Source organism: Paralichthys olivaceus, chromosome 3, assembly GCF_024713975.1.
Source record: "Paralichthys olivaceus isolate ysfri-2021 chromosome 3, ASM2471397v2, whole genome shotgun sequence".
Classification (NCBI taxonomy): Eukaryota; Metazoa; Chordata; class Actinopteri; order Pleuronectiformes; family Paralichthyidae; genus Paralichthys; species Paralichthys olivaceus.
The window spans coordinates 12,353,623-12,640,442 of NC_091095.1; the positions used below are offsets into that span (position 1 = coordinate 12,353,623).

At 41.5% G+C, this 286,820-nt stretch overlaps 13 protein-coding genes and 1 long non-coding RNA gene across 36 annotated transcripts; 8 read left to right on the forward strand and 6 right to left on the reverse strand.

Annotated features, from left to right (window-relative positions):
• Positions 1 to 3,193: 3,193 nt before the first annotated feature.
• On the forward strand, positions 3,194 to 15,066 carry nexn (nexilin (F actin binding protein)). Of its 4 annotated transcripts, XM_020080988.2 has the most exons (15): positions 3,194 to 3,406; positions 5,558 to 5,984; positions 6,116 to 6,313; positions 7,409 to 7,493; positions 7,591 to 7,739; positions 9,699 to 9,899; positions 9,985 to 10,158; positions 10,410 to 10,598; positions 11,527 to 11,718; positions 12,030 to 12,074; positions 12,467 to 12,661; positions 12,879 to 13,100; positions 13,317 to 13,505; positions 13,626 to 13,989; positions 14,140 to 15,066. In XM_020080988.2, exons 2-15 carry the CDS (start codon positions 5,607 to 5,609, stop codon positions 14,151 to 14,153), a joined length of 2,595 nt encoding a protein of 864 aa, XP_019936547.2. In that variant the 5' UTR covers positions 3,194 to 3,406; positions 5,558 to 5,606; the 3' UTR covers positions 14,154 to 15,066. The 4 variants fall into 4 exon arrangements, with proteins under 4 accessions (XP_019936547.2, XP_069378081.1, XP_019936544.2 ...); XM_069521980.1 differs by lacking the exon at positions 12,030 to 12,074; XM_020080985.2 differs by lacking the exon at positions 14,140 to 15,066 and having other exon boundaries at positions 13,626 to 14,024.
• A 737-nt stretch (positions 15,067 to 15,803) lies between these two features.
• On the forward strand, positions 15,804 to 22,962 carry mindy4 (MINDY lysine 48 deubiquitinase 4). Of its 5 annotated transcripts, XM_069521981.1 has the most exons (19): positions 15,804 to 15,940; positions 16,041 to 16,179; positions 16,559 to 16,678; positions 16,884 to 17,092; positions 17,191 to 17,464; positions 17,553 to 17,806; positions 17,934 to 17,986; positions 18,077 to 18,184; positions 18,262 to 18,407; positions 18,515 to 18,606; positions 18,799 to 18,900; positions 19,453 to 19,516; positions 19,597 to 19,662; positions 19,760 to 19,827; positions 20,043 to 20,106; positions 20,546 to 20,707; positions 20,932 to 21,112; positions 21,381 to 21,453; positions 21,548 to 22,962. In XM_069521981.1, exons 2-19 carry the CDS (start codon positions 16,120 to 16,122, stop codon positions 21,594 to 21,596), a joined length of 2,145 nt encoding a protein of 714 aa, XP_069378082.1. In that variant the 5' UTR covers positions 15,804 to 15,940; positions 16,041 to 16,119; the 3' UTR covers positions 21,597 to 22,962. The 5 variants fall into 5 exon arrangements, 4 of the variants coding, with proteins under 4 accessions (XP_069378082.1, XP_069378083.1, XP_019936550.2 ...); XR_011240604.1 differs by lacking the exon at positions 15,804 to 15,940 and having other exon boundaries at positions 15,954 to 16,179; positions 20,936 to 21,112; XM_069521982.1 differs by lacking the exon at positions 15,804 to 15,940 and having other exon boundaries at positions 15,954 to 16,179; positions 19,456 to 19,516.
• A 5,250-nt stretch (positions 22,963 to 28,212) lies between these two features.
• Positions 28,213 to 39,027, reverse strand: alkal1 (ALK and LTK ligand 1). Of its 2 annotated transcripts, none has more exons than XM_069521989.1 (6): positions 36,750 to 39,027; positions 36,139 to 36,420; positions 33,394 to 33,447; positions 32,480 to 32,563; positions 30,457 to 30,530; positions 28,213 to 28,693 (listed from the first exon to the last, which is right to left on the reverse strand). In XM_069521989.1, exons 2-5 carry the CDS (start codon positions 36,407 to 36,409, stop codon positions 30,466 to 30,468), a joined length of 474 nt encoding a protein of 157 aa, XP_069378090.1. In that variant the 5' UTR covers positions 36,410 to 36,420; positions 36,750 to 39,027; the 3' UTR covers positions 28,213 to 28,693; positions 30,457 to 30,465. The 2 variants fall into 2 exon arrangements, with proteins under 2 accessions (XP_069378090.1, XP_069378091.1); XM_069521990.1 differs by having other exon boundaries at positions 32,480 to 32,560; positions 36,750 to 39,023.
• A 108-nt stretch (positions 39,028 to 39,135) lies between these two features.
• Positions 39,136 to 46,067, forward strand: LOC138407190 (dynein regulatory complex protein 11-like). Of its 2 annotated transcripts, none has more exons than XM_069521985.1 (19): positions 39,136 to 39,288; positions 40,484 to 40,805; positions 40,951 to 41,070; positions 41,219 to 41,395; positions 41,478 to 41,549; positions 41,981 to 42,165; positions 42,291 to 42,375; positions 42,474 to 42,590; positions 42,701 to 42,776; positions 42,976 to 43,082; positions 43,244 to 43,330; positions 43,411 to 43,472; positions 43,603 to 43,685; positions 44,088 to 44,240; positions 44,331 to 44,530; positions 44,899 to 44,985; positions 45,074 to 45,251; positions 45,362 to 45,594; positions 45,702 to 46,067. In XM_069521985.1, exons 1-19 carry the CDS (start codon positions 39,278 to 39,280, stop codon positions 45,822 to 45,824), a joined length of 2,478 nt encoding a protein of 825 aa, XP_069378086.1. In that variant the 5' UTR covers positions 39,136 to 39,277; the 3' UTR covers positions 45,825 to 46,067. The 2 variants fall into 2 exon arrangements, with proteins under 2 accessions (XP_069378086.1, XP_069378087.1); XM_069521986.1 differs by having other exon boundaries at positions 44,139 to 44,240.
• LOC138407191 (uncharacterized) lies at positions 39,811 to 47,896 on the reverse strand. Its single transcript, XR_011240605.1, has 2 exons — positions 47,433 to 47,896; positions 39,811 to 40,724 (listed from the first exon to the last, which is right to left on the reverse strand). It is a non-coding gene; the product is annotated as an uncharacterized lncRNA (long non-coding RNA).
• On the forward strand, positions 46,899 to 53,608 carry LOC109625430 (dynein regulatory complex protein 11-like). Its single transcript, XM_069521987.1, has 19 exons — positions 46,899 to 47,105; positions 47,957 to 48,284; positions 48,427 to 48,546; positions 48,695 to 48,871; positions 48,974 to 49,045; positions 49,397 to 49,602; positions 49,728 to 49,812; positions 49,911 to 50,027; positions 50,183 to 50,258; positions 50,458 to 50,564; positions 50,726 to 50,812; positions 50,893 to 50,954; positions 51,085 to 51,167; positions 51,787 to 51,894; positions 51,985 to 52,184; positions 52,557 to 52,643; positions 52,728 to 52,905; positions 53,011 to 53,249; positions 53,352 to 53,608. Exons 1-19 carry the CDS (start codon positions 47,095 to 47,097, stop codon positions 53,481 to 53,483), a joined length of 2,475 nt encoding a protein of 824 aa, XP_069378088.1. The 5' UTR covers positions 46,899 to 47,094; the 3' UTR covers positions 53,484 to 53,608.
• Positions 53,609 to 56,135: 2,527 nt separating this feature from the next.
• On the forward strand, positions 56,136 to 94,084 carry obscna (obscurin, cytoskeletal calmodulin and titin-interacting RhoGEF a). Of its 10 annotated transcripts, none has more exons than XM_069521992.1 (83): positions 56,136 to 56,212; positions 56,334 to 56,410; positions 57,033 to 57,104; positions 57,214 to 57,480; positions 58,191 to 58,352; positions 58,486 to 58,590; positions 58,694 to 58,960; positions 59,211 to 59,480; positions 59,700 to 59,966; positions 60,071 to 60,334; positions 60,418 to 60,684; positions 60,785 to 61,054; positions 61,194 to 61,460; positions 61,615 to 61,881; positions 61,985 to 62,257; positions 62,348 to 62,611; positions 62,716 to 62,982; positions 63,085 to 63,351; positions 63,444 to 63,713; positions 63,820 to 64,086; positions 64,182 to 64,457; positions 64,945 to 65,211; positions 65,823 to 66,089; positions 66,751 to 67,017; positions 67,098 to 67,364; positions 67,505 to 67,771; positions 67,875 to 68,141; positions 68,396 to 68,662; positions 68,930 to 69,199; positions 69,350 to 69,646; positions 69,773 to 70,030; positions 70,173 to 70,439; positions 70,803 to 71,069; positions 71,245 to 71,511; positions 71,756 to 72,022; positions 72,211 to 72,477; positions 72,734 to 73,000; positions 73,242 to 73,508; positions 73,762 to 74,028; positions 74,281 to 74,547; positions 74,682 to 74,948; positions 75,077 to 75,343; positions 75,439 to 77,667; positions 77,760 to 77,832; positions 77,920 to 78,014; positions 78,104 to 78,216; positions 78,339 to 78,539; positions 78,654 to 78,736; positions 78,860 to 79,033; positions 79,159 to 79,318; positions 79,445 to 79,546; positions 79,708 to 79,872; positions 79,997 to 80,155; positions 80,303 to 80,480; positions 81,053 to 81,166; positions 81,247 to 81,414; positions 81,654 to 81,756; positions 81,847 to 81,976; positions 82,421 to 82,526; positions 84,234 to 84,342; positions 84,694 to 84,827; positions 84,918 to 85,030; positions 85,271 to 85,439; positions 85,672 to 85,759; positions 85,887 to 86,087; positions 86,185 to 86,245; positions 86,328 to 86,405; positions 86,494 to 86,666; positions 86,832 to 86,858; positions 86,985 to 87,137; positions 87,499 to 87,544; positions 87,641 to 87,718; positions 87,816 to 89,565; positions 89,712 to 89,840; positions 89,947 to 90,069; positions 90,304 to 90,471; positions 90,673 to 90,766; positions 91,257 to 91,496; positions 91,840 to 92,063; positions 92,171 to 92,185; positions 92,419 to 92,515; positions 92,617 to 92,754; positions 93,354 to 94,084. In XM_069521992.1, exons 3-83 carry the CDS (start codon positions 57,038 to 57,040, stop codon positions 93,532 to 93,534), a joined length of 19,197 nt encoding a protein of 6,398 aa, XP_069378093.1. In that variant the 5' UTR covers positions 56,136 to 56,212; positions 56,334 to 56,410; positions 57,033 to 57,037; the 3' UTR covers positions 93,535 to 94,084. The 10 variants fall into 10 exon arrangements, with proteins under 10 accessions (XP_069378093.1, XP_069378094.1, XP_069378092.1 ...); XM_069521993.1 differs by having other exon boundaries at positions 57,050 to 57,104; XM_069521991.1 differs by lacking the exon at positions 56,136 to 56,212 and having other exon boundaries at positions 56,219 to 56,410.
• On the reverse strand, positions 94,085 to 99,411 carry guk1b (guanylate kinase 1b). 3 transcript variants are annotated; one of them, XM_069522003.1, is made up of 9 exons: positions 99,252 to 99,411; positions 97,944 to 98,059; positions 97,731 to 97,772; positions 97,267 to 97,392; positions 96,197 to 96,293; positions 95,441 to 95,579; positions 95,230 to 95,314; positions 94,769 to 94,854; positions 94,085 to 94,694 (listed from the first exon to the last, which is right to left on the reverse strand). In XM_069522003.1, exons 2-9 carry the CDS (start codon positions 98,053 to 98,055, stop codon positions 94,665 to 94,667), a joined length of 717 nt encoding a protein of 238 aa, XP_069378104.1. In that variant the 5' UTR covers positions 98,056 to 98,059; positions 99,252 to 99,411; the 3' UTR covers positions 94,085 to 94,664. The 3 variants fall into 3 exon arrangements, with proteins under 3 accessions (XP_069378104.1, XP_069378105.1, XP_019936397.1); XM_069522004.1 differs by having other exon boundaries at positions 97,944 to 98,081; positions 99,252 to 99,395; XM_020080838.2 differs by lacking the exon at positions 97,267 to 97,392 and having other exon boundaries at positions 99,252 to 99,410.
• Positions 99,412 to 100,022: 611 nt separating this feature from the next.
• On the reverse strand, positions 100,023 to 129,594 carry rnf220b (ring finger protein 220b). Of its 2 annotated transcripts, XM_069522001.1 has the most exons (16): positions 129,305 to 129,594; positions 127,483 to 128,094; positions 109,262 to 109,388; positions 108,278 to 108,320; positions 108,085 to 108,177; positions 107,512 to 107,554; positions 107,121 to 107,210; positions 104,929 to 104,972; positions 104,527 to 104,614; positions 104,057 to 104,153; positions 103,579 to 103,638; positions 103,364 to 103,422; positions 103,125 to 103,206; positions 101,871 to 101,979; positions 100,778 to 100,852; positions 100,023 to 100,695 (listed from the first exon to the last, which is right to left on the reverse strand). In XM_069522001.1, exons 2-16 carry the CDS (start codon positions 128,072 to 128,074, stop codon positions 100,624 to 100,626), a joined length of 1,674 nt encoding a protein of 557 aa, XP_069378102.1. In that variant the 5' UTR covers positions 128,075 to 128,094; positions 129,305 to 129,594; the 3' UTR covers positions 100,023 to 100,623. The 2 variants fall into 2 exon arrangements, with proteins under 2 accessions (XP_069378102.1, XP_069378103.1); XM_069522002.1 differs by lacking the exon at positions 107,121 to 107,210.
• An 18,063-nt stretch (positions 129,595 to 147,657) lies between these two features.
• Positions 147,658 to 153,071, reverse strand: dmap1 (DNA methyltransferase 1 associated protein 1). The gene is made up of 10 exons (XM_020081433.2): positions 152,617 to 153,071; positions 152,161 to 152,252; positions 151,589 to 151,784; positions 151,305 to 151,463; positions 151,050 to 151,217; positions 150,591 to 150,776; positions 150,224 to 150,295; positions 149,544 to 149,616; positions 148,965 to 149,314; positions 147,658 to 148,333 (listed from the first exon to the last, which is right to left on the reverse strand). The coding sequence occupies exons 1-10, from the start codon at positions 152,710 to 152,712 to the stop codon at positions 148,274 to 148,276; spliced, it is 1,452 nt and encodes a 483-aa protein (XP_019936992.1). The 5' UTR covers positions 152,713 to 153,071; the 3' UTR covers positions 147,658 to 148,273.
• Positions 153,072 to 154,203: 1,132 nt separating this feature from the next.
• hnrnpm (heterogeneous nuclear ribonucleoprotein M) lies at positions 154,204 to 162,114 on the forward strand. 2 transcript variants are annotated; one of them, XM_020081159.2, is made up of 16 exons: positions 154,204 to 154,477; positions 155,215 to 155,396; positions 156,999 to 157,051; positions 157,782 to 157,789; positions 157,935 to 158,028; positions 158,134 to 158,379; positions 159,094 to 159,247; positions 159,360 to 159,409; positions 159,483 to 159,540; positions 159,785 to 159,922; positions 160,003 to 160,050; positions 160,149 to 160,217; positions 160,316 to 160,417; positions 160,537 to 161,126; positions 161,237 to 161,288; positions 161,660 to 162,114. In XM_020081159.2, the coding sequence occupies exons 1-16, from the start codon at positions 154,389 to 154,391 to the stop codon at positions 161,821 to 161,823; spliced, it is 2,097 nt and encodes a 698-aa protein (XP_019936718.2). In that variant the 5' UTR covers positions 154,204 to 154,388; the 3' UTR covers positions 161,824 to 162,114. The 2 variants fall into 2 exon arrangements, with proteins under 2 accessions (XP_019936718.2, XP_069378106.1); XM_069522005.1 differs by lacking the exons at positions 154,204 to 154,477; positions 155,215 to 155,396; positions 160,316 to 160,417 and having other exon boundaries at positions 156,999 to 157,789.
• Positions 162,115 to 162,320: 206 nt separating this feature from the next.
• On the forward strand, positions 162,321 to 168,640 carry timm44 (translocase of inner mitochondrial membrane 44 homolog (yeast)). Its single transcript, XM_020080476.2, has 13 exons — positions 162,321 to 162,425; positions 162,873 to 162,977; positions 163,566 to 163,769; positions 163,885 to 163,965; positions 164,085 to 164,234; positions 164,693 to 164,829; positions 165,186 to 165,271; positions 165,909 to 166,001; positions 166,413 to 166,537; positions 166,670 to 166,720; positions 166,844 to 166,933; positions 167,118 to 167,228; positions 167,950 to 168,640. Exons 1-13 carry the CDS (start codon positions 162,351 to 162,353, stop codon positions 168,067 to 168,069), a joined length of 1,428 nt encoding a protein of 475 aa, XP_019936035.2. The 5' UTR covers positions 162,321 to 162,350; the 3' UTR covers positions 168,070 to 168,640.
• A 34,868-nt stretch (positions 168,641 to 203,508) lies between these two features.
• LOC109625615 (cortexin-1) lies at positions 203,509 to 204,171 on the forward strand. The gene has a single exon (XM_069522007.1). The coding sequence runs from the start codon at positions 203,646 to 203,648 to the stop codon at positions 204,024 to 204,026; it is 381 nt and encodes a 126-aa protein (XP_069378108.1). The 5' UTR covers positions 203,509 to 203,645; the 3' UTR covers positions 204,027 to 204,171.
• A 994-nt stretch (positions 204,172 to 205,165) lies between these two features.
• Positions 205,166 to 272,500, reverse strand: fbn2b (fibrillin 2b). The gene is made up of 65 exons (XM_069522006.1): positions 272,356 to 272,500; positions 268,761 to 269,081; positions 260,086 to 260,168; positions 259,842 to 259,943; positions 253,988 to 254,083; positions 253,567 to 253,662; positions 243,307 to 243,504; positions 240,078 to 240,203; positions 234,855 to 234,980; positions 230,963 to 231,115; positions 229,661 to 229,939; positions 229,381 to 229,524; positions 229,037 to 229,156; positions 228,460 to 228,585; positions 228,247 to 228,369; positions 227,193 to 227,468; positions 227,042 to 227,095; positions 226,815 to 226,940; positions 225,991 to 226,116; positions 225,578 to 225,697; positions 224,659 to 224,796; positions 224,452 to 224,502; positions 224,153 to 224,278; positions 223,798 to 224,025; positions 222,937 to 223,062; positions 222,723 to 222,851; positions 222,410 to 222,535; positions 222,002 to 222,127; positions 221,707 to 221,829; positions 221,437 to 221,562; positions 221,086 to 221,211; positions 220,617 to 220,739; positions 220,392 to 220,514; positions 220,177 to 220,302; positions 219,941 to 220,063; positions 219,015 to 219,137; positions 218,413 to 218,574; positions 218,195 to 218,263; positions 217,958 to 218,083; positions 217,745 to 217,870; positions 217,467 to 217,616; positions 217,153 to 217,224; positions 216,942 to 217,067; positions 216,098 to 216,223; positions 215,396 to 215,521; positions 215,158 to 215,274; positions 214,692 to 214,820; positions 214,489 to 214,608; positions 213,919 to 214,041; positions 213,650 to 213,802; positions 213,491 to 213,556; positions 213,265 to 213,390; positions 212,561 to 212,680; positions 212,336 to 212,458; positions 212,117 to 212,248; positions 211,875 to 212,000; positions 210,798 to 211,004; positions 210,461 to 210,586; positions 210,226 to 210,348; positions 209,838 to 209,954; positions 209,596 to 209,724; positions 209,350 to 209,469; positions 208,701 to 208,932; positions 208,393 to 208,546; positions 205,166 to 208,050 (listed from the first exon to the last, which is right to left on the reverse strand). The coding sequence occupies exons 2-65, from the start codon at positions 268,937 to 268,939 to the stop codon at positions 207,673 to 207,675; spliced, it is 8,700 nt and encodes a 2,899-aa protein (XP_069378107.1). The 5' UTR covers positions 268,940 to 269,081; positions 272,356 to 272,500; the 3' UTR covers positions 205,166 to 207,672.
• Between the last annotated feature and the right edge of the window lie 14,320 nt (positions 272,501 to 286,820).

A 286,820-nucleotide genomic window follows, 5' to 3' on the forward strand; every position in this document is an offset into this window, starting at 1 on the left:
GTTCTCTTGAAAATATTCTCTCGGCCTCTGAAACTGCTCTGGCCGGCTCCACCACAGTCCACACCTGTTCTGTGGTGGAGCTGCTTTTTCTCCTCATGACAGCTGAGCACTCAGGACTCACAGCTGGGAAATTAGGACATTACTTACTACTCACGTAATTCCACACAGAAACAGTTCAACTGCAAACCTCTCTGTTATAAATTCGGCCATATTTCTACTGTAATATGTTAAAAAACTCTTATCTGATTTCTCATACACTAAAAATGCTTCTCATTCTATGTGATCTGCTCACAGTCTAGTCTTGTTAGCACATTCAAACTCACAATAAGCAACACAACAGAGCATCCTGACTTCTCTTCAGATCATCTTACAGGTCAGCATTGTTGTCCAGGAATAGCAGACAACTGTGCAGCTCAGTGGCATTCTTCCATTTTACCTTTCTTCTCCAACACAGGTATCTTTTTAGGCACCTATAGACAAGGTAAAGACATCATTGATATGAAAAAGTGCCATAAGAATACACTGTTAGACATGGATGAAAATGGCTTTTAATGTTTTTGTAGACAGGAACGTGTGCACTCTCAGAAATAAGTTGGTCTTAAATTAGTAAGGTTTTATTCAGAATATTGAAGAGAGACATGATACATAAAACATTTAACTGGTGCAGAGGGTCTCAGGTCTCAAATAATGTATATAATGTGCACAATATGCTCTCTGGGAGGAAGAAGTCTTCAATCCTTAATATCCTGAAAAGTCCTGCTGTGTTCTTATGTACTGAGCCATGTTTGTTTTGACCATTATTAGATGATGATCATAGATAAATGAAATGTCCTAAATTCATTTTATTTGCAGAATGAGCCGTTGACCCTCCTTTTATTTCCGCAATTATGAATGCAGTGGCTGAAGCTGGGAATTGAAGCCCAGTCCTCCTATATAAATCCTCTCTAAGCATTACATGTCTTAACATCCACAATAATACTCCATCCCAACAGAGAGATGTGTGAAATGAAAGTGATTATTTTAATGTCTGCATTTATTTTTTGCTTTTTTGTGCAAATGGACTTGACTAGACTTGAAAAAGAAGGATTTTGTGCTAATGTAGTCTGAAATCTGCTGATATGAACTGAAAAGGTGTGGACAGGTGATATGACATGCTGACCCAGTCTTCTGGGGGTTCAGCAGGGGGTGTAAAAGGTTGTACCACCACAAAAATATTCATGGGGGAGTCGGGGCTGAGCAGCAGCAGCTGAAGCTAAAGGCCCAGTCTGACTCGGGTTAGCTGTCCCTGCACTGTTGATTAGTTGCCACAGCTGTGGTGCTATTTAAAGCAGTCCCCTTGTTGTCCCTGATGTCCTGAAGGACTCCGAACAGAAGAAGCCCCTTTGCCCCCCAAAAATTAACAGAACAGACCCCCATCCACCTCATGCCTTCTAAGAATGGAGTGAATAAGTCAAGAGAGGAAAACAGCAACTCCAAAACTTTATTTTTTCACAAATGTATTTCTTTTCATGTTCAAATATAATTTTAAAAAGAGCATATTATTTTTTTCCTTTGTTTAAATGCAACATGTTCAATCTATGTAAATGCATATGTCAGATACAGTGAAGAAATGAGGTCCAGAGAGAACAACATGAAGACAAGAGGAAGCGAACTATATTACAATATTCTCTGTGTGCTCTTCTATTGCATTGTGTGCACCTGAAGTTTTTTTCCCCGCAGACAATGACCCTCCAGTGTCTATCATTCATAGGATTCTCACCTTTTCCATTATCGCTCCTCCAATGATATGCTGGCTCTCAGATTTCACTTCTAAGTACAGCATTAGTGGGAGCTCTGGCCTCTTGTTGGGGGTTTCCCAAAGCCTCAGCAGCTCTAACTGGACACATGAGTGATTACTGAAATTATGTAACATTCACTGTTTACCATGACAGCTACCTTTAACCTGTGAAGAATTCATTTCAAATTATAACTCTCATGGGAATGTTGTTTTGCAAATTCTGTGACTATTTAAATTGTGCCAAAAATACCTAGCAGCAATATCAGTAATGGTTTTTGTGTGACAAGTTTCCTGTGTAGAATAACGTGTGGAATACTTGAATGGGGACTTGCTGTGTTTTCTGCATGTGGCCTGTTCGGTTAGTGAGTCAGCAGTTGTGCATGGAGCCATTGGAGCAGACAAAATGTGTCTGCAGCAGCAGGGTTTCTATTTACATCAATCCACAGTGGGAGAACAGACAGACTTAGGTTAAATTAGACTCACTCAGTCTATCAGGACTATGATAAATACGTCATACTGTAAACTTATATTTGACTTCAAAATGGTCTCTGACGACATGTAACCATAATAAGAAACCGGGAACGATTGGCTCTGTGGGTGATGATACAAGTTCCAACCGTCATTGCATAGCAGAATGACAGCAATATGTAGGTTATCACGTTATCTCAACAATGGGAAAGCTGCAGCCTCCCTCTCAACTGATAAGTCAGGAATCCAGGCTCTAACAGGCCCACATGCCGATAATGGTAATGTCTGTAGTGCTCCCAAACAGACTTGACCAGGAGTGTCTCTCCTATATCAGACAATTAATAAATGCTGCCTCCCTGAAGTTCTCTGTCCTCACTCAGAGAACAACTAAGAGGCCAGATACTTGTTTTGTCATACTGTATCTCTGGTGAAGTGTTAACTGGCAAAACATTTTTAAATTCCCCCTATGCACTAAACCTAAATGTCCATAACATGCTATCATGATATATTTGATAACCACTTCTATAAGTGAAGGCCTTCAGGATAATGCATGGCAGTATAATGATGAACCACAATATCGCCTATAGTTTGTAATAAAGTTCATGGAAGAAAACATATAATAGTGATAAAATATAAAAAACATAAATATAAAACTTTATCACTTAAGTCACAATTATTCTCTAACATTACAGTGGCTATATACATCACTGCATCATAGTCATTGACATCACACTTATTGGTCCCAGAGGTCCGAACTGTTTAGTGATTATGAACATTGTTAATGTAGCTGTGACTGGAAGTGGTCAGGATGGGAGCGTGCGCGTGTGCGCGTGCGCGTCTGCGAGGCAACAGCTGAACCTGTGGCAGGCACGCGGGGCATGCAGCATCCGGTAGAAAGTAACGCTACTTTTAAGGAAACCGACACACACACACACACACACACACACACACACACACACACACACACACACACACACACACACACACACACACACACACACACACACACACACACGCCAGCAGCCAGTCTCGAGTTGTTGCACCGGTGGTCGCATCTCGGTTCGTCGGTGTTTGACTTCTTCTGTTTCATTTCCACTCAAAGGATTTCTCTTCTTTTTCTTTTTGAAATCATAGACAGGAGGCCCACTGCACGCTACACAGGTAATTTCTGATTTCATTTGATTTATTTTAGTATTTTAAAATGTGGTGAGTTACAGTTACACTTATTAGTTACAATTACTCATATTAGTTACTTTTCATGTCCATAACTTGTGATCAGGCCTACAGTAATGTATAATATCACCCTGCTTTCATTAATATGAGATACAATATAACTTATAATTTCAGTTGTATAAGAGCCAAACGTTTTTTTTTCTGTCACACAGTCTTGATATCTTGTGCCAGCTGAGAACAGAAATAACATCACCAGTCAAACCTGGACCGTTTCCAGTAACTGTATATTTTCTTTGACAAAGTTAAAATCCTCAAGTCACCAAGAACTTATTATGAGTTTAATACTTAAATAATAATCTTTTTATAGGTTATGCATAAGCTATGTTAACCTGCTTGGGTATGCTGGGTCACATTGTTCATTAATACAGAAAATGTATCAATGTGCTACAGACGAAACAACATAACACTGACACAAGTTACAGTTTGAAAATGGGAGATGAGGATCTAATGTCATTTTGTTCAGTCTCCTGTCCCTCACCTCCATGTTACTGACACTTCATCTGGGAAATGAAGAGAATCAATAACTCGTCATAATAGAAACGCAGTGTTTTAATAAACTGATATTTGGCAGAATGGCAAGCACCATGATTTGTATATGAAAGGGGAATGTGCTTTTAATGTCAAATGCAATAATCTACTTACATAATGTCCTCACAAAACTTTGTTAAACCTGTAATGACAGAAACACAAATACACATGTGAACTCATACTTCAGAAAAAATACATTGAGAAGTGTATTTTATATTAAATAAAGTCACTGGGATGACCTTTGCTGACTTTTGGATCTCACTTAAGTTGACCACACCTCTGGAACCTACAATAGATCAAACCTCGGTCACATCGGATGATTTAAAATATAAGACTGCGCTTCATAGTTTCCACTGTTTGTATTCCATGGAATGCACAGTTGTAGAATCGTGCCCTAGTTTATCTATGATCGTCATGCCTGAATAGAAAAGGTATTTGAGGACACTGATAAACAGCAGCAGTTTAAGTGTTGGATGACTAAACTGCCCCAACAGTCCCTCTTTCATCCAGTTGTCTCGCTCGCAGACTGGCCATTTTGTTAAGGTCTGTGGGGCGACATGTGGGGGCCAACTTGAGCTCTGTGTAACTGCCTATCACTCATCAGAAATAGCCATGCTCACATGTCCTGCACCCACAAGTGGACTATTTATAGAGGTCAGCCTGCTTCTCTCTCAACGAGTGGAAGTGGAGCAGCTCTTCGCGACCCTTAACTTTGTTGTCCAAGTACCTGTTGCACATAAAAAAATGTATAACATGAAAAGTGTTATTACAGAATCATGAACTGATGGGAAGATAGACGATCCAACCTTTCCAATGGCTGTGACCTTGATATTTAACAGCTAAAACAGTTAAAGTTTGACTGAGCAATAAAAACACAAATTATGACCTTTTTTTTTTTTCAATTTTATCAATATTTGGTCAAACTTTAGCTGTGAATATTTGTAGGAATCTTAGTTATTTAGAATCAGCATGAGAGAACAGACATTTCACATATACACATAATTGTTACAGCCATTAGAGGAAAAACTAACGAACCTTGTATTGGTTACCTTGTTGATAAATGTATTAATATTAAGAGTAGCGATATATAATGTTCTGATATAATATTGATTATTACTATCTTTATGTTTGCGTGGTCAGTCAAATTGCTTAAAGGTTCAGTGTGTAAAATGTAGTGTCATCTAGTGGTGAAGTTGCATGTTGCAGTTGAATTCCCCTTCCAAACATGAAAGAGAACTTGTGGTAGCCTTCAGTTGTCAAAAGTTTTTCCAGTTTGGACGACTGTAAAAAAACATGGCAGCCTCCGTAGAGAGGACCCGCTCCCAGTGTAAATATAAAGTACTTAAATATAAAGGACCCGTTCTAGGCTTAGGATTATTGTATATTCAATTTCTGCCAATAGATCCATTTCTCCTAAATCTTACACACTGGACCTTTTATAGCCTTTTACAAGCATCTGATAATTCAATGAAAACAAGTGATGAATTATGTCATATGATCAGAACTGTTCACTCTTTATGTTCAAACCAGTAATATTTCTCTATTCCTCAGGTAACATTTTATCAGAGCCTGTTTGTCAACTTGTCATTGTGCTACAAACATGACGGAGGTGGCGCAGGTTGCAGCGGTGGTCGCCCACGACATGGATAATGTCACGAATGAGAATGAACACAGCATTAGTGACGCAGAAAACAAGGAAGATGATGTGACGCATGAGGAGGAGGAGGAGGATGTGGCAATTAATGAAGATGACGACACTGAGAAGAAAAGCGAGGGGACGTCACAGGAAGAAGACAAAAAACCCCATCACACGAATGATACTGAGACTGACAAGCCACAAGTGAACGGTGTGGAGCACAAAGAAAAAGACTCAGACGATAAGACAAATGGTGAAGCAATGGATGGTGAAGAGAGAGAGGATGCACAATCTGATACAAATGAAGACCAGAATATGTCTGATCTGGCACTTAAAAGAGAGGTGAGATTAAAGCATGTTTACAACACCTTAGATGATGTAATCTCCCTTCATATGAATATTTACTTAGAGAGAAATTGTTCCCACTGCCACATAAAATGACTTTGTCTTTATTTCTTTTTTAAAAACCACAGAAACTTCTCCGATCTAGAAAGCCGGTGGCCAGGAGCTACATGCCCAAGCTGAACAAAGACAAGGGGGATGTGACGAGCAAGTACGAGGCCATGCAGAAGGCCAGGGAGGAGCGCAGCAGGCAGAGGAACAAGGATGAGCAGCAGAAGAGGAAAGAGCAATTCGTCAAGGAGAGAGAGTGGAACCGCAGGAAGCAGCAGGTCAAAGACAGATAACCTGACTAACCTGTGACCATGACCTGTATGCATGATGAGGCATGACAGGCTGATGAGGCTGCCAGTCTGAGTGAGATATCACTATACACTACCCTGCACTGCAACACACTGCACTGCAACATCAATCACACAGTATTTCATACAATTAACCTAATGATGTTCAACTTTGGTTTGTGCTTGACTTGAAAAGCTGATGTGATTTTTAACCCTAATAACAAGGAACACTGTACAACTGAAGCCCTTAAAAGCATTACATAAAATCAAGCAAAATATAACATTATATAACAAATGTACTTATTTTCTACCAGTGCTAGTTTCAGCTTCTCAAATGTGAAATCTGCTTTTATCTTTTTATTTAATCATAGCAAACATAATATTTAAATTATTTTTGAAAACATCACATTGGGTTCTGTAAAACTTTATGAGACACTTGTCACTATTCAATGAATGTATAAATTGATGCAAATATAATGTGCATCATTCTATGCTATAGGGTTGAAACTAACCATTGTTTTCATCATATATACAATATATATATATATATATATATATATATATATAGCATAGAATGATGCACAGTATATTCTAATTTTATCACTTGACTTTATATTCGATATACAGTATAATAGCTTAATTAATGCATGAAATAGAGAGTATACATATGTATGATATTGACATGTGAAAGACATATTTTAACTTCTTGCTTGTGGAAAAATGTCCAATGTCAGTATCAAAGATTAAGAATTCCCAGGGTATACCAGCTTTTCCTCGGGATCGACCATGGTGCAGTAAATGCAGTGATAAAGTGCTATGTAATGGATTATCCGTGATACTTAGACAGAACAACCTTCCTGTGTACACCCCTGCCATAGCTGGCCAGGCTCGGACACCTACGCTCATCTCCAGTCTGTGCAACAACAACGTGGTCCAATCACAGGCCAGCCTGCAGGTCAGATGACCCAGCTATTAGCAGGGATTAGGCCCTTGTTCTTGCTGGGAGCAGCATGGCTCCTGGATGGCAAAGGAGATGATCCGAGCTAAACCGTAACCTCACCACACTCTCCATCTGATCCCACACAGATAAAAGAACTACTCGCATCCAGCGATGAGGAGGAAGAGGTGAAGCCAGCAAAGGTGGAAAAATCATACGTCCCCAAAATCACAGGTAAGACACAAAGAGGGTTGCACAGATGGATTTTCAGAGAGCGGTCTGGGAGGAAAGGGAGGCTGAAGGCTTGTGTCCTACTCTGTGAAATCCTCAGGCAGTGTGAAGGGGAAGTTTGCAGAGATGGAGAAGCAAAGGCAAGAGGTGGAAAGGAAGAGGGCGGAAGGAGAGAGGAAGAAAAGGGAGGCCCAGGACAACATGGAAAAAGCCAAAATCAAGAAGGATTTGGCAAAGAAAGCAGCTGAGGTGAGTGAACCTGGGCTGACGTCCCTGCACAGGGAAGTGGAACAGCACGTCTGAGTGGCTCAGTCCTGCCTTCCTGATGAGAACAGGGGTACTCGTGTCTATAATGATTCAGGTAATCTTCAGCTGCCACTCGGATGAGTTATTTTAAGTGGCATTTGAGATCCAAACAGTTGGCAGAGGCTGGATATAGGTCTGAAACCACCAGTAGGATTGTTGACATGACCAGTGTGTGAACTCAAGGTGAATTGGTCGCCTTTATAACATCTCACTGGGTAAGACCTGTGGAAGTTTGCAAAATTATCAGTCAATTACAATGCATCAGAGATGGAACAATGTGGAACTATGGAGTTCTTAGGCTTCTTATACCTTCAGACAAACAGTGTAGGTCTGGGGAATGGTTACATAAGCATTCCTGTGCCAGATAAGCAATTAAAGACTATTACCTGCGACTCCTTTGCTCTAATTCTGCTCTAGTCCAGTCAGAACAGTCCTATAACTAGAGTGCATCTCTTCGCCAAGGCCCAACACTCCTCGAATTCAATCATCCTGCACAACATTGCAGATACTTGTTTCCCTAAATATGCCTGATTTATTTCTGCAACCCATAAATTATTTTCTGGGAAATTGTGAACAATATAAAAAAAAGCCCCATCTCCGCACCTCTGTCAGAATCCACACCAAAATTGAATGGGTTCTTTGTTGGCCCACGTCCCAAAAGGTATTTATTTATATTTTACTCGATAGAGACAGATACAATGTACATAGACAAAATGAAAACAGTTGTCAAGTATCAAAGTTTAGATTTATTCAGTGTTTATAGCAGATGGCAATTTGCAAAACCCTAGAGAGATAAAACAGAAATATAAAAACACTAATAACAAAAATCGCAGACAATGTTGGTTTGTTGCTGAATTAACCAGAGTTATGTCTTTACTACTCTGCCTTCGTCATTAATATGATCAAAGCAATAGTTTATGATCCATTGAGGACTGTGGGATCCTGTCCTTTTTATATAATAGGAATAAAGTGGTTTTAAAAGCTTTTGGAAAATAACATTCGACAAGACTTTGACATTATCTAGATAATTTAACTGCTTTAGGATGCTGTGTTTTCCACCAGGTCTCAGTATTTTTTTTTCTAAATCACTTAACTACTAACTTTGTACTTACTGTAACAAAGCAGTTTCCCTGATGGGATCAATTAAGTGTTTTCTGATCCTGATTCTGATTATTTCCACACCTTGACTTTGGCTTTGAAAAAGCAGACGTCAGTGTAGGGAAATAAAACTTTATTACTTGGTCTGTAACTCTGCTGACATTACTTTGAAGTTTTATGTGGAGATAAAGTGGTAAGGCAGTTATTTTAGTTTAGTTGTTTGTCTTGAGTGTACAAACAGTTGAGGACTTTCTCAAGTAAAGCTTGATGACAGTATATAATTGGATCAGCTAACCATGGAGAAATCTAAATAATTTGAAAAATAATGAGACATTTAAAAATCCTGGCAATTGCTCCGATAATGATGCAGACAGGAATCATGCACGTCAACTGAACACCGTCACTAACTGTAGTTTCTTCCAAATGTCAAAAACCTGAGCTGCCAGGTGTAGACAGCATATGACTGGCAACTGTTTCCCACACCTCCCCGCGACTAAATTAGCTCCAGACCTCCTCACTGTGACTGAATTAGACTCCGCTATCTGACTAACACCCATCCTCTGACTGCAAATGGTGCTGGGTGACATTAGGCCAATAAAGTTGCTCCCAACTCACCTACATGCTCTTTTTCACAGTTTATAAAACTGTGAAAATTAAATTGGTTTTCTTTCTTGCTACTGAATAGTTGCACCCTCTATAAGAGCTGAACACCTTGAATGTGACTTGACAACGTGGTTTGTATGTCATCATTCATTCACTTAAACAAATTCCTCTGTCTGTGCCTTGGATAATCTTACTTTTTAGGAGGGAGATGACACAATCCTGGTGCGGGTGGTTCCAGCAAAGCCTTCACGACCTCCGGGCAGGATCAAGGTGAACTTTGAAGACATGGAGAAGGATCGAGAGGAGGACCTGAAGAAGAAGGCAGAGGAGGAGAAAAAGAAACGCTACGATGAGAACAGACGCTCCTTCAGGGAAGCTAAGAGGCGCTCTGTTGTTGAACAGGTAAAGAACAAAGATAAAAAGAAGTTGTTTTTTTAAACATCCAAATGCTGTGGTTTAAACCAGCCTTACGTTTTTTTGATGTCAGGATGAAGAGGAGAAGCCCTCTGAGAAGCTGCAGGTGACTCCCGGGAAGCTGAAGATGACATTTGAGGAGCTGGAGAAGGAGAGACAGGACCAGAGGAGGAAGCAGGCGGAGGAGGAGGCCAAACGCCGCCTGGTAGACGAGAAGAAGGCGTTTGAGGAGGCCAGACTGGGAATGGTAAAAAAAAAGAACCTTTAATTGGACAGTTGAAATTTGGAAAGTTGAAATAAAGCCCTTTTCCATGATTATCCCCTTTCCCTGTATACCGATAATGACAAATGGTGATATTGGTTATATAGTAGTAGCAGTATCTTTGGATTTGTTTTACAACTCATAATTCTCCACATATTATTTTATTGTGTAATTTTTGAACGTTTGAACTTCCCCTGAGTTGACTCAGTGCTGTTTGCATGTTTGTGTGTTATAAGGGAGAAGATGAGAACGATGATCAGATATCTCAGGAAGACAAGGAAGAGATCCGACCTGGAAGACTGAGGCTGAGCTTTGAGGAGCTGGAGAGGCAAAGAGTCGAAGAAGTGCGCAAGAAAGCGGAGGAGGAGGCCAAGAGACGAATGGAGGAGGAGAGGAGAGCTTTTGCTGAAGCCAGAAAGAGCATGGTCAGTATGCTTCAAAGAAATCCCTGCAAAATTCACTATGAAAACTGAAGTGAGGGCAGACGAGCTCCCAAAGATTAGAAAGATTAGAGAGTTATATGATGCTTTCCTGCAGACTGGTTATCCTAGCTGAGCACAATCACTGGAAACAGGAGGGCACAGCTAACCCGTAAAACAATCTTCACTGAGCAGCAACTTTAAAGCTCACTAATTATCACATTATTTGTTTAACCAAAACAAAAGTAGACAAAATTGAAATTTTGACATTTTATAAGTGATTAATGTCCAGATTACTTCTGTTCAGGGAGCAGTATCTTCCTGTCGTCTACAGTATATTGGTTGTCTGATAGCTGCTCAGGACCAGGAAACAGTCATCAACCAATTGTGGTTGTTATGCTTTAGTTTTTGTAGGATTAGATTAGACATAACATGTTAATTAAGATGCTTTATTGCATTGAACTCTTTCAAAAAAATATTTGGAGGGGCTGCATGTGAGAACGCAAATGCCAGAGTCAGCTGCTTTGGACATTTTTCTAGAACTTTTCCTGCCAGTCCCCTGGCTGTCAGAGTGTCAGTGTGAGCCCAGTGTTGATGGTGTTTCACGCAACAGACAACAAAAAAACCAACAAAAAGAATTCAGATATGGATGAAAAAGAGGCACTCTATGCGTAGAAGAACAAAAAGGTCAGGAGTCCGTTGGGTAGAGCTAGGTTTGCTGTTTCTAGCATTTGAGCTAAGTTAAGCAACCCAGCTGTAGTTTCATATTTACCAAACATATGTGAGAGGTTTAAATCCTTTTTTTAAATCTACCTCTCCTCCACTATTATGAATGAATGTATTGTTTAAAATGTTTTTACTTACTCACATTTTGAGAGATTACATTAAACTTCTCATCGACAGTCGTCAAAGCTCACCTTGTGTTTTGACTCAGCTGGTAGATGAGGACGATGATGTGCTGATGGCCTTGCTGAACCTGGAGGGCAGTGAACCTGGGAAGATATGTGCCAGTTTCGAGGAGCTGGAGCGACAGAGAAGAGAAGAGGAGCAGAAGAAAGCAGAGGAGGAGGCCAAGAGGAGGCTGGAGGAGGAGAAGAGGCTCTTTGCTGAGGCCCGCAAGAGTATGGTACGTGCACGTGACTCAGTGAAGAACTGTAGTGTAGAACACGTATGTGGCTGATCACTAACACATCAGAGCTGCGTTATTGTTGCTCAAACTTTGGCCTCGTCTGCTGCATAGATTTCTGTGTGAAAGAAAAGGGAGACACATCAAACTAACACCTTCTTCATTTTATATTTTCACACTGACATTATGCGTGTTCCTTGAATTGGATTCTAATGAAATGATTATTTTTTGTACATGTATTGAATATTATTCTACTGGGCTCAAGTAGTACACCTGCATTGCTGTTTCCATGTCCAAATTATTTCTTTAAGAGCTCTGGCCTGGATCAGGAAATGTCTGCATATGGAGATGAAACAGTAAGATATTTTCAATTTCAGAAGTACATTACTCACCGAAAAATAATAAAGAAACAACAGTTGTTAATATTTTGTAAAAGACTGATCTGATTCTAATAATGCATTAAATCTTAATACATGGACATGTAGGTCTCCAGATGATGATGAGTTTTTTTGGAATGTGTGTTGGATGTGTGCAACGGGCAGAAATAACAATGGCAGCTGCTTGGTGTTTTCCTGGTTTTTTGACATTATTCAGTTGTGGGTAAGTAGTTGTTTTGCTGTGTTTTAAACTGAAACCAGACCTGATTTAGAAGTTGATACAACATGGCCATAATCCTGGTTTCAGTTAGTTAACTCTCTCATATAAAAAAGATGTGCCTTTGTGTTTACTTGTGTGTGTGTGTGTGTAGGCGCTAGATGAGGAAGAAGGGATAGTGAAGAGTGAGTCTCAGGAGGCGCTGTACCCCAAAAAACTGGAAATGAACTTTGAGGAGCTGCTGAAAGAAAAGGAGGAAGCTGAGAGAAGACGTAAGGCGGAGGAGCGCAAGAAGAAGATGGAACAGGAGAAGCAGGAATTTGAGCAACTCCGACAAGAGATGGGCGAGGTCAGTGTGACACTGTTAAAAATATATATATCACATATCAATACTCAATACTGATCAATCAATCCATACTATCAACCATATTTGTGTTTATATTTAACTTTGTCCACTAATTATGCCAGATAAAAACAGTCTTTTAAACGTAATTCTTTACCTAAAACATTTTTTCCGCTATTAACATAAGTACTCAACTCAAATTAAAGTGGCTTCTATTTCACAGGACGAAGTAAATGAAAGCTCAAATGTTGTAAGCAAAGAGTATGAAGAGCTCACTAAGCTCAAGAGGACTGGCTCCATCCAGGCCAAAAACCTCAAGTCCAAGTTTGAGAAGATCAAGCAGCTGACCGAAGAGGAAATTCAGAAGAAGATCGAAATGGAGAGAGCACGGAGGAAGGCGATCGATGATGAAATTAAAGAGAGAGAAGCTGAGAGGTTCCAAGAGGTAAGAATACCCCAACACAACCACAAACAATATGTGTGGGTTTGGTTTATTCCAATGGCCAAAAAAGGTTGCCCCTCAATTTATGTCAATCCTTAAAATGTTTCTGGATAGATATCAAGTTTTCATCAGACAGTCCGGTCTCACTCTTATCATTAAGACGTGGCACCATTGAAGACTTCGCTCATTGTCACATACTGAAGTGACCTTTTTTTTCAGGAGGATGAGGAAAGAGAAACGACTCCAGCGAGGGCTGACGAGTCACCATTCAAACAGAAGGTGGACATGCGAGCTCGATTTGAACAAATGGCCAAAGCCAGAGAGGACGAAGAGAGGAAGAGGATAGAGGATCAGAAGCTGCAGAGGATGCATTTTGAGCAGCAGGAGATTGATGCTGCACTCCAGAAAGTAAATCTTCCCATATTCATGACCATATATGTATTCTAAATGGATGACTGCCAAGCAGGAGTTTGTTCTCAGGTCGCTTTGACTCTAACACTCGTGATGCTTGTTGTCATGTGTTTGCAGAAAAAGGAGGATGATGGGGAGGATGAGGGCAGCATCATCAACGGCTCTGCAGCCTATGAAGATGAGGAGGATCACGCCAGGTCTGGGGCGCCGTGGTTCAAAAAGCCCCTCAAGAATCAATCGGTGGTGGACTCTGAGCCGGTGCGGTTCACTGTTAAGATCACTGGGGAGCCGAAGCCTGAAGTCACCTGGTGGTTTGAGGGAGAGATGCTCCAGGACTGTGAGGACTATCAGTATATAGAGAGAGGAGAGACGTACTGCCTCTACCTGCCCGAGACCTTCCCGGAGGACGAGGGCGAGTACATGTGCAAAGCCGTGAACAGCAGAGGCACAGCAGCGAGCACCTGCATCCTCACAATAGAAAGTAAGACCACCTTAGTGTGATTGCATGCCTGCATGATACGGGATGTGGATTACAGCCTCTCTGCATGGAGTGGATCGCATGCTCCTCTTCCTTGCAAACCTGTGCCGGGTGGCAAGTGTGGATAAATGCTCTTCTGTTTCTTTCTTGCAGCGTACGACTACTGACGCCCTTCCACGTTCTGGAAACTTTCCCTGTTGTCTCTCGCTCCCTTTGTAAAACTTTGCCCCGCGTGGTATGGTATGGTCAAACAGCAGAGGGAAGAAAATAGCAGTATGCTTGGCATTCCTTAGGGAGGGACACACACACAAACACACACACAAAAGCAAGATGTTGTTTACATATTGCTCAATGTTAAAGCTGCACTCCCTGCTAGAGTAGGATGATACATGTGCCAAAAACAGACAGGATTCTTTGCTCCCATGCCAAGGGTTGCACAAAGCTCCAAAACCATCTTCACTGAGAGGCCCTAAAGATATTTGTGATACCAGCATTTTTTCAGTATCATAGTACTGTAATGTAAATATCAGACTTTCCATACATGGCAAATGTTACATTGATGCATAGAAATGTCAAACATAAAATGTCCTTGTCTGCTGATTTTAATGAACAATAACGAACACCTTACAATCTTATATTCTACTACTGCTCAACTATATCATCAGTATTGTAGTATGTAGTTTTATGCAGCCCTCCCCTTATTAGTAAATGGTATTGTGATACTTGGCTGGTATTATATCAAGGGCTAACATATTAGTCATCTCTGTAGGGTTGTGTTTACAATGATATGACATTGTAATTATAGCCACGTAGTGGAGGAACATAGCAATTTGAGCTTGTGTACGTCCTGATTTTCAATGAAACTCTTGAAGTCCTCGAAACAATTTTAATATGTGGATTTTTCATTCACCAATCCCCCCTTTTTTCTTTTTGAATGTCATACTCTTGATGAAGTTGTCGTAATTCAGTCGTGCTGGACAGTAGGTAACCGTTTTATGGTTTGATAAGAAAAGAAAAACTTAGGCTAGCCTGAATATTTGTCATATGAAAATGTTTTAATAAAATGAACAAAAAATAACAGCCTTTTTGTCTTTGTATTTTTTTGTTATGTAAGAACTGTCACCTACTAACTGATTATTGTACATGCTACTTTGACTGTGTAGCTTTAGGGGTTAAAGGGACAGTTCTGTTGGCTGTGGAGCAGGATTATATTACAGTTGCCAATGTTGAATGTCATAATGCTCTGTGCCATTGCTATTACAAATCAAATGTATTACAAAAATGCAACCCCACTTTTTGTAACATTTGCAAAGACTGTTACATCAAGACTGGATTTCTGTCCAGGTAAAGCAAGCAGCTGGGACCTGTCCTGCAGTTGATTTTGTTCATTTAAATAACCTCTAAAGTACAATATCCAGGGAGGCTGATCATGCACCATCTCCCTGGTTGAGTTGTATTGAATCTAATTGCCACAAAGCAGCACAAATTCAAAATTATCCCTGCATGTGAGAAGTGGTCACTACAGTCTCGATGGGAACTTGGAGGAACTAGACTATTGATCAGACAGTGGTGGGTGGGGGATCAGGGGGGGGGGGGCTAATGCATTTGCAGGAGTTAAAACAGTCTGATTGCATGGCGAAACAAGGAGCCTCACAAAAATCCTAATCTAGTTCTGCAGTTTTTTTCAGATTATTATTGTTGTTGTTATCATCGCGCCTTCATGGTAAACTGGGACTCTGGAGGTCTCGCGCTCTGCAGTGCGCTGCTCATAGACTTGCTCCGGTGAGAATTTCCTTTGCAAAAATCCCGGCCGCCATGTTTGTTTACCTCATCCACTCATTGTATCGATCGTGTGGCGAGCGGAGCGACTGGCGTCTCCATGGAAACGCACATTGCCGAACAGTAGATCGGAAACAACCGAACACTTCCGCTGATCTCCAGACAACACTGAGCGGTACATGTGCATCTTCACTGCCTCGGCTACTGACTGAAGATCTGTGCATCTACTGACTGTGTTTCTACGGACTCTAGATCTGTGCGTCTACTGACTCTAGGTCTGTGCATCACTTATCGCTTCCGGGCTCCGTGTTGTTGAATGTGTTGTGTCGGGATCGAACACTTTATGTTCCCATCATGGTCGTTTCTGTGGAGGAGGTTTCTTCGTCTCTTGTGAGGGAATACCTGAGTCGGAAGGTAAGTAAGCTAATGCTAGGTGCGGAACGAGCTAGCGCTGTTAGCGTTAGCCCTCGGTCAGCTATGCAAAAGAGTTCGTGTGGTTGTTCGTGTCAAAATCTGTCTTTCATCTGATAATATGCCACCGGATATAGATTCCTCTGGGACACCAGCGTGAAATATACCACTGTATTAGTAGTATTTAGCTGTAGCTAGGATGATGCTAACATAGCTTTATGCTGAATCAGCGTCAGATTCTATGACCATGGTGAGTCAAAAAAAATAAAACTTGTGCAGCTGCTGAATGTCTCAAACCTTTGAACTCGGGGTCTGACGGCTCACAGATCAGGATGTAACCATAGACTGTGCAAATGGATGTAACGCTGCTCCTGGTGTGCAGGGACTGAAGAGAACTATCACCTGCATGGATGAGGAGCATCCACGTACAGAGGCCAGCATCAACAACAGATCTCACCTGAGGCAGGTCCTCAACATAGAGAGTCTCTACAGAGAGAACAAGGTGAGAGATTCACCCGGTGACATTCCCTCTGTGCGACTCCCACGCGTTTCTGGTGCATGACGCAAAATGTAAACAAAAAACATGGCGTCCAGTGTCTTCTCTAATAGGAGGCATGGGAATCTCGACCTGCCTTACAGCTGGATAGTGGCTGCTGTGCAAGTGAACGACACAAACCAGTCTGAGGCTGACGTCTCTGTTATTGCAGGTTCACAGCTCCCCCCTGAAAACCTTACTGGAGATTATTGTAAAGCATCACATAGCAGGTCTTAATTATGACCAGTTCCCCAGCAGTGGAAGTGATCGTCTGCTGTCAGCTTCAGCTGTCGGCTCTGCTGCTTCCCCTGCGTTTACACCAGGAGAGATGAACGAGGAAAACACAGCAGCCTTTGTTAATAGCAAACTAATCAAACCAAGGTATTTCACAAGCAGAATTTTTGATCATTTTGTGCTGTTTTGACTTTTTGTATGTATGGGTCGGTGTATGAACTGATATGGGGTTGTGTTTCTCACAGGTCTGATGTAGAAGAATTCCCCCCTTTTCAAACTACTTATACCTCATCACTGCCTGAAACAGACAGTCTGCACAGCAATAATCAAACATGTTTCCTGACCTATGACTCAGAGGATCACAAAGGTCATCCACTGTTGGCTCCTGCCCAGGACACTGAGAGCTTCATGAGAAGAGAACCAGAGAAAAAGACGACCATCACTGAGAGCACCCAAAGGAGCAAAACAAATCGAATTAGACGTGGCATGATGGCTGGACCTATAGCAAGTTCACCTCAGGTGCTGAGCCTTTGTTGAAGTTTTTAGTTTTTGATATTGATCCCATATTCATCATATACTTATCCTTAACTGGTATTTATCATTTTAGGAATCAAATAAAAAAAGGCTAAGTCGAAGGGTAGATGCTCCCCAGCTGCCACTCAGAAAACAAGAAGAACACAGGCAGTCAAGGGATGGACTCTTGATGACTGGCTCTCATCTGAAAAGTGTGGAAAGTGTTCAAACAGAAATATGCTCAGCTGACTGCGTGGGAGGGAGACGGGAGTTGCTGAGTGCACCAGAGAGAACGCAGAGTGGAAACAGCTTTGAGAAAGTGGGGCAAGACTTGCTCAAGACAAGAAAGTAAATAAGTTAAAGATATTAGACTCAACATGAGTGATTTAATGGTTTTATACAGTTGAGCATGTTTTCCTACCGGAAAGCTTAAGGCTTTTGTTTAGAAGTTTATGTATAATGTCCCTTTTCTCAGAGTAAAGACCAGGCCCAATGTGGCGGATCAGGATGTGTCCGAGATGCTTTTAGGTAGGTAATCTACCTGCAGTAATGCAGAGAATAGAAAAACAGGCATCATTCCTTGGTTTTAGCTCATGTGACGTGTTACTGTATTTCTAGATGACATCGATGACGATCTGCAAGATCTCTCTAAAGTGTCCTTCCAGAGAACCGCCAGAGAGCGCAGCTATGCAGGCCGTCCGATGGACCAACACACTGCCGTGGTTGGTTGGTGATTTACAGCAGGGTGTCTTTTGAAAACGCTGGGGACAGTTTCAGCAGTTGCATTTGATTTTTCGTTCTAGTTGTTTTTCTGTTTTTTGTTTTGCTCCAGGAATTGAAAGCGATTCTTCTTGGTTCCAGCGTAAATTGTTTCAGCGCTGAGTGGAGGAATCAGGGCTTCACATTCTCTGAAACGCACGACCTGAGATATGGAATTGTGCAGAAAAAGGTTGTCTTGGCTTGCTCAAATTAAGTGATCCAGCACACAGATTTTCATATGATTTTTGGAATTGTGGTTATATGCTGCTTTCTGACGTCTGCTAATGTATTTTCTAGGGTGGTCCTTGTGGAGTTCTGGCATCCATCCAAGCCTTTGTTCTGAAGAAGCTGCTGTTTGAGAATGCTGAAAGCAAGAACACAGGCCTCCAGTACGTTATCCCTCATTCAGTGTTATGCTGTTGACCTCTGTGTGCACCGGCGTAATCACTGGATTGCTTTTTACAGCCAGTAATTCACATCAAGGAGCGCTTAGCCCATGTCAAGTACTGACCCTTGAATTTTGATTTGAACTGCATTATTATGCCAGACAACCTGCTTTTCATTCAAATGCCTGTTCTCAGGAGATTAACACCTTCCAGCAATACCAGAAGAAAGTGTCTCATTTTAGCCGTGGCTGAAATCCTGTGGAGGGCTGGCGAGGAGAAACAAGCCACAGTTGCAATGTGAGATCTTACTCTTTAATCCTCTACATCCAAACATCTACCATCACGCAGAACCTCATTACCGGTCTAACCCATGTTAATACCTGGCCCAGATGTTAAGGGGCAGGAAAGTTCAGTGTGTCACTGATAAATGAGCGACATTCACTTTGTTAAAACTGGACCTCATTCACCTGTAGAAGCCAAGAGTTAATAAAAAGCTTAACTTGGATGTCCCAACACCATCCTTATTTCCTCTGACAGGGAGGTTATGTTTTTGTTTGTCTGTATGATAGCAGCATTACATAAAAACTACAGGTGAAGCCCAGACAGAAACTTAGTGGAAAGATGCACTTTCTTTGGGAAATTCCCCAATTCCACGAGGAATAATTCATGGATCTTGATGAAATAAATCAGGGATATTAAGGGATCTGATATCTATGAGTGTGTCTCATTTGATGTGGCTTGATTTGAGTTAAGAGGACTTTACTGAGTGCTATTGTGTTTATCCGAGCCTGGCCATTCATCTCAGAAATACATTGCATTGATTTAACCCTTATATATTTTTGTAAACAGCAGTTCAGGAAGAAACCATTTCACCCCAACAGGACACTACAAATCTGAGGGTGTGCTTGAAAAGGTACAGACACCTGTGAAGTGTTTATATTGTTGGAGTGAGCCACACTGTTACTATCAACACAGTTGTGTTTCTGTTATCAGATAACAGTTTTCTCTCTGGGGAGCGTCAACGATCTGCAGTTGCTGTTAGAGCAGCATATTGAGCAGGTGAGAGAATCAGTATCAGCTCCTTCAGTTTCATTGAACCTGTCCATATGATGAAAACCTTTGGCAACTTTTCTTCTCCAAATCTTTTTCTCCGCAGTTTGAGACGGGTGTGTTAGGTTGCATTCTGCTGACCATATCTGCTGTTCTTTCTCGATCTGTCGAAAAGTATGTAGATCTTTCTTTACACTACAACAATATTTTCTCCCCAAGGCCCCCACTACACTGAACTCAAACATTCTATATCATATGGTTTATTTTATGAAGTCTTCTTTTAAATGTACCAGATGCACTGAAGCAGCGCTCCTAACTCTGTTGTATATGTCTGGTTTTGTGATGTACAGCATAAACATCCTTAAATGATCTTTCTCTTTATTTTGAAGAATAAGAGAAGATATGGACGTGCCCACCACCACACTCATCGGAGCTCATGGTTACTGCACTCAGGTTTGACACAAAACAAACAGTTTAGGATCACTGGGTGTTGTGTGACTTCATTAATTTAAAATAACTGGTGGGTTTAAGTGCGAAAGGTATTAATTTACTTGTAATTCTCAAAGTCTGCTGCTTTCAGAGTTCCTGTTACAGTTTAAGGCAGAGTTGGAACAGTTGCGTCAAAGACATGTCATCTTTACAAACGAACAAACAGCTCTTCAATCAGCAACTGCAAATTATTGTCACAGATAAATTAAACCAAACAGTTAGAAATGTGCTTTGATCGTGTAACAGATGTGCACGAGGACGTCGTGTTTGTTGATGGCACAATAACAGATGAATCTCAGACATACAAAAAGTATTTTAATCGATACAATACTGTTACTACTCTCTACTAAACTATAGTGTATTGTGACACTAAAATGTCCTTGTGTGTTTTTTTGTCTACCAGGAGCTGGTCAACTTGTTGCTTTGTGGCAGAGCAGTTTCTAATGTGTTTGACAATGACATGGAGTTAGACTCAGGCAATGGAAACATGACTCTACTCAAGGGAATGAAAGGCCGCTGTGATGTCGGCTTGCTGTCCTTATTCGAACATTATAACATCTGTAAGGTGAGTGACATCGCTGGCTGATTCTCTGGTCACCGACAGATCTGAATCAAGTTAAGACACAAGACGTCAATGAGCATTCTTTAGTCTAATTATGGGCGCGTCTCTGCACCACAGATGTGTCTATCATCCCAGCAAAGAATGTTCTTAAGACTGTGATGGGCCTCATGTAATAGTTAACATACGACTCCGCTCTGCTGGGTTCTTTGTTATTTTGTTTATTTAAGGTAGGAGCTAACATGAAGACTCCCCGCTACCCCATCTGGGTGGTGTGCAGTGAGAGCCACTTCAGTGTGCTCTTTGGCCTGCAGAGGGAGCTGTTGACCAATCAGGACAGAGATCTGGAGTTTGACATGTACTATTATGATGGACTGGCCAATCAACAGGAGGAGATCCGGCTCACCGTCTGTATGTGGTTTTATTTGTCCTAAATTCTCAGACCTCAAGTAATTTAATTTCACCCCAGTGTATAAACTCAAACATTTACAGATGTTCAGATTCAGGTATAACTTCTGTATGAAGTGATTCTGTCATTCTGAGTAAATATAACATATATCATTCATATTTTAATTCTGTGGATCTGTCCAATGTTGATTCCTTAATAGTAGCTAGATAGTTGTGTAGCTGTGTCACTAACTGTTAGTATTTCTAAACTGAAAATGTTTTGCATTTGTAGCTGTTGGTAAATCGACCATGAGCAGCCAGGACCCTGATCTCATTCCTCCACTGGAGCACTGTATCCGTACAAGGTGACACATGGACAAACATACATGTACAGTGATTTCAGTAGACCCTGAAAATATTAAATTGACCATATTACATTTTTATTTGTTTTTTTCCCAGGTGGACAAATGCATTTGTCAGTTGGAATGACACAGAGCCGATTCTCTAACTGATCACTAGGTTTATGTAATTTGCCAGGACCAACAATTATCATTTTGTGTCACCAGTATAGATATTTTTACACATTTTTATGTACAATATGTTGTTCATATTGTTTAAGTTCTCTTCATATTGATCTATATATTTCAATGTCACTATTGTTTTCTCTTCCGAAGTGAGAAACTGTCAAATTTGATTTCGTCCTGCCATTTGTTCACGTGCCACAATGATCTAGATGTTACATATCACATAATGTATGTGCAGCTTTGGGTCCACATTTGGATACGACACATCACGTCAGCCACAGAGTCTCATGCTGTTACCTAAACATTTTATTCAAGAAGATGCAATAACTAGATTTTTGAAAGGTTTAGCAATAATGTGTCGGGATAAACACACTTGGATTGAAAGTCTTATATGTTGCCTATAAAAGGTCAATTGATGCAACATACCGTTTGAACATAGTGGCCTTTTGCTGTCTACCTGTATTGATTGTTCTTCATATTTCACATTAGGGTGATATAATTCCACTGTCTATTGCTTATTATAAATATATCTATAAATATGTCAAGTCACATTTATATTTATCTGTCAAGCAATTTTAAAAACAGCTGACCCAAAGTGCTTTACAATCATAGCAAATGAAAAAGCAATATAAGTGTTGATAAAAAGTACTGTGATCAAAATCAATGCAAGAAAAATGAAAGTAACATATTAGAATGCAGTAATATTATATATAATCAAAAACTTAAAGAAAAATGTTCATTATAAAATATTTTTACACCATGTCTTAACAAATTTTACTTGCTGATTATAATCTAGTCAGATTTTGATTTTAATAATCAAGTATTAAATTCCTGAAATTAGGTGATCCGTTATGTTTTCATTCAGATGTGCTGTTATAAGATTACATACTGACTGACTGGTGTACCTGCCCTGTTTCAGAAAGCAGTTAAACAAACTCTGAGTCCAACCCTGATCTCTGCTTCAATTAAGCCTGAGATCTCTTCTAAGTTTTCAGTTCCAAAAAAGCTGATCAGATTTTGATCATAGTATGTTCACGCCGTGCCAAGCATTTGCCTGTTCAATAAAAAAGTCCAACATACATGGAGCTCAAAAACTACGATTCACCATGACACCTGTTAATATAGAGTTTCCATTGGAATCCAGTGGACATGAAAATATGAATGTACATTCTGTTCACTTCAATTTACTTAAGTTTTTTCCTTAAATTAAAGTTATTGACCTATTACTGTAGACCTCTGTCTGACCCCTTTAATTTGCAATTGAAAAACTTAATGTTATGCCTTGATGAATGTTAGCTTTTGTCTCACATCTGATCTGTAACAGATAATAAAATACCTCAGTACCTCTTGGTTTGTTGCTTTGGCTCATTCTCTCGTCCTCACTGTGGCTTTATAAAGACTGTCACAACTGGTGTTTTTCTAACATGATGAAAAGTTTTGACTCAATCCTTGTAAATACTATTAAACATGGAAATATTGATTAGAATGATTTTACATATGCTTAGATATGCAAATTAAGTACATATATAATCCTATAACCTATTGTCATGACCAGTAAATTTTGTTTTTGAAAAAAGATCATGAATATAGAGCCTAATCAGCTGAGGCTTTTATTTTGAAAATTTGCCAGTTTATTAGATAGTAAAAATAAAGCACTTTAATGGTTAATGCTCACACTGAATAATGAACACAGAGACCCAGGATACAGAATTTTCGTATATATCCTCACACATTACTGTATATGCCACTATATACTGTATTTTGTTCATATAGTGTATATTACATTATATCTGTACACCATTAAGAGAAGAGTGCCTGGCTAATTCCATAGACACTCTCTTCTCTCTCTAAGCAGTACACAAGCTCAGGTTATAGATAAAGGACCACCCAACAGTACATTGTAGTGTCTACGCTTAGAGACTTTCATATCTAACTCAGATGCTCCAGACAGAGAGGCACCAACTTCAACTCTCATCAACTTCAACTCTTCTGCGTATTTCACCAGTATCCAATAGGATGCAAACACCTACATGTTGCATAGTGAGTGACAGCAATCCTAGCCATTCATGGATGTGCTGTTAGAATGGGTGACACAAGTAGACTAAGACCTGAAAGTATATGGGGAAGCTGTGAGAGACATCTTCAGTCTTGGGGGGTGACAACTGCTGATGTTAGCGTTTGTATATTGTTGCACCTCTTGGTCTCCTTGATGCATCAAGTCTACATTCAAATCTTCTGCATAAGACATCAGCAGCTGCCTGAGTTCTCCTTTCACCAGCTTCCAGAAAACTTCCATAACACAAACATGATCTTAAAATAACTACTGCAGCATGCAGTAAATTATTTGATAAATTAACATTTATATAATACAATTTTTCAAAATGAAGAATATGAATTAACTCATTATGACATTTGAGGGTTAATAAAAAATAAACTAAAGAGAATTAGCTGAAAGATGCCTTGCAGTTAATCAGTGGCTTCAGTATCAGCAGTGGCAAACGTCAGAGCACACACAGTGAGGGGCACACAGAGTGGGTGGCAGGCAGACCTGTGCCAATACCTCCAGCACATGGGATCAAAGACACTGCAGCTGGCGCTCAGACAAAGCTGCAGCAACTCAATTCCCGTCAAACTGCCGTGTGCAACGTGGACCAGAGTTCATGATATATCAGGGAAGTGACAAGAGGCTGACACGTATCCAAACCAACAGCACACGATGAGATTCTGTCGTCATTAAATCTGTCAAAGTCACTCACATGCACGACACTTCCACTCTGATCTCACTGTACTGATGTGATTTTATTAATCTGTCCTGTATTTTTATGAACGGATGGTGACTCATGTGGGGATTTATGCACTCTACGAAATGCATAGGAAGAACCATGAATTAATCATGAGACACGGAGTGAATCAATGAACCCTCTACAGCAATTATACAGCCATCAGGTCTACTGCGATCACTATAAATAAGGTGGTTTACTCGAGAGAGAGGCCTTTGGGTCTAGGAAATTGGATTAAAGTGTTTTCTTTTGCCACAAAAATTTGGATTGCGGGAGTTTGATATACGTCATAAGGAGCCATGATAAGGTTTTAGGTTATATGCTAGTCAGTCAACAGTTGGTGCAGGAGATATTTTTGTAAATCCTGAGGGGAAAACCCAAGAATCAGTCCGTTGTCTTGGTATGATTTGCTCTCAAGGTCCAAAGTTTGCAGACACACTTCCTTTCTTGCGTCATTTCAGTCTCTTCTAAAATCATCTTTTCTTTTTGAAAGCTTTTGTGAATTTGCATTTATTTATACTGTATTCATTTGTTTTATTCTTGTTCTATTCATTGTTACTGCTTTGTCCCTTAATGTGGTCACTGTTGTTTTAGGCAACAGCTTTGTCTGTTTTTTAATTTTTTGATTTTACTTCTTTGTAACATTGTTAAGAAAAATGTTACATAAATACAGTTCCATCCATCCATCCATCCATCCCACTCATCTTTTGAGGGTCGTCAGGGGAGCTGGAGTCCATCTGGGCAAAAGGAGGGGTACGCCCTGGACAGGTGGCCAGGGTATTGCAGGGCCGACATAGAGAGACAAACAACCACTGGCACTCATTCAGAGCGAGAAAGTCCACACAGACACAGAGAACATGCAAACTCCACAAAGAAAAAATCCTGACTAAAGCTGGATTCGACCTGAGGACCTTCTACCTGTGAGGCTACAGGCACCATGCTGCCCCTAAATATAGTTTTTTATTATTATTATAAAGTCTGCAACTTTCAGTCCAAAGCACAGCTCCCCTTACAGAATAACAAAGTTGAATCTGTAATCTGTCTCTCACTCCGTCTGTTTCACAGAACAGTGTCTGTCTTGTAGTTAAAGCATTAAGGTGTTTCTTCTCTGCTGAGCTTTAGTGCGGCGCAGCCCGGCTTTGGTCTGTATTTACTATTTATTGCAGCAGCATCTCTCAGAGGTACCGGAGGTGGGATTTAGTGCTTGTGTATAATTGTGTTAGAGCCCTCCCACATGCTGTCCCCAGTGCATCTTCTGTCTCCTCTCCTAATCTGTGCTGTTTGTCTCCAGATAAGTGATATCCACCTCAGATTAGGATCTGGTGTCCCTGCCCTGCCCAGCCAGAGGGAAAGGGATCCCCGGTGCATCCCCATGAGAAGCAGACTATATTTTTAGCAGCCTAATCTTTTTACAGCAGGGTCACAAAACATCAAGCCCTTCCATTAATTGTCATAGTCATCACGATATTATCCTCCTCAACTCTGTCATCAAAACTTACATTTAGAAAATCTTTGGTCATAGTTTGGTTTTTGCAGGTTTGACTGTAGCAGAAATCTGATGGAGCTTACATTTCTAAGATGGGCTGGAGGTTGTGATTCATGGAAGAGAATTAATTACACTGTTTATGACCCTTGACAGCGACACTGTCTCATATCAAGTCGAGAACACGACATGGACACCACAGTGATAAGATCTGTACGTTACGAAAACACATTCTTTCAATTAATTTTCAGCTTTCGATCTTTTGTATTGACGTCTTCTCTGGATCTTAAAAAAAAATAAAGCAAACAAACACAACTTGACAGATTAATGCAGGATCCAATGTAACAAATTGTTCCCGCTGGGTCTGTAGAGACTTGCTAGCGTGAGAACTGAGCTGGTGTAATCTTTGGCTTAGCATATGTTTTTTTCAGAACTTTGAACCCCTATGTGTGTGTGTGTATTTATTTCACTATGCAAATAAAGACAGCAGACAATAACTGTAACTATTCCCCTGCCACATATTTCAGGACAAGATAATACAACATGACAAAACAATAGGATCCTGTTTATTTTGTCAGGACTTTGCAGCAATGTCACTGTGAGGGTATATGTAAATAAAACTCTCTGCAGAAATAGACATTGTTGAAGTCGTTTCATTAACTGGCAGCTCTGATGCCTTTCAGAAAGTCACAGTGAGGACAAGATACCCCTGTTCATTTCAATCTCATACATTCAGAATTGTCATATTTTATGTTTACAAAGCTTAAACAGGAAAGTCGAAATTCGAATTTGGGTTTTAGAATCCAACTCATGTATTTTCTTAGTAAACTAGAATAGCATACCTCCACCAAGGCCCAACAGTTCACTTCAATTTTTATTTGGATCTGCACCAAATTGCACACACTCATAAATATCTGTCCCCTAAACATGTCAGATTTTTTTTAATCAAGATCCATGAATTATCCTCTGTGAAATAAAGGGAAATGTTGAAAATAATCCGGGATTTGCCCCACAATAAAGATCTGGGCCACAATTTCAATGGGTTCTTTCCTGACTCATATGACATTCTTCCACCAAGTTTCACTGTAATCTGATCACTTGTGTTGGTTAATGTTGCAAACAAACATACTCACAGGGTTGAAAACATAACCTCCTTGATGGAGGCTATAACAGACAACAACTGATAACGAGCTGCGATGTATAAGCATCCTCATGAAGTCAAAATATGTTTTCCTAAAAATTGAATTTATTCATCCAGAATATTTTTACTTTCAGATTATTGCAATGTGAGTTTGTGAAAACTTTGCGGCAACCCCATCTATATCAATGAGGGTAGGCTGAATAACAAACACCTCATGAAAGTGAAAAAGAAAAAACTGGATCCACTGATCTTGATCTGCACTATAATTTGATGGTTTCTTTCATTACCAATACCACATCCTTCCAGCAATTTCCGTGGTGATCTGCCCAGTGGTTTTTGCGTAATCCTGCTAACTAACAGACAAACAAATAAAAAACAGACCAAAACATAACCTCCTAAGCAGAGGTAAACAAGCAAGAAACAATTCTCTGGATATTATAACATGTGGCCTGAGGCTCGAGATCTGTGATACCAGGCACACTCTGTTTATTGGATTTGGATGATCTGGAGAAAATTTGTTTAAAAGTTCCGCTTCCTCATCTGTACACAAAAGTCCTGCCAATGCAAAAGATATTGCTCTCATGCAGTTAATAAAATGAGGATTATCCATATACAACTACACTATTTAGATGACAGAGAAGACTACAAACATTTTAAATGCTTTGCATATGTGCTTATTTAAGGAGCCCACTGAGTGTCTACTGGTCTTATCCAAAGTATATTTGATTCTGCTGAGCTGCAATTGCTCCAGATCCCAAGAAGTCCAAGAGTCCAAGATATTTGACAGATACCACTAAGTGTGTGATTGCCAGAGACAAATAAAAAACCTGCCAGAAATGTTGCAATGAACTCCAGTTTGAGGAGAGGAAATCAGTCTATGGTAACACATCAGTAGGGTGCTGAAAATATAAAAACAGACAAAGAAAATCAGATGAAAAAAGTTTGTAATGAAACCCAGTTTTGTTTGGTGTTTTTCACAAATGTCAGTGACACTGACCAGAGGACTTTGTGCATTTTTCCCCCATCGCTGTGGAGACTGAGACTAACCGGTGTGTGAAAACCGTTTATTTCAATAACTCTCTGGGATTTGCAGTCGCACCCATCACACCGTCTGTCTGCACAGGGCCAATCCAACTCTAAATCCTCTTGACATTTTATCCTCTTTTCCCGCTGTCTCCAATAATACCAAAATATGCTGTGCTTCAATATTCTTTATTGTTCAATACTGCAGTGCATTATCACCACTGATGTCATTCCATATGTTCTTGTTGTCAGCGATTACTCAAGTGCCAAATAAAACGTAATGAAGACAATGATGGAGCATGATCAGTTTGAGAACATAATAACAGCCTCAGAGGAAAAGAAAAGATATAACTTTTATAAACAAAATAATCAGATTTTTAATGGTTGTGAAATTATTATATACATACCCTTTCAATAAATAGGTGTATTTAATATTAAATTAATGTTTCCTTACAAATTCTAATGTATATGGTACATACAGATACAAAAAAGCAAACCCATTCAAAAACAACCAGCGAGGTCCATCAGCATTTTTTTTTAGAAATGACAACCAAAAATAAAAACACTATACACACAACAATGTTCATGTGACTGCTGTGGATTTGAAGGCACTTCCTTGGCAAAACGTTGATCCCTCTTCCATTATTTTCCAACCTGAAATGAAATAATAAAAACCATTTCTTCCCATTCAGTATTGGTCACATCTTTAACATCTCAACCTTTCTGAGGAAGTCATGTTGTCAGCTTCTAAAGACGGCCATTACGTGTCTGTCATTATCAGCATTCCACGACATGTCATGTCTGAGGATAATGAATCACTTAATATCTCGTCAAAAGCCGCTCAATTGTGATATACATTTGTTAGATTTCTAAGAACGGTGCGGACAGGATCTTATTATCTGCTTCACTTGAGAAACTGAATACCTGGGAATGTGTCAGCCTCCTCAATTTTCTAATCACCAGAAGTCCTATACCAGTTAAAAGACCTCAAATGAACTAAAATGGCCACTTGTGTCGACGGGCTCTTTTGCAGCAGTCACTTACCAACGAGACCTAATTGCGCTCACCGGGAGTACGTGCTTTTACCCATTTTGGATTAAGGGCTAGACGGCAGTGAACGCATCAGACCTGCTGTCACTGACGATCACCTTAACAAAGGGATGACTATGACTACGTCCAAAATTACTCCACTGACGACAGTCTGAGTTTCTCCTTTGTCTTGAGAATGTCTTTGTTTGGGTTTGGTGTGTTTAAAGGTTGCGTATGAATAAGAGTTTACTTACTATGTCCACAGATAGAAGAAACATCATGTTATGTATTTAAAGTACTTACGGGGAAAATATGATATTTCCAGAACAACATTATTCCTGTAATATTATAATTATTATAATTCCTGTTGTATATAAAGACACTGTTAACCACCATTAAGCTTTTATCCATGATATCTTGGTGATTTTGTTTTAGATTTTGAAGAAAGGGTCAGACAAGACTTTTGAAAACTTCATCATGGGCCTTGATACAAAATATTTTTCCTTTATATCTAAAATTGATCAACTGTAACATAAATCCATAGATACACTCTTCGTTGCATAAGCAAATACATTAGAAGAAGAGTTTAACATCACTGAACACTGCAAATAATTTGTCCCTGGGCTCTTTTAATAAATAATGGAGTGAGTGTACAGATAAGTAGTATTGAGCTATAGTATTAAGTATAGTATACAGTAATAGTATTAAGCTGAACATGTGGTATGAACAATAAACATATAGATTAACAGTGGAGAGAGAAATAGTAATTAGTATAACTTAAATGTTCTTTTCTTCTGATGTTCTTAGGACAAACAGGACAAAGGAGACAATGGATCTAATATTATTGACCACACCACATGTTCATTCCCCACATTTGCTCAACATTATTACTCCAGAAAAATGAATGTGTCCGTCTCTTGGTTCTGTCACTCTCTCTCTCCTACATGTTATGAAACTGATTTTCTTACAACTTCAGCCAAACAGCACTTACCACAAATAAAGGTTAAATTAAGATAAACACTTAGTCTGACTGAGTCTCTTTATGGCGGTTTAGCATTTCAGTGTGTCCAACACTAAGAAATATTATATTCTGACAGGTTACACATGCCAGGCAGATGTAATACAGCAACGTTTCTGATTATATAAATATCAGTTTCCTTCAATTGTACATCAGATGCACGTTAAAATAAATCTGGCCAAGAGCTACAAAGGAAATTCCTCCATGTCATGCTGAGAAAAAAATGTAACAAATGTGTATATACAAAATGAAGATCTCAATTATCCTTTTTACTTTGACATGTGAAAGGATGCTGTCAGGGAAAAGAAAAATGAATGTGCATGTGCTGCAGACCAATCCCCGCCAAAGAAAATAAAAACATATTACTCACATGCAATATTTACGATTGCATGCAGAGCGGACTCATTGCTAATCGCGTTAGCAATCTTGCACATCTTTTGTAATCTGGAAAACAAAAAGACAGTGGGGGAAAAAAGTCATTAACATGTTAATATCATAACACCATCCAAATCAAAGCATGGACATACTGTACGCCTCTTTTCCAGAGCTTGATTCTTAATAGCTGGTAGAAAAACAAACTGTCAGAGTTTTAAATTCTTGATTATATGAGACCATTACTGTGATTTTACTTCCATTGTCATTATTTCCTTATATTCTCTCTTGATAACATGTTTTCTCTAGATATTACTCTTTACATCTGCTTGAATGAAAATCATTGATGTTACTCTGGCGCTCCCTATTTTAACATATATCTAGACAGATAGTTAATAGTTTATGTTTAGAACGGCTATGTAGCCTGAACCTGTTATGGAACATCTAACCCTAACCCTTCACACGTGAGTTAATATTTTGTATTTTTGACTCTATATTTCTATCTTTATTCATGATGATATCTACTACGATATGTATATTGTGGGTATTTAAGATGACATCTTAATAAATAAACATATTCTTTAACTTAATTCTATATCTTAATTCTTTAGGAGCTTTAGGTGGTCAGATTTTCTCTTTTTCAAGCATTTTGTTATTTTTTGTTGATCCAGCACCCATCAAAATATTTTTACTGGATATGCATGTTACTCCCATTTTAGTGTTTTTAATTCTGGCCTGGTACTTTAGATTTGTAAAAATTATGCAAATGTAATATATAGTGTTTTCAGAGCACTCATGTAAAGTATATGCTGGACCATGAAAACGACAGTATTTACTTAGTAATTTACAGTGTCAGTCACAGTGAGGGTAGAAAAAAAGTCTGCACTCATCTAAAAGACAAAGAGGCAGTGTTGACGTCAGCGTTGTTGCAATATGCTAATTCCTGACAGAGTATTTAAAGTTGCAATGTCCCTATAACACGCTCAGCATGTGAAGTAAACCATTCCTTGTGTTTTCTAATATCATCAGCAGTAACATTAGCATGAGTGATGAACCATAAACGTTGCATTTAGCAATAATCTACGTCATCCCAACTCAACAGTCAAATGAATCCTGTCTGTGAACCAGTTGTGTTTCTTTGTCGTGTCTCCCTGTCTGGCTCAAACTAAACTACTGAGTATTACAAGCAGACAAAAATAAAAAGTACTGTAGGTCTGTACCTACTTGACAGAAGCATCAGAGGCAGCACAACATGGAGGCAAGTCTACCTAAACACACCCATTTGTGTCAAACCCACATCGTCTGCAATCATTCTCTAAATTCTGCTTGACGTCATTCTCTTAATTCCTACATGTAAACATCCCATGGAGAAGGACTGATCCTTTAGTTTGCAGACTGAGGTTACAGCTCCAGGTTGTTTCTGTGTTAATGGTTCCCAACATGGAGTACATGAACCTCAAATGGGTTGCAGTAAAAATCTGATGGTTTGAATACTGAAAAAAGAAAATAAACTTTCTCTGCTGCACATATTTTCTCATATGAACCTTTTTGATTGTGAAATAAATGTTTTTTCTTGCAAATCACAGAAATGCACCCTGTCACAAGGCCAAAGGGACAGAAATAGACAAAAGGCAAATGGCTTTTCTTAAAACATTGATAAGACAAAGCAGTTGGGAAAAACTGTTCTTTATAGCAACTTGTCCTGAATCCATATCCATTTAGATGAGCCAATTATGATGATACTGTCCCTGATAATTCTGTCTTTTTTAATATATAATAAATATGCACCAATGAAAGTTAAAGTTTGGTAAAATCATCCTTAGTTATTATTTATCAAAGGTTTATATTCTGATCATATGTAATTGAACAACGAGCAAAAACTAAAACTGACACAATTATTGGAAATTGTGATTTTTAGGGTCTTTAAAGCATCATATTTTTGCAGGAAATAAAATGTATTCTAGATCAGATATTGAGCAATTTATGAGAAGAGCAACATGAGTGTTAAAAGGCATACGTACATGCTGGTCGCGAGCAGTCCCTTGTGTTGTGATAAAGTCTATGAAAGTGTGTTCTGCACTCCGATGAGAACTTGACTGGTCCTGCTTAATAGAAAAGGTCTCATCAGCCAAAGTGGAAAAGACTTGTGATAAACAAGTGATTGATCATTTCCTCTTTATCCATCTGCTGGTATAAACACATAACCATTATAACACCACAAGTCCACAGTGAGTTTATAAGAAATTCCCCAGATAAAAAGAATCGAATCAAATCACAGAGTGGGGGTGAACAGTGCAGGGTTAAAGAGTCAGGGTTCAACTGAAGAATTGAGTATTCAGTTATAATCACCACTAAGAGTTTCTGCACAAACGTTTAAGCTTCCAGATTTTCACACCAATAATGAAGTCTACTCATAGGTCCCGAGACAAATAATCTGCTTAACCTTTCACTGCCTTCAGCTTAATTCTGTCGGCTTCCAGTGGAGGACAGTAACTATTTTATACTTCCACCCAACTACATCTCAGAGCAAAATATTTATACATCACGCTCCACTACATTCATTTGGCAGTGTTTGTTACTAGTTTTAAGATGAATATTTTTACCCAGTGGAAATGAAAAGACTACTTTCTTTTGAATATAAAAAAAACTATATAAAACTGGAGGTTTCCAACATTGTTTGCTGACGTCTGACAGAAAGCAATGTGAAAGAAGCATGCTGTATGATGGCTCACAGGAATGAAAATGATTCTCTCAAATGAGCAGCACTCAATAATATAACAGCCAAAAGTTGCATGAGAAAAGTGAACTATGCTCTCAAAGATGTTTGCCAGTTAAAACAGTTGTGTAATGTTTGCAGTAGGAAAGCAACAGCAGAATGTGTTTAGAGCTGAAACGTTGAACAAATGATGTTGTGTTGGATGGTAAATGTTCTTACCTGTGAAATGCTGAATGAATTTGCCCTTCATGTTTACATCTCTAGGAACTATTTCTGGAAGAGAAAATCACTGTTAGCTTGTCAGTCCTCTACAGATGAGCATGTGCCCATGATTAGGTCAAGTAATATGACTGTTTATATCAAAGTCAACCTCTGCTGCATCTTTCATAGTGATGCAGAAAAACTCTCATTATAACCACTCTGATGTAAAATATATGGCTCAGTTCAACAGAAGGCGGGATGATTATTTTCCATGGTTAATTTTGCTTGATCAAAATGGTTTCACTGCACTGACTCCATCTTATGTTAACACAATTTCTGAATACAGCGCTGTAAATGAACATTATTACCTCAGTCAAAGAGGTTATCTTTTCATTAGGTTTTTTTTGCAGGATTACACAAAAACTAATGGATTTCCATGACATTTTGCAGAGGGGTGGGGCATGACCTATGACCTATAACGTTTTTAACATCGTGTTATAGATTTAATAGATTTCTCCGAAAATAATTCATGGATTTTGATGAAAAGGGGACTGATCTCTATGAGTGTGTAGATTTGGTGCAGATCCAAATAAAAATCAGAATCTAGTTAATCTAAAGTAGGTACAGTATGTGCTCTAAGGAGTGCCATTCAAGTTACATGTGAATTCTGTTTATTGATCATGCTGCATATTTAGTGTGTCTATAATGCAACTACACCCTGACATTATTCTCTGTGGAGTTCTGGTGTCAGGGCTTCAGGTAAACCCCCTCTACTGTGTCCACATGGGAAGCACATGCGGATGTCTGATAACCCACTGGCCATGCTAACAGGCTCAAGAGATTATTGTATGGACATTTAATGCTCATCAGAGTAAGTCCATGCAAGTAGTTACTGGGCTAACACTATATTAGCCCCCAGCCCCAGGGGCGTGCAATACTGTGACTGTATATGATTGCAGGACAATGAGAGATGAGATTGTAGTCAATTTGAGAGCCAATTTAGGGAGTAACTTTAATGACTTTAAAGTCAAACAAACCTCACAATACTTTTATGAATAAATATATATAAATTTTAAAACTAAAGAGCCAACTTTGCCATTAAGCCAAAATCAGATTTAGATAATGAGGTGGCAGCCAGAATTACACAAAATCAACTACATGAGGACATTGTTCTGCATTTCCTGGATAATAATAAATGCAGATCAACAATATTTTAAATATCAAAGTCTGAAGCTTACTTATTGTGCTATACATATGAAAAGAGAAAGCATAGCAGATAAAGCTAGTTACAAAGTTAAGGTTCTCTCATCTCATGTGTGCCTCCTCGTAGCCTCATTGAGTTGATGCACATCAAAGAAGGAAATAGGGACGACTATAGGGTGAACATACTGTTGGGCTCACAGATGTTTCTCCTTCCTCCGAATTGTGTTCAAAGCATCTATCCTTGCGTGACCATGGATCTTTTGGTTGTGTCACATGCACCAGTTGCTAATATGCTGCTTTTAATATCCTCAAAAGATAAATTCCATCCAGCCAGTGGTCTGAGAAAAGTACTTTTCCAATTGCGTAAGCTGGAGCCGAGACTTTGAGCTCCCCGATGCCTGTGCAGCAACCCTACAACCTGATCTGATTGATGGTGATGGTAGAGGAGAAAATTCTAAAAACAGCAGTAAACAACACATTATCCTCACTTGGCACTTAATAAACTCCTACTGCACATAAACAATCCTGGACTACACGCTGGCCTGCTCTGTCTTTTTTACAGTTTGACCGTCTGTCTTGGATCTCAGATAATTAAAGGGAGATGTACTTTAATGCCTTAAATCCTGAAGTAATGTTACTTCAATCCAGTAAAGCAGAGCTACAGCATGCACGTTCTCACTTAGTTCAGGAGAAATGATTAACTGAAGATTGAAAATAAATGTCATTTTAGTGAAAATAATATTGAATGTCAGTTTGTTTTAGGCAAGATGCTCAAATCATCAGCATATTAGACTCTTCTTGACATATAAATGAAATACAGTCTTATCATTCCATCTGTGTTCAAAAGCAGTAACAGTGAGTGATATAAGTGACATGGATGTGACACAGCACAAGCCAAGCCCTGTTTCTCTGCTCAGTGTCATATGTCTTGCAGAGATGCTTGCGATAATAAATGCTCTCTGGGATGTCATAATGTGTTCAAAGTGTGTGTGTGTGTGTGTTTGTGTGTGTGTGTGTTTTTTTTTGGGGGGGGGTAATTCATGTTTGAGATTCCACAATGAATCACACTGAATGAATCATTCACTGGGGTTCAGTGTGACGGTGCTCCTCCCACGTGAATTCACAGGACCTATCCACGTCTCCCTCCATCAGTCAATCACAGTCTGAGCGATGGATCGATTTGTTCAAACGCACGGTGAAATGAGAGATGCACCAAGTATGATAAATATGACACAACGTCACGACCCAGATGAGGCACACCTGCCTCACATGTGTTTAAGAAGCACTTTAAATTGAGTCGGAATGTTTGAGGACAGAAAAGAGTTGACTGCTGCACCCTGTCTTTTTGAGTTTACTCTTGCCAAAATCCAATTTATGAACAAGAAACTCTGACTTTCTTTTCCAAATTTCTCAAATTAACCCCATGTTCCATTCAGCCAAACTAAATAAGGCTCCTAAATGAGATGTAGCACAGACCAGACCAATGACAGCTGTCTCCCACGATAAAATGGGGATTATGCTTTCATCATCAGGACCTAAATATAAATCTTATCAGCTTACCTATGAGTCTACTGTTATCCAGCCTTGGAACATAGAAAGGCTTTTCACGGGAGGAGAACTTCATGTCTTGGGCTGAGGTGAGGAGTCCACTGCTGCAGCGCCGGGAGATGGGTTTGTCCCGCTGCTGGCTGTCTCTGATAACCTGCAAGATTAGATCCAACAGGGTCCTTCTCTCTTTCTGCTTGACGTCCTTGCTGTCCATGCACTGGCCCGAGGTGATGAGCAGAAAGAAGATAGTCAACAGTATGTGCCATTTCCTCTCCACCTGCATGACTTCACTGTCTGAAAACATATGCAGAATAAGTTTTGTTTCACAGGAGTTGCATGGTTTTAATACAGTCAAACAATCATCCATGTTTGTTTTATTCTATTAAAGAAAGTACACTTTATGTCATGCCTAAGCACATGCAGATGCATCAGCAATGCTTGCAATTTGATTTCCTTTGCATTCCCCGAATTACAACAAAAAAAAAATCCAGAGGTACAAAATAATTTTCCTCTGAAGGGAGATATAAATGGTCTGGTGGAATCCACTTTACGCATGAGTTACATTTCTTCCACTTGAGAATACAAGGGGGAAATAAATGTAGTTAATCTAACTGCACACTTACTAGTTCAGGCGTTAAAGATGTTTATGTCCTGGATAGTGGACACGGATATTGTCGGTAAATTCTTCCAGGCGTTGTCTGTATAGTTCCGAGAGGAAGAGAGAGAGAAAGAGCACCCACCGGATTGCGCCTCACCACCGTCTTTCTCGAAATAATGCGTCCCTATTTATACGAGGAGCCACCTTCTTGAAGGTACTACAATCGATTTCGAGTGGGTGGCAAAGCAATGTTGACATCTTAGGCGCAATTTCCTCCACTGGCGTTCGCTCACTTAAGCGTGCGCCCCTCCTTTACGCACCGAAACATCACTTAGTTTAAGTTTTAACGCGGCTTTTGAAGTCCAGTTAAAAACGACCCTTTCCCAGACAAAGTGGTGGGTTATCGTTTAAGAGAGAGCCAAGCTGAAATGCACACTGAAAAAATAGAAAATTCAACGACGAAGGGGCCTGGGGGCGGCAGCGCGCAAGGCAGAGGTTTCCCAAATGGAGCAACTTGTTGGATGTTGGATGCGGAGAAGAGAAGAATCTGTGGGCCTGTAAGCTTCTAGCTGACCTGACAGCGTGTCCGTGTTTTTGTGCAGCGATGGTCCGAGTCTTGTGACCGCCTAAGCGTGGCAGGGAATGCGCCTCCAGAAGCAGACACCCGGCTGATTTCCACCCCTCATCATAAACCCATCGGATCACTGTGGCAGAGCTTTTCAGAATGATCACACCCTGTGTTAAACTCAAAAATGCACTTGAAAAGGAGTCAAGAAAGTTAGTGGGTTAATGGCCCAGCTTTCTGAATGAGGCCATTCAATAGTGGGAACACTTTGATGTGAGTGTTATTATAAGGACTCTTCAGGTTGGTTGATATGTTCATCGTGTCATTAACAATGGGAGCACAGGCTTTCCTGCAGCTTCCATTACATATAATTGAGTTGTAGTGTGTTTCTTGCAGCAGTTCACCACATTTGCACATACACAAATCCTATAACATTACACAGTGTGATAAAGAGCAGTGTCTTCACTGACAGGAAGGACGTCACCTGGTGTCTCAGTAGATTTGAAAGTGATGGAGTTCCCTGGAGATAAATTATTGTTCTTTGCTTATGTCTGATGTCTTATTTAGTGAAGTATTTATTAAGTCTCATAATATATATTTTTTCAGTATTACTCATCTAATATAATTGATGTATTTTGGTGGTATTTATTATTTATTCTTTTTATCAGCTCTCTTGTGGTGTGCACTGGTTTGCACCTGAAATAATACATTCAATGTGTAAGTTAATAAGAGAAAATACAAAAATAAGTGTGGTTCAAGAAGCTGTAGGTCACATAATAACAAATAAATTATTCTTGTGTATCACTGATTTCTTTTAAAACAGTAGGTTGGGAAAACCTGAAAGTGTATTATTTTCATTGTGGTTATTATGATTACTATATTATGTTTGTTGTTTAGTGCAGTAATTCACTGTCACACTATAAGTTTTAATAAAACCGATTAAACAGTAAATTATGCAACTACGTGAGCATCTTCTGGAAATACGGTTACTGTGGAGACGGTCCGAGCGCCGTATAAACTTGGAGAAGCTGACATCATGTTGAGCTAACTTGAGCTAACTTGAGCTGAGTTCAGTTAACCCTTTGATACACAACATAGGTCAAAAGTGACCTGGCTCAGTTTCATTTTCTATATCTTTGCAGTACATTCATTTTGTCATTCAGTATTTCAGGTATCCCCCAATTAACTTGTTTTTGATCATCAAAAATCCTTATTTTAATTTTTCCTTTGTTACTTTTTGAATAAAAATAATGGTTGTATCACTACCCATCTAATGCACAATATGGGTCAAAATGACTGGCTGGGTGTTTCTCTGCAATTTTTTTTGAAAGTAAATGTATTTTATCATTTAGTATCATGTATCATTCGTTTCCTTTTTCCTTTCTGACTTTATAAACAATTGTAAATTTTGTATTTCTACAGCACCTGCCATACATTTCACAAGGCTACTTTTGCACATCTGATGCATGTAAGCCATTACATACCATTTCTAGTAAGAAAGAGAAATGTGTACAATACTAACTAGCAGTTAGCTAGCTAGCCTCTTTTCTAGCTAGCTAACCAAAGCTAGTTCAACAAAATAAAACTCAAAATATAACAGTATATACTTTATAGACTGATTGATATGCATTTGAAAATCTGCTTTTGATTTACTTTATCCAGAGTGTTAGTATGCTGGTCACAATCATTTCAGACTTTCAGACAGGGTTAACATTTTCATAAAGACGATGTATGAAGAACAGGATTAGGAAAATGAGGAGTCTGTAATCGATGATGCTGAGGACCTAGACTTTGTTCCACAGGATCAAAGCTAGAGTTGTGGGTGTGTCTTGGAATACAGCTCTAATAAAGGAAGAAAGCTCTTTGATGCCGTACAAGATGAGTCTTTGCATAGCTTGTGTATCAAATGGTTAATATTTAACTGTTTGTAACTCTAACTGTGTTAATTTAGAAAAACTGGGAACGTTTCTCACCCTGAAGCTGGAGACATGTCACAAAGGTAAAACTTCCAACTGGCCGTAGTTACCATAGTTACCGTTGTTAACATACGCTTCATTCTAGTAAAAATGTAACTTTAGCCAGTTAGCTAGCTAGCTGGGTTCATGCAAACAACAACAGTGAAGCTGTTGAGTCATAATGTTGAGTGTGAAGTGTGAAACGGACATGTATGGGCTAATTTGTTAAATATACTACTTACTCTTTACTAAACACTACTGTCGTGAAACTTTAATGTACTGTAGGGGTTTAACGGAGGTTAACATCCAACAACATGACAGAGAGCAACAAAAGTGAATAAAATATATGAAAGTCTGTTTTTTCCATACCTGACTCATGGCAGCAGCACATCACAATATTCCAATGAAATATACACAACTGGTTCTCAGTCCTGGCAGCTATTGTGGGTGACTGCTGTTTATGTACTGTTGCCATGTGGTCTGTCGTTTGTGAAAACAAGAGTAAAATGAAATATCTGTATCACCTCTCAAGGTTTTCTTTTAAACAATATTTGATATGAGCAAGCTTTGGTGTCATAATGAAAAAGCAGCCAACTTTGACTTTAATTCTCTCAAAATTTCTACAGTAAAATCTTTTGAAACTTGACATACAAACAGTGGGGGTTCACCATGAACAAGAGTGACGTGAAATATCTGTATCACCTCAAGGATTTAAAAAATAATAATCTTTTATATGAGCAAGTTATGGGTGACATTATAAGTAGCCAACTTAGTATAATGTTATAAAATCTCCCCCTCACTGTGTTAAGTGCCTTCAGATAATGTATGTCATGACTTTGCAGAATACATATGATTTAATTGAATTAAGTTATTGGGGAGAAAACCTATAGATGTGATTATGTGCAAAAATGTATTATTTTAATACAGTCTCTCCCATGCAGCTCAGCGATGAAATAATGTGGAAATACTAAGAGATAATTTTACATTTAAGAGAATAACTTTGGAAGATGTGCACTTAATTTGAGTAAAGCAGACTGCTGAAGCTTTATATAAACATTTTGAACCAATTTCTCCAAATCTTTGCTGTCCCCCAACAGCAGGAGGAATAAGCTAAACTTATTTCAGTGTTTATTTAGGCATCCAAATGTAATTTTAAAACAGACTGGAAACAGTGTCAACCTATCCTTTGTGACCCCTTTTTAAAACAATTTTACAAAAACACTGTTTCCATTTTTTTAGCGCATACAATGAAAAGTGGGGCAAGGTCCATTTGGAGTTGAGTCTTCTCCTGGCGGAGGAGCTGCCTGCTGAGCCCCCTCATCCAGAAAAGGACAGGGTCTTCCAGCGTGTGGCCATGTTTTATGTGCGCTACCTCCAAATCTTCAGACAGCTCGAGGAGATCTACGACCAGGTGGTCCACCCTCAGAAGAGACGATTAATTCGGTCAATTCTTGATGGTGTGATGGGGAGGCTGTTGGAGCTGAAGAATGAAATGGTGGAAAAAGAGTTTTCAGAGTACCACTACATCATAGACATCATTCGTGACTTAAAGCTCATTCCTGTAAGTTTCAGCTTTCACATAAACATTAAAATGAATTGGATTTGTGAGATCTCAGCAGTTACACTGACATATACACACCAAACATCAGCTTTTTCATCAATGTCTCTTCATAACTCAACTGCCACTTTCCTTGTTGTCACTTTAGACAGCCCTTGAAATCCCAATTCCTCGCTATTTCATCACTGAATGCAGCAAAGAACTCCAAGAACAAAAGGCAATGGTGACAGATATCTTTAAAATGGTGGAAGTTAATAAAAGCCTAGAAGTGAGTTGAAAAGCAGCCACATTTTAGATAATACCTACATGTGTAGGTGAATGATAACAAATTGATAAAAAATATATTTCTCATTCACGGTTTGTGATATTTAAGTAATATTTGTTATATTTGTCTCATTGTTTTATTGTCCCTGCAGACTCTAATGGTCGAGGACATGAGTCAAGAGGAGGCCATTAGGATCATTCAAGTTGCAGAGAGGGCACGCCAAGGACGCCTGAGGGCAAAGCTGAATCAAGAGAGCAGATATATCGCCTGGATAACCAAGGGCCCTGAAGCAGCTAAAATTGATTTGGCTGCAATCTGCATTCAGAAGGTTATTAATGACTCTCTGATTACCCCATCTCTGCCCTGTGTCATTTTACATATTCTAAGATTTGGTTGAATTTGATTTGTAGGTGTGGAGAAGTTACATACAGGAGAAGAAGGCAAAGATTGCTTGGTATGAAAAGATGATTTCGATAGGACTGGTGAGTAATGTGCCATCCACTTTCCTAAACTGTCCCACAAAAACTCCTTGAGCTAGGGTAGGTAATCCTGGAAAAGTTAGCAAGACCAGGTGATATTTTACTACTCCCCCCAAAACACATGAAAGTGCACTGACAACTCCTACAAGCCAACTTTTCTGTGACTTGCCCGCTAACTTCTTAGTATTGTTTCTAGTTCAGCTGTGATACTCCTGTATAGTTAGAGCACGAGCAGGGTGTGACACTGGCAAACAATTTCTTAAGGTCCAACTGAAACTGATTCTCTAATGAATTTTTTTATACAACTTACCAACCCTACCTTTAACTAAAATGTGGCCCCCTTTCAACTTCTTTCTGCACCCTCTACCACAGGTATAAATACAGATCTATCAATCATACAGTATTTTTTTGTCATTTTTTGTCCAAAATATCAGTTGCGAGGCCCCTTAGAAGCCAAAATCAAAGCTATACAAGCTGAAAATCGGCTTACACAGCAGGAGCGTGAAGAAGACTACCAGAAGGCAATAGTAGATGTTACAAAACAACTACGAGTTGCAGAGAGTGATTTCATAGCCAGTAGCTTGAAAGCGGTAATTCGACAGTGGTTCTATGAATGCCGGTAAGTTGACACAGAGAGTGTTGGTATGATTTATTACTCTCATGGTGTAATATTTAAATATATATTGACATAAAGTAGATGTGTTCTCACTATTTTCCCCCATTGTGTGTGTGTTTGTTTACCAGCGCTCTTACAGGCTCATTTCCAGACTACCCCGATGTAGAGGATGGAGGTTCAGCTATTCTTTTTGTACAGAAGACTCCTCAGCAGGTAAAAAACACCATCAGTCTAAAGTATGTTTTAGTGCACAATTTTTTTGTAGTTTGCAGAAGGAGGAATGCAGTTCCATGTATGTTTATTTTTCTAAGTTAAGGGAAGAAATGGCTGCAAAGGAAGAGGAGGATTCCAACAAAACAACAAAAGGGAAGGAAGAAAAGAAGAAAAATGGAAAAAAGGAAGAGAAGAAGGGGAAAACCAACATAGAAGTACAGTTTTATTAAATACATGTTTTTACATTAAATACATTTTTTAATGTATTTAACTCAACCTATGTTGGCTGTTTCACTCCTTTGCCAATAAAACATTTGAACCACAGGAAGAGGAGGCAGGGTTGAAGATGCTACCTTCGGCTTTTCTGTCAGACTTGCAAGTGGGAAACAAAACCTATGACGGTAAGTTTAAGATAAAGAAGGTGAAGATATCCTGTGGTTCATAGCAGTTTGGGAGTATGTTGTTCAGATGGCAACATGCAAGAGAGGATTTAGGATTCAACACACTTACAAGTAGTTTTCATTTTCTAGCCTTTTGACATATTTCAGGGTATAATTGTTATTCATGGTAAAGTCTGAAGTAAATGTTTGTGATCCTCAGATTTTTGGAAAAACCGCGACGAGTCCAGAAACCTTGATCAGCGGCATGAGGTGGAGCTGATCAAGGAAGACGTGAGGACAGTCATTGAGGCAGAGATTCGAATACAGGTGATGCTAAAAACAGAACTGAAAGCACAAAGCTAAAACTGTGATGCTACAGGCTGATGAATTTGACTGTTTGGCCAATTCAGTGCCACAGTCACAAATGTGTAAAAGTGATAATAGCGCCACCTTTTGTTGCACTCAATGGCTTGCTCTGCTTGTATCAGGTGGACGTGGAGCTGAGACAGGAGTTGGCTGAATTGAAACGGACTGTCGATAAACACATGGGATATAAGACCACAGGAAAGGCCAAGGTACTGAAGTGAAACACTGTGTTCACAGTTTACATCGATTTCCTCAAGCTGTTTCCTTATAATATATTTTTACTGGACAGAAAAAGAAAGAACCAAAGAGTGGAAAGAAGAAGACTAAGGAGAAAGATTTAACCACTGATAGGTGAGTTTACACAGAGCCTAACATAATGGAGTTTATGATTTTCAGTGGAGAATAGAGTTATACTGAGTCAATAAATTAGTCAATACAAATACTGGAGAAAACAACTGCATTACTTATTTACTTCTTCTAGGACTCTTGAGTCTCTGTGTCAGGAGCTTGTGGAACAGGGCTTGTTGAAAAAGCCAAATAATGTGGCGCTGCAGGATTACTTAGGTAAGATTTTATACATTATTTGTGTAGAGTGATGTGTTATCTTAGATTTCTTTGAACTTCTCAGGATCACAATAGTGTGTGAGCTTTTAACAACTGATGTGCTAACCCACAGAGTTGGGAAAATTTCTGTCAGGATCTTGAAGTTGTATAGTGTTGTGCTGCCCTCTACTGGTTTGTGATTGCAAAAACACTATGATCACAGTGAGCTTTCAAACTAGAGGGGCCCACCAGTCCCCTGATGAAACATCTAAATTCACTAGATCTTTTTTTTTTAAATCCTGCTAACTAACAGAGAAACAAACAAAAACAATCAAAAACAAAATCTCCTTGGTGGAGGTAATGACCACAATAATGTTTGTTGTCAGAAATGTGATTTTGAAGTTTCTCTTGCCATTTTCCAAGTGATGCAGATTTGTCACTTCTGGTGCAAAAGTTGTTCCCTCCTTTTCTCAGCTGACTACCTCTGCATCGGGACAACACTGAGGCAATATGACGTTGAGCCGTTATTGTCGGATGTTCGACAAGTCTTAACTTTATATGGAATTTTACCATTAGGTATGAGTAGAAGTTTTTCACTTTACATTTAGAATGAATTTAATTGAACAACTGTTTGTGGGTTGGATATAAGATGTGTGTTGTTTGCAGGCTCTCAGGTGATTCATGAAAAGGCTCCTCTCATAAAGGCCCTCCTACTAACAGGGCCGACAGGTGTAGGTAAGAAGATGCTGGTCCACGCCATCTGCAACGAGACAGGTGCCAACTTGTTCGATCTGTCACCTCTGAACACGGCAGGAAAGTACCCAGGCAAGAGTGGCCTTGCCATGATGCTGCACATGGTCTTTAAGGTAAGACGACGCCATAAAGTCAAAAGAAAAGTCAATTTTAGAAAGTTGGTAATGATACTATGAGGTTCTTTCAATTAAGTAAATTAAAATGAACCAATTAATGAAAATAAACTTTAGCCAACCTATATGCATAATACCAAACCTCATATATTATGACTTAATAAGTCAAGTGCCCAAAAATGAAACCATTAACTATGATATGCAATATACAGGGCAGTATATTTTCATTCAAAAAGTTTAATGTCACAGTGATCCCAGTATCAATTTAAAAATCTATGTATGTGTCTCACAGGTCTTTATATTCTCATGTTATACTCACATTTGTACAGAAAGGTGAAATGTTGTTCTTTATAATCATCTTTCCTCAGGTTGCAAGACTGCTGCAACCTTCTGTAATATGGATTGGAGATGCAGAGAAAATGTTCTACAAGAAAGTCCCCAAGGAAGAAAAAGAGGTACTCCTGCTCAGGATAAACACTGGGAGCTGTCATTATGTTGTGTCATTATATTTCAGTCACATTTGTTTTATTTGTGTGTGAACAGTTAGACCCTCAGCGGTTGAAGAAAGATCTGCCCAAGTTCGTTCAGTCGATCAAAGGGGAAGATCGCGTTCTGATAATTGGAACAACTCGAGACCCTTCAAGTGCTGACATTAAGTTACTGTGTAATATGTACAGCAAAATCCTCCTCATCCCAAAACCTGACTACAACTCTAGATACCGTAAGAGTTGACAGAAAACAAAAAAAAGTTTTTCTGTTGAAAATCTTCATTATGGTATTCTTTACCACGTTGCTGTGAAAAATGACCTTTCTGACTCTGTTTGCCTTCAGACTTGTGGAAACAACTGATCATAAAGCAGGGGGGCAGGTTTACTGAGGAATTGGACCTCTGCGCTCTTACAACGATTTCTGATGGCTACACTCCAGGTCAAATGGTACAGGTGGTCCAGAGCGTTCTCGCCAAGCGTCGCAGAATAGCAAGAGGACCTCTGATTGCTAAAGATTTTATTCCCGCTATGGCCGAGTTTGACCCTGTACGTCGGGAAGAGGAAGATGCCCTTAAAGTAAAGTGGATATGCCATATTCAATTTCTTACATTACTTCTTTTTATTACTGTGATTGTTTGATTTTCAATTTATTTTAATGTCAACATGCTTGTTTATCCTCCCAGAACTGGTATGCAAAGACCCCTCTGGGAAAGAAGAGGATTCAAGCTGCCACTGAAAAGGAAGAAGAAGAAGCTCCAGACAAAAAAGCTCCGGGCAAAAACAAAGATGCAAAGAAAAAGAAATAAGTTTTTAATCACGTTCATGCGCTCATGTGCTTGTGCTCTCTCTCTCGCGCTCTTCTCCCTCTCTCTCTGTCTCACTAGTTGTTACACAACTGTAACCTTTGTTCAGTACCTAATGAAAGGTATGACATTTTTGGGTTCATGAAAATCTATAAATTATTCCCTGGAAAACTATTGTACCTAAATTTTTAAGACACGCTATCTCGCAGTGTTAAAGAAAAATAAAGATCCAAATCTAGACCTAAATTATTGGGTTCTTCAATGATCCATACCATAATCTCCAATCAAGTTTTGTGGAAATTTGTTCAGTTGTTTCTGCTTACGGACAAACTAACTAAACAACAAACAACTGGAACATAACCTCTTTGGCAGAGGTAAAACTCGACCTCAATGATTGAGTCACATGCGCTCATATACAACCAACGAAACTACACATGTACAAAGTCATGTATCAGCAGCGCATCGCACGGGAGCGCGCGCTACACACCTGCAGCGGGAACGCGCAGCAGGTGGAGTGCGTATGGCTATGGAGGGTTTTAAGGGCCAAAACTAAATATATAAATACATAAATAATTATATAAACACATACTTATTTAATTAAATGCTTAAATAAATTACTAAATGTGTATTTATTTATTTATTAAACCAGCAGGCTCAACCAGTCAATTGAGCGCTGTCTTATTTAGTGAAGTTTTTATTCAGTCTATTTTTTTTTCAGTATTACTCATTTCATATAATTTATGTATTTTGGGGATATTTATTATTTCTTCTTTTTATCAGCTCTCTTGTGGTGTGTTGTGCACTGGTTTGCACCTGATATAATATGTTCAATGTGTAAGTTAATAAGGTGTGGTTCAAGAAGCTGTAGGCCACGTAATAATAAATACATTATTTTTATTTATTTATTTTAAAACAGTAGGTTGGGAAAACCTGAAAGTTTATTCATTTATGATTATTATATTATCTTTGTTGATTGGTGTACTTATTAAAACGGTCACTGTTGCACTGTGAGTTTTAATTCGACTGATTAAACTGTAAATTATGCAACTACGTGAGCAACTTCCGGGAAACACGGTTACTATGGAGACGGTCCGAGCGCCGTATCAACTTGGAGAAGCTGACATCATGTTGAGCTAACTTGAGCTAAGTTCAGCTAACTTGAGCTAAGTTCAGCTAACTTGAGCTAAGTTCAGTTAATACTGAACTGTGTGTAGCTGTGTTAATTTATTTGAAAAGAGAAACTGGGAACGTTTCTCACTCTGAAGCTGGAGACATGTCGCAAAGGTAAAACTTCCAACCGGCAGTCGTTACCATAGTTACCGTTGTTAACGTACGTTTAACGCTAGCTTGTCACAAGTAACTTTAGCCAGTTAGCTAGCTAGCTGGGTTCATGCAAACAACAACAGTGAAGCTGTTGAGTCATAATGTTGAGTGTGAAGTGTGAAACGGACATGTATGGGCTAATTTGTTAAATATACTACTTAGTCTTTACTAAACACTACTGTCGTGAAACGTTAATGTACTGTAGGGGTTTAACGGAGGTTAACATCCAACAACATGACAGAGAGCAACAAAAGTGAATAAAATATATGAAAGTCTGTTTTTCCATACCTGACTCATGGCAGCAGCACATCACAATATTCCAATGAAATATACACAACTGGTTCTGAATCAGTCCTGGCACAGTGACTGAGGGTGACTGCTGTTTACGGTGCTGAGGTCATGTGGTCCGTCCTTTGTGAAAACACGGGCACACCAGCTGCACTCTGAGAATTGATGCGTGTGTATTCGTGGTCTTACGGTACAGGTACATTGGTATTGCCACACAGATGGGCAAAATAATGTGGAAACACAAAGAGATGATTTTACACTGTACACACAAAGAATAACTTTGGGAGATATTCACAAGATTTGACCAAAGCAGACTGCTTTTTATATAAAATACTTTTTTTTTACATAAAAATTGGATTTTGTCCCCCAACAGCAGGAGGAATAAGTACAACAGGCAAAACATATTTCAGTGTTTATTTAGGCACCCAACTGTCATTTTAAGACAGACTGGAAACAGTGTCAACCCATCCTATGTGATGCCTTTTTAAAACAATTTCACAAAAAGACTGTTTCCATTTCTTTAGGAGATACAATGAAATGTGGACCAATGTCCAGGTAGAGCTGAGTCGTCTGCTGGCGGAGGAGCTGCCTGCTGAGCCCCCTCGTCCAGAAAAGGACAGGGTGGTGTTCTTCCAGCGTGTGGCCATGTTTTATGTGCGCTACCTCCAAATCTTCAGACAGCTCGAGGAGATCTACGACCAGGTGGTCCACCCTCAGAAGAGACGATTAATTCGGGCAATTCTTGATGGTGTGATGGGGAGGCTGTTGGAGCTGAAGAATGAAATGGTGGAAAAAGAGTTTTCAGAGTACCACTACATGGACGACATCCTTCATGACTTAAAGCTCATTCCTGTGAGTTTCATCTTTCACAAAAACATTAAAATGAATTGGATTTGTGAGATCTCAGCAGTTACACTGACATATACACACCAAACATCAGCTTTTTCATCAATGTCTCTTCATAACTCAACTGCCACTTTCCTTGTCACTTTAGACAGCCCTTGAAATCCCAATTCCTCGCTATTTCATCACTGAATGCAGCAAAGAACTCCAAGAACGAAAGACAATGGTGACAGATATCCTTAAAATGGTGGAAGTTAATGAAAGCCTAGAAGTGAGTTGAAAAGCAGCCACATTTTAGATAATACCTATATGTGTAGGTGAATGATAACGAATTGATAAAAAATATATTTCTCCTTCACTGTTTGTGATATTTAAGTGATATTTGTTATATTTGCCTCATTGTTTTATTGTCCCTGCAGACTCTAATGGTCAAGGACATGAGTCCAGAGGAGGCCATTAAGATCATTCAAGTTGCAGAGAGGTCACGCCAAGGACGCCTGAGGGCAAAGTTGAATGAAGAGAGCAGAAATATCAACAGGATGACCAAGGGCCCTGGAGCAGCTAACATTGAGTTGGCTGCAGTCTGTATTCAGAAGGTCCACTGTTATTAATGTAGTACCACATGACTCTCTGATTACCCCGTCTCTGCCCTGTCTCATTTTAACATATTCAAAGATTTGGTTGAATTTGATTTGTAGGTGTGGAGAAGTTACATACAGAGGAAGAGGACAAAGATTGCTCGGGAGGAAGAGATGATTTTTCTGGGAATGGTGAGTAATCTGCTATCCATTTTCTTAAACTCTCCTACTATGTATATATACCACTACACCCCCAAAACACATGAAAGTGCACTGACAACTCCTACAAGCCGACTTTTCTGTGACTTCTGCTAACTTCTGACAATCATTTCTAGTTCAGCGGTGATACTCCTGTACAGTTAGAGCACGAGCAGAGTCTGACAGTACACTTGCAAATAACTTCTTAAGGTCTGACTGAAATTATTCTCTGATGACTTTATTTATGGATGTCTACATGAAGAGGATTTTAATTTTTCACAAACAACATACCATCAATCAAAGATTTTCAACACATACAGTATTTTTTTGTCATTCCTATCTTAGGTCATGGATCCAAAATATCAGGTACCACGTCCTGCAGAAATCACTATCAAAGCTACAGAAGCTCGCACTAGGCTTAAACAACAGGAGCATGAAGAAGACTACCAGAATTCAATAGTAGCCATTACAAAACAACTACGAGATGTGGAGGGTCATGACATGAGCAACACCACGAAAGCCCAAATTCGACAGTGGTTCTTTGAATGCCGGTAAGTTGACACAGAGAGTGTTGGTATGATTTTTTACTCTCATGGTGTAATATTTAAATATATATTGACATAAAGTAGATGTGTTCTCACTGTTTTCCCCCATTGTGTGTGTGTTTGTTAACCAGCGCTCTTACAGGCTCATTTCCAGACTACCCCGATGTAGAGGATGGAGGTTCAGCTATTCTTTTTGTACAGAAGACTCCTCAGCAGGTAAAACAGACCATCAATCTAAAGTATGTTTTAGATCACAATTTTTCTGTAGTTTGCAGAAGGAGGAATGCAGTTCCATGTATGTTTAATTTTCTAAGTTAAGGGAAGAAATGGCTGCAAAGGAAGAGGAGGATTCCAACAAAAGACCAAAAGGGAAGGAAGAAAAGAAGAAAAATGAAAAGAAGGAGGAGAAGAAGGAGAAAACCGACATAGAAGTACAGTTTTATTAAATACATGTTTTTTTACATAATATTACATTGAGTAAATTCTGATAAATGGATGAAGATATAGAATAAATAGGATTTAATGTATTTAACTCAACCTATGTTGACTGTTTCACTCCTTTGCCAATAAAACATTTGAACCACAGGAAGAGGAGGCAGGGTTGAAGATGCTACCTTCAGCTTTTCTGTCAGACTTGCAAGTGGGAAACAAAACCTATGACGGTAAGTTTAAGATAAAGAAGGTGAAGATATCCTGTGGTTCACAGCAGTTTGGGAGTATGTTGTTCAGATGGCAACATGCAAGAGAGGATTTAGGATTCTACACACTTACAAGTAGTTTTCATTTTCTAGCCTTTTGACATCTTTCAGGGTATAATTGTTATTCATGGTAAAGTCTGAAGTAAATGTTTGTGATCCTCAGATTTTTGGCAAAACCGCAACGAGTCCAGAAACTTTGTTCAGCGGCATGAGGTGGAGCTGATCAAGGAAGACGTGAGGACAGTCATTGAGGCAGAGATTCGAATACAGGTGATGCTAAAAACAGAACTGAAAGCACAAAGCTAAAACTGTGATGCTACAGGCTGATGAATTTGACTGTTTGGCCAATTCAGTGCCACAGCCACAAATGTGTAAAAGTGATAATAGCGCCACCTTTTGTTGCACTCAATGGCTTGCTCTGCTTGTATCAGGTGGACGTGGAGCTGAGACAGGAGTTGGCTGAATGGAAACGGACTGTGGATAAAGACATGGGATATAAGACCAAAGGAAATGCCAAGGTACTGAAGTGAAACACTGTGTTTACAATTTACATCGATTTCCTCAAGCTGTTTCCTTATAATATATTTTTACTGGACAGAAAAAGAAAGGATCGAAGAGTGGAAAGAAGAAGAAAAAGGAGAAAGATTTAACAACTGATAGGTGAGTTTACACAGAGCCTAACATAATGGAGTGTATGATTTTCAGTGGAGAATAGAGTTATACTGAGTCAATAAATTAGTCAATACAAATACTGGAGAAAACAACTGCATTACTTATTTACTTCTTCTAGGACTCTTGAGTCTCTGTGTCAGGAGCTTGTGGAACAGGGCTTGTTGAAAAAGCCAAATAATGTGGCGCTGCAGGATTACTTAGGTAAGATTTTGAACTGATGTGTTAACTCTCAGAGTTGGGAAAATTTCTATCAGGATCTTGAAGTTGTACAGTGTTGTGCTGCCCTCTTCTGGTTTATGATTGCATAAACACTATGATCCCAGTGAGCTTTTAAACTAGAGGGGCCCACCAGTCCCCTGATGAAACCACATTTAAATTCACTAGATCTGGATATGGATCTGGATTTATCTGGATCTGCACCAAATTGCACACAGTCATAAATGTCAATCCCCTGAACATCTCTCTTTTTTTTCATCAAGATTCAAGATGCAACACATCCTATCTTGCAATGTTAAAGAAAGCGAATGAAAAATCATCGTTCCTCCCCCTCTGACTAAAATGGAATGGGCTCTTTCTTGACTGATATTGCATCTTTTCACTGTGTTCGTGGAAAACTGTCCAGTAGGTTTTGAGTAATCCTGCTAACTAACCGAGAAACAAACATACAAACAAAAACAATCAAAAAAAAATCTCCTTGGCGGAGGTAATGACCACAATAATGTTTGTTGTCAGAAATGTGATTTTGAAGTTTCTCTTACCATTTTCCAAGTGATGCAGATTTGTCACTTCTGGTGCAAAAGTTGTTCCCTCCTTTTGTCAGGTGACTACAGCTACCTCGGGACAACACTGAGGCAATATGACATCGAGCCCATGCCATCATTGTCGGATGTTCGACAAGTCTTAACTTTATATGGAATTTTACCATTAGGTATGAGTAGAAGTTTTTCACTTTACATTTAGAATGAATTTAATTGAACAACTGTTTGTGGGTTGGATATAAGATGTGTGTTGTTTGCAGGCTCTCAGGTGATTCATGAAAAGGCTCCTCTCATAAAGGCCCTCCTACTAACAGGGCCGACAGGTGTAGGTAAGAAGATGCTGGTCCACGCCATCTGCAACGAGACAGGTGCCAACTTGTTCGATCTGTCACCTCTGAACACAACAGGAAAGTACCCAGGCAAGAGTGGCCTCGCGATGATGCTGCACATGGTCTTTAAGGTAAGACGACGCCATAAAGTCAAAAGAAAAGTCAATTTTAGAAAGTTGGTATTAATACTATGAAGTTCTTTCAATTAAGTAAATTAAAATTAACTAAGTAATGAAACTAAACTTTAGCCAACCTATATGCATAATACCAAACCTCATATATTATGACTTAATAAGTCAAGTGCCCAAAAATGAAACCATTAACTATGATATGCAATATACAGGGCAGTATATTTTCATTCAAAAAGTTTAATATGTCACAGAGCGATAACAGTATCAATTAAAAAATCTATGTATGTGTCTCACAGGACTTTATATTCTCATGTTATACTCACATTTGTACAGAAAGGTGAAATGTTGTTCTTTATAATCATCTTTCCTCAGGTTGCAAGACTGCTGCAACCTTCTGTAATATGGATTGGAGATGCAGAGAAAATGTTCTACAAGAAAGTCCCCAAGGAAGAAAAAGAGGTACTCCTGCTCAGGATAAACACTGGGAGCTGTCATTATGTTGTGTCATTATATTTCACATTTGTTTTATTTGTGTGTGAACAGTTAGACCCTAAGCGGTTGAAGAAAGATCTGCCCAAGTTCCTTAAGTTGATCAAAGGGGAAGATCGTGTTCTGATAATCGGAACAACTCGAGACCCTTCAAGTGCTGACATTAAGTCACTGTGTAAAATGTACAGCAAAATCCTCCTCATCCCAAGACCTGACTATGGCTCTAGATACAGTAAGAGTTGACAGAAAACAAAAAAAAATTTTTTTTATTTATATATGTGGTATTCTTTACCACGTTGCTGTGAAAAATGACCTTTCTGACTCTGTTTGCCTTCAGTCCTGTGGAAACAACTGATCACAAAGCAGGGGGGTGAGGTGACCAAGGCATTGGACCTCAGCTCTCTTGCAAAGATTTCTGATGGCTACACTCCAGGTCACATGGTACAGGTGGTCCAGAGCGTTGTCACCGAGCGTCGCGTCCGGCAGCAGACAAAAAGACCCTTGATCGCTTCAGAGTTTGTTTCCCCTTTAGCCAAGCTTGACCCTGTGTTTCAGGAAGAGGAAGAGGCCCTTAAAGTAAAGTGGATATGCCATATTCAATCTCTTACATTACTTTTTTTATTACTCTGATTGTTTTTCAATTTATTTTAATGTCAACATGCTTGTTTATCCTCCCAGAACTGGTATGCAAAGACCCCTCTGGGAAAGAAGAGGATTAAAGCTGCCACTGGAAAGGAAGAAGAAGAAGCTCCAGTCAAAAAAGCTCCGGGCAAAAACAAAGATGCAAAGAAGAAGAAAGTGAAGAAATAATTTTGTAATCACGTTCATGTGCTCTCTCTCTCTCTCTCTCTCCCTCTCTCTCTCTCTCTCTCTCAGTCTCACAGTTACTCAACTGTAACCTTTGTTCAGTTCCTAATAAAAGGTAGTAACATTTATTTTGTGACCAAAGCCATTCCATTTGTGTTCTTATCAGTAATTAAAATGCTTTCAAATATGTTGAATTTTTTTAATGAAGATCTATAGATTACTCCCTGGAAAACTGTGAGAACTGATCCAAATCTAAACCTAAATTTGGGGTTCTTCCATGATCCATCCTCCCATCAACTAACTAACTAACTAACTAACTAACTAACTAACTAACTAACTAACTAACTAACTAACTAACTAACTAACTAACAACTGGACAGGGGTGAAAACATAATCTCTTTGGCAGAGGTAAAAATCTTTCTCAATGTTATAGTCACATGCGCTCACATACATCCAACTCTCAATACTCGACTTGATGAATATCATCGAAAAGAGATTCAGTGGCTTGAAACTATATTGGACAGACTTGTATTGCTATAGTTATCAGAACCAAGGCCATGCTTTAATTAGACATGCCATGATTGTCCGTTAGATTTCAGTCAAGGGCATCTGTTTTACTGTATGGATACAGCTGCCTGGCTCTGACACTTTGTTGAGAGTACTACATTTGGGATGTTGTTGACAGAAATAACACACTACCACAAAAGTGTCACACAAAACACATGTATGGAGTGTTTTTTGCGGGTCACTGTCTGGGCTTATTAGTAGATGACAAGTGTAGGTGCATGTTTGACTATGTGTTGTAAACCTTCCTATATTCTTTCATTATGACTGCTGTCAGATGTAGAGAGTCTGGACCAGAGGAAATGTGACACACAGGACAGGGGGGGCGGGTGTTTCCAAACACAGATCCAGAGGCTTAGGTGGACTGTTCAGCTGTTTTGTCGAGTTCTAAATTCACTCAACACATCCTCACATTGCCTTGGTTCCTTTAACATGACTCTATTTTTAGGTCATGTGCACCATCAATAGGATGCTGCACACGTGAAGGTCCACATTTCAAGATGTCAGGTTGATCTTAGAGTCATCTTCAATCTCCCAGGACGTGATTTAAAAACTTTTCTTTTTCATTATTCAAGCAACAAAACACCCCTGTTTAAAAAACCACACAGTTTTATCAAATATAATACAAAATGAATATACAACCAGAAAGTGTGCCCAAACTGGCTGTTTCTTTTATTCCACTGAAATGTCAAAGAAAATGTATATTGTATTGAATGGCCTGCTGGCATAAGGAGCAAACCTGGTTTGTTTCTGTGGGTCACTATAACCCCTCTCAGTGACGACAAGTTGTTTTGTGAGCCCCAGCAGGACTGCACACAGATTATCCTGTCGGTAGAGTTTCACTGGACTTAGAATGGCTCTCTGGCACATGCAGCTGTCTGTCAAACTGAGGGGAGCACAATGCTGGGCAGCACTGGCTTTGTTCTGTTTGGATGGCTTGGTGAGGGAACCCCACAAACTCAAACACCCTATAAATTACCAATGTCGTAATTGTAACTCAAGAAGGGAGTTGTAGAGGTGGGTTGATTTGCATTAACCCGCTCTGTAGTTAAAACAGACTTTTGGATTTGCAGTGAAGAGCTGCTGATGTGTTTTTCAGTCTGAACACGTTTGAACACTAAAGATCTTCATCCACTGTGTTACTTTATATTTTATAGGTATTTGTATGTCTCTTTCACTTTTATGACCTTTCAAAATAAGCAGTGCTGGAAAGTCCCTGTGGAGATCCACAGACTTTGATCACTTTAACCTGAGGATTAGGACACTGATGAAAATGCTTCGTAGAAGGCTCTGTGATTAAACTGCATCATTCAGATACTGGGTAGACTTTGCTACTCCTATCTATGGACAAACACATTTTAGATCTTGAGCAACCCAGTATAATCACCCTGCAGTTGTATAATTTCTCAAATTTCAAGACGTTTCCTTGAAGGTGCAGTGTGTAAGATTCAGATGAAAGGGATCTATTGGCAGAATTTGTCTAATCTAATCAGTTCTTCTCTCAGCCAAAATAAACATTTGTACCAAATCTGAAGAAATTACCTTAAAGTGTTCTTGAGATGTTGCATTCAAAAGACTAAAAAACATGTTTTGTAATTTCACAGTGACTTTGGTTTTTGATCTTTGACCACCAAATTCGATTCAATTCATCCATGGGTCCATGTTTGTGTCAAATTTGAAGGGGTTTTCTCAAGGCATTCTTGAGATATCATGTTCATAAGAATGGGATGAATGGGCCGATGGAGGGGCAACCCGAAAACAGAATGCCTGCCACTGGCTTTTGACAGCATAGAGGTATAACAAGATTGTTTCATTGTGTGTAAAACAACAGATAACTGAATAGACATGACACATTTTGCAGAACAGTTACACATTCATCATACACACAAGAAAACCATCAAACACACTCAGCCCATGGTGCACATTTGATTGTTTTTGGTGCTTTCATTGATGCTGGTCTTGAGTTGCCTCACACAATTAAAGCCAAAGCTATCTTTGCCCTCATACTGACAGAAGGCTATTTTGGAGGTTAGTATGTGAGAAGAGATATGTCAGCTGTTCAGCACTACGCTCCATCACAGCAAAAAAAACAAAAAAAAGGAGGGAGAGAGAGAGAGAGAGCTACAGGCTGTCTGCTCTGGGGACTGAGATGCAGTTCACAGACATAGGTATGTTCTCCCTTGGATAAACGATTGTTGTTAATCTTATTATCTTAAAGGCTTTGTGAGAAACAAGTCAAGACCGGGACAGATCTGTTGCCATGGATGTTTTATCCAGCTGTTTTTTCAGGTGAAGGTGTCATTACTGGTGCAACAAGACGACATGCAAGGATACTTTCTCTCTAGAAAACATTTGTTTAGATGAAGGTGGGTATATAACTTTAAGGCATCTTATTTGTTCTTTTATTTTAATTCTTTATGCAATTGTCATTGCTTTGTTTGCATATTTTAATATAATCAAACTATTCACTATTGATTGAATGTATGATTGGAAGTTTGTATTTAGTTAAGTCAGTGACTCATGGGAATTTGGATTTCATTAGACATCGTAACATAATAGCCCTCAAAAAGTAATTAAGATAATTGTTAGCAAATTAAGTGTGACTCTGTGACGCACTATGAAATGTGATTTTTAGCTGGTGGTTAATTAGAAAGAAGGACCCTTCAGCCTGATAAAGGTGGCCTCACAGCTGAGTCTATATTGGTGGTGCTGAGCTCAGTCAAGTGAAGTGACAGAGATTACTCCCCTCGTTATGACAGTGAAGGACTGGTATGCCATCACAGGGATCAACCATACGAGAGCGTTGCCATGCATATCCATTTTGATAGGCTAACGCTGGCGCTTTATATGTGAAAGTTAAGTCATTAGCTTGAGATGAATTTGTGTGACAGGGTTAACACTGCAACAGGTCATGTGCTCATGTACATTCTGAGTGTCAGAAAGTGTGAATGAGCAGACAGAGACATTACCTGATGTGTATTTGTAAAGATTCCATGATCACACAGAGAAGCACAGGAGACATGGCAGACAACATACCTGGAGGAATAGTCGCAGCTGCAAGTAAGTTCTCTTCTCATGCTCTTATTCATGTTCTTGTTCTTGTCTTGCAATGTGAGCCTTTTGATCTCTAATGTGTGTGTGTGTGTGTGTGTGTGTGTGTGTGTGTCAGAGAACCGGCTGCAGGTGGTGAAGGGTTTGGAGGATGTGGAGGTGTCTGAGTGTGAGAGTTGCTCCTTTGAGGTGACACTCAACCTGGCTTACATCAAGGGCGTGTGGAGCAGGGATGGGATGCAACTCAAGTCTAGGCCCAACTGTCGCATCAGCACGCATGGGAAGAGACACTCCCTCATACTGAACAGGGCGGCTCTGGGAGATGCAGGCCTGTTCTCTTTCCAGGCTAATGACATTCAGACCTCAGGCCGACTCAGTGTCAGAGGTGAGATAACTCAACAGACTGAACTATGCCCATGTCCATTGTATTTAGCTCTGTCCCTCATCTGAGAGGGTCAAGTCCAGGTCAACGCAAAGATGTGTCTATGACACAATTGAAATGATGGGAAAGCCTTATTGTATGTCTGATCATACTTCCTCAAGCCCCAGCAGCAGGTTGACATTTTTAACACTTTGAGTAGTATTGGACATTGGAGTTTTATCACCTTTATAAATGAACAAACAAAAGTCATTATTGTCATGTCTAGAAAACAGGTGAGGACCCAAATGGAGATGCCACATGGGAGTTCTAGAAAAGTCTTTAATCATACTTAGGGGTTTGGATACATGGGCTGAAGTCCTCAGGCTGAAGGCACAGTCAAGAAACAAAAGTTGGTTAAAGCAAACACTATATAACACAAATCACATTGTAACACTAACAATGAGGAAAAATTTCAAGACTAAATTACAAGACATAAGTGAAACTAATAAGGGTGGGGCAAGTAATCAGAAAAGGCAGCAAAGCAGACATGAAGTAAAGTGAGAGAGACACAAAAGAACACAGTTCCAAAGTGAAACAGGATATAAAGAACCCAAAGTGTAAACAAAGATATAAATCCAAATCCAATCCATGATTATAACTGGAGAGAGATATGACAAGCAGATGCAGAAAATCTTGTTTGAGTTGCTAGTCATGATTTGGATTTTTTTTGCCAGCTAGGGACATCCACATAGTGAAGGAGCTGGAAGATGTTGAAACAACTGAGCGTCAACCCGTGAACTTCATGTGTGAGGTCAATCAGGTGGATGTGGATGGTCGTTGGCACCGAAATGACTGCAGGATCCGATCTGGGGACAACATCAGGATCAGACACCAGGGCAAGTGACCAACCATATCAGCTTTATAGGAACTATAAAGAGGTTGCATTTGACTTGTAACTTCGGTTGTAATGGCAGATCCCAGGTGTAAATATATAAATAAAAACAACATTTTGCTTCGATCTGTGTGCAGGTAAAACTCACACCCTGTGCTTTGAGTCAGTCAGGCCAGAGCACGCTGGAGAGATCAGATTCACTGCTGAGCGTGTGTCATCCTATGCAACTCTCACAGTTAAAGGTGAAACACCAGACTGTTAAAGTCACCACATAAAGTATAAAGGAAATAGTGTCCAACACTTTTCAGTCACTTTGGGTTTACAGCCTGTTCTTCGCTTCCTCAGAACTCCCGGTCCAAATAGTGCGCCCTCTGAGGGTGAAGATTGCCATGTATCGCCACCGGGGTCTGCTGGAGTGTCAGGTGTCACGACCTAATGCTCAGGTCAGATGGTACAAGAACAGGAAGGAGCTCCTGTCCAGTAAGAAGTACCAACTGATCAGCCAAGATGTCTACAGACAGCTGACCATCGATGACGTCTGCTCCTCAGATGAGGACACTTACACCTGTGATGCAGGAGATGATACAACCTCATGTCAGCTTCTGGTGGAGGGTGAGATGATTGTTGTCACAGTAACCATAGCAGTCACAGCTTTAACTTTATGGCCAGGTTTATGTTTTGAATTCTTGTAGCAACACTTTCACAATGCTTACTGTATCATAGGTGATACAGTAAGCATTGTGAAAGAGAAAAAGAAAAAGAATTCAAAATAATAATATTTTGGTGTGCATGTGTTTCTTATTATTGTAATGTAAGAAATTGCTTCGGTAGTGTGTAATGTGTATCATGGCTGTGCATGCAGAGCAGGCTATCAGCATAGTGCGGGGGATGAGCTCAGTGGAGGTGATGGAGCCGAAGCCAGCACTGTTCCAGGCAGAGACCAGCCTGAAGTCAGGGAGGCCTCCACGATGGACCCTGAACGGTGAGGTACTGGAGCCGTGTGCAGCGGTGAACATCGACAGGGACGGCACCCTCCACAGTCTCTGTCTCACCTCCACGGACAGCTCCATGTCTGGCCCTGTGGTCTTTGTCGCTGGCAAGAGTCGCTCCACTGCTCAGCTCACTGTGAAAGGTGAGTATCTCAGACTCTCTGAGCATGAAGCTCAAGGGAAACAGTTTATAGATTGAATATCTAATCTTCTAATAACTAAGTTAAGAAGTATCTACTCAGTGTTTTAGACCTCCAAGGGACTGGCAACCTTATCACTACCATATCTTCAGTGTGATCCTGATGAGAAATATGGATCGAGTGAATGGACGTTAACGTTTCTCTTTTCTTTTTCCCTTGTAGAGCGACCTCTTCAGGTTGTTCACCACTTGGACGATGCAAAGGTGAAAGAGAACAGCTCAGTGACTCTGAGCTGTCAGTTTGCTCCTTCTCCCAGGGTGGTGCGGTGGTTTAAAGGTCGCACTGCTCTGAAGACCTCAAACAAGTACAGCATGAAGAGGGATGGGAAACGAGCAGAGTTGACCATCCATGGCTTGACGGGAATGGATGCAGGGCAGTATCGCTGCATGGCTGGAGGTTCACAGAGCACAGCACATGTTACAGTAGAAGGTATGATGGACGGATGGATGGAGAGAATGGAATATTTTCAGATTTTTGTTCTACTACAAATGTATGTTCAGTTCTTCATATAATTCATCATCTTTGTGATGTAGTGCGAACACTCAAGTTGGTCAAACACCTTGAGCCAGTGGAAATTGAGGAGGATGGTGTGGCCACTTTCTCATGTGAGCTCAACTACGTTGTTGCCAATGTGGAGTGGCTTCTCAACAATGTCCGGATCTATTCCAGTGCCATCAACAGGATCCAGAACATGGGCACAATGCATAGTCTCACAATGAAGAAGCTGCAGCCTCAGCAGAGCAGGGTCACCTTCAAAGCAGGCCTTCTTTCTGAGACTACAATCGTAAAGGTCAAAGGTCAGCCAAGTACATGATCAGATGTTTTTCTTTTTGAAATATTAGAGCCCCATTAATCATATAATGCTACCCTTTGACTCCAGAGCGTCCAGCAGTGTTCTTGAGGTCTCTGGAGGATGCAGTAGGAGAAGAGCAAGGGGAGGTCTGTCTGCAATGTGAGATTTCCAAAGAGACAGTGACCCCTGTTTGGAGAAAGGATGGTATGGTCCTGACGGCTGATGATAAACACGAACTACTCCAGTTTGGGAGGTCCATGGCATTGATCATCCATCAACTCAGCAAAGATGATGCTGGACAATATACCTGTGACTTGGGCACCAGCCAGACCAAGGCTAAAGTTACAGTATATGGTGAGGACCAGGGAAAGCAGATGGTTCAGTTTGATATAAACTGCACTTCTAAGATAGATTTACTCTATTAAAGCTACTGTGTTATTACATTTATTTACAGATTTGCACATCACCATTGTTCATCGTATGAAGACAACCTCTGTCCTGGAGGGTGAAAGGTGCACTTTTGAATGTCTCCTCTCTCACGATCTCGACGATGAGCCTTCCTGGACAATCAATGGACAGGTGGTGGTCCCTAACAGCCGTATCCAGGTTATCAACAAAGGCCACAAGTATGAGATGACCATAAGAGATGCCATGCTCACTGACGCAGGAGACGTGGTCTTTACAATTAAAGACCTCAGCTGTAGGACCATGCTTTTTGTTAAAGGTGAATACCTGGCGGTTTTAGATCAAATCATTAACAGTTTTATATGTTTGTGTATGTGAGTATACCTGTCTCTTCATTTTGTTTAAAAAACAAATTTAAAAAATCCTGCTTGTAAGTGTTTGCATTTACCTTCCTTCAGAGAAACCAGTGCACATTTTCAGGGACCTGCTGAATGTGAAGGCGGTGCCAGGTGAGGACGCAGAGCTGAGCTGTGAAATCACCAAACCAGAGGTCACCATCCGTTGGCTGAAAAATGGTCATCTAATCAGACAGAGCCCAAAGTATGAGATGAGTGTGGAGAAGAACTTGGCGCGGCTGGTGATCAGGAACACCACCATCAGGGACTCTGGAGAATACCGCTGTGAGGCTGAGGGCATTGCCTCCCGTGCCAAGCTGGAGGTTAGAGGTAGGTGAGAGTATTCAAAATAACTGTGTGGTGTTTGTTATTTTAGTGTTCTGCAAATCAGTGTTACTATCCAATGTCCCATTTTGCAATGTAGGTTGGTGACCATGGTACTACATGCGAAGGTTAATTTTCTGAACTTCACTGTGCCTCACAGAACTCCAGCACACATTTGCAAGGGAGCTGAAGGACACACGGGCAGAGGAAAAAGGTAAAGTGACCCTGGAGTGTGAGACCAGGCAGCCAGCCAAGCGTGCAACCTGGTTGAAGGGAATGGTGGAGCTAAGGTCTGGAAGGAAGTATGTCATCAGGCAGAAAGACGTGGTGCTGTCTCTGACCATCTCCTGTCTGGACAAATCGGACACAGATATTTACACGTGTGATGTCGGTACCATGCAGAGTCGGGCACAGCTGACCGTGCAGGGTGAGACCATGGAACATAATGAATAAATTCCACGGCCTCTATTATTCTATTAATACGTAATATGTACAAAACGTGACATTACTTTGTCCTCTGTTTCACTCAGGCCAGAAGGTTTTGATTCTGGATGAACTAGAGGACGTTGAGTGTCTAGAAGGGGACACAGTCACATTCAGATGTCGAATCTGTCCCAGCGATTACATTGGGGTTAAATGGTACCTGGATGAGACTCTGCTGTACACCAATGAGCTCAATGAGATTCAGATGGTGCCCGGAGGCTACAACACGCTCACATTTAAACAGCTTGCCCGTAAAGACACCGGCACTATTTCCTTCTCGGCAGGGGACAAAAGATCGTACGCCTCGCTGCTGGTTAGAGGTGAGGCTCAGTGTGAATGGAGGTTTAATATGTGCTTTTATGTCACAGTCCATTTGGTCTTGACTTGGTTTCATCTCTTTGTGCCCCCAGAGAGGCGTCCCACCATCATTAAAGCACTGGAGGACTGTGAGGCTATTGAAGGAGGTGGTTTGGTTTTGTCCTGCGTGACCTCAAAGCAATGCCACATCCTCTGGTACAAAGATGGCTGCCTGATGTGGAGCTCCTCCAGATATTCTACCAGTCGCTCGGGCTGCGAGGCTCGATTGACGTTTCGAGAGATCTGCAACAATGATGCTGGGGTGTACGAGTGCAGTGCAGGATCTGTTACAACTAGAGCTGTTGTAACTGTCAAAGGTATGAATAGAATTCTACAAGGACCGTAGATAAAAGGCTTTCATTATTAACAGCCAATTCCAATATAATGAGAAGTGGTATCACCTGCCTGTTGTCTGTTGTAGCCATTCCTGCAGAGTTCACCAAGACCCTGAAAACTGTTGAGGCCAACGAAGGAGAGACTGTGACCCTGACCTGTGAGTACTCTTTGCCTGGGGTTCAGGTCCTCTGGAGGAAAGGCTTTGAGAGCATCAGGCATGGAGACAAGTACGCGATGAAACAGAGAAGGACGATCAACTCTCTAACCATCAAAGCCCTGAAGCCTGAGGACTCAGGAGAATATACCTGTCAGTGCAGAGATCACCGTACAACAGCGAGTGTCAAAGTGCACAGTAAGAACCATGCAACCCACTATCACAATCCTACTCAATTTCATTTTATTTGACTCCTTGGAGAAGTTAAAAATGTGTGTCATGACACCATTTGCTTTCCAGCTATTCCTATTTCATTCATACAACAACTGAGGAACATGCAGGCAGAGGAGGGCAACAATGTGACATTGCGCTGTGAGCTGTCCAAACCTGTAATTACATTTGAATGGAGGAAAGAAGATGACCTGTTAAAGAACGGGATCAAGTTCCAGATCAGGAGGAGGGAGACCACACTGGAGCTTCTGATCTGGAAGCCTGTGCCTGAGGACAGTGGTGTCTACAGCTGTGTGTGTTCTGATCAGATGACATCTGCCACTGTCAAAATCACTGGTATGACCTAATTTTACAAAAGGCTGAGAAATAAAAGTGTAAAATAATTAACAATTATTGATCTAAATCTATGGTTATTTACGATTCCGCAGCTCTCCCAGTGACATTCAAGCAGAAGCTGAGGAATGTGCTGATCGAGGAAGGCAACACCGCGACTTTCCGCTGTGAGCTGTCGAAGCCTGGTCGTACTGTGGAGTGGAGGAAGAGGGGGAATGATCTCATCAGGAATGGAGGGAAATATCATATACGGCAGAGAGACATGCTGACTGAACTGAGGATCTTCGATGTGACGCCTGACGACAGCGACATCTACACGTGCATCTGTGGAAACGTAGAAACGACTGCAACTCTGACTGTAAATGGTAGGTGTTTATTAAATCTATTTTATTAAAAAAATAGCATAATTAAATATACACAGCTATGTTGTTGTTAAATTATTCACTTCCTTTCCATTACTTCTCCATTTAGCTCTTCCCATCACCTTCAAGCAAAAGCTGAAGAACCTCCAAGTTGAGGAAGGACACAACATCACATTGTATTGTGAGATCTCTAAACCTGGAGTCCCGGTGGAGTGGAGGCTCGGAGGAGACCAGTTAGAGAATGGAGAGAAGTACCAGATTAAGCAGAGGGACACAGCTCTGGAGTTAACAATCAGAGATGCTGTGCCAGAGGACAGTGGTGTATACACCTGTGTATGTAGAGAGCAGAGGACGAAGGCCACTGTTAAAGTTATTGGTACGGTCACTGTGTGATCTCCTGCATAGTTGCCCAAAGACTTGTCTTCATTTTTTTTACTTATGTTTAAACCGTGTCTGTGTTTGGTTCCATAGCTGTTCCTGCCACATTTAAAATCAGCCTGAAGAGCCAGGAGGCTGAAGAGGGGAGCAGTGTGACGTTACGCTGTGAGCTGTCCAAGAAGGGCGTCCTGCTGCAGTGGCAGAGAGATGGTCACAGGCTTTCTGAGGAGATGTCTGGAGGGAGGTATCAAATGAAAGTGGAAGGAAAGACGGCTATGTTGACCATTCTCAGCGTCCAGCCAGAGGATGCAGGGAAGTACAGCTGCATCATGGGGGATGAGAAAACCACAGCTGAAGTCAAAGTGAAATGTGAGTTTGAAGCATGAAAAGACCAATTGCAACACATTAGTCAGAGACAACAAAGAGGAATTCCATTCTTATTTGTACATTTACACACTTATAGATATCAGTTCCCTGAATGTGACAGATTTTTTTCATCAAGACCCAAGAATTATTCCCAAGGAAACAGTGAAAAATTTGAAAAAACATTCTCATTATCTCAACTGGATCCACACCATAATCTTTTTTATATGTAATCCTGCTTACAAACAAACCAACCAACAGACAAACTGTGAGGAGTGAAAACATCAGTCAATATACATAAACTTAGTACAAAGTTCAACATCACATACTCATGGTACAAATAATGTGAGGATCATTATTTCCACATGTCTGTTATGTCTTCTGAGTGAGTAGGAAAACCCTAACAGTCTTGAAGAGAGGTACAATTCTTTACCTTCTCACTCATTGAGTGAACAAAACACAAGAGTGACTAAAAGAATGTCTCCTACGACAGCACTTCCTGTGACGTTCAAACGAGAGATCCAGCATCTGGTGGCGAGGGAAGGAGACAGTGGAGCTTTCTGCTGTGAGCTCTCCAAACCTGGAGCTCCAGTGGAGTGGAGGAAAGGCAGAGTTGTCCTGAAGCCTGGAGAGAAGTATGAGATGAAGCAAGAGGGACGTCTCACTAAACTCGTTGTCAACAATATAGAGGAGAGTGATGCTGGGAAATACACCTGCCAGACTAAAGACTGCCAGTCAACTGCTGAGCTCACCGTGAGAGGTGAGACACGTTCCGGTCAGAAAATTCTCACTGAAACTTTAAAATCCTGAAGTATATTTTTTTGTAAATTTTGCATATGTGTCCAACAGAATCCCATGAGCGCAGACGTCAAAGAGGTCAGATTAATAAAAACAATGGAGTTTCATAGTCATCCAGTCTGACAATGGAAAGTGATCTGCCAAGATCACATGACTTAGTGACTCATATCATATCTATATCATTTAGAAAATAGTTTGTAATTCAATCCATCCTCAGCAGTTCTGTAACTAAATAAAACTATTATATCATGTAGAATATTCCATGTAATATTAGATGTTTAAAACATGATTTAACTCATCATTCATAATCATTGTAATATTATAGTATCATATATTGTATTGTAATATTATAGTCATTTGTTTTTACTGGTACTTCATCCATTCTTTTTTGTCTCTAGATTGTGCCCCTTTGTAAACTGTACCGTTAAAAATCTAGTTTGGGTAGTTTATTGACTTAACACTAATTCGATCTTCAAATCTAACCCTAGCATTGACTTACTGAAGCTTCTCGGCAGCTTTTCAGTTGTTGCACACATACTCAAAGTTTTTGTTCTGGTGCTCGGTTGTTGGCAGGTTTACCACCAAGTTTCAAGATGCCACTAGTCAACCAGGAGGTGACGGAGGGCAACAGTGTGGTTCTGCACTGTGAGCTCAACAAACCTGCCCCGTCAGTGGAGTGGACGAGAGGAGGTGAGCCGCTAAAGAACGGAGACAAGTATCAGATGAGGAAGAAGGAGCTCCAGGTAGAGATGAAGATTGTGAACCTCAGTCTGGACGACATGGGAGATTATACATGTGTATGTGGTGACCAGACGACCACAGCAAGGGTCCTGGTGAATGGTGAGTTCTGAATTCAACAGTAGAGGGTGCATTTGGTTTCTTTTTTGCAAGTACTTGACCATATGTCTTTTTAAAAACAAGCTGATTTTAAATACAACTGACTTTATAACAGAGTTCAATACCACAGAACTAAATTCAAAATAGACAATGTAGAGTTTTTAAGTGAATTTCTGGGACACAACCTATTGTATGTATGAATGTTAACCACTGAACAAGCTGTGTAACTGAAATATAAAATATATCAGTGCCACACGGTTACATAGCAAGTTGTAATCGGTTTAGAACAAATGTACCACAGTGGAGCTCATTATTAAATAATTCTGAATTCATTTTAATACAAGTTCAATACTATTTCTTAATATAGAACAAAACGTTTTCTGAAAATAGTCTTAAAAACAACCCCCGGGTGTTGTGATATTTTTTCCACTGCATTCGGCAGAACTTTGAAACTGCAGGGCTTCTGGCGTAGCCTCTATCTTTGCAGCTTTTACATTTCTGTTGATGCTGTTCGATTGTTTGTGTTTTGTTTGCATTTACTCTGAAGAAAACAGAGGGTATGCTGCAGGAAATATAAAATACACAAGTTTTTTTTACATTAACTATGTGACAGGTGTTTATCAATATGTTTTAATCATTTAGATGTTTTTCTTCCCCTCTCTAGAACGGCCCATTAAATTCCTTCAAGAACTGAAAAATATCCAGGTGCAGGAAGGTAACGGGGTGACACTGTGCTGTGAGCTCTCCAAACCTGACACTCCTGTGCAGTGGAAGAAAGGAGACAGTGTGTTGACCAGCGGAGAGAAATACCAGACGAAGCAGAACGGCTCCACACTGGAGCTCCTCATCAGGAAAAGCCAGCCTGAGGACAGCGGCACATACAGCTGTGTTTGTGAAGACATGAAAACCACTGCCACCATCATCATCACTGGTTAGAGGCATGACACATTATAACACATGATGATGCTTTGATCATTTGCACATCTTTTATTGTATTTTCAATTTCCTCAGCAATTCCGGTGACTTTCAAGCAGAAGTTGAAGAACCAGGAAGCTGTGGAGGAGGGCAGTGTGATGCTGCGCTGTGAGCTTTCTAAACCTGGGGTCCCAGTGGAGTGGAGGAGAGATGCTCAGCTTCTGAAGGAGGGAGACAAATATCAGATGAAGCAAGAGGGCAGGATGGCTGAGATGCTAATTAGAAATCTAACCCTCACAGACTCAGCGGAGTACTGCTGCTCTGTTGGTACTGTAGTGACTTCAGCTGACATCAAAGTAAGAGGTAGGCTTCACTACAACCATGACACTTCTTAACCACAGTGAGATAGACTTGGTATATCATTGGACATAAACAAGGCAGATATAAGAATTATTTCTAATTTGGGATTCTGCTTAATTTGCAATTCTTTTTATTCTTTACAGCTCTTCCTGTAATATTTACACAAGAGGTTGAGAATTTGGAAGTGAAGGAAGGGGACAGTGGAGTTTTCTGTTGTGAGCTCTCCAAACCTGGAGCTCCAGTGGACTGGAGGAAAGGCAGAGTTGTCCTCAAACCTGGATACAAATATGAGATGAAGCAGGAGGGACGTCTCACAAAACTGATCATCAACAACGTGGAGGAGAGTGATGCTGGGAAATACACCTGCAAGACTAAAGATAGCCAATCAGCTGCTGAGCTCGCTGTCAAAGGTAAAATCAAGATCTGAAAATATGATTCGCTAAAGAACTGCTATGAAGTAACTGAGTATTTTCAGAGAAAATAGGCACTGACGATGCCTCTACTCTCTCCCAGCTCCTCCCATCACGTTCAAGATGAAGTTAAGGAACTTGCAGGTGGAGGAGGAGAGCAGTGTGACATTGACCTGTGAGTTATCTAAACCTGGCCTCGCTGTGGAGTGGAGGAAAGAAGAGGAGCGTCTGAAGAATAATTTCAAGTATCAGATCAAAAATCGAAACAGCATCATGGAGCTGACCATCAAAAACTCCCAGCTGGAGGACAGTGGACTCTACAGCTGTGTCTATGGTGATGCCAAGACCACAGCCAAAGTTGACGTTACACGTAAGGGAGTACTGCATGCAAATCTTTTTTTATGTTTAATTCTTTTTCGAAATTAAGAAATTCACTATATTTATATTTTGTGATTATGCAGGTTTAAAATATATGCATTTAAATTCAAAAACTGCAAAAACTGGATAGGTATACAAAATGGTGAAATATTTTTAAAGAAATTAATGATATTGTATAAAAATATTTTTATCTGCTAGCAAAACATAACATGAGCATTGATTTTTTTCATCACCATGCACCCACAGCGATTCCCCTCACTTTTAAAATGGGTCTGAAGAACCAGGAGGCCCCAGAAGGAGGCAACGTGTCCCTTCGCTGTGAGCTGTCCAGGGTCGGGGTGCCTGTGCAGTGGTGGAAGGCCGAAGATCAGCTCTCTCATGGTGGGAGGTATCGGATGATGCTGAAAGGAAATGTAGCTGAGATGCATATCAAAAATGCCCAGCCAGAGGATGTCGGTCAGTACAGCTGTGTCTTTGGAGAGCAGAAGACTACGGCTGAAGTGAATGTGCGAGGTATTTGAAATACACCATGCCACTGTTAACACCTGAAATATCACCCTGTGGACTAAATATAACCCAAGATACACTTAACATCAAACCTATCCCACATAATTATGCTGACTAAATAGCATTGAAGTCCAGTGATTTGGTTCAGTAAGTGAGGTCAGTGTTTCTACGATCACTTCTATGATCATTTCTATGATAATCCAGTCAGTATGTACTGTTTTGAGTTCAAATCCCACTTCTGCAATATAATATCTCCCGTTTGTCTTTTATCAGCGGCCGCATCTGTATTCTTTGAGAAGGAGCTGGAGAACCAAGTGGTAATGGAGGGGAAACCAATGCTGTTGTCTTGTGAAGTTTCCAATGCTAATGTCCCTGTCACCTGGAAGCGGGACAACATCGTTGTTGAAGAAAGTGGACGATGCATTATAAAGAAGAACGGCGCCACGCACTCTCTGGAGATCAGGAAATTGCTTCTGGAGGATGCTGGAGAGTACTGCTGCAGCACCAGAGGCAAGAAGACCACCGCCAAGCTGGTCGTGAGGGGTAGGTGAAAATTGGAAATTCATCCCTCATTCTCATACATTTGGCTTCTTCATTACAAGAAGTGTTGCATGAAAAGAACTGACTGGCTGTTCTCATCTAACTCATTGTAAACATATCAGATTCCATCTCTAAAAATCCAGCTGCATATAGCTGCTTCTTCCTCCACAGAGCGTGTGCGGATTGTTACGGGGCTGCAGGACGTGACGGTGACAGCAGGAGAGGATGCAGTGTTTGTGTGTGAGCTGAGCCATGCTGATGTGAGTGAAGGTGTCTGGTGGCTCGGATCTAGCCCTCTGCAGAGGAATGAGATGAACCAGATGACGTGCCGGGGTCGTCAGCACCAATTGGTCCTCACCATGACAACACCTGAGGAGACGGGCACTGTGGCATTTGTGATTGGGGAAGAGAGGACCTCTGCTTGTCTGCTAGTGGTTCCTAAGCCCAAAGGTTAGAAGACACATGGGGACAAATAAAGTTTGCTTTTCATTAGTTAGATCTGCAATCCTGCACATCTCAAATACCACCTTACAAACTCAGTGTTTCTCCTTTATTTTATGTGATTTCAAATTATAGTTTTATTCGAGGAGAATCCCAAAGATGTTGTGATCATGGAAGGAGAGACAGCCACTTTGTCCTGCACGATCTCTGACTTTACCTCCACTGTTATCTGGAGACGGAACCATATTCCCCTTTGCAACAGTGATAAATATGAGTTACGTAAACAGGGAAAAGTCAACCTACTGCTTATCCATGATGTGGAGCCTCTGGATACTGGCATATACTCATGTGATACAGGAGACATGCAGAGCAGTGCCAAACTCAGCGTTACTGGTAAAATGGAAATAATTGAAATGCTAACTGTTATAGCAGCTATCTGTATTAAGTAATTAGATTAATCGAATAATACTATGAACTTCTACATCTTATTACTTCGAATGTCTGCAACCCTGTTCTTTTTCTCATATTTTCCCAGAGCTCCCTCCATTCTTCCAGGAGGAACTGCAGAGTGTGGAAGTCATGGAGGGAGGTTCGACCTCCCTGTTCTGTGAGCTGTCTAAACTGGGAGTGCCCATTCAGTGGAAAAAGAACAGACTGCCGCTGAGATCCAGCAGGAAGTACGAGATGAAGCAGGACGGCTGCCTCCTCCAGCTGCACATCAAGGAGCTCAGACTTGAGGACAGCGGCAGCTACACATGTGAGGCAGGATGTGTAGACACCACTGCGACGGTGACAGTGAAAGGTGAGAGAAGCTGGATGTGTGCATAGCAAATTTTACTAGGTCAGCAAAAAGTAATGTCTTTGTCAGTTGTTTAATTGTGTTTCTGAAACTTAAATATTTTTTTGGAGACTTACATTTTTGAAAGAAAGCAGTTCCCACCCTTATATTCTCAAAAGCAACTTAATAAATAGATTTTAGTATCATAATTACATGCAGTCAATCCCACATACTAGCATCAAGTATAGCACCTCTTATCTTCCTAGAATTGTCTGAGCCTGCTTTGACATGGAAATATTACATTCATTGTTACACTGTTTGCTTTTTTGTGGTGACATCTCACATAGATAGAAAGATGTCAAAATGATGTCTCATCCTTTTTCCCAGAGCTGCCACCATTCTTCAAGAAAGAGCTGAGAAGAGTGGAGGCTGAGGAAGGACGAGCAGCCTCCTTGTGCTGTGAGCTGTCTAAACCTGGAGTGTCAGTGCAGTGGAAGAAGAACAAATTGCCACTGAGAGCCAGCAGGAAGTACGAGATGAAACAAGATGGCTGCCTCCTTTATCTTCAGATCAAGGAGCTCACACCTGAGGACAGTGGCAGCTACACATGTCAAGCAGGAAGTGCAGAGACCAATGCGACTGTGACAGTGAAAGGTACATTTGAAGATTCATATGGCAAACGTTACAGTGTCAGCAATATCTAAATCAATTGAGTTATACATTTTTTTCTTGTCATTATCTGAATTATGATATGATATTGGGCAAAACACATCACACAAATAAGCCACATAAAACAACAAAATAATCTATTGCTTCTTATCTGTCTCAGAGCTCCCACCGTTTTTCAAAGAGGAACTGCAAAATGTGAGGGCAGAGGAGGGATGTTCTGCCTCCCTGTCCTGTGAGGTGTCTAAACCTGGGCTGTCAGTGCAGTGGAAGAAGAACAAATTGCCCCTGAGAGCCAGCAGGAAGTATGAGATGAAACAAGATGGTTGCCTCCTCCAGCTGCACATCAAAGAGCTCAAACCTGAGGATGGTGGCAGCTACACATGTCAAGCAGGAAGTGTAGAGACCACTGCTACTGTGACAGTGAAAGGTGAGTGTGCATTTTGAAATTGAAAAGTTTTATGGTGTCAGAAAGCTCTAAATCGTGAAATGTTAAATACACAAATTTATTTTGAATCATTTAATATGACATTCATTGAAGCAATATTTTCCAGTGGGGAAAAAAAATCACTAATTTATCGCAAACATTTTCTAAATCGTATTTATTAATTGAGAATGTCTAAAATGCTGGTTCTCATGCTAAAACTCTTTAAATATTTTATTGTATTTCCCAGAGCTCCAACCATTTTTCAATCAAAAATTACATAATGTGGAGGCAGAGGAGGGAGGTACAACCTCACTGTGCTGTGAGGTGTCTAAACCTGGGCTGTCAGTGCAATGGAAGAAGAACAGACTGTCACTGAGAGCAAACAGAAAGTATGAGATGAACCAAGATGGCTGCCTCCTCCAGCTGCACATCAAGGAGGTCAAACCTGAGGACGGTGGCAACTACACATGTCAAGCAGGAAGTGTAGAGACCACTGCAAGTGTGACTGTCAAAGGTTTGTGTGAATTGGGATTCTGACATTCGTTTTATTGATGTTTTCCTACCTAAACTATATTATAAACCCTCCAACTTAGAATATAGGGAGCCTGAAAAAAAGTTTTCAAAAATGTATGTTCTGCTGAGGTTTCAAGCATCCTCCACTTTATAGATGTTCAATGCTGTTTTGTCTTGCTTCTTTTCCAGAACTCCCTCCATTCTTCAAGAAGGACTTGCAGAGTATGGAGGCTGAGGAGGGAGGTGCAGTCTCCCTATCCTGTGAGGTGTCTAAACCTGGTCTGTCAGTGCAGTGGAAGAAGAACAGACTGTCACTAAGAGCCAGCAGGAAGTACAAGATGAATCAGGAAGGCTGCCTCATCGAGCTCCATATGGAGGATCTCAAACCTGAGGACAGTGGCAGCTACACATGTCAAGTAGGAAATGTAGAGACCACTGCAACTGTGACAGTGAAAGGTGAGTGAATTTGACTGAAAAGAAAACATTTTAGTATTTGCTCTGTGAGCTTTTAACCTCGTAACAAAATTGAGTTTTTTTCTTTGCCTGAAGTTTTTCAGGCGACAATGAGATAACAGCAACTCCACTTTCTGTATTGCAGCCTGGTTGAAAAACTCATGATAATGTCTGCAAATGCATTTGTTAGATCTCAGACATAATTAAACATAAGATGCATGATATGTTTTTTTTTTTTTATTCCTTACCCATTTTGCAGAGCTTCCATTATTCTTCAGCAAAGAATTACAAAGTGTTGAAGCTGAAGAGGGAGGTGCAGCTTCCTTGTCCTGTGAGCTGTCTAAACCTGAAGTGGCAGGGCAATGGAAGAAGAACAGATTGCCACTGAGAGCCAGCACAAAGTATGAGATGAAACAAGATGGCTGCCTCCTCCAGCTGCACATCAAGGAGGTCAAACCTGAGGACAGTGGCAACTACACGTGCCAAGCAGGAAGAGTAGAGACCACTGCTACTGTGACAGTGAAAGGTGTGCGCTTGTTGTAGTGTAATTAATTTACTGAGCTCTCGATGATAGGAGGATGTACTGCATCAAAGTTTTAAAAACCTAAATATTATTGTGTGAATTATCTTAAACTCTATGAATTTTCCACTGTAGCAAATTCCCCCAAAATGTAAGCGAAATCACACCATGAAAACTAAATGTATGTGGAGTGCTCATTTGGCATGCCTTCAATAATGTCATGTTCTTCTCTGTGCTGCATACCCAGAGCTGCTGCCATTCTTCCACAAGAAATTAAAAAATGTGGAGGCTGAGGAGGGAGGTGCTGCCTCCCTGTCCTGTGAGGTGTCTAAACCTGAAGTGTCAGTGCAGTGGAAGAAGAACAATCTGCCACTGAGAGCAAACAGGAAGTATGAGATGAAACACGATGGCTGCCTCGTCCAGTTGCACATCAAGGAGCTCAAACTTGAGGACAGTGGCAGCTACACGTGTCAAACAGGAAGTGTAGAGACCACTGCAACTGTGACAGTCAAAGGTGTGTGCATTTCACCAATGTGCAAATCAAATTTTACCATATCAACATACCCTCAAACCACAGAAAAGTAGTTTTACTGTCATTTAAATTCTGTTTTGTGAGTGACTTAAGTTTCTTGGAATCATTTTAGTTCAAACAAAGGAATTTGTACCCATCCACCATATAAAGACTTGTAGGGAGACACATCTGGAAATGTCATCGGCACATCAATTATGTTCAAAAATGTTCCCCTCTTTATGACAATGTTTCACAGAGCTTACCCCATTCTTCAAGAAGGATTTGCAGAGTATGGAGGCTGAGGAGGGAGGTGCAGTCTCCCTGTCCTGTGAGGTGTCTAAACCTGGTCTGTCAGTTCAGTGGAAGAAGAACAGACTGTCACTAAGAGCCAGCAGGAAGTACAAGATGAAGCAGGAAGGCTGCCTCATCGAGCTCCACATGGAGGAGCTAAAACCTGAGGACAGTGGCAGCTACACATGTCAAGCAGGAAATGTAGAGACCACTGCAACTGTGACAGTGAAAGGTGTGTGCATTTCCTCAATGTGCAAATTAAATTTTACCATATCAACATACCCTCAAGCCACAGAAAAGTAGTTTTACTGTCATTTTAATTCTGTTTTGTGAGTGACTCAGGTTTCTGGGAATCATTTTATTTTAAACAAAGGAATTTGTACCCATCCACCATATAAAGAATTGTAGGGAGACACATCTGGAAATGTCTTTGGCACATCAATTATGTAAAAAATGTCCCCCTCTTTATGACAATATTTCACAGAGCTTACCCCATTCTTCAAGAAGGACTTGCAGAGTATGGAGGCTGAGGAGGGAGGTGCAGTCTCCCTGTCCTGTGAGGTGTCTAAACCTGGTCTGTCAGTGCAGTGGAAGAAGAACAATCTGCCACTGAGAGCAAATCAGAAGTATGAAATGAAACAAGATGGCTGCCTCCTCCACCTGCACATCAATGAGCTCAAACCTGAGGACAGTGGCAGCTACACATGTCAAGCAGGAAATGTAGAGACCACTGCAGGTGTGACTGTCCAAGGTGTGTTTGCATTTTCATAATGCTGTTTCAGGACATTTTTGTGTTACAGCTGCATATAATATCTTTTACAACACTTTCCTGTTGTCTTTATCTTACCTGGACTGTTTTGTAATCCCCCAAATGTTTGTCCCCAGAACTCCCTCCATTCTTTAAGAAGGACTTACAAAGTATGGAGGCTGAGGAGGGAGGTACAGTCTCTCTGTCCTGTGAGGTGTCTAAACCTGGCCTGTCCGTGCAATGGAAGAAGAACAGACTGCCACTAACAGCCAGCAGGAAGCACAAGATAAAGCAGGATGGCTGCCTCCTCGAGCTCCACGTTGAAGCACTCAAACCTGAAGACAGTGGCAGCTACACATGTCAAGCAGGAAGTGCAGAGACAACAGCAGCTGTGACAGTGAAAGGTGTGTGCTTGTTGGTGTTCGGGGTGTATGTACATGAATTCTAGAGGGAGTATATACTTTTTTTTAAATACTTACACCTTATCTGGTAGTGTCTCAAGTCATGTTTTGCTTTCTTCTACCCCACCTAGAGCTGCCTCCATTCTTTAAGAAAGACTTAGTAAGTGTGGAGGCTGAGGAGGGAGGTGCAGCTTCCTTGTCCTGTGAGGTGTCGAAGTCTGGAGTGTTGGTGCAATGGAGAAGGAACAATCTGCCACTGAGAGCAAACAGAAAGTATGAGATGAAACAAGATGGCTGCCTCCTCCAGCTGCACATCAAGGAGCTGAAACCTGAGGACAGTGGCAACTACACATGTCAAGCAGAAAGTGTAGAGACCACTGCGACTGTGACAGTGAAAGGTGAGTGGATCAAGAACAAATCAAGTTTCCATATTTTTTGACCAGCTTCCACCACAGATATTGTTGTTGAAATTGTTTCTCATTCTTTTACAAAGCGCTACAATCTACTGCACCGAAGACAGAGCCTCCCATGATACAACCTCGACGAAAGGGCTCTGTTTCCAACACAACTCCTTCTCCAGAGAATGAGAATTGTGGTCTCCCAGAGGCCAAACCTGTTCCTCCAGAGCCCAAAAAGAGAGCTAACAGGAAAGCATCTATTACAAATTCAGAAAAAGATGTGGAGCCAGTGATGGATGTGAAACAGTCTCTGCTGAGGGAGAATAAAGAACACCAAAAGGGAAACCAACTTGAAAAATCTATTGAGAACAATTTCGATGTTGTGCACAATATAACACAACAGGAGAAGAATGAAGAAAAAGTTGGTGAGGTGTTTAAGAAAGCTGATAAGTCTGTGAGTTTACTGGAGACTGATATCAGGCAGGTCGAAGAGCCAGGTAGATCTTTGGAATCAGAAACGGAAGTTTTCCTGGAGCAGAAACAACGAAGAAGGAATTCAGAGGGAATAGTTAAAGCTGACCTTGAATTACGTCAGTCAGAGAGGATTCTGGGTGATGCTGTGGTTGAACAAACAAAGCCGGTATTAATGTATCAGGATAAGGTAGGTGATGTTGGACCGAGCTTAAAACAACCAGGAAAGCCTTTAGAGGTAATCAATGGGGTTGAGAAGAAGATGAAACCTCCAGGAACAATCCAGTGGAAGGACGGCATGGATGGAAAAGAGCCTGTGAAACCTCTAGAAAAGTTAATTGGCATGGATTCAAAGGAACATGCAATGTCAACAATGAATGAAGGTGACAAGACAGAAGAGGAACCTTTAAAACCACCAGTCAGATCTAAAGCAAAGACAGCAGAGGGAAAACAATCATCTATGTATATTTTGAATAAAACTGAGGAGGTAATTCCTCTTGCATTAGAGACAACTGTAAATGATTCACAGGAATACCATGAACAGAGAGAGAGTTTAAAACAACAAGAGGCAGAAAGAGAAAAAAATCCACAGGTGCAGGTTCCTGTAAATCGCTTGGACAAAGCTGCAGTTGAGCAACAAGAAAAACCTTCAGAAAGAGAGGCTGAGGCTCCAAAACCACCTGTGAGGATAAAAAGTAAAGCAAAGGGAGGAACGGAGAGACAACTATCAAGGGACATGGACACAGATCACGAAGGACAAGAGCTAACAGGAGGTGTAGTGACAATAACAGTTAATCAGCCAATAAAACAGTCAGGAAGACCTGTGGATAAAGAGGTCAAAGAGAAGCCCAGATTTGAGAGGAAACCATCAGTAACAAAAGAGACAGACGATTATATTAGGCAGCCTGTGAAAGCTCCAGAGAAAGACGCAAACACCAAGCAGACGATAAAACAACCGGTGAAACCCATGAGAAAGGAAACTGAAGCTGATAAGGAAATTAAACTGGCAGTAGAGCCAACGAGAAGGGAGGAAAGGCCACAGACGATGAAGAAGATGGAGGATGTTCCCCTTCTCTATATTTCTGAAGATGAAACTTTCTCAGAGGCTTTGACTGAGATACCGGTGAACCACAGCGAGATCCAGCCCATTGGCTCTTTCACTGAGGGGTCAACTCAACCCTCTAGTCTTCCTCCAATTAATATCCCCCAGAAGACACAACCATCTGAGGAGGCTCCACCAGAGTTTGACATCGAGGATGAGCCACAATTGGAAGTGGCTGCAGTCAAGATCCAGGCTGCATTTAAAGGCTACAAAACCCGCAAAGATATGCGACCTGTCTTTAAAGAGGTGTTCAAGAACCAGAGTGCAGACGTTCATAGCACACTGTCTCTATTGTGTGTTGTGGAAGGGAAACCCAGCACAGTGCGCTGGCTGAGAAATGGCACAGAAATTTCTAATGACCACCGCTGCCGCTCTAAGATCGCAGCAAATGGTGAGTGCACATTGGTGATCAAGAACCTGACCACCAACGACAGTGGAATCTATACATGTGAGGTGGTGAATAAGTTTGGTGTAACCTCCTACAATGGAAACATCACAGTAGTGCAGCCTCAGCAGCCTGCTCCTGCAGCCCAGAAGCTTGTACACCCACCCCTTGCAGCCATAACTCCTCTGCAACTTGCACCACCAAAGCCCCAGATTCAAGGTCAGATTCCCACTGCAGCTACAGATGATGCAAACTATGTAGAAAGTGTGAGCATCTCTCTGTGGGAGACCTACAACCTGACGGAGCAGGATATACCAACATGTCTGGAAGAAAGAAGAGGATCATCTCTTATTGCTGCCAGCTCCAGTGAGTAATTCCCTTATAACCTACGTGTAAGGTCAATTTGCTTGGCCACATATTTACACTACATTACATATTGTTTTTTTCGCTTTCACCAGTGTCAAGTCCGTCTGATTACGACACAGCTCCTGATATAATGGAACCTGTTGAAACTGCTCCTGCTGTTCCAAGGTGAGAGTGTAGAAGAATCTGTTTGTTTTCTTCATGTAGTTTATTGCTAATCATATATTTTGTGCTCAAAATATAATATTATCACAGGGAAGAACCAGCTGCAGAAGACCAAGTACCTCCAAAGGATGATAAAGAAGAGATAGCTTCTCCACAACCTCCTAAGCAACTCTTGAAGGTCGTAGGTAAGAAATGTTAATTGTTCATCTTTCCTGTTATACACCAACAGTTTCCAATCTGGTATACTAGAGCTGTCTTCCTGTCCTTTTTGTAGGGGCTCCTGATGGCAAAATGAGGACACCATCTCCAAAGCACCATCGTGCTCACACACCGTTAGCTAGTACCGTCTCCGGATCAGAATCAGAAGGTGAAGAGGACAGCAGAGAGGTACTTTTTGCGTGTTTTGCTCTATGTTGGAGCTATGTAATATATTTATTGACCTAATATCTGTGCTCTGTAAACATTAATGCAACAAATATGATATGATACATGTGCTTTTTCCCCCTCAGACATTTGAAATGTATGTGGCTCGAGCTGACTGCAGTCCCAACAGTGGGAATAAGGACAGTTTTATTCTGAAGGAGGGTCAGTTTGTAGAGGTGCTGGACTCTGTTCATCCTGACCGGTGGCTGGTGAGGACCAAACCCACTAAAACTAGCCCCGCTCGACAAGGATGGGTGTGTCCAGCCTACCTAGAGAAGAAGAGAAGGGTAGGATGTGTAAATCCAGACATCAGCCTGTTGCATTCTGACATCAACAATTGTCATGTAATTAACAATGGATGGGCTTTCCACAATATAAAACATGACTTTCATTTTGAACAGGAGACTTTCCCACAAGTTAGAGCCCCTCAAGAGGATCTTGATGGAATAGGGTCTTCAGGAGAAGAGTACAGGAGAGCTCTGAGGTCTGCTTTTTCTGACACTTTAAATAAACTAGGAGCCACTTTATGAGCAATTACATTTTTTCAATCGAAGAAAAAGATTATTACATTTGATAATAACGATAAAAATGTGTTGCCTTTCTTCAGTCAATTGGTCCAAGGCCTGGTTGATGGAGAGGAGGAGTTTGTGAAGGAGATGAAGACATTCACCTCTCACCAGTTGAATTATCTGGACTCTAGTCGCAACATCCCCATTAACATCCTCAACCAGAAAGAGATCATTTTCAGAAATATCAAGGACATTGTGTTGCTGCATGACAGGTAAAACACAATACATTTATTAGACTATATTTTATGCAATGCTTTCCTATTTTTCTCAATTGTTTCCATTGTCCTCATGCACAGTTTTTTTCTTCTGAAGCCTCCTCTCATTGCTTTCCTTCCAGGTTCATCCTTCCTGGTCTAAGAGGCTGTGCCACAGACGATGATGTGGCCATGCATCTGATCCAGCACACTGAAGACTTTGAGAAGTATCTTCACTACATAGTGGGACAAGCACAAGCAGAAGCCTGTGTCACTGACAAAGCTACCCAGCAGTATTTCAAAGTATTCAAATAATCTATCTGCACTTAAAAATAAATATGACTGTGGAAATTAAAGTTGCCAAGTAGAAGCATCATAACACTTATGTCATGTTTTTTATTTTTTAATATATTGCTCATTACACTGCAGGGGTTAACAGAGTCTGGTCAGCATGATGCTCCGGTCATGGATGTTCTCACCTTCCTCCAGAGACCATTGGAGCGGATTCAAACCTACCAGGCTTTACTGAAGGTCAGTTTCACTCCTTTGTTTCTTTACTTTGCAACTCACCATCAAAAGAAGTAATTTGTAACAAAATACATGTAAACATTTGTGCTTGCTCACATTTCAGTGTCTTCCGGCAATGTGTCAGCTGAACGCATGCGATGTAAATGAAAACTGTTTATTGGCAGGAGTTGATAAAGAACAAAGCCAAAAGTGGTCAGAGCTGCTGTCTGTTGGAGGATGCCTTCTCCATGGTGTCCTGTCTGCCCTGGAGGTCTGACAACCTGCACCAGGTATCCCTCATTGAGAACTACCCTGCTCCTCTAACTGCCCTGGGTGAACCTGAACGACAGGTAACTACAGATGTTTTCATTGTAACTCTAAAAACTCTAAAGTTAGGCTCATGGTCTGATATTAACATCTGGAGTCACATATAACTCTTATATTTTGTATCCATTTGTCTTGTCTTTCATCCAGGGAGTCTTTACAGTGTGGGAGGACACTCCAGAAATGAAGACGGCCTCTAGAGGGCATCAGAGACAAGTCTTTCTCTTCAAGGACTGTATTGTGGTGTGTAAACTGAAAAGAGACACGCGCATGAACAGTGTCACCTACACATTCAAGAACAAAATGAAGGTAACATATGCTCCTGTGTACTTGTGTGTCAATCCAAAAAAGATATTACAAATACTGTACTACAGTGTACTGTCTTTGCTTTTTCCATCTTGTGACCTAACACTCATTCATCTTTCTTTCTCATCCTCTCTTCTGTGATCTACTCAGCTGAATGACGTAGAAATAAAGGAGACTGTGGGTGGAGATGAAAGATCCTGGGGGTTATGGCACGAGCACAGGGGCTCAGTGCGGAGGTACACGCTGCAGGGCCGCTCCGCACTGGCTAAACTCCCCTGGCTCAAGGACCTGAAGGAGCTCCAGCAACACTGCAGTCTGCCCACCAACAGTAAGTAAATGTGAACAGGTCAAATTTGACCATGAATTAAAGCTACTCTCAAAGTTTTACAGAGCATAGAACAAACTAAGCCAGTCAATCTGTGTAGTCCCACTTACTGAAAAGTGGATATTACCCATGATCTACTGCTTCTTGAGCCAGAAGAGCTGCTGCTGTAACAAATATACCAAACTCAAGACAAAGTGGTGAATATGTCTTTGAAGGACTTCTGCACAATTTAAGTTACCAGTCCTTTTAACTGATCCACAGTTTGACATTACTCTTGAACTTACTGGTTCTGATTCTGGCAATTTTACCTGTGATTATCAGTCAGTTACATACTTACATTACCTAGTTCAAGAACAGACCTTCAAAGTGAGGGGAAGGAATGAAAGAGGCTCCATTCTCCTTATTCCAAGTCAGTGAACCATCAAACTAATTTTGACGCTGCTAGTTTAATGTCAAAAAAGTTGCATGGTGTTGTAAATCTTTGTCTTTACTCAGAATTGTTATGGGGTCGTAGCATTATTTTTTTTATATCAAATGCTTCATGTGGAATTTCTCTGTTTCTGTTTCATCAACAGGTCCACCAGTGTTCGAGTCCCTGTTGTCTGACTGCAGAACAAAGATAGGACAGACTATTAAACTGACATGCAAGGTCACAGGATCACCCAAACCAATGATCAGCTGGCTCAAAGGTCAGTTTTGAACTTGTACAGAAACACACTGTTGCCTATGTTGTTTTTTAACTTCTTCTAAATACCTGTCTATTCCTCAGACGGCCATCCTCTGGAGGACGACCCCCGTCATATTATTACAGCCGACCGCTCTGGCACCTGCAGACTCATCCTGGACAGCCTCACTGCAGACGACTCCGGACAGTACACGTGCTACGCTACCAGCTCCATGGGAGCTGCTGGTACTCTGGCTAAGGTTGTGGTGCAGGGTGAGTCTGGGGAGACACTTGAGTTGTTTCTCTTTTCGAGGATCAGTTTGTGTGTTTGTAGTTGCATTCCTTACTTGCAATAAGTGCGCTGTCACTGAGCACAGGACAGATGTGAGCACTTAATTATATTTCATCATATAAGTGCTGTCACTTAAGTAACAATTCCTTGTACTACTGCAAACTTAAATCATTACATCAATCATCTTAACTTAAAAAAAAATGTATGTTGTCCTCTGCAGCTCCACCCAGATTTGTGAGTCGGCTTGAGAGTGCGTGTCTGATAGAAGGAGAGGATATCCAGTTCATTTGTTCCACGCTCAGCACTCCTTTACCAAGAATCAGGTATGGGGGAGATAAACAGAAGACGTACCGTGGTTGTGATGTGTTTTTATTTTGGTCATTGTGTCTTTCAAACGTATCCATCTGTTGTAGGTGGTTGAAGGACGGCAGAGAGTTGACTGACCGGCAGAAATATCTCATCATGAATGATTTTCGGAGTGGAATATTGTGTCTGACAATCATCAGGGCAACAGAGGCAGATATTGGACAGTACGAGTGTGAGGTATAAACCCAATATCCTTAAAACCTACAACCAATTAAGATAATCCTCATCATTACTGTTAGAGGTCTTCTTTTAAGAAGACAGACTCACAGACAACAGACTCTTTCCATCATGATACAGAGCGCCACAGGAAGCAGTTATCAGACTTTACAGTTCCTATCTCAGAGTATAAGACAATAGACAGGCCCTAGACTTATTTCACCCTGTCAGCACATAATTCAAGATTTAAGTTTCATCTGTTATACTGTATTTTCACATGTTCTTATTCGGCTTCTTTTTGTATGTTGTATTATAATGCACATATTTTTACAAACTTTTGTAATTTTCTAGGTCTGCATATATTTCTAATCTCTGCAAGAGTGCGTGACTGAAACAAAACAAAATTTCGACCCAGGGATCATTGAAATAATTCTGATTGAGTTTGTCATATGTTTTGTTGCTCAGCTCTGGAATGAGTTTGGCTGCGTCAAGTGTAAAGCTGGTCTGTGCCCCGCTTATGTGCCACCAACTGACATTGCGAACGACCAACCTCAGGACTTACCTCCTAAAGGTAGGACTAGCAGAGCTGCTGAAGGTAAATATCCTCCACATATGCAGGAAACTATCATGTGGTTGACCCACACTTCCACACGGGACGAAGCACATGCCATTGTCCAGTTTTACTTCGCCCTTTCTGCATCACACCATGTGACTTCACTTTCCAACAAACTGCAACCATTAGCATCAGTTTCCACTTTCAACCACTACCACTCATCCATTCGATCAAATTGACTTCATTTTGAGATTTTACTCACGTTTTTTACTTTTTGCCATTTCACAAACACTCACATCATAAGTACTTTCAACTACCATAGCAGCTGTCACAAGATCCTCTCGGGTTATAGCACAGAGTCTGTAGTAGTTTGTCTCGGCACTGACATGGAAATTTCCAACTATTAATTGCATCATATCACAGTATTTCTAAAATACTAAAGTACAAATACATTTCTAATATTTCCCATTTCCATTTTTCACCTCATGGCTAATGCCTAGTGCTGAATGCAAGTGTCATTGTTTAACATCTCTCCCAGACTGCGGAAATGGTACAGATTTACACCAAACCAAAATTGAAACATAACCATCTCTTGCCTAATACACATAACCAGTTCTTACCTTAATTCTTACCTTTGTTCTTTGGTTGTGAGTCTGTGTCACTGATCACTGAATCTGTTCTACTAATTTTCTTTCATTTCGAATGATTTTTAACAAATCAAGCTTGTTTTTTCCATAAACCATCGGGATCTTGTGGCAACTATTCAACTTAAACACCATACACTATTTCACAGCATTTCTCTCACCCATACAATTGATGCATTTTTTATATGGAATGATTTTGTTTGTTTTTTTCATCATGTTTCAACCTTCCACACAAGGCATGGACTGAAACAGATTTGATTCTTTTCCTCCATTAGATTCATGTTATCATCCAAAAGTCAGCTCAGCCACAGAGGTGCCGCAACTAACAGCAGTCAATTAAATATAGAGATAGCAAGTATACCACTGTTACTGTCCTATATTATACGGTGATATTCAATCTGTTATTTACATGTACTGTTACTATCACACACATTCAGCAATAACACTAGAGCAATAAAGTAAACAATATAATTCAGGCAGATATTGGAATCGTCAGAAGATGTTGATGAGAAACTTGCTGTATGTTTGACAAATGATATAAAGAAGTCTCACTCACATATTTTTTATTCTGGCTTTTGGACTCTGGTTCACCATGTTTGCCCTCTCATTGTTCATAACCTACATGTGTTTCCATCTTCCCTCTACTAGCCCTAAAGGAGGAGGTTTCTCACATGGACCGTTCCATGCAAGTCATCATTGTCATGATAACAAATAACCACCCAACATTCCCCTTTTTCCTCCCTGCCCATGCATGTCCAGCTAACTCTTCACTCCTACGAACATCAGATGGTCATGTGCTGGGCAGGTGTTCCATTAACGCCCATGCAGGAGTGGGCATGTTCCCACGTCCTGTTCATGTGGTGGTTAAATGGGGTTAAACCCTCAAGTCTCGAGGTAAGAAATGCAATAAAACTGCTCGTGGTATGTCAGGTAATGTACTCTTTCGCTTTTTCTTTTTTCCAATGTTTCGATATATTTACATTAAAGTCAAAGCCAAGTGACAATTCCTTAAAACATAGTTGAAGAATATTAAAATCTGTGATCCACATATTCTTGCTGATTGTTATTTTGGTTGTGATAGATGCAGACTCAGAGGGCTGGTCCACTGCTTTTGTGAAGAAGTGGTTACAGACTGATTTTAGCCCCACTTCTATCGCCAAGATGCTCTTCACTCCTGGATACCCTGAACAGTAAGTTAATGATAACTTATAAAATACATGCTTTTGCCTTTTCCCTCCATTGACGTAAATCAGCATCAGCATGATGTCTACGATTGGTAAAAGTTCAAGTTTAATAATGAGTTTCACTGAAGTTAGTAGTCAATAGTAAAAATGTATATGGGGTTAATTTAAATGGTGTTTTGATACACCATTTTAACTTGTAATTTGACTGTAAATTGCTGGTGGTGTGAATTTGAGTGTGGATAGTTTGTCTCTGTATATCGGGATTTGTTCCATCCCCCAGCAAACCCCATAGGATAAATGTTATAGATAATGGATTAATAGATGGATCCTTGAATTTCATCCTCTCTTTTTCTCCAGAGCAGAGTGTAGCACTGAAGAGACTGTTCCCGTCACCACACCCATGGATGAGTCGGTCCAGCAGCCTCTCTGTTACCTGGAGGAAGTAGAGGAGGAGATTTACATCTCAGAACCGATGCAGGAAATTACAGATGGTATTCTTGTCATATTAGTAAAACTACATAGTATAGAGTATAACGCCTATCAAATTTAGTATGTTCACTAAGTTATGTTTGTCTGTTCAGCTCCTCCCTCCATCCAGGTGCCCACTGAAGACCTGTGTGTAGAGCCTGGTCAACCAGCTACATTTACTGCCATCATCACTGGGAGGCCTACCCCTCAGATACAGTGGTACAAGGTAGGAGCACTTTAGATCAGTGGTTTCCAAAGTGGGATTGATTACATGGGTTTGTAGTAATGCGATTATTGGTATGGTAAAAAAAAATCACATTCTGACAATACATCCCATTATATATTATTTTTATTGAACAATATTTAACTAGAAAAAGTTTAGTGCAATTATATTTTTCACAATGACGCCCTGAATAAAACACACCTTGTTGATCTCTGATAAAACTCCACTCTTCTGTGATTGGAGGATGAAGACGAGCTTGCAGCCAATGAGAATGTAGAGATGGTACAGCATGGTGCCCGCTGCTCACTGACCATAGTGTGCTCCGAGGGCGAAGACAGCGGCATATACACCTGCTTCGCCTACAATAGCTCTGGTCATGACTCGTGCCAGGCTCAGCTCACAGTGGAGGAAGGTGAGACAACAGCACGCACTGTTAAACATCACAACTCGTCAATGTATCTTTATCATTAAGCATGTCAGATAATTATATTGTTGTCATTTTCTCTATAGTAGTCCCCTCTACTGAGCAATGTTACAATCTGCAATCCCACTTTTCAAAAAATGGATCTCGATCAGTATTGCCGTGAATGTTGTCTGTCTGTGTGGTTGATCACCTTCGTTCATAGGCTGTGGTTTCTCTGTAGGTCCACTGGAGTGTCAGGAGAGAGAGGTGGAGCTGGGGAAGAGAAGGAAGTTGTTCTCTGTCTATGATGTTCATGAGGAAATTGGAAGGTGAACCTTACTCTCAGAAGCCAAAAAATGTCATACCTTCTCTATATTAACCCATTGACATTCTCCAAACTATTGCATGTTTCCTGCTAAGATTTGACACGACCACCATCATCTTTCTTTGTTTCAGGGGAGCATTTGGAGTGGTGAAGCGTGTGGTCCACAGAAGGACAGGTGAAGTCTTTGCCGCCAAGTTCCTGCCTCTGCGGAGCAGCACTCGGACAAGGGCCTTCCAGGAGCGAGACCTGCTCTCACGTCTGGCTCATCCCAGAGTGGCCTGTCTACTGGACTTCTTCTGCACCAGACGCACTCTGGTGCTGATCACAGAAATGTATCCTCCCTGTTAAACTTTACAATATGATCACTGATTTTCAGTCAAGCATCTACTTTTATTTGTGTGGTCAAGAGTTCTTTAACGCCACTTCTAGCTGCTGTTCTCATGGGCTTCTGGACCATTTATTACTGAGAGGATTAGTCTCAGAGAAAGAGGTACAAGCTTTTATTTATTCCCTATGTATATTTCATCTTTTTTATTTGTGGCTTTTGACTAATATTCTGCATCTTATTTCAGGTTCAGTCGTACATCCAGCAAATCCTTGAAGGTGTTGGCCACATTCACAGCATGAACATCTTGCATCTGGACATAAAAGTAAGCTTCTCTGTCTTATCAACACTATATTATTAACTATTGTATTAGTATGTAGTTCTTAGCTCATTTTTTTTCCCTCTTCCTTCAGCCTGATAATATCCTGATGGTATATCCACCCAGAGACGAGATTAAGATCTGTGACTTTGGCTTTTGCCAAGAAATGGACACATCCAGACACCAGTACAGCATGTTTGGAACACCTGAGTTCATTGCACCTGAGATCTTTCACCAAGAGCCAGTCACTGTGGCCACTGATATTTGGTGAGTCATCTGGCTAATTGAGACTGATTCAAATCATATTTTATAATGTGTTATTGTATTTTATACATTTCTCTGATTTCCAGTTGTTCTAGACTGCTGCCTCTCACTCTAGTAATTTTAGTCAATTATATTACAATAAGAAATATCTCTTATTCTCTCTTTCAGGGCTATTGGCGTCATGGCTTATCTCTGGTATGTATCAATGCAGTTTGGATAGTGTTCTAAAAATCATACATATGCAGTATATTCAAAAGGCAAGGACGTGCCCCATGTGTTTCTGTTGACTATTGACATCAGACTTTATCTTTATCTTGACAGTCTGGTTGGTCGATGCCCGTTTGTGGGTGAGACGGACCGCGCAACACTACTGAGAGTGGGGGAGGGGACCCTGAACTGGGACGCACCTGATGTCACCAGCAGGAGCCCTGAGGCCCAAAGCTTTCTCCACCTGCTCCTTCAGCCAGATCCAGAGTAGGAGACCTATTTTTACTGAGACTTACCAACAATGCAAAACTAAATGTTCTGCCTTTTTAAGAGGCATTTAGGCAACTTAGAAACATCACTGATTAAAGTGAGTAGGGCTTAAACAAAAACGGTTAAAACAAACGTTGACTCAGAAAGTGTCTGAATGCTGTATAACTCTTACCCTCTTTCACATAAGAAATTAGATTCAATGCTGATATCAAATCTATATCTGAAAGAATATTTTTTTGCTGTGCTCCGATAAGTTGTCACATAAAGCTGCAGTGATGTCCTCAGTTAACCACTGTAAGGTATGGTTTGAGGGACAATTCAACAGATGTCTGAGCACTTCTAATATTCCTTTACTTAGGAGGCGACCGTCTGCCTTTGAATGCTTGAGCCATGAATGGTTTCAGGTGAGAAGAAACAACACAAAATGTGTTTAAATAAAGCTTTTTTGTATTCAAAAATGCACTAATATAACTAATCAAACTATTTTTCTCTCTGTTCAGGATGAAAATGCAGGAGAGGACACTGATGAAATTAACACAAAGAGTTTGAAAGTATTTATCTCAAAAACAAAATGGCAGGTAAGTTGGTTCCCTGGTATCTCCTAACTAATAATATTGAAGATTAATGTAATTACATGAGTTGTATATTCACACCACGTCATGAAAATCTCCCCAGCGTTCTTTGACTTGCATTGGGTCGGTTCTCACGTTGAGGCCCGTCCCCGAGCTGCTGGACGCTCCTCTCAGAGAGACTGCGGTGACTGTGCCTCGCGAGCTGCAGGAACACAGCAGCACCTCAGTGAGCAGTGGCTCGTCATCAGAATACGATGAAGCTGACTCCTGGGACTTTTTTCAGCACTACAGCCCGACTGAGGAGGAGGAAGAGGAAGAGACAGAGGAGGATTATGATCCTTTAATGGAGAGAGCACAGATCCCAGAGCCTTTCCCCAAACTCCACCTAGGTGTGGAGGAAGAGGAGGAGATGACATTAGGGGAGGAGGAGGATGGGGAGATTCTGGAAAGGAGGAGTGTATTAGAGCGAAGTATGAGCAGGCAGTCGGTGGCGTCATCAGATGCATCTTGCCAACAGACACCTCAGAGGGAGCGTAGGTTCAGCAAGGACAGCAGTCCATCTCTAAACCTATCTGACTGGGATGAGGGTTCAGGAAGTGACGGAGGTCGTATCCCTCGGGGCAGCGTGATCCGAAGCACTTTCTACAGCAGCTCTCAACAGCTTTCACCTATGTCTGCTAGACACATGTCATTACGGGACAAATTCCAGGCCAGAAAACAGGAGAGAGGCCGCAAACCACTCAGGAGAAGCTTTTCAGGACGCCTCAATGAGCCTCTCATTGAATATGTGGAGGATGAGACAGACACTAACCGTGGTCAGAGACGGGGATCCATCCCACCCTCGATACAGAAATCCTGCTCCTTTGACAGTGGAGTTGGTCTCACCCACGGCAACGTGCCCCCTCACAGGAGGAGCAGGTCCCTGGATGAGTATTCACGTCGCTCCCCCAGCTCACCCTCACGCTCAAAGCCAGGTGACGAAGAAGGTTCTCAAAGTCTGAAGGAAGATTTTACAGATGATGAAGTGGCAGGTAGGAACTTGTTGGCCATTCCGAGTCCACGGCGACCCACAAGAAGAAGAGGCTCCACCGCTCCCGTACATGGAGCTCACACACTGGGTGCAACATCTGCTCCTTCAAACTTCCTTGCTGGAAACAGAATGAGCAACCGGCTGGATAAGCAACAGACAAAGGGAGGAAACACCTTTGCTGGCTCCCAGGGTTCTCTGGCTGAATCATATACTTTGGAGCACGGTGGTTCAGAGTCTTCGAGCAGACTCGGCTCATATGAGGAGCTGAGTCATGCTCATCTCAGAGGAAGATACAGATCAGGGGACAGTGAAGAGTATGATGATCACCAGGAGCCACTGCTTTCATCATCTTCCTGCTCATTCCAAGAAGTCAAAACCAGAGTCTCATTTCCACAGGCACCACCGCGTAACCGCACCCGCTCAAACCCCAACTTATCTGCAAACAGCAGAGGCCAGCCAGGCCCTTCACTGACACCAAGCCCCAGTCCCAGCCTCTCTTCCCTCCAGGCTCCAGAGAGGCCTCCCAGGGCCAGGGAAAAGAAGGAAGCTCACAGCCTCCACAGGCATGCGTCAGCTCCAGCCCTGGAAGTCCGACCGCCCACAGGAAAATCACCCAAGCTGGGACTGCTGAAGATCTTCCGTAGGCAGTCGTGGACTGGCCACTCATACTCTCAGCTGGACAACACAGAGTTAGGACCCACGTTAGGAGAGATCATGAAGCCTGATACACCCACCATGTCTCTGAGGAAGAAAATGAGAGCTTCAGCCTCCAGCCTGACCAAGCTGTTCTCCAGGTCCTCCAGTAAAGAGGATGTGAGTAAAGGTGAGTTATTTCAAATTATAATAATTTTATTTCATAATGATTTTGAAAATTGTTTTAAGAAGCATCCACGTTGAGAAAAATTTTCTGTGGTATATTCTTTTTATCCTAATGTCTCTTTTTTTCCCTGTGTTTTCCCATCATAACAGGACCAATAGTAAAAGGATCAGCTGCCATCCCCGCCGAAAGGGAACATAGCACTGGACTTGAGAGTCCAAAGAAAAGGACATCCAAAATCCTGCCTTCTTTCAAAATACCCAGATTCAAAAAGACAAAAGGTAGTGAACAAGCTACACCATGGGGGTCATGTATTTCCTGTCTGAAATAACCTGAAATCCTGCTTTTTCATTTTTGCTTTAAGCCTGTTTGTGTATGTTTGTTCAGATCTGCCAGTCCGTCCCAACAAAGCTGACGTGCTCCAGTTAGATGGAGGCGGAGTCCTGCTGGTTTGGAAACCTATCAAGTCGAATGACCCCATCACCTACTGTGTGCAGTACTGTACAGATGGTGTGTTTACAGAGATGTTGCAGCAGCACTGAAATTATATTGCTAGATATTTTTCAGTGGCCATCACTTCAGTTTCATGAAGCTGGCAGCATGTTTAAGATCAAAGGTTGGCTTTGAGGTGTTTCAGTGAATTCGAAATGTATGTTTTCTATTGTACAATGTCACTATTATTGACAGTAAAATTTGCAGTAAGCATGGAATTCACTGTAAATGTCATGTGCTGTGTGTGTGCAGGTGGGGATTGGACGGTCCTGTCAGAGGAGGTGACGGACAGCAGCTATGTGGCGAAGGATTTACCGAGAGGGGCGTCGTATGTTTTCAGGGTTGGCTGCATCACCAAGACGGGAGCTGGACCTTTCAGTGACGCTTCAGCACCTGTTGTAATGGCGACTCACCCTGAAGGCAAGAAAAATACAGTCAAACATGATGTTGCATATGTAAAATATAATGTAATTCACTTTTCACGTGTTTAGAGTGTTTCTGATCAGATTGCAAATGTCACATGACTCCAGAGTATTCACAGCAATGAGATGTCATATATTCATCAGCTGCTACACAGAGCGTTATTACATTTTCATGTTCTCTGTTTACTTTGTTGTATAGAGACTCAAATCTCACTCATTCAGACTGAGACCCTGGGGTCAAAGGTCACTGGATCAGCACAAAAGAACTTCAGCTTCCTTGCTGAGATCAACAGGTGGGATTTTTAACTTTCGATTAAGGGAGGAGCTCTAATGCCTCGTTTTCCTCATAATGACCAATATATAGTGTGACTTAATAATTCATTCATTTACTCTAGTATTTGTTTCCGTTTGATAACATTTTTCTTTCTTCAGATTTCCTTTTGAAACTTAAGTTCAGGTTTTTTAAGTTTGACACTGATATAATTATCTTTTCCATCAGACTTTACATCATGCATTAAGTCAAGAGCTGTCTTGTCTTGTCAGTATCTCCCAATCACCAGTTAGGTTTAGGGTTAGGGGTTTAGGGTTAGGGTTAGGGGCTCATACTGAAATGTCTGTCACATGTTAAGTGTTTTTATTCTTTCATGACTTTGTTTTCATTTCTTATGTTAACTTTATGTGCTTTTTATGTGTAACTTTAATTTGTGAAGTCCTAAAAAATAGATGGATATTATTATTACATTATTATCGTTCCTCTTCGTCTTTTGCTGTTTTCTCTCTCAGGGGTCGGTTCAGCGTACTGAACCTTTGCAGGGATGTTGAGACCAGCCAAGTGTTTGCTGCAAAGATCACCCCCTACCAGGCAGAGAAGAGACAGCTGGTGCTGAGAGAGTACCAGCTGCTGAAGAGGCTTCACCACCCACATCTGGTGCAGCTGCACACCGCCTACATCACCTCCTGCTACCTGGTGTTAGTGGAGGAGCTTTGTCCTGGCAAGGAGCTGCTCTACAGTCTGGCTGTGAGGTAACAGACTGAAATTATTCTTTATACGCAGAGAAACAAAAATGTTGATGGTGAGCCTCTGGTCTTGTGGCATCAGGTCAAATTTTCACTATTTCATCAAGAAACTTCATCACAGTGTAAATCCTCTTTGTTTTGTCCTGTTTGAGGAAAAATCCAGTCAAATCTGATCACTTCATGATTCCAAAATGAACAAGACTTAATTAAGACTAAGAAAATAAGACAATTTTAATTTGATCTTTTTCAGAGTTACGTCCCAAAGATTATGTTGATGCAGCCTGTAGCCATTTGTGGCAGCACATCTCATACTTTAGTAAATCTTAACAAATGTGCCCTGTCCTTTCAGAGATCTGTATGCAGAGTCTCATGTTGCAGAGCTGCTGGTTCAGATTCTAAGTGCCGTCGACTACCTTCACAGCCGTCGAATCATCCACCTGGACCTGAAGTCTGACAACATGCTGGTGGACGATTGTAACCACGTAAAGATTGTTGACTTTGGCTCGGCTCAGCCCTTCACACCTGGACAGCCCCTCAACGTTGAGCACATCGAAGGCCTGTCGGAGAGCAAAGGTACTGTTGTTCGTCTAGTTTCATTCCAAGAGGCAAAGATATTCAAGCTTGCGCTGTTGTTGATTCTTCTAATGTTCTAAACCTCTGACTGTCGTGGCCTTCAACAGACTGTCGCAGCAAAGGTACACATTTTTAAGGAAGGATGGATTGATGGATGGAAATAACTCAGCCTAACTTCATCCACCTCAGCTGATCCTAGCTACCATAACCTAACAAACCCAAGTCCAATTCATTTTCTTTTCTTTATCCAATTCTGTGTCATTTGAATAACAGAAAATTAAGTGTGAAAGTGGCATTGCCAGTAACAGCACAATTTTTTATGAACAATGTCCGTTGTGTCTGTCTGTTTTTTCAGTTTATATTGTCCTTCCTAAAGCTCCGGAAATCCTGGAGGGTCAGGGCGTCGGGCCTGAAACTGATATCTGGGCTATTGGGGTTCTGTCATTCATCATGTAAGTAGAAACATGTGGAACTGTTGAACATGCTTGTTATACATGACATATTACATTTATGTAGTAAAACATACTGTGTGTGTTTTTCCTCTCTTCACTAGGTTGAGTGCCGACAGTCCGTTCCAGGAAGAGCAAGACAGAAACATCAAGAAGGGGAAGATCCAGTTTGGATGCTGTTACCCTGGTCTGTCAGAGGGAGCCTTAAACTTCATGAAGAGCAGCCTGAATAACAAATTATGGTACGTGTATCTGTTTAAATTCTGCTAATTTAATACAGAACATCCATGCTTTTAATTAATCCCTTCTTCTTGCGCAAACCAAACCAAAAATTAGAAGTGTGTTATTAGTGGATGCAATCTCGGAGCCCATCGACTAACATCTGAAGAGGAACAAGCCTCTGAAGAGGAACAAGCCTCTGGAGGCAACGGCTGATGTTTTAGGGCTTCCGGTGTCGGCAGCGGATATCCAGGCTGACACTATCTTCAGTTCTATACAGTTTACGACTCATTTCTTTTATCACACAAGTCAAACTTTTCTCAGCACAAAACACAATAGTGCTACATTTTAAAGGTGTTTGAGGTCCAGATGACATTTTGGCTAATCTCTTACAGCTATTTGCATATGAATTAAAAAAACAACTGATGCATTTCATGCTTTCTACATCTTTAGTTCTCCTCACTCACCTGTTGGCAACCAAAGTCTGCTCAAATGTCATTGAACTAGAAACAGAAACCAGATGACTTCCAGACCCCAAAATTTGTCAAATTCTACACATGCAGAATCAGTTTATACCGATTAGAATGTGTATATTCAAAAATGATCAAATGTGATTCTGTAGGGGGAGACCTACTGCAGCCGAGTGTCTCCAGAACCCATGGCTCCGTGCTCATCGTATTCCTCACAAAGTGCGACACTCCAAGGTGTGTTTCTCAACAGACAAGCTCAAATCGTACCTCAAGCAGAAGGAGGAGAAACGAGAGCTGGTCCGCACCAAGCTTCAGGGTCCCTTCTTCCAGTAAGACAATGATGCCCCCCCCCCCCGCAGAAAAAGTGGGATTTTCTTTCACCAGCAGATTTTCCTAAACAGTATGCAGCATATTTAATTTCAGTTGTGTGGAAAGATTTTTTTAAATCGTTTTGAATATCATCTGATTTTGAAAATGTTATTTGTCTTAATGAGTTCTTATCCATTAGGTTTTACATGAGAGTGCAGTGCATTTAGTTTAGCTTTTGGTCAGGTGGAAACAGATCAGGGATAAAGTTAAGTGCAAATCTTTATTTTTGACATGAGAACCAGTTGTTCCGCTCTTCAGTATCAAACAGCTGCACATGTTTGATCTGACAGTAAAACATGTTTTCTGTGTTATTCTGCTCCATGTAATCAAATGTATTTCTGACTATCTAATTTAATTCTTTACAGGTTAAGCTTACAATGTGTTAAAGGGAAATCGATGAGCTTTATGAGTTTTATTTGAAGCTTCTAAGTTTCATGTTGATAATATGTTGGGACAACAACCCACCTGAATGACGTAGTGAATGAAAGATTAATTAAACAACACTAGTGATCAATCATTGTCCTCACACTTTATTCAGCCTCACACACAAACATACACACTCATATTTTAAATGTAATATGCCCAATGATTTTATTTCATATTTCCCTCAATATAAATCAGAATCATTTTGATTTTACATTTAAATATAAGTTTCCACTATATTAGAATTGAGCAGAACACAACAATTTTTTGAACATTTTTTGTGTGTGCAGTTGGTACTGACCAGTGATAGTGATTCGTACAACACCCTCCTGGATAGTCCAGTGTCAAACTGGGTCCTATAGAGTCCAAACAAACCACTGGTGCAGTTGCTTCAATCCTTTTTTTTTCAACACAGGTAAAGATTTTCATACGTAGATATAAATATTGAACATTAATTGCCCTAAATCTAACACAAAACCTCTTTCTCTTAACTGAGAAAACAATAATCAATTCAGAGTCCCTCTTTTCCATCTGAGCATCGCTGACAATATTACGCAGAAGGTAAAGAAAGACAAACATTTCTTTAGGTGTTTCAGTGAAGATGGGGTCAGATTAACAAGTGTGGGATCACGTTTCCCCAGCAGAAGAAAGACTATCTGACTGTTTCCTTCTTATTTGGCCTCCTGGACCTTTTGGATTTCCTGAAGAAAGAGAGATGAGGAATAGTTTAGCATTTTGAACAATAAACTTGGTCTTGTCCAATTCTTGTTCTTACCTCATTGAGGGTATCTTTCAGCTCCTTGTAGGCCCTCTCTAAGTCATCATTGATAATAACAACATCAAACACTCCTGGCTCCTTACCTAGAAGAAGGAAGTTAAGTGAATTAGCTTCAATAGTTATGTTTACAAAGGTTAGTATCAGTGTCAAAAACTACTTTACAGATAACCACAAAACTTAAAGGAGGGATGCAGTATGAGTCAGAAGAGAACCACTACAATTTGGTGCGGATCTATCTTTCACATCGGGAGATTTTCAAAAATGTCTTGATGTGCAGTGCTAATATGTGAAATTGTAAGCTGAAACTTTCTGTCTACATAGTTTATGTTGCGATCTGATCTCAATACATGTATATGCAACATGGTGATAAAAGGGCCAATCAGCCTTGTCTTAGGTAACTTCCCTCTGTGTGCCCTTCAAGTTGTCTTCATTTCAGAATCCAGTTTTGACGAACTTACTGAGCTCCATGTCGATGCGCGCTGCCTCCAGACGTTTCTGTAAACTCTCCTCTGTTTCTGTCTGCCGGTCCCGCAGACGTTCTTCCTGACAAAAACAGGAGAGCATGTCATTATTTTCAGCACAAGAGTAACAAAACAGCAGTTACATAATTATATCATGACTGACACTTTTTAATTTGTATCAATACTATATGAAAGGTTTAAAATTTACTAGGATCTCCATGGAAGGAGGCTGGATGGAGATGTAGATGGGGTTAAGGTCAGTCTGTTTAATCCTCTTCACTCCCTGGATGTCCACATCAAGGATGCAGATTAGGTTCCTGGCCAGCACATCTTCTACTGCCGCTGTACTACAGGAACAGTGTTACAGCATGAAATTACACCAAACACAAACCGACTGAAATAACCAGGACTACAGAAATGAGCAGAGGTGGGTTTTACAGACATATACTGGAAGTGTTATCATGTAATATTGTGTTGTTCACATGTAGTGACTGACTTAAGAGGATCGCTTCATTGATCCAGGCTCCTAGAACTGCAGCAAGTGTATGTGTGTGTGTGTGTGTGTGTGTTGTCTTCAGAATAAGATGAAGAGATTAAATGTGACACACAAGGTGCTGAGCCGCAGCGTTGCCCTTTTTGACCTGATGGAGGTTAAAGCTCCATCTGTCACCAGACTATTATATATCCTCTTGACCCCTGTGGCCCAGTCAGAGGGCGTTCTTTTATATATATCAGCAGACTACATTTCTGTTGAATCAAATTTGACATATATCTGTGACACTGATCTTATAATAACTGTAAAATCTAATATATAATATACTATCAATATACTATATATGGAACTGGTATACTTTTAAAAATGTCAATATAATTCTATTGATTTGGTAGAAACGCATGTACAGAAATACCATTTATTACAAAATTAAAAATATGGTGACATTCCTGCTGAGATGCAAATATTTACCTTGTTCCGTACATGTTGCCAGAAAACTCTGCATTCTCAATGAAGTCACCATTGGTGATTCCCTCCTCCATGGCCTCTCTCGTTGTGAAGTGGTAGTCTGTGAGATTCAGCATATAATCAACATTAAATATTTAATCTAGATCTAGCAAATTTATATATATCACTATATATATATATATATATGTATATATACATACAGTATATAGTGATATTGCTATTGATGAAAGTTATACTGAGGTAATATTGACATTTGAGGCTAAATTTCAAATTGTGTTACATCTGCAAAAAACACTCAGAGGGAATAGCATGCAAAGATGAGAGGTGTGATTTGAAGTATTTTCCGCAGATAACGTTAGTATAGCACTTAAACAAATCACGTGCAGATACATTTTGTGTCCATACCAGATCCATATTCTTAATCTTGACAACATCAAAACCTCTGGAGATCTAAAACAGAATAACACGTTACTACCACTAACAGCCACAGTGATCGCACGCAATCATTAGCATAGCAATCTGAAGGAGTCTACTCGGACTGAAGTAAAGAAAATTACTTTGCAAACGCAGTACAGATTTCAAACAGTACTCAGGAAAACTGCAGTACAAAGTCTCAAAAATCCACTGTGATGATTTAAATAATGGGAAATAGCATTTGGATGAATAAACAATTTTAAGTATATATATTTATGTACATATATATAATATATATATATATATATATATGAGAGATAAAAGTTGTTGAGTCATTGTCCTGTGATGCTAATGCTTGGTTACAAATCACCAGTGCTCTTTCAGCCACAGTGGGAAATGGGACAGTTGCACTTCACTGGACGGGGAATGGGAATCACTATGAGGCATCACAGGGGGCTATTTTCAAGAGCTTTTTACTCCAAAGTGTAAACTGTCACATCCTGATCTCATAGATTGTTTTATTTTTTTGTTTGTCACACAACTTTCTCCTAATGAATCCAATGTGAAGCGTGCCAGGATGATGAAAGTAACCCCCTTCCCTTTGCCTTAGTCAAATAAAATAAAAAGATAACTGTGATCAGGAGTCACACTGAGGTCACCTGTCTCTGTGGTTTCTGATTCGTTTGGACTGGAAAATGAGGTTGACATTTCTATGTCTTCCGAGGAAAAGATGTCTGCTACAGGCAGTAACATAGCCCCCAGAAGCATGGGGAGCTTGTTCAGCCCTATGGAGAGAGCACAACAGGCACACACAGAGGTTTATCCCCGTAAGTCAGGGGATCTGGGCAGAGGGGACAAAAAAAACACTTGTGCAGTTCACTTGGGAGTAAGAAGTGTTGTGGGCGATATTGTGGACGATGGAAGTGAAGGGAGGCTGGCGAATGGGGTATAGAGACAACAAGGAAAAAGGTGTGTACATATATTTTGATCACAGCTCTACTGATTGAAGCCTGCAGGCCTGCAGCTTAAAGAGCGTAGTCGTCCTGCTACAGTGCGAAGGTGCTAAAAACCTCAACCACGTACTTGCACTGAAACTAAAGTGTCTCCAGTTAATCTGCTGTACCTTTGCCATCTTCCTCTCCTGGTCGAGGGTTTCGTGTCGTGTCTGTGACGAGAAGATCAACATTGAATAGATATTAAAGAATAACAATATTCTGCTGAAACTTCAGTCTCCACATTACAAGATGTTCTCATGTAACACACATCTACGGCCAGAACAGCTTTAGATGCCGTGTCCTCCTTCCTCCTCAGACAGGAGGTTGGCACAAGAACGTACGTGACACGCTGAATCCAAACACGCCTTCGTGATCCTTCATCAGCCTCTTCATCAGAGTGCTCTTCCCTGCGCCGGAGGGGCCGCTCAGCACCACGGGCCTTGGACCTGACATTGTTCTGAGACAGACAGAGAGATTGACTGACAAGGAGATGTACAGACAGACAGGGACATGTACAGACAGAGTTATCTCAGGTTTGTGCCAGAAGCAGATTAAAAGCAGATCTTTTGTACTGGACGAAATCCAGCATTAAAGGTTTGGCAGCCATTTCTATAGAGTGAGATATGGGGCATGGTAGTATTCACACTATAGGAAGTTATCTTACATTCATGAACAGTCTTAATTCCAGTGCTGCTAAAAATCAACATCTTTCCTGTTAACTGGTCTAAGTTGCTGTCAAACTAAACCTTAGCACGAGACTTTTTGCTCTTTGCTCTTAAATTATGATTCTGGTTTTAATCTCCACTAATAATGAATCTCCACTTTCAAATACCCCAACGTCCTAATTCCTTAATTAAAATATTACAACGTGTCCATGCTCTAATTGCTGCCTGGTTATACAGCCACAGGGTTAATGTTGAGGATGCATGTTAATGAAGTGGAGGCAGGTCAGTCAGCTGGATTAATTGGATCATGGGCCAGGCAGCACAAAGAGTCCAGGACAGGACAGGTGGCCCAGTTACTGCCGCACTCAGAGAGGATGACGTGTCAGGAACCTTGTGGAACCAGTTCATTTAGAATCTATGGACACAGTTACCTGATAACAGGAGTTTGTACCAGTCAGAACATCTTCTACCTCACTACGTCTCACACAGAATCCTTCAGTTAACTTGAATGTTAAAATGCTGCTTTAGTAATGATTGGTCAAAATAGTATAAAGATCTCATAAAAATAACAAATGTGTGAAATGTTTAGCATAATTGATCATTTTACTGTCGATAATCAAAGTGCATTCTGCTGATAATTCTTATGTATGTTTATTTTAACTTTTTTAAGGAGGTGAAAAGTATCAACTTCTGACCTCTCACCAAACAAGATGAAGAGAATACGAGCGATGATCATTTTTTCAGTTAACTTATAACTGAAATGAGTCAAATAATCATTAATCGTGGATAAAACTGCCAAATATGCACTTTTTTTGTGTAACATAACTATAATGTATTTCAACTTCAACTAAGCTTTCTCATAGATTAACTTATATATGTCTTTATCACTGAGTTTGCACGGTACAAATGTCAAAGATGTTAATGAAAACATACTTGCAGGTTACAGGTTTTAATTAAAAAAATGAAGTAAAAATTCCACCTTACCTTTCCTGTTTCGTCTGTGTCGTAGAGCTGCTCAATCACAGATGATTCTTCTGCAAGGCTTCTTAATGGACTGTGTGTGTGTGTGTGTCACACTGAAGCAGCTCACTGTCGCTCTGAATTACCACCACCTCCCTTCAGCCACCAATCACGTGTGTGTTGGCTTGTTTTCATCCACACCGTTGACACCATGAGCACAGACACACAGACTAAAGACTGAAGAGCCTGACATTAAATTGTGGCAGGTCAAGGCCAAGGATATAAAATAATTATTTTAAAAATGTAACACTTATTTGTGCTTAAGTTTATTTTGAAAGAAATATTGTTTTATCTATGATAGCTGGCCAACAGAAGTTAGAACCTTGCTAAAGGGCACAAACATGGTAAACTGGGGGAAGAATAACTCTCTTTTGCTTTACCCACCACTGACGGAGGTGCACTTTGAAATGTTAAAAAACACACACAGTGACATTGCTGTTTACTTTCTCCTGATGGACCCTTAATTCTAGTATCATGGTCCTGAGGTGTTTTTTGTGTCAGCATGGCGTGACTGAACCGTGCAGCGCTCCAGCGGTCGAGTAAAAGCTCGGAATAGTAGGGTTTAGTGTCCCTCCACTCCAGTTGAGTTGTGATGGGCTCTGCCGGGTTAATCCTGCACTGACCCACTTTTTTAAAGGGCGAATACACAACATACACAAACCAACACAAGACGCCCACATTCAACAGGTGAATATCCACGTCACCCCCACAGCTCAAAGAGTTTGTGCACCGGCAGAATTTTAGACACACGTTTTTATTGAAGCAACATTGATAAAATTTGATTTAATGATCCTGTACAAAGAAACACGTCAATGACAAAAGACAAAATGAGTTGTTATAAGATTACTGTTAATGAACCTACAGAAGCTAAACAAATAATAAATGATCTAATCAAAGACTATGTACAGTAAATACAGTCAGGTTGTTCTGCTCGTCAACATCATATACACACACAAATCCAAACTTACACAAAAATATGTACATGTGCTTTGCATGTGGTTCTTGTTTTCCCTCATAAAACAGACAAAAGGATTAGAAAAAGATAAATGTCCTCCCAAAGCATTTTATCTATGTTTTTTTTCAGTGCCTGAGCTCTCAGCTGGATTTAAATGTTTCTTCAGATCTGGTTGATGTTGCAGCACGAACACAGATTTTATACAGGGCTGTAAGGGAAGGTCAAAGGTCATGTTTGTGTTGAATTTAGGAGAACACTGACGTAAAGAAAGGATCAGTAAGATGAGGAGGAAGAGGAGGAAGAGGAGGGTGGCAGTCTGACAGGCCAGCTGCCCACAAGTCCACCCCTGATTGGCTAAAAACAGAGGAAGCCCCTCCCTGGTCACAGGTAGACCCGTCTCAGGTCTCCAGGTGAGGTGATGGTGTTGCACTGAGGACACAATTTCTTTGCTCCCTGAAAAAAGAATAATTCATTAACATGTTGTGGAAAACTTCTTCATTTTGACATTTATATGATTCAAAGTGAAAATGTTTACCAGCGTACGAAGCCAACACTCCTCACAGTGAACGTGCCAGCACTGGATGGAGGTGAGCGGCGTTGTGTATGTGTCCTGTAGAGACAGAGATGATACAAGTGAGGGTGTGGTACAAAAAGCTGCCACTAGATGTCCACGTGAAACTGCACTAAGAGCTACAGGAGGAGAGGCTCCTTATCAATAAACTTTTATTTATGCATCTGTGATACATGAAAAGTTCTGGCTGTGGTGTTTACTCATTCATTACACTGTGCTGTGTTAGTTGTGTTAGAAGATAAAATGCAAACTGTTTTTCTTCATAAAATTTAAAATCTTTTGTGTGGAGTTAGCAACATTAGTGTGTTCAGATTTCATAAATGTACATATGTTTGTTTGTTTTGTTGTTATGTTGCATATGTTGCTTGTTTTTGTTGAAACACACGTTGGGATACAAGACACAGAAGAGAAGTATTCCGATAATAACGTCGTATTTTATGTCATTTACAAGAATCTGATCAAAGCTCCATCTGGACACAGGTCTTCACAAATAATGAATGATAAAGTTTAGTTGGGTGACGTTTCTACAGCCGGTAAAAAACATTTTAATAATTTAATAAGATGGTGTAATTAAGAAACAAAGGAGAATGTTTAAGACATTTTAGGAATGTTCAGTTTTTAATTGGTTTAATTAAATATTTGACTAGAAAAATATTCAACTAATTGCTAGATTATTAAAAAATTCTCAAAACAAGATCTAACATGTATTTCCACTAAACGTCTGAGCCAGGTTTCAAGAAAAAAATGATGTAGGCTATTTATAAATCTATTGTATATTAACATAATACAGATTTGACAATTTACTGTGAATACTACACAATATGCTACACAACGCAATTTAATGTCAACTACTCACACTGAGAGTGTGATGTCAAACAAATGTTCCACGATTTTGAATAATATCATTTTAACATCATCATGACTAATAATATTGACTTATTGCCAGTTAAAAAAAACAACTGTGTCCCTACAGGAGTTTCATCAGTTTCTGCTTTATTGAGCTGTTGTCTCCATTTCATGTCTCTGCTCTGTCGCTTTAATTTGCCTCCGTACTCACCATGCAGATGAGGCATTTAAATCTGTCTCCTTTAGACAACTGTTTCTCCAAATCCCGTATCCGAGCTTTAAGTGCATCCAGGGTTGTCAGTTTGGAGTCTTCCGAGAGCCTACACACACACACACACACACACACACACACACACACACACACACACACACACACACACACACACACACACACACACACACACACACACACACACGGATGGATGGACAGTAACAGGAGTGGAGAGGGGAGGGCAGGCAGACACAGGAGAGTCATTTATAAATCGAAGACAGATTAAATTATTCGCTGGCCAACATGGACACTGAGCATGAAATTTAGCAGCAATCACATTGCCTGCATTCGCTGTCTCATTTATCATAAGCGTGTGTGAGTGTAGGGGGCTGGTGGTGAGGTGGGGGTGGATGTCAGGGTCCACACGGAGATAAGACATACACACACAAACACACACTCTCACAATTACGGGAGAGACTCTATGTGAAAACACACTGTACGTGGAGGCAGACGGGCCGTAGAGCATTAAGTGTGATGAAATGTGTGTACATGCGTGAGTCGCCTGCTGTGACCTTGATTGATGATATCATCATATTGATATAGTATTGTGTATCATGTTGGTCAGAGCAGGGGCAGGTGGTGATGATACAACAGAGAGAGAGCGAGAGGAGGGAGAGGGAGACGCTGCCGCCAAACTACACACATCACAAAGGGGGATGGTTACACTTCCTCAACTGTGAGTCATGCGTGTCCCAGCATGTACGATACGCTACGACCAACACACCTGACTCACCCTGTGACCCGGAGCCAGAGAAGAGGTTGGTATTAAAAGTGACGTAAGTGTCTGAATTGTTTTGATTTTAATTTTCAATTCTGCGGCCCAAACCATGACAGTAAATAACTCCTTGTTGATGGAGCAGATGTTCAAACTTAGAGAAGAATTTTACTCCAACAAAGGAAGTTATTGTGTTTAAGACAAGCAATCCTGAGCTTAGAAAAACTTTGCATTTTAAGTTCTGAGTGATGCTGGAACTTATCAAAGAAACGTATTACCTCTTTATTACCTTATATGTATCATATATAATTCATGGATTTTGATTAAGAGAATCAAACATCTTAAGGGGACTGATATTTATGAGTGTGTGCACTTCAAATAAAAATCAGGATCTAGTGACTTTAAATTTGGTTTCAGAAGGGGACCTTGGCAGAGTGGCATTCTAGTTTCAAAAACATTTTATTATTATACAAACTTACATCTCTATCTCAGTGTTTTTGCAGGTTTTGGGCAGAACTGCGAGGCTGCCGTCCACTTTCTCTCCACTGGTGGATGGACTGCCTGAGTGAACAAAGAACCAAATAACAACAAATAATGGAATAAATTGCATTTATAAAACATTTATCTGCAAAACCTGTTCTTATGCAATTCTCAAGACTCATTCCTTCTGTTTGTCTTTATTCAATCAGTTCATTCATTCAGACTCTGCTTAACTTACCATCATTTAACCATTTGGAATAGCTGAGGTTTACTCTGGAATCAGGCAGTATACTGCTGCTGCAGAAACAAAACAAAACCGACATTTAAAAGCCAACAAACTGAGAAAATCAAAACACAACCTATGTGATAAATGATAAGGAATACACTATATCATTATTTTATGTCTAATTGAATATCTGGTGTGAATGAGAGGCTGTCAGGTGGGATACATACTTCACTGTCGTCTCTTTGGAGCTTTCTCCTGAGCAGGGGATGACGTCTGCCTCTGTGTATCTGAGAACAAACTCAGGAAAAACCAGAAGGTGGGAGATAACAAGTAAGATGCATCTAACTTTTAATATGCTTTTTTATTATTTTTAATCACTTTCCTTAACACTGTGAGATGGGGAAGGTTTTTGACATATTCTTTCAGGTAATAATCCATTGATCTGGATGTTTAAAAAAATCAGATGTATTAATGGTGTTGAGATCTATGAGTTTGTGCAGTTTGGTGCTGAACTGAGAATGCACCTCCTTTTAATTAGCTTTTAAAAGCTTGAGATTGTCATAAGTAAGATTGTTTGACCTTGCCGGAGGTATCCGCTCCAGAAAGTGCCACAGTTCTAAAGTTTATTCTCCTTGTAAGTGATTTTTCTCACCTCTCTATGAACCTAGATACACAGTTAGATTATGTGTTCACTGGAAAGGATACTGTGCTCTGCCGTACTCCAGAGTATCGTCTCCATCCACGTCCAGGTCTGCGTCGCTGTCTCGACACTCCTTGGAAGTAGTGCTCACCAGCATCGCACCTAATGAGACAGATTCAAACACTCTTTACCAGTTACAGGATTGTATTAACAATCTTTAGAACAAAGAGAACATATTTTTCTTTAATTCTAAGTTTTATTTGAGAATCACAAGATGCTATTCCAGCTGTCAGTCAGGGTGCAACAAGTTTGCAGGTCAGAGATTCTTCTCAGGTAAAGCAAAGTGCTACTTTTAAGTGAACCCTCGAGGCGCTCTGCTCTGCTGTAATGTGGATTGAAAAGTTCAGTGATTTTTCAACTGCCACTCAGTCACATTACTCACCCTCCACTGAACAACATCACACACATGGGTACCTCGATGGCACGCGCACACACACACATACACAGGCACACACACGCAGACATGTATCCTTACCTTTAAACCCTCCAACCATAGACGACATCTGTATCCTTCTCCTCTCGTTCCACTCGTTCTCCAATGGCACCAAGTCCAGTGAACCCTCCTAGAACACACATGTGCACATGAAGAACACATGCCTCTGTCTGGATGAATATGTCCATATGCCTCCTGTAGCCCCGAGCTGCATATCTGCTTCTGTGTTTTCATAGCTGTGAACCAACCCCTGCAGTGTTTTCACATGGATACACACTGAGCTGACAGTGATCCTGATGCTACGTGAACAAAAGGCAACAGCCTCATAGGCTCCAGCTCACCAACATCCTCCCAACCTCTATATTTTATGTACATATTCATCTCCTATTATAGTATTTTATATAAATTGATTTTCATTGGTGCAAAGACAAATAAATGACATACCTGTCCGTCCTCTGGTTTCCTCCTCTTCAGTTTTCCAATCCTGACTGGGGACAGACAGAAGAAACAGAAGACGGTGGAACAGTTACTCTACAGGAAGGACTTATGTTGGTCTCTTTATATTTTTTTTAATCAGATTGCTTTTTTAATTTGTCCTCTCACATTTGAAACTTCCCTCTTTCTTGGCATTCAGCAATAATTACTGAGAAGTCCAATTTAAGTTTTTGTGTCACTGATGAGGACAGAAAGTGGCAGCAGGATTAAATTGGTAGTCGCACAGAGGAAAATAAGCGTATGTATGAAAATAATTAGGGGGAAGAAGGGGTGAGAAAATGGGGGTTGGTAACTTTTCTTTTGGCTAAAAGGTTGAATTGCCTGAAGGATTTTTTTAAATATTTATTTTCTTATCTTGAATCTATATTTTACTCCAGCCTGTTTTCATAATGGTTAATTACATTATTGAAGTTAAAGTAAATTATTTATACAGTTGCATTCTTTTTTTTGGTTCACACAACTATATGCAGAGGACCACTAGTTTGTATCTGTAAAAGGTTCTTTTTGATGTCTACATCAGTGACCCACATTAACATTAACATGTTCCATTCAGATATTTTAATACCACATTTTAATACATTATTTAACATGTTGCACCAGAAGTTTTATGAGAAAATTCTTCATATCCTTCAGAAAAAATCACTTTATGTGGTGATCATGAAAATGATGGAATGACATAGTTCTCATTTTAATCTGAGTGTAAATTCACTTGTTTAAGAAAACACAAGTTTAACGTGAGACAATATGAATCAGGTTCCAAACCAGAAACCAAACCAAAGAAAACTCTGTCAGACTTATTATATTATATATATTTTAGCTGTAACAAAGTCCATTCAGATGTAATTGAGTTTTAAATAATATTGATTTTAAAGTGAAAGCACACACATGGATCAGGGTGTGTGTTGGGGAAGGGTTCGTCTGACAGGAGTCGGTAGAAAAACCTCTGATTCACATGTAAAAAGTTATTTTCTGTTGCTTCAGCTCATTTCACAAACTTTCCAGCTTACGTGAGAACCAACCTGTCACACAGTCACAGTAACACCCACAGAGCCAGAAGTGCAACACTTACAGTGAAGAGTGAGGAGACACAATGTGCAGGGCTCCACATACACAACAGATATCAACACTCCTCCCCTCCCCTGTCCTGTCACCCCACCCTCCTCCTCCCATCATCCTCCTCTGATATAAAAGTTAACATGGCAGAACACCAACCGCACCTCCTCTCACACTCTGACCTGACTGGCTGCAGATTGCTCGAGGGGACATTAAGTTTTAGGGCCCTCTAATTCCCGCTGGGTGACAGAGCTCTGGGTGCCCCCCCACCCTCCTCGGGGGGTGGGGGGCACCTAGAGAGCTGGTGGCCGTGACCCTGAGTGCCGCCATCGCAGCAGACATAATGAGGGTTAAAGAGACGGTCATAGATGAGGAAGAGCTCATCAAACAGAGGGGGGGGTTGATTAATCCATCTCCATCTCCTCTTCCCCCTTTCTTCTTCTTCCTCCCTGACGTGTATTTAGAAGCTCATTATGCTGTCCTGTTATAAGGCCCCAATAAAGGCTAACAGACCTCGACAGCGCTGGCAGTTTGAAGAGAGCCGGAGAATCGCAGCACTAATAATAACAGTAGTAAGATGTCTGCTGTGTCAGCTGCAGCTTTAGGGAAGTAGATCTATACGTGTATATTAGTGCAGAGACAGATACGCTGTCTTTATACAGTGTAACTGCAGTAAATATACACGGCACAGTTGAATTATGGTATCAAATCCAAACATTATGGTTTAAAGTAGTCAGTCATGCAGACAACACATATATCAGTGTAAGCATGAAGTTAATTCAATATTGTGTGTATAATAATATCTGACACCACAAAAATTAATAATTAAATTCATTAATTTCATAGTGACATTAAAAAACGAATATTTATGAATCATTTTCCCGTTCTAAACCTAATAAATCTTCACTTTTCTAAGGCAGGAATTAGCAAAAGTTAAAGTTTTGCTTAATAAAGGACTCAAACAAGACATCGATATTGCCTATAATGTATTTTGGGAGACGTAAAGGTGTCTTTAGTTTCATTCGTGGCCTCAGCTGCTGAAACAAGTGAGTGTGGCGATGCAGAGAGAGCTTCTCGGTGAGTCTTACCAGCTTGTGTGCAGTCTAGGTGGGCTCCTGCGCTGTGAGGGCGTAATGGGGCAGATTTGACGTAGCACCTGCACCAGCAGAGGTCATCGACTGTTAACATATCAAGAGGTCAAAGTTGAGAGGTTAATAGCTCCTCTGCTCGTGTGGGCGCTAGGCCAGTGGAGATGGTGTGGGAAAAAAAGGGGGTGATATCTGAGCGACTGGGGAGGGAGGGGAGGGGTCGGGCGAAACACAACTGGGCGCATCAGCGTGAACAAAGGAAACTATAATGTTTTTCTTTTTTTTTAAACTAAAGACCTGACTGACTCTGCTGTGCTGAACTCTCTGTTAACGACAAACTGTGTCAGCAGCAACGCAGCATAACAAGTTCACTCTGCATGCGTCAACGTACCATTCAGTCTCGTGTGTCTGTTGGCCCGCACACGAAGAAACGTCTGCAACAAACAGAAGACCAACTTCAGAATATTTCACATTTTTATCACAATTAGATTAGACTTGACATTTTTACATTTTACTGGCAATTCTACTAAAACATAATCTACAGGTGTGGCACTTAAATAATCTAAGCTATGGAATAAAGAAAATGATTTCTGCAGTTCAGAAAAACATACCGAGAGTCACACAGAAAGTGTCTTTGCATGATTTTCTCCTGTTTGCACTTATTTGACATCATTTTTTAATTCCAATTTTAAATACCATTATCAGCTCCACTTCTATTACTATGTTGATTCCCTATATTCGAGAGAGATGTACTCTGTCGTGGAGGAGGGATTACTGCTCTGTTGCTCCATTACAGTTTTTTGGTGGCTCTTTTGCTTTCCAAAATTGTGGTTGTATGAAAGTATAATCAAAATGTTGTATTCATGTTTTGTTATATCCAAATTTAGACTCCATTATACATATCTGAAATCTGAAATCTGAAATCTGATTCCTGAGATTTAGATTCTAAAACTGATTTCCTCACCTGGTATCGGTCAGAGTTAGCGTCCTCGGCCGGTCGAGGGGGTGACGTTGGAGAACCTCCTTCACGCTTAATGTGCAGAGAAAGAGAGAGAGACTGGACAGAAGAAAACAAGAAAGAAGAACAGGGAAAAGAGTTAAAGGCAATTGATGGTGGATGATACTTTTCACTGAAAGATATCACAGGTGGGTTTTACCTTTGGAGCTCGTACGAGGAGGTTGTGCTGCACTGGAGCGGTACTGTAGAGAGAAGAGGCAAATTATACAGATGTGTGGATGTTAAACAAGCTTGGAGATAGAAAGGCACGCACACACAGACACAACACACAATCTTCTTAAACAATACACAAACACAATATGATCTTGAAAATATCATCTTGAAAATAACCTCTGCTTTTATCTTGTCTGAATTTGTATCAGAGATTGTGTGTCACCTCATTTCAGTCTTTCTCACTATGCAATTTTCACACACACACAAACACACACACTCACACACACACACACACACACACACACACACACACACACACACACACACACACACACACACACAGTGTCCCTGTGGGCCAAGTTCAATTTGAAACCATTACTGTCCACGGAGCGGTCGTTAAGCAGATTTGGAGTGTAATGTCTTTATTGGAGGAATCATTCTTCTGGTCTAAGCAGCAGGTAATGTGTGTGTGCATGTGTGTGTGCACGCGTGTACACCTCTGGTTCTTGTGTGTATGCTTTACACTGTGTGTGTGTGTGTGTGTGTGTGTGTGTGCGTGTGTGTGTGTGTGCGCGTGTGCGTCTGTGAAGGGCTCAAAGCAGCCATTAGTGGGACATTATCCGCCCGCTGTATGATTTGCTGCCTTGAGGCCGGAGGCTGTAATATGAAATATGTAGGGAACAACGAGGCAGCTTGTAAACACTGCACACAGGTGACAGGGAAGACGGGAGATACCACCAGGGGAAAATTGGAGGGGGGAGGGGTCCCTCTAGCTAAAAAAAACCCTGTCAAGATTAATTATCTAAAAGCTGAAGAGAATAAAAAATCTGCGCTGTGAAAAGAAGGGGAGAAAATGGCGGTTTGGATATATGGAAGAAGTGAAGACTTAGTGTCATGTTAAGGGGGATGGCGATAAAGATTTAGAGGATTATAGAGTGATCTGGATGAAATGACAGATTGAGTGTGATACCTGATTTGAAGCTGGGCCAGTTTGGTTAACTCCTGCTCCATGTGTTCTTGCAGCTCACCCGGTCGGAGAACAGCCTGGCAGACTGGACACATTGGGGCCTGAGCGTCGTACAGACCCTTCACCCTATCTGGAGAGAGGAGGAGTGAGAACGTTGAAGGAGCTGTTGGAAAACCTGTGCCATGATTTTCATATTGTCTAACACTCTTAATCAGGGTTGGAACAAGTTTTCAAATACTAAAAGTTGCAGAACAACACACATAGTATAATTCTAAAGTTATTTTATAGTTTTTGGACCTTGGCGGAGGTGTGAGCTCTACTGAGTGCACCTCTTGTTATATATACTGTATCTCTGCTGGGTGACTTCATATTTAACAATCTGGCATTTACATTTTTAAAACATAATAATCATAATCAGTAACATGTAACAGTTTGTCTGTCAGATGGAATGAAAAGTTTTGTAGTTGCTTCTAAAATGCAAATATAAAGTAATACTACATAGAAATATTAAAGTAAAGTATAGATAAAAGTGAAAGTTGTAATTAATAAATATTACTTTCTTCCACTGTTAACATATGATGCTCTGCAGTTGTGTACCTACTGTATGTGTGTGTATGTTCAGTAGACTATTGACAGACAGTGGGAGAGGAAGTAAAATAAGGTTTTACACACACACACACACACACACACACACACACACACACACACACACACACACACACACACACACACACACACACACACACACACACACACACACTGCGATGGCCCCCTGTTGTCAGTGTGTTGACATCATAGGCTGTCAATAGGAACATTACCCAGGAGGGCCACTCGGCCCATTGGGTCCCACTGATGGATTACTGCCATAAGCAGCCAGCTGGGAGCTCTACTATATCAAGATTTTACCTAGTAGATGAGGTGATTTACTCCTGAAAGCCATCAATCACATGGGGAGAGCTAGTAGGCAAGATGCACCTAATTTCCCATCAACGCACATTCAGGGGAAAACAGAGGACAGGGCAGGAAATCACAATTCAACACTTGTCAATATAAAACATAAACAGGTTAGAGTGTGTGACAGTTCTGACCCCTCACTGTGGAGCATGGTGGACTGAACTTCCATGAGGACCTTGGACGAAGACTTAGGACCAGCTCTGCTCCAAATGACCAGTGACATGACAACTTCTCTCACTGCCAGTGCCGTGCACTGACATCAGTTGAGCTCTGAGACCCCGTAATGAGGAAGCAAATAGGACAAAATGGCCTCTAAATAAAACATGGGGTGGAAAATAGAAAGTGGAGTCAGGTGTCCTTGGGAGAGTGACAGCTCTACTGGCTTCACATCCCCCCCCTTTCTCTCGCCTTTTTTGCATCCCCTCGCGGAGCCTAAATGACTTTTCCCGACACGCATCGAGCGTTCCCGGGCTTTCTGCGCTCTGCCGCCCGGAACATGCAGGCATCAGTAAACAATGAAATCTCTGGGCTGAAATTGAATTTATAACCACATTACCTGCACAGATAGCGTCTCTGAATGGCGCCGCGATAAGAGCAATGGGATTTGATTTTCACGTGTCTTATTGGTCCACTTTTTGGGATAAGCACCCCCCCTCCCACCTCCACACTCCCCCCTGCTCTTCTGACTACAGCCACGCCGCCACGGTTCACCTCTGCCTCACGCACACCTCAGGTTTAGTCGCGTGGTTGTTTGGTTGTGCATGTTGGGATCTACGGATGAGCGTGTGAGTGTTTTTCCCGAGGCCTGGTCTTACTGTGCTTATGTGCTGCGCTCTCGTAAGTGACAGTTGTTGGTTCATGACCACCTTTTTTACACGTCTCCATCCCCCCACTGCCCTCCGCCCCCACTCACATAAACCCTGTCAGTATCAGTCAGCCTCAGCCCCTTTTCTCCCTGGGGGGTCTCAAACACACAACAGGGGGCTGTAAAACCTGCCTGTAGGCTTGTTAACTGTTCTCTCACTACGGCAACTGGTTTGGATGGATTGGCTCTCTCTCACCAGGCTGTGCTGAGTCTGACTGGCCCATCGCTTAATGGATTCACTGTGTCTCTGTCTCCGATTGTTTCCTCTTTCTGTCTTTGTGTCTCGCCAGTTCAGGACCTCCTTTCCTGACTGTCTAGCCTTTGGCCAGCTGCCATTTGCTCTCTTCTCACTTGGGACAATGTTTGTATGACTATATTTAAATCTTGCTCCAATAAAGACACATTGCTTAGAATAGAATGTCACAGTTTCGTTTTCATCCCTATATTAAATTGACTGAACTATTTTCATAATTAGTTTACAATTAGATTCTTATGTGCAAGTGGAAAACCTTTACGCCTTTTGACCGGCAAGGACACTAAATAAACCATTACACAGCTGTTGTCAGGACAGAATAGCACAGACGAGCACAAACATGTATGAATATAATGTCTAGTTTATCTCCCTGTGGATTTGAGGACAACACGCCCCTGGGGCGAGTAACCCATCAAAACACTTTGATCTGTGTCTGCCCCATCCCCACTATCAAGCGCATCATGCGATTGTAAAGTTCATCTCTTGAAGCAATAAAAGATATCACCGTCCACCTTCTCCCCTTGTATGACCGATGGTCAAATCCTGTTTTTGTTGTTCTGCATCAAGACGTGGACTGTAACTGTCCTAATTTCAGTACTCGCCACAGAAACAGAGAGATCAGAATCCTGCTGACAAATCGTCAAAGCATCGAGTCCCCCCGAGGGCCTGGGTAATGGCCGATGCCAGCACCCATATGACGGCTGCCAGTTCTGCTGATGCAGATGCAGCAGAGACGCCTAACGTGACCTTTGGTGAATGCCACATCACATCAGGCCTGGATGTCACCCGCTGACATTATGCTGGGGCATGAAAAGGCTGTTCTGCAGGGGAGACATTGTGACGAACGTCCCCCCGGTGACAAACCTGTGGACGTGGTTATAATTCTGATTGACGTGAGGAGGATTGGACTGCTTTGAATGGCAAGGGACAAACAAGCAAGAATCCAGGGGAGGACGTGGAGCTTGTGTTGCATTGGCTGCGCCTGTTTTCTTTCTGCTTTCCTCTGCGATAAAGTGCTGAGACAACTCACTCCAACTGGCATCATTATCCCAATCATCAAACAATTCTCTAAGCACATCAGAAATCCCTCTATAAAGCCATAACAAGCACAGACTCTATATAACCAGTAGGCATATAGAGATTGGCGGGAGGAGTAAAGTTAACGCTTGGCAGCTAACGCTGCAGTGGTGGGTTGTGGAGGCAGGTCCTTGGCACAATTTCAGAGGAGATGGAGGGCTATAAAAGCCACTGGCTCCTGCCACACCTGTACCCCTCCCTATCCCGCGGCCTGCTTCCTATTTAAAAGCATCACATGCAGGATATTAGTCAGGCTTTTTTGCGTCTGTGAGGTAAAGCTAACCTCTGAAGCAGAGGGGGGAGAGGGGAAAGTATGCAGGCCGCCGTTTGTTTTTTATTGGGGAAATAATGGCCTATTGAGGGGTTGGGTATTTAATGAGCAACATAATAGGCCCTGTAGTAACACATCTGCTATGAGCAGAGTCATTTCCTCAGCTTTCAAAGGCTGCTGCTCCAGCCTTTGAAACAGCTAGTCCAGTTGCCTTTAACTCATTTCTTCTAGATATCTGCTTTTTATTAATTACAGAATTGCTACACTGGTGATATGTACAAGACAAATGTGCCGCGAGGTTCCATGTTCAATTCTAACCAAATTCACCAGGCGATGAATGAACACCTCCTCTCCTGGCTTGACCTCAAATCTCTCTCTGTCCAATCTAATTCCAGCATCCTTCAAAAATATCCTTCCCTACTCTGCAATCAATTGTGTTTAATGTATTAAAGACACTCACCACAACCACTGCAACCTTTGGCCCTTGCACAAATCAATGCCTCGTTAGACCTCTAATGATCATTCATTGACTAATAAGATCTGTATCAACCTCTTGCAGAACATTGATTGGCCTTTGGCCTCTGCAGTGCTCTGTGCATTACGTGGACAGCGGGAGATGGCAGCTGTGAGTCCTGGGGAGTCTGATGATGAAAAAGCTCCTGGTGGGAATGGACAGGAATCCTAAACCCCAAATAGACTCATTCTGAAGCACCTCAGGCCAAATGCCCTTTCTTCTGCCCTGCAGATCAATGAACATAACCTCTATGACCACAAGTCAATCAGTCCACAAACCCCCAATTCCTCTCCCTCTTCCACTTGCTCTTTTTGTCTCTCATCTTCTCCATTAGTCGCTGCAATTGTTCCATCAGGTGCGGGCGTGGCTCAGCATGTATGTGTGCAATCATATCGTTGATGGAGAGTGGACTGAGTAGCAGTGTGACAGTGTCCCTGTGACCATATTTCCCTTCTCAGGACCTGAGGGCAAAGATCGAACCCTGCCTCCACTCTGCTACTACCAATCAATCTGACCCTCATTGAGATGCATGGCTCAATGATCTTTGATAGTGGCTCAGAGATTAGAGAGAGGGAGTGGAAGTCATAGGGAAAGTTAGGTCTGTCCTTGGGTATTTCTGCTGATATGAGGCTACTTACAACCAACCTCACAGGAAAACATCTTTGATTCATCCTGCAGTTACTGGGTTTGGTGAGATTTCACTTACAGCAAGTTTTGGGTCTGTGTCAATTCATTCAAGCAAACTCACTATCAGTTCTTATCTTTTGGTGTAATGTAATGTAATGTAATTATCACAGGAGATTTTGTTTCTTTGGGGTGAGCAGAAAATGTTTTCTGCTGACATGAGAAAGACAAATAGAAGTATACAGGAAGTACAATGAGGAAAAACCACACCTTGTTTGACAAAGATGACAAAAGATGCTGTTACTTGTTATATGTTATGCACAGTGATTGTATAACATAGCTAAGTCCAATCCAAATAAATAAAAAAAATGCCAAACCTTGTTTATGCAAATTTTTGAAGAAGTTGACAAAAAGCTGACTCTTCTTTGCATAAAATTTTGAACATGCTTGCTTTGAATCAGGTTCATTGTGGCTCGATGAAGACATTTACCTTGTTCATGAAAAATGTAGTTATTATTTTGCTTGAGTGTTCACGCCTGCAGTAAAAGTTAGGCTGTAGTTTGAATAACTTAAGAAGGATAATAACCCAGCAGTGTTATTGTTAGGCTTAAGTTGAACTGTCTGAAGAATCCTCACACGCCTTCTCCAGACCTTTGTTACATGTCTTTCCCCTCATTTCTTGTCCTCTATCTTCTGTCAGGTAGCAGTGAAACGCAACATCCATGATCCTCAATCCAAAACTTGAGATATCATCATGCTCATGCTTGGAGCAGCAAAATGCCAAATCCAGCGTCTGACATTGGTTTGCAGACCGGTGTCTGTCAAACTCTGAGCAGTCGCATTGGAACAGGAAGCCGTTGACAGCGGACAGTGATACAGAGCTGTTCACCGGTGGCCTGTCACTCATCCTGCACTCAAGAGACAGACGGATGAAATGTTCCCAGATCAACTCTGTCACGGTGTGTCACACTGTCAGAACTTCAACCCGCCTCAGCAAACGTCAGGTAATCAATTCCTGTAAGTGGTGTTTGGTCAACTTAAGTAAATTTCCACCAAGAGGGAAATGAAGAATGTTTCATTTAAAGGATGCAGTCTTGTATGGATTTAATCAACCACACTTGGGCTCTTTTAAACTAAAAAGTTTAAAGCGTCATCTTAGTGAATAACTCAGGAAAACACAGACTTGCTCAAGGTTTTTCAGATTTTATGAACTGGTGTGTGTGTGTGTGTGTGTGTGTGTGTGTGTGTGTGTGTGTGTGTGTGTGTGTGTGTGTGTGTGTGTGTGTGTGTTCGTGTTAGAAAGAGAGAGAGTGAGAGAGAGACATCAAGAGACTAATAGATCACAATCTCTCATTAGAGAGTAATTAGATTGGCTCCAAAAATACAGATCACTATTACCTGGACCACTGGTTAATAGACATTAATACTCTCTCTCACTCTCTGTGTCTCTCTCTCTCTTATTATTCCATCGCCTCCTCATCATCGCCTCTTCTCCCCCCTTGCTCTCGCTCTCTCTCTCAATTAGTGCTTAATAAGGAGAAAATGAGAGGATCGCTCCGTTGCTTGCATCAACTTTTCTAAATAGTTTAATTATGCCATGACTCAACAACAACCACAGTTTCTTCTACATCCTTGAGCAGTGGACTCCAAGTTTCAGGAACTCTCTGTTAGATATTTATTTTTTAATCATTCTTCCCAAAATACTTTGTAAATGAAAAGCACCAGAGAACAGCCTGAAGCTCGTAGCATTCAGCAGGTGACTCTGGTGCCAATTCTTACACTTTCAGGTACACATGAGCCAAAGCTGCATCTAACGCTCCCAAAAACACATCACACCACAATTTCAGCAAATTTGAAAAAAGCTGAACTCAATTGGAGCAAAGTGAGTGAACACATCTACCAGCAGACAATACAACATTAGTGTTCTGGCTGCAGCTATCAGGTGCATTGTGAAAATCTAGATGAGTTTCCCAGATGGTGGTGAGAGGTTTAGGATACAGTTATTAGCACAGTTACAGCATGTAACAAAAACTATATGACTATATGTGATCGAGACTTGATGCATATGAGGAGGGGGCTTTTCCATCTTTAAATCAGGGACTGGATCCAAGTACACAACATCCAGTCTGTTGGATTACAGTGTACTGTAAGAGCACTTGAGTACAATTCATAAAGATACAGTTTGCATCAAGCATGAAAACTGCTGTGCTAAAACACAGGAGTGGACTGTTATTTAGAGTGTGATGCCTGTAACAGAAGTGACACGCCATTAGATCAAGCCAGTCAAACAATGCTTGACCTCTTAAAGCTAAAAATCTGAAATCAAGTTTATGCACATCAAAGTGGAAGAGATGAAAAGTTGATGATTCATATTTAATGAATTTACAATACTGTTGTTGTATTTAACACAATGGAAAGTAAACAATGTGCAGTAACTTTTACACCCAGGCAGGCACCATGGTGCGAAAGTATGTCTCAGGTTTAATGAAGGAAATGCTATTTGAAATTTGGGCAGACGTAAACCACAATTGGAAACGCAAAGATGCTGAGATGTATGGAATCAATTTAAAGTATTTACATGCACGTGGATAAAATAAAACTACAGAGCAATGTTGCTTTTCTGCCAGGGAGGTGTATACCTGCCACATACGATGCACTACCAGAAATCACACCAAATAGGGAAACAGAGAGAATAGAAAGAAAGAAGAGCAGGGAAAAATCCACATGAAGCATTTAAAAAGAAAGATTTTCAGGTATTCGCTTCAGCAGATCAAAAGGGGTTCACATGTTTGATGCACATTTCCTGACATCTGTCTGAGAGAAAGACATAAACTAATGATTTACAGACCATCACTTTAAAATAGCTGAAATCTATCTGATTGAGCAACCCATCGACATATTCTATACAAGCAACATGAATTAAGAAAGAAGCTTTTGCTGGGCTGATTCTTACAGATTAACAATTAAATCTGCATTTTACTAATTTGTGATTGTTTAAATACATTTTCCTTACAATGATTTTCATATAGGAATAAAAAAGACAGCACCACAATGAAAATGCCAGAAAAGTTCAACTGCTGTTTTCAAATACTTAACATGTAATAAGTAATTACATACAAATTTAGCATTTTATACAGTTAAAATAGGTTTTCCATATCAGGTGGTAATTTCAGGCAGCTCTCACACACACACACACACACACACACTGCCATGCTCTACCAAGGAAAACACCCCCCTTGCTCTCCCCTCACACACCTGTCCCACATACAATTAGTACAGTTCAGGTGAGCAGTGGGGACCTCAGCCATTAGGGAGCAGCCCTCTGCAAGAAAACATCGAGCTGACGGTCACTTCAAACTAAAATTTAACTGTGGAGCTCTGCTGGGATTTAATGTGGGTGTGTGAAGTACCCTTGAGGCGTCCAGTCAGAACTTGTTGAGACTTTCAGACAGTGCTCTGCAGCATCCCTCCTTTCAGCCTCATCAGCGGGCATTATCACAGATAAGCCAGATCTCCTCACACCTCTTCTGCAGATAACATCTGATACTGTCACAAACACAGCGCTGACTGCTGCTGGTACCAGACGAGCACAAGCACCTGGCGCTGTGTGATGCACCTGTGTTTGGGTTAGTCACACTTCCGAAAGGATGTTATTGTGTCTGCCTGGATGAGGAAACAATTACGGCAGATGACGATGGTTTTATCTTCAAATAGTGGAAAGATAGAGACGATTGAGCAGCTTATCTTCACTAACCCACAAAGGATAGAGATAATCAGGATCCTTGAGGATAACTTGATTCTTTTAAAGGTGAAGACTCCTTAAAATCTAGAAAATCATTTATGTAAATATAAATAACTACTTCGGCCAAGGAGATTATGTTTTCACCCCTGCCCCCACAAGATTATATTTAAAAGAAATACTGTATGTATTACTGTTAAACTTGGTTGAAAGATGTGGTATGGGTCAGAGAAAAACCCATTACATTTTGGTGCAGATCCTGATGAGGATTTTTTTTCACTTTCTGTAACATGCGAATTGGGGCCTTTTTTTAATTGTCTGGCAGGACTCTCCCATCCATTACAATACAGGATAACTGAACCCCAAAGTGCTCCTGACGACTGCTGTGCCAACAGTGTATGAATTGTGTGTGATACAAATATCTGTGTATAGAAGCCCTGTATGAAAGTGCTTTGACTGGAATATATAAATACAGTTGGGTACAGTTGTTGCATTGGATTCTTGTACATGTGATGAAATAAATCTGTTTTGTGATTGTGTTGTCCGACTGTTGGAATCTGCTGTGGTTTAAGCATTAAAGTGCAAAGAAATGTCAGCAGTAAATAATGCTTCTATAGTTGTTGTTTTCTATTTGAGGATAAATCCCTGCATGTTGTGTCTGGTATCCCAGCACCACACTCTCCTCACTCACATCTCTCGTCACCCCCCGGCGCCTTGTTGAGAAAAAGACATATTGAGCTTTAATGTAACACTCTGAGTGGAGCGATGACCTTCCACAACGTGCTGTAAATTTACTTTTACTGATAGCTTCATTGTGTAAGTGTGGTTTGTGTCCAAGTGAGTTTGTGTGAAGTGACACTAAGACTGTGAATATGCACACATTGTAATGGTTTGTTCGTTAGAAAGAGGGTGGGAGAGTGTACAAATGTGTGAGTCTGCTCATGTATCTATCATTTACACACACCTCCGTGTAGCCCTGGTGAGCGCAGCACAGTGTGATCCCCGTCGATACGCCCCTCCGACCCCCCCCCTGTCAGCAAACACAGGAGAACAAAGAGGCCTGTGGCAGCGCCAGCGGGTATAGATCTTCTCCCCTGTGTTCTCGCTCAGTGGGGTCACACAGGAGCCGCTCACAGTTCAATCTCCTCCACTTGACTGACTGGGAGCTTTGAACTGCTGCTAATGAGACTGGACCCATTCCAGTCTGCAGGACCCCGAAACCAGCCCACCCAGAGCAGAGGACCCAGAAGTTAGATACAAGCAGCTGTTTCAAACTGGGATTCAATTGGAAGCTAATAAAGGCAATAACTTTTTATTATAAATGATTATGGTAAAGAATTACAGAATAGAGACACTGCTGGCACATGATAATATAGATATGATGCGAAACACATTTTAAACAGGTCTGACTCAACCTGGGAGGTGTTGAGTTAATGTTATTCTCATGGATATTCAGTGATAACTTTTCTGTTTCCAAAGTACGTCTCTTTATCAGAGCAGAAATTCAATTTTCCTGTAAAACCCAGATTATAATAATATGAAAAGAAGAATAAGAATCAGTATTAAATGACACCATATAAACACATGGCATGCCTTGACTCAACCTGGAGGGAGTTAAAGTTAATGATAGTTTTGTGGAAACTCAATAAAAAAAGTGTGTTTTTTGTCAGAATGTAAATTCGAAAGAATTCAAGTTTCATTTAAAACATATGTTTAACTAAAAATGAAAAGATTAACATGAATCAGCTTTACAATTACACCAAGTCCAGCATTTTATAGCAAGGTATGTGACACTGTCAGACTATTTTAATATCGAGTCATTTTCTCTGTTACAGGTTAAAGAACTGAGCCACAGTGATTCTGTAATTACACCTGTTCCCAATACAAAGCAAAAGTTCAGGTAAAATAATCTGTTGTTTTATATGAAGTACTGAAAACCTATTTGTTGATCTCACTGGACAGTATAATATGACATAAAGCTGCTGTTTGACTTTTCAAAGTCTTTTTTGTCTAACTCAGATACAGTAGCATCGCCGCTCGATGTGCCATAATAGAGTCATTTGCATTGAAACAATCCACAGCATGCATCCCATAATCATTCAAGGATTGATTTGTAATTGCACTAATAGGGTCACGACCGAGACAATAAGATGTGTGAAGCAGAGTCACTGCTCTTAGTCAGCCTCACAGACTCACAGTGGGCCTGCCGAGCTCTGCCTGTGTGGTCTATGGGGACAATTAGCACAATCTCCATACTAATGGAAGCCTGTAATGGACACTGCTGAGCCTGTCAGCCACCGTGTGTGTGCATGTGCATGTGTGTGTGTGTGTGTGTGTGTGTGTTTGCCTGCATGTTTGCATATGCATCTGTGTGAGGGAATGTTTGCATACGCGCATATCTTCGGGTGTGAGTTTCTTCCTGTGTGAGAGTCTGCCTGCCCTCTGTGTGTGTGTGTGTGTGTGTGTGTGTGTGTGTGTGTGTGTGTGTGTGTGTGTGTGTGTGTGTGTGTGTGCACTGACTTCCTATGTATGCATGTGTGTGCCCACCACTGTGAGTGTGCAGGGAGGCAGTAGCCTACATTTTTACTGAGTTTAACCCCCTCACCCTCTCTCCACTTTGCTTGCAGCTCTAACCCTGATCCACGGCCACTCATTAGCACCATAATAAAGAGTTGAGACGACACGTAAAAGGTTATATACTGCTGGACTGCTGTTTTCCTACCAATTATCAGGCCTGTGATTTATGGCGCAGACCCGATGCTATTCTCTGAGGAGAATTGGGGGAGTGTTTACACCCCTACACAGCGGGGTGAGAGGTCAGTCCTGACAAACTTTGACCTTTGAGGCGAAGGGTGCGCCGGCGCTGATGGGAGTTTGGCGAACAGCTAAGCAGCACTGAATGTGACAAAATCAATCAGGGGGTCTTTAGGATGCATTTGTAAGTACTCTGTGTTTGAACTGTCACATACACATTATTGTGTAAGCCAACAAATATTAACTTTCTTTCTAAAGATGTGTCCCAGCCTGTAGTGCACTATGTTTGACCTCCATTGTCTAAATTCTGAGGGAGAAATGTGTGCACTATTTAATGCACTAAAGTATTCCCACAGTAGAATGATCAAATAATCATCTGTGCACTCTTTTCTCCTGTCTACTCTCCATCAGTCAGTGATAATGCAAAATGAAATGTTGTATCGCCTGCTAAAGAGTAAATTGTTGAGTGTGAGGGTTGATGCCTATTAAATCAATCAATCATTCAAAGCCTATCTGTATAGCCCACATTCACGAATCCCAATTTGCCTCCACCAGGGCTTAATATGGTGCGACATCCTCTGCCCTTAACCCTCCACACGAGTGAGGATGAACTACATAAAAAATAACCCTCTGAACAGGGGAAAAACTGTAGAAACCTCAGAGAGATTAGTCAAGTAAAGTATATATACACAAACATATTTGCACATCATCTATAATGGCTAAAAATCCTGCGTATAAAGCTGCTGAATGATGTCAGGCCGTCATGTATTTGGGAGTGGAAGCGATCACGCTTGGCATTCCTTTGACGTATTGGCTTTTGTAACGCTCCTCCACAGCTGGGAGACTTGCAACAAGCACAAGTGACATGCTGTAATGAGGTCTGTGTGTGACACCCGGCAGACATGCATATACAACACACACATGCATATACTGTATATCATATACATGAATGTGTGTGTGTTTGGCTGCCATCCACACTTGCAGGATTGGTGTGGTCTTGCTGTCTGTCTCCTCTGCTCCTTAGTAGCATGTGTTTAACCTCAGCGTTTGGCCTCTGCGCCCTCTCTATCTGCCTGAGTGATTTGTTAGGCTCCGGGGACACGACGGAGGATGTGAGTTTGTGCTTGCTTGCGTGTGTGTATGTGTGTATGTGTGTATGTGTGTATGTGTGTATGTGTGTGTGTGTGTGTGTGTGTCAGTGCGTGTGTGTGTGTGTGTGTGTGTGTGCCACCTCTTACGCATATGCGATTCAATCTTCAGAAATACCCCCTCTACCTTTACCTCAAGCCTTTCTGACACACACACACACACATACATACACCAGGTCTTTGATGTGAGATCAGAGGCAGCTGTGATGCAGGTCGATCAGGTGCACAGAGCAGTGAAGAGATGTGAGAGAAGGAAGGAAAATGGAGAGAGGGGAAGAAGGAGAGATGGCCTCTGTTAAAACAAAGCTGTTATTTAACGACCCTGGGCCCTGTCGTTAGTATCACCCATTCTCTCTCCCTCTGTCACTTTCCTCTTCTCTCTATTTTTCTTTCTCTGTGTCTTTCTGTGTACTCGAGCCTCTCTATACAGAAGCAGCCCTGTTCGTGTGGGCCGAACACAGTGGGAGATGGAAGCAGATACAAGATGTGTCGTGACTCATGTTTCGGCTGAACATTCTGTTGACCGTCTAACAGGTGCTGATGGTCACTGCAATACACACACACACACACACACACATATTTCCCTCTGCTACTGTAAAGGGCTAGTGCCAGACTTATAGAAATCCTGTCTGTCTCCGACATGCCGTGTGGTCCACAGCCTGAGAGTTTTGACTATGCCTGCACAGAAGCTGTGACACAAATACAGATACACATGCTGCACTCCTGATGCATTCACATATGCATGAGCACTACACCAGACCACACAGACAATCAGCATCGAAATGTATGAGGAAAATTCCTCCACTTCCCCCTCTCTCCAGTCCTAGGATGCAGGGAGGGAGGCAAGAAGCAGAGAAGTTTCCCCTCCTGCCAGGATGAAAGCTTCTTTTACTTGGGAGAACATTAGGAGAACAAACTACCATCACAACAGGAGGGGGAACCGTCAACCGCGGCGTGCTCTGACATCAAACACAGCTGCCATTAATATTGTAATGCTTCCTCCCTGAATGTTTGAAATCAAGACAACCAGTGTGGTCAGTCAGAGTGCAGGCTGCAGATGTCGCTTTATTTTGGGATGACACGGCTTTGAAACAACACTTTGCTCCAAGCATTAGAAACAGATTTTTGGATACTTTTCTTTTCAGTCTGTATAAAGATGACCCAAAACTTTGTATAATTGTTTGGATCTTTCTTTCTCTGCAGTTTCACTTTAGGTTTGCCATAAGCCTATGGTGAGCGTGATGCTTGATGTATAGAGGGCACATGCGAGTCCAACTGATAGGGAGCTTTCACCCTGGGAATAATAGTGGGCAGCAGATACTATATGTGTATGCATGAGCATCGAGTGGCTGCTTATTGATCTCCTGTGGTCTGCCGCTGGGATGTAAACACTGTGTCTTTCAGCAGGAGGCTCCACTCAATACGAGCAGCCATCAACGACTGCTTCACAGAAAACACAGTGCACAGACGCCCTCGCTTATATCTAATCAGCACGCACGGCGAGAGAGAGAGTGTGTGTGTGTGTGTGTGTGTGTGAGATGATGATATGCATTCAAACCTATATGCAGAAAATAATGATGTAAAATATGCACAGACATGTTTTGGTTTAAAAAAAAAACAGATTCATCATTTTTATCATTTCCATGATGTGATGACTGATCACAAACTTCTCTGTGGGTTCATCCTGCAATATTTGATCTAATCAATGAAATAAATAGAAAAGTTCAACATAAAAACAAAAATATTTCCACCCTGGTTGATTGATAGGAACAATAAATGCAGTTTATCACTACAGGTCACAGAAACATAGAAACTTTTGTAATTTTAATTAAGCAGTCAGGCAGGAATTGACTTTTTCCATCTTTCTATGAGCCACTGTGATCCGGTTTTACGCTGCACACGCTGTGAGTCTGCACACAGCTGAAAGGAGTTTGTTTCCTCGCTGAGCCAACCTGCAACTCTTCACCTAACAGCTTCTTCCATTAAATTTTTTATATTTAAAAGTACATTTTTCATAAATAGCAGTAAGTGTTAAGCTCACTGACAAATTCATTGCATATCCTTTGACAACTTCATAATAAAAGTCAACTGTTTTGCTAGTTTAATGTTTTCATTTGAAGAACCAGATATATATTTGGCTTGCGTTAGTCAAAATGGAAATCTCACCACAGACACTAATTTCCTAATAATGCAAATTTATAAATATTGCAATATTTATATATGCAGGCTATAGCATAAATTCTGTAACTTCACTTTGTGACAGATAGTGACTTAACAGACTTAGGAAATTAAAAATCTTGGAGATTGCCACTTTATATTCCTGAAAACATGAGGTATGAGTTTTTCACCTGACAGCAGTAATAAAGACAAAATGAAAGCCATATCTGTCTAAACATGTACATGCAGAATCACACCCACCTTCAAACATGCACAAACACACACACACACAAACCCGAACGAAGCATGTAAGCCGTGTCTGGAACAAGCTCAAACCCATCAAACGTCACTGCACAGATAATCCATGTGCCAAATCTAAGATGAATCTATGTAATATTGATTCTGTTGGGGGCTGCACTAGTCCGCTAACAACCCATGAATAACCGACCGTGGAGAACACTTGCACACTGAGCGCGTCTGCTTGAGAACCACAAGTGAGTGTTATGCTTAAATGTTTGCCCTCTATTAACTCACAGGATTTATTTTCACTCAGGTGAGGATGTGGCGAGTGTCTCGTGCCAGTAAGAGAAGTCTGTATCTTACTCAAAGGCCCTCGGGTTTTATTGTGGTGAGGAATTTTGTCCATGTTTAACACCTGATTCAATAGTTGCTGAGGAGGTAGTGTAAGTCTCATGCTTATTGAATTGTGCATTGTGCAGTACATTGTGCAGTTGATGTTTGAAAAAAGCAATGTTTTGAAATTTGACTTAATATGAATTAAAAAGAACACGTCCGTAAGAAAACTAGCCCTGAGATTCACATCGTCCAGTTATATATTTATATATTTATATATAAGTACAATAAAAAGCAGTAACTGACATTCTAAAGTTTTGCATCATTTCATTTGCATCAAATACAAATTTCATCAAATTTGCAACATGACATAATTTCCTTTCCCATCAATTCTGTTTCACTGATCACAGACATTATTGTGACAACACATGCAAGAGGTGTGTAAGTTTATAGTGAGCAACAAACATTCATGAAATGCAAGACTCTGAAATTGTAATTGTCAAAGAGGCTCCAGGACAGACATGTCATTTGAATGAGTAAAAAGAAATAAAGAGGAGATGAATCAGTGACCACACTGATATACAGTACTCAGTTTTCTAACAGCCACATCCAGGAGCTCGACATGTTACAAGTATCACAACACAGGGGCTCTCAAACATCTGGCTCCAGTTATCACAGCTCTGCCACCTCAGTAAGATACACACACACACTCACATACAAACATACACACACACAAACACACACTGTCAGCGTCTGGCCGAGGTGTGTTTTTTCGCCACTCCACGCCTCAGCTTTCCCAACTTGTGTTTCTGGTAAAGGGCCATTTTAGTTCCAGCTCAGGCCTGCGGCGGAAAGCATCTCCCCGAGGAAAATAAGCATGACTCGCTCCAGCGAAGACATCTGCCCTTTGAAAGCGAGCATGGCTGTTTGAACAGCTGTCAGAGCACGCCGTGCGTCTCAGACCTTCCCTGATAAAACAAGATGCGAGTCTTGGAGAGAAAATTTATCAGAGAGACACTAAATGGACAGGAGACATCCACTGGTTATGATAGGAAGAGGAGCCCTACCTGCTCATTGTGTAGATTTACAAGAAGGTAAAAGAGGATCTAGAGCACTTTGTCATTGGTGTTAAGAAGTGGCAAATATGATTTAAATTACTTTTGGGGAACTCTTGATCTAACAATGCATGTCACTCGATCCACAAATCTTTTTAGATCCTTAAGTAATTTATCAACTCTAGAGAAGTATGCAAACTCCCACACAGAAAAGTCAAAGATAGCACCACAGAACTGAAGAGAATTTATATTTCCCCAATGTGTTTTCTCAATAAAATCAGTGGAAGGCTTTCACAAGCACCATCACGTCACTCTTGATGATATACCTCCGCAAAGTTTAAGATTCAGCAGCATTGGACAGTAACAGTGTAATGTCCCAAGTGATGTCAAGAAATATCCGTCATTTCTAATGTGGACATGTTTGAGGGGAGACCATGGAACTCACTGGACATCCACACAGACACTCACTAATGAACATAACTTAGAAAGTATGAAAGTAGGATTTTATGGTCTAGTTTGTAATTCAGTGAGAATTTGCATTGCCATCGCTGCAGCAGTGTGCGAGCAGCAGACACTCTCATACCCCAAGAAGATTTCAAGCTTAACACTTAAGACTTTTGGTCCTGAAGTGACTGTCTGTTACCCAGTCAAGAGGAACAAGTGTATGTCAGACTTAGAAAAGTGCTGGGAGCTCAATTGCATTAAAGCTCTTAGTTTGCCTGAGCTCCAATCTAATTGGATAAAGCTGGAAAAGCAGCTTCCAATGTGCTCAAATCCATTTTTTCCCCCACTTTTTTTGGACGGGGAGGTGGGGGGGTGATCCCCATGTTCTGTTCCACTCCGTCTTTTGTCCTTGTCAACATTCCCCAAATGAGATTCCCAAAATCAGGAGGTGAGGGGTGCACACATGCACGAGTGCACAGAGCAAACATTGTCAGACAGACACACCTCTCACGCCAGCGTGCCGCCTGGCATCTCTTCCTTTCTCGTCCTTATTAAAATTCCATATTGAGATTCCTTCCTGCCAGTCCGCCTCCCTGGCCCTGTCACTCAGCCCCCAACCCGCGACAAAATCAGCAAGTTTCAACAAAGACACACACATATGCATAGAGACACACACGGCACACAATCCAAACTTTTCTTAAGACAACTCGTCCCTGCTTCCGCCCTTTATGTGTGGGATGAAAGTTTCCTTTAGGTGATATGTACGAGAGCGTGCATGAGCGTCTCCCCCCTTCTGCCCCCCCTCCCCCTGCTAGCATTGTCATTATTTTCGATGGTGTCCCCCTCTGATCTGCAGAGCCTTTGGGTGCTCTCTCTCTCTCTGTCTTTGTCTGGTCCCTTTCATCTGTCAGGCGCTCCCCTTGGCGACCGCCACTGAGGGGGTTTGATTTCCCATCATGCCAAGCATTGCCTTCCTGACTCCGGCTCCCTCTCTCTCTCTCTGCCTCCCCTCCCATCTCCCACTAAAGCAAGTGTTGTGCCCTCGCGTCTTCGGGCAATTATCCCCGGGAGTAATGAGGAGCGTCTCTTCCTCCACAGCATGCTGACTGACACCTCTCCCACTCATTTGTCAACAAATCAGACGACTGGTGTGGGCGGCCATATTGAGCTGAGGGTTGTCGTTGGGATGCTCGGGCTGAGGCGCATCGTCACGTCTCTCTCTCCCTCTCTCTTTTTCTCTATCCTCCTCCATCCCTTCCTCTCTATCTCTGCCACCTCGTTATCTCTGACAGGGTGTCATTCGTTCCAACTCGTACTCCTCCTATGTCAAGCTTCCATACGCTCCGATGTATTTGTGTTGCTCAGCTGCCAAGAAAAGTCTGACTTCCAAAAGGCCTAATGGTCATATGTGGCTAATGATCACTAAGCTGAATAAGTGACACTATTCAATTTACTTGTGTCAAAGTCAGTCACAGCCGGTCTCTGTAAACACTTTGCCCTGGTAGACGATGAAGACCAGAGTGCAAAAGGGGAAAATATTGTCAGACACATCTTTGCTGATAAAGGCTCCTTTCAATTTATCACCTTTGCTCAATGCAGAGGATATGTAAATCTCATCTGTGCTGCCGTGTCGGGGGAGCAAGGTCTTGATGTGCTCAATTAAACTCTAGCAGATTTCACAGCTTTAAAAGTCGTGAGACGTGACTTTGTGTGTGTTTTACATGTGAGCAGGGGAAGCTGTGCATGTTTACAGAAAAATGGATCAGATGTGTGGTGTCTGTAAGTCAAGTACTCACTGTGCTCTTTGCGCTCCTCCGGGCTTGATGAGGCCTCTCCATCAGACAGCAGGCCTGACATGGAGAACAGCTTCCTCCCTGAGTCCTCCCCAGCTTTGAGGCAGCCGCCCAAAGAGCCAAAGTCAAACTCCTTCCCCTCCACCTCTGGGAAGCAGCTCTTCAGCCTCTTGGCCGGGGTGAAAGCGGACTGGTAACCCCCAGACTCCCTCTCCTCTTGTGGGGAAGAGAAAGGTCGGAAGGCACCCACTCCGCTGTGGTTGAGCATGCTGAGCGTGGAGCAGTCCAGGTTTGGTGGGGTGAACTGAGGGTGCAGGTGGAGTAAGGAGGCCGGGAAGTCTCGGGAGGAGAAGGTGCCTGACATGGGGCCCTGGCGCTGGTACATGGAGGTGAATGTGTAGGAAGCTGAAGGGAAGGGGAGGTGGAGGTCCTTCTCCATGGAAGCGGGGATGCCGAAGGGCCTGGGCGCCTGGCAGGGGACAGAGGCGTCTCGGCTGGCCTCGGCGGTGGAGGCGAGGACCATGAGGGCAGGGGAGGCCAGTGGAGCTGGCAGGTAAGAGGGGCTGTCCATCTTGAAGGGGCGGTGAAGGTCCATTCACCTCCCTGTTAGTGGTCCTGAGGAGACAGAGAGTAAGGAGAGTCTGAACTAAACGTGAGAGGAAAATACTCATCATCCCAAAAAGACGCTTTATTTAGTTTAAACAAAAAGTTATTATTTTCCTTTCAACATTACTGATTTCTAATAATTAAGGAAATATCTTATTTTTGCAAAAATTATATTTTATTATTATTCAAGAAAATTAAAAATCATAATGTCTTTATTTTATGAAACACAGTTGCAACTCTGGAAGCATTTTTACAATTAAGGCTTTGGGCTAATTTCATTTTCTATAAAATGGTTGGAGGAGGCCTAGTATACTGTGGCTGTAAACAGATAATTACTAATTAAAAACACAGATTAACCTGAAAAAGATAAATTTGATAGTGTGGTGTAAACAATTACATTTAGGAAAATCCAACAAATTTGGAAAAAGAAAGACTTCTCTTGTTTTTTCTCTGTGAATAATTAACTAATCATCACATTGTATATAATTATCTCAGTAAATCGATGAATTGTAAATCACGTTGATTGTGTCCAATTAAATAAAATCGTTGCATTTAACGTATAGATTTAAGATGTTTATTCTAATACGTAAAAAAACGATTTACAAAAAGCCTGGGATAAAAACGAAAACATAAAAATGTGGTTTCTTTACAAGCTACAAGTTGGACTGTGACATATTTCAATCGAAAAAACGGCTTCATCTAATGTTCACTATTTCTAATATAAATTTAACAAATAGAAAAACACTGACATTTGTGGAAAAACTGCTTAAATCTGAATGTGAAAATTTGGTTTATGATTAACTCAAAAACAACAACACTTTATATATCAATTTGTTTTTACTTTTATGAACCAAAACACGTTTTCGAAATTATCCAGAATGAGAATGAAGTTTGCGCACGTGTTTAATCGACTTTCTTTTCTTAACAAATAAAAACAATATCACATTCTTCATGATTCAGTGGCAACACAGAGACACGTGTGTTTTCACACATCTGCAGGCGCACAGGTCAGATCAACATTTAACATCTTCATGCGTAAAAAAAAAGATTTTCTCTAAAGTCTCTGCGCGCGAGTCAGGAGCGTCCAACAGTTTTGCAGCGACGGGGCGCACAAGTTCCAAGTCTCAAACCCCCGCGCACAACACATGGCCACCAAAAAACCAAGTACACCAACAACAAATGAAACTGTGACCACTCGTGTTATCGTGCAGACTCTCACCGTGATGAAGAACAGAAAGAGAGAGATGTATTCCTCAACTCTCTCACTCTCTCCCTCTCCGCCAACTTCTGGGTCTCTGCGGGGACGCGGCACTTTCTCCGGGACGCGCAGGAAAAGGAGAGGAAACAACGCGCGGTGCAGCTGTGGCCAGCGGTTTCTCCAGCCGTCCTCTTCCTCCAGATGTTGTTACGGAGTTGTGTTAGTGCCGAGGTGCGTTGAGTTGAAGGAGGTGCAGTCGCTGTGGATGTGAGTGGACTGTAGCTGCGGGTCGGTCTGCCTCTCCTTCATGCGCTCCGTGTGACACCCCCCCTCTCCTCCTCCTCTTCTCTCCCTCCCCTCTTTCTCTCGGTAGCCTCCCCCCCTCTCCCCCCTGAGACGCTCTGCCTGCGATGGACACATTCAATTTCTTGCCCCTCGGTTAAGAGTGAAATTGAGTCAAAAGAAAAAGAACAGTGTTCGGTTTTGCCACAAGAAAACCTTCTGGCATATGTCAGACCTTAGACTTCATAGAGATAACTGGGAAAGGAACACACTTTAAAACTATATTCTCTATTCATCATTATTGTTGTATTGTTTGCAAGTTTTACACCTGTAAGCACCTGCAAATTGGAGGAGAGCACATCAGACAAGTGAAAGAACATTCAGGCTCTAGTTCAAGACATTTCCGTATAAAAAGTCTGAATTCAGTGCGTTAGTTGTACAGGTTAACACTCAGATCATCACTTTCTGTGAGTTGGTGTCACTGCTTTGTTCGCGTGTGAATGGCAGCTGATGGAGTTCTCCTCTCCTCCATGCCTCACTGAGCGCACAGTGTGACTGACACTTGGAAACATTCCCCTTTGATGAGACACAATGCAAACCAATGGTATTATTTGTCACAGATAATCTGCTTTCAACTTCCACACATTACACGCAGCGGCCTAATATCTACATTATTAATATCTGATCTCCAGCACATTGTCAGAAAGCACAGCTCAGAGCGCCACAAATCAGCCCAAATCACTCTTAATTTGTTTTTATCGGTATTGGTATTGCTTAAAGACTTTTTGAAATAATGTAATTGAAATAATTCCTTATTCCCCGGAGCCAATCCAGAGGCTTTACACTGCTAATCTAATGTGACACGCAATTTCCGTCTCTCAGACGATTGCTTCCCCTCAGGTCCCTGTCTTTAATGAACAGCCATTTGGCTGTGAGCCTGCCTGCTTGCGTGCATGTGTGTGTGTGTGTGTGTGTGTGTGTGTGTGTAATCAGAGAGCGAGAGAGAGAGTCCTGAGATAGGAAATGAGTGGATTGGGAATATCACAGCCAAGAAGAAGACACAAGGAGGAGGCTTGTGGGGAGACAGAGCTGGAGATCAGTGGGTGCTAAGTCAGGCTGAAAACACCAGATAATTGGAATATAGAAATAAATATTCTCAGGTCGCATGACTACATTACCTAAGACTGAAGAGTACCACGATTTAGCCTGGACACTTCATCTGTCCCTCACATCCTCAAAAGCCTTCCCTGAAATAGAAGCTTCCTCGAGGGCCGCTCCCTCTCACTCCTAAAGACACCTGGTTGGTGAAGAGACAGAGGGACAGACAGCAGATGAAGACCTTTAATGGACACGTAAAACAGAGTCCAGACTAACTCACAGTCTCACCCTCCGACCAATATGGAAGTGCCTAACACATGTCTTCCTTGTGACAAGGCAAGGTCATTACTGCACTTATGGAGCACCCACTCCCTCACACATTGTTTTGGGGTTAGACAACTGCATGCCACCACACAAACAGACAAGCTCACAGGTCAGGGTTAGAGACAAGACTGGACTGAGAATCCAGAACCAGATGTGCTCAGGGGAAGAATAACCTTTGTTTCATTACACATCAATAATTAAAGGTAATCTATAGGTTGACAGCAGGAAACTGCTTTTCCATTATTTCACCATGGACCTGCCAAAAATATCCTCATTTGCCAGCTGATCAGTGAACACACCACCACAAGTGGCTCCATTGACATTATGATTATTATTTCTACCCAGTTCCTCCAATTTGCCCCGTGTGCTATGTGGCTGTGGGTGGTGTGTATAGTGGATGATGGGTGTGTGTCCTGCAGCCCAGTGAAGTGTTAATGATGTCCCCGCTGCCTCAGCCAGGTTATGGCACAGGGGCCGTTAGCCGCCCAGGGTAAACTGCGTGGCTCCCAGAATAAATTGCCACCCGGAGCCACGTAGGCTGGTCAGCCAGCCAATTACAGGCGTACGCGCTCAGCTGAGGATGATGGGATGTGATGTTAATTGTATGTGTTCATTTTCTGGCAGGAGGTGAGTCACTATAGGCTGTCTACTTGACGGCCATACACAAGCTTTCACACACAAGAGCGGAGCATCTTTAATGCATATGGTTTATGCTTTGATTTGGTCGTTGTGTCATTGTTGGTCTTGTTCATCAGCTTCATCAACATGTCTCGTCTTTTAGATACTAGAGTGTTTTGCGTTTTGACATTAAATAGAGTTTTGAATAATTTTCAAGCTATTTGAAATCTACATCTTAGTTTCTGCCATGTGTAATGTAAGAAATAATTTGTGGCAAATTAAATCAACATGATGAGAGTTCTGCACTTCCTTTATTACGATGCCAGAGGTCATCAGCAGAGTCTTTTAACCTTCTCAATGTGTAATTAGAGTTGTAAACAGTAAATACTCTGTGCCTTTATTTTCTACTCTCCTCGTCCTTATTCGCTGATTGTTTTGGGGACTCGGAGTAAACTAAGTTACTGCTGTGATAATTTCCACAAACCAATTAGTGATAATTGCCTTTTGCTGTGAGACTGACAATCTCCAGTTGCTGCAGATTCATACAGTCCTCCCTAATAAAAACAAAAAGATTATGAAAATGGGCAAAGATTAAGTTTGTGTTATGAAAAGAGAGATGAGCCAGAAATTAAAGTTTCAGTGTGTGCAGGACGACGTAGCCCCCCCGGCTGGGTCCTCACAGAGACAGTAACAGTGGTGGAGATGAAGAGTGCTCAGTTCTCTGGAGTCAGTTGGGTAGTAGTTGTGCGGTGGAGTGTTGCACTCGCCCCACTATATCAACGTAGAGACTGTGTGGTAGCTGCTATGGAGAGAGAGGTTAGCTACTATATTAACATAGCGAGAGACAGCGCCAGAGCAGAGCTGTCTGCCAAAGACTGAGCAGTGGAAGTGAGACAGAGAGAGAGGCCATCGACCAGACAGCTACAAGATGGAGTGGAAGGGAACGTGTGAGAGATGAGCTGTCGAACATGTGACAATGTGTGTGTGTGTGTGTGTGTGTGTGTGTGTGTGTGTGTGTGACAGCTTCCAAAGCATCCAGTGAGCGTGAATGTGAGGAGGAATACAGAGAGGTGCATTATGGTCTCAATCATTGATCGCTTCCTCCCAAGGGGGCTGGTGACTGCCCCCCACCACAGACACACACACAAACTCTCTCTCTCACTTACACATACGCCAGTATCCTGTATATTTTCACATTCACCGCACACAGTTTGCATTCACTCAACTTTGTTTCAATATAGCTGAAATGGAATCCCCTGAACTGAATGTACTTTTATGAGATCACTCTGGATCTATGACGTTTTACAAGAAGGAAATATTAACTAGGGAAAGAAAATAAGGAATGGAGAGCGTGCAACTTCAAGTAACTTACTCTCAAACTATAAGTTCAAGAATGCATTTTAGTAGCAAACCAAACCAACAATAGTTTGTGTCTAAATACTTTTTGACTCCTGTCTGTGGCACTCAGCTCAAAGATTCTTAGTCTCAATCGGACCTTCCTGGTTAAATAAAATAAAATTCATCCTGCAGAAGTCCCTCACAGTAGTAGTTTCAAATTTTAAAAAGGCTAAGCAGGGTGCTGATTATAGTGATGTGAGGAAGATTAATTAATGGAGCCCAGTGCAAACTACTTGCTAAAGTGTAAAAGAAGAGGCAAAGTTACACAGCTACACATATTCACAGCTTCACATCCATCCATTATACTGTGTATCCACAGAGGGTTCCAGGGGGAGCTGGAGCTGACATCCTGAGAGAGGCATGGAACACCCTGCAGGTCACCAGTGTATCACAATGCCAACACTTAGAGACAAACAACGATTGCTGCACAAACGGGTGTAAAACATTGTTTGCAATTAATTTTCTGCTGCGTATTAATATGCACTTGATGTGCTAAGGGGAATATTTACAGTGGCACGTTTACATGAAGGCTGACTCAGAATAACCTCATTAAAAAGTACGGAGATGTCAGTCAGTTCACTGTTGTGACTCATTGATTTGAACAGTCCGTCTACGGCATGATAAAATAAGAGTAATACCATTGTTGGTCTTTTCATGCTGAATATCTCCAGCCTTGTCCTTTAAGACAGACACAGTTATGCTAACAAGAGAGAAAACTGTGTACCAATTCTTTTACTTCTGCTCACTTCCATCCTCAATCTTAAGTCTCATGTTGCCACGAGGCGAACGGTAAAGAGTAGTGACAGCCTGTGTCCTCAGCCCACCACAACCACTTCAATCTACACACATGTACACACATAAACACAACACTGCCCAACACCAAACATCACACCCTTTACCCTCCCCTCTCTGCCTGCCTCACCCATCCAGCCAGCCAGCCAGCCAGCCGGGGCCCCGTCCGCTCTCCTCTCTCACCGCCATGAGGCTGACACTAATGTGACACTCTGGAAAATAATTACCAACAAACGCACTGCTGACTGCAAACAGCTCGCTCCCCTCAGTGGACTGTCACTAGTCATTAGTCTGAACCCTGGGAGAGGACAGGACCACAGAGTGTTGTGTGTGTGTGTGTGTGTGTGGGTGGGGGGGCTATACCATGGGTAGCAGCAGGAAATTAAAGGAAGAGGGAGGGAGACCTGACAGGTGAGACACAAATAATCCGCTTAGCAGTTGTAAAACATGTAAAAGAGTGTTGTGAGTTTGCATCTGGTTGTGTTGGATTCTTTTTTTGGCCCAAACCTCATCACTGGCCCCCTCTGGTGGTTTACATTATATTGGTACGGAAGCAACACCTGGCCCACTTTATCCAGGAACCAATATACTGAGAGCACTAACACAGTCAGTATATTGGTTCCTAGTGTGTCCCTCTGATTTGCCTCAGATGCTCAGGTGCTGCAGTGAAGCTGAAGAGAACCTGAAGTCCAAGAATTAGAAGTGAGAGCGCAGAGATTTATAGTCCAGCTAAGCAAGGGAGTAAAAAAAGAAAAAAGAAAAAGAGAGGGCGCTAAGCCTGAAAACTGTTCAAGGTGGTGGCAATTCCAACACAATTATCCAAATGCCACAGGGTACATCAATTCTTTGAACACCAACCCCCCTCCTGAAGACCGTTATTTGAGTTGCCTTGGGGGGCAGCCGTGGCGATGAGAGATTAAAAAATTTTAGAGCTCCCACAATGGCCAATATTAAAATGTCTGAATACATCTGCGTGGCTATTTTGATTGGTAACTTAACCCCTGACTCCTGAGAAGAAAAAGGCCCGTTCTCTGAGCTATTGTCAGCAGGCTGCAGTCTAATTCTTGTATGATTCAGGCTAATGAGCTGGTAATAGGTCTTGTGTGTGTGTGTGTGTGTGTGTGTGTGTATGTACGTGTGTGTGTGTGTGAATGAGGAGGAAATTACTGTGTAATGGCCAGAAGAGATGGAGGGTACGGGTGGAGAAGGGGGTGGAGGTTTGTCATTGTTCAATAATCGGAGGGTGGAAGGTGTAATCTGTGGGCAAGAAACTCTTTCCCGGTTTAAACACACAGCAGGCGTTTCATTGATAGTCAGTTTCCACATAAAAAGGCCGACTTGATTGAAATAAATGTCCATGGTTCTCATTCTCAAGTCAAGACTGTAACAGAGAGCGCGAGACAGTTAGAGAGAAAGTGAAAGTGTGTCTGTCTGTGTGTCATCCAGCCAATGGCTTTATCCAGCCTTATCCTGAACCATGAAACCATAGTGCATGACACCCTTCTATGCTCTGCACAGATATGGCTATTCACTGTTAGCACAGAGATTTGACAAGCCAGACTGCTCTCACTCAACAGCCTGGGTCAAATGGATGACTGTCACAATCTTTTTTTTATCTTTCCTTTTCTGCCTCTCTCCCCCTCGCTATTCTGCTCCCCGCTCCCTCCTTTTACTCCACTTGCTGCCAATCTCCCAACTTTGCCTGTTCAAATTGACAAATTCAGCCAGCGACAAAAGAATAAATGAAATCGAGAGAAGGGACCTCTGAAGGGGATAATCTTTGCAGAGGGAAGGATGTGGTTGACTGGGAGGCGGGCAGGTGAACACATTCATCTGCTATTCACAGTTTTCTGCCAATTCCCCAAATGCTCAGATGTTTTTCAAAAGCATAAAAACTAGGTTAAAGTTAAAACCTATATCATAGAGCAATTATTAAACATACATGTTCTTCTAATATCTCGTTAGTGGATATTCTTTATATCAGAATAACACAATGTATTTGAGAAACATTTACTTTCCATTGCAATCTGTCACAAAATATTTAGTCTGTTCATAATGAATATAAGTTAGAATACATGCACAGTACTGCACTGAGTTTAAAGTCAACCTTTGATGTATGAAAATGTCAGTGTTTGAAAAAGCATTCATATTCTTTACCTGAGTGAAAGTACCAGTTCAACACTGTGAAAATATTCAATTGCAAGTAATCCAATGTAAAGGTAAAAATGTTAAAAATGTTTTTCAATTTTTCTGTAGAAAAATGAGATTGACATATTATTTGTGATATCATTAGATTGTACTGAGTAGATTAACATGGGTAAATATGCTACTTTAAAATTTATATACTGCTAATACTAAGTAGTTTGATCTCACAATTTTTAAATTTATATGTTGTTATGTTTTATATGTTTAAAAGCAAAATCTAAAAAGTAAATAGTAACAATATATCTCCTTTCATTTCTCACTGTTATAATATACTGAAATACAGTCCTTGATTAAATGTGCTTTAGTTACTTTCACCTATTGAGAAATGTATGCTCTTAAATTACATACTCCATATGTTACTTGCTTTTATAGAGCACTTTCTAAACATATGTGGGATATAGGCACCTATAGGTGTATGACACTTTCATTCATTCATAGCCCCACCTGGTAAAATCTGTTTCCTTTGTCTTCACCACCTCTGCTGTGGTGTGTCACCTCTGTGAACGTCTATCTACCTCTAAGCCCCATGAGGCCCTTTCATGCAGCCTGTGGTTTTGTGTGTCAAAATCCTAATCACCACACAGTCCTCAACACCTCCACACATGCATGCACGCATGCACGCACGCACGCACGCACACACACACACACACACATGCATATACACAGTCTATCGGTGTTCAGTCAGGTAAAGGTCTCTCAGTCGTGCTCTGTGAGTGGCCTCAGCTCAAACAGATCAATAGACACTGGCACGTCCCTCCACCAACCAAGAGAAAACAATTAAAAGCCATCGATCCTGTGCCAGGCTCCTCCATGAATATGCATGTGTCCTTGACCTTCCCTTGGAGAAGAGAAGAGAGAAGCAGATAGACTGACAGACAAGTGTGAGAGCACTCTTTCTTTTTTCCTCTCAGTAGAAATGTGAACTGGTGAGCTTTTGTGCAGCCTTGTGTTGCTCTTTTCTCTGTGACTCCACTTGCATCAAATCTCAAACATGCCTCTCGAGCACAGACGGGGCAAATCATCGCATTAAGGCCTGTGAAACCAGTTGCTCTTTTATGAAGCCGTTTTAGGCACAGATTGCTCTTTTCCAGGCTGTGTCGCGAACGGAGATCAAGTGGTCCCACAACAACTGTCCCCTCTAGCTCTGCCGCTGCCTGCCTCCTTTCTAATTACAGATGTGTGACATGCACATGGGGACGTCTCCATGTTAGCACATCACTGTGCCTGTCCTGACACATCCTGTGGTCACAACAGCAGGGGCTGCAGGGGACAGCCATGCCCTGTCCCCCGTCACTGGGGATTAGCATTAGCATGCTAACAGGCCCCCCGGGGGAGCGCCGTGCTAAGGGTCACGTTGACAACTGTCAACAGCCGGCTTTAATTAGCTGCGCCTGGTCATCAAGGAGCTACTGTCTGCTGGGGACGACTCCACATTCAAAATGTTTATTAAGAACATATTGTGCACAATTTGACGCTATAATATAACTTTGTTTAATTGGTGGTAACTGAAATGATTCAACCATGACAGGACTTCCAGCTGTGTGTAAAAATATGACTGTTACAGCTGGATCTGCTCTAATGCATCATTCATCATCACTGCACATTCCCATTGACCCAGCCTGCTTTGTTTATGGTTTAATACTGTACATCACCTGTGTGAGCGCTGACATGTCACACTTGCTGCCTACTAACCTGACAGTATCAAGATGGCGTTGTCATAGGCCCAAAGATGAGGTGAGAAGCGTAGTGTATGAGGGGTGAAGTGTATCGTCAGTCAGACAAGTGCATTATCCAGCTGTTCTGTGGCTGTCTACCTTTTTCTGTGGCGGGGTAATGGGAGTGTCACACACTAGTAGACAGTTGGAGTCTCACTGTTCAGCCGAGAGGCCACATCCATATACACTGGTTGCTAACTGACTGCCAACGCTGCCGAGGATGTCCTGTCTGCCCCACAATGACTGTCAGCGGCTGGCTGGCGTGACTGTCAGCGGCTGGTCACAAAGCATTTACCTGCTGACAGAATTGCAATTAGTCGATGGAATGTTGTTACTGGGGGAAAGAAAAAGAGAGTCAGAGGGGAACCAGAGAGGGAGGAGGCAGGATGGACAGGTAGAGGAAGGAAAGGAGGGATTGGGTGGATAGGTGGAGGGTGAGAGGTGGAGGGAGATAAAGGTGGAGAGAGGGTGGGTTTGGGAAAGTGTGGGTGGGAAGAGACGTGGAGACAAGCAGCAATGGAGAGTGAGAGGTGAGTAGATAGAGGAGGGTAAAAAAGAAACACAGACAGATTTGAACTCTGAAGTGTGTGTGTGTGTAGGAGATTGGCTTGTAGTGCCATATCAGGGGAATTTGGCGAAAGGAAGGAATAAGGAAGGAAAGAAAGAAAGAAAGAAAGAAAAAAAGAAAGCTTGTCTGTTAATGTGCATCCTCTTTTCAGCACCATGGACAGCTCTGTACTTCTTGAATTTTAGCACATCACACAGATTGACACTGAAGGAATCCATGGTGGTCAGTCCTCTGCGGTCACATGGCTGCACAACACACTGCGAACTCGTACATGGCTGATGGCATTCAGCTTTCTCTCAAACTCTGGAACTCGTCACCATCCACTAATGACCTCGCTCCCTTTTCTCTGCAAGCCAGTAATGCTCCTCTCCCGCACTTCACTCCCCATCTCTCTTTCTATCCCACACACTCTTGGTGTGTGTGCTCTCTGCCTGATAAGAGAGTGGCAGGGGCTCCTCCCTCGCCCCTGAGGGAGAGACGGAGCGTGACCGAAACCGTAGTCCCAAACCAAACACAAGTGGAAATTGGTCTATGGGATAGGATCAATAGTGAATTAGCCAGTGCGCTGGTTCTGTGGAGGCTTGCTCAGCTCTGATCTGATGATCCATAGTAAAAGGCCGGGAGTGGACACTTGAGACAAGTGCAGAGGCAAAGAGGACTTAGGGGGTCGTAACAGTGGCATCCACTATCCAGTGGTGACCTACTCATACTGAAGTATCCCCGAAAGAAACTTTGTATACAGAGCACCATGACTGTCCAAAGAAAAATGAAACTCATTCAGTCGTTCCAGCAGATCCCACAAAAGTGTCAACGGCAACGGAAATTGTAACTATTGTCCAAAGCAAAGGTGGATGCACTCTTAGCCCACATTAAAATTGCATGTAAACCCATTGTCTCAAACTTTTACAGTTTAGACAAAGTAAAACAGGTTAAGGTGAATGAACATAGAACTTTAATTGGATGTAGTAGTCATATTTAACATTACATAATTCATCTTCATAAATATGGTTAAAAGCTACTTGAAATTATTATTTAAAATCAATTATTTCTATTCTTCTAATTTATTCATACATTAACTAACTTTTGATTTTAAAATGTGTTAAATATGATACTAGATTGTATAGAAGGGAAGACATGAGAGAATTGTTTTTTTTGTTCAACAAGGTAATTTTTGAAAACAGAAATTAATAGTACTAGGTAACATTATTATAGAATATCAAGCTGTTTGAGGTGCAGTGCAGTGAGGTTCTCTGAGGCCATGGTTGCTCATGTGCTCTCTGTGCTGCAGCTGTAAGTGCTCCACTAAACTAACCTCAGTGTTTATCACTGCCTGCCCCGATCCCAAAGGTGTGTTTGTGTGTGTGTGCATGTGTGTCTGTCTAGTGATTAATGAGCACCAAGACCTGATGGATTGTCCTGATCACAGAAGGGACACCACTATGTTGAGGGGACACACACACATTTTGAGGATATAAGCTGCTGTCCAACACACACACATAAACACAGGTTTGCACAGCTGTTTTCATTAGGACTTTGTGTTGACTACTTTTCATTGAGGACAATCCAACCAAAGCCATATCCCAAATCTAAATCATGACCAATTCATACCTAAAATTAACCTTAACCTACCTACAATTAACATCTTACCACTAACCTTAACCAGGACATCAGAAATTAGGTTTAGCCTCATCAGGATCAGGGTTTGGTCCCCATGAGGTCTACTGGTCTGTGTGTATGCTGGAAAAAGTCCTAAGAGGTAATAAAAATGAGTTAACACACACACACACAAGCATAAATTCACAGTCATGCACACACATATATACAGCACGTGCATCTAAACACATTGTCAGCTCACTCTGCTTCACACACAGTTGACCTCTATCAGTCCATTACATCAGGAAGAGTCATCTCAAACACATCTCTCCATCTGTCGCCTCCTGTGTGCGCACACGCATGCACGCACACACGCACACACGCACACACACAAATACACACAACTCCTGCACCTGGTCCAGCTGAAACAGTGCAGACGTTTCCAGAGGTGAATATGTGACCTGAGTGGGCAGACACTATCATCATCTTCCCTCACTTGTGATGTGAACACAAGATGAGACATTTTTCCAACAGCTGTGTGACCAGACCATAAAACCCCCACAAAAATCAAGGTGGTAGCTTCCCTTGAGCCTCTGTAGCAAACATGTAGCCATGCGCCTCATGTTGCCTCCTTGTCAGGGCTGTTTCTTTGCCTGACCAAGTGGGTTATTGTGATCTGAATCCACTTTGCAATGCTTACCGTCTGACTGAGTTCTTAAGGTGATTTACATTGTTAGAGCAGGGCTTTCTTGGGTCCGATGAATCGCATTTGGTGTATCCCATTTTGCAACACAAACACATGCAAAGGTGCGGACACACGCACACACACACGTTGTCCCCCCAAGCAGTCTGATAAGGTTGTCTTATCAGAAAAGAAAGGGGAGGGAGGTGGAGGGGGGTTGCTGTGTGATAATGGCTTTCACCAAATCCCTCCTCTGTCACAGATTAAAATGCCTGCTTGGAGAGCATTAGCAATCTTTCTTTTCATCTGTCTCCTCTTTTTCCCCCCCTCTGTCGGATAGTGCCATCGGATTTCTGGGCCAATCTATTGTCACAGGCCTGCCACACATACAAGGAGAAGTCAACCTCAATCTGATAGGCCATTGTCTTATTCTCCCCATCGCTGATTCCTGCTCATGGTATTGATCGCAAAGCTGTCCCCCTCACATCTCATCACATCGCTCCGTGTGTGGGGGAGAGTGTCTGTGTATGTGTGTTTGTGCCTGCGACAGTCTGATGGAAGATGTGGTCAGTGTCCCATTGAGAGAATCTTCCCATTGGGACAAAATGCCCAAATTAGAGCTCTTTTTCTGTAATGACACAGATCTAAAGTTTGGGGGATTGCATGGTGGAGCTATGTAGAATTGAACCCACAGGACTCGCACCTAATCGGGTCACCCCAGGTACCAGGAGATCACAGGAGTGGAGAGAAGAAGCCACTTGAAACTGTCAGCCACCAACCTAGAACCCCCCCCCCCCCCCCCCCCCCCACACACGTATACCGCCACCTTCACCTCCTCCTCCTCACTCTTGCGCCTCCTCCACCATGCCTCACAGGCCCGTCTGTCACCCCTCTATAATTATGAGGAGTGAGAGTAATGTGTTGCAGTATGAATAGGATTGTCGGCCTGATTGTGATGTATAGGCTTTCATTACCATGTCCAGGCCTGTGCCCTTCGCCATGTAGGAAATCCTATTTAGGCCCTAATTTGGGAGCCTCCTCGACCGTCCCGCCTGATAGCAATCACACACAGTAATTGTGTGCTGGGGCAACTGACAAGGGTGGAGGCTCAGACATGGAGAGAGGGAAAGAAAGAAGGATAGGAGGAGGAGGAGGGAGACAGGAGGAGGCCGTGACAATGATATATCTACATAGTTTGGTACATTATTCTGGCTATCCTCTGCAGAATATGCATGTTTTTTTGTGTACGTCTACTTATTTTAGGGTGGTTTGTTAGCATTACAATAATTTAGAGGCAGTTAGAGTAAAAGTGGAGGAATTCTGGTGCAGGATTTGATGTAATTTCATAATGGGCTTCCCTCTTTCCCCTCTCACACTCTTGTTCAACAATGCTACATGGCTAATTGGGAGAAGAGATCATGCTAACTCAATTATTTTGATTTATGAGATAATCTCCGGCCGATATCGCACGTTCTCATGAAATGACGACAACGTGTAACCAGCCCTCCAGCCATAAATATTTGTACATTTTCCATGTCGAAGTTGCTAACTTTTTTAATATTTCATTAGCTGGCTTTTAGAATGGAGTGATTCTCCGAGCCAACGTTTTATGCAGATCTGACTCCACTTATAGGCTCGTAGATAATGAATGTCTAATTGACTCATTTAAATACTGTTTGCCTGCAGGAGAGCCTTTGCATTAAATGTTTGATTGCCCTCATATTAACTGTCATTAATCCCCTCTGCTCTTAATAAGGACTTTATGAGGCTTTTTTAAAACTTCTCAGCTACCTCACTATTCCCTCTGCATAATTAAGTAGAATATTCAAAAATATGGAAATGAAGGAGCTCTCAGAATTTGACTAATGGTCTTTGTGCCACATAATTATAATTATAGGCAAACCTTTGCATTTTCTGTTCTGCATCGAGTCACGGTTCATCAGCTTGGGTCGGTGAGGGTCGATACAGTTAACTCTTCTGTTTAATGCCCAACGTGAGTCCACTGTTCACACCAGACGCAGCATTTGATCAAACCGATTCTTCTACCTGAGCGTGTGCGGTTACATGAGCACATTCAGACTCCACGGTGTCCTATAAAGGAAGATGTACAGCACAGAACAAACTTTTGACAGCCATTACAAACTGTCACTGTGCCAGAGTGGGTGAGAGACACAAACTTGTCTGTGTTTATAGCTTAACTGATCCTCTTATTCCTTGCTACTCCTCCAGTCTCTCTGCTCTGCCCTAATCTCTCCGGGGGTCTTACTGGCCCAGGATGACAAATGGGAAGGAGAGGCCAGTCAAGCGTGGGCTCTGTGGAGAGGCTCAGGTCGGGGGCCTCGCTAAGCCCCCTCAGCTCTGCCCTGGATCAGCTGTGACATGGCCTGCACTAACCCCAAGGATGGAGAGGCCACACACAGCACACACAAACCCAGGTACTGTATGTATACAAGGCACAAACTCACATATAGCTCCACGGATGTGAGCTTACAGACAAAGAAACCCAAGAGGAGATATGGCTCTGATCAGACATTGATTTGTCTCACAGACCCTGCAGCTACCTCATGTTAAAGTGCACGCACACACATACAGACACACACACCTACAACCTTTCTTGTGTCTGAGTCGCTCCAACAATCCAGGGCAGGTATGCGAGTGTCAGCTCAGAACTGTTGACACCAGATAAAACCCAGCCAGCTCTATTTCAGTACACACAGTCCAGCTCAATAAGAGCATGTACTAAATGACTGCAATGTAATGAGTGGCTGTGCGGCTGTACTGTGACACTGACAGCGCATGAGAATGTAATGCGTTGAAGCCTCCTTCTCTTCCCCCCTTCTCTCACTCGCTCCATGCTCCTCTGCGCCCCACTGCCTCTCAGCCACGGGATCAGCTGCAAGCGCTAATGAAACGTCAGTCAGGTAATTGAGGCTATGGCAGTGGCAGGCCAGCCAGGCAAGCAGTCAGCCTGTGTGGGTGATGACACCAGGACGCTTGCAGCTACAGGATCCCCAGCAACCCCCTATGGAGCATCACAGGAACTGCTCCAGGACCCAGCGAGCTGGAAAAGATTGCATTTATGCTGACATTTCCTCATGTCTTCCTGTTTGTGTTACGGAAAGATGTGAGTGATGAGCAGCAAGGTGTGTGCTGGTAAGTTTAGTCATCAACTCATCCAGAGATTATTAACTAGCTGGTGAAAGCCGCTGTTGTCGGGGGCGATCTGCCGGCAGCGCAAGTGAGGGAGTCAGAGGTTAAAATCCTTTGTTATTGCACCCCAGAGTGATGTTACCATCCCTGCCATCCGCTGACCTGCTCAGCACCCCCAGTGAGTTATGGGTAATGTTTAATTCCCCTGCCGTGACAGCTGTGGATCCGCATGGTAAATTGGATTTCTTCCCTCTTTGTTAGAATTGTGCTTGGCCAGGTAAAGAGAGAGTGTGAGTGTGTGTGTGTGTGTGGGGGGGGGGGGGGGGGGGGGCTTTACTGGTTTGGCGAAGCTTCTCTATCTCTCACTGACCAATCAAATCAAACTGGTTTGTTTCTGAGAGCTGACGGCAGAACGGAGTGAAGCTGCTCTGTCCTAAATGGTCTTGTTGACATGCAATCACTGCACTGACCCAAACAGGCCACACTCACACACGTGTCCCTTTGTGCATCATGAACACCATGATAAAGATAGCATAAAAGTCTAAGATGAAGATTCAAAGGTTCAGTAACCTCATACACACTAAGGACGTATGTACATGTGCATACTAAAGAATGAGAAGATAAGTGCTGTTATATCATCTTGGTCTTTTGCCCATCACCTCATCGTGATGTCTTTCTTTGCTTTCATTGAGTTTGATAGATTTATTTTCAACTACATAAGTCTTGCATAAGGTTTTCAAATTATTTCAGCCTGGACTGAAGAAATAATAATTTAACAAGGTTAGGGTTGGGGGGCTAGGGCTAGGGTCACACAGTCATAGATATATGACATATATAAATAAGTTTCCATCAGGAACCCATGAAATATTCATTATTATGAAATGAAATGTTAAAGAATGTGAGAAACATTGCACTCTCATCCAGATCACCACCAAAATGGAATGGTCTCTTCCCTGACACGTACCACCTCCGTCCACCAAGTGGAACACTCCAAACTTACAAACAAGAAAAAAACAACAAACAGATCTCGATCAATTAAATTAAAAATAGATCAAATCATCGACATGAAATCCCCTTGTTCTGTAAAAATCTTTATCTTTGCTACATGATAACACAAGGGAAGTTCTGCTTCTCCAACGACTTTTCTATTCTGATGCCAGCAGCCTCGTAGGTAGGACACCTTGAAAGACAACACCTGACCGCAGATGTTCCTGAGAGCAACACAGTCTCAGGGAATAGGAAGTCTAGATTTAGTCAGACTCTCTCTGCTGCTCTACTCCACTCAACTCCGCTCTGCCTCCCCGGGGCTTTAATGTGGAGAGTGGACAGTGGGGTTAATGCCTAGCTGTAAGCACTGCTTAGCACCAGTGATTGGGTTTGTGTGGTAGCAGGCCTTCCCCCACCAGCAAAAAAAATCCAGTGGAAATGACTTCCACTGTCCAGCCCTGTGGGCATTTGTGATTTTCCAACCTTCGGTTTCGACTACCCTCCCCTTTGTTGCAGCTCGGTGTCCCAGAGGGCACAGGTGAATTTGATGTGGAACAATGATTAAAAGTTTTCTCCCTCAAGGTGACCTAAATACTGGAGGAGGTGAAAGTCAAAGTGAGGGACGTGGAGATGAGAGGGCCATGGAGGTGAATCTCTGCTTTGGACATTTGTTATGGTTCATATAGAAAGCACTCCATCCTGAGCCCAGGAAGGAAATGATCCAAACCCTGTCTTTACTCTGCTGTTGCACCATCCCTGCCTCTTCCCCTTGTAGTAATCAGTGATTGTATGTGACATGATGGGTATAAAGCGTTGTGCCACAGAACGGAGGCATCGACAATCTAATCATTGTCACATCAGCGATTACCTCAAGGTGTGATGTATTTGAAGAGGCTTTATCACATCTGCTATTACCTGCCTCTTCCTCCCTTATGTCCCTCAGTACACATCTCTTTCTTAACTGTGTGTTCAATCACCAACAGCAGCTTCGCCTGCCGGTGTGGCCGAGCGACCCCTCGACAGTGACGTATGCCAGCGATTAGCCTGGATACAGTTCAATTATGATAAACAGCCAGTGCACCTCTTAGGCTGTGATTAAAGCCTGGGCCTGGCCTTGATAAAGAGATCCCATCTCGATGCCATCACAACCACATTATAAGACACTCCGCTCTGGTGTTCTGCTTCATGCTTTTCACATCAGTGTTGCAGAACGTACACTGTAGCCTGGATGGAGCTCATGGCAGACGAACTTCGATGGTGGCTGCTGGGGAGGGTCTTTATCATACACACTTGGCTGCTGATGCATCCCTGCCAACCTATTTTCAATTTAGACTACTGTTTATTAATAACCTCCACCTTCTTGAAGCCTATCTTACCAAGATACCTGCCATATAACTTAAGACTGGCTTGGATATTGAGAGAGAAGCCCCAGTTTTGATAAATGGATGAGCAGTGATGAAAAGGAGATATCAGAAGAGCATGAAAGGAGAGAGAGGGGAAGAGAGCAGAGCATTAATCCAACAGCCGGCTGCTAGAGAGCGAACGAGAATAAGAGACAGAGAAAAGGGGGAGAGAGGGGAGGAGGAGGAAGCAAAAGAAAGATAGCCTTTCGGCTGTGTTCTGTCAAGGGAGAAATTACACATTTACGGAGGTTTTTTCAAGCAACGACGGGTTCCATAGATCAAACCACTGGATTTATGAGCCAATTTTCAACATGAAATATAGACACAGAGAATCCATTTTACCCATGTTTACTTGCCTCCTCTCTCTCTCTCTTTCTCAATCAAACAGCCTGTAGTGGGTGGACGGGTTACTCCCAACACCAGCAGCGCTAATTAGAGCTGATAACACAATGTTTTTATTGTGATGATGCAGCTTTCAGAGGCTATTTTAGTGTTTTCACCAGTGAAGAAAGGAAGTTGAGTGAATCAAGGCTTGAGATATTTTAGTAAGGTCCTGCTCTCTCAGGATCTCTGGAGCTCGGGAACACCAGGTTCTTATTACTAAAGCACTATTCCCCCGACTGCTCAGTTTGGCTCGGCTCTCAGAAGAGTACTGGTTATTACAAACTTTTCTTAATTAAGAATTATGGAGGCCATGGTGCACTTGGGAATTTTTAATGTAGCAGAATTTCTTTGTAGCCTTCCGCAGATCTGTACATTGACAGTCATGCGTCTGAGCTCTGCAGACAGCTCTGTCAACCTCAGGGCTTTTACTCGGCTGATACAAATTATCAGAATGTGTATTTCCATATCATGTCCAGTCAAATGATTTAGCCATTGCAGGACTCCAGTCAAGGTGTGAATAGGCTGATCAGGAAGGCACCATTTTGTCATGTAAAAGTTGGAATACTTCTGCAAGTATGTGAAATATAAGTGATATTTCAGCTTTTCACTTTTACTTCAGTATTGAGTATAGATTTATGAATTTGTTCTTTTTTATCGTAGCATTCAGCCACAACAAAATGTGAAAATGTAGGTGGTCTGAATACTTTCAGGATGCACTGTATATAAAACATGTATAAAGACGATAACAAGGGTCCCGACTGCTCTGAGTTTGAATGCAGATTGCAGAACCTGAAAACGAAACTGCGAACTACGTATAAAAATACACACATTATGCCAAGATCACTGTGCTCCCCTCTTTGCACCAAACATATTCAAAATTTGCATAGAAATGAATGTCTAAGTAGGCTAAACTACATAATTGACACGCAATTAGCAATATTATGGGAAGGAGACCTAATGAAGTTTCCTTGGCTGTGCCAACCGAAGAATGATCACTGCTTAATTATCATATTAATGAAGTCATTAGTTGTCACTTAACTTAAATGACAGGTAAAGTAAGAATGTCATGATCCTACAATTTCCTCAGTAAATGTGTATTCAGCACTAATTACCTCCATCTGAGAGAGAGAGAGCGAAAAGGGATCACTATGACACAAACATGCCTGAAACACGGCTAGGAAAAAACACAATGAGGTTTATTGAATCATTGATTAAAGCATCTCCAAGGTCACCTGAGGACAAACAACACAAATCAGTCCAACATAAAACTCAGCAGCAGATGGAAGCGGCATCTCTTTCGTAGGTGGAGGGGGAGTCGGTGCTACAGGCTACAACAAAAACAGATTTCCAGTAAATACTATGGTGTGATTAGGCCACAAAAAACCGTCCGATGGATCAAATGAGAATGGCGGTTGGAGGTCCTCCCACTCACATAGTCTCTTCTTTCATTCCAATTCATTTCAATTACCCAGTCACTCCCACCATCTTTCCAATGTCCCGATTAGCTCAGTCTGGCAATTTACAGTTGATCTTGCCTCATCTAAAGCTGAGCAATGGTGGAGGCTTGGAGACGAGCAGTAATGGAATGAAATGTCACTCAGTTGTTGCCTTTGTCACAAAGATGCTGGGCAGGTCAGATGGGGAGGGGCTGGAGAGGTCTGGTTATAAGGTGAGAGGTTGTGTGTGTGAGTAGTCAGTGGTGCTTTTACGTGGATGGACAACCATAAAACCTGTGCATGTCCACTTGACCAGAGTAACTCCACTGTGCACCAGCTGGCGCTCTCATCCTCATCAAGGCTTCTTCACCTTTTTCACCGAAGACGAGCTGGAAGCCGATTCTCTCCGTTTACGCTGCAATGTGATGCACAAAATCATATAAGTGTGTATTGGAGCAGTAATTTCCCTCTTGTTGTTTTCTGCAGGAGTTTCCTACCAACGCAACTGAAGTGACCAGCTGCGATTTTCTTCTATGAGCACAGATTGATATTATGAAGATGTCCTCTGAAAAGAGGTTCACACCACATTCTCTGATGCAGACAGGAAGGCAAACCAAGTCACAGTTCGCTGGTGCAGTTATAACGACTGGACGTTACCAGGCTGACGTTACCCAGTGGGGTTTTTCTTGTCCGTTTTCAATCACAAAAGTCTATTTTTATTCAAATGGATCAGCGTTCAAAGCTTCAGATATGGTGTAAATCATCATCCCCTAAAAATGTCATCCTCCATCAGCTGTTAAAATAATACTGGCAATAAAGTGTATAGAACAAATTACCTGCAGAAAACAAGTTCTCTGGGTCGTATTTATGTGTTGGTTGTTTTTCCTCATTATCATTTAATACCATGATAATGATACCATAATACCATGTAATTTTAAGACTGAATTTGGAAATTAGCTGTCATCTGTAAATAAATGTTTTGACTGTCTGTATTTAAATCCACAATAATTGTGAAATGCATGTGCGTCAGAGCTATGTGGACTCACCGAGTTAGGGGTAAGTGGTGCTCCAACAACATCGATGATCTGCTCCTTGGCTTCAACCTTGATGTCGTCAACACTTGGCCACATCTGAACATCACCTCCTGGAGTGGACACTGCAGTGCTGTTGGAGGCATTGAGGTCCCCACCCTGTGCTACAGTGACCAGTCCTGCCCCTATAGTTCCACACCCACCTCCACTGCCAGCTTTCAGTAGAGCCTCATAGCGGTGACGCAGCATCTGCTGTTCATATTCACAGTTGCTGTGGGCCTGCTTCAGCTCGTACAGCAGCACCAGGTCACTACGCAGCTCATTGAACATCTGTACAATTTCTTCAGTGGGCATGGGGTTAAGATCTGAATCCACAGACAGAAAGAAACATAGATAAAGATGATTAAAAATGAGATTTGTTTTGCCAAGCATTGCCAGTCAGTTTATGCCAGATGTACAATGGGTAGTATCCTTGTTAAGGTAAATGCAAAAGAGAGGCAATATCTCTATGACACTCTTATGTCATCAGATTTCAACATGAGTTTGAAGTGTAAAACTTTAAAATGTTAGATGATTGCCAATATTCACACTCACCTACTCCTTGCTCTACAAGGATCTGCTCAATGGCCTTGATCTTCTTCTGGCCAACTGAGCTCGGTAGTTTCATCTAAATCACACACACAGACACACAGTTAGACATATAGACACACACACACACACCAACATAAGGGTGTGATTTAAGGTGCTGGGGATATTAGGATAACAGCTCCACCTCGGGGCTTTTAATTCCTATGAAATGCACTTCAGCAGGCCAGATCAAAATGTCTTTATCCACTGAACTCTGTCTGACTGATTAGCTAGAGGGGCACTCCACTTCTTTAGCCGTGCTAATGCATTTTCCATAGAGAGCGGCAGCTCCTCATCAGTCTTGAAGATGAATAAGAGTTATCTAGCTAGATCTTACAGATATCAGGTCATCACTAACAGAATTAATCATCACAGTGCTAATGAGAGATAGCCAGCTGAAGTCAGACTCTCCGGTTTCTCACATACATCAACTGAAGGTTCAAGCTTCGCTAAAATTCTTTTGATATTAATGGTGGCTAACACACTTAGCTGGTCTTCAAAAAAAAGATTTAAAAATTTAAGATTTTTAAATTATTTTACATCCCTTGCACAGCACAGTGCAGAAAAATTTTGTAGTTTTAACACTAAATGTTTTTAGAATATTCAGTTGTTGTTTCAATACCTCAGTTTGATTTAGATACACTCACCCTTTGACTGCGCAGTGTGACTCCCGCTGATTTGAAGTCAGGGAACTTGATGCCTGCCGTCTCTGGAACAGCCTAAAGAAAAAATAACAGATAAACTGATAATCCATCTGAGTTTTGGAGAGACTTGGTTATTATGAAATAAATTAGACCTTAAGACTTTCCACTTCCAATTATTCTGACGCACAGCTGCTCCATTTAAAAAAACATAAAATGCCACTGTATATAAAAACAATATGTGGTTTACGGCACAGTGTTTTCTCAACAATGAAAACTATTTATTTTTTCCTCATTAAAACTGCTTTGCTTAGCTGGTAAACAGTTCTCTGGTATAATTTGCTTGGCTCCATTTGTGTAAAGCATATTATACCGGTTTTTCTGTTTCTCTTTTCTGAGGGAGCTTCTTCTTGGAAACCCTCTTTTCAGCTCGTCTCAACTCTGTGGTTGTGTCAGCCGCTTTAATGAGTTTCTGTATATCCTGAGCTTTCTTCTCTCGCTCTTTCTTCCTTGACTCAATCTTCCTGAGCTCCTGAATAAGATATTCCTCTTCTGCCACCTGCAGGAAAAACAAGAAAAGTGCAATTGTAATATTTTAGAGGCTGGGAAACATCATACAAGTTAGAAAAACATTTATAATGCAAAATTAATATATAATAATTTAAATATTAATTATACGGGATTACAGCATTACAAATTTATATAATAGTATCACTTTAATTGGCTTGTGCTTGGCATACTGCCTATCATTTTAAATGAGTAACATTTATGTTATGAAAGATTAACAAATGCATAAGAATCCAAATGCAATTAAAGTGACTGAGTTACAAACTTGTTCAGGTGTGCGATTGAAGAGCTTCTCCAGTTGCTCCTTGCGACGTCTTTCATGACCTGCATCAAAGATGTAGATCTTGGGCTCAGTCCCTGAAGCTGCTCTGACCTTTGTCAGCTTACCACAAATATTGTAATACCGCTCTTTCAAATCCTCTACGGAGCGTTTCTGAAAAACACATAGAAGACTGTTATAGTATAAATAGAAGCAACTAAAGAGAAGATAAGAACTGTGGGTTAGTAACTGAATGATTACTCTGTATTGTTGGTGGTCGTAACGGTCGTGGACAACAACGAAGCGCAGGTCAAAGCGCTTGCATAGGTCAAACAGATGGTCTGTCTCAGCTTTAGTCCAGCCATCGTCATGGAGATGCAACTGATACTCCTGCTCTGAATAAACTGGAACCTGCACGGTCTATGGAAGCGGACAGAAGAAGCACTGAATCAGTATGAGTAACTAAAAAGAGTAAATAAGTGAGCATTCCTGAAAAAGAGGAGATGACAGAACAGTAGCTGTATACATCTTGTAGGCATCCATACCTTGTTGAAACGGGCAAACGGGTAGTCCTTTCCCTCCTCTGCCACACGTCTCCAGTGATGGAATATGGCACCATCCCTACGAGCAGGATTAGTGAAGGGCATCCACTTCCAGGGACGCACCTTTTTACATCCTAGCTTGGCTTTCACTGTCCTGTAGCCCTGAGTAGTATCACTAGGAAGCAAAGGGGGTGCATCTCTGGGAAATGACAGGGAAAACAAAATGAGGAAAATCAGCAAATTGTGTATGAATTCTTCCTGGATCAATGACAAAAAACCATGAAAAAGCAAGCACCTATGCAGTGTGTAAGATCAGATAGCCAAAGGGAAAGCTTAAACAGTATATGGAGTTAATAGCCTTGAAAATCCTTGGGATTGGTATCAGATAAAACACTGTGTAAAACAGACATTTAACCAGCTCTCTATTTCAGTGTAATTTAAACATGAACCCTTCCAATGTTTTACTGAACATGACACTCAATTCTGTATCTTTCCTCCTCATTTATTATGGTGAACAATTATGTAACATGTACTAATTCAAGACAAATGTGTAATTTTAAACAAGGAGCCCATACTTCTTATCTGAATAGAGCAGAGCGTAGACCTCTCTGTGCATCCCCTCTGGCCTCTTAAAGGTCAGAGTTTCTGTCGTCTTCTTGGATTTTTTCTGAAATTATAGAGATATCGTTTATTATACAGAAACATTTTGGAAATATTATCACGCACCACAAAAAACATCATTATATTTCCAACAGCATGACTTTGTTTTCATCCCTCATACAATGTGTAACTCTGAAAGCAGGATTAAAGTTTCAGAAAAGCCGTGCCCATTGTTATAATATGCTTCTTTAGGTATGAGATGAAGTTTAAAGCTATTAGTCTTTACAGTGTTATCAATACATCATGGCATTCCTTACAATCACTGAAGTTACCTACTCAACAGTTAATGACGTTTTGAGGGTAAGAGGAATGTGTAAACGTGTGGATACGGTGTCAGGCATCATTACGCGTGTTTTCAGATTATTCCTCACCTTGTCTGAGTTGATGAGGTCTTTCTTGCTGATGGGACCGTCATTATCTCCCCCGGTCAGCTCCAGAATATCCCTCACATCGGCACCAGTGCCCATGGCTCGATGTGTTGTTAGTTAACGCTTCTCGCAGCCTGTCAAGTGATAACAGTGCTCATTCATTCACAGTAACACGGTACAGCCCATCAAATACGCTCCTAGCTAGAGGCTAACGCTACCATTATCATTTCGAAAGTACGCTAACGTTACACAAAGCCCCAAACCGGCGAGTAGCGACTCGAATATAATATTATTATGGGAATATTATTGTCGTGATTTAACACTGAAAGTTATATCATATAATAAAGCTGAAGATATAACCAATAAAGAATATTGTCAAGCTATTGTTAAGGCTAAATGAGGAGCTAGCCGCTGGAGCAAAACTACTTCCGTCTCCGCTGTTGCCTTTGTGACGCTACTGAGCTGCTGATGGATAAAATGTCGCCCCTGTGAGGTCAGGCGGTACACTGCACAAATTATTTATTTTAATTTCTAATGACTCGTTGCTTTATCAGGACTTAAATAAGAAAAAAAAGAAAGGTTGAAACTCATAAAATAAAAATTCCAGTTCTTTTTTATAAGGAAAAAAGTAGGAGATGATTGTTTAAAATTGTAAAATCACATTTACATAATGAAAAATACATGTAGGAAAGTCTTGAAAGCTGTGAGTTGTTTGGCAGGTAATATGTGGGGAAATGAAAAGTTGCTTAAGGAATATTTATATAGCTTTAATTAGGCAACTCTAAATTATAGCTTTATTATATTTGGACCAGTTGCTTGTACACCCATAAAATGTTGGACATAATTTAGGTTCATGCATTATTGTTGGGGTGTAGTCAAATCAACATTAAAGGAAATTAAACAGTTGGGCAACTGGTCAAATATAAAGACAAATCAAGCAGAGCTGCCAATGCAAATAAGTAAACTAGAAACTCAATTTTGTATTTGGCATTAAATCAGCAGAGGTATCGGGAAATCTTATTTAATTTTATTCATTCTTCACCACAAGTGTATTTACAGAAGAAACTCATTTTATGAATCAACAGAAACACAGAGAAAGTAGGACATTAAAGGAAGAAAAAAACTTGTTTGGGATAATTAATTTAAATTGAATTTAAAAAACTGAGGGGTGTATGGGTATTTGCTGAGCATAGATTGTGGTTTATTTTTGTTATTTTGAGTTGAAATTATATTTAGGATGAAAATCTCAGAGAAAGGAATATATTTACAGCTGCAGCAAGACGTTGGAGTCTATTTTTTTACTTGCCCAAAATGTATTAATGAGAGGTACTAACACATGAATCTGAAAACACTTTTCAGAAAAATGTCTAAAGAACTGTACAACAAAAAATACATAAATAAAAAGGTAATGCGTTTATTTTTCATTTCTATTTTATTGTTTTAATTTATAGTGATACCATTTGTTGTCCTTCATAAAAGATGCTGGATTGATGGCAAGAACATAAGAAATCACTACTGCGACTTTACGGTAGATGGCGGTAAAGCTCAGTTAGGACAAATCAACACAAGAAGAAGAAGAATCCCGTCGCTGGTTTTAAATTTCCCATCATCCGTTGCGGGGATATATTGCGCTCGCCGCCATTTTCGTTAGCTAGTGTCGCAGGCGCGGTTGGTTCGTTCGGTTGTCAGCAAAACTCCAGACTTGTTAGTATCGACGAAGTCCGTCTGAGATCGTGTAAGTTCGACCCGTGTGAGTCAGCAAACAGAGGAAGAAGATGTCGAACGAGCAACAAGCCGAAAACACGACCGAGAAAGCGGGTCCGCCGCAGGCACCGCAGCAGCAGCAGCAACAGCAGCAGCCGGGGTGAGTCCATTCATCAAGGCTCCTTTGTTAGCTCCTCTTAGCTCCTTCCTGCCGCTGATCCACTTAAATCCCGCACTTTCACCACAATATATCGAGTTGATTAGATTCACCCCAGAAGAAGCGTCAATGTAAAACTGACCAACGTGTTTATATTTCGACGATGTAAACATTTAAGCGCCGTGTGTGTGCGAGGCCCGTGTTCTTTTTTTTTTTTTTTTTACAGAGGATCGGCCGATTTTATGTTATGTAACCTAGAGTAAAGGTTTTACGTTGTTAGCCTGTGTTTCCCTTGTGTTTGTTAATGTATCCTGGTAATAAGCATGCGGTGTTACCTCAAAGTGTAAATAGGCCCACTGTGCCCGAAGAGCGGCCTTGCCATGCGACTTTAGCCTGAATAGCTTACACGATCGTGCAGTGGGGCCTGTGTCGAAATGAAGCTCTTCAAACAGCTTATTTAATAAATAGAATTGTCTCAATACCCGTGATTTTATGTCACAGATCGACACGTTTGAAAACGCCTAGCATTAACCAACAAAGGAAACCTCCACTATTGCATTGCATAACAATGGTTTCATTTTGTCCCGTGTAAAGGATCTGAAATTCAACATAAGAAACCTCGATATAATATGTAAAGCATGTTCCTGTTTTGTTTTGTTTTTTTGCACTCTTCTTGCTTTTACCAAAGGAAATAGTGTTCTTACAGATCCTCACTATATCTTACTGATCTCTTCACACAGGGAAGTGAATGGGAAAGCCAAGCATGAGGTCAATGCAAGCAGGAAGGAAAGGCCCCAGAAGAGAGGTGGAGGTGGGCGCTACGAACCCTATGGGAACGTGAACAAGAGATACCGCGTCTTTGTCAGCAACATCCCATATGATGTTAAATGGCAAGCCCTGAAAGACCTGATGAAAGAAAAAGGTAAGGTGTCTAGCAAATGGATTGACTCACCCAGCGTTGGACATTATTAAAAAGCAAGGGGTCATTTTGTTTGACCACTGCAGCGTTTGAAGGGCTTTTGGGAAATTGTGAAGGAAGCTAAAAGTTGAATGTTGCTGGAGATTTTGTGGGGGGGTTATTTGGAGAAAAAAAGTGGTCTTGATTGACGCCCCTCTTATTTGTCTGTCAACTGCGGAGTTGCTGCAGACTTGCAAAAGTGCTCTGAACCTGGATGTTAGACCGAGCATTTATTTTCCCTCGAGACTACATATCTGTGGTTTTTTGGAAAGTGAAGTTTGAACATGTGTAAATTTGGTGCTTTAATGAGAAACTCCAATGGTTTGAAATAAAGGACACAATAATGTGCTTTTTCCACAAGAAATCTATGAAAAATGTGCAGCACTTTAGTGTTATGATTTTCCCCCAGCAACAAGTTGCTCTCAGTTGCAACAAGCAACTAATGGTACAACCTGGGTGCTCATGAAAAATAAATAACTCAGGTCAAACAAAATCATTTTAACGAGCAACCTTGAATTTCAGAAGGTATTACATTAGTTTTCTCTTAAAGGTATATGGATTTCAGTGTGTTGTTACTCATGTGAAAGCTGTTTTGTTATGGGTTATTGGAAAGCTTTAGAAGAATCATAAGTAATGCACAAAATTTGGCATTTACTTAAATGCGTAAAAGCATGTGTTAAGACGGGTACAACCCTCTTTCAGAGGGTATTTGTTTTATGATCACTGACTGGAGTTAAATTGCATTTTCTTTTTTAGGTGTGACCTTTACAAGCAAATGTTTTCTCAGCAGATCTCCATGTTGTGCCAAACACAGCTATGCGTTGGGGATTTTGGGGTACAGGTCTACAAAATGAAGCAACTTCTTATGCACTGTCCTTGTCTGTAGAGGTTTTGTCACTGATCCATACTTTGGAACAGAAACATCATCTGAATCTCAAGCGTGGCTGTGGTCGACGCTGAATCAAAATTCTGATATTGTGCCTTCCAGAAACTGGTCTACTTTACCAACATGTTTGTGAGAAGTTTCTGTCCCCTAACAGCTTGTCAACATTAACATTATGGTTGGCTTTCTACCTGTAGGCTTCCTCTAAGACTCAGCTGATGGGCAAATGTATCGATGCATTAGTCTGAGGCTTAAATAGTGACACTTGACAAAATAGGCGCAGGTTTGCAATGACATGGGCTGAGGCATTGAACTGGTTCGGACAATATGAAAATCCTTGGTTAATTATCTTCATACAGAAGGTTGTGTGCACTGCATTATATTCCAATAGGAAGGCTGATGGCCATTTCAATAGTTGTTGTCCTCCGTCTATTGCTTGTGGTGCTTCGGGAGAATTCCAACAAGGACAGGCTGAGAAGTCTTTATTTTTTTCTAAAAAGACCAAAGCTTGCTTTTTGTAGACCTGTACCATATTGTGCTGCTGCGGTGCTGCGGGAATGCTCAGGACTGACAGTCCGAGCTTACTGTCACCGGCCGCCCTACTTGTGTTTCTGCTCTAAACCCCAATTGTTCTCTCGGCTTCTCTCCCTTGGTGTGTGTCGTCTCTGGAATCTGATTTGTAGTGGGTGAGGTAACGTACGTGGAACACTTAATGGACGCAGAAGGCAAATCGAGGGTAAGTGCAAATACATACAAAATAAAAATATGACTAATGAAAGACAAACCTGTGTTTGTCAGCTTTGGTTTCTTTGTTTTCATTGTTGGGAATTGTTCAGATTCAGAAACCTGGTGGAGTGTGTGAGAGATGTTGACATCTCGGAGAGATGTTTTATGTGATGTCGTCTGTGGCACTGTCTTTAGGCCACCTGGAGTTTGATGTTATTACAACAGGTCTTCAGCTTTCTTCGAAGGCAGTCCTGTTGGATTGCAGTAGCTGACAATGTCCACTTTGGTTGCTGGATTTGCTTCTTATGAACTAAAGGGGTCAAGAGGTTGTTACAAGGTGGTTAGATGGTTGTTAATGTAACTCATTCTGTAGAACTGTTCTACTGGAAAATACTCCTCCAATATCTTAGTAGTTGGGAATCCTATTTCACTGTGGATTTTCTGCCCTTTGGATGTTGGAAAAATACCTTTTTACATTTGCCAGACTTTGCTGCATTGTTTTAAGAGAATTGGGGAAAAATGTGAGACTTTAATGTAATTTTATTTGGAAGCACAGAGCTCTGGCCAAGGCTGTAGGTTTGTATGATGTTGAACTTTTGTGCATGAAACTCTCTCTACTTTTGCTTAGTTTGTTTTACAATTTAATCAATCTGTTCACTACCTCCTACTTACTTTTACTAATTTTAATTGTTCTTTACATCTTTTGGTGCGGCCTGTTCTTAATTCTTCAATCAACAAAGGGTTGTGCGTAAGTAGTCTTTATCGTCATCCAAAATTTGTTGTAAATATTTTGATTGACAATGTGGAAACACATGTACCAGTCTCTGTTTAGGACAGTCAATACAAACCAAGGTACGGTTTGATTGTTCTAATTCCATACTATGTTTTTTCAGTGTTGTTGAGTTTAGGACTGAGGAGCTAATGAAGAAAGCAGTGGAGAAGGTGAACAAGCACAACCTAAATGGACGACCCCTAAAAGTGAAGGAGGTAGGCCACAGTGACAACTGCAAGAAAAATACTTGTGAACTTTCGCTTCTGACCAATTTGAAAGTTGTAGGATTTGTTGAGTCATACTTTGATGTGTTTTGTCAGGACCCCGATGGTGTGATTACTCAGAGGGAAATGAACAAGGTTCAAGGTGGAGGACCCCCGGGAGGCCATGGAGGAATGGGAGGAATGGGTGGAATGGACCGCATGAACATGGATCGAATGGGCCCTGGACCAAATGGTCCCATGGTCAACATCCCTCCTAGCCTGATGAACAACCCCAACATCCCAAATGAGGTCATTCATGGTCTCCAGGCTGGGAAGATTGGCAGCACTGTCTTTGTTGCTAATGTAAGGCTTTCACATTTTTTTTAATTGTTTCACTGAAAATTACATCTATTGAATTAAGTAATATCAAAAGAAGTGAACAAGTATTTGAGCAACAAATAAAGATTCACTGGTTGTAAATGTCAAGTAGATGTCAGACTGAATCATGGTGTTGGCTAGGAATGTCACAACACCCAACATTTTGTGGTCGATAACAAATACCATGACATTTTCACAATTCTCGCTACTCAATTTATTACCATGACAAAAAATAAACAGTAAATCGCATTTACTTCAACACACAAAAATTAAAACATACAAAAAAACCACAGTGGCTATGTAGCCTTCAAGTTATGAATACAAAGACAATACTTATAAAACAGAATGGTGGCATGTAGGAAAATTTAGATTTCAATTATCAGGTATATGTCAATGACTAAGAAAACAGAGGCTGTACACGCAATGTGTACAACCTTAACGCACACACACATACTTAAGAGCAAGGCTGCAAGCGGTATGTCACTACAGTCATATTGACAGACCATTAAAACCTATTTGTGAGATGCCAACAGTATCAGTCTTTCCTCTAGGATTGTTTTCAGCACTGGGGGCAGCAAAACATCAGTTCTCGTGACATCCCAAGTATTTGCAAATGTTAAATTAGTCAAATTTATTGGTGTCATACTTCAGTCTGACGTTGCACATGAATAAACCTATAACTATGTCTTGTGTGTACAGCTTGACTACAAAGTGGGCTGGAAGAAGCTGAAAGAGGTGTTCAGCATGGCTGGCATGGTGGTGAGGGCCGACATTCTGGAGGACAAGGACGGGAAAAGCAGAGGCATGGGCACAGTAACATTTGAGATGCCCATTGAAGCTGTCCAAGCTGTCTGTATCCTTTTTTTGAATGTGTGCTGATTGAATACCTTTAACAATAGAATGTTAACTTGGTACAACTGCATTGCTTTACGATGTCTGGTACGTTTCCCTTAATGATTTCACAGCTATGTTCAATGGGCAGCTGCTCTTCAACAGGGTCATGCATGTGAAACTGGTATGTTGCACAACATTCTCAACATTGGCTCATATGATCTCAGAGCATAGTCTGATTGTATTTTTTTTCCCAGGATGAGAAGTCCCTGCCCAAAGATTTTGGACCACCTGACAGAGCTGCTGCCCTTCCCCGTACGTTCTTTCTTTGTTTTATTCTCTTTGACAAAAGTGAAACAAAGAGGAATGAATTGTCAATAATATGCTTTATCAGCCATGTAAATATTGCCCCACGTGCTGTTTATGTGTTGGCTTCTCAGGAACCCCCATAATATGCTGATTTCAATATTGAATTAAACTGACTGAATTCTCCTTCATACCAAAGAATGGTTATTTCTGCTGTCAAAAGCTTAATACTGTACCCTTTTTTTTTTCTCAGGTGGTCTCAGCGGTATTGGTTTGGGTCTAGGACCTGGTGGCCAGCCCATTGATGCTACTCAACTCAACAGAGGTGGAGGAGGAGGAGGTGGCGGCGGTGGTGGAGGAGGAGGAGGAATGGGCAACATGGGCCCTGGAGGTAATTCCTGCATTTGTGTTAAACTGTTGAATAGAAGATAACTGACATCAATGGCTCATCACTACTTTTCTCACTTGTAGGAATGGAAGGGATGGGCTTTGGCAACATGGGAGGTCGTATGGGAGGAGGTATGTACCACAACCTCACTAATGTCTGGGTTCCCCACTGCATTTATATCAACCACCACCTCCTCTTTTATTAAAACGATATTTCTCCTCTGCTCTAGGAATGGAGAACTTTGGTGGAATGAACAACATGGATCGTTTTGGATCTTCAGGAATGGGCAGAATGAACGGTAAGCAGACGTTTTGAGATGAACTAAGCACTCTACAGCAAGCGTGGATGATCACGTTTGCTGGACACTTCTAATGGTTTCAACTCTTGCATTGTCAGAGATGGACCGTGGAATTGGTGGTGCTTTTGACAGGGAGTTTGGGCGAAATGAAATGGGAATGTCTCGCAATAATTTTGGAGAATCCTTTGAAAGAGGAATGGGTTAGTATTTTTGGGATATTGTCTGAAATTCCTCTGATAAGTACTCCAATTAAGCCTGAAGTGTTGCCTACTTCAGCTAAGACAATTGATGTTTCCATTCTTTCTGTTCTACCATACAGGGAACTCCATGGGTATGGACCGCATGAGCTCTGGAATGGATCGGCTGGGAACCAGCATGGACCGCATGGCAGGGATGGACCGCATGGGCATGGACAGGATGGACCGTGTGTCTGACCTGGACAGGCTGGGTTCTGGGTTTGACCGAATGGGCTCGGGGATGGACCGGCTGGGGCCCAGTATGGACAGGCTTGCACCTGGCCTGGACCGTATGAGCTCCAGCATGGATCGCCTTGGCTCGGCAGGGTTTGACCGCTTGGGCCCGTCTAATATGGATCGAATGGGTTCTGGCCTTGAATTTGGCTCTCCAATGAATATGGATCGCATGGGCAACACTGGCCTTGACAGGATGGCCAGCAACTTCGACCGCATGGGCTCTGCTGGAGGAATAGACCGCTTCTCCGCAGGTGGCCTCGACCGCATGAGTACTGGCATGGATCGGATGGGATCCGGAGGTGTCGGGGGCCAGTTTGACCGTGCTGCTGATCTGGATCGTGGATTTGGTGGTAACTCCTTTGGAGGAGCTGGAGCTGGAGGGCCTGGGACTGGGGGAAGCAATGTCAGGAAGGGATGCCAAATCTTTGTCAGAAATGTAAGTGTTCATCTGCACTGAAGTTGAACTTAGTCATGTTTACATTACTGTATTTATTTAACATCTTCTCACAAGTGATTTTAATCAATTCTGAATTAATTTTGTTTTAGCTGCCATTTGACTTCACCTGGAAGATGCTGAAAGATACCTTCAATACATGTGGTAAGTGCTCATCTATCCATTTCCAGAAATCTTGTGATGTCTATGTGGAACGCATATCTTTAGCATTGTACAACTTGGCATGTGTATTAAGGTCCAGGAAGTGCAGCATCGAACTTTGGACATGTGATGTGCTCAATGTTGATAAACTTAAAATAAACAGGCGACCAGTGCACTGTAGCAGCAGCAGCAGCTGGGATTCGTCACCATGACATTGTCTATCACACGCTAACGACAACTCATTTTCCGGTTTAGGGTTCTGCATATTGACTAAAGCTTCACCAAAACAAACAGCTCTTGCAGCAGCGGTGGCATTGATTGTTTGTCATTTCATATCAACATGACTTGTAACACTAGTATTCTTCTCTCTGCAGGCATGGTCCAGTATGCTGATATCAAGATGGAGAATGGCAAATCTAAGGGTTGTGGTGTGGTCCGCTTTGACAACCCAGAAACTGCTGAGCGTGCTTGCCGAACCATGAATGGCTACCGGCTGAACGGAAGGGAGATCGATGTTAGGATTGATAGGAATGCATAAGTTCATTGTCTTTGTCACTTCTGACATTTCATGTAGTCATTCATGTCCAAAAAGTCGGTATCGTCTGAATCGACCTTGAACTTTATGTAAACACAATTGGTTTGGTTAGATATATGTAACTACAAATGTTTTAGTTAGTAATTTGTAACGTTGAATGTGTTTTAGTTCTTAAATTTTACTTTACTTTATTTTTTATTAGAGACCAAACTTTTAATTTGTTTCTGTCGTGCATCAATTGTCATTGCCTTTGTGCTATAAGGTGTTTTGATAAATAAACCTCAATATTTGAAATGCGTTGTTGGTTTCCTGGTGATTTTGCTCTGCACATCACTACAATGAGTTTGACTTGAAGCTTCATACAGTCATTTGAAGACTAATATGATCATGTTGAGCACAAAGTAGAATTAAACTGTACAGTTAATATTAAATACAGTTAAATCTATACATTAATGGTAAAAAAAAAACGGGAGGGGGGGGTTATACTTTGGAAATGCCACGTGATTCGGAATCTCCTCCCCCTCGCGGACATGGAAGGTCACCACCGGAAGGAGGTCACATGCACTACATTCAAGATGGCGACCTCCTTGTGTCGGTGCTACCAGGTGAGTGCTCGGAACAGTTTGTGCTAACTATCAGCTCTCAAATATAGACCAAACAAAGAGGAGACAACTTGAACTGTAGTTTTGAACCGTCGCTTTTACCACTGACGGCGAATTACACGATATTAGAGAGGCAGGCTGCTAATGTGGCGTTAGCTAGCTGAGTTAGCTCTTCGGACATTAAGATCACCAGCCGGTGTTTGGACTTTGCGCCGCAGGACAACATCGGCAACGTTTTGTTTTAGACTTAATAGCGGCATATTTTGACTCTAGCATGTCTATTAATGTTTTCTGTATATTATCACAAACCTTTCAAGCCACGAGTGACATCGCCGACTAAAATATTCAAAGCTGGTTGTAGTGATTCAGCAGTGCCACACACAGTTTGTCCTTTAACCACCTGAGGAGTCTACTGAAGTTCAGAGGCTGAGTTTGTGTCCCTGTCTCCAGATGTGCGCCAGAAGAGGACTGGTGGCGTTACCTTCCTCCTTCCTGCTCCTTCACAACAGACCCAGTGTCTTCAGGATACATGGGCTCCTCACAAACTGCTCACAGGTATCTGACACACTGTGTTCAATATTATGAATATTAGTCTGGATTATTCTCTAAATCTCAACAAACAAATCTCACTGTGAGAAAGATCACTTCCTAGAGTAATATATATGCAGCAGATGTTTCAGTCTATATTTGAAGACAATGATCTGGTCTGTGAAACATCCGCTAATAAAATAAAGTCTATAATTTAGATGAAACACATTATTTTATATTCAATTTCTGACAATAGATACCCCTTTACTAAACCGTACACACCAGAGCTTTAAGACATAGCATTACATATAACATTTTTATGTGGATCTAGATCTTTGCCAGAATTTTTACGTTTACACCATCTTCACAAGGAATGATTAATGGATATAGATTTTTAAAATCTGGTATTCATAGGGGACTTATAATTATGATTGGGCACAATTTGGTTTGATTGAATTAAAGGGGCTGTTGGGCCTTGGAAGGCTCTGATTACGTTCTGTTTAATCAAGGGACTTAATACATTTGACACTATGAACATAAACTCAGGTCTAACTCCTCCAGGCATGTTTGAAATAAACTAATCTTAATTTGGTGTTTCTGTTTCATGTCACCCAGGTGCCTTGGTCACCACCTCTGCAAGTAAGATGTTTGTCGGGGGAGAGAGGTGGTGGCAGAAAAGGTTTTTTTGGGGAGTTTCTGGACAACTTGAAGCAGGAGCTAAATAAGAACAAGGAAATGAAAGAAAACATCAAGAAGTTCCGCGAAGAGGCCAAAAAACTGGAAGAGTCAGAGGCATTGAAACAAGCTCGCAGGAAATATGTTAGTATACATCCACACTACAGACACAAATCTGTTGCATTTCCACCTGTGTTCGTCTGAAATACAAGTGTTAACTGGATATTTTTTTGCTAATCTTCCTGTGTCTCTTTCCTAGCAAACTATTGAGTCTGAAACGGTAAAAACATCTGAGGTTCTCAGGAAAAAGTTGGGAAACATCTCTGAGACAGTTAAAGAGGTAAATGTGATGTGTATATCAAACAGATGCAGCTTTTTAAAAAATATAACATTAGATATGTGTTTTTAAGTTGATACCCCCACCCTGACATGGTGTGTGCATTTGTGGTGTCCTGACAGGGGCTGGAAGAGGTCAGTCGAACAGAAATTGGGAAGAAAATCAAGGAGGGAGTGGAAGAAGCAGCCAAATCGGCGAAGACGTCTGCAGAGTCTGTCTCTAAGAGCGGAGAGATGTTGGGGAAGACGAGTGCATTCAAAGCAATATCTCAGGTATGGACTCACTTTAATCTCTATGGTGCAAATACAGTATATTTCACTATCAAGTGAATCGTGAACTTGATTAATAGTTTTTGTTTCTAAATAAAGTAAAATGATGTATGTACACATGAAAATACAGTCCTCATTCTGTCAGTCCTTATGTAAGCTGGTACTTTTGGTATAACACATGAGGTGAATATTAAGTAAGTGCCATTACAAGTCACTTAGAGTTATGACAATGGATGTCTTGAAAATGATAAACCTGGGGCACCTTGTTCGCTCATCTGGTAGATCACATATTAAGGCTGAATCCCCATCCTCTGCTGTATGTCAGCCCTTTCTCTCTCCCATACCTTTTCTGTCTCTCTCTACTGTCGCTAAGAAAATAAAGCTGAAATTGAATCTTTAAAAAAGGAGATGATAAAGCTTAATATTATTATCTGCTCTGCTACTTGTTAATTTACTTTCAGGGCATGGAGAGTGTCAAGAAAGAGATTGATGACCTCGGTCACACTGGCCCTTATCGGCCTCCTGCCAGACTCCGCAAGAGAAGTGAGTTCTCCTCCAAGGGGGGAGGGGATGACAACAAGGTCTTCGAAGCCAACGAGTACGTAGCTCTCATAGCTTTTTCTGGACACTTGTAAAAATGTGTAATCACATCACACTCTGAAATGACATTTGTATCACAAAGTCTTAAACCATTTGAGATTAGCACATAGTGTTGTTGCTGTATCAGCAAATTCACACAATTTCATCAGAACTGCTTTTAGTTTCCAGAGATGAGCAAACTGGTGTCTAGTGTTTGTTGCCATAAGAAAAAACAGATGAGGGCTCGTACTTTGATTGCCAGATGTGCATAGCAGTGATAACTTTTCTCTCTTAATATGGTTCAATATGACGGTTCAATGTGAATCCAATTTCCCTTGTCCTGCGGTTCAAATCTTTACACTGTGTTTTCTTCAGGGAAGCTATGGGTGTGGTGCTGCACAAGGACTCAAAATGGTACCAACAGTGGAAGGATTTCAAAGACAACAACATGGTCGTCAACAGTAAGGAATAACTCACCACTGTGTCTTTCTGTCTCTCTCTGCACCCTTGACTGATTATCGAACAGAGAACTGACATACTGATGTTATGGTGTCATAAGTCAAGTAAAATTATAGGCTTGACATATGCAGTTTTGTCTGAAATTCACAAATTGAATGATGAACCAGTCTGTGTCATTCTAGAGTGGGGATAAAGTAAACAAACTCTGTTGTGGAGTTTTTTAACAGTTTTCAAGTATTTGAAAGAACGCATATTATTGAACTTTCTTCCGCATGTGGTGTTGTGGCATTAGAGGTTGCACAGTTTTGGTAAAGTAAATCGTCAAATGTTTAAAACACATGCAACAAATGTCTGTGCTGAGATTAATGACCTCTTCACTAATCTTAAAGCTTATGAGACTCCAGGTATAAGCATTTGCTGAAAGAGCTTAGGTGGATGCTACATGGAAAACGGGGCTATATAAATTTTAGTCACAGAATTGGTTTAGTTGATACTATATATGTTAAAAGATACTATATAAGTTAAAGAAACAGCATTGATGAATGTTTGGAGAGGTAAGAACCAGTTCTAAGTAAGGTAGTTTAGTTAGTGTTAAGTTGTGAACTTAATATGTGACTGACACTCATATGCTCACTGCAGGATTCTTTGAGATGAAGATGAAGTACGATGAGAGCGACAACGCCTTAATCAGAGCTTCTCGGGCTGTGACCGACAAAATGACCGATCTCATAGGTGAGAGACCTCTGCTTTCATAACTAATAAAACTGAGATGTCAGATACTACTGGTATATGTGCATCATCATATAAAGAGTTACATGTAGTTTATGAAAAGTTTTATGTCTTCTCTATTTTACAGTTATATTTCTGAGTAGTTTTTTATTTCGAATAAAGGCACGTTTATTTAAACTATGGGTAAAATAGTAACAGTTAAAGTAATTTGACTCAGCTGATCATGGTGTTTGAACACAGATAAAATAAGCAAATGTTACATTTAGTTTTTGTGACAAATGTACTTCATGCAACTGCTTAGTCAGGTTATGTCCCTCAACTATGTATTTCCAACAGTCTGTTCTCTGGTCTTGTTTTTGGTCCAACTACAGTTCTTCCATTTAAATCATGTGTCTGCTGTCCATGTGTGCACAGGCGGGCTATTTTCTAAGACAGAGATGTCTGAGGTTCTAACAGAGATTTTAAAGGTGGATCCTTCATTTGACAAAGATTCCTTCCTCAAGCAGTGTGAAGGAGATATCATCCCCAATATACTGGAGGTATGTTGGACTGAAAACAAGCTTCTGTCACCAGCTTTTTAAAACACAAGTTACATTACTGTGCTTGAGTAGGTGTATATTTACAAATGTATTCTGGAATTCTATTTTTGTGTGTGTTCTGTCTTCGTGCAGGCAATGATCAGAGGGGAGCTGGAGGTACTGAAGGACTGGTGTTATGAAGCGGTACGACCTCTCTCACACAAACTGAGACTCAAAGCATGAAATGTTGGCTCCAGTTGGGTTTGTCATTTAATGTGTAGTCATCATTTTATCTAATCTTCTTTTACTCCTTTATTTGGTGTGTAGACATACAGTCAGCTGGCACACCCAATCCAACAAGCCAAGGCCATGGGGCTTCAGTTCCAATCCAAGATCCTGGATATTGACAACATTGATGTAAGTTGTACAACACAACAGTATTTCACAATTTTCAAAATACCTGAAATTAATCCTTTGCTTCATGCCAGTAGAAAAAAAGAACAACACAAACAGATATCACACAGCCAATAATGAACCAAATTCCTTGTTTGACCTGCAGGTTTGTTGATTCAGTAAAGAATACATGTGTTTTCTTCTGCAGTTGGCCATGGGGAAGATGATGGACCAGGGTCCGGTATTGATTATCACCTTCCAGGCTCAGTTAGTCATGGTGATCCGAAACACTAGAGGAGAAGTTGTAGAGGGAGACCCTGTGAGTAAAATGAGAACACAAAAAAACATGACACAAAAATGATTTGCTGAAACTGCCACATGATAAAAGTAATAATCATCTTAAAACTCAATGAAAGCATTTAGTTGTATCATGCTACAGAATTAATGCAAAGCTTTAGCTGGCATTCTTTTCTCGGTGTTCTAGTGAACAATGCACCAGGAGAATGTTATGAGACAATGGAGCCACATTTTACTATTTGAACTTGGCCTTTAATTAATTGACCCGAAGCCAGACCACAGCTTAATGGGCTGTAAAGCACCCGTGTCGTCCACTCGGGGCTCCTCAGGGACACCTGGTAAAAAGTGTCAACTCAGTACCATTCAGTATTCAGAGTAAAAGGCTACTGCCAGAGTACTAATGGTGGATATACTGTTCCTTTGATTTTTGTAAGTCCTCATGTGTGGACATTAAACAAATGCCTTCCAGACTTCCATTTTCTAACCCTTTGTTTCTTCGGAGATTTTAAAATCCTTTTCCTGTCAAACTTTCCTGGTTTTAGATAAATATGAGTCTGAATCAATGCTTATTCAATCCTTCTCACTTGTTCATTGACCAATTTATAAGGGTTACATAACCATAAAGTTGACATTTCTGTTTAAAAAGAAAAATAATATATACAATAAGATTTAATAATTAGAAATACATTATAAGATTTAAACTGTTAGTAAATAAGTGCATCAATCTGTTTTTCTTTCTCCAGGACAAAGTGCTCAGGATGATGTATGTGTGGGCTCTGTGTCGAGACCAGGAGGAGCTCAACCCGTATGCTGCCTGGAGACTACTTGACATCTCAGCATCGAGCACTGAACAGATCCTCTAAGACTCTTTGAGGCACAGAAGACACACTCATGCAGGACGAGAACATACTGTACCTGAACAGAGCTTGTAGCTGGCTGGGAAGAAAAGGGCCAGAGGGAAGAGGAGGGTACGTGGAGATGACGGACAGACTGTTGGGGCATGGGCTCACTTCACAACAGAAACATTAAGGAGAGGTGCTGCTTACTGCTTGGTGCTTCACTGTCTCACACTAGGGGGCAGTAGACTATCACCAATTGTCATCAGCTGTACTTCCTGCAGAGCCTGCATGGCTGCTCATGTATTGAATCTGTTTAGTACAGGACAATGTTTGTTGGATGAATTAAGTTATTGAGCGTGTGCTCTTTTTCTGAGCACGAGTCTTTGGAAATCTAAGAAGTTGTTGCCACCTTCTTCCCTCTCAATTCTACACTGAGTCGTTTCTTCTTGGTGATAATGTGGCCACTCAGTGCTGATAACTGTCCAGTGTAATTGTTAAACATGTGAGAAGGTCTATATTTATTACGAAAATTTAAAATGCCCCCGTTTTTTCCACAATAGCAAGACATTTTTTTTAAATAAAATCTTTTCAAAAATATTGTTGTCTGTTCCCTACAGATGGTAATGCTTGACTCAGACCTGGAGGATATTATGTAATTCTTTCTGGGTTAGTTGCTAATTATTATTTTTTTAATGAAATTCTATAATGGGATTTCAGTGTTTGACATATTTCCTTTGGGATAAATTCTACTTCTGAGAGATTTTTTTTTAACAGTTCAATTTCCAGAGCTCCAAGAGCGCACTCATTTGCTTTGAGTGAAAGTTAGCTGCCTGTGTGAAGTCGACCTGAGTGTAGTGAGGTACACACCAAATCACCAAGCTGGAATCATTGTAGTGGCTTGGCCTGGTCTTGGTTAACAGGATGCACCTTAAACTGTATAAAGATGGAAGACATGACTGCTCCCCAAAAAGGGAAGCCAAAGTGTCTTGATCGCCACCTGTTGGCTGGCTTCAGTATACAGTAGATCATAACTAAATGATTTCCGTCATTTTAGGTTCTTATCACGATGTTAAAGGGTTCAGTTTTCCAGCAGGTTTGGTTTTAATTAATTATTTGATGCTAGAAAAACAGTGTGAAATGTAATGATTGACAGTTGAGACTGAATTACTGAATTAGTCACAATTGGTCAAACGTGTATCGGATGCACTTCGCTACCACAGCTCTATTCCTGCGCTGATTCTTGCTCCAAATGCTCAAGATGGCTGTGTTCATATCTGGGAAATTTCAGCTTCATTTCTGGATAGTGGAGATGAGTTTCCAATCTTTATATGCAGTCTATGGGATGCACAGTATCATTAAGAAGAGATTTTTCTGATCTATTACAAAGACACAAATGAACTTGTGTAAGATTTGAATACAGATTCAGGTCTTAGCCACATTAACAATATGTTTATTTTGTTAGTTTTATCGTACCATATCCTTTGACCTTCACTGTTGTGAATGTCTCTATACGACGTGTTCAATGTGCCGTGTCATTGCACTACGCCCCACAGCCACATGGTCTACAATCACCAACCCGAGCCTCATCTCTTGGACATGTAAAATGATTGGGGTGGTAAAGGCTAAATGGAACACACTTCTCACTAATAATTTTTCAGATGTGACACATTTGTCATCACATGTCCGGGATGATGGTAGGTGGTGTTTGACACTGTCAGCAAAACCATTAAGAAAAGCCTCTGATGATGTCAGTGTGGGCAAATATCTATGAACGTATCCTTATTTCACCGCAGCACATTTAATATGAATATGAACTATTTTGAATTGTTAACACAGACAACTGGACCTCATTCCAAGACTTGAATTTGTACTGACAAATTCATTTTTTGTTGGCATGTCGTGGTGTCTTGTGCTGCAGACAAAATGTAGATTAGACACAAAGGTGCATCACATTGAGCATTTCTCTTTCATCAAGCCAACCGGCAAATGTCCACATTACAATGTCACCACCTCAATTAAAATGTCTGAAATGCAGTAAGATTGATAACTGCACTCACTGTACACTTGTTTTGGTCTATTTTTAAACTTTTATGTTATTTTCATACCTTCTGAAAGTACCTTTAATATCTTATGGTTGTGTGTACAAGGCGTCTCAGATGCTCTTAAGTAGAGGTTGCTGATAAAACGTGGTGATCACACTGGTAGCTGTTCATCATCCATGGCAGCAGTCGGCTTAGTGCAGGTGGTGGAATTCAGAGCAGCGTTCATTGTCACATGAGTTTGCTCTGGCCTGTTCTCGTACAGCAGGATTGATTACAGTGGCCTTGGTTGAGAAGCTAAGGGATGGTTTATAAACAAGCCTGCTTGTTGTGTATGCCTGCACACTGTACTGTCTGTCTGTCTGTCTGAACACGTGCACCGGCAGCTCCACTGTTCCAGCGCTGTCCTGGATGATGGATCCTCTCTGTTGCTGAGCTGTGCTGAGGTTGCATCGCCCCAATGTAGCGCTCATTGCTCATGATGCAACACACACCGTTCTACACCCTCTTACTCAGAGGACCGTCTCACAGCTGGGCACACTGGTCAGTCGGATCCTGTCAGATACATAGTGACCAAGAGAAGATCCGTCATGCTTGTGAGTTTGCACCACATCCTTTTACACAAATTTGATTTTAGACTAATTTGCATACCACCAAAGCTGTATGATAATGAGCCTACGTCTTTAATTTTGTTCTCTGAAGGTAATCCATCACACCTTGAGTTCTTCAAATCATTGTTTAAGTCTATTATTGCCTGGCTGTTCTGAAAACTCTTCCTCGCTGGTGCTTTCACAAATCATCATGTGGATGTGCTGTAAGGAAAGTGTCCAAAGATCAAATTTTGTGTGTTCAAAAAGTATGTGTTGGTGCACCTGACAGTGCTACGATAGCAAATAGAATATAGATAGAAAGCTTTTATTGTCACTGTATTGTTACAAAATATGATGAAGTTAAGGAGTGTTAGTCCTGGTTGGTGAGCCAAACCTAAAAGAAAAAATATCAGTTATGAATCATGCTGTTAAAACAACCTAATACAGATTAAGAAACACAAGCACCATAATCAGCAGAATACACAATTCACAGTAGTCGACATTTCACGATAGTCAACCACACAAGACATAAAGTATACATACAGTAATTGAAATATCCCTTGATGGAATAAGTCTCTGCAAAAGGATTTTCATCACATAATGTCATCAATTGCAGCTGTGAACTGATGAAATTGATGCCTGGAAGGTTGAAAATCAATCCATAATTTTATGGCATATTCAAAAGGTTTGTCATGAAGAAATTACACTTATGGACTTAAAATGACTTAAATATATCACTACACCCCCTTCCTCCTTCCGTGACTGGGATCTGTGGATATGCTAATGTGGCCGCACCCCAACAGCTCACCTGCAGGTACTGAGCTTTATCCACAAATTGACGGGATTCTTAGTTCTTGGTTTCTTAGGTTTGTGACATCACAATCCCTGGCTGTTTGAATCCATGTTTTTTACTGCAGTGTTCAGACACAGTCACACATACACAAATGCTGGAGAAAGTTCAAAGTTCACAGAAGTTGAACTCTATATAAAGCCACACTGCAGAATTGCTGTACCACAGGAAGCAAGTGCCTCCTAACTCTCACAGATTGTAAGTGAACGGGAGGTTGAGACTAGCCACCACTACATTCGCATATGTGTGACTGTGCCCTTAAGGTGGAAATTCTCAGCTATGATGGTGACTTCATATTTTGCTAAAAATATGTCTTTAATCATTTAAAGAAACAATAGAAACACGTTACATGTTTAAAAACTAGATTTTCACTTCAGGACTTTATTTTGTTACCCAATCCATACATAATGTTTTGACTTATTGACCCTGCCTTGAAAAGCAGAAATCCTAGAAATAACCACAAATAAATTTTTCAGAAAGAGTTCTTAGAAAACTGCTCTCTCTTTGAGGGGTTTTCCTGATTTTACTGACTAAGGACATTTGGCTCTCCCTCCAGTGCACAGACACACACTTAAACACACAGAGAGCTTGAGTGGGGTGTACACATGAGTAGCTCACAGTTTTGTGACGTGAACTCAACAGGGATATCTTGCTCTGACTCACACATACACAGAATAGAAACGTCAGTGTCTGAAGAGCAAAGGACGGCAACAGCAGTGCATCTGGTCGACTGCAGGCTACTCTCACATGCGTGTTTTTTTCCAGACACACACAAATACAAGCACACACAGAGAAGTGGTGAGAGGTCAAGTCCCAAGGAAGTAGGGCAGAAGTGTCACAGAGACTCTCCATCTTGATGGGTGAGTGCTGACATCCCACTGTGGCCTGGGATCTCAGCTGGCAACTGCAGCAGGACTAACAAGCAGGGGGACAACAGCTTAAGAACTTACATAAGAAATCACAGGTCATAAAACATGACTATGGAAGCAGCTATTGTGAAATCATCTTTAAGTCTGTTAGATGATGCTAAATAGATAGATGTTTACAAATGATCTATTAGACAATATTTTAATTGGCTGTTTTTTTAAATTAAAAAACCAAATTATAAAATCGACCAAACCCTCAAACAATATAGCAGAAGAGCAATTATCATTTTGTGCTATCACAGTTCCTGACTGCATCTTCACCTCCCCACCACTTATGGTAAATGCTGCATTATTCCATGAGTGTAACGGATGGACATTTTCCGACACATGTCAAGTGTTTCTCGCCTGTCAGACATCCTTTTATTTAACATCCTGCCCATTTCCTTTCTTCCCTCTCATCCAATGCTCCATTAACTATGCTGTCCTTGAGCTCCCCTGGCACAGAGCGTCCTTAAGGACAATTTAACCAGCCTTGTCATTTTCCCCCAGTCCTCCTTACATCTAATTATCTATTATAATAGAGTTGCTGCTCAGGCAAAAATATACAGGTTAAGCATATTGCACTATTCTCCTGTATCTGATTATATCAAATACATAGAGGAATATAGTGGCAGGCAACAATGCCCATTTTACTCCTCAGAGCGGCAAAGAAAAGACAACTTGCACCCTATGTATGTGTGTGAATAGGTGAATGGCAATAAACTGTAAAGAGCTTTAAGTGGTCATCAAGACTAGAAATGCAATTTATAAATACAGACCAATAACCATTTATCATTCTTTACTTGATCTGGAGTTGAGCGCCGATGTTACAGCAGTTCTCTGATGTGCCCAACGCTCGGTGAGGCCTCGGACACACTGCTCGCATTGCATGTTAAAGTATGGGGGCTCACTCAGACCCAGATTCACAGGTGCAATGGGGCACGGTGCCAACATGTCAATTCCTGGGACACACACACACTCCCAATTATACAAGTGGCCAGACAGACGTGTGTGCAAAGGTCAGCAGGAGGATGTCCAAGGAAAGAGGGATAATGTCATGCAGAGTGTGTGTGTGTGTGTGTGTGTGTGTGTGTGTGTGTGTGTGTGTGTGTGTGTGTGCATGCATGTCATCGAGCTTCTGCGACACGGTGTTTGAGCAGAGGACAGGTGGGAGCCCTTCTCCTCTTGTATACAGACTGTGGGCCCAGGAGTTTTAATTATTGTTTAAAAATAACCCTCCAGTTTTGTGTGTGACACACATGTTATTCCTTGCTAGTCTGGGCTTGTTACATTTAACTCACAGTCATGTTTCCATCCCTTCAACAGACCAGTGAGCAGTTCATCTTTTAATTTGATTTTAGAGCCATGAATTTGTAAAGGTACCCAGTATTTTAAAGAAAAGAAAGGAGAAAATACTTTTAAAAATGGTTGTATTTTTCTTGCCTCTTTAATCCCTATGTGATACTTCAAACTAACCCTTGTAGATTGAGAACAAAGACTGTATATAAACTCACCACCCGGTGTTTTTATTTTTCCCTAAATAAAACTATTTCATTAATATTTCTGAAGCGCGCCATTACAAAAAGGTTGAGCAGCTTTTATACCTGTGGCTGACGACACTAAAAGATCTTCAAGGCTTTTGTTTTGGGATATTGCCTCACATTAAAATGACATTTCTCTTTGAAAGGTTATCCTCTTCATCTTTTCATAAAGCCCAACTTGTTATTACAGCCCTAACAGTATTCAGGATCTAATATAGAGCAGCCTTGTGTCTTCCTGTGAAAGCCAGCGGTCAATATATCCTTATCTCATTTTCATATATCACTCTGGTCCCATGTGATCAGACTGTAATATTAAAACAGAGACTTGGAGCCAAGTTTGGACACATGTTATGAAGGAATCACTTTACCTTTAATAAAAATGAGAGGGAAAGAGATCGTGGTGAGGGAGAGGGAGAGAGACCAAAAGCAAGATGAGGTAGAGGGAGTGACAGGCCGGACTTGTTTAGCATTGTAAATGGGCGGCAAAACAAGCAGCACATTTGCAGAAGGTCAGGTGTGCCTGTGAAGCACTAATAGTCAGTGAGAGTGCTCTAACCAGCCACATCTCATCCAACCGTGCACGTCCAGAGAGCAGCAGGACGTGCTGGAACTCCGGGAACCAACATTAATGCCGAAACGTGGGATGATGGCTCCGGCGGTCTGGCTGTAAGACGCTGCTCTGTGTGTCTGCATGCGTTGGTGCTGATAAATACTCACTCAGGCTGGATGTCACTCAGAGTATTGGCACACACAGGTCACCCCAGGTCATGGAGATGGACACGTCTCTCAGACATTGTCCTCCTCTCCGCCCTCGCTCCGTCTGTCTCTGTCACTTCAGTGTTCAAGCTGCCTGTTGGCGTGGCAGATAAAACCACATCTTGCAGAAGCATTTGACAGAGATGAAATCGATGTAACCACATAAATCATCTAATCAGCTGACTCTGCAAATATCTGCAGTATAATACGATAACACAAAGGTATAATACCATATTGACACAAATCTTGCTGCTCCCTCTCTCTTTCTCTCTCTCTTGTCAGATCAATAACATTGAGATTTGCCTTTGGCATGAAAGTGTAGCAAAGTAAAGCTTAGCCAAAGTTTATTAAGGGAGACCACATCTTGGCTCCTGCTCTTAAAATTCAAGTCCAGGGAACTTTATCACTAATCAGCATTGTCTTTATAAACCCAATTAACTGCATGTGTAGTGCACTGAGGGCAGTTTCTGATGCTGATGTCACTGAACATCAGTGTCACACCAACCACCAGCATCACGATGCAGACCAGATTATCACCATAATGAAGCATTAACCTGGATAAATACCTAGCCTTCCTTTTCTTATGAGATGTTGAACACCATGTATCTTACTGTAAATTTTAAGTGCAATTTAATTGTCCCATTTGTTTGGTTTGAATCCCAGCTTGGGGTCTCTCCGTGTTTTCCCGGTGTCTGTGTTGGTTTTCTCTGGGCCTCCTCCCACAGGTTAATTGGCCATAGGATGAATGAATATGACAGTGAATGGTTGCTTGTTTCTATATATTTTGGCCCTACAATACACTGCAACCTGTCCGTCATGTATCCTGCCTCTCGCCCAGTGTAAACTGGGATTGGCTCCAGCTCCCTGCACGACAGCAGAAGCAGTACATTGAAACATGGATAGCTATCCCTGGTTGCAGGGGTCAGCAGGAGGATGTCCAAGGAAAGAGGGATAATGTCATGCAGAGAGTGTGTGTGTGTGTGTGTGTGTGTGTGTGTGTGTGTGTGTGTGTGTGTGTGTGTGTGTGCATGCATGTCATCGAGCTTCTGCGACACAGTGTTTGAGCAGAGGACAGGTGGGAGCCCTTCTCCTCTTGTATACAGACTGTGGGCCCAGGAGTTTTAATTATTGTTTAAAAATAACCCTCCAGTTTTGTGTGTGACACACATGTTATTCCTTGCTAGTCTGGGCTTGTTACATTTAACTCACAGTCATGTTTCCATCCCTTCAACAGACCAGTGAGCAGTTCATCTTTTAATTTGATTTTAGAGCAGCAGACAGCAGAAGCAGTACATTGAAACATGGATAGCTATCCCTGGTTGCAGGGGTGTTTCAAGAGATTTTGGGTGCCCCAGGCAAAAGGCTCCCAGGGGCCCCTACACTGAACCAAAACAAAACCCATAGCTGAACGTAGAATTTAAGTGGATTCTCATAACATTATCGTTACAATGAACAGCGATTCTATCAGCGATGGTTTGTTTGTTGTTGTTTTTTTCTGGGGGGGGGGTCATTTTTCATGCTTTCCTTCCTTTTAAATCTCATGCATTAGCCAGTTTGTAACTATTTCAATTCCATTATCACCTCTCCCCCCCACCCTCCACCCCCTCTCTTTTTCTAAATCTAATCCCCTGTCCACTCGAGACACCAGCAGCAGGCCCGCTCTAATTGCTGGGAGCAGATTCTTTATGAGAATGGTTGATTCTGCTGAGAGGAGGGAAAACAATGGAAGCAAATGCTGTTTCTATTGATCAGCCGGTGTCTCTGTCCTCCCTGCAGCCAGCTGTGTTTACCGTTCCCGTTCAGAGGTCTGATTTGTCACAAGAGTTAGTGTCCTAGACGCCTGTGTTCACCTCTGCAGGAAGAATTTCTGCGGACGAGTCAAGGGAAGCGTGGTTGTAAATACAAGCTGCTCTCCCAACCAGACGTGCACGGCTTCCTAAGCTGTCAGGAGAAGCATCAAACACAGACTTCTGGCCCATACTGTGCAGACAAGAGAGCAGGTAGAAGATGGTCATCACTCTTTTTTTTAAACAGGGAGAAGGAACTGGTTCTCATAGGACAAATAGCAGAGTATGTGTAAGGAGCAGAGAGGAGGAGAAATATGTTTGACTTCAACATAATAAAATGACACTGTATCATGACTCATTTATGTTTCTCTTTTCACAGCCCCTGTGGGCAGAAGCTGCGACAGATCGCCTCACAGCCTGTGACAGCTAATCTATAGGAGTAAATCAGAACAGTGCTCTGGTTAAAGGACAGCTTGGGGTGGGGGTGGGGGGACGGGTGCTGCCCTGCTGGTCTGCTTGCCCTCGCTGATCATACCTATCAATAACTAATGAAGACGGAGGTCTGGTTAGATTAACCTTCCACACTGGTACCATGTCCTATCAGTCATGTGGTGCCAGCGGACTGGGGAACAAGTGTTCGCTCGTCAAAGGTTTTCTTTAAGGAAAACTACAGACTGAGAGGATCTGTCCTCAGTGATCAGAGGTCAATCCAGGAAACTCAGGCCTGATCCACAGGAGTGAAGGTGGGAGTTGTACATAGTGTGTCTGTTTTTTTCTCTGCTTCTCAATGTGGGTATCTCTCTCTCTCTCTCTCTCTCTCCCTCTCTCACTGTGTGTGTGTGTGTGTGTGTGTGTGTGTGTGTGTCCAGCCTACAGCACTCTATGGTTGGTTTGCTCCTCTCCCTCCATCAGCATGACAGGTAGATGAGGCTGTGAATAAAGAGTTCCATCCTCTCATCAATAGTTATCAAGGTCAGGGTCAGAGAGACAGACAGGTGAGGTGATTTATCGCTGGAGGAAGAAGGTAGAGCGTGAAAGTGGGGAAAGGTGAGGACAAGCAACAGGAACGAATAAAAAGCCCAAAGAGAAAGTGTATAGATCAAACTAGTGCAAATAGACACAATGAAGTTGTAGAGACACTTCTGCAGGACTTTTTGTGCGATTGACATTTCACTGAATATTAGGAGAAAATAGAAAAACAAGAAAGAAGTGACCATCCCTATACATATTGAAACTTAGGACTTACACTTAAACTATTAAAGGGGAAAAATGAAAGTACATGTAAAATAAAAGGTGGTTATGAGACCATAGGAGCAGATGCATATGTGTGCCAACAGTTCAGCCATTAGCAGTGGTGGGATGTAACTAAGTATACATTTACTAAGTATTATTATTTTCAGGTCATGTTTACTGTATATATACTTACTGTATACTTACTGTATATATCAGCAGATATTTTTACAATGCATGTTCACATTGTTACTTCTGCCAAGGAGGTTATGTTTTTACTTAATATTACTATATAGTTTATTTAAAAGCAAAAACTTACTTAATTTTGCTTAGGTAGAAAAGCCAATGTGATACTTTTACTCAAGTGTATTTTGGTTTGGAAAATGTACTTACGTAATTGGCTGTAAGTCAGATATTCACACAGAGAGAGATAGAGGTCACTTGTTTATATAATTGCGAGTCTCATAATCAAGACTGTTCAACATGTGCTCAAATTATCAGTAATTATTAAACAGCACAAATCTCTTCATTAAGGATTAGTGATGTTAGATTGTGTGAGGACTTGGGACTTGGATGACCTGTGATAAGACGCGGTTCAGCGCCGCTTATAAGCTCAAAGGTCTGTTTCTTTCGTGTGGCTTTCTTTGTTGCATGACTGTTTGTAATTAACTTTAATCACTGGATTCATGGATCGAGGATTTATAATTAGCCTGAAGAGCCTTTTGACTTAAGTCACATTATTATAGCATAACTTGTATGTTTCTCGGCGTGCAGCTCTTCACTCGTTGTCCCCTGCCAAATTACACAAGCATCAGGCTGACAGGGTTAATCCACCGCCCTGTTCTCAAGAGAATCCTCCACAGGCTAATCATGCTTCAAAGAATAATTGCAGTCATTTAAAAGCAATGCGTGAATGGTATTTGATAATATGAGTTCATTCTTCCTGCAGACTTTCCCTGTGATCCTCCACACCCGACTTTCTGCCAGTGGAAAAGACTCTGTGGGGTCTTATGTTTGCTTGTGATTGTTTGTAACTATAGATGGATGAGAACCTAACAGTACATTTATACCTGGGTTACAATTGGCCTTCTCAAGTGAGCAGATTTCTCAAATGTCATTAAAAAGTATAGTTCAAAGTTTGTACAATTTATTCTGAGGAAATATTTGTACCAAGACTTGCAGCTTGATTTACTTTCTGTACTTATATAAGAGTAGTATAAATCTTGAGCTCCCACAAATTACCCCCCAGGTAATGTTTTGTGTACAGGCCCTTTTTCAGAAGAACCATTCTTCAGACCCGTGTCCAAAACATTACCTTGGGGGTAATTAAGAAGCAGAAATGCTTCATCCTCTGGTCCTAGTCACTTCTGTCCAAAAACTTGCTTATCAAGTTTGGCTACCTGTGCCTTTGTATACTTTCAGAGTGGTATAAATCTTTTCATTTCACTTGCAGAAAGTAAATTGATATGAACATTTCTCAAAATGTCCAACTTCTGCTGTAAGATGGTGAAAATCTTAAGTATAATGAAAGTAAACATGAGGCAGAAAACTTTAAAATGACAAATTTCAGTTTTGATTTTTACTTCAGTTTCCACTTAGACTGACGGGCGAAAAAAAAAGACAATTTTATCCATTGGAAATCAAACGTACAACACTTTGAAGGATGTAAAAAGTGAAGGGAACCTTAAGCGACTGTAAGTTTGTTCCCAGCCCTGCATGAAAGGGTTTAGAGACTACATTTATTTTTCTTTCCTCCACTCTCATTACACCTCCAGAACATCATTTTCTTCTGTCTCTGCATCCATCTATCCATCCTTACAAAAAGCCAATCAGGTAACTAGAGAGATGTTTACAAAGAGGCAGCTCATGGCTCCATAAAAGACGTGACACAGAGTCAGAGTAGTCAAGCCTGGAGTGAGGGATTGTAGCAGGCCTGCCTGGTGGGATAAATAGAGGCATTAGCACCTCTACAGCTGGCCCAAGCTACTGCTGAGGCTTACTGGCCTATGAAATGTGCAGCACTGTCCTGGGCCTTGCCACACTGTGATGAATGTCTTATATTCCCCCGCAAAGCATATTAGAGTCAGATTGTGAGATGGATAGCAGGCAGGAGACACCAGGAGAGGAGGAGAGGAAGGTAGAAAGGGGGAGGGTTAAGGAAGTGGGGGAGTGGGTTTTTGATCAAATATGCAGAAGGAGGAAATTAAATCCTGGGCTAAAATATCAAAACTGCCCCCCCTTCACACGTCTGCCTCACATTTCTGGTAACTGATGAAGAGAGCAGAGGCAATTTTGAATTTTTAATGAGACCCCTTTAGGCCCCAGTGCAATGTCTGGTCTTTATACGCCTCTTACCCTCAACACAAAGGTTGTTGCACACTTGCTTCACTTCGCACAGATCAGGTGTGCTCCCAGAGGCAATATTCAGATTTTACCCAAGACCCATAATTCTCTGAATGACTGCCTCGGATTCATGGAAGCTGAATTTAGCAGGGAACGATGTCCCACGCATTGATCAAAGTACACTTCACATTTTATATAGTCTTTGCTTATTTTATCAAATACTGATGTTGTGACAGCATATTTACAAATTAAGTATTACTGACCCAACAAGTTGTTTTGACTTTACAAAAAATGCATGGGAATAAATAAGTTATCAACATTGACCTGAAATCTAATGCAATTGGGACAATTATCATGTTTCTTAAATGAATATTTGGATATTCTGGGACCTAATTCCCTTTCTTGCTTATTGTGAGATCAATGCCACTCTCACAATCACGATGAAGCTATATCCAGCAGCTAGAATAATAATAATTAAAAATATTATAATATTATAATAACTTATTTTGGTTTCTAATCAAAACAATCTGAGAGTCATAAATTGTTTGAGGGCAAACAAATTGTAAAAAACATGTGACAACATTAAGAATAAACAGACAAACATGTACGCAGAGATTACAAATCACCTTAGCTACGCGAGAGTGATCGTGGCACTGGTCGGTGGTTCGATCTCCGGTACCTCCAGTTTGCATTCCAGAGTTCTCCTTGGGCAAGACGCTGAACCCATAATGTCTCTGTAGATATATATATATATACATATATATTTTTTTTTCTTCCCATTTATAAACCATAGAATTATATATATGTATATATATATATATATATATATATATATATATATATATATATATATACATATATATATATGGTTTATAAATGGGGAAAAAATGCAGTGTGTAAAACCAATGTATGAATGTGAGCATCAATAAGTGAATGTGACTTGCACGGTAAAGCTTTGACTGGTTCGATAAATAATTCATATACCATTTAACAACAGAGTAACACATCTAACTAATAAAAGATAACATGGTCAGCCACTGGTCCACTGTGCTCTCTGGGGTCAGAGAGGATCTTACATCTGTACATTATCAACATACAGATAAAATGTCTTCATGAATACAGATTAGACTTGCTCTTTTTATTTTCTTCTTGCTGTAGATCACTTGAGGACATCATACTGGAACTAAATACCTCTGACACCAACCAGACTTTTATGACACTAAGTATTAACTTTCCTCATCATCTGTGAGATCCCTCCTGACATGAATCCCTAGAGTTGCAAATAAGTCACACTACACAAACACTTGAACAGTGCTGCAAAACTGTTTGAAAAAATGAAATAAAGTACAAAAAATACTTGTAAAATAAGATTACTAATCCAAGAAGGATTCATAAATTAATTCCATAATTACCAGAGCAACAAAATCCATTAATACATAATTTTGTCATTATTCATGCTCTCCACCCACCATTACATCACTTGTGAAAATAGTCATAATTACATGGAAATTTCCATTTTCATCAGTTAGCCGTCACCACAGACCCAGTGCATTAATTGCTTTTTCACGGTGCAGATGTGATGTCAGTGTGATGAGTGGACGGGTTTCATGTTGTCCAGACACAGAGGAGTGCTGACAGTGATAATGTAATTTAGTGTCGAGCTGCTCTCTCTGTGGCTGGAGAATCTGGTCCTCCTCTCCGGTGCCTGTGGGGATCCATCGACTGATCAGCAGGAGATCTCAATAACTCAATGTGTCAGTCAATCAACTGATCAAAACCTGATATGTTTAACTCTCTGTGGGTCAGAGGAGATTGATCCCTGACCTAGAAGTGATGGGTTAAAGCGTCCACTTCGACCCCAGTGTGGAGTCACGAGTGTACTCATAAAGAAATGCAAATAGCAAATTTGAATGTGATGCATGGCAGCGACATGGCTGGTTGATCCTCTGGCAAGGCTTATCCTTCATTCATTATTAATATATTTATTATTTGTTTCATTAATTTATAGAAATGATCAATCACTTTAAATGCAGCCAGAATTAATCCTCCAGCGATGCTAATCGTGTGGAGAAAATTTGAAACGGAGCATCATCAGTCAACTGGCTCCATCAGAGTCTGTTATCTGAAACAAGTGTCCTCTGGTTTTAATTTAATTCAAACTCTCTCCCTCTCTCTCCCACTCTCACTCTCCCTCCCCCCTCTCTCTCTCACTCCCCCTCTCTCTCCCTTTCCTTCTCTCTCTCTTTCTCTTGCTCTCTCTCATTCTTGTTCTCCAGGAATAAAAATGACTTCATGGGGAGGAGAACTATTTTGGCTGGCTTCTCCTGAAAAACTTGTCCCATCACTCTTTTACTTTTCCAGCATGATCACACCTTTAGTGCTTCTCACTTCATTTCCAAAGCTGATATCAAACAGTCATCAGTCATTTTTTGCTTAAAATTTTGAGGTAATAAATAAAAGGACTTTCACCGAGGACTTGTTTTCACAGGGATTGTTTACTACTGTTCAGCGGCTATGCATAATTAAAAGTCTTATGAATAATAACTATGACCATGCATTTAACTGTCACATTCTGCCTCAGGACAGAAAACAAATCTCCAGAATGCTCTTACCAAGGTCAGAGGTTGAGCTAATGTCTCATTAGAAACTCTTTTTCCCATCATTCCTTAATGAGTAAATGGAGAGTGATGGACTGCCTTGAGGATCTGCCTCATCGAATATATCAGCTGGTGTATATATCTATATATAGATCTATATATAGATATATACACATATATCAAACCCTTATAGATATACATTAAAGATAAGCATTATTTTAAATTTAAATTAAAAAGAAAATATCTAATATGCCAATACTTGAATTGTCGGGCTCTAAAGAGTATAAATCAATTTGTTGTGTTTTCATTTGAGTAACTTGTTAGTTTGAGCCACACTGTTGCCATGCAGTGGACTACACACACAAAAGGTGAATGGTCTGTATTTGTATAGCTCTTTTCTAGTCTTGATGACCACTCAAAGAAGCACACCTACAAACACAGGGTACTAAGACCTTGGAGTATCTTGAACAGACACTATAAATTATTTTCACAAAAATAAAATATCAAACATCAAATGAACCATGAAGTGTGGCTCTCAGAAGAGAAGCTGTTTGCAGATTGATCGGAGAAGGTGGTGTGTGTGTGTGTGTGTGTGTGTGTGTGTGTCTGTGTGTGTGTCTGTGTGTCGGTCTGTGTGTGTGTCAGCTTGCACAGTGGTGGCACTAGAACAATCCAGGGTGAAGTTGTGAAACTCTATGATGAATGTTGCTCCAAAACAACAACTGAGATGAAATTGAACCTTTTCACTGATCACCTCCCCTGCAGCAAATGAAACCATCAGGGAAACACAACCTGCTCACTGCAGCCCGACAGCAGAGGACACACACAGACACACATGTATATACACACACACACACACAATCACAAAGCCTTTTTCCAAATGCTGATCGTTCTCAGTTTAAACTGAAATTCTGCGTTGACAGCCACATGTAATTATACATCTAATCCTTCGCTTGTTTAGAAGATGTGTCCATGCATGCAGAGAGAAATGTGCTGATGCAGGTCCGTGTTTCAGCCAGAGAAGCATCTTTGCTGAATTTCATTTATATTTGTGCATTTAGTTGACTTATTAAACAGCTTGTGATGGATGAGTGTGAAGCAGCTCGAGCATCTTGCTCAACAGCACTTTAGTACCGCCCACGACTGCCAAAGTATAGACCCACAGCATATACCAACTAAACTCAGTTAAGCAAGGCTCCTCTGTACTTCTTCATCAGCCAAATTACACTAAATTACACACACACACCACAGGGGAACTGACATGATCGTGCCTCTGAAGGTCACCGGCTACAACACAGCTCTGATTCCCAGAGGTTACAATGACTTTCACACACCCTGCTCACTTTCCTACTTTCACTTTGAACACAGCAGCAGCCGCCACTGGGTTTTTCCACCATATAATTGTAATAATACTTGGCGTCCAACCTGCGAGGGATTATTGCCATGAGGGACAGCATCAGGCTTCGGGGAGGGGGAGAAAATTGTCACTCTTGGCAAAAACACCCCCCTCCACCTCCAGCACCAGCACAGATTATCATCTCAGCTGCAGAGTTTATTCACAGAAAGGAAAATTCCATAACTACAACTACTTTATGAATGACGGAAGGTCTTTCTAAGTTTTAACACTAGATATAAACCAATAACTAGAGAAGAGGGACCAGCAGAATTCTTGTATTATTGAAGAATATTTGTAGAACTGAAATTTGTTGAATTTGTAGAATATGATGTAAACAGCACCTGGTTGGAGTGGATTCTCCCAATTACCATCTTTGGAATTGATAAATGTGTGACTGATCTGTGGAGTATGGTGTTTCCGTGTATTGAGTGTATATTATGGGAGTGACAATAAATATGACTTCAGACAAGGTTTGAGAGTCCAAACACATTTAAATTCACTAGTCTGGACATCCACAAAGGTTCATGGAAAAGTTGTTTTTGCACAATCCTGCTAATCGCAGATGAAAACATGACCTCCGTAGTGGAGATAATTATGTTGCTCTTACAGTAATTTGCAGACAAATTGTATCATTATATGGTTCATGCTTTACTGTATCTGTATCTTTTTTGACAAATACAAAATTGAGGAAACTAAACCTTCAGGTTTAAGACAAACTACTAAACTGCTGCTGAAACTCTCATAGATCTAGACAGATTAAGTTTTTTAAACCATTTGAAAAATTACAGCTCTCCAAAAATTGGGAAAAAAAGGTTTGTTTGGTTAATCATGAAAGCAAATACCTGTCTGGTCGGTGTCATGTTGGCTCAAAAGGTTAATGAGGTGTGTTCACTCAGAGAAGAGAAGACAATGATGCTATTTACGGAAGAGGAGGCGTTGCACGCCCGAGGGGCTGCCGTGATGACCGCCACCCCTCATTATCAGGATTATTGATTGGTCATGGCCACCTGCTCCCCCACCCACACAAACAGAACCAGAAACAAAGACCAATCACAAAATCAGAAAATCACAAATAATTGTTTTTCACTCGCATACAAGAGGATTACACACAGACAGATTTATACAAATAAATTCAGACTCTTCACATCTGTAATTTACTTATACACACCTACACAGCCAAGTAGCAGGGTATGAGAAAACAAACACACACTTTAAAATACATAGAAGTGAAACTTTTTTGTTGCTGTCATTTTGTTCCAAGAGAAAATATATTGGAGGTAAGATAAGTTAATGTGAAAGAAAAAATACTTAATTCGATTGTGTCCAAACATTTGACTTGATACAGGTCGCAATGCATGATGGTCTAACTTGATCAGCATAGGATACAGCTTCTTCAATGTACCAACTGCCAATTTACCCACCAAAGTATTTTAAATGAAATGAAAAAGAGAGGAGTCGACGTCTCCCCAACAAAATATTCAGTTTCCATCTACCAAATGTTCTCATCAGCTCTAACCAGCGTGTGGAGAAAGATGACAATGTTTATCTTTTAACAAAAAAAAGAGAAATTGGCAGGGCAGAACTTTCAGGTGGGAGCTCATGTGAGCTCAGTGATATGACCACTGGCTGCACTGGAGGAAACTGCTGGTGTGTCAAAGTTCAGCTTTATGGAACATCCATGTGTAAATTGCTTATTTGAACTTTTTAATGGCACATATTGTACATAACTGTAAAATTCAGTTTAATAGAACAAGTGCAAGTCCATTACAAATCACAATTTCAAGGTTAATAACATTAATGAAGAATCACAAGGTTATATGTTCTACAAGCAAAGCACCGTTGAGAAATTGTATTTGACTGCCATTCAAAAAGGCACAAGGACAAGGTGTAAAATATTGAAAGTGTTCTATAATTGCTAGCAAGTTACAAAAGTAAATAAATTAGGTGCAACATAAGAAACTGGAAAAGAGCTACAAAACTAAGTGCACCAACTCTTTAAATAAAATAAATAAATAAAAGTGGTCAACTAAGCAATAGAGAACACAAGTTTAATTCAACCACACTGACCTACTCACAAATGACACAGGGAGCTTATAAAGACATGGACTAGTCCTTGCCAAACACAAAGGGAGACTGTTGTAACTGCTAACATTAATTAACTAACAAACTTAACATGTGCAAACATAAATACCCTATCAAAAGAAACCCATCCACAAAGAAATATTAGTGTTAAGCAAATTACTTAGAAACCATAAAATGAAAGGATTTGAGAAATCTTAAATCAAAGTCCCCCCCTTTATAAGTCTCTGATGACCTCTTCCACTTCCTGTGGGCTGTCTTTAAAAAGGCCATCTTTGCCAGGCTTCAGGTCTTTTGGCCTGCGCTCAGTGAGACAAACAAAAAGGTAAGTGTTAACAACAACTCAAAAGGCCATGTGATGGAATGTTAACTCAATTGTGTGAAAAGAAAATATCAAACTGAATAAAGAGTGTAACATTTGAACATAAAGGACTCTGTGTCATTATTTATAAATGTTTGGGTATAAAATCTGATCAAATCTAAATACTGGTGGGCAACTGCTGATGTGGCTGCATGCCTTATATACATGCTTTTAGTTATCTATTTCACTTTATATATTCCTACTTCTGTTTAATTTAATAAATATTCTGTGCCAAATGTAGTTGTTTATGTGGATTGATTGTGCATCATTTACTCTTTTACTTTAACTAATACTAATATTTCCAAATGATGACAAGTTTTGTTTTCATTTGATATGTTGTATGAATATAGAAGTTTTAAATGTCTGGTTTCTGGTAGTTATTGCTTAACATCCTAGGCACTGTTTTCAGATAACAGGTGTCAGTCTGATCTAAAAGGTATTTAACAAAACATAACTAGCACTTTTGATGTATGACATCCACATTAATTGAATAGTTCTGCCTAATGAAATTTCAATTTTGGTTTGATCTGACTTTGCTATCTGTGTTTGTATTATCATTGATTATTGCTTGAATGTTTGGCCGTGTATTTGTTGGTTTTAAGTTGGTTCATGTCACTGTTGTTGCCTCTCAGAAGCACTTATCTATTTAATGTAAAACATAATGAATGCTTTCAATTTGGTTTCAATGTCATGCATTAATTTGCATTAATATGCAACCTCTGCCTGATGACTTTTAAATGTTGTTTCAACTGTTAACAATCTACTGTGCTTTTCTATTCTATGAATGTTTGGTATTTACATCAGTATTTTGGTTTTAAGTGGTTTCATGGCACTAACTCATGCTTTTTTTTTTTTTTTTTTTTATTTTCTTGTAGGGGAAATTCGGGGTTCAGTATCGGACCCCTGACATTTTGGTTATAGGGTGACCACTCTACCCCCTCAGCCACAGCCACCCTAAGAGCACGTCATACTCAAATATTTCTGGATGGAGCATCAAATAAGCTCCTGGATAAAACAGTTCTGAGAAGCAGACTGACCAATTCCCCCACCAATTATACAACTACTGTGAAGGTGAGTCTCTGAGGAGCAAAAGAACTACGCTAATAAATCTAATTAAGGCCCCTCACTACACTGGACCCATCAGCCGCTGCTTTCTTGCCCTCATCTCCCACCTGCCACAACACTTGTGCCCTGACCATGGGGGCCCAGGTGAGGTGACTGGCAACAGCAGCACCTGGCAGTGAGATGGAGGGATGGCAGCAGATGGCACGGATGTCACCACTTCCTCCCTTGTGGAAACCTCTGACCAAATGAGAGGGATGAGGAGAGCAGGCTGGGTTATGCACAGGATTAGAAATGGTAGAAGAAAGGGAGGAGGGGCATACTTAGGACAGAATGAAGTTAGGGGAAATATGTTTATTAAATGTTTTAAACTGAGGTGCAAGACCACTTCTTGTGGAGCACTGAATTTAGATTGACCTGCACTGGCTGAGTGTTTACATGTCTGGAAAATGCCTTATACATGAGCCTGAAAGTAAAAACTTTGAAATCAATGTTAATTCATGTGATTTTAAACTGATTGCAAACATTTGCTCCAGAAATCCATGAATATGCTTTTTTAACTTGTGTTTTTATTCCACTGTCCATCCATTTTCTATACTGCTCATACTTTGAGGATCATGGTGAGAGCCAGTCCCAGCTGTGATGGACAAGAGCCGCAGTACACCCTTGACATATCGCAGGATGCAGAGACAATCATTCACATTCACACCTACAGTCAATTAGAGTCAACTTCTGCATCTGTTTTTCTTAATTAGTCATGCAATAGGTTTAAGGTGTACTGTGCCATTTTTATTTAATGGAAAAGAGGAGATGGAACAAATTGGTTGAATAGGAGAATAGAAAGTCACATATTAACTAAGTGTTTCCTTATTGATATTCATATTTTTTTTTCTTCCCATTTCCCCCAAACTACAGGTTTTACTTTTGGTGTTTTTGGAATTGATCAAAGTCTTGTGGGTCTAGAGAAATAAAAGGAAGACATGCAAGGGGCTCTTATAATGCAAAATAATGTTATAGGTCAATTAATTGTTGGTTAATGGTCCCCTAAGGTGCACCTGATTGTGTGTCTGTGAAGACAATAGTGGGTTGAGGCAATAGCCACAGGATGGTAATCTTCTCACTGGAAGTTAATCGTGCAAAAATTTGTTTCAAATCCTGCATTATTTCATAGTATTGTTTGCCATCAGGACACATTTGATCCAGTGCAGGTGTGGCTGTAGGTAGTTCTGCTATGCATCGATTATTTATCACTGGGACAAGGCTGCCTTTGTGATTGGCTGTGTGCTCTGGAGGAGGCCGGAGTGGGTGGGGAGCTTTGAGAGCCTCTGCCTGTTTCCCGTTGTGTCTCTGGCTAAAGCCACACTGAGCAGCAGCAGCAGCAGGAACAGAGGAGCTGGATGAAAGAGGGACGAAGAGCCGAGAAAATCCCCAAAGTTTGAGGCTGCAGCTATTCGGACTCAACACACACAAGGACCAGGACCAGGCTATGAGGAGTCAGGTTAGAAGAATATTCTTATTTCTGTTTGCAAACACACTGCTTATAGTGCACACATTATACAAATCTGCACAGTTTAAGTTAGACATCTATACTGGAAACATGTTTATGTGGGTGAAATATTGTACACTGTCTTTCATGTCCTTCATTTTTATTGTGTGTATTTAAAACTTTTGGACTCCATCGTTTGTTTCTGTTCTATTTGTAATGTCAAACTTCATGTTGTCCTCTCAGTACAGACTCTATTCTCTTACAGCCCAGTCAAATGTGCCAAAACTCTATTAGCTGATCACAAGAGTCATACTGCCAACAAGCTGCAGTAAATGCTTCTGTAGATTTGGAAATAAACAAGACAAATGCTAGAGATGTTTGATTGATTGAACACAGAGATAAAAATGCCAGCGCAAACACCCAAGACAAGATAACATGACACACAATTTATTGAACTGAGGTTGTTACCATATCGGCTATTCTGTTGTGCTATTTCCACCAACATATTATAGCATTCTGTATATCATGGTCATTTAAAACTCTTCTGACAAATGCAATTATTCATTCATTTTAACCTCCCAGAAGAGAATGTAACCCTTCCCCCAATCAAAATGTTGTGTCTTTACTTAGTGATTATCATCTAAAGTCAATCGTAGCACAATAAAAACACAAATAAGCTGTTGAGGACAGAGGATTTTATGATTGATATATTTTGCTCGATTCAAGGAAATAGGTTTAAAACAAATCAGAAAAGTTATCTAACGATCATAATGCAACTTTCACTAATGTTAAGTATTTTCAGGATGAACTTTGCATGACATTTTTTTCATGCATGAGACCCGCCCCTCTGCTGCAGAGCTGAGCAGATTCCTCGTTTATTCAAAGTTTATTGATATTTAACATGTCCAATTTGCTCCAAATTATAAACCAATTTTACTTCCTCAGTGATTCACCTACCAAGTTGATAGGATGTTTTCCGAGAAATGCAGGACAGAGACATGAGACAGCGATCAATTCTTGTTGTATAGTTAGATTTGATTACATGGTTTGATGCATGCAGTTTGCTGTGGTGCTGTTTCTTCTGATAATCCGAGTCTGTAATTCTTCTAGTTTGCGTAGTCCTGAGTCTGTAATTCTTCTAGTTTGCGTAGTCCTGAGTCAGTAATTTGCTTGCCGAAAAATTAAGCTGTCCAGTATAGAACTGCAGCATCCCACATTTCTGCTTTCAGAGAAATTAATTAATATTTCCTGTAATAACACTGTATAATTTCACCACCTATGATCCATCTGCTATTTGTCTGAGTTTTCATTTTTATGACCGTTTCATGGATTATCCATGGTGCTCATGTTTGGGTTAGATTTAACTGAAGTCACGACTATCCTCATACATGCCATGTTGCCTCATGTTTAAGGCTTAGATGATTAAAAAAAAAAAACACAATGATACATTGAAATCTTCTAAATGTTTGCTTTAGGTCATAAATCCTTACACTCCCAGTGTAGTGCCTGCAAAGTTAGCCAGCAAGTAACGTTAGGAGGCAGTTGGTGTTTCAAGTCAATGATTAATAAAAAAGTATGTGCCCATATTGTTCGCTCTTTTTTGTTTAAAAGCAACTTTCTTGACGGCATGAGAAGATGGTCTCCGTTGTCACTAGTCAGCAGGCAAACCTACGCTAAGGCCCAACAGTCTCTTTAGATTCAAGCTGCACCAAATTCCACACACTCATAGATATCGGTTCTCTAAATGTGGTTTTTGGTTTTTATCAAGATGCATGAAATATTATCTGGGGAAATTAGCGTATATGTTGCAAAACAATAGAAAAATCCTGGATCTGCACCAAAATTGAATGGGTTCTTCTCAGGCCCTGACTGCATCTTTACACCAAGTTTCATGGAAATATGTAAACAAGCACACACATCAAGAAACGGACACGGGTGAAAACATAAGCTCCTTGGTAGAGGTGATAAACTGCCTGTATAATCTCTTCTCAAAGGGGTCTTCAGAAAGAGACCCCTGTCATCCCAAACATATTTAGTATTAACTTGATGGGATGGCATTAAGTGTTGAGCTCTTCAGTATCTATGTAACAAGACCAAATCACTTCTCATTTTAGCCCCAAGCGAGGCACCATCAGTAAAAGTGCATTGAATTACCATGCTGAGATGCTGAGAGGTGTTTTTTCCCCCTGAACGCCTCATAGCTCATCAGGGTAGGTCAGATGCATACATCCTGAACAGCCAGCACTACGCATGTGAATTTAATTTAGAACTGTCACTCAGTGTAAAAATCTAATTTTCCCCCATAATGTCTTTTGAATTTCATTTGCTTTTCAAATCTGCGAACTCTGTAAGCGTTGTGTCGTCAGTTCATTGATCTGAATCTTTGACTCTCATCAGTTTTGTGTAATTCGATCCAGTTTCTGAATAGAGGTTTGGGTTCAGGTTTGTCCTGTTCTTTATCGTTTATCCAACGCAGAGCTCTGAAATCTGTGCCAGGTGTTAGATGCACCACTGCCTTCCTGGACTCCTCCATCCTTATTGCCTCACGTTACACTGACAACTGCTGAATAATTAACTGTCTTGTTGATGGTAATGTGTAATCTGAGTTTTGTTATCCTGAATCTGATGGAGGTCAATGAGCAGAGGACAGAGGTCTAGTGCTGTTATACAAGCAGCCAGAGCTTTCAGATAAAAACGTAAGGGGAAACAGAAGTGGAGAGCAGCTTAACACTCTCAGCTTTAAGGTCCCATATTGTAGAAGGAGAGATGTCCATGTGTTTTTTTTGATTATACGTCAGCACTATTGACTAAATCTATGCTGTGAAAGTATCAAAACACTCAATCTAAGGAGAAATGCAGAAGCTGTGCCTTAAAATGGACCGTCAGGACTTTTTTTATGATGTCACAACTACACTGTCCCTGCCCTCAGCCATGACCAGACCTGTCACTCAACTTTGTCTGTTGTGATCGTTTAAACTTTATTAACAACACGGAGTGGTCATTCAGTCGCCGAACAGACAAAACACTGCACAATCTCTGGTTTTCTGTGTTTTTATGAACCAGTTGCTTATGTTTCTCTGAAAAATTTGATCTTTTATTTAATTTTTTTTTACAGTCTATCAGATTAGAGGCTAATAAGATGGACATAAAATGCCTTGTTCTTGAGCTCAAATTTAAAACTATACTGAAAGATCCCTTTTGGTAACAAAACCACAAACATATCATCTTTTGAATAGCAAAACTTATAAAAGCAGAATGCTGCTTAAAGGTTCAGTGTGTAAGAATTTTGTGATATCTAGTGTTGAAGTTGCATGTTGCAGCTGAACACCCCTCACCCTCTCCTTCCAAACATGAAAAAGAAACTGTGGTAGCTTTCATTTGTTATAAAAACTCAAAAGGTGTTTAGTTTGTTCAGTCTGGACTAATGTAATAAACATGGTGGCCTCCATAGAGAGGGTCCGCTCGATGTAAATATAAAGTATTTAAATATAAAGGGCCTTTTCTGGGGTAAAGAAAACTACAATTCATACAATTTGGATGAAACAAACTAGTGAAAACATCATGAGAATGAGAATTATTCTACGTTAAATTTCTGCCAATAGATCCCTTTCACCTAAATCTTACACACTGGCAAAATGATTAAGCAGCTTCAAACAGTTGAATGTTCTCATTTACATTGTTTTATTTAATCAACACAGCAGTTCATATATTTTTATGATCTTGGTGATGTTTATGACTTTTTTTGCCTTTATTTTGGCCTGATGAATGAAACACTATTGAACTAGTGGCCAACTATTGGTCAAACCATTATAAACAACAAAGCTTGTAATTCAGGCTAACTGACAAACAGATAAAATGTTTAATTCCAAAAATACTCATGGTGAGGGAAACTTCATGTTTGTTAAGGAGCTAACAAATAAATAAGGGGGTTAACCCCAACAATCATGAAAATGAGAACATGCAATACTACTTTGCTTTATTGACCACTCTCACTTTACAACTTCCGATAAATACGCAACACGCTCTATCGATGCTGATCAGCAGGAACCTGTCAGTGTAATCATGTAATGACCTGTAATGAGAGGAGAGTTGGAGAGGAAAGAGAAAACCCTGGTGGGGTTAGCAACAAAGCCTTGCTCACACTCCCATCAGGATATACAGTATTACATGAAGCACATTAGTGAATCAGGCTTTCCGGCACACAGCTGTCTCACTGTTTCACTGACAATCTCTGTGGTTACGTTCGATATCTTATATCATTTACTCTCCGCTGCTCACCAAGGTGCTTGTTCTATTACATTGTTCGGGCGCCGTTTAAAAGCAGCTGAGTGAGGAGGTATAGTCACTAAATTGTCTTTGCGGCGTCGCTCTGATACCTATAATTGAAATTTCATACTGTGGCACGGTTCAGCTCTGAAATGGCTTTTTCATGTGGAACCATGGGACAAGAAATCACCTGTACATTTTTGTGGTACTTCAATGTATTGCCCCTGAGATATTAACAATGTCACACCGAGCATGATTCAATTTGGCTCTAAAGAATGTGGCAACACAGCACATGGGGTCATAAATGTTCCATTTGCTGTTGCTTGAAGAACCCCCTTCTGCTCACATCAACACAAACCAGCAGGATGGTGGAAACAAGACTGTGCATTTAAATCCTTCTTGGCTGGTATTTACCAGACCGAATTATAACACAGATTTCAGTGCCTCATTTTGGTGCCTAAGCTAAACTTTTAATAGCCAATATGTAAAATTTCAACTTCTAATTTGTATTAAAACAATAACTTATTGGTCCTGGCACCGTTTAGGCATTGATACTGTTTTAATGGTATTGATTTAGCACCAGTATCCAAATGATACCCAACCCGAGATGGAACGGCTGCTGTGGAGTCATTTTGATCTTCATCCTTGACAAGTAAGAGAGAGGTGACCCTCCAAGATGTGCGCGGTTTTGATTTCCATTGAAGATCGCTCAACAAATATTCATCAACCCCGTAATCCACTGGCCCTTTCATGACTGACACAGGGCACAGGATTAATCGTCTCTCTGCTCCATCTCAGCTAAAGAAATAGACCCAGAGACCCCAGAGCAGCTCCAAGCATGAGTCTATTAAGTCCTCTGGAAACACTACAAGAGGGAAAGAGATGAGGCCCTTTCACTTATTGGAATGGAATCTGCTGATGGGCCATGAAATAAAGTGCGCAGATAAGCTCTCCTTTTCTTTTTGTCCGAAATGTGTTTGGCCTTGCCTTTTTTTTTGTCTGTGAGGCTTTCGGGGCCCGGCCACTTCCCTCTCTTTGCACCCCACTGTAAGCTCAGTAATCAAATCAGCCGAACAGACTTCCTTCACTTCAGTGAGGACCGGTGGTACATTGGTGTCTTTGTGATGACTTTCTTTTGTGTGTAATCCGTGCTTAATAGTGCAACTAGTGGCTTCTATTTCAGCAGGGATCAGAGCAGTCAGCAGCTCCCTGCCGAGCAGTTCTTTACGCTTCACTGTTTGAATCAGCACTTTGTCGAGTATTTAACTCTCCTCTTTTTCTTTGAGATTCACTGAGCACTGCACCCTGATATTGTGTTTTCACATTCATGGCTATTAGTGTTGTTATGGGTTGGGTTTTCTTTGCGTTGCTGAGTGAAAAGCATTGTTTTACATCCTGACTCATGACATCTCAGGTCATTTCCTTTTACCGTCTACAGCAAAGTTTCTGCCTTTTCTTCCCTTAATGCTGACTCAAAGCCCTGCCACCTTGGCTTTGAGCAAGTGTTGTGTGGGCAGGGTATGTAATATATATATGGCCTTCATCCTGGTCTGGTTGACTGGCTGGCAAAGGCTCTGTTCTGTCCCAGTGGACGTGACAGAACATCGTCCTGATCGAACGAAAGTGCTGTTTTCTGACTTAGGAGTGCTGACATCTCTGTATTTCTTTACCCGACCGTACACCTCCTATTTCCATCCTCCCCAAATCTCATCTCTTTTTCTTTCTCACTGCTGAATTTCTTTTGTCTCTTGCTCTTACCCCGAGATGTGTCTGATTGATGCCCCCCGACCCTCTACGTTCCCCGGGTAGTCGCAGACCTCCGCTCTGTCTGAATGCAGGCGTAAATCATAGGGATTATATTTCTGCTCTCCACCTTTCGTCCATGCTTCTACCGTGGCTCTGCCTCCACTTACTCTCTGCCCTTCTGCTCCTCTTACGTCATCTTTTATCTGACCGCTTCACACCTCGCCACTGGCTTTTTAAATGGTGTTGCGTCGTTAGCCTATGTCACAGCAGCAGGGTGTCTTTCAAGGTTGAACTATATGGATTGATTGGATGCCCTCTTTCTGATTGCCCTTTCTGTTTCAAGTAAAACAAATAATCTATTTATGGTCTTAATCACTCATCCACACATTCATCCACTCTCTGGTGACTTGTCTCTTCCCACACTAATCCTATTAATTAAATATATTAAACATGAATTATAGGATGCACGTGGATCCATTTGTGCTGATATGTAGTGAACCTGACTGGTAGAGAAAGTACAGAGATGTGGGAGCGCGCTTTTAAAAAGGGAGGCAGGGTGAGTATTGTGAGAGATCTGTCGAAGTAATGGTCAGATACGACAGAATTGATTAAAGTTGTGAAAAGGAGAAAAATGTGGTTTCTTTAGCTGCCAGCATCAGTGAGGTATAGATGGCTGGAAGCAGCAAATGTGTTCCAGGACTGTCGCCTTTGAGTCAGCCCCCAAGGGCCTCATAACCAAAAAAATCACATTTATCATGACTCATGACATAATAAAAATCGAAAATAGGTTCACTCTGAGAGAATGCATTTGGTAGTAGTCTGTTTTATTGTTTTTTTATGGCTGATATTTTCTGTGGCATGTCCACTTTATTGAACAGCGAGGAAAAATACTTGTAAAAACCAACACTCACATCTCATGTCTGAGTCTATAGATTTCAACATTATCTCCTTGTTTTAGTTCTCTAGAGAGAGGCGTCTCTGTATACTGTCTATAAACCACCTGCTGTACCTATATGCAGCTCTTCATTAGAAATTAATGACACAATTTGGTGAGAGGACAGGAGAGACTAGCTGAATCCTATATTTGGAAGATGATGAATTAATTTGTACAAAAGACTCTCATGATCGCTTGCACACACAGATGAGCAGAGTCAAGAGAGTCTCTTAGTCTTATTTGGAAGCTACTATATAAGAAATATACATGTAAGATGTTAATAAAGTTGACTATTTACAGTTATATGTAAACAAGGGTCCCCTTTTTACAAAACCCACTTGGACCCCTGTGAGCACAAATCAGGATTTTTCATATTATGAGTCAGTGGTCTGTTTCAGGATATTCTACACAAAAAACTGTATGACCAGTCACAGGATGTGGGTTTGATTCATCTATCCATCCATGTGTCTCTGTGGGTGTCCTGCATGCCAGCAAAATTAGTGTTCACTCTTTTGTGCTGTCATCCCAATATTGTGGACAATTTTAATAGTTTGACTGATAAGCAGAAGATCCAGCCTTCAGTTTCTGCTCAGGGACACAGGATTGACTCCCACTGAACATTCTCCCAGTGGCCGTCAGACCTACTGGTACTTCAGGGCTGTCAGGCAGAGTGACACAAACAACCAGGAGAGAAAATGAACCAGATTGGAGACTAAATAGGAGCGAGTCCCTCCTCCCACACCCTCTGATGTCTTTTGATCGGATCTTGCATAGGTTTTATTTCGGTCCGCCTCGGAACGGGTGACCCTGTCAGGGAGAGAATTTCAGCAGCATCTAAATCAGGCCTTGTTAAAACCCGAAAGCTCGTCTTGTACAAAAATGAGTGCTGATCTGGAATCTTGAATACTTTGAATATTGATGCAGGAGTGACCTTGAAGAAATCTAAATATGCTGATAGAGAAAATAGACTGCATGCTCATCTGGGCCTGTGATAAAGTGATAGATTGCAGGCACACTGGAAGATGGAATTGTTCAGCTGCTGTTGAGTCACAAAGGGCTGTTTTTGTACCTTTGAATTGTTCACCCTTCATCTGTGCACAACTCCCATTTGTCTTCTTCCTCAATATCTCCATCCACTGTTCATTTCTGCTGCTCTTCAACACTTTCTAACAGCAGCGGGCCACTTTTTCCTCTTAACAAATGCCTGACAGAGGGATCCATACTTCAAGCTGATGAGGAGTGAGCAGTGGGGGAAGTACGTGTGTTCATGATGGTGGACAGGCGCTTGAAGAATGCATCGATACAAGACGTATTGCCCTCCCAGTTGTGTCACTGTACTGTTTTGTTTTAAAAGGTCAGCATTCTTGTTTGTTTTCCGTTCTCGCAGCACTGCATCCTCATTTGCATGTACGCTCAGTAAAAGAACAGTGTGCTCTCCCTCCGTCCCTCCTTCCCTCCCACTCCCTCCCTCTCCCTCAATGTGCCTTTATATCTGTCGCTCATACAAATACACACCTTTTTGTGCACAAGCAAGTGTGTACGCGGCCTGACGGCAGGCTCTGTCGAAGCAGCAGAATACTTAATTACCCAACTTTATCACCATTATTGTAGCCACTCACTGTCTGCCAGGCTAATTATGACCGGAGCTATCCGAGGAGCCGGCTGGTCGTGAGCCGAGCCAAGTGCAGAGTGAAACGACTCCACAGACACTTTGTCTCTCTCGGATGCTAAGAATACCTGGTAATAACGTATTGGTCTGCAAATTTGCTCACGTGTATATTCACAAGCTTGTGCGGGTGTGTTTTCCTGTGATGGCTGCACATTTTTGAACTGCAGTTTAAGGTGCACATGTTAAAGTTAGATGAGGTTTGGCATTTGGGAAACATTTCTTCTCGTGCACACCTCAAGGTGACCCGGTCGCCATTGTTCTCATTTACCACAGGCATGCTGTAGATGGCAACTCCCAGAGCTGATGAATGATCCCAGATAAACACCCAGGAGTCACCACAAACAGAAAATCAAACGTATCAATAAGGCTCAGAGATGGATGGTATCAATGCGTGGCCTCCCACCATCCGACGATATGTATGGTAGTCTGTGTGCAGCTCACGTGTGCTGTATGAAAGCTGCATGTTTGTTTCGTAAACACCATTAATTCTGATGGGAAGGGGGATACCCACCTGAGCTTGTGCCTCTCATGCAGCAGCTACCCTTTGCATTTGCTCCAGGTCCACTTTATCTTTATAAGTAGCAAATTGGAAAGGGTTAATTCAATTCCCAGCAGGCCGTGACTGAGACTGGTAACATTAACTGTCTCCCTCTTTCTCTCTTTTGCTTTTGCCACTTGCTCTCTCTTGCTATGTTCTCCTCTTCTTTGTTTCTGAAGTCTAATTACTTTTAGAGAGTGGCTTTACTCAGGCCATAAATAATGAAAAATCAAGCCTGTCTCTTGGTGTGGTTGGAGAACAGTGGGGGGCCTATGGTTCTCCCTTTTGAAAAGATTGTGTGCAGCCTTGCTTTAGTGAGATATCAGTGAGACTGTGGGTATTTGAGGGGGTGTGCCCAGACAGAGAGAGACCAGACAAACATCTGGAAATATCCTAAAATTGGCATTGGGATTAATTTTCTCTCTCTTATAAATTGCCTCTAAACCATCACATGTGATGTAGGTGTGTGTGTGTGGGTGGGGGTGTGTATGTATGGATTCCTGTGAGAGATAACGATAGGTGGCTAGAAGAGGGGGGAAAAGTGAGACTGGTCACCGGAGAGGTAACTAAATTACTTCCAGCTTCATTTCATTTACCCTGATGAGTTCTGTCAACATGGCTTGACCGATGGCTGTGTGACGAGGTGAGGGCAGTGGTGCAGAGTGTCTGCCTGTGTGTTTCAGTGCATCTCATATGTAGAGATGTTCTAATAACGATACGGCAGAGAATGCTGGGTCGCTCATCTGCGAGTATGGGAATATATGTCCCGATCAGATACTACGTGGTATTATTAGTTCCACCTAGATAAAACTGCAATTATTTGGAAATCACGTCTTCGTCGCCCCAAACTGCAACTGGCAAGTCCTGTTTCTAGAGCAGGAAGAAAAGTTTTCCATTAGTGTTGCTATTTGGCAATATTTTTTGCTGGAAAGAGTAAAACAGAGGTGTGCTATTTGAAGGAGGCAATCATTTTGTATTCCTCTTTTTCAGTTTAGACTGTCAAACTACATAGTGTAGTTCCACGTATTTCACTTTCAAAGGGTTTAACCTGAGTAAGGCCATACAGTAATGATAGCAACCATCACTTCCATACAGGGTTAGTAGCACACAGTTGTTCAAATATGTTTAGTAAGTTGATATATTTTTTAAATGTACTGGTATCAGATCTGTACTCGGTATTGGCCGATACACAATGTCCAGGTATCAGAATCAGAAAGGGAAAAATGGTATTGGCCTATTTCTATCTAGCCTATGTGGACTGTATTTGTATGTTACACTTTACTACATGTAGTAATGCGTAAGTGTGGGTATGTCCATGTTGCACTTCTGTGTGTGTGTGTTCATGTGTAAGATGTGTCCACTTAAGGGCTTTTTGATGAAGACTGACGAGCGTCCGCTTCGCTTCCCTTCATCTCGGGGGTCTCGTCGGTGCGTTGAGGAAGTGTTCTGGTGGGGAAATGGAGTGGGCAAGAACCAATGCAAGTCGATTGAGACAAGGCTGATGGACGACAGAATGTCTGGGTGTGTGTGTGTGTCAGTATGTGCGTGAGTGTGTGAGGCTGATGGAGGGTGATGGTGGGAGTGAGACTTAACGAGGAGGAAAATAAGCTGAGCAATCTCTGTCTGTCCTCCCTCTACCTTCCAATGACTTATTCACATACACACACCCACACACACACTTACATGCATCTTGGGAGACCACGACTGAACTACCTGACCACTGAGTCCATCCCCCGTCCAGTTATCATCATCTCTCTCTCTAGTGAGTTAGTGAGAGATAATGGAAAAATGCTGCCATTTAAAACATTATAGGTTAGACAGGATCACATGAGGAGGTTGTTTGTGCCTTTTAGCTGCTCATCCCACATTCAAAATGGAAATGATCCCAGTGTGTGGGTTTCAGCAGCAATGTTGTTTTTGCTCTCCCTCACACTTCCGTTTCGTGTGTGTGTGATACCGTGTGATCCTGTACTTATACCTTTGTGAGGACCATTTTAAAAATATACCCGAGTGAGGACATTTTGGAAAGTGGGGACGTTTTGACTGGTCCTCACTTTTCTAATGGACTGTTTGACGGTTAAGTCATTTAATTTGGATGGTAAGGGGAAGCGGCTAGGGAATGCATTTTGCCTCACTAAGACGTGTGTATTTGTGTATATGTGTGTACAGGTATTTTCACTAAACTGTATTAGATCGACAGTTGTTTTACACTGTTATTGGTTTCAAAGGTGGTAGAACTTAAATTTGAATTCAAGCGTTAAAGAGATCTTGTGTGAAATTTTGTGGACTAAGCTTGTAGATGTCTAATCGCTAACACACACAAATTAAAACAATAAAGTAAAGAATATATAATAAACAGTGAATTGACCTTGACCTGTTATAGTAGGGAAAGCACAGCTTTGCACTGGAACTGGTAACTTCTCGCGGTGTCGTTTGGTAATAATTCATTTTTTTGTCAACAGTAATCTGCTCTGGGATGGTACTTCAAGAAAAACTGACACTTTGGAACCATTTTAATTTGTCTGGTTCCAGCAACTCTGTAGCCACAAGTCCTCTTCACAAATTGTCCTTCTGAATAAGGTTTCATCTTCTTAGCAATTAGCTCTCTAACTTTAAAACTTCTGTGACTGACTGGTCTCTATCAGAAGAGGGTCTCGTCGTTAACGACATGACAGTTGCTGAGTGTGTTTCATTCAGCGTCACTGTGACTTGAGATATACAGCCTGAAAGGATCACCCTAAAGGACATGTTAATCTACTACTATGACATTGAATTTGTGAAATTAGTTGCAGGCTGTATCAAACTGTCTTGCTGGCTGAGTACTGGCTTGAGATTGGAGGTTCCCCAGCCTCTCTCTTCAACAAACCTTTTGACCACTGAGAAAATAGCAGGTTATTCTTAATGCCACTTTAAGTAAGAACATAAAAGAGGAATTACAAAATAACTACTGAACAACATTTCTCCTAATAAACCATGAGGCTGTTAGGAGTTCTTGTCTTCAGATGTAGTTGTGTGACAGTGTCGGTTCTATCAATGTCCTTGAAAACAGTTTCAAGGTTCCTGACCTATTTTTGGGTTTTGCAACTCACATCACTCAGGCAGTGACAAGCTAGCAACTCACACACACAGGGCAGGTCTATATGCACACATGCAGAAGTGCATATTCATCCACGCTGCGAGTGGAGCCTCCCAGGTGTGTCATCCTGCTGCCAGCCTGAGTCTGCTGCACCCCGGAGACACTAGCTGATGAAGTAGCAGATAGAAAACCTCTGAACTGAACACGACAGAGAGAGAGAAAGAAAGAGAGAGTATGGAAAAGGCATTTTGCCACGGTCATGCAGAGGATAGTCGGTCCAGTTCGTGCCAGCAAACCTTTCTGCTCTCTTCTGTACTGCTGCCTGTTCACCACAGGGACCTCTACTTCATCCATCCATCTTTTTCTCCTCTATCCATCTACCTAACTTCCTTTTATTCTTCCTATTTTCATCTGAATATATTGATTTACTTGTTCCTCTTTCTTTTTACCTGCCTCATCATATGTTCTCTCTTCGTACAGACAATAATAATTATAAATTCAACCTGCATTGATCTCTGCACCTCTATTCATTATCCCTTCTTCCTGAAAATCTAAAAGCACTTACTATTAATGGCTCCTCCATTTATCTCTCTTTCCCTTCCCTTGTGTTGCCCCTTACCCACCACACACAAACACACAGTGCTCTCTCTCCATATCTTGTTTGTTTAGCCCAGCCACTGTTACATTCAGATGGGTGAGCCGGTGAAATGGTTTGCATATCATGTTACCTGCATGATTTGAAACCTGGTCTGCCACAGGAGGTGTGATTTTAGATTATTGATGAGGCTCCACAACACTTTGTCTCTCCCTCCATCACGTGAACAAACGAACAGAGGGGGGTCAGTGAGTGAGCAAATGGCCCACTGTAACACTGCACTGACAAATGAGGCTGATGTAATGTGGTATCAGTTTTAACAATCATGCATTCATTATTGCTAAAGTGGCTGTAATGACACCATAATCAGCAGACTAATTGAGTGTCATTACAGGGGGATGCTGTGGCAGTGTTCTCCCTACACATGGCTAATGTCACTGTCACTTATTGAGCAGAGGGTCATAAAATCACAGATGAAACATGGAAGCTGTGACTTCATCTTTCGCAACTCGGTTTTGGTTGCATTCATAATGTTGAACATGAAACACCAGGAAAGAAAAAACAAAGGCAAACTTCTGTCAACTACCTTTTATAGGGTCATGTTAAATGTGACTATTTGAAACACCCCCATATACCTGCCTGCTAATTGTGTTGTAAAAGATGATTCATTGATTTAGGACATTTGACAGCTACAACTATTGAATGCTTTTCTAACCAGCTGGCTCTTTTGTTTGCAGGTGGTGGTTTAGAGGGAGCTCCAGTGATTCTTCGTCTCAACCAGGAACATCTGTCTGTGATGTCAGCACAGCTGGATGAACTTGGTGAACAAGACTCGACTTGATGAAGCCACTTTTACTTTGTGACTGACAAAAACTTACCTTCTGAGTCATTTTCTACCTCTCACTGCTTGTCTTGTCAGGAGAGGCAGTTTTCTGAAGAGATCATCCCAAAGGGAAACAGTGAAAGTAACTTATTACAACACCTGACAGCTCTCTGACCTACTTATCACGCTTCAACGAGCTGAGCTGAAGGAAAAACTTTGCATTTAGCAGGTGCCACCAGGGAAGGTGTTGCGCTGTTTTATATTCAGGGCTATTGATCCACTGACCTCCTGATCTAATTAGTCACAAACAAACGCCCAAGCATATGAACACCTGGTGTTGCCGGTCTCTGTAGACGCTTTAAATAGCCTTGTGAACACTTGTCTCTGGCTCTTACTTCAGTGACATAGCACACACACAGACAGTGATCAGAAGGGTGTTTGTGTTTGGATTAGCAGGGGGCAGTGTCACATCCTGTCTACATTGAGTGAGGGTGAGAGCTGAAGTGGCTCTGATAAAAACGAAAAAAACCTATACCTGCCCGAGGGTAGGCCACTAAAGCTGGACGCCACAGAGTTTGATTAAATCGCTTCCTCGAAATGTGCGAAACTAAAAAGTAGTCCATGTTAAATGAAAAGTGCGTGTGTGCATATTCATGTGTGTCTGTCACATTGTCGGAGCAGATTAGGGCTGGGCCCGTCTGGGTCATGTCACTCTGACTGACCTAGATTTGATTTAATGTGTGTCCCGCTGTGATCACAACACACACATCTATTACTGTAGTCCTCTACTTGTTAACTACCTGCTAACTTAGGCTACCTAACTTCATCAGCCAACAAACAGGGTCCACAGTATAAAACCTGTGCAGCATCTTTTTTCATTAAGCCTCATATTAAGGTCTCAAGTTTGGCCTCTCTCATCACGCTGCCCCTCATGAGCACGTTCCCTTCGTACTCCGCAACTCCTCCCAACACACCAACCATCCAGTCAGTGTGTAAACCCTGCCTTCGGGTCCCGTGGAGGATGAACGATGTGCCCACCATTGACTACGAGTTGCTGCTGTCCCCAGCCAGCTCCTCCCTCCCCGGCAGTCCTGGCGGTGGCAGCAGCAGCCCCCCTCTGACCCTGGTTGGGGTGGACAATGAGCAGCGCACCGCCTTGGCCTTCGTAGGCCTCCTCATGCTTTTCCTGGTCTTCCTGCTGGTCAGGTGCTTCAGGATCCTGCTTGACCCCTACAGCCGCATGCCTGCATCATCCTGGACTGACCACAAGGAGGGGCTGGAGAGGGGTCAGTTTGATTATGCACTGGTGTAGGGTGGCCTGTCAACAGGGTGTAGAAGAGGGAACATTTCAAAGTACAGAGACACAATCTTTTATGGCATAGTCTAGTTCAGAGATGATGATGGTCAGTGATGATGCAGGGTATACTAAAGTAGGTTTACCTGATGTTACTGCAGTCTGTGCACTGGTGTAAATATGAGGCTGCTGTACCTTATCCAACCATAACCAGATTGATCCAACAAGAACCACACCCTGCAAGCCAAACACTCATCCAAGCCCAGAAATAATAAGCTGCACAGCTGCCTTAACATGAACTAATGTATGAGGCGAACATGCCGCCACATTACAACTTCACCTTTAGGGCTAGTTTTTCCAAATTCGACTTGTCAGATTACGACATAGTTTTGAACCTCAAAGTTGCATTCATGATGAGAACACGCAGGAAAGACACAGTTTACACTTAAGCAGATGCCCCTTTAAATGAACCAAGGTCCATTACAAAGCCTCCATATGTTGATGTGCTGATCCTGCAGCACAAACCTCACGTGTGTTTTGATTTCGGACACTGAGCAGCACCAGACGAGCTCCAGATGCTTTTTTAAGGCCCGAGCACGTAGTTTATGTGTCCATAAAACCTTGTCTGTGTATGTTTTGTGTGTTACTGTGTCTATAACTGAGAAGCCATATTGAAACTATATAATCTCTTACACTGCAAGTAGAATTTAGGTTCATTGGTTGTGTCCGTTGCTTTAGTCAGCCTGCCAAGTGTGGTGATGAAGCAAACAGCGACTTTTAGGGGAAAAAAGCTTTATTTTTCTATTCCTGACTCAAGTTTAAGAGTCTCCTTTTTGCTATCTTTCTGTCCTTCTCCCACCGTATCGATCCTTAGACTGTGGGTCTTCAGAGGTTGTCGCAAAGCAGGTAGCTTTGCTCGTTTGTGTTTTGTAACCACAGATTTTTCTGACTATCTGCTTTGTTTTTGATACACTGTGTTGAAATCGGTGAAATGAAAAGAATTCCTCCTTCAATTACTCTTTAATTTCCACTGATAGCTGGACTGTGTGGAGGGTGAGAATGAAATAAAAATGATTACTACTACTACTTCATCATGTGTCACATTTGTCAGCCACAAACATGGTGAGAAAAGGAAAGAAAACTCAGGCACACAAGTGTTAAAAATATAACCCACAATACTTTATTGCCATTTATGTCATTAGACAAAAAGTGTACAATATGATATGAATCACTCTGATCTTACAGACTGCCGTTTGGTTTCTTTGGTTTTTATTTTGCACAAATATTGATCATATTAAAAGCTATCTCATGAAGGCTGACTGATTTATTAATCCTCGACTAGTAGATGTGCGACTGTGATGATTGTCGTATCTGACTTTGGTATGAACATGTTTCAGGCTTGTGCTGAACATTCCAACTACTGAAACTTCAGGCTCCTTGTTTTCAAAAGCACGCGATACTTCGATGCAAGCAGATGACGAAAGCATTGTTTCAAGTTTGACACTGACGCTGAGATACAGTAAGCACACGCAGCACACTGCCTTTTTCTTTCTTTAAACATAGTGGCAAATAAAAGAAAAAATACAAACTGACAATAAAGATACAAAGTATACAAAGGTTCCCAGGTTAGAAAATGGTTATGAGTTATAAACATTGCCTCGGCTGTGGGACAGTGCAGCGACCTAGACTGTTAAGAGAAAAAAAAATAGCGTTTAAGCACAAGACATCCAACATGGAGATGGTTTTGATGAGGTTGTACAGACAGTGTGTGATAATAGACAATCGGAATGTTGATTATCTTAAAGTCTGTATTCTAATTTCTTTTTTGATTTGACTGATGCCTGTGGTTTCTAACAATTCAGTCAGTGATGCCTCATTTGCTTATTTGTGGTTTTGCATCTTTTTATCCCCCTCAACAAAACAAAGTCAACAGCACTAAAGCTCTTCAGTCTTGAATTCACTGTGAGTATTTGATTTGGCAGCCTTGACATTTCAAAAAAAAAGTCAACATTTCACTTAAAAATATACAATTTAATTTTCAAGAAGCAAGTTTGATAATATTGTTTTTTCAGCAATGAGACAATACAAAAGACAGACGAACGACAACAAAAAAACCTAGCAAAAAGAAATGTCACTTTTGCAATCCAGATTCAAGACTGCACTTTCTTTGTACAGCGTAAGAGATGGTCTTATCTAGCACCTTTTTTCTCTTTGAGAGAAAAACTAATCATGAGAAATGAAAGATGACCTGACCTGTGTTTTTTTTATTTTATTTGTGAGGTTGTGTTCACCTGTGCGTGCCCTTACACTGTAAAGCACTACCTTTAGTTACAGCTTAGGTAATGTTGACATGTCATGTACCTTTGAGACCATTACTGTGTTGTAAACAAGGCTCAGACCTCAGACATCAAGCTCGTGGTAAAGTCAAAGAAGTCAGATAAAGTCAGCTTATTGTCAAGTTCAGCCACCCAGCACCGGCCGTCAGCTACTGCACCGTTCTCCTGCAGCGTTTGTGTTCAGGAGAAGCTATAAGCGTCTGACAGCTGACGAGGGAACAAAGACTTCATGAGGAAAAGCTGCTATCAGGTCAAAAACCAGTGCACCTGAAGTCTTACATCCCTTAAAGGAGAAATACAAACATGACCTGATCTATCTTCTTTTAAGTCTACAGGCTACTAACTGATGTGATCCCTGCTCATGATGGATGCTGAGGGACACTAGCACCCTCTTTTGTTTTAACACCAGCATCACAGCATGGTGTCCACGCTCTGCGAGAGGTGCTGAGGTAACCACACATGACGGCACGCACACACGCAAACATGCTGATCCCTGCTTGCCGCTGCCTGCAGGTAGGACAATAGTCAGTCACAACAGAGCAGAACGCAGCTCGCTGTCCTCTCTCATCTGAAAATGGGTGTGGCATCCAGCTATGGACGTAGGAACCTGAAATGCTGTGTAAATGTTGCAGTCCTTCGTGTTAACATTTTTCAAACAGCACAAATACATTAAATGACAAACTACAATACTGAGCGGGGCAGAGGTGATAATCCTTCTTCCCCAGTGTTGTGATTTTTTTGGATTTTTTTTTTGCAAGATGACAGAGAGGTGAGAGAGTCCTCGGACCACCATGATGGCACCTGACCCCTGATCTTTAGCCTTAATATTCTATTCTTTATAATAGTAAAAGAAAAAGACTTCACTTTAGCTCCTGCTCAGTGATTTAAATACCACCCTACATGCTGCATAAAGACAGTTTTGGCCACTCTCAGCACCTCTTTTTTTTTTGCTTGTCTACTAAAAGTGCTTCATGGACTTGCGGGCCACCTGTCTGCTGTGTCGTGTGGTCCGAGCACAAACACACCTCTCTGCCATCTCCTCCACTGGATCTCTCCATGGAGAATGAGTGCTAGATCAGGAAGAGGTGGAGGGAGCGCTAGAGGGTAAAAAACAAAAACAAACATGAACATATAATAGCATGAACAGTAACAAAGTGGTGGTAGAGTTGGGCTGATTGACTCAGTTTTTCATAGCCCTTGATTAACCCCCTGATGGTGGGGATGGTCTTGCAGGGGGGAGCTGGGAGGAGGAGTTACTGGATAAAAAGGGGGGCAGGTTAAAACTCTCAGGCTTCAGGAATCAGTCCAGGGCGAGGCACACTCTGAGCTCAGTGCAGGTGGATGTGGAGCTTGATGCGCAGGGCGTCTCCTATTTCTCCTTGTAGGTAGTCACTGTCATGCTGCTCCTCCAGCTGGTGTAGTCTTCGGGGCCCAAACAGCGGCAGGCTGGCGATCTCCAGCCGGTAGGAACCTAGTGGGGGCGGCCTCTTTCCAAGTCGAAGCACGCTCTTTCCGTCGCGGCGCTCCAGCAGGCGGAAGTGTTCGTTTGCGTTGCCGTGGGTGATGACATAGCGTACGTGGTGCTCCAGCGGCTGCAGGGCGGGCAGGAGCTCGAGCAGAGGCTCCTTGTTGCCCAGCGAGGCCAGAGAGAGGTTCATGGGGATGGAGGCCTGGGTGTCCACGCTGGCCATGCTCACTGCTGGCTCCTAGAGCGAGGACAAAGACAGAGGGATCAGAGGTGAACCTTTCCTGACCCTGACTCAAGTGCAAATCATGTTCACAGAGGAGGTGATGCATTAAAGTATTATTCACGTTATCCAGCAGACGGCAATAAATCATTTTGATCCATTAAGAGTAACCAATTCAAACAGCGGAAGGAAAAAACAACTGATTAGCAAACTAGCTAGCATCCCATTAACTTAAAGGATATCTCTGGAAACTATGTTGGAAACATTTTTGATGATGCAAGTACATACAAGTGAACAAAATAGTCGGTCTAGTCGTTTTTTTGACATTTTAAAGAATAGTTATATCTTTAACACATGTACCTGGTTAAGCTCATTTCCATCAGTGTTGCGCTTGTGTCGTCCATTCTTTCCACCTCCGTTGATCTTACACTCGTAGCAGGCCTCAGGAGACAAGCTGTCGTCCTCTTCACCCTCCCCAAACTGGCCTGAGAAACCTGAGCCTGTGATACAGTGACTGGAGGGAGACAAACAGAAAGGTCAGTGTGGTCAGCATGAGGAGTGAATATCATGTCACATTTAATGCTCCCTGCCCAAGAAACATTGTCAAAACCAGGGATTAGTCAAAAACTGTCCACTGACACCACTATTCCTGTAACTTTGTTCCTCACCCCTGTCCAGCTCTGTAGAAACCTCCAGGGCAGCCACACAGGTAGCCTCCATCTGTGTTGGAGCAGCCGTAGACACAGGGGTTGCTGCCTGTGGAACATTCATTCACATCTTGGCAGCCGCTTCCGCTCTGCTCAAAGTCAAAGCCAGAGGGACACACACACTTGAAGCTGCCCAGTGTGTTGTAGCAGGAGGCGGAGCCGCAAACTGTTCCTCCCTGACACTCGTTCTCATCTGCAGGGGAAGTCAAAAATCTTGCATGACGCAATACGACAAACACAAGAAAAATCACATCTAAAAATTTGCCCATATGACTTTATCCCATTTCATAGGTGTTTCTTCCAGCAAACTGATTTTATGAAATTATCATTTTATTTTAAAATGTCCCAGGTGTACAATGTGATAAAATATGGACTATAAACTGCAAAATGTACAAAAATATGGGTTAACTTTGTCTCATTACAAACTAAATAAGATCAATTAGGCAAATTTATTCATAATGATGATGCATTTCAAAGTAACAGGTACTTTTGATTGTTTATCAAAAAGTCATTGATTTTAGCATTATACTATAGACGAACGTAGTTGCAAAAAGTTTTTGTTTATTATTGTCATGACATCAATCTCCCAGGCTGAGTAAGAGTAACTCACCGACACACTGGTTCCACTGGTAGTGCTGCACGTAGCCCTGAGGACAACCACAGCGGAAACCTCCTAGCATGTTCTGACAGCCGTGCTGACAGCGGTGGTTGCTGCCACATTCATCCACATCTGAGGAGGAGAAGAAAAATAAAGACTTTTCAGTCATAAGACTAAGTGCAAACAGACTTACAAACACCTCGGCTCAACTCTCAGAACCACACCCAACCGAACATTAGAGTTAATGGACCTGCTCACCCTCACACTCCACGCCTGTGCTGTCCAAAGAGAAACCTTTGGAGCATTCACAGTTGAAGCTGCCAGGCGTGTTGACACAAGCGGCTCGGGAACCACACGCACTGCTCTGAGCCGAGCACTCGTTGTTGTCTGGAAAGAGAAAAGGCATTTTTTTAAAAAACTTTGTTTGACTCTCGTCCTTCAGACAAAACCTTTTTATTTGCTTGCAGAGGAACACTTATCAACTCCTGTCTCTTGCTCACCGATGCAGGCAGTCTGGTGCTGGGTGAAGCCGGGAGGACACTTGCAGGTGAAGCCTCCGATGGTGTTGACGCAGAGGAACTGACAGTTATGCTGCTTGGTTGAACATTCATCCAGATCTGGAGAGAAAGAAGCACAAACACCATATTACATAAAGAGATGAAAACATGGAGCTGGTAATAAATCATTGTTTCAGTATTTCATTTGCAACATACTAAAGCATCGATGATTAAATATTGATTATACTTATCAATATCGTGATGGAATTAACAGAACCCAGCCTGCTTCTTATGAAAAAGATCTTCAAATAATATTTCATATTCTTTATTTATTCATGAACAGCAAATCAATCCTTAGACGCACAAAGAAGTAAATTCAGAGTGCATGTACCTTTGCAGGTCTTTCCATCGGGCTGTAAGCTGTATCCTCTGGGGCAGGAGCACAGGTAGCTGCCTTCTGTGTTTTTACACAGGAAGTTGCAGGGCTTCGGAGACAGAGCGCATTCGTCCAAATCTGAAATTTGCACACGAGAAAATTAAGAATATGGGCAGAGTTGCTGTGGAAAATGATTGTAAATTGATGCCAGTGTCAAACCAAACTGAGAGAAGAAACAGGTGAGCCATACCGACGCAGGAGGTTGCAGTGAAGTCCGTTTTATATCCCACGTTGCAGTGACAGCGGAAGGAGCCGATGGTGTTGATGCACTGACCGTTTTGACACAGATCTGGCATAACCTGGCACTCGTTGATATCTTGAAGTACAGAAACGTTTTAGACAATGATCCGGATCAGACAGCAGCTCACACTAATCATCACATAATTCAGTGAAGTGTTCGTAGTCCCACTAAGCTGATTTATGACAGTGTGTGCTTGTTGTGTGTGCCTAACTCACTTGTGTACTTCCCAAATCCAAAACTGTCTATATATGATAAAACTGTGTAGGCCTGTTAAAGCACTCCTCACCTCTTCCATCAGTGGTGTAGCCGGGTCCGAGGGGACACATCCTCTTGTACTGTACGGTGCCAGGCAGCGGGCAGAGCTCACACTGAGAGCCCCAGCCTCGGCCCATGTTGCAGCAGCATTCAGACTTGGTCACACTGTTCCTGTTGGTGGATGACTGCTGGCACATGGTCTGCAGAACCTCAGCGTAGCAGAAGCCCTTTCGGTTGTCTGAAGGGAAAACAATAGACAAATGAGTGTCTGGAGTTAGACATAGAGCAAAAACAATGGCTGCCCCCTTTTAGAATGTTTCCCCGTCCAGAAGTCAATTTCCCACTTATTCTCTACATTGATTTTTTATCAAATCGCCTGGAACCAAGATGAATGGTGACCGTAAAACCTTTTTTTTGTTGCAAAAAAAAAAGGAAAATGGAAAAAGTCAAAGGTACCAGACTGTGTTTATAATTATTTTACAAATGAAGGAACCTACGTATCCCACAAGCCAATATAAATTATCCCTTTTTAATGACTTCCAGTGTTTCTGCTTGAATTTGAAGATAATTTCCTCATCTTTAAACAAACGCAGGATGTAAGAAAGGGAAGGGAAATTATGTTTGCTCGGTGGTAAACGTAACACAGAACCCTTCAATCATAGCCAATTGAAACCTATTTTCACGGTAAACATTTCTGAACAGCGAGCTCCACGAATTAGAGTCATAGCTATTACACCTGATTGTGAGTAATGTGGAGGTTCTCTGTGACATCATAAATAGAACAAGTTTTCCTGAAGCGCAGTTGATATCATACAGACTTGTGGCTTCTACAGGAGCATATACCATCCTTTCACAATCTTGTAGCTTGTGGTAAGTCTACCTCGGAAAGTTACAATATTATGGCTGATAATCAAAACCTCTTTTCAGAAAATGAATGGGATTTTTACTATTTTACTCCATTTAGGAAAGACATAGTTATTTGTTTATTAAAAACTTGAAACTTGGATCATTCTTCTCGTGTCGTGTACATTTGTTTACCTGACTTTAAAAAGAAAAGTGTTTGCACAGTTTCAGTAATGAAATCTTTACCCCCACAGTCTGATCTTACCGATACATTCAGTTCCAGTGGAGCTTGGCTCAAAGCCGTCGTTGCACTCGCAGCGGTAACTTCCCACCGTGTTGACGCAGCGCCCGTTCTTACAGATGCCAGGCTTGGCACGGCACTCGTTCAGGTCTGCCAGTATGTAGAGCAAAGGATGAGCGGGCGAAGAGTGAAGAAAAATCCAGTGACAGCAGCAGCTATTGTGTGTAGACTGAGGTGAACAACGCATATAAGGAATTTTCTCTCACCCATACATCCCTCTCCGTCTGGTCTGCGCTGCATGCCAGGAGGGCAGATGCACATGAAGTTACCAATCAGGTTTTTGCAGGTCATACCCTTGGAGTCACAGTCGTCGAGACCCTCAGAACACTCGTCCTGGTCTGGGAGGGGACAGGGAGAGATTGCCAGTGAGGAAAGCTACAGCTATGTGACACTTTACAAACAGGAAATCTGCCATGTCCTCTCACCTCTGCACATGCGCTGGTCATCTCGCAGCACGTAGCCAGCAGGACACATGCACTCGTAAGACCCAAAGGTGTTGACACAACGGAAGGCACAGAGCAGAGGATTCTGGGAGCACTCGTTGATATCTGAAACAAAGGGAGAGAGAAGCAGGGTTGTGTCATTCAAGTTTATGATGCAGAACGGCCTTGTGTAAATGTGTCTAGTGTATTGCTTTGTAAATGTCTGACCTTCGCAAGTCATCATGGGTCCAGGCTCGAAGCCCTCCTGACACGAGCACTCAAAACCTCCCACCACATTGGTGCAGGTTCCATTTCCACATGGGTTTCCTATGGAGCACTCATCAGTGTCTGGAAAAGATGGAAAGCAAGGATAGAACAGTAGACAATTAAAAGCAAGCAAACACTTATACTGCACATTCGATTTTAAAGACAGTTACTAACAACTTAACTGTCCAAACCACAAGAGTCACTGCTTTGTGGATGTATGCCTCCAACAACCAGTGCAGTTTCGACCATTGACCACCAAAATAAAATCTAATATGTTTATCCCTGAGTCCAACTGAACATTAGTATCAAATTTGAAGAAACTCCCTGAATGCATTACAGCCCAATCTATTTTCATCCCTCCTCATGAAAATAGATTGGGCTCTAATGCAGTAAAAATCCTAACTCGGGTGTTGGGAAAATAATATCAGACCTGGCTGCTAACATTGATTTCAGTGATACATTCTGAGAGATCATAGTTTCTAAAAAGGAGCCACTGAGCCATCATTTTTTCTGCTCAACTGCTGCAGTTTCATGATAAACATATAAACATGATTCTTCTTATATGAATCACAGGTTAGTAAAACTGATGTATCATATCTGTTGGTAACAAAGTTTTGATTGATAAGTCTGTAGACTGTGTTCTTAGGCTGCAGAAAACATCTCACCGATACAGTTGACTCCACTGTAATCCAGGTTGTACCCGAAGGGACATTCGCAGCGGAAGGAACCATCTGTGTTGATACAGATACCGTTCTGGCAGACGCCTGGGTTATCCAGACACTCATTCATATCTATGGAGAGTAAATACAAATGCATATTTCAAAATATAAATAAGACCCCCACTATCGCCACTTCTTTAGATTCAAGGGTTGTTTGTGTTGCAGCTCTCACCTTCACGAGTATTATCCGGTCCAGGCAGAGCTCCGTGGCCGAAAGGACACAGAGTGTTGAAAGCAGCTGTGTGTCACACACGCACAAAAAGGTCAGCTTAGTTATTTTACAATATGATTGTGTATATCTTAATGACATGTGTGTGTCAGTGATACACACCATCGCTCTCTCGGGGGCACAGCTCACAGGGAAGGCCCCAGCCCTCTCCAGGCATCTTGCTGCAGCAGCACTTGGCCTTGGTGGTGTTGAAAGCTTTTGGAACGGAGCATTTGCCGGCGTCGAATTTGGTGAAGCAGAAGCTCTCTCTGGTATCTGCATAAATAAAAATAAATAGTTCCTGTAACTCTCTTGTTTTTCAGTGGCTGTTTCTGTAATCCATCTTCAAAGCTCTCTGCTGTGCCCTAATGTTAACTAACAGCTTCTCTCACCGTAGCAGCGCCGCTTGTTGTCAGAGAGCACGAAGCCCGGCTGGCACGAGCACTGGAAGCTGCCGGGGGTGTTGGTGCAGGTGCCAAACTGGCAGATGTTGGACTCCTCACACTCGTTGATATCTGGGGAGGGAAACGAGGGCAGAGGTGAGAACAGAGGTGTGTATTCTCAATGTGTTCCTCTTGAGCGTGTGTGTGTGTGTGTGTGTGTGTGTTGGAGCAGATGGTCCGATCACTAAGAAGTTTAATTGTAGGGGTTTATCAGGACTGGCTGTTTATTTAGTTTGTACTGAAGCTTGGCTATTGCTGTGGGTGTGTGTCTTTTATATTCTTGAGGACCAGTTTGACTATTAGACCATAGAGAGTGAGCTCTTTGTTTGGAAAGCGAGGAGGCTTAGGTTGGTTCTCACTTTCTGACCTTTTGGAACTTGCCGACAAAAGCTCCAGCTCAGAGACAAATTGGTATTCGATGTAGTTATTTAGACTGAACTTTGCATAAGGTTTAAGAATTACTTTTAGAGTTAAAATGGGATCAACTCAGGGTAAGGAGGGTGCCTTTATCTTTTTTACCTATACACTGGTCGTTTTGCACTTCATATCCAGGAGGGCAGATACATCTGAAGGATCCATCGAGATTCTGACAAGTTCCTGGAGAACAGGTTCCGGGCAGACTCACACACTCGTTGATGTCTGCGAAAAAACAAAGCCTAGGTGAGAAAATGCTTGTTTGTGTTTTTGTCAGACAAACTTTACTTTTTCATTTAACCGCTTACCAACACAGTTCTTCCCATCTTGAGTATTTTCATAACCCTCGTGGCAGAGACACTGGAAGGAACCGAGTCCATTGATACACTGTCCATTCCTGCACACTTGTCCCTGGAGGGCGCTGCACTCGTCTATGTCTGTATGAACATAAACATTGAAGAGATAAGGACTCTCAGAAATCCATGCTTTTCCTGTGTCTAATTTTCTTTGTTACACAACAAGAGGTAAAATATATACTGTAAAATGTGTCTGATATTTTCGTAAAAAAGCCAAAGAAATGTCAAATCACATATACATTTTTTATTTCCATTTTCATGTCTGTCTAAATATATCACTGCTACAGAAAAGGGTAGCATGTTGTTATTGGATGTTATAGGTGTAATCTTTAATAACATGACAGCACTTGTTGACCTTTAAGAGTAAGCACTAAATGCTGGTGACCTTTAGAGACAGAGAACGGTAAACAATACACACCCATGCAGTCGTTGTTGTGTGTCAGCTCAAAGCCGGGGAAGCAAAGACAGTTGTAGGATCCCACTGTGTTCTTACAGGTGCCATTACCGCACGGCTGTCGGTCACACTCATCAATGTCTGAAAGCAAGAGAAGAAATTATTATTCAAAAAGGTACATTGCAAAGATAGATACTAGATTTTCTAAGAGATTATAAAGCAAAAGTAAAAGTAGTGTTTATATGTGGAGTCTTCTTCTCACCCATGCACATGGTGTGGTCAGCTGTAGCCTTGAAACCATTTTGGCAGATACAGCGATAACTGCCCTGTGTGTCGATACACTCTCCATGGCTGCACACATTAGGAATCTCCTGACATTCATTACGGTCTGAAAGACAGGAAGATTACTGAGAATAGATTAAAATAATTTAAAGAGGTGTAATGAACGATCGTTTCTCAACCAAAGTGTTGATTACATTTTCACTTTATTGTTTGTATTGTTCACTTAACATACAGAGCATTCATAACCTAGAATGGCACTAAGTAGAGCACATACCTCCACCAAAGCACAACAGTCCCCTCATAAAACCACATTTAAAAGTACTTAAAAAAAATATATAACACAATTATAAATATCAGTCCCCGAAACATGCCTCATTCATCAAGATCCATTAATTTTTCTCTGAGAAAGCAACAAAAATGTTGAAAATGGTTAAGAAAAAGGAAAAATAATAAGTCCTGCATCCTCCCCCTGTTCTGGATCAACACCTAAATGTAATGGGATCTTCCTTGGGTCATGTAACATCCCTCCACAAAACTTCATCTAAATTGGTGCAATAGTTTTTGTGATATCTTACTAACTAACAAATGCAGATTAAAACATAACCTCTTTACTACAAACTTATCATCTTTCCCACTGTTGAGTGATAATTTAACAATGGCCTGTCATAAAGGCTGGACTCACCCACACAGGCCCCGCTGGGGGACAGTTTGAAGCCTGGCGAGCACTCGCAGCGGTAACTTCCTGGAATGTTGATGCAGTTGGCGTTACGCTGGCACAGGTTGTCCCCACTGTTACACTCATCAATATCTACACAGGAGGAAGAAAGAGAGACAGCGGTCATCAATCACACGCTCTATAACTGTCTGGTCAGAGCAGACTGTCAGCTTGTGGACAGCAGGAGAGAACACACAGCGGCGCCATTTTGGCTCGTGTACGGTTCAGACAGTCGCTGGCAGGTTCCGCGTGATTTAAGGATCCTGGCAGGTGCTCCCAGTCAGAGCCACTACGCTCGTCTTAACAAGGACATCATTCATGAGGGAAGAAGCAGCAGATTGTTCGCTGAGTAGACAGCTTGTAAAAGTGACTCTCGCTCAGCCAGTGAGTGAGTGTTTCTGTATTTATATGAGTGTGTGTGAGTGTGTGAAATCTGATTGGCCCCTGAAGTGCCCCTGGCCTGTCAGTAGTCTTTAAATACGTTTTGTAAAGATTTTGTAAAGTACAAAATGTGCTTGAACAAGAGACAATGTTCCAATGGTAACAGCTAACAGTAAACAAGGAATTACTTAAATGTGCACCTTAGAATTGTGGATGTTGGACATATAATTGGCCGCTCTATGTATATTGTGCCCATGATTTAGAATACCCCCAGATGCCACTGTGTGTGTTGTGAATGACACAAAGCAAACAGAAGAAGTAAGAGCATGGAAAAATGATTTTTCAGTTCACAGGTGATCCCTTGTCCCTTGTTACACATGCAAGGAACAAAAAGAAGAGTGAGACAGAAAAAAACATGCGTCTGTTCTACCTTCACATATGAGCAATATGTTGTTGTAACTGAAGCCCATCGGACATTCACAGCGGAAGCTCCCGATCTGGTTTATACACACTCCACTGGCGCAGATACCTGGGATCTCCCTGCATTCGTCAATGTCTGCAACAAAACACCAAGAACATTAAAACGATACTCGCTGAATAATGTGCAGATCTGCTGTTTTGACAACCAGTGCTGAACTTACCAATCGGCTTGCCAGTGTGGATGTCGATGATGAAACCAGGAGCCTGGTTACCGCACAGTAACTGGTACTGAGCTGAAAGAGTCGGGACACAAGAGACTCAGTGAACGGAGTAAAACAGGAGTCTTAAGCTGTTTTCAGACATGAACTCCATAGAATGTCCACACCATGGGGTCTGGACTTTCTCCTGAGTTTTCAGGAGACTATCCAGAGATCAGTGCATGTATGAAATAAACTATGCAATAATGTACAAATGCTTGTGTGAGTGTGTGTTGGTCTGTAGTTGTGGTTGCTTGGTGTTTCTCATTGACACTCACAAGTAGCAGGAGTAGGACAGGCCTCGCACGGCTTGTTCCAGGCCTTTCCCACGTTGTAGGCACAGCAGCACATCTTCTTGGTCATGTTGAAGGACAGCTCGTTCTCACACGTGTCGTTAAAGTTGCGGTAACACACGCTCTTCCTCATGTCTGTATGATGAGGAGGACAAATGATATTCTGCACTTAATAACTCATTGATGTAAAGATATTTAAATTACTTTTTCTGTGCACCTTTAGACGAGACAGTGAGAATAAGTGTCTTCTGTCTCCAACTCACCCATGCAGTTGTTTCCTCCATTGACCTGCATGTATTCAGGTGGACACACACAGGTGTAGTTGCCCAATGTGTTGTAGCAGGTACCAGGTCCACAGATCCCGATGTGAGTGGTGCACTCGTCAATATCTGCACATCAAGATATGATGATAGATCATTAGAATAAGTTGTGAGTTTGACTTAGAATAAATCATTCTGTGTAATTTCGGTTCTTACCCTCACAGATGCGAGTCTCCTCATTAAGATAGTAGCCTGCTGGACACTCACACTGGAAACTGCCAAACGTGTTGACACAGTTTCCCCCCTGGCAGAGCCCAGGCAGCTCCTGGCACTCATCAATGTCTAGAAAACACGTTGTTAGAGCGATAGATGTCACATGAATTGATTTTACAATGGCTTGTACAGTATATTGATGGTATAATTCACAAGCTGAGGCCAAAGCTGGTTGTTTACCTTCCAGGATCACAGTGATGGGGTTGGGCCTGAATCCCTCTCCTCCTGGACAGAGAGTCTTGTACTCCGCTACAGAGAAGACAGAATAGTTACAGCAAGTTAGCTTGACTTCCCATTTCACAGAAGATGTAAGTGTAACAACAAATCGGACTATTTAAACTCTAACACGTGGATGTGCATTTGAAATAAATCTAAGTGTCGTTTGAGGTGGCACATACTGGAGTTGGGGGCGGGGCACAGTTCACAGGGGTTTCCCCAGGCTCCGCCATGGGAGCAACAACAGGACGCTCGGGTCACTCCGACTCCAATCTCAGCACTGCAGGAGATTCCTCCATCGCCACGTGCAAGGATATCCAGGAAGCAGTTACCAACACGGGTGTCTGAGGAGGACACATATGATGTTGTGTGAGTCCACAACTGAAATGGACAGTGGTTTTGCCAACTCCTAATCGTCAGATATATATATACAGTATATATATATATATGAACTGTATCATCTGATTTGTCACTATGCTCTTGTAATAAAAATACACTAGTCTCCCATTTTTAGTCATTTAAATAAAGAAAGTTACATTTTCAAACTTTCAATAGTCCACAACAGCCCTACACATGTATAGAGGATGATGCATTTTTCTGTATTTGAAAATTACAATGTTGAGGGTAATGACTAAGGGATAAGATTTTAAACTAAACCATTGCACACATCTTTATATTTCATTCATTTATCTCTTATCCCACACTATATCACTCATGGAGGGAAATATGTTTTTTTTCATAAAGAGCCTCTTTTGTTTGTTTGTCTGCTCTCGGTGTGACTCACCCACGCAGCCAATTCCAGTGGGGTTTAGCTCAAAGTCAGCCGGACAGTTACACATGTAACTTCCTGGAGTGTTCACACACAGTCCGTTGATGCAGTTGACAGGGTCCGCACACTCGTTGATGTCTGTGGTTTAAAGTGACACACACATGTTCAGTGAAACACACCTGATAACGGACAACTTTCTAAATGTATGAACCTATCAGTTTACATACTGATGTTGAAAGGGTACAAGCCAAAAATATGTTTATGTTCTTAGTTAATCAAATGTTTATTAATGCCACAAACTGAGGCTACATCCACGCTGCTGCATTTCAGTCTTTAATCTTATCACTTTTCCTAAGTTTACGCCTGCTGTCCACACTACTCCAGAGTTTTTGAGCACCTACATTCGAAAATGCTGCTGGCCATGTTTTAGTTTAAAAACTGCAGGGCTGCGTTGTAGTCTGGTCGAGAGACGTTTGGAAACGATGATGCAGTCACCCACATTTGCTTCCCGATTGGTTGTCAATCACGACCTGAACTACCAGCGGTGAATGCAAATGCAAAATATTGTAAATATCTTCAGTAACAGTTCCTGTTCTTACTTTTCACCGTTATTTCTTGTTTGTAGTATTTTCTTTAACTAAGCACCAACTGCAGAGTGGACAGTCAGTTTCCTGTTTACACTGGCACACATATGAGTGTACGTACGTGATATATATACGTTTTCATGTGTGTTAGTATGCACAGGGATTATTACTGATGCAGAAACTGATGCTAAAACAGGATTGAACAGATCACTCAAGCAGATCCATCTTAGGCCTTTGCAGAGTTTTGACCTCTTTGGTCTGAACATGTTCAATGGTTATGTGATGCATGAAATTATACTATGATTGACAAAGAAACCCGGCTGTTGTGATTTTAGAGATGAGAAGTGTCAAACTGACCAGTGCAGTTCGCTCCACTGCGGTCCAGCTCGTAACCGTCATCGCACACACAGCGGAACATTCCTGGAAGGTTCTGGCACGTTCCAAACACACAGATGTTCTGGAAATTACACTCGTCGATGTCTGTGGTAAAGACGACAGAGAGAGAGAGAGAGAGAGAGGGAAACTTTTTTTTTCAGTAACAGTACCTAAATGATAAAAGCAGAGAATAAAATGTGACAGAATGAGAGCAGCACCTTGACAGGCTTTGCTGTCCTCCGTTGGTATGAAGCCCATTTCACACTCGCAGCGGTAGCCGCCCGGAGCGTTCAGACACTGGCCGTTCTCACACAGGTTCACGTTGTCCGCACACTCATCCATGTCTGAAACACATCAGATCAATGCATCAGATAAACTCTCTGGACGTGAAATTCAATGTTCACACCCACACGATTTGTTGTGACAGCCTTACCCGAGCACGAGAAGCCATCTCCATTAAAGCCCTCTTTGCACGTGCACCTGTAGGACCCCGGCGTGTTGACACAGTCTGCATTAGGGTTACAGTAGTGGTCCTCTGCAGAGCACTCATCCTGATCTACAGACAGAGTGACGGCCACAAAATCAAATATTCTGCAGGAGACAATGTTTATTTTATCTTTTAAAGTCAAACATTTCAAATCAGTCTATATACACTCACCAACACACTTGATGCCGTCTCCCACCCAGCCGTCTCGACAGCGACACTTAAAGCTTCCGGGGACGTTGATGCAGGCAGCGTGCATGTCACAGTTATGAGCCCCGATCTCACATTCATCAACATCTGGAAGGACATGCAGATAAATCAACCAATTAACACACAGTAAAATCAGTTTTGCTTTACGCATTTTCTAGCAAAAGTCTGTATGAAAATTAAACAAATAATAGGATATTTTAGCCTTAGTTAAACTTTGCTTTTTACTAACCACAGCAGTTTTACTTCTGTCCTGGGTGTCCATATGCCATAGTACAAATTAATAATTCATTTCTAAAATATAGACCTGGAACTACTGTATGCATGGATGAACTGTCTCAACATTCAAGAGCTCCAGACCTCTCAGCGACAGCTTAGCCCCTGGTATTTGTATATGTGTGCTTGTGTGTGTTTGTGTGGGAGAGCGTGCACTCACCTGTGCAGCCAGTGGATCCCTTCTTGACAAAGTATCCCAACTGACAGTGGCAGATGAACGACCCCTTGGTGTTCTCGCAGTCGCCATGGAGACAGATGTTTGGGTTCAGATCACACTCGTTCACATCTGTGTCAGATGGGGATGGACAGACACATACAGTATGTGAGTGTTGTGGCCTTGGGAGGTTAGAGTGACAGATAGTAAGGCTGACAGAGGAGGTTCCACAGGGAGCCAGACAAGCAGAAAAACATCAGGACTAAATTAATTACAAAAATAGAAAAAAAGGGAAAGAAATGCAATGATAGATAAAATTAAAGAGACAACAATGCCAGAATGTTTTTCTCCTCTCACCGATACAGGTCCTCATGTCCATGGAAGCCATGAAGCCATCGTAACACAGACAGCGATATTCCCCAGGAATGTTGGTACACTGGCCTCCGTCACAGATGTCTGGGGTCTCCTCACACTCATCAATATCTGATTAAAAAGGGAGAAACACATCTCACTGTGATTTAAATATAAGTCGCAATATAATATCAACAATAATTTAAACTTTATTTTCATATGGGAGACCATCACTACGTGATAAACTGACTGAAATGACATGACATGACAATCTACCTGCACAGGTCCTGAGATCAGGCATGAGAGCGTAGCCCTCACTGCAGCTGCACTCGTAGCTGCCCTCTGAGTTGGTGCAGTGAGTCTCACAGCCTCCGTTCATAATGGTGCACTCATCAATATCTGCAAGGACAGGTCACACTTACAGTTTAGATCTCTGCATCAGTTAAATTTGAATGACACACTCATAATAGTTAAATATACTGCAAGATCAATCAACAGCTGTCTGCATGTAAGCAGATTTCCTAATGATCCAAATTCACATAGTTTTTTTGGGGGGGGGGTCTCAACTCACCAACGCAGCCCTGTCGGTCTGGTGTGGCCTGGTAACCTGTGTCACAGGTGCACTGGTACGTCCCTGGCATGTTGATACACTGTCCGTTCTTGCACAAGTTTTCACTCAGCTGGCACTCATTCACATCTGAAGCAAAAAACAAGTGTGAAGAATTACACATTACATAAAACACATGAGCTTAATAGAGACATTTTACAACCCCTCCTTTGCTAAGGGGGTTTCCTGAGCCATTACTTGAGCCAAAGAGAAGACATAAACAAGAGAATCTAAATTTACTGTGTGAGACAACTTTTAAGGATGTGACTGATGTTATGAGTAGTTGTTAAAATACAGCTGAGAATGATATACAACACCCAGTCAGCCTCTGTGAATGCATGTGTGTGTGTGTGTAAAAGATATATGACCAACCTTCACAGGCAGAGCCGTCTGCGGTGAGCGAGTGTCCAGTGGGACATTCACACTCGTAACTTCCCTCTGTGTTCAGGCAGGTTCCTCCACGACAGAGCAGGGGGTTTCTCTCACACTCGTCGATGTCTGCCAACAGGGAGGAGGAGATGAAGAGAGAGAGGACGAGGGAAAAGAGAAGCAAGAGGAGGAAAATATGAATTAAAAAGTGTATATGTATGAACTCGCATGTGGTTCCACATTGACCACATGATTTCAAATTGTGTGTTTTCTTTGAAATGGTGTATTTGTGTGTGTGAATGTGTCTCCAGCTCACCCATGCAGTTCTTCATCATCATGAAGCCGCTCTCGTAGCCCTCAAAGCACTCGCACTCAAAGCTGCCTGGCGTGTTGACGCAGGCACCGTGACCACACAGGTCAGGTGAGATGCGGCACTCGTCGATGTCTGAAACACAAAATATGTTAAGAAAAGAAAGCTCTCTAATTATTCACTTTTTAACTTGTAGTAAATGTATTTCTCTCTCTCATACCTGTGCAGTTTCTCTCTTCAGCTGTCAGAGCGAAGCCGTTGTTGCAGCGACACTTGAAACTGCCGATGGTATTTCTGCAGTTTCCGTGAGTACACAGGCCGTTGAACACCTTACACTCATTCACATCTGAGAGAAAGACAATGTGAATCAAACCTCACATAATCATAATAACTTGAATCTATATAGTGCTTTAGTAAAGTGTATCTGTACAGCACTCATAGACAAGAATCACAAAGTGTTTTGGTGCTTTAGAGCCAAAGAAGTTAAAAGTGTAAAAACAGAAAACAAACATACCCTAAACAGAATAATATAGAGTCCAGTAAAGTGCATAGAGAGACAGACCTGGTCCAAATAAATGCAAGAATGCCTGTTTAAACAGGTCAGTAACTGGCTTTTGAAGGATTCCACAGAATAAGCAAACTTTTAACGTAAGTGCTATTGTCTCAAAAGCCTTGTCACCAATAGTCTTTAGACGGTTGTGTGGGATTAGTAAGGATTGTCAGATCTGACATCTTTAAACATCCTTTTGACAGCACTGTCTAAATCCAAAAAGATTAACTTGAATTACAAAATGTTCAGGATTTAAATGCAGTTGTATTGTGATTATATGGATGGCTTCATCTGCACATAACCATGATGTGGTCATAATAACACAGTTTCCATATAGCTGACATGAGACTTCATTCCTTTACTAGTTGTCCATGCTTTGCACACAGTCACTGAATAATGCATCATTCAGACCAGAACTTTTTCGCTGATGCAGCTTATAACCCTCTCTGCATCTGAACCACACCGATTCTTGCTCTATAAAGAAAAACTCCACTGATGTGTCCATGTTCATAAAGCTGAGAGTTCTGGTACCTTTGTAGAAAGGCCTGCCGGTCAGAATATCTCCTCTGTTGGCGAAGCCGGGCCCTCTGGGACAGATGGCTTTGTACTCAGGCATGTCTGGTTTGGGACATTCCTCACAGTCAATACCCCAGGCAGCACCCACTGAGCAGCAGCACATGTCCAAACGATATCTTCCCGGCAGCGGCTCGCCACACTCATCCTCGTGCCACTTCAAGAAGCACTGCTCGCTGCGTGTATCTAGAAAGTTCAAACACAAAGTCACTCCTGTTTTTGGGCTACGTTTTGGCCTTTCTACTGAAGTGCATTCATAGCCAGTGGAAATAATCATCAGGTGATGGGATGTATATTTTCTTTGTTTACTTACCGACACATGTGCGTCCGGTACTGTCCAAGGTGAGACCCTCTGCGCACTCACAGCGGAACGAGCCCTGGGTGTTCATACAGCGGCCGTTTGTACAAACTCCAGGGAAAACCTCACACTCATTAATGTCTACAGGGAGAGGGACAATTTGAAGAAGCATCACTACAAGGTTAAACACATTCACTGGTTTGTTTTCTGCAGGGACATTACGCTACATTAGAAGGACAAAAACATGAAATGATGCTGGATAGAAGCAGGACTGCAGAGTCATCAGCACTCATTAAGTTTTCAGAAGTTCTTACCTTCACATACAACACCCTTCATACGAGCAAATCCTCGAGAACACGCAGTGTCTGAGGAAAATAAGAAAAGTGACGTTCAAAGGATGAGGTCATGATTTAAAAGCAGCAATGATTAAATATCTTCCCCCTCTATTAAACACATTTTCTCCTGAAAATATTGACTCTAAAGGACCCATATTTTATGAATGTATCTGTATCTGAACTGACCGATCTCGCAGGGTTCACAGGGGCTGCCCCAGGCGGCTCCCAGTGTGGAGCAGCACTCAGACTTCAGCGTGGCTCCATTTATGTTGACTTCACAGCGGTTGTCCTGTATCGTCAGCCAGCATGTGCTCTTCATGCTATCTGTGGAGCCAAAGAAACAGCAGAGAAGACTTTAAATTCAAGTAATGTGGAGTTTTCTTTCACTGTTTCCCACTATAACAGATTGTGTGACTCCTAAAGAACAGAAATAGTTTAACGTTATAAAAGCGCCATCTTTCCTCCAAACCCCCTATGCCTCACACACACAAAACCACAATTCGCTTTCCCTTTTCCTCCCCAGCTGAGTGATGGACTCTGAAACCATAAAACATAAATTAACCAAACCGGAGGCATTAGCAGGCAGATCCAGCTCACGCAATAATATGAGTGTGATTATTTCTTAATGACTCACTTTCTCTTTCAATTACAAAAACATCTGCAGTCATTATTAGCGTGTGGCTTTCTCAGAATAATTTCCCCCCAAAAAATAACAAGCCTCCAAACAAGTGGAATATTTAACCTCAGCCGAGTCTTACATATCACACGTCATCCTAAATCTGCAGTGGATCTCCATGAAGTAAAATAATCTCCATGGGACCCAAGGCCATGCATGCAAGTATTTATCTCATAAATCATGCGTGTGTGCCATTTTGCCCAACATCTGAGGATGATAATATCTCTGGACAGATCCTGGAAACGTGACCCACCTTGCTGTTTGTTTACAAAAGTGGAGCGTAAACCGCGATTAAAGTGATTAGACAATGAGGCTCTTGCAGCAATTATTTCTTATTGACACTCTGTGTGCAATCATTGTTCCACACAAGCTGATTCTCAGACCATGTGGTGCCGCTCTGATTTGTGTCAAGCACTTGGGAAGTCTTACCCACGCAGATGGTGTTGGTGGAGTCCAGCTTGCTGCCGTGGGTGCATTCGCAGTTGAAGGATCCGGCCACGTTGCGACACGCTCCGTTGATGCACGGGCTGGACTCGCATTCGTTGATATCTGAAACATGTGACAACAAACACCTGAGGTCAGGGCTCACAGGAAATTCAAACAGATCACTATTTAGCGATCACAAATACAATGTGTAACCTGTGTCTTCTTTCCACAAGCCACATGTTTGCTTGAAACTAAATGCAACACATCTGGTTATAATGTCACCTTGTAATGACCTTGAAAAAAAAAGGAGGAAGAACACGTGGATGGGAAACACAGCAAAGTGTGTGTGTGTGTGTGTGTGTGTGTGTGTGTCAGAGAGTAAATGTATGTGTTTGTGTGTGTGCTTGCACACTCACCTTCGCACGTCTCTGATTCGGGTTTGAAGACGAATCCTTTAGGACAGGAGCAGGTGTAGGAGCCAGGAGTGTTTCTGCAGAATCCGTTGTCACAGAGCAGACGGTTCACCACACACTCGTTGATGTCTGAAGAAAGAAAAGAAGATCAGTGTTTGTTGTATTATGTTAGAAAACAGAAAACAAGAGTCATGTTTATTCATGTAGTTTCTAATTAGAGGGATAAATCTGCAAACCACCAGCATTGACCTGTAAAGAGAGACTGAAGATTTTGAATTAGTTTACGATAAAGAGTTCACTTACTTAATTCAATAAACTTAAAGCTTGTAAAGTATTTAAAAAGTTAATATAATATAATAATGTAATATTTATAGATTCAAATATACAGAAATTCACTTTAGAACATGTCTTTTTTTTTTATTAATTCCAGTATTTTTCTTCAAAGTGAGTCTCAGTTGTTTAGAGTGAGGCCATGGTCACATATGCAAATGCGAAGTTACTGTGAATATTGCTGGTTAAAGTTCACCAAAGTTGAACTCCACATGAAGCCACTCTGTGATTTGCTTCACCACAGGAAACGTTTTATGCGCTTCCTCGCTCGCACAGATTGGAGGCGAAAAGTTCACCACTGCTACACTTGACCGTTCCCAGAGTGTTCTATAACAAATCTTTTTCTGATGTGGGCAATGTTGATGAAGCATTTTCGACTTTGATGGTGGTTCCTATTTATTTGCAGGTGCCCCCTAAGATTCATTTACACACCCACATTCACAAACACAGGGAATATTGGAATTTCCCCTATAACACCATAAACACAATCCACTCACCGACACAGTTCTTGCCACTGGTGTCAGACTCGTAGCCGATGTTGCAGATGCAGCGGTAGCTTCCCCTCAGGTTCTCACAAATGCCGTTCTGACAAATGTCCGGGTCAAGGGCGCACTCGTTGATGTCTGGGAGAAGAGAGGTATTATCCAGCAGGTGCAGACAAATACTGACATGAGTGCCTTAACTACACTGTGGGGAAGTTCACACTCACAAGCAACCTACTCACCTCTGCCATCAGCTGTGATGCCTATGCCACTGCTGCACACAGCCTGGAACTCAGCTGAGAGATGAGAAGAAAACAGGATTAATGAGCTGGAATACTACTTTAATAAAATGAAAAATGTAGGTATGAGTTTAGTCTAATTAAACAATGTTACCTGAGTTTCTGGAGGGGCAGGGCTGGCACGGCTCTCCAAAGCCATGTTCGGGATTGGCACAGCAGCACTCAGACTTGGTCACTGCACCAGGGAATGGACGCGAGCACGTGCCCATCTTTATGGCGCCGTAGCAGGTGGTCCTCATGTGTGTGTCCACACACACTCTGCCATCTACATCTATAGCCAGGCCTGGTGGGCACTCACAGCGGAAGGAGCCCTCAGAGTTGATGCAGCGGCCGTTCATACAAATGCCGGATGTCTGACATTCGTCGATGTCTGATGAGGAGAGGGCAAATTATTAATATCACGTTTGACTTCATGAGCTGAGGAACACAAGTTTACAGAACAGCTTATATATATGTATATACAACTGCAAATAAGATGAGGAGGTTTTTAATATTCCAGGTTTTTAACATGTAGTAGATGTTCACAAGATCACAAGATAGTGTAAAAAAATCATATTGGGTTTTGTAACTCTGTGTCCTCGTATGTTTCTTTCTTTCCCATTGGCTACATTACAAAATGAAAGGGGAAAAGGCTCCAACTTTTTCAGAATAAAAGTCATAAATTAAATTACTCCCTTAAAATGTGATCCTCTCTGAATTGTATTCTGTTGTTTTGATTTTTAATGCTCTATTTAAAAGAAAGTAAGAATAAACACTCATGTATGAAAAGATATGAATAACAGAAAATCAGGTCATGAGGACTTAGCATTATCTAGAATGACGTGTGCTATATTTGGGGTGTGCACCTGCACTCTGTTATGGTGAGACCGCGATGGAATGACAGCCACTCTCGAAACTCCCAGACAACATCTCTCAACAGAGACTCATAAATGTATCCATCTAATCTATCTGTCTTTTTTTCTTGACTCCACCTAACAGCATGTTTCAAAACTCTTGACTTCTGAAACAAAACTGAGCTGAAATGGGTTCAAACTGCAGTCTGCAGGATTTCAAAGAACACCAAATCTGTCAACACCGTTTTGAAGCAGCCTGTTTGAATCCGTCCCAAGTTTTGAGGTCGCTGTTTGTAATTCATAAATCACACTCACCGGTACAGTAGCGTCCATTAGGTGCGAGCGCAAAGCCAGGCTTGCAGATACACTTGAAGCTACCGTCCTCGTTGATGCACATGCCGTTGAGACACATGTTGGTGGTGGCACATTCATCATGATCTGGAGGGTCAAGACAACAGGAATTTGATCAAGTTTATGAAGGTGAAATGTTCATATGAGGTTAAACCTGTTTTTGAGATGGTTTATTACCAATGCAATTCTTTCCATCTGGAGTCAGCTCAAATCCAGCATTACAGATACACTGAAAACTTCCCTCAGTGTTGACACAGCGGCCGTTGCGACACATCACTCCATTCATTATGCACTCATCGATATCTAAAGAGAGGAGAGAAAGGTTTATTAATTGTCCTTTAAATATAAATCATAGTACATTGTGCACGAGAGCCTGACAGATATATATTTTCGGGGAGCGATGCCTATACCAAAATTAGGGAGTTATATAAAAATAAGTAATACATTTAAAAAGAATTGGCAATGATTCTTTGTCAAAAACTTATGGCAAAGAAACATAATTGAGGCTTTATATTTTACAGTTTAACCATTAACTTTATTATAAAAAACTATATGAAACAAATAGAAAGAATACTGTATTTAAAACTTCACTCATGCTGTAAAGTACAGGTTTTTCATATCAGTACAAACATATAAACTGATATGTGTGTGAAAGACTCATATCAGCCTCATACTGCACACCAAGACTTTAGTTAAATGAGTTTATACCACCTCAGTTATATGTGTGTACTAAATTAATGTTAAAGGAACCTACCGATACAGGCTTGTTTGGTTGGTGTTCCTTGGTAGCCCTCGTGGCACTTGCAGTGGTACGATCCAGGTGTGTTGACACAGTCTCCATTGATACAAGGATTACTCACACACTCATCCACATCTGGAGAGAGAAAAATAAAGTAAATCAAAAAAACCAAGAACACAATTCACATTTTAGTAGAGTTCTCCTACACTTGTACTAAGTTCCCAACATCAGCAGAAGATGGCAGTGCAGTGCACAGTATAAGCTGTCACTCCTTTTTGTCTGCCTATATGGCTCAGTGAGGTTCGTGACAACTGAACATTACATGTACTTTTAGACAGTGTGTATGAGTGTGTTTTTACCGATACACTCCCCGCGGACATCCTGTCTGTAGCCCATGTTGCATTCACAGCGGTAGCTTGTGGGTGTGGGAATGCAGCGTCCATTAAGACAGAGGTTGGTGAAATGTTTGCACACGTCAATGGAGTCGTTCACAGAGACAGTTCCTGAGAAAACACAAACAGGAGGATTTACCCAAACATAGCCTGCAAATAACAATACAACATTTAAAATGAAATGATTAATGTTTTCAAGTCCGTAACGAACTCTTTTCGACACTTTCAGATCCACAGAAAGACTCACCTATGTGTTGATGGTTCAGACGTCCTCCTCCGTTGCCCCCAAAGCTTCCTCCATTTCCTCCGAAGCTTCCTCCATTTCCTCCAAAGCTCCCACCGTTACCTCCGAAACTTCCTCCACCGTTGCCACCGATGCCCCCATTGCCATTACCGTTAGGTACACTGGGGAACTTGTGGCCATAGTTGAAACCATTGCCATTGTTGGGGAAGTGTCCATTAGGGTAGCCATGAGGGAGACCGTGTCCCTGGGGGACGCCTACAATACACAGACGCCTGAACTCATCTGCAAGAGAAACAGAGATCACAGAGTGAGCGGATGCAAACTGTTAAAAGATTTTTTGATCAAGAATCTAATAATACAGTAATTCAGCCTATTGATTTGAAGTCCTATGGTGTACGTATGGGGCTAAATGAAATCCAGAAACGCTGCTGCCCTTTACAGTAAATGTTGATGTTCTTTCAGAACTGACTGTCTCCTGTAAGAGTTTTACTGGATTCACATGCTTTAACTGGAGCGAAGCCTGACCAAGCAATAAGAGAAAAATGTATGTCACACTGCACTTGATGAGCTGTTCTGCTCCACCTTAGCATGAAGTTACAGTAACTTTATTGTGTCTGTACATATGAGCTAAAAAAGGAACACGATCCATGTACTTGCGAGTGTCTATGTTATTGTTTAGTATGTTTGTTTGTATGTTTTGCTCGTCTTTTGTCACTAAATCAAATACACTGTTCACAGAATGATGCCAGTGAGACAAAGAGAACATTCTGTTACAGATCAGTTATGGATCACATTGTCTCACGCAGGGGAAGACTTTCTGGATTCCAGCTTGACTGAAAAAGATGATGGGTCATTATCGTCACATAAATCTTTTCCATCTTTCTCTTTTTATTTTGTCTTCATGACATCATGCTCATCAGTTTGAGCGATTGCTCTGGCCCCTGCTGTCACACACACATGCACACACGCACACACACACACAAACTCAAAGCAGCCTCTCTCCAACAAAGTCAGTCTTGTCTGGTTAAACATTACAGTGTTGAATTAATTTGGCTTGTGAACCATTTACACAGTCATGGCTTTATTTACTGCCTTTGTTCGTGCCAAATCATAGACAATCCATTGTTGGGTAGTACCAGTTTTTGTCCCCACAGGAAGAGAGTGATGGATCATTCGCTCACATTCATCGCTTTGGTAGCAACAACACAGATGTTGGTATAAGCCTGTGTGGTTGTCAACAACTAAAACATGGGGTTTTCATGTATCTTCTGACTCAGAATGTGTTGTTTTTGTGCTTGTTCTCACCAGAACCTCTGACGGGGCACATCTCAGGGATCTGTCCCAACGCCCAGCAGCGTCCTGTGTCACAGCAACACTGCATCTTGGTGTACTGACCAGTCAGCTCGGCAGCACAACGGCCATTAGCCAGAGCAGAGAAACAGGTCCCCACGCGCTGGTCTGAAAGAGGAGACACATGGACATAATGAGAAGACTGGACAAGTAACAAACTGCATTTTAAGTTTTTTTTATGATGTATGATGGTTTTATGATAATATGTTTTATGTAAGGTATATTTGAGTCTTTGTGAGTTCCCTGTTTCCTGTGGGTGCATGACAAGGATAATTTTAGAGACGACTACATTAGAGTGAAACAGTCTAATACAATCACAAAATTTGTATGCAAGAAAACACTCAAACAAATAGAGGAACTAGATCCCCAGTGTTGGAAGTGTTTCTGTGGAGAGGGACATCTGTAATACCCTGTTTAGCCTGATGACCTCATGACCCAACCTCAAATATCCCAAAAATGTAGCTGAATTCCAGTGTTAATGTTTCGGCTTTTCTGCTGAACAGGGCAGTGAAACACAACTTTTCAACACATTGTTTAGTTGATCTTTAAATTTAGCACTTTAGGTCATATTTCCAGGTCCAACACTTATGTTACATGTGAGAAAAGGTGACAGGTAATAAAAGCCCCTCTCAGATCAGCATGGCAGTTGTTCTGCCCTCTCCATGGTGGCTGGGGAGGAAGCTTGTTTATGGGCCAGCAGTGGGAGAGGTTGCCTGGGGTCTCGACTAACTGCAGGCATCTGAAGGGCCTCAAAAAGGGGTATTATTTGTTACAGTTTGCCAGGTCAGGGTCGGTGGGGCAGTAGAGGGGCCTGGGGTTCAAAGAGCGTGTGTAAGGAGTAAATCGAAGGGGGGGTGGGGAGACATGGGGTGGGGGGGCAGTTCTGGGTATTTCGGAAACATACCAAGAAAGAGTAAGAAAAAGATGGACTGAGAAAGAGGGAGAGAGATAGAGAACCCATGTGTGTTATTTCAAAGATTGGATGACATATGTGAAAATGCTCCTACAGGAAAAAAAAAAAGGAAGAAATAGCAGAGTGAAGTGAGGGGTGGGGGTGGGGGTGGGGGGAGGAGCACAAGTCGATTAAGTCACTAATGAGCCAGCAGTCTGGAATTAATTAGTTCCATGTGGAGCAATTCCTGCCAATTAGACAGAACATGAGGCCGCTGTGCTGTGTCTGGGAGCACAGGGTACAGTACACACACACACACACACACACATGTCTACCTGTACACACACAAACACACACACACACACACACACACATGCTTATACAAATACATAAAAAACACACAAATAACAAGAGACTCATCCCCAAAACATCCCCTAGGAATGAGCGAACTGGAGTCAGTGGTGGTGGTGGAGGTGGAGGAGAACGGGGGTGAGGGGGTGGGTGGGGCTTTGCTGATGAGGACGATGATGACTTAAATTGGATCCAGACCGTGGTTTGCTCGCTAGTGTTCCTCCACTACATGAGAAGCATATGCTTTCATTTGCCGAGGTGTTTTCACAGACTGACTGACTGGACGACTCCTCTGTATTTTTTCCGAGTCTCAACCATGTGACAGGGCATTAGGCTCTGATTACTGTCAGTCCCCCCCACACACACAACAACAACCAGCTCCCCCTGGATCACTGCATCATTGTACAGAACATCCCACAAAACACAGGGCACAACACCTAGAGTCACATAGTGAAGCTCCCAAACCAGAAAAATACATCCCACATCTTAAACATGTGGGCAAGCAAAGAAGAACACTTAATGAACCTATATGTACAAACAGTTCACTCTCTTTATTTACTTCATGTTCTGGCCGCAAACACACAAAGAATATGGAGAATTTCATCAAAGTGGACCAGGAAACAAGCAGAGTTCATCATGTCTCATTTTCAAACATAGTTTTGTTCTTAGATGTGAGTTTGAATCCCTGCTCAGGAATTATCAAAAGGTCTTCTTGGACCAGGTCCGATCTGGTCTGGTTTTGTTTGGATTTTCTTATCTCTGCCGTTGTCTCCTTCCAATCTCTTCCATTTTGGAAGATTGACAGAGACGGAGGGAAGGATATATGGGGGTTGTGTCTGGCACCTGTTTTATTTGTTCTCTCTCTTTTTCTTTCTTTCCCTTCAGCAGGCTGCAGAGGAGCAAACTAAAGGAAGTGAGGTGCAGGATCCAGATGTCAGAGACTGGGAGGAGAAAAAAAGAGCCAAGAGGAAACAGTGAGATAGATAAGGAGGATGAGAGAGTGGGAATGCTTCGTTTTTAGAGATTAAAAGTTTGGAAAAAAACAAAACAAAACAATAGCCAGAGGAGACGGAACAAGAGAAAACCTCCAAAGTCAGATAGAGAACTCCAGAGAAAACAGGGAGACTTTCTAACGTAAATTACAGATCTAGCTGTAGGAATGAGCTCTGGAGTGATCCGTGCTTTACTACAGAAGAAAAACAAAGAGAAAGTGAGAAACAAAGAAAGAGAGATATATCACTTCAGGGGGAAAAAAGAAGAAAGGGGATGGCAGTGGAGTGGGAGAAAAAAGAAAAGTATGGACACGCATAAAGTCAGACAGATGGAGAACCCTTGGGTTTGGGTGAACCACACAGCCTCAGTGTTCTACAACACACGCACATGCATGCACGCACACATACACACACAACACAGCACAGCACAGTAAAACACTCACACCAAGCTGCCAGCGAGAACATTTATTTATATTTGTGTGAGAAAAAACATCAAAATAATTTGAATAGTTCACCTCTTCCTTCTATTTCCAGTTTTTGATCTTTTCTTTCTTCTTTTTACTTTTTATTTATTTATTGCATCATACCCTTTTCTTCTCCTCCTCCAGTACCTACATGTAGATTTACATCTGCCAAAGTATGGTCACAGCCCTTTTTGTGAGCTATGTACATGTGATTGGAACAAGTATGCAACTCTCAGCAGACACCATGGTCAACTCATTATCTAACAGCAGCATTTTAATGCCTGTGGCATTGAAAAGACATGTGTAGCAATCACAAACATGTTTAATGTTAACGTCCACATATCTTGGAGGCATAGACTTCATTGGTTGCAATTTGTCAAGGTTAGTTAACTTTTGTTTTGCATCTTCCCTTTCAATCATCATATGCTTTGTACCTTTAAAGTTAATATGCTTAAGGCTATAGCTTGACATCAGCCCTATGTGCACGTGTGGGCACATGTGAGTCTGGGATTTGGGAATGAGGAATTTTGCATTCTCAACCCATTTCCTCTTTTCCTTATTTCCAAAACAAAAACAGAGCACCTTGTTATTTTCTGCAGATGACAGGGCAGAGGGGTTGTGGTAAATAGAGAAAAGAACTTAAACAGGGTGAATACAATGTGTAGTAAAACATGAGAAAACCAGACTGGGCCTCCGATGCTGAGAGGATGAAACAGAAAGACCCTGATCTGTGCGTCTTTTGGGCCAAATCTTGAAATAATATATTAACACCTGGTTGTGTTTGACTGCCACGATGGGCTGACCATCTCAGGAATACATTAACACCTGGTAGTGTTTCATGGGACATGTCAGTAAGGTATGTGTGTCAGGGCATGTGTGTGTGAATGAGTAAGAGCAGCACTAACATTAGAGTAGATTAATGCTGTCAAGGCCAAACAGTGCGTGCAAGTGTGTTTGTCTGCATATGGTGACCACAGGTCTGTAGGCCAGCTTGACTCATCAGAACTCCAGTCACAGGAAGCTGTGATGGAGGGAGGGAGGGAGGGAGAGAGGGACGTTGCTGACCAGATGTGAGGCGTTAAGCTAGCCAGGGGGTGAGGAAATCACAAATGAGAGAGTGGAATGCTGGTAATGTCTGTGAGACTCACCCACACATCTGGAACCATCTGTGCTGGAGATGTAGCCTCGTGGACAGGTGCAGACGTAGCTACCGGCGGTGTTGGTGCACTCTCCGCCATCACACACACCAGGGATGGTGCTGCATTCATCGATATCTGAAACACACAGTTACACCGGTCACAACGTTTATCACTTCACAGGACACATCTGTCGGGGACTAACGCCTGAAGCCACTAAAACGTGTTCCAGTGTTCAAATTTTCTTTGTTTGGAAAAATGCAGTAGTGTCCTGCAGTGTTTATTTCACTGGAGCAACAGTTTCTCCTTTCTGGAAAATTAATCAAACTAAATGGATCCGTTGCCTAATAAAGAGGAATTACTGGAATTGAACAGAAACCCTCTGACAGTGTAAACTTATGAGGGAGGAAAATCAGTACTGTCAAGTGTATGAGCCTCACTATAAAACAGTCTGAGCATTTACAACTGTATTGTAGGAGATATTTACAAAGTGTGTCTATAGCAACAACTACTGTCACATATCAACACCTTGTTAGATTTTCAATCCTCTCAACTCATCCTTTGCCTAAATCTAAACACTTTTTTGAATAGTTTTTTAGTTTGTGAGTTCAAAACATTTGTGTAGCTCAGGTTCCAACATTAAATGACAAAGAGGTTTTGGAGAAAAGAATCATATCAGCACTTACTATTGAAATACTGTAAAAATGATGTGAAACATTGATGTAAGAATAAACAGCACTAAATATCTAACTGCATTATAAACTCAACATTGCATTTGCTTTAACTAACTTTAGGTTTATTGTGTAAAGTTGGCCTCAGTACTTGAGTTCAGTCTAGTAGAAGTTCGGACCAGAATGCGCTCCAGTTAAAGTCAGGCCAGGTTTAGAACAGGGTCAACCAGCAGATTTGCAGGGGTTTTACAGAAACAGGACAGCAACTGGACAAATGTTTACTACTCCTTCTCTTGTTTGGAATTCTTAGTCTGGCCAACTCAAAATTATAAGTTTAAGAAAGATAAATCATCAGAACAAAGGATAATTTCCTGGCCCAGCTTTTCTTTGGAGTTGACTTTGAGTTGGCCTCATAATTCAAAAATCAAGTGCAGTATGTTGGCTTGGACTTTCCTAACTTCTCTCATCATCTCTTTTTTGTAGTGAACATTTCTAACAATACCTAAAGTAATAAGTGGAATTAGAAAATTAGAGTATATTGAAATAAAAGAGAGAGAACAAAGAATTGTTCAATCTAAACTGAGATTAAATATATATGCAGGTTAAAAGTGATACTTATGTATGTAATATTAAAAGCCACAATCATAGAATCTATGGGAACAACATACTGATTTAAACATGTCATGGTGGGACTCAGAGATGTGGACAATATGTGAGAGTACCTGGGCATGGTACTTGGCAGGGCCCACCTCGGTGTGGTGCACTTTATGACGGTATTAAGTTCTATTATTCAGGGAGCGGGCGCCTCACTGCTCCATGACGGGGGAAACCCAAAGTGAAGTTCCAGAACGTATTGGGGTTTTATGATGTGACACTTATTTATACGCATACGTAATTACTGCACCACTGTGGGGCATAATAACAGAATAAGTGCAGACGTGGTGCATGTGGTACTGTGTGTGTATATGTATGTGTGTGTGTGTGTATGTGTATGTATACATATGTGTGTGTGTGTGTATGTGTGTGTGTGTGTGTGTGTGTGTGTGTGTGTGCCCTTTGCATTTCGCAGCTGGAAAAACGAAGGGTGTGTTAGTGTTAGTTCTTTTAGCAGTAACTTAAACCCTGGTGAGTTGTTCTGCGTATACGTGCCTGCATCTGAGTGTGGATGTGTGTGTGTGTGTGTGTTGGAATCTGAGAGGCTGTGCTTCCCCTGCTGACTTGTGTCTGACAGTAGTGGCAGAGGGCCTAGGTAAAGCTGTAAAAGCCCCGCCAAATAAACCTTGTGTCAGCACCAACAACAGCACGCCAGACGTTACGCTCTGCACAGACACAACGCTGCGGGACTGACCGTGTGTGCGAAGGGAAATGTGTGTCACCTGGATAAATGTCTGTGATGGAGCCATCAAATCTGCAATGTGTGCAAACATCTGTAACACTCTTCAGTATATAAAACCCCTCAAGATTATGTATGAGTGTAATTTGGCATTTTTTTCCATTTCATCTAAACTCTGATGTGTGAAACTTTCTCTGTGTGACAATCTCCAAGTGTCGTAGCGTCAGGGAGGCCTGTAATGAGAAAGTCTCCCGGTTGCTGTAAGTGTTTCTTTGTTCAGCACAAACAGCTGGTTTTCAGCCAGAGGACTGTATTTATGGAAGGAAAATGGAAGGAGAAGCACAAAAAAGCAGAAAGAGGTGGAGGAGAAGTGGGAAAAGGAGAGACTGTTAAGCACAGTCTGAGCTAAAAGCCGCCTATAAAACCAGGTGCCTTGTTTTTGCCCGAGAACTATCAGACACCCATGACATCTTAACTGCACTTTATCTTAACTGCTCCAAACCCTCACTAATTTCTCTGTGAAAGCGCCCAGAGAGGCCGTTTGTGCATTAGCTTACAGGGCAATTCAATAAAAACCCTCCCCCGGAGGAGCTGTGCTGATTGTTAAAGAGATTTCACTCAACGTGTGTTTCCTGCATATCCATGACTTCAGAAACACGTCACAGTCGTTGTTTTGTTTTACAAGCTTAACAAACACTGAACTCTTTCTTTTCTCGCTCCGCATGGGTCAAATGAGAATAGCTCAAAAAACCCTTAAATCAACAAATCAGTACTGGAACTGAAATGAGGGTTCATTTTTCAACCAAAACAACTGGAAATGATCATCAATACAAAAGATGTTGTGTTCTGAAACTTTGTTTGGAAGCTTGAAAAAAAAAAAGAATTCAAATTCTTGCAAACATTATTTTGTATTTCAGTTTTACATTTTCAGACTTTTCACTGTTCTCCCAGAACATCAGTTTGTTTTCCAGGTTGGAAACTTTGTAAATGGTGACCTGATCAAATTCTTCTTCCTTTTACAGATTAAATGTTTGAATTCAAAGTACCTGGAGGAAGATGTTTTTTTAGAAAATAGTACAATAATTAGTTGCAGCTCTAGTTCTATTATGACCATGATTACTTTTGCTGAATAAAATACAGGTAACACTGTATGTAGACTGATGGGAACATCACATAATCACCAGTAAACACTATCGATCAATAAAGCAAGTTTAATGTAACATGAAGGTGAGAGGGTAGCGAGTTTACAGGACTTTTCGAATCCTGAGAAAGTCCTAATCCTCTCCATCCCATCCTAATCCTAACCTGTGTTTCTTTGTCTCAGTGTCCTTGAGTGGCGTGAATATAAACCAGCTGGAATGTGGCTACAACATCCACACCCAAAGTTTCTATTAGCGTTGCCCAGCATCTCTGGAAGCGCTCACTCTCTCCTTACAGTAATACCTTAACTGAAGTGGCATTCGCCCAAAACCACAACTGAGAGCGGGACTGGTGAATTAGTTAAGTCAGCCTGTCTGTTTCCTCCTTCATTCACAGGGACATAAATCACTTTCTGGTAAGTTTTACAGTGATTGCTTCTCATCAATCTTGAAGGTGGAGATGCCAGTTTCCAGCGAGTAATAGTTGTATTTTTTTCCTGTAGCTGGTACAGCTCTAAGGCATACTACAGATTAATAGAAGGAGAATTTAGATGGAAATTCATGCGCTTATACGCTACGATCACTGGCGCAACAGTTTCGAGAGCTTTCTGTAATCCTCCCTGAAGACTAAGAACACAACGGCTTCAGTCCAAGAGACACAAACGCTGCCTGACTGTCAGACTGTTTAGCCTGGGCATTGTTTAAATTCCATCCAATCAACACATTGTAATGTGAATCCACTTCGCTGTGTGTGTGTGTGTGTGTGTGTGTAAGTGTGTATGTGCTTGACGTGTGTGTGTGTTTGAGTGCACATGTTCAGACTTCTTCCACTATGAACATGTCGTCAGCCCTCAGAGATTTGTCAAGTGATCAAAGCCAACCCAGAGTTGTCCCTAAGTGCACGCTCCATGACGGTCACTATCAAATCAACCAAATCTTATTTGAAGGGCAATGAGTTCACAAACTCAACCTCACTGCATGCAAATAGAGTTGATGTAGTCTTCCATACTTTAGCAATTCAACATCAAAATATCAATTCATTATTTCAATTATAAAACTAAGAATACTAAAAGGCTTGCTTCGTTTGTCATGATCATAGACTGTATTTAAAGTCTATGAAGTAGTGACTGGTGATGGCGCTTGTTTAAAAGGTAACATTTGGACAAACAGTTGGTTTGAACTCCTCAAAAAAAACAGAAACCATCTTTGAGAAAAAAGTATTTGTCGTGTACTTTGACCTTTTAGTAAGGTCCATGTCCCATCCACTAACATGGAAGAGGCAAGATTTAGGATCGATACTGCAGCCAGCCACCAGGTGGTGATCAAGAAGCACTGGATTCACTTTTGGGCTCTGTCTTTATGTTTATATCGATGGGTTTTAGAGACTAAATAGTGAATTACTCTGTAGATTCGATGGTAACAGTAAGTTTGTAATTCGTAGTTTGGCCCAAGGCGTGTCAGTTGCGTTCACTGCTTTAACCACTGCATTTTCCATTAGATTAGTTTCAGATCTACAGCAGAGCCGGAAAACAGCGTCTTGCTCAAGGACACCTCAGTACAACAGATGTTCACAGTAATGAAGACTTGTAATTCTGACTCGGCTTGTAATTGTAACTGTCGCCCTGGTGCCTTTCTTCTTACAAGCATGTGTGAAAGTCAGTTCACTGCTTTATTCACTGCTGAGAATCTTGAGAATTATGGCAGCAGATCAAAGTTTATTGACCAGGGTGGCACTGATCTGAATGCCATGCATTTTGTAACATGGTGACCATAATACTGTACCAGTGGTCCTCAATAAACTGTCTTTCTTAATTTTTTATCAGTAATTTGTGTTTTAGTTTATCTATGTGCTTTATATTTTTTACTTTATCTATGTGTTTTAGTTCAGCTATTTCTTTTTTAACTGATCCTCTTAACTTAACTGTATTTGTCTTTTCTATGAATTAAATATTTAACAGTGTGCATCTTATCATTTGTCCATTGTTATGTTTCCTTTTGCTGTACAGTAGAGGCACTTTGGGTCGACCTGTTGCCGTTAATGTGCTATATAACTTAAATTAACCATTACTGTACTGCTGTAGATCGGACTCACCTTCACACTTGTGGCTGGTTTCACTCTGACGGTGACCGGCGGGACATTTACATTCATATGATCCAACAGTGTTGATGCAGTTGCCTCCGGCGCACAGACCTGGCACTGCCTGACACTCATCCACATCTAAGAGGAAGGGAAAGAAGAGAAATGGATGAGAAAAGACAAAATCAGGTAAAAACAAAAGTGATTCGGTGAGCTAACTATGGTTCAAAGAACATTTTCATTTTCGTGTTTCTGGCACTTATTCTGTTGCTAAAACACTGATCTTCATTCCCAGACAGGTTTTTTTTTGCAAGGTTTGACAAGAAGAAACTTGGCACCCACTGTGATGTCTAAGACCACTTCCAGAAAGACCCACTTTGATTCTTGTTTGAACAGGAAATCACTTTTTAAATGTACGCTTTTTTCCCAGCATTCAATGAGTGAGTCAATTTTTCCAGAATTGGGGATATGACTGAGATCCTATAAAATGCTGTCCATCTGATCCTGTCACACACACATCCACACACACTGTGGGTTCATCCTCCCTGCTGCATCAGCCAATGAGCAGGATCCACACATTGTGAATCTGCAAGCTATGCTCTAAAAAACCAAGACCCCTGAACACACCTGCATGCTCTCACACACACACACACACACACTGTATAAACGTTCATAATCATCCTTCAATCTTTAATCGTGGTATTAAAGAGAAAGAAAAGCTGAAAAAGCTCTGTAGTGCTGAGAGAGAGAGAGAGAGAGAGAGAGAGAGAGGAGAGCAACTGGCCAACATTCTGAGTGAAGTGAAATCCTTACATTTGGATTCATGGTCATGTGCGCTTTGTACTGCTGCCAGTAAGACACTGCTCTTGGCTCTCTGGCGGCTAGGTGCCTTGGTGTGTGTGTGTATGAGAGAGAGAGGGGAGAGGGAGAGAGAGAGATCAGGGAATTGGAGAGAAGGGAGAAAAGACAGGGATTCATAGAGAGAAGAAATAACAGGAAGACAGTGAGAGAGTCAGAGAGGAGGAATGTGAGTAACAGAGAGATGAGTGATGTCTGGTCTCACACTGGCATACTTCTAACATATGAGCAGATGGGTAACAGCCACATCCAAGAGAAAAGGACGTAGTGGACCTGAATACAAACCAGCTACAGATCCTACATGTATTTACTTTTTGCACTATGGGAAAATGTGCTACATCCATTTGATTTGCTTTAACACATTTTTTGGCTTTTGAAATAAAATGTACTCTGAAATGTATGATTATTATTTGTGTATATGTAAATGACACTAGAGTTTGCTATAATACCGAAGAACAAAATACATCCATTTATAGTCCTTAGCTCTGACACAGTTGAAGGGTGGCCATCTGCTACAATATAAATACTTCATACCCTCACACTCTGCTGTGGATGCTGCTGGGTGTGTCCAACTCAGAGGAGCTGGGATGGCGCGACATAGAGTCTGGCTGGACTCAGCTGGACATGACGCTCCACATGTGTCATACTGTATATTGATGTAGTCTTATTGCTTAGTCTGGTCAGAGCCCAGGGTTATTAGAAAGGTATGTGGAGAGAGTCTGACACACAAGCAGCAGGAACGTTAATGAAAAAAGTTGAATCTCAGTTCATATTTACCTTGTTCTCTCTGAGCTGCTTATGTTATGTCTATAGTGTATCTGTTCAGTAATGATGAGCAGTATGAGTCGATTGTGTGTCTAATATACTGCAGATGCTAACAAGGGATGCTCCAGCAAGTTAGAATTACATTTTCAGAAAGTTAGAGCACTTGGAAGAGACTATTTAAAAAAAAGAAACGCTTAGTTTAATTCTGAGATAGAGATATCCTCATTTGAGTGAGGCAATAAACACTGGATTCACTGTAACTCAATTAGATAACGCAATCTTTAATTCGACCATCTGCTCTATGTAAACGCCCAATTTTTTTTATACACCACATCCCCACATCTTAATGCAGTTTTTCTGTTTGAAGTTTGAAGTCTTCAAGCCAAAACCAAGATCACTGAAATAAGTAAATTTGATGATGTTACTCCAGAGCTGCAGAGAGCATGACGCACATGTTTTTACTGTCTAAATATCAGTCCGGCTACAAACTAGTAAAGTTTTAAGGTGTCAGAGTGCCCTTAAAACAACAGGAAATCCTGGGAAAGAAAGGAAAGCAAATCTTTATGAATCAGTCCTTATTCTGTTTGTAAGTCGCATATTATTAGAATGGTTGGGTATCGACATCCGGTGCTAAACAGACACTGGCTCCAACACTACTAGACCAAATCACAGCACAGATTTTAATGCCTTATTTCAGTGCCTGAGCTATGAACTTAAATACTTTTCACTGCTTACAGGCAACATAAACATCACCGCATGTGTCTTGTTAACAAAATACCTAACTCTCGTGCAAATTCACTCTCTGCATGGCTCTGGCAGCACGTCATGTATCTATCGAGTACATCAGCCAGGAGTGTAGGCGTCCCTGGCCCCGGAGGGGGGAGGGACAACTGATGACGAGTTCGGAGTAGTTTTGCTGTATTAAGCACTGACACTGTTATTTAGTGTTAAATGATTGTTGTTAGGTCAGGTTTTATTTGCTATGTGATTTTAATAGCTGTTAACAGTTAATATGTTAAATTTAAATTTCCAATTTGCCTCAGAAACGAAAACAAAAAATTCTAATCATGGACAACTGTTTTGTGTTTTTTGTTTTAAGAAAAAAGTATCAATTCTGGCATCATTTACGCACCGATACTGTTTCAAAAGTATCGATTTTGAAACGGTATTGAAAAGAATCCAAACGATATCCAACCATAATCACTAACAGAATCTAATGTGTTAGCTACATGTCTGCATTACACAGTACGAGGATAAACTAATCTCTACAGATGTCACAGATACAGTAACTGACACTGACACATGAATCTATTTACTGTTTTGTCAGCAGATAGAGACACATGTAGCTTCCCCTGCAGAAGACATTAACAGGAAATAATAAGTTAGTATCCGGCCTCTTGCTACATGTAAACACACTGCACGATGTTAACACGAGTTCGAGGATGTTATGGGTAGGACCTGCCGCTGAGATGATGATGGATAAATGAATGGTTACAGTGTTGTATGTGGGTGTGTACAAGCGCTCGCCAGTGTTTTTGAATTTTTGTGTTATAATCAGTGTCCCCCTTCATCACTGTTCAGGTGTGTGTATAAGAAAGAGAAAAAGAGAGAGAGTTTTGACCTTGACAGGCTCCGGTGCGGATGTTGGGGATGAAGCCTCGTCTGCAGGGGTGTGGCTGGGCGGGGCACTGCTCGCAGGGGTGGCCCCACGCTCGGCCAATGGTGGCGCAGCAGAGAGTTTTAGTGCAGACGATTCCACTGAGCTGGCCCTGGCACATCTGGTTGTTCACCTGGGTGAAACATGGCCCGGTCCGGTAGTCTGTGGTAGGAGAGAGGCACGTATCCTTTGTTAGCTAATGACTGTTTTACCATGTGAGGCATTAAATGATGAAACGATGATTCATTTCCTAGAACACATCTGGTGCAGCACTAAATGAAACCAGAGAATGTGCATGGATAAGAAATTGCCTCTTTGGTCACAAGCCATATTTTCAGTGATATTTAACTAAATGACAAAGCGATAAAAAAAAATTGGCTCCACATTACAGGATGATTTCAGAGAAATTACTCACTGGACCTTTAAACACATTCTCACAGTTTAATTGCTTCAAGTGTTTAGTCTTTAGCGCCACAATTGGCTTTCTAAGAGGAGCATTTATAAGTAGCAGGTTTTTACCAGGACTTAAGAGGAACAATATGAGAGTTGGTAGCAACACAAGGGATCGTGTCAGAGCACGAGAGGGCAGACATTATCCTATTAAACCTACTCAGATTAAACCGCACAGCACATCCACGCTGGTTCTTTCAGCAGGGATTTTGCAATAGGATTGGAATGACTGCTATGTATTAAATCTCTGTGATAATAAGTCAGCCCGTTGGACTGAAACACTGAAGCACATTCCACGGCTTTAACTAGGAGTTGATGGTGCACTGAACAGTGGAGGTTTCTGTTTCCATCAATATGACAGTATCAGCAGCCTAATGGCAGCGTGATCATCAGTAACAGTCACCTCATGACAATCATTCACTCTAGACATGAGTGCATCTGTTATTCATTTTGGGGCAACTACATTTTGTGTAACTTTGCAAAAACACACAGGTCAACAACAAAACTTCTTAACACAATATTTCTCGTTTCTAATTTCAGAAATCTCTGACTGTCCGTCTGTATATCTCGAGAACCATCCATCTCCACAATTTACGTGTGTACCGTTAAGGGCCCAATGAATTTGGTCGATTTGGAAATGCAATTTTAATCAAATTGGAATAAACAGGTAACCAGCGCTATGAGGCAACGGTGGCTGGGACTCACTGACGTGGCGTTCATGATCATGAGAACAGTGCGTTCACAACAAAAGCAAGAACAACTGATTATCTAGTTAGTGGCTCTGCACTCTGAGTCAAGCATTACTGATCTTTGGAGAAACAGGTGAACAGCTCTTTGTGCAGCAGCTTTAGGGTTCTCTGGACTGAGGCGGCTTAATTACTGCAGGTAGTTTGGGAAAGAAAGATGCAACCACAGGCCAAGCAAACTGCCCATCCCAAACATGCATATTCAGAACGAGCACAGCACAAGTCCTACTGATTATTATCATTTTATGAGATACACAAATTTCTTACAAAAATCAGAGAGATCCCGTTGCACCTCCAGAGAAAGGATGAGCGAACGTAAATACTTTCACTCATTCAAACAGATGTTGCAAGCAAACAGTTTTATGCTAGAGCCAAATAAGAACAGAATGTTCCTGGCCTCAACAATCACCTGGCCTCCTCGCTGCCCCCCCGTTTGCCAGTGAAACTGTGGCATAATCTCGTTAAATGCACTTCACAAATCAGACACAATGACCTCATGCTGAAATCATTTCAGCAATACGATGTTCGTCCGTTCAATCACATAGAGCCTAATGATGGCTGTGGGAGAAACCCTTATTAAGTTCTCTGCAGTGGCGCCAAACTTAATGAAACCTTCATTAAAAAAAAGTGGATTGTTGTGTCAGCGGAGATGAAAGATGAAGTGCATGGTTGACTGACCAAGGCAGTGACAGTGAGCTGTAGAGAAAGTAAAGCAACCTGTTCAGCTCTGAAGGACAGAGTGGGATGGAAAGATAGAAAACAACGGTGGTGTCTGGTGGGAGTCCTTCTCCAGACTTATTGCCCTTATTGGTTCCTCGTGTTACATGAAAGGAGATCATAGAGGATGGGGAAAAGAGTGGGAGATGCAGAAAGATACAGAGAGAGAGAGAGAGGAAAAGTAAAGGAGGTCAAACTGAGCATGCAGAGTGCAGGTTGGAGCTCACAGCAGTTCCACCCGCTCATCCATCTGTCTTCATTTCTCTTTGCTCACTTTGGGTCTTCCTGTCTGTCTTCTATTCTCTCCTTGTATGTCCATCATACACTTTTTAAACTCACCATGTAGTAGAGGCCAACACATCAAATGTGTTTAATCTGAGCTCTGATACAAAAAAACGTACTGTCATACACACCAGTACACAGATCCCTCAAACAGGTATCAATACAGCTTATCCTTTTGAGGGTCATGGGGGAGATGGAGCAAATCCAAGCTGACATTGAGGCGAGAGGCCGGGGTTACACCCTAGACAGAGTACACAAGGCTGACACACAGGCACAAACAACCATTCACTCATACATTCACACCTACTAATTTAGTCTCCAAGTAGCCTAACCCCAATCAGCATGTCTTTGGACTGTGGGAGGAAGCTGGAGTACCCAGAAGAAAAAGTTAGAAGGGCCATCACCACCCCACTCACTCACACTTGGGTCATCCGATAACATTGAAAAGCCAAACAACTGCCAAGTTCAGCCATGCATGCAGTATATGTACACATGGTTTCTCACACACTGCCCTACTCTCTCTGCTGCTCACACACATATGACACATTCGTATAAGAATGCAAATATTGATCTGTGCAGATACACACATCTGAAGACAAACACACCATCTGTCCGAGCTGCAGCCATGAGCCAAACAAAAGACTGGAGCCGGTTCCTTTGAAAGCAGAAAATAACAAACAGTGAAGAAAAGCTGCTTGTCTCACTGCATCCCAATCAATGTGTGTACTCCATGTGTTCAGACTTTTGTTGTTTGTGTTGTGCACAAATCTGGTTGTGGAAAAAAACAACTTCATGAGTTTCACTCAACACTAACACAACACAAAGCACAAAGGTATGCACATCTGTATATTATGCATGTAAATTCAGTGGACACGAGCAATCATGGGCGCAGGCACATTGGGACAGGACCAAATCCAGCATCCTGATTCAGTCCGACTGACAACATTGGGAAACAATTTTGTCTAATTAGTGTTCAAATAGCTCAGTAGATCAAGAACATTCTCTGTTCCTTACTCCGAACTCCACCGTTAGCAATCTCTGCGCTCCATCTCATCCTGACATCTCTGGTTTCATTCATCCACACAATGAAAAACATCCAGCTTGCCTCACAGAATGGAGTCCCCCTCCTCCGATAATGAGAAAATGTTGTGTCTGACTTAATGGACCCTCCGTTTTACAAGATTTTATTTTGTAAACATCACCACTTCTAATAAAACTACCCAGGAACTGTTGCCAGTGTGTAACACAGCCCACAGTTTGAGAGAGCTGCTGATGCACATCTAACCTCTCACCCAGATCAGTCCACTTAGATTATCCCGCCATTCATATCAGGCAAACGTTAACAGGGTCTGACCCTTCACATGTGATAAAGTTTTCGTAGTCGAGCCAACCATGTCTGATATCTGATACGGCAAAATAACGTGATTACTCATCAAAGCCTATTACTGTTTGCTCTGATGGGAACTGGATCAAACAAAGACAAAATACTGTAAAGGCTAAGGTGAGAAAATGTTTAATCCTGTCTGGAACGCAAAGCCTTCAGGAAAAATGTTCCCATCAGCCCTGTCCAGCTGTGGGATCAGGGGGATGGGGCAGAGCATTGACCTGACCACTAGGAGGAAGGACTGAGAAGAGAAAAAACCCACTTAGGACTCATTAATAACTGCTGAAGTATTTATAAAACTCCCAGGAGGAGAAGTCTGGGTAGATAAGAAACTTGAAATATGAGTTGATTACATGGAAATGAGGCCATTATCATTTGTACATACTTTCCTATGACAAGGGGTCAACAAGTCAAATGAATTAAGTGAAGTGAAATATATGCGTACACAAGACTGTGTGTGTGTGTGTGTGTGTGTGTGTGCGCGCGCGTGTGTGCGTGTGTGTGTGTGTGTATGTGTGTGTGGTGCAGCCTGAGCATATGTCTGGCGGGTCTTGTGGAATTTCTGATTCCATTTTGGTGTTTGTGTCCTTCTGCTAATGTGGATATAAATAAATGAATCAAATGTGTGGGCTCTTTGTTTGCATGTGTCTTAGTGTGTGTGTCTGTCTGTGTCTGTGTGTTTGGTGGGTTTATCTCCATCTCAGCCAACCATAGCAGTCTGTGTTAGTCTTATCAGCACCATTATCAACAGGCTTGAAATCTCCCTTTTCCTTTATACCTAATCATTCCTTAAGGAGTTTGCTCCTTTCATTTCAGCCACACTGAAAGCAGTAAGTTGAATGTGAGCAAATGTGTAACACGGCACAAAAACACACAGACACATTAACGGGGGCCAGCAACTGTGGGAGAATGGAAATTGGAGAGATAAGCCTGCTGCAAAGTAGCAAGATCTGAGAGCCTGAAACCTCCAGTGTGTGTGTGACGGTAACTGCATAGAGCTCACATGACTACGTGGAAGCAACTACATGACATGAGCTGCTTTCAGTTATACACTGAATGTCGGACATTTTCATGAAATGTTCGGGAGGGGCTCTCTGTGAGATTACATACATTTTCCAGAACCTTTCCTGCCAGCCTTCTTGTAAAATGATACGTAAAACTCACTGCGAGCGAGTAGATGTGTTGATGATCTTCTAACAGATGCAAAATTGGGCAAAAACTAATATCTCAGAGTGAATAAAAGGCCATACATGTAGAAGATGCCAACTAAAGATGTCAACTAAGAAAGCCAACTAGAATCGAGAGCTTTTGGTGAAGTGAAGGCTGTGAACAAAAACAAGTGATTTCCACAGTGGAATGTATACGCCATGTCCTGTTCCCTGCGTTCTCTACCCAGACGCCACTCCTCACCTGAATGTTCCAGCCATTTTCCTGGTGTTTTCCCAGAAAATCTCCAGCTGCGTTCTTAATATGTGAAAGGCAAATGTACATATCCAATTTCATGTCTAAAAAAACGTCTTTAGCTTCAAAAACTATCAGGCATTTTAAACATGCTAATTTTGAATGTCTAGACATTTTGTTTACTGTGACTTCAGATGTTATGGCATCAGGCCGTCGATCTTGCAGTTCCTCTGTCATTGTTTCTATGTTTCACCCATTGTACTATAAAAATCTATCTTGACTTCTATGGCTATTTTTATCTATTTTGGGAAACTTCCTGTCACAATAGTGTCCAGCAGTGGAACAATAACGCAGACTCCATTGAACGCAAACAACTGCCAGGCAAAAATACAGCCGGGCAAGCAGGCTCCTGGCTCCATCAACAAGTACCACTCACAGGAAATGTTATTTCATCTGTGAAGCTGCTTTCTTCACTGTAATGAGAGTAAATCGGCCAGATCAAACACCGCCTTCATCACCGTCCCGTGAGCCAAGTCCAATGCTGATCTGAACCAACCAGAGACTTTGAATTTGACCTGAGAAAATGTCCTCGGGTTTTCATTTATGAGATGGATCATCAAAATTTAGTGCTCCCATGATAACAGACACAAGAAACAGCTGGTGAAATGTGACGTTCCTGATTACACTGAATATATAACATGACGATTTAATTCGGAACATATAGTATTTGGATGAAGCCTGAAGCTTATTTCCAGACCGAGATCACACACTGTGGCTGGTTTTGAATAAGACTCTCATTTGACATTTGCTCCTTCGTGGTTTGGTAGAGGTCATTATGTACCCTTTATGGAAAAGAGAAATATGGAGTCTCCATTGTATGGCAACATCATGCTGCATTGGTATATAATTTATAGACCTGCTGCAGATCAAATTTAGCACGGCTCCAAAGTGGCTGACTCAAACTAAATTGTCATTGGGGATATTTTCCAAAGAGTGACCCGTGCCTGCCTTCAGGTCCCAGCCATCTACCAGCTGAGCCTTGTTTGGTTTAATCTTACCCAGGATCAGAGAATAGAGCAGAAATAACTCAACTTCCTTCTCTTCAAGAACCTTAAAATGTCCCTGACATCCACCGACTGCCGGGGGGCAAAACTGGTCCTCTGTGATAATTGATTTATTTAGCCTGGACTGGTCTGAGATTGAGGCTGATGTCAGTGGCTGTATGGCTCCACTGGGACACACTGGACTGGGTTATTACTGGAGTAGAGCTGGCCTAATGGGCCAAAGCAAGCGTCATTCGTTTTCCAACAATGTGGTTATTCAACCGTATTGGACAAAAGAAAAAATTGGACCTGAAGATGAAGCAAAATGGAAAGTGGTTGAGACATTTCACCTCAAACCAAAGAGGTCAACCTCATGGCAGGACTAGAGGAAGAGTCAGCAGATCAGCTCAGTCATGGGGTTTCTTCTTCACAGAAACATGAACGTCTGTTCTAAAAACAGTATAATGCTCAATCCATTCAATCTCACCCTGGACCAATGTGACTGACCAACAGAACAAATACAGACTAGAGAGCAGCTTGTGCCACAATTTCCTGTCCAAACCTGACTGAGCCCCAGAGAACTAACCAAGCCTGACCCACACCCGACAGGCACTCTAGTTTCCCCAAGATAACCAGCACATGCAGCATGAAAAAGAAAGCTCAGCCAAAATAATGGAGCCCGATCTGAACCAAATATTGTTCCACAATTTTTGTCAGAACCCGACCATAGCCTGTCATGATGCACACTCTAGACAGAGCCACATTACCACTCTACCAGTATCCATAAGTGAGCCATAACTATCCATGCATGAATACATATCCATTAACAAAAATGTGACAAACACATAGTAGCTGTTGAATAATGACAGTGTATTAATGCTTTTAATTCACTGAGGAAACCATAGCTCTGACTATATTTCATTCTAACCCTCACTAAAGTCAGCAAGCCTCAGGCATGCACAGACATAAGCTGTTCGCACATAGCTGCACGTGCACACACACCAGAGACATGCAAACACACAAGGGTTTCCCATGACTCCATCCCACACAGTTCCAAGTTTTCCCCGTAGCAACTGACTTTCACTGCCTTCATAATTGCAGTTCATCAGCAGTCCTCTCACTGAATCACACAGTAAATCTACTGACTCACAACCTCCGTCACACAAGCTCTAATAACCACAATATGCAACAGACGTAAGAAACGCCAAAGGTTACACAAGGGAATCTGTGGCCTGTTTGGACAAAATCCAAAATAAAGAAATGAATTAGTTGCCTATTGGAGAGGGGGGGTGCCCCGCTAAAAACTCTACCACGCTATTTTCTGGATAATTGACGGTCAAATGTTTAATTTATTCAAGCCCAGTTCATGCTGACCAATTTTTAGCCCAACTAGTTTTGGAAGTTGTCAGATTGGATCCAAATCAACATTCAATCCACAGCCACCAATCGCTGTGCATGAACTCAATTCACAATTCCAGGGTCTCACCAACATGTGGGGTGGCTGTGGCTGTGGGGTAGAGCGGTCTTCCTCCAACCAGAAGGTTGGAAGTTAAATTCCCAGTCTTCCCATCTGCATGCCAAAGTGTCCTTGGCAAGATGCTGAACCCCGAATTGCCCCTCATAGAACAACAATAAAAGTGCTACTCTAGATGCACTGTATGTATGAATGTGTGTGTGAATGGGTGAATGGCAAACTGTAGTGTAAAGCGCTTTGAGTGGTCTTCAAGACTAGAAAAGCGCTATATAAATACAACCATTTACCATTTACATGTCACAGAATCTGACAAGATTTCTAGCAAGCTAAATTTATAGATGAGTCTGTGACAACAACAATCAACCAGAGTGCAGGACAGGGTGAACGTGGTGATGGTACATGTAGTGGTGAGTCGCCCCCCCCAACAAATCAGTTTGTTGCTGATAAATTTCAAAATGTTAAGGTCGAATTTTCGTTTTTCAAATCCTCTACACAGTATGTGTGTTATCTTTGCTGTCCCTATGAAGATTTGTAATGAAGGATGAAGCTTATTTGACCATTTTAGCTCATATCCTTTTTTCTGAAGGACATTTAGCATCAAAAACACAAAGATTAATGAGTGTTTTTCCTTTGACTACCAGCCGGTCCAACGTTCTACCCACTCCTCCAACATGGAGAGAAAGTATTTGTATTTTCTCCCCCTGTATACACAGCTGGGGAGTCCATTTTCATTTTCACCCTATCCCTCCAATTCCCCTCCCTCCTCCCCTCCATCTCTCTCTCTCTGCCTCCCTACCCAGCTCCACATCAGGAAATGTCCACAAAGAAAGTCTATTCTCTCCGTCCTGTGGGGAAGTTGGGGAGAGTGAATGGGGTGGAATTTGTTGCCAGATGTTTTTAAGACAAACTTAACCCCCCACATGTATTTTTTTTTAAGCGGAACAAGACCCAAGAGTTCTATGGAGAAATGAGTCATGGAGAGTGAGAGGAATGATAAAAATGTTAAAGAATTTTATTAAGTGGTTGCGACATTTACATGGATAGAGAAGAAAAGAACAAGACAGAGGAAGACAGGAGAGAGGAAGATGAGGGATGAGTGTGGAGGAGGATAGTAGGGTCTGTATCTGTAGCATAGCTACAAATGAAGGTAGGAAAAATGAATGGGGAAGAAGATGAATGAGGTGGGTGCAATTTCAGGGCAAGAACTTTCCTCTACCTCAGTTTAGGTTAACAGCAGGGGGGAGGAAGAAAGCAAGGGAAGGGGATGGTGGATGGTGAGGGTCAAGAAAAGGTGAGATTGGTAACAGAGAATATCTGAAGGTGTATAAAGCTCTCTCTCTTCCTCTGAAAAGGTGAACTGAGGTAAACCGAGACTAAGAGCAGCCATCAATTCAGACATTTTTGAGACTGTACCACCTACTTCCAGCAACCTGCAATCACTTCCCACCACACACATACCTCAGCCCTCTGTTCAAAGCTCAGGAGGCGAACACCCACTGACTGTCTGAACTGTATGAAGTCATTCCCGTTAGAGGAGCCTGCTCACCGAGCGCTGGAGTAATGAATTAACAGAGAACGTCTGGACTGATAGGAGCTGCACTTCTGACTCCATGTTCTCATCAAAGTCTTCCTGCAGCAATATTTTCCTTAACACTAGTGTCTGTAACTACCACCTCTCCAATCTAGCAACTTTGTGTCCATCCTTTGGCCAATCAGATCCTGGCCTGCCTAACTTTCAAGCTAGAGAAAGGCAGTTTTAGTCTATTCATAGTTTCTGCCATTATTACTAACTGTGTTACAGTGATTGCTGAGAATCAAACCAGACAAGTCACACAAGCTGTCAGAAGGTTGCTCAAGTTATGCACAATTCCTAGATCATATGGTTAGGGGTGAAATCAAAAAGGAAGCACACCCATACAACCTTTAGCTGAGTAGCAATTCAGGTGCCACACCCTTCAGAGGCTGTATTTGAAGAATGATTGCATCACAGCTGCACAATTGGTCTATAGGCTGACCCATTTTTGAGGCTCCAACAAATGCTTCCTTTCACCCTAAAGCAATGCAAGCTACAACAGGTCGATCTTTCGTAGACCAACCTTTCCCAGGATCCATTGCACTCTGTTGGTGAACTGTTACTTTCAAAGAGGTAATGGATGCTTACAATTTTAAATGTAAGTATCAGGCTTCAACTCATCCCAAAAGCTAACAGTACTCATGTTGAAAAAAAACAAGGGTTGAGAGCATATCACAATAATTCTCCACTGACCAGACCATCCCATTTCGGTTCTGCCTTCCTGTGCCATTGGGGCTTTGTTAGACGTGGCCTCTGAATTAGAACACAACTTGTGTGTTAACTATGGAAAGTATGACAGTTCAAATTTAAACCCAGGAGTCAGTGTACTAATTCAAAAACAACAGTTTTGACAAATTTTCTGTCCAGAAATGGTAAAACCATGGGTTTGTTTGCCAATGGTTTGATCGTCTTGCATCACATATTCTGTTGGACCTCACTCTCCTATGAGTGACATCAACTCAGTCACACACAACAATACATGTGGTCACTATGGAAATGAAAAACTAAGAACAAAGTTGTAAAAAAATTTTTTACACAGTTTCAAGCCTCTTTGGTTTTCCCATCAAAATACCATCCAGGAACTTCTCGCAGCAGCAAGCTTCTATCATATCGTAACATACAGAGTCACCATAGAAAGGAGGATGAGCTCTCACCTCTCTCACACTGCGGGCCGGTGAAACCGTAGACACAGGCGCATCTGTTGGGCCCAATGCAGCGCCCACCATTCTGGCAGCCGTTCTCACACACAGCTATGGGAGAGACAGGAAAAGAGAGTGAATCACAGGGAAGCTTCACACTCTTCACTTCTCTATTACAGATTCACAAACACAGGTCTTTCATTAAGCTTCAAATGACTTCACCTTGGAATCACTTGCACATAAACACATATTGCATTGTATATTTGTATAACAAACATGTGTGAGGATTTTCACTGACGACATCAGACCTTTAGACGATAACGTCAGCTCTCCTAACATCATGCCCCAGTTTTAAACTTTGCTTTAATCCCCCAAAAATGGCATGTCTGAAAAATGAATAAAAATGTGGCACAGTGCTGCAGGATCTTTCACTCACGTTGTCCACAGTGGCCTCCAGTGTAGCCCTTCGGACAGGAGCATGAGTCCTCCGCACAGCTGCCTCCATTCATACACCTGATGTTACACGACTGAACTGTTGGGGACAGAAAAGGGAAATGATGTTGGTTAGGTTGTTTTAAAATGAGAAAGAAAGATGATCGACAACAAATGCACTTTGAAAATGACCATCACACCTTCACTTCACTTGTTGTATCAAATAGCACAAGCTGCATCATTACCCAGATTTTGTTATTTACCCTAACAAAACTATATTTTCTAAGAAACAAGACTACAGTGTTTTTAATTGATTGACTTTAGCTTATTTCATTAAGGTCTTGCCCAGTCAAAAAGCACATTAAGAGACATCTGAGCAAAAATAAATAACTGTGGTCACTTTAAAGAACCTCTTTACACTTCAAATGGGGGTTTGCACAGTGCTGGCGTATCTTTGTTTCAGCAGACGACGGCTCAAACGCCCCCAGGCCACAAAACCAGAGCTAATCAAGCAGACTGGTAGTAAAGGCAATAAGTCGAGCCAGCTGTATGCTGCAGTCAGTCAGTCATTCAGGAATTTGCTGAGAGGAGAGGGAAACTGGGTAAGGGATGGGTGGGGGGGGGGGTGATGGTAATCCAAACATGCCAGGATGCAAAGAGAACGCACTTGATTTTGTGTGGTGGATAAACAGTAGTGATCGGATCGATACTCAAATATCGATACTTACGCTTTCAAACATGTCTGTTCTAGGATCGATTCTCATGTCAAAAGAAGGATATTTACACTCTTCACTGATTTGCATGTGCATTTTTTCAACACCAAAGAAATGTTGCTACGCTATGAAAAGGATTTCTTACTTCTACCTCTGCCTGTTGTAGTAATGTCAACTCAGCTTGTTTGCAGTGACATGCACGTTGATGATGGCTGAGCAAAATGTGTGGAGCTTTTTCAGCTCGGAAAAACAGCAACAAGGCTGTAAGTGATGTGTGTGGTAGGAAGTTGACGCACCGTGGCAACACCACAACACTTGTTAAACACGGCTATAATTTGAAATAGCCTACTCTTTATTTCCCTTTTCTGAACACATTAAGCTTTAGCACAAAGTAGCGTATTGGTATCGGCAACGGCACCCTTGGTTTTATTTGGTATCGGATCAGAAAGAGTATTAGTGGTATTGCACATCACTAATAAAAACATCACAAGAGATGTAGTATTAGCTGTTATAATTTGAAACAGGACCTTCTGGCTGCCAGAGTGTGAGAGAACCAATCTGACAGCATCAAACACGTCACTGCAGCTTCTTTAAGAGAAATATATTCTTCATCCTGGCCAATTTCTGTTGCCAGACTTTTACTGTACAGATAATGAGACACCTACAGTGATGGATGCGAGTAGCCTGTATTACATCCCTGCATCCTGTTTTTTTTTTTTCTATCCTCAAGGCTCGATATTTTATTGTCCTTCACCCTGTGCTTTCATTCTCTTCCTTCCTCCACTCTTCCTTATTCCCAGCTGCCTTTCATGCTCCTACGTCTATATCTTAATCGCAAGTTCAACATTAATTTCCTCTCTCTCTATCTGTCGCTCTCTCTCTCCATGTGTCTGTTTATGTCTCTTTCCCACTTTAACATTTCTGGCATGCGGAGATGTGGAACAGAAGGGAAATGGCTGGGCTTCCCCCATAGCTGAGGTTTTTTTTTTTTTCTAATGACACTTTCTAAGTTGCCAATAGGAGGCATTTTTTCAGCCACTACAACTCACCCACTTACTCTGACTGCGTCCAAACACACTAAATATGACTTGTGTGTGAGTCACTGCAACTAAACACACTTAACGGTAGTTTTTCGTTGTGATGACCCTTATGTCTACTTATGCACAGACTTTGGTAAAAGCACAACTGCGCGCATCTTGGATGTGTCCCCTGGGTAGTTTCAGTGAATTCAATGCAGCGCTGTAATTCACTATGCTTGTCAACAAAGCTTTCTTCTCTCCATATACTAAATGCATCTTAAGTCTCAAAGAATTTCCACTCAGCTTTCTCATGTGCAACACTTGGCCGACTCTATGTACAGATTTGGCAGAAAACCTCATGGCAACATGTGGTAATCAATTAAAGCAATAGTTTGGGACTCTGGGGCACGCCATGTTTATGGGTTGGAGTACAACTGTGCTCTTTCCCCATTCTTCTCTTTCAGTCTCATGAGAGATCAGTCAGGTCTTCCTCTCAGGTTTCATCCTCAGCCCTAAGACATGAGGTTAACGCCGTACACTCCTCTGACCTGTCGTCTTCTTTCAGGCCAACAAAAGGCGCAATGATGTGAAATATATAAGAAAAATGATTGCAGTGAGTAATTACAGTTTTCTCTCCCGTTGCGGAATAAACCTTGGAGCGTGCTGTAAACCACATTCCCCCAAAGCCAAGGGCATCCTGGGTAAACTCATCCATTCAACAAGTCCCCCACCCCACAAAAACATATTTCTAAATAGGTCAGTGGAGGGGGGGAAGTATGGGGAAAGAGGTTGACGGGGGAAGAGACTTTGCAGTAAGAGACTCTCTGTCCATGTGTAGTCAGTGATATCTGTGCCCTCAGGAATAGAGGATGATGGGATAAGTGCTGAAAAGATGGGAGATAATGCGGAGGTACACAAGCGAGATTAAGTTCATGACGTGTGTTTTCTCTGTAACAGTGACTAGATGGGACACGGAGAAGGAGGAGGAAGAGCAAACAAGCACATTTGAAGGCAGACGAGGATGATCTCACTGGCTGACTGCGCCCGGCGCTCCCCCTTCTCATGCCACTCCGCCCCGCAGGTGGAGAGAGATGGTCTGCCCCAATGACCTGTGCCTGGAAAGTTGCACGTGCAGAGTAACAGGATGGGGGGATGTGCGTGTGTGCGAGCATGTGTGTGTGTGTGAGTCTTCCACATTCTGAGAGGAGGGAGTCGGGTGTATTTTTTGTGGCACCACAATGCACCTCTGTATTCTGGTAGTGTTGTCGGTGAGCTTCTTACATCTGGGTGTTTTTTACGAGAGGCTGCGAAACACAGGAAGTCCAGGTTTGTGTGTGTGTGTGTGTGTATGTGTGTCTGCATGTGTCCGATGGAAAGCTGAGGAGCTTTACAGCCGTGTTTTGTCCTGATTTACACACACACCACAGGGACCGCGGACACGTCAGCTGCAGTTTCAGCAACAACTGGACGACGTAATGAAACAGAAAGCTGCGTGAGATGTTGTCAACGCAGATTTAGGTATTTGCCTGCATATGTCAGAACTAAAAGGTCAGAGCATTGTTATGCTGTAAAGATTGGGCTTATAATTAGGCCTCGTCAGTATTTCCAGTCAATAGTTCATGGAGGCCAAAGTCCATCTGAAAACAGTTTTTTCTCAGCATTACGGCAAGAATGTCTATGGTAATGATTTCATAATTACGGTTATAGAAGGACGGGGTAATAAAGATGACCCTGTACCATCGTCTGCACAGCTGCTCTGCTCTAAACTGTGTGTTTCTTACAAGGGTGACCAACAATGCTAACCCTTGTTGTCTGGGAAGTGACATATGTTTGCAGGTTACCAGTTAAGACGATTCCTGCAATTTTCAAAGCTACACTGGCTTTGCAAATATTTCTCTTCCTGGAAATGAGTACATTTCTAACTATCTGCTAGTCTTTCCACAGAAACACATGCTTGTATTGTTCACTGGCATACAGAAAAGATTCCAGTAGAAAATCAGGAATCTGTTGCTGATTTATCTAAACCCTTGCATTCCAAAGGCAAGACGTGAGACATAAAGATGCTATCTATAACCTGGTGAACCGGGGTGCGAGAATCAGGCTATGTAATTAAGGCAGAGGAAATTGCCGTTTCCAAGCGGATCTGCATCGAGCTGCAATCTGTTTCCAGCTGCACTAAATTATCCTATTAAAAGGCAAGACAAGATCTACGATGAGGTGTTTGCCTTCTCCTGGCATGGCCTCAAGCCTCAGAGACAGATAATGTTGTGAAAACAATTTTCAACTTGGTAATTTGTTTAACACCTAAAAAAACGGTGAGTGTGTCTCACAGGGTCTTAGGGTTAAAAACTATTAAATGGAGCAAACACAATTTGAAACATACCCCAATAGTCTGAGGAGTTTAGAAGCAGTTAACCATAAGACTGTGAGCAAATGAACTGATAAATCTTAAAGGTTGGGTTATAACTTCATGTTTAAAACCAATAACTGACTGTAGAGATGGCAAAGTGTTGACTCCCATGGTGAAGCAAGGTCGTTAAAAACTAAAATGATTTCCGCAACGGAATTTTTTTGTCATGTCCTGCCTCCTGTATGTTCTACCCAGGCGCTACCCCTCATCTACGGCTGTATTCAAACAATTGTGTCTGGACATATACATATATATTATTCATGTCTGAAAACGGTTTGGCAGAGAGGCCAAAGGATAAACACCACCCCCCCATGCCAAAAAAACATTATTCAAAACTTCTAATGAGATGCTGTTCGATCAGACAGATGATACAGCATCACAGTAGATTCCCTTCCTACGTCACCACTGCCTGTAGCCATGTTGAAACACCAGCATAAACCCCAGCTGAGGAAAGCTGAAAATCACAAAGTGTGACAATCAGCTCGGTCCCACTTCTCCAAAGTGCTCCCTATCGCTTCACTTTTTTACTCCAGTCTCAGAGGAGCTGTTGCCAAAGCACTGACTGCAGGAGAACTGCATATCCTGCCACACAGGTCAGAGGCTGTTTTTCTCCACTGCTCCCTCCATGCCCTTCCTCTAAAGTTCGTCCTCTCTTACGGATCTGGGTCGTAGCCAACTGATGTTCACTGTGTGTGTGTGTGTGTGTGTGTGTGTGTGTGTTTGTGCCTGCATGTATGTTTCTGTCTGTCTGTTTAATACCAGTGTGAGTGTCTATGAACAATGTGTCTATCTGAGTGTGCATGTGTGTGAAAATGTGTGTTCGCCAGCTTATTGGAATGTGAGCATGTGTAAAGTGTCTGGCAGGGTCCAGGCGTGACTGACAAGCTGACTTTGGCCTATTGAGGCGGTGGAGCTGAACACACTGCATGCTACTTAACACACACACACAAACACACCTGCTCCCTAAGTGGTGCTTGGTGACGATGTTTTCAGCATGTCATACACATATTAACTTCATATTTAAACACTGCAGACATCACACTAATCTCACTCAGACGAAGGTGATTTCACACACTCGGCGTGCGTACAGACACTCACACACACACGCACACATCCTGAGCGGTCTGTAGCTCAGCCCAGCAGACTGAGCTGTAGCAGCCAGACTCTCTGCTATAATCCTGACAAACCCTGTGACCTGCAGGCTGCAGCTGAGGCCTGGGACTCCATATTCTACTATTACACTGGCTGCAGTACAATTCTGGCTCCCGTGAGAGAAGGGTGGAACCATTAGCTTCGGAGAGCAGCAGAGCATTAGAGCTATAGGAGCTGAAGCTGCTTAGTGTAACAGGCAACATTGTTCGGTCAGCCACTCAGCAGGATCGGAGGATAACTGGAAGATTACTTCATTTCTATACATAGCATTACACCAATGGTTTATTCTGTCAATCCTTGTGCACAATAGGGAATCAGATATGGTGACGACTGGAGAAAGAGCTTTAACCAGCAGATTGTAAAATTAGCTTAGCACAAAGACTGGAAACAGTGAGAAACAACTATTTTCACCAGAAGTAGAATAAGCATAATATTGGAATTATTAATGAATAAATTAATGGATGTTTGAGATAAAAAGCTATTATCTATTGCAACACTATGATGGGGTTTGATGCTCGGTGAAGATAAAGTTATTATATGTGTGTGATGAGCGGCACTACTGACCTCCTGCTCCTGCTCCACAGCTGGGAGAGAGCTGGCCATTCGAGCAGGTACACATGTTGGGTCTGGAGCAGAAGCCATCGCCACACGAGTTCCTGCAAATTGCTGGAGAGGAGAGGGGAGGACAGGACGGGAGAATTCATTTGATTGGCTCATTCATTTATTTCGAATAATCCCTATTTGTTATCTTTCCCACTGGGCTTTGTGGTATTTGTGGTATGGAGGATTTTAGGATCGAGGAACTTACGAACGATACACTGGTTCCCTCCTGGCAGAGTCTTCCAGCCGGGACAGCAGTATGAATGGAAGCGAGAGCCACACACATTGGGCCTGATGGAGACAAAAAGATAGAACAAACAAACTCAATACTCACCCAGACTTCCCAAACATATTTTAGTGAGAAAAAAACCCTAAACAAATACACACAGTTATGAATTTGTGAGCTGCCCAGGACCTGCACAGCCCCTGCTTTGAGAATAAACATAACAAACTTTGATACAAAGCCTGTGATGGATGGAGGTATTTTCAGAGAGGGGAGCAAGGGGAGGTGAAGTATGAGGGGCCTATACGACACAATGAGGAAGCACATTTTGTTTTCATTAAAAGCTGAATTAAAACTGTGAAGGACAGATAAAGTCCTGCTCTCTCCCTGATTCCCTGCCTGGCTGTCTTGATCTCTGGCAAATATCCAGAGATCCTCCCCATCGTTGCCCGACCCCAGCTCTCATCCTGACTGCTGGAGGGCCTGCACTGAACTTTGACCCCATCTGACAGATGTATGAGTCTTAACAGTGCTTGACTGGCCTGACAGGTTAGCCATAAAGTTTTACTCTCAGGAAATGGTGAAACCACATCTAGAGAACAAGCTCTGCTTTCACACACACACACACACATAAACAAGCAGCAGTTCTAAAGAGAAGTTGCCTTCCAATCTAGCGCAAAGTACACCTCACTTTCACTTTTTATCATCCTTGAATAATTACACTCCCACTTATAGCTCCATTTAGTTAGAAATGGAGTAAAAATACCAACGTGCATCAATCCCAAACCCAAATCCACATATTACGAGGAAGTGTGAGTCATTGTGAGTGAAATACACCAAAACGCATCATAAACCTGTGTAACAAGCAGAAGTGATTCCAACTCTGTGGTCGTACTAATGATATCTTTAGTGACCTTTCAGAGTGTGTAATATTCAGTACATATGAAGTCATCTGCCTTGGTGGGTTGGTGTTTGCGTTAACTGGCGGCATGACGAAGAACCGAGGGAGCACAGCTTGGTAAATTGATGGAAAGCGTGATACAGATGCTCATGGTAAAGTCATTTACCACAGGGATCACATCTCCTATAGTCTGGACAATCTCGGCCCCAGGACATGATTTATGAGTGTTTAAAGTAACACTGGTTTAGTTTTCTGACACTGGCCAAGGACTAGTAAATGTACAAAACAACTTAACAAGCATTTAACGAGCGGTACCCCAGCAATTTAGTATTGCACTTTCACAAAGCTGAGGAACGTGTCGAGTATAAAGTTTCAAAAACACTGGGTTCTACATTTAACAAAAAGCAGCTTGTTCATTTGTCTGTTTCAATCTCCAATATCTTGATGACCTTATATGAGTTATTTCTTTAACTTTGCAGAGCTGTCTCCAGAGCCACAGAGGACATCTTCAAATTGTATATATATTTATGAATTTTAATAACTGATAACTTTTTTTTTCATTTTCTTGAACATTGTGAGATAGGGCGGAGTTAGTCTTGTCTTGTCGTCTAAAAGTTTCCTTCTATTAATAATAATTAGTAAGTTAGTCAGTCATATCCATCGAAACAATGGAAAAGTTGCTTACTTAGTCAAACTAGCCAAACCACAAGCCAAAGTTATGAAAAGCAATTCAAGAATTCAACAGTCACTTCTCAAGTTCCACATTCCTCAGGGAGTTATATTCCAGATTATTTCTTGAACCTGCTGCTAAATACTCAACCAGCAGAGACTCCTTGAAGTTGGAACTATTCATTGAAACAACTATATCAGAAATACATTGTCAATAATTAGTCTATTGATTAGCAAAATGATTGAGAAATTATTTGCTGTGTCAACATGACATTTTGCTTTTTCTTGAACAGAAAACAGCATCTTTTGGTTGGATGCAGTCAAAACAAACAAAGTGGTGTATAAAGCGTTCACTCTCATGAACTTTTCAAGTTCCTTCTACGTGAAACAGATGACCGACCTCAGCAGAAAGTATCCATGGTAACCATGGGCTGTCACTAGGGAGATGACAGCTGGAGTTTGAATCTCTGATGGGATGAATAACAGGGCACACCTCCAACCACATTACCAGATGGCATGGTGGGGGGACAGAGAGACAGACGAACAGGTGGGCAAGCAGGAGATATTTACGTAGGCAGAAATAGTGGTCAGGCTGAGAGGGAAGAAAAATAAAACAGACAAAAAGCAGAAACTGAAACGTGAGGGTTGACGTTTTAAAGACAGTGACAAAGGCAGTGAGAGGAATGGCCAGTAGGAGGGAAAGGGAAAACAGGACGGTGGGAAAGGAACAGGAGATCAGTGGGAGGCAAAGCAAAACAAGTTTATGTTGAGAAGAGGAAGAAGTAGGAGGAGGAGTGGGAGCAGAGAACAGAAGATATGGAAACGAAGGAGAGAGCAGCATAAGCACGAAGAGGCCGGACCCTCGGTGGGGGTTGAATTTCTGGGGGAAACAAAAAAACTAAACAGAGCTTTGAAAAAAAAACCTTAGAAATGCATAGAGCCATAGACATCAGCATTCCAGCACATAATGAGAAGAGAACCTAATTTCTTCCTGATCTATTTGTCTGCAAAGCGTTAAAGATTTTCCACTGTTACAGACCTGGGGGATGTCAATATATGAAGGATTACACGGGTCAGACCCCGAGGTGCTCTGGTTTGTTATTCTTCCTCTCTCTCTGACTTCTTCTATCACACAGAGGAGGCTTTAGAGGGTGAGCTGAACTAAAACAGACTGAAAAAATGGAGTTTAAGCCCCGGGGGTTTTCCTCAATATTGAAATGTCCTACTGTTCTCAGGGCTCAATCTAAAGGAGATTAACTCTTCTGTGGCCATTTCGCGGACTTTGAAGCTGCTTCCTGGCCCGTGGACCGCTCATTAACTGCCATTAATAGTAATAAAAGGAAAATGGCTGCCACTATGTTGCAGGGGAAATGTGAAGAATGGAGGAAAAGCGGATTCTGAAGTTAGGGCTCAAAGGAGGGACAGTGTCAGAGAGATTTTTGGAGTGGACCAAAGTAGTTTTGGACTCTATGTAAGATAAAACAAGCAATATGAATGAGTCATGTTGGCCACTGATCAAATATAATCACCGTTTTCTGCCAGACAAAACAACACATGGATTAAACATCTATGATTGTCTTTATTTTTTTGTGGTTTCTTTTCCATTTTAGCAGTGAGTTGTAAAATTAGAAACTGCAAAATCAACAAGCCTGTTTGAGGCTGTGGCCTGAGGGTCATCTTCCCGGTGCAGAAATCCGCAGGGTCAAAGGTTGAGGCAGGTCAAAGAAGCAGTCTCCACTGACCTGCAAGGAAGGGCAGTGCTGCATGCGGGCAGGCGTGGAAAATGACTGCAGACAGTTTCCACCAAGACACAGACCAGAAGTTCACAGATGACAAGGCTCCAGGTCAGGTGTCTGTGTTCATGTATGTGTGTGTGTGTGTGTGTGTGTAGTGGTCATAGGTCAAAGGTCACAGGCCTGGTATCTGACTCTCCCTCAGAAAAACTCTTACGTAATGCTGCTTCTAGCAATAACTCAGCTTGCTGCTCAAATAGAGGAAATCATACAGAATTGTAGTAATAGTCAATGACTCAACTAAATGGTGATTAGGGCGATGGATACACAAATTCCAAACTAGATATTGTACTTCTATGGAAATAGTACTTGAACTGAACTTTTATTTTAACTAGAACAGCACTCAGTTGAGTATATACCTCCGTCAAGGCCCAACAGTCCTCTTATGAAATTTAAATTCACTGGATCCAGATTTTTATTTGGATCTGCAACAAATTGCTCGCACACATAAATATCTGTCCCCTTAACGTGAAAATAAAAAAAATCCTAATCGATTAATTATTCTCTGAGGATTCAATGAAAACATTGAAAAAAATCTCAGTATATTGTTAGTAAGTGAAGAAAGTCCTTCCTGGATCTGCCCCCTGATGCGGATCCACACCAGAATTGAATAGGTTCTTCTTTGGGTCATGTCTTACCCCTCCAAAATTTCACGGAAATCGGTCAAGTAGTGTTTACGTAGTCACAAACAAATGCAGATTAAACATAACCCCCTTGCAATTAGTGGTAAAATATACAAATATATACAAACATATCAAATGTTTAAGTTCTCATTGTGAAGAAAGGTCATATTCCTTCACTGACAGGGTAAATATTTCATATATTTTCATAAGTTGCTCATGCTTCAGAGCAGCTGAAGGAAGCCCTGGAAGAAAGGAAGGACAGGAGGTAGAAAGGAGGTAAACATTAGGGGAAATGAAGGGAAAATGAAAAAAAACTAAGGAGAAATTGCAGTGCAAATAGTTTTTGAGTTTGGTTTATGTTAACTGTTAAATCCTAATCGAGGATAATAACCGGACCCGTCGCATAAATGTCCTTCCCACCTCAGTGATGAGAAACAGTAGGTACTTTCTTGTCCTGGCAAAATATTCTCCTGCTTAACTCATCACTAGAGAATTGAAAGTGAATTGAAAGTGAATTGAAAGTGAATTGAATTGAGAAACAGATAAAGAGGGAAAGAGTGAGAGATTTTTGGCTGTGTAGTGGAGGAAGGAATTGGCTGTGTTTGTTTAGATGACTCTTCTGGCTGAGAAACAACAGGAGATTAAGTTCTATATTATATTAACTTAAACTGTGGTCGACAATACAAACCCCAGAGGAGATTGATTGCTTTTCTTTTCCATGAAAAATACATGTGTTGAACGCAGAGACCTTTCTAGACTCTGACGATTTGTTGCGGAGCTAATATTGTTTGTGATTGGCAACAGAAATAATTGTAAATCAAACACAGCTCTGCAAATAAATAAGCTCGCGTAATGCCTTTATGTGTTTGTTTTTTGTGTGTGCATCGATGTGTGTGGCAGCACCAAATGTGGGAAGTAAACCCATGGCAAAACCTTTTTTTTATCCAGTCTGACATTAAATAGAAACCACTTTATTCACCGACCACATGCCAATCAGTGGTCCCAGATAATCCTGCCTTTACTGCTCAGCCTTACCCTGCACATACAGTAAGTATAAAGCACAGACACATAAAAAACCTAAAATGGAACCTAATGCACATAAAAGAGAAATCGAGAAGCTGGCGAATCTTCACGTGTCCCAAATATAAATTCCTCCCCAGCTATTTTGTGGCTCTTTATTCCCTTACTTGTCCTCAAAGCACTCTGAGGTAAGGAAGTTTGTCCCGTGACTTTGAAAAACAGGGAAATGCTTTTCCCTTTCAAATTCTGCACATGCCAAGGCAAGACTATAAATAGAGGAACATATCCAGGCCATTGGGGTGGTATTGACGTTAAACTGGAGGGGACTGGAGTAACCGAATGTGATTCTCTGCTTTGGGTCTGACTGTCAGCCAAAGTGTCAGCCTCCAAAAAAAACGCCTCTCCTCAACAGAGAATAGCGGGGCCAAGTTAATAAGGTGGGTGGCTGGAACAGAAAAAACTTGGCTGGATTCTTCAACACGAGAGATTAAACTATGAATGTTTAACTCTTACATTAGAAAGAAAATGAGAGAAAGCTAAAACTCTCCGTCTCTGCCTCACACTTTCCTTCTCTTTCTCCACCAACCAGACGCTCAATCATCCATCGGGTAAAGCAGACGCTGCAGCCCGCCAGGCTAAACTTTGATCAGATGCTGCCCTTGAGTGGACTGGTGCCAGCCTGTAGTGTGGGAGCCAATAAATCAGAGTCAGTCAGCATAAGACCAGGCACGACCAGAGACAGAGCAGGGGATACAGAGCTCCAGCCAGCAAATAAACACTACACCGCAGCCCAAGGCCAGTGTAATGGGCATCATTAAAATAACCTCCCTCCATCTCCCACAAAGAGAAACTGTAGAAACCAGTTACTGACAGTTCACTGGTACAACTCTTACACCTTGTACACAAATGTGGATATTTAGCACAAAAAAAACAAACCTTGTCCACTCGCAAACAGCGTTTTGAGTCACTAAAACTGAGATTTTCAAAAGTTTTCAAAAGTGCAGATTTTTCAAAAACTGTTTTTTGCATATCCGTGTATACATGAGAAAAGGAGCATTTGGAAAAACAATGACATCACATCTTACCTCATGCATGCCCACTGTTACTTTGTGCCAGAAACAACAACAACAATGGCAGCTAGATAACGATATTCTCTACACTTGGTTAGCACTGCTAGGTCAAATTACAAGTTTATTACCGTTTCATTACCGCGCCCCATTACCAGCATCCACAGGCATCTATCCCGCCCAATATTACTCGGACCACAGAGTTCTTCACTGGTATCTGACGCATGTAGACTTTATCGCCACCTACTGGCACATTATGTGTTTTTGTGTTCTTCTTCATTTAGACAGCGATAATTTGTAAACTGATGGACAAGGCTTTAGCTGAAAGCATTACGTTAAGACACAAGCATTGGGTTTGCATGTTGTTTAGTTAGTTGTCATGAACACTAAAATTCACTGCTTCCTGTGTACAAAACATCTGGCCCACACCACACAAAGGCTTATCAACAGCCACAACACTTAACTTAGTCATTACAAATGGGATTTCGTCACCCTGAGGCTTCAGCACAGCAGTGGTTAGATGACTAATTTTACCCAAATTCCCGTGAACTGTGATCGTTCTCAGCCAGCGACGCTCAAATGGTTACTGAAAACAAATTCAACACATTAGATTTGTTTGCTCTGGCCAGCTCACAACAGCAAAGGGGAGGTCACTTTAAAAAGTCTCAGAAGAATTCAAGTGACAGTTACGAGGCAACGCCTAGAAATCCAATGAAAATAATCAAAAAAGATGTCTAACAGTTTCAGTTCGGGGGCACTCATCTTGGCCTGAAGCCTGTGGTGTTTAACATATACTCTGATTTACAAAGATTCTGATCACCTATTTACTTAAGTGCACAAACACGATCACTGCATGAGCATTTCATCCCGAACACAGTAGTAGCATTTCCAGAACTTTTAACAATGTAATGGAAAAAGTCTGCAGGCTTTTGTTTCTTGTTCTCATGAAACCACACACTACTTGATGGGAATAATACCCTATTGTGCGGAGTCTCCTGGTTTCTCTTTGCTCTCTCTCCTCCCGCCACTCGCTTGACTGTCTGTTGGACCAACTGTGAATGTGAATTATTGCTCAGTCAGATCATGCATTTAACGTATCCAGTTGAACGCCAATTGCCTCAATAGTGGTGCGGTGAGCACTTGATGCAGCAGACAGGATAATGGTGGCTGTGAACAGTAAATGTTAAAGGGCTTCCATGCTCGCTCAGTCTCTTCTATGAGACATCTTCTTTGGAATAATGTCTCAATAGGACTATTTTCTTTATTCAACATGGACAAATGCCTACCATATTAAGCAAAATGAATGGCATGGCAGTCAAATCTATTTCCACTACGCAGCGGGAACCCTCCCTGAGCATGTTTGGAGAGAAAACACCAGTTCTAGACTCGACATGGGCTTTAGCGTGCATTATTAATAAGTCTCAACGATAATACAATTCACAGAGTTTGGTTATTTGTCACTATCACTACCACCATCGTTTTCATCTCTTTCACCTCATTTCCGTATTTCCTTCACCTTTCTTTTATACTGTCCTTTTCTCTTGTTATCCCATGCTGCTGCTTTGTCACCTACAGCGATGAAACAAATGCCCCTTTTCATACCCCCCTCCACCCCAGGGTGATACGAATACCTCATTTCCTGTGGCTTGGCACTGAGGGAGCCGTAAGCTGGGACAGATGGGAGTATGATTGGAATAACTGATGCCGACACTGAAAACGGGGCCCCAACAAAACACTCTTTGTTTTGTAGCGAAATATACAGTGAAAAGTCCTTGCTGCAGACTGACATACATCCCACACCCAAATTCATGGTGTTTAGTGCAAGAGCTGGATGGCAGCAGGAGAGAGAGAGAGAGGGGGGGGGGGGGGGGGGGGAGGCAGGGATGGGGGAGGTTGCAGCTGGTGAGAGGTGATGTGATCCCTTGTGCTCATTTCACTGGATGTGGGGAGTCCACATATGGACACTCAAATAAACAACACCTTTAAAAACATACACATATATGTTCATATGTACACACACACACACATACACCATTCTCCCCACCGCTTGGTTCCACTTCAAACACCAGGGGGCCAGAGATCTACCCTCAGCCATCCTGAACTATTTTCTCCAGCTTAACTTATACACTTGGGTCATGCTCTTCTCTCATCGTCTCTTCATGAGATGTAAAGATGAGATGCTTTTTTTCCTCCCATGAAAATGCCAAATTGCTGTAAACAGATTGGGAGATTTCTGTGTGGCGAAGCAGCCTGTTTAAGGTTGAGCATGTGCTGTTTTTGTGAAAACAATGTGGTAGTATTCAGCAGCATAATTTGGTATAAGGCGAGCTTGGCTACAGCCCAGAGAGCACAGCAGTTTGAGAGAGAGCTGCCAGGAAAGCAGAGAGGGGAAAGTCATTTATATTTAAAATCCTTCTTCTCCGGATAAAGCAACAAATGTTCTGAGTTTTGTATGCAAAACCAAACTTAATGCACTTCTCCTCATTTGAGCACTGCTCTTATGAATACTTCTACAATATAATATGAACCAAATCAATACCAAACTGCAATGCTGTTTATTTGGGTTTTGACAAAGACATATCCCTACCCTCTTAGAGTCTCCTGGCCACGGCGTCTGACCCGCTGCACCTCTCTCTGGTCCACGGGGCTGGTCACGCGGCTCGCTTGGTAAGGTCCATTCCCAGTTTGTTCACATGCCACATGGACTGCCGCAAGACACACCGCTGCCCATCCCAGCAGCATCTGAGCCAGATTCCCTGATCCCATTGGTCCGTCTGGCTATCCCTCCGACCAGCAGCGCCTCCGTGTTACCACTTACTCTCTGACTCTCTCTTCACCGTATGGACCCAGGCTGAGCAGAGGGATCTAGACCTGGATCCAATCCTGCTGTGCAACGCCAGAGATGGGGCTGTAGATGGAGGAAGAGAGGAGATAAAAGTTAAGAAACACACTAAATCTTTATTGGACATAGAAAGAGTGGTTCAGCTCGTCTAACACGGTGGTTCCCCAACCTTTCTGTCATAAGTTCCACCATAGCCCTGTCAGGTGGGTGACTTAGCATCATAAAAGATATCAGAGTGGCTACTTTTGTCATGCAGCTTGGTAAAGTCTAGACTTGGATTGGAGTGACAGACGCTGAAAGTTTTAACCATTTATCCATATTACATCAATTTCAAGCAGAAACTGTCGATCCATTACCTTTAGCTATTTTAGCCACTTATCCATTATCATAACCAATGATATTTGAGCTAACTAACAATGTAAACTTTCAAAGCATTCTTAGTTGCACCATTGCCATGTACTGACCTGGTTTGATTGCCAAATTTAGTTCCTGGCAGAGGTTCCCCCCCTGGGCCCCAAGTACCTCTGGAAAATCACTGATCTTATGGATCAAATTGATTTTACCCCTAGTTATGCTGCTCAAATCATCCTCACACATTCTCCAATTTGAAAAACCCTGTGAGAAGCACACACCAAACCATCGGTGGTTATATCGAGAAAAGAGAAAACATATGAGCTGCTCGTGAATAAAGGCGAACAAGCGAGAAAATAGACGAGACACTTAAATCCCAATTTCCAGCAATCTGTTTTCACTGTACTCACTTCAAAGCATGTCTCATAAGTGGTTATCACAGCAGACAACAAATACTGTGTGTACTGAGAGCAGACTACAGAGGAAAAAGTAGATAGATAGATAGATAGATAGATAGATAGATAGATAGATAGATGAACTTTGTTGATCCCAGTTGGGAAATTGTTGAAAGTAGATGGACGGTGTCTATGATCCAATGTTAGCTAAATGTCAAGTGTTTATCGTCTTTAATTTGGATGATAATAAGGATCTTACATATATCATCAAAACATCACATAAATTATAAAGAAATATACATTTGGAAATGTGTCTAAGGAGTGAGATTGTTTTTGGCCTGTGTGGTACTGCAACAAGCCTCGATGGTCTAACGATTGTGTATCAGTTTTCTCATGTTCAAGCCTCCATCCATCAAGCTGATGTACTTCCCAACAACAGTGGTTCCCAAACTGGTGGTCAAACCCCCGGAAAAGAAAAGAAGATAAATATCAGGGGTCATGAGAAGCTACATTTATTTGAGTTTTACTTTTTTCTCTAAAGTTAGCTTTTATTGTAAAAAAAAACTCTATATCTGGCATATATGCAAAATGTGAGTTCAAAGGTTGGGACTTACTGCCTTAAATCATAGCTGTTGCCTAGAGGGCGCCAGAGAGACAGACTGGATGGAGGCTGGTCAAGAGTTAAGAGTTAAACGGTGATGTAAAGATAATCATGTAGCTCAAATCACTCTCTCTCAAATACTTCCCAGAACAGTTACTGATCCTAAACAAGCAAAAATCACCCCCCACTGCAATTTCATGTACAATATGGATTTCTAAATCTAATTATTGCACATTTTCTAACTCCATACTAAGCATACACTAAGCCTTACAAGCCCAGCCAAACTGCATTAACGTATATTAAATTGTGAAACATTCAGGGTCCAGCCATGAGGTTTATTTTCTCTTCTCCACCTCATTATAGACCACAGGTTTAAGAGTGAACTGTGGGCCCCTGTTGATATATAACCTCAGCAGACCCAGCCCTCCAGCACTCCAGCCATGGGTCCCACCATATTATCTGGGCTGGACAAAGAAAGGAAAATAAAAAAAAATATATGGCCCTGTGCACATCTCACTGACTGAGATTAATTTTAAAGGAAGTGGGAGCTAGAGTAGACTCTGTAGAGCACGCAGAGAGGAGGAGAATATTCCGGACAGGAAGAGATGAATGTAAATATATGTGTCCATAATTAAGTTTTCACCGTTTGTTTGTGAACAAAATTACACAAAAACTACTCAATGGATTTTAACGAATCTTGCTGGAAGGTTTGGGTCGTGGGTCAGGGAATAAGAAATAAACTTTAGGTGTGAATCCAGCTTTTCTTATTTATTTTCTTTAACATTGCGAGAATCAGTTTCCCAATCAAATTCCCAGGATATAATTCATGGATTTTGATGAAAAAATTCTGCCACATTTACGAGACTGATGTCTACGAGTTTGCGTTGCAGCTTGACAGAATTTGAGTGGACTCTTTGGCCTTTGCGGAGGTATGGACTCTACTGAGTGCCATTCTAGTTACCCCACAAACAATTTTCCCCATTTAATTCAAACAAAAATAACTGCATTAAAATATATGACTGGAACAACTACTTTGTGAAGGCTTAACTAACCCCTTGATAAATCTTTTTTTTTTTTATATCTACATCTATTCTTCTTCAAGGCCAAGTTCTATACATTAAATCATGACAAGAAATAGCTAGGTGAAGCTGCTTGAAGGAAGAGAAGTAGATGGAGGCGGGATCAATGGTGAACAAAAGAAATGCCTGATCAATTAATGAGAAGGAGACTTCTCCCTCTGAGGTGCTGTCAAAGTAAAGCAGGTAAAGCTTCCATCTATCCTGTATTATCAAAGAATCATCTGCACACTGGAGCATATAAATAAAATAATATTAATTATAATATTAAAACTAAATAATCCAAAAGCACAACTTTAAATCAGTAAATTAATATTAAGGATTATGTCAAATGCAAAAACCACACAGTAAAATACATTTGCAGTGGATTCGAGCAGAGACACACTTCTACTTACACAGTATAACCCTGTACATTAATGAGTCTATTTCAAGTTGACATAAAGACAAATGCAGTTTTTTCCATAACACTGCAGCAAAGACACGAGCTCTGCGCGTCACAACAACTTTATGAATGGAGGAAAAAAGCGCAAAACAGCTCCTGTGCGCAGAAACGCGAGTTAATAGATGAAAAAGTTTGTTAGTGCGCCTCACTCGCCAGGAAATAAACTTATCCCAGACTATCGGAACGTCAGCGAGAGCAATAAGACTGTAAAACTTGACCAGTCTATCGGTAGTTTTTTTCACGCAGATTCCCCCAAAAAAGCCGGTAAAAGGTGCAAATTACGCGCTTGGACGCTCACGGGAACACATGGTAAGCTCATCATCCACCTCTCTGCATGTTAAACTTGCAGCTAAGGAACAGACATGCACGAAGAGATAATGTCCCGTAAAACAACGGACTTCTGAAACAATAGTCACCATCAAACCTATTGATAAGTTGATTGTTAGTGGCAGGAGATCAGTAATGCGCACGGTACCTTGCAACAATTGGAGTGCCTTGGCGTCGAGGAGCCCCGAGTCGGAATATGAGACAGGATATGTTTCCCCAGAATGGAATATTTAACTATAGCCTTGTGAGAAAAAGAGAAAAGTTAGGGAATTGCCCTGTTTGGGAAAGAGGGGAGGGGACACAGAGAGAGAGAGAAAGAGGGGGGGGGGGGGGAGGAACGGACTGCAGGACATACCCACATTCCTCAAGACTCCTAGAGTTGTTATAACAGGGGCCAAAGCAGCTAAATCTTCACACTGAGGCTAACATGGCTTCACTATCATCCCAAAAAAAGAGAAGAAAAACACTCCTGCGGGCTTCCTGAGTGATGACACTAAAGCAAATGATCTCTGGTGATTGCTAAAAACATTTGCATTAACATGAGGCCGAGGAAAAAGAGCAAACAGTTAAAACTCAACAGGAAATTAACATTATCCGTTAAAGGTGATATTGTCATGCTGTTGGTTGAAGAAAAATAAAAACTATGCGATAGATTCATAGAAATTAAGAATCAAATCTTATTCCAGAACCTCAGCACTCAATATATATATATATATTAATAAACATCTACTCTATTAGCATAGTGTCCTCATTATCCATTATATTATATTCTGTATTATTCTATTTAGTCATTTAATCTTTTTATTTTATATTACTGCAACTCTGCACAAAAGTCGCTATACAAGTAAAGTCTTATTAGATTTGATAAACTAAGTTAACAGCAAAACATGAAGACTGCGTTACTCCAACACACCGTGTCAGATTTACGCTTGCTATTCAAATAGTCCTCTGCTGTTTACTGCCTCGGCCCACTGCTGCTTGTGATTGACACATCCTTGTGCTTTGTTGCCACAAGTGCTGATAGGAAGTTAACATTGAGAGTAGCCATCTGGGTGTTATATTGGTGAGGACAGCTGAGCACATCTCAGATGCTGCTACCCACTGTGCTGGTTTCACCGCTCTCAACAAGAATGGTACAGTGTGGATCTACAAGGGAGGGTCTTTTTTTGATTTGAACAAAATGAGAAGGTTGTGTAGAGAGACATCTACTACATACACCATGCAACTATTTGACCCAACACTTGCTCCGGTCCACATCTACTATCCATAGATCCAGTATGACTCTTTAGCTGCTTTCGGACATGCACTGACTTTTTCCGAAGGTGAGGGTAGTTACATGTGAAGTCTGTTGAAGCATAATGCTTTATACATCACCAAGAAAAACTAATTCTCATTCTGTCTGTCACATAAACCGACCTTACACAATATGATGTGAAGCTTTCTACGACTCTCCTTGACATAAAGATAAGACAAAAAAAGAATTTAAGAGAATAAGAATTTACTTTCTACAGAAAGAAATACAGTTTAAGGAAACTTATACATGTAAAAATGAGATATATATGGTTGGGATAGGTGCAACAACAGTCAGCTGATGGAATAACATGCAGGCATGTGCGGTTGGTGTGCAAACATGAGCTGTGCAACATCAGGCTCAGGTAGTTGTGGTAGAAAAGATATTGAATATTAAGACATGTAGGCATGTAACAAGAGTGAGTGTTGCAGTAGGGACGTACATTACAAGGTCTGTCATCTCATACCTGTTTGCTATTGTCACTGTTCTATAGTTGACTGGTCACAGGCCAAAACAACCAATAGGCCTACGGGAAATGTCCCAGTTCTCCCCATTGGCTGTCTGCCTGTGTTTTAACAGAAACAGTTGAGCACCATAAAGTCTGAAGAACCTCTGTTTGTCAGAGTGGAGACTTGTTTGTCATTGGACTCCTCTTTGGGGGACAACAATAGTGTGCTGAGGACAGGGACTCTTGAATTGTCTCACACAGACATGGGTCATAAATACTTTTTTACACAATAGTGATTTAAACAGACTTGAGAGCTACTGGTCTTATTTATCCTCCCTGACATCATCTGATGCGTCTACAAAGGGCTGAGATATTTTTTTGTATTCTTCTTTGGCCAGTTTTCAGGACAAAGATTTAAAAAAGTTGGGTAATCACAACCATGTGCTTTATGCTTTTTGTCTCTGTGGGACAAGGCATGATTTAGATTTACCAAAATGACTGCGTGGATTAGGATTTCCGGAGAAGAGAGGATGTAAAGCCACATTTAATTATCAAGGGATGTATTCAAATTTCATGAAATCATGAACATTTCCACATTGGCCTGATAAATGAAAGCTCAGCTTTGTTTCCACCACATGATTTAAACAACACTTAAACTAACTAAGGAGATTCCCATTAAAGCAGATTTTAGTATTGATACATGAGAGACACACACACACACACAAGTGCAAATGTCAAAACACAACCAAACACACGTCCGTACCCACTCTCACTCCATCCCAGTGAACAGGTCAATTCATTGTAATGGGGAACACACTGCACACTGCCTTTAACGTGCAGTAAAGTCATACAGGATGATTTGTGATGTGCCGCAGAAGCTCTGAAGGACTCTCACACTGACACCATGGGAACAAAGACTCAGACCCTCTAGAAGTTTCAAGCCCATGTATTTGTGTGTGTGTGTGTGTGTGTATGTGTGAGTGAGTGTCTCCTTTCTCTCTTCCCTCCCTCTCTCTCCCAGCAGTCCCTCCCTCTCCCCTCTAAACAGAACCACATTTCGCCATGCAGTGATCTGGCTACAGTGAAAACACACCACTGTCTGTGTGTATTGTGTGTTCAGAGCCCGGGGAAATACTTTTACTAGCCCTCCCCTTCCCCTCTTTTCTCCTTGCAGTCTTCCTCTCACTTGTCTCCCATCTCTTGTCTTTACAGTACATACATTTGTATACACATATGTAAACACTCACACAGACAGACGCACCACATTTCGACTTACGGTGAATACAAGTGGGTCGAGGAGCCATGCGTGGACCCAATGGCAGCATGTGCTGGTGATGTCACAGCTTTTTCCGATCAGGGTCATTACAGTAGAAGAAGGTTTTTGCTTTCGTGGACTGGATTCATGATCGGAGGTTTGGCTCGTGACACACTCGAAAATGCAAACATGCGACACAAACATGTGTTTTCAAGATAACTAGTTGTATTGTCAGATTTAATAATTGTTAAAAATTAGACCTAGTGAGACTTGTGGCGGCAGTTGTGTTGACTTCTCGGGCTCACGTGGATAAAAGCAAGCTATTTGTTTTACATGGACCAGACTACATTATTACATGTGCCAGGCCCTGTAGGAGCAAGAAAGCGGGGGCTCGGTCGTGCCGTGCTTTGGGTCGCTCATAGCTCACATGGTATGAGAGAAGACAAGCCGGTGCAGAAACCAGCTGAGAGTTGGATTGTCCTCACATGAACACATCGTTACACACTTTTACATTTGCACACATGCGTGCATAAAACCTGTCTACCCGTGAAGTCCCACGTCTAACTCAGATTCCATGTGTGTCAGCTTTGATTATCAGTATCATGAACAGATAAGGAGAAGGATACACTGGAATGCAATGTCTCCCTGTTTTTTGCGTGTGAGTGTATGTAAATGAAAATTATCTGTCCTTTCATCAACACTTGTAGTTGAATTCTTAAAGCAATGCCTGATCTCCCCCAGTGCTGGAAGAGAGAACCAGGCGAGACCTCCAGTGCCTGGCAGGTCGGGGCTTTCAGACTGTCTTCAGCCCCAGCCAGGAGAGACATCACTGAGCCAAATCACTTCCATGACAGCCTCTCAGCAGGGAGAGATTCATGGTCAGTATTAGTCATACTGTACTGCTGCCCATATAGCGGTGAACCATTGCATATGTAGGTCACTGAAGGCAGGACTGGAGGAGTTTATGGTGAAAGATTTAAATTTGTTTCCATAATTTGTTAGTTTTTAATATAATATGTCTCTAGTTGTCAATAAAGGAGCATCAGTTGCTTGCAATAATGCTATGTTCTGATTCATGATGTAAAATATACCACTTGATGCGTAAATTATAGATTTTTGTTGTGAAAAAGGAATTTAACTAACATGAAAATACATTTTAATCACAAGATTGATAACTTTAGAAAAACTGCCACAAAAACTTTAGATCAGAAGCAAAATATTCCATATAAATACTTTGGAAATCACATATTAACAGAGCTCATAAAGCTGGATACCGAACAATGAAGTTATGTCTCTACTAGGCTAGTGTTAGTTCATTGCTTCCACCAACGAGGTTCTGTTTTCATCTGTGTTTATTTGTTGGTCTTTTATTTAGCAGAATTGCACAAAAAGTACAGGAAGGATGACCACAAAACTTGGTTGAAGGATGCGGGATGGGTTAGGGAAGAATCCATAAAATGTTAGTGGGGATTCGGGATCAGGGGGCAGATCCAAGAATTCTTTTCACTTTCTTTAACATTGTGAGATTGGAGCGTTTTTCCATGTTTTAACCAATTTCACAGGGAACAATTTAATGATTTTATGCAGCTTGATTGAATTTAAGGCAACTGTTGGGCCTTGGTGGAGGTATGAACAAGTGAAAGTGGTGAATCAGCTTTCAGTGGACCTTACGTATGTATGCCGTGTGTTGACAACAAGATGAGAAATATCAGTGGCATTGATGTGTTAAAACTACGAGATGAAAATGAGAAAAGTTTCACATTTTAGATAAGACATGCTTGAATTTGCAGGGTTAAAGAAAGAGAGACATTGGAGGACCAATAGGTTTTAGTTAAATGACGCACTAATGTGGTTCATTGAAGCATCAAAGCGATGAAATCAGAAAATCCTGTTGTTTGTGAACATCCCTGACTGTTCCCACAATTCCACACTGGATTTATTCACACGCCAGGTCTGGAGCTTGTAGTATGTTTTGGCAGAGGGTAACCTTAAGGTCACGGGAGCGTTCAGATGTGCGTGTGCATACATAGTGTCGGTGTGTATGTGTATATATACATGGTAAGGCGGGGCTGAGGGTTTAGCAGTTGGTTATGTAGTGTCATCATGGTCTTGGGGTTTGTGGTTGGAGCCTGTGGGGTCAGGGTGGAGTGTGGCTGGGTCTAGAGATGGTCCCAGCTGGAAATCCTGTGGTCAGTCAGTGGTTTTTTTCCTGGATGGATGAAAATATGATCTCTGCACCACACACATAAAGAAACAAACAAACGGACTTGTACGCCGTCTGTTAGTGGAAAACAGAGACAGAGAGACATACAAACTGACAGACAGACAGATCGAGATAGTTAAATAGATAGATAAATAGATAGATAAATAGATAGATAGATAGATAGATAGATAGATAGATAGATAGATAGATAGATAGATAGATAGATAGATAGATAGATAGATGAAAAAACTGACAGGAAGTTGCTTGTCTGTTTTTCCTCTATTCAACCCTCCCTCCTTCCCTCTGTCACATCTCCCACCTTACCTGACATCTTTCTTTCCATTATTTGCTTACATGGCAGGCATTTCTTGCCTCACCGTACATGCAGTTCTGTTTGTAAAGACCTGTGCAGCTGTGCTGCCACAGTGATGCAGTGGGTGAGGAATGTAGAACTTCAAAGTTTAACACGAGTGGAGACAAAGAATGGCAGTGTTCAGAGGGGATGAGAATATGTGATCTCATAAAACGGCACACAAACACATTGGTCCTTTCATGCAAGGTTAGACTGTTGAGGATGAGGTGGAGGGAAGACCTGCCTCACATGTTCCCTGCCTGCTTTGCGGGAACCAGAGGAGGAAGAGGCGGACCCATGTACACGTGATGTTGCTCTCCAGTGATCGAGCACATTGTAACTCTGCACAGCTCGTTTGGCCATGGTTAAATGACTGTTAAAACATACAGTGGGGAGATGGATGGAGAGAGGTTTATGGCTGGAGTTTGGAAGACTCTGGTTTTTGTGGGCCATGGAGCAAAAGCTTCTGGAGGAAAGTTTTGAAATTCCATAACTCTTGTAACTGCAAAATTCAGAGGTTGGAGCCCCTGAAACAGAAAGAAATGAAAAGTCAAAAGAGGCAAGGAGAGATATGTAGCGAGATTCCAAGAGAGTGGAAAGAATCCTCAGACTGCTTGCTAACAGTTTGAGGGGCTAATGGTTTTCAGATGTGCCCAACAACTTTTGTATTTTCAAAGGAGCATAAAACATTCTCTCTCAGAGGAATCCAAACAACGGCTGGAATTTACAGACTTCAAATATAAATCAGTTATAGCTAAATGTTTATCTCATGATCGCTTGTGTTACTAATATTATCTGTTTTACATACACAGACAAGCCTATGTTTTTTTAAATCAATCTTTCAGGTTTGGGCTCCATACCTTTGTGTTGTGTTGATGTTTTGAGAGAGCTGTAATGGGTGTGAGGGGGTGGGTGAGGGTAGTGTTCCCCCTATTTCCTGTTCAGACCTTGAGAGCAGGGACTTGGACAAGGGGAGGTCATTTCTCGCTCCAGCTGTAAAGTTGAGACTCCAAAGAGAAGAGACGGTGGAGTGCTGTGGTTTCCCTCAGCCACATGCACATTATGGCAACTGTGACAGACCTGTGTTTCCATTATCAGACAGTTTATGCCACATTTATAACATCATATTGTAATGACAGTAACATGTCTTGTAAATAATGAATTTTTAAAAAGTTTTGGTATCTAGGCAAATAAACACAAAAAAATCATTATCAAGCATAACTTTAAACGGACAAAAGCTGACAATAGGAGTAATATAGAGTAATATGGATCAAAATTGTGGTATTATTGGTATGGTAATAAATCCTCACTGTTCATTATATTGCTTTCATAAACCATCTGCCATTCTCATATCCAAGAAGAAAGACATTTAAAAAGACTCCCAGGTTTTCCTTTTATCCGTCCTTTAAGACCCCCTTCCTGTGTCCTCACCACAAAACCACTTTTCTCCAAATACCCGGTATGCATGTTCAGTGATTCAAAGCCAAAAGGTTCATCATCACTTAAACCGTTTTCAGACATTAACTCTGGAAAATGTCCAGAGGTTTGCCTTTCACATATGAAGAACTCAGGCGATGGGTGGCACTTTGAGCAGAGCATGCATGAGGCAGGACATGATGTAAAAATTCTGCTGCAGAAAAGGTTTTTTTCACAGCACATAGACCCCATCGTCAGCCTTTATCACCAAAGGCTTTTGTTTCTCTTGTTCTCTCCAATTTGAAGTCTTCTACGTGTATGCTGTCAATTCTTCAGACATTCGCTCGGACATTCTCGGGAGACATTCTTAGCTGTATTTTCACAAGAATACAGCTAAACTTCAGACAACTCAAGTGACTGCAGTGGGATTGCATCAAAACCATGTGCAACCTACTTTACTGTAATCCTATTCAATAAATAAGCTCAGCTAATAAAACCCCTCCAAGAATTTTCCCCCAGCCCTTGCCTCTGCGGTGAGTTTGAGGCTGCCCATTCTGAGGTGTGGTCCTTCAAACTGGCTTACACAAAAAGGAAAAGGGTAAAAAATGAAGCCATATCCTCTTTCTTTCATTGGCTCTCAGAGATGGGGGGATGGGCAGCATCGGAAATAGTGTCTGGATTATAAAGCAATCTGTCAAGCACAAAGTGTAACAACCTTGATATGTCTTTCCTCCCCTCCTCTTTAAATTCTTTCACTTCAGCACGCTTTTCATAAACTTTCCATCTCTATTCCAGTCAAACAATAATTCCCCCAATGCTGAAAAACATATATTTGTATGAGCTATGATGTATTGTGGTCTAGCTTAAAATACTTACATTTTAACATTTTAACATTTTGACATTTAACAGAAGATTTAATCAAAGAGGATTATGTTGTCTCGTCTTCATGTCATCCTGTCTGTGACAAGGTCTTTGCACACTGTCCTTTTTGGTTCAAGTTTATCACAGACTTCTCTACCCTTGAGTATTAGTTCTCATTAGACTCAGAATCAGCTGAAGTTTTTTGGATGAGTGGTTCTCAAAAAAGCACCACACTGTCAGCACAACAGGTTAAGGTAAGTTTTCTTTTTGCACCTAAAACTCCTCCTTTGACACCATCACTGAGAAGTGTTTCATAAGGAGGAAGCAACAAACCTCTCCTGGTGATGAACAGTGTGTTGCCTTTTGTTGGCTAGACTGCAAAGACAGAGCCATATGACGTCTGTCTGACTGTGAAGCTATGCCATTGGTCAGATGAATGCCACATGACTGAGTGATGAAGTTATACCACTGGTTGGCCGTTCTGGTATTGGACCTTCTCTTTTGCCATTGCTCTTTCAAACTTAATCAGTGCAAATGTTTTGTGACGTCATCAGAGGTCATTTACAGGCACTGTTGGTAACTTAGCACTTCTGTCCCTGAATTTATTGAGTTTTCAGACCCCTTTAACAATTTTCTGTCAAATAAGTGCCTAGCAACAAATATAACAACTTTTTGGACAAACCTGAGCTACTTAATGTCCAAGAGAGTATCCACAAGTAGTCTTTTGATTTTTAATACATTTATTAAACTCTATATGTACCATGCTAAACATATTGTAACAATACTAATATGAAGACACTTAAAAAGCAATATAATGAGATAATTAATATGTTGCACGCCGAGAGAATCACTTTAACTATAACTTATTGCTGTGATACAGATAGGTCGATAAACTAAATGCTGACTGTGACATTGGATTCTCAGTATTAAATGTGAAACTGGCAGCTTAGTCCTGGAAATGAAAATGCTCTGCCAAGTAAAATTTCAGTCTAAACCCTTCACCTGAACAATAAACGCAGGCAAGATTGACCAATTTGCTCCACCTGGACACTGGATGTCTCCCATTACAAACACGATTCGATCTCTGTCGGCTAAGAATAGATGTTTATCTATAAATGTTGACTTGCCGTCTGTAGAACAGATGAAGATAACTCTGGGAAATCTGATCATCAAAGCCAAAGGATTGAACATAATATGATTTCCTTCCAGCAGTTTGAACCACGATCTCATTTTCTGAATCATTCCAGCCCACTAAGCCAATTTATAATCAGGCCAAATAGCATGAAAGTTATGCTTCACCTCATTTTGCCTGACCACAGCAACAGGCCACTGGGCATCTGTGTGTCCACTCGAGTGTGTGCATGTGTAAGTATAAGCCTGTGTATGCACATATTGCATGTCAGTGCATGGGTTGGAAAAGCCACAAAAAGAGTTTTATGAGTCGGAAACTCTAGTAAAGCAGGTGTACTTGGGACAAATAGGGGAACAGGACATCCAGCTAGTGGCCTGCCTGCTACTCACTCTGCTCTGCTGCGGCTGCACTGAGATCATTAGAGGTTTGCACAACAGATGCTAAGATACTTGGAACATCCTCTTAACCTACCTGTCTATCAGCATTCCTTCCACCTTTCATCCATCCTGCTGGTCCTTCCTGCTGTTGTCTTCCTCCTTGTTGGGCTGCAGCTGTTTTTGCAGGGAATCACAGAGGTGAGGACAAAAGCAGAGGAGGAGAAGGTGTGTGAAGTGTGTGCAGAGATGGACAACAAAAACAAGAGGATGAAGAGGAAAGAAAGTGATCAAACATATGAAACAGATTCTTCAAAAGACAGTCACACTTGCGCTGGAAAAACAAAACATAAACTGTTTAAGTTCTAATAAAACAAATCAGCAAAATCTTTGTCTTATCCTCCTCATGAGAAACTGAAGTCATGTTCCACTGTCAACACAAACAGATGCTGTTGTTTCCTGCGACTATCTGTGACACATTTGTTCAGGGTCAAACCTCTCTTGCTGTGAGACACGCAACAGAGGCTCGTATCAATGGACCACCCAGTAGTTTTACACAAACCAACAAAAGAAAAGGGGGAGGGGGCTGTTTAGTCTAGAAACACAGAATAGAGCATATGTAGTGACAAGTGGGAAGATCTGAAGAAATAATGAGTGGATTTTCACGCTCAGAACTGTTAATGTATACAAATGGAGCCGCCACATATGTTTGCATGAGCTCACACAGAAAGTACAAGGCTGCGTGCTGGTAGTAGTGCTTCTTTCTTTTTTTTCTAAAGGTCAGTTCGGGCTGAAAGCATCAGGTGACCAGCTGCGTTTGCATCATGATACAACGTACGTCCTCCACCTCTCTTACTTATACACAGGTTATTTTGAACCTTATTTATCTCATTGAGTCAGACTCAGTGGCTCTGTTGCTTGAAGGACAAATACCTCTTTATAGAGCTTTGTTCAAATATCTTGTCTGTTTTTCTCTCACGAGTTTTGACGCGTTCCATCAAACCCCGGAGCTCGGAATTACTATCACCCAAGTTGGAATTTGCAACTGGAACGCTCCCTTATGTCGGAATTTTGACTCGGAAGGTCAGAGGAACCTCACCACCTCCAACTTCAAAAGATGGCCACTCCATGTATCAACAGTAGTAAATGTTGTAGTTTTACTGTTTATTAGCACTTCTGATATTAAATCTCTCGTACACAATGTACTGTCCAATTATGATTTGTGGATATTTTGCTATTGCGTTGGTATACATGAAATGCAGCATAATACATTATTCTGAACTAGTTTTCCTAACAATGTCTAGCTGACTTAATTAAACATTGCTCCTGTGCAACTGGAAAACAATCAACTCTGGTAATTCAGGTGTGACTTCATGCTGAGGGCCGAGCTCTGAGGTATATATTTTTCACTCTTAATGCTAACTGTTCCTACATGTAGCGTTTCCTGAAAGAGTCTGTTTTTGATTAACTTGCTTCTAGTTTTTATACTGAGCTTGCTTTCTTGGTTGCATGATATGCTAATTCTATATGCTATACAGTATACACATCGTGTTCCTTGATTTAGATCTGAAACTATATAATGTGGAGCACTTTACATGCATTTTAATAGTGAAATCAATCTTCTGTGTTCAAGACATTTGAAATATCCTCTCTCAGTCTATGTTAAAGGTTTTTTCAAGGTGAGGGACATAACCATGGACATATAAATTGACCACACAAATGAGGATAAAGGACGACAGATAAAGATGTCAGATGAAAATGCACATACTGTCTTACTCACTCACTCACTCACCCACTCACTCAAATCTGAAGTCACTCACACCCAGTCCACAATTTGTTTGTTTGACATTGACAAGTGTGATCCTCCTCAGCTCTGCTCGTCACCCCACTGCAGCTCCCATGTGCTTTGAAGTGCTGAGACCCCCCCACATGGAGAGAGCAGTACTGTAGGTGTACAGGCAGACAGGGGCCTCTGGGTGGGAGGAGATTTTCTCTCAGGATTAAGGGCAGTGCTGTAGCAATCCAACTGTCTGCTCTACCAGCCAAACACCAAGGAGAGACACAGGATCTGAAAGAACCAATATTTGTTCCTCCGCATGTCTGGCTGAGTCAGTGATAGACTCAGTGAACTCTTTAAAGAGTCTGTGAGGTCACAGAGCTGCCAGTTCATCATTTTCTGTGGTTCTTTGATTGGTTCTCTGAATTCCTGCTTCTCCAAAACTGTGAAAAACACTTGAGAAATGTTTCTCGACACAGAGTAAACTTAGCGTCTTTCTGTACTGTTACTTGGAAGGGATAAGAGCTGAGATGTGACTGCGGAGGTGTGTGGTCTTACTGAGGAAGTGTGTGTATGCCTCTCTCCCTCGTGGTCTCTGGCGTCTGGTACTAGTTGAAGGCTGGTGGTTTGATTGTGTTCTGTGACGTTAGAAAGCTGCAGCATCACTTCACTGTTTGACTTAACTGGTGTACGTTATTTTACAGATAAAAACTCTATAATATAGAGGTATACAGCTGACAATGACTCTCCCAGCAGCACTATTATGAAAATAAAGTCATCATATTAGGAGAAATTTAATAAGAAAAAGCAATAATATAATGAGAATAGAGGGAAACATTTTTTTAGGAAATTACCAGCAAGGAGAACCTGGATCACTCCTTGAACCAGTCAAATAGTTTCTTGAGAAACTATGAAACCTTTTTGAATATCACACAGAAGTGACCAATAATATTCTTACAGTTGCCCTCTACCAAACATTTTCTCCTCCACAAAAGAGGCCATTTCCTCCAGGTCTGTGTGGTTCTTTCTTCAGAGTAGACACAGTTTCTTGAACAATCTTTTCAAGTTCTTGATACTCAAGAAAATGTGGTGCTGATGTGACAAAACAGTTGCACATTCCTCATTTTAATGCAGGCGACAGGCTGATCTTATGAAATTACCCCTGACATAGAGCCTAAAATTATGACTCTATTCTCCTAATATTCTGACTTTATTTTCATGATAATAAATATTATTTTCTCTAAATGTCAGAATGTTTTTCCCTTTAACTGGAACAAACACTTGTACAATTACATTTTCCAACAAGATTTTTCAATTGAGAGTCAACCAACTGAGAGTGTTTTCAAGCCTGAAAGTTCGAACCAATGTTCATGTCTTTGTCACATGGTAAACATTTGATCTGGTTAGTTTTTACATTGCAGTTCAAGGTTCTGCACTGAAGACTTTTGCAAGACATAAGTACGTTCTCTCATCATCATTTATGTGGGCTGCGTCTACCTATACTCGACATTGATTGGTTTGTAGACAGGTGTGTGTCTGACGTTAGCGGGTAAATGAAAATGAAGGAAGAAGTTCACTTTATTAATTCCATTGCCACTATAATATCCTTATGGTTTTACTGCAGCAAAATGAATGTCTTCGTTGTTCAACATTATTTTGGTGGAGGTGAGGGCTACAATATATTCTGCGATCCACTTCTTCTTTTTTTTTATTGTTTAAGGTTGTCTTAACTTCCTGCGATTGACCTCAAAGTCTAAACTATCCAAGAAAATGTGTCACTCTACAAACGAACCAAATCTTGGTTGTACACTTTTGAACATTGGTCTGAACTGTGGTCCGAGGCATCTTTCACACTTTTCATTTTAGTTTGGACTTAACCGAAAAAGTCTGAAGGTCCACTCCAAACAGGAAAGGTGTGAAAGCCCCCTTAGGGAAAAAGAGTATCTCTACTCTTTGCCTTTCTCCCCCATTTTCCAGGTCTGCACATGCTCATGACAATACAAACCCTGTATACTCATGTGTTTATGTATCTGACTGTTTGTGGAAGGGAGAATGTTTTGGGTATGATCAGAGGATCAGTGGAGGTTTGTGATGTCGGTTTAGAGTGCACACTACAAGGCTCTCTCTTGGGAATAAGGTTATAGTAGGTTATGTTAAAGGTTAGGATTAACATAGTATGGTAATACAAGTGTGCTTCGATGTGTGTGCACTCACCACCATCGGAGGACTGGCTTCAGGAATGCGACTCCCACTGTCAACTCTCTCTCCAGCCCGTCCATCTTCATTACGGTCATTCCCACATACTGGTCATGTGATTTACAGCTACGGGCCCCAAACTCTACTGATATAGGGCAAATTCCTGACCAGGATCAGTCAAGTTTCATACACACAGCAGGGGTCAGGAGCTTAGAAGTCAGGAGGGATAATACACCAAGGACAGAGGAGCAGGGAGATAAAAGGCTGAAATTGGTGCAAGCAAAGGAAACAAAACCAAACGAAAAGGAAAGGAGATTACCAAGACAGTATCTTAATTGGGGAAGTACCACAGGTGAGGTGTTATGTTTTAAAACACAACAATCAATTGGGGAAGAAAGCGTAAAAACTGAGAAGGAGAATGAGACTGGAGAAAAAAACACAGGGCTGGAGTCATTTCCAAGTCCAGTGTTTTCTCTTAGAGGTGTGAGGTTTTACTTTGTTTAAAATCTCCCAAGTCTTGTTGACATAAGACCTCAGCAGAGATCGCAGGCCAGCTCAGGGAAAGAGTGATCTCAACACCTCCGCTATATAATCTGGTGGTGGTGATCACATTGAAATATAACATATGTTATTCATGTATGCAGTTTGGCTTTTATCCGAGAAGGTTGTTCACCATGAGAAGCAATGTCAAAGCCAAATGTCACTCATCAGGCAGAACTTTACAGAAAACGCCAGTGGATAAATCGTGCCAGTTTTACACAGAACAACAGGTGAATCAGACAAATAGGTTAATTGTATGTTTAATATGTGCAAACACAGTAAAACAATGAATATATTCCAAACGGAAAGCCATGGCAGACCCACCCTACTTCTTCTATGTAGCGGGACCGTGAAAAACAATGCACCAGGTCTGTAGCAGCTACAACACATTCCTGCCGGTCGTTGCTGATGCTAGATAAGAACGCAGCTGTGGAGTGACCATTCCTATCATTGTGAGTGGTCTGCACAAGCCATTGTAAAAAAAAAAAAAAACACAGTCATTACCTACTCAAACAAAGCGTTGGTCTCGTAACACATGAGATAAGTAAAGAAGTTTTTTACAAACCACTTCAAAACTGAAAGGGCGAATAAGTGGGGCAGTGGAAGGTGGAATCAAAGCAGCAGCTGGTGATCAGGGGTCAACAGTGTTGACATCAGATAATAATGAAAAGGGGATTTATTATTCATGTAATGATGATAAAATCCAACAAATTGGGTCATTTTCCAATGTTAGATTTTTGTGTTCACAACAAAAGGGAAAATGTCAGG

Coding starts and splice junctions, on each gene's coding strand:
- nexn (XM_020080985.2), top strand. CDS start 5,607: ATGACGGAGGTGGCGCAGGTTGCAGCGGTGGTCGCCCACGACATGGAT. Junction 7,740..9,698: donor TGGCAAAGAAAGCAGCTGAG/GTGAGTGAACCT, acceptor CTTACTTTTTAG/GAGGGAGATGACACAATCCT. Junction 12,662..12,878: donor TCCGACAAGAGATGGGCGAG/GTCAGTGTGACA, acceptor TCTATTTCACAG/GACGAAGTAAATGAAAGCTC.
- mindy4 (XM_069521981.1), top strand. CDS start 16,120: ATGGTCGTTTCTGTGGAGGAGGTTTCTTCGTCTCTTGTGAGGGAATAC. Junction 17,987..18,076: donor TGTGTCCGAGATGCTTTTAG/GTAGGTAATCTA, acceptor CTGTATTTCTAG/ATGACATCGATGACGATCTG. Junction 19,663..19,759: donor TAGAGCAGCATATTGAGCAG/GTGAGAGAATCA, acceptor TTTTCTCCGCAG/TTTGAGACGGGTGTGTTAGG.
- alkal1 (XM_069521989.1), bottom strand. CDS start 36,409: ATGCAGGTGGAGAGGAAATGGCACATACTGTTGACTATCTTCTTTCTG. Junction 32,564..33,393: donor ATTCATTCAGCATTTCACAG/GTAAGAACATTT, acceptor TTTTCTATTAAG/CAGGACCAGTCAAGTTCTCA. Junction 30,531..32,479: donor GGACTGCTCGCGACCAGCAT/GTACGTATGCCT, acceptor TTTGTTTTCCAG/ATTACAAAAGATGTGCAAGA.
- LOC138407190 (XM_069521985.1), top strand. Junction 43,083..43,243: donor AGGCAGAGATTCGAATACAG/GTGATGCTAAAA, acceptor TGCTTGTATCAG/GTGGACGTGGAGCTGAGACA. Junction 44,986..45,073: donor TCCCCAAGGAAGAAAAAGAG/GTACTCCTGCTC, acceptor GTGTGTGAACAG/TTAGACCCTCAGCGGTTGAA.
- LOC109625430 (XM_069521987.1), top strand. Junction 48,547..48,694: donor AAGTTAATGAAAGCCTAGAA/GTGAGTTGAAAA, acceptor TTGTCCCTGCAG/ACTCTAATGGTCAAGGACAT. Junction 50,955..51,084: donor AAAGATTTAACAACTGATAG/GTGAGTTTACAC, acceptor TACTTCTTCTAG/GACTCTTGAGTCTCTGTGTC.
- obscna (XM_069521992.1), top strand. CDS start 57,038: ATGATCACACAGAGAAGCACAGGAGACATGGCAGACAACATACCTGGA. Junction 58,961..59,210: donor ATGTCAGCTTCTGGTGGAGG/GTGAGATGATTG, acceptor CTGTGCATGCAG/AGCAGGCTATCAGCATAGTG. Junction 79,873..79,996: donor TGGGTGAACCTGAACGACAG/GTAACTACAGAT, acceptor TCTTTCATCCAG/GGAGTCTTTACAGTGTGGGA.
- guk1b (XM_069522003.1), bottom strand. CDS start 98,055: ATGTCAGGTCCAAGGCCCGTGGTGCTGAGCGGCCCCTCCGGCGCAGGG. Junction 96,294..97,266: donor ATCAGAAACCACAGAGACAG/GTGACCTCAGTG, acceptor TGAATCTCACAG/ACTACCACTTCACAACGAGA. Junction 94,695..94,768: donor TGAAAGATACCCTCAATGAG/GTAAGAACAAGA, acceptor CTCTTTCTTCAG/GAAATCCAAAAGGTCCAGGA.
- rnf220b (XM_069522001.1), bottom strand. CDS start 128,074: ATGGACCTTCACCGCCCCTTCAAGATGGACAGCCCCTCTTACCTGCCA. Junction 100,853..101,870: donor TTAAATGCCTCATCTGCATG/GTGAGTACGGAG, acceptor CTGTCTCTACAG/GACACATACACAACGCCGCT. Junction 100,696..100,777: donor AGTGTTGGCTTCGTACGCTG/GTAAACATTTTC, acceptor TTCTTTTTTCAG/GGAGCAAAGAAATTGTGTCC.
- dmap1 (XM_020081433.2), bottom strand. CDS start 152,712: ATGGGCACTGGTGCCGATGTGAGGGATATTCTGGAGCTGACCGGGGGA. Junction 149,617..150,223: donor TCACACTGCGCAGTCAAAGG/GTGAGTGTATCT, acceptor TGTGTGATTTAG/ATGAAACTACCGAGCTCAGT. Junction 148,334..148,964: donor CACCACTTACCCCTAACTCG/GTGAGTCCACAT, acceptor ATCACATTGCAG/CGTAAACGGAGAGAATCGGC.
- hnrnpm (XM_020081159.2), top strand. CDS start 154,389: ATGTCGAACGAGCAACAAGCCGAAAACACGACCGAGAAAGCGGGTCCG. Junction 159,248..159,359: donor TGAAGCTGTCCAAGCTGTCT/GTATCCTTTTTT, acceptor ATGATTTCACAG/CTATGTTCAATGGGCAGCTG. Junction 161,127..161,236: donor GCCAAATCTTTGTCAGAAAT/GTAAGTGTTCAT, acceptor ATTTTGTTTTAG/CTGCCATTTGACTTCACCTG.
- timm44 (XM_020080476.2), top strand. CDS start 162,351: ATGGAAGGTCACCACCGGAAGGAGGTCACATGCACTACATTCAAGATG. Junction 164,235..164,692: donor CATTCAAAGCAATATCTCAG/GTATGGACTCAC, acceptor ATTTACTTTCAG/GGCATGGAGAGTGTCAAGAA. Junction 166,538..166,669: donor TCATCCCCAATATACTGGAG/GTATGTTGGACT, acceptor GTCTTCGTGCAG/GCAATGATCAGAGGGGAGCT.
- LOC109625615 (XM_069522007.1), top strand. CDS start 203,646: ATGAGCACGTTCCCTTCGTACTCCGCAACTCCTCCCAACACACCAACC.
- fbn2b (XM_069522006.1), bottom strand. CDS start 268,939: ATGGGATCAGGGAATCTGGCTCAGATGCTGCTGGGATGGGCAGCGGTG. Junction 260,169..268,760: donor GGCCAGGAGACTCTAAGAGG/GTAGGGATATGT, acceptor TGTCTCCATCAG/GCCCAATGTGTGTGGCTCTC. Junction 227,096..227,192: donor CTGCCCCTCCAGAAACTCAG/GTAACATTGTTT, acceptor CTCATCTCTCAG/CTGAGTTCCAGGCTGTGTGC.